The following is a 288,358-nucleotide window of genomic DNA, read 5'->3' as shown; positions in this document are numbered from 1 at the left end:
GGAGCTAGGATCCCACATGCCTCGGAGCAACTAAGCCCACATGCCACAACTAGAGAGTCCCTGCACCACAATGAAAGACCCCACAAGACACAGTGAAGATCCTGTGTGCCGAAACTAAGACCCAGCAACTAACCCTAACTTTAACTCTAACACAGCCAAGTGAATAAATAAATATTAAAAAAAAAACAAACAAAAACAATGAGCTTTTTGTCAAGGCCGCCCAGATTAATGGAGTGAACCACCAGCAATGATGAGTAACAAGCAGTGGGAACGCCTGTCCTTCAGGCCTGCGGTAAATGGGTTTGCTGCAAGGTGTACACGGTCAGCTGACTTCTGAGTTTCCTCATATCTCCTTGGTGTGAACAGGCTATGGTTGAAGATGGTAAGTGGAAAGATGAAAATCTCTTGTGTCACGTGGCATAGTAGGAAAAACATGGGCTTTGGAGTCAGACAGAAGGAGTTCAGCTCCTGAATCCATCATGGAAAGCTGCGAACCCAGGTAAGATATGTAACTCCCCAGTCCTCAGTTACTTTGGTCACCTGATGCAAAGAGCCAACTCATTGGAAAAGACCCTGATGCTGGGAAAGATTGAGAGCAAAAGGAGAAGGGGGTGGCAGAGGATGAGGTGATAAGATAGCATCACTGACTCAATGGACATGAATTTGAGCAATCTCTAGGAGAGAGTGAAGGATAAAGGAGCCTGGTGTGCTTCAGTCCATGGAGTCACAAAGAGTGGGACGTGACTTAGTGATTGAACAATAACAAAGATGAGGTGTGATAATGCCTGGTTAATGAGCTCCTTGTGAAAAACAGACATAGTGAGATAGCCCATGTCAAGCATGTAGTATTAGGGAGTCCATTCAGTGATTGCTCTTAGTGTTATGCCATGAGATTTATTTGGTTTAGCACAGCAAAGGGCATAGCCAAGTGGGTCCTTTGGACAGCTGGGGAAAGCCATGATCTCTAAAGCTACAAGTAGTGATCCCCTGCCTCCTTCCCAGTTCTGCCCACTCTGCCACATTTGCAAAAACCTACTGATGCCTTCCATAAGCATTGCCACTGGCACTCTGTTCCATTGGTCCTGGACCAGAACATGTAGGTAGAGAGATCCTTCCACATAACAACCAGGCCTATTTAATAATAAAATGGAAGGTGAGGAGAGGCAAGGAAAAGGCCTGACTCCATTGGCATGTTGATTTGGCTTAGCCAGCTCTGTAGTCTGACCCAGCTCAGTCAGGACAGTAGCTGCAAAGAGCCACATGAGGCCAGTTGACAGTGTTCTCCAGCCTATAACTGCTACAGGTACACATTGGTAAAACACAGGTTGAGCTGTATCTGTTTCCTGTTCAAAAGCAATCAGTGGCCTTGCAGACTGCCTGCAGACTTCGTTTCTCCTATTAAAAGTCAAACACTTGCACACTGTTAACTTTGCCTTAGCTTTCCAGCTTTCTGTACACTTGTTCCTCCACTCATTTCCTGTGCTCAAGGTAAAGAGAATTATTCATTCCTTACCCTTCAAACTCTACTATCTTCTCTCTTTTAATTTTAAATATATAAAAGGTATGAGTGAAAGTGAAGGTCGCTGAGTCGTGTCTGACTTTTTATGACCCCATGGACTGTAGCCTGCCAGGCTCCTTTGTCCATGTTCTCCAGGCAGGAATATTGGAGTGGGTAGCCTTTCCCTTCTCCAGGATCTCTGGATATTCTGGATCTCCTGCATTGCAGGTGGATTCTTTGTCAACTGAGCTATTAGGGAAGCCCCAAAACGTATGGTTGTGGTTTAGTCACTAAGTCAAGTCCGACTCTTGCGACGCTATGGGCTATAGCCTGCCAGCCTTCTCTTTCCATGGGATTCTCCAGCAAAAAGTACTGGAATGGGTTGTCATGCCCTCCTCCTGGGGATCTTCCTGACCCAGGGATTGACCCATGTCTCTTACACCTCCTGCTTTGTCAGCAGGTTCTTTACCACTAGCGCCATCTGGGAAGCCCATAAAAGGCATTTGTACAGTTTAAAGGTTGATAAAATTAGCAGGAGTTGTTATGGACTGAATTGTAACCCCCCCATAAATTTATATGTTGAAACCCTGAATCTCAGTACTTCAGAATGTAACTGTATTTGGAGATAGGGCCTTTAAAAAATGATTAAGTTAAAATGAGGCCTTTAGGGAAGGCCCTAATCCAGTCTGTCCTTATAAGAAGAAATTTGGATACATCAATAAAACCAGAAACACAGAGGAAAGATCACATGAGGACATAGCAAGACTGCTATCTACAAGTCAAGGAGAGCAGCCTCAGGTAAAAACAGACCTGCCAACACCTTGATTGTGTGCATCCAGCCTCTACAACTGTGGGGAAATATGTTTTAGTTGCTGAAGCCTCACAGTCTGTGGAATTTTGTTATGGTGGCTGGAATAAACCGATATGGGACTGGATGCTCACTCTGTTCTGTTTCACCTCCAGCTGACAGGAGCAGCTTTCTATAGGTGTTCCAGGCAGCAGGGCATGGAGACAGAAACTTGACTGGAACAAAATAAAAACAAGTGCTAATAAGAAGCTGGACAAGATGTGCCTACGCAATCTATCCCTGGCTGACAAGGACAGTATAGAGATATTGGTGATCTTGATGATGAATGCTCTTAATAGATATTTTTTTTCTTGAGTTGTACTGCTTCTATATGGACTGGTTGCCTCTAGGTCTAGTGTTTAGCTATTTTCCTGGGGTTCTATCTTTAAAATCCTTCTGAACTTTCTTGTTGGAAGCTTGTAGGATCTACTTTCTAGCTCAGGTATTCTGAAATTTCCTCGTTATGTATTTTCACCCTATGTACTAGGTACCTAGGGAATCTTTTTTTAGCCTAACAACTTACATCCTCTGTAATAATAGACTTTACTCTTTATTTTTTACAATGTCTTTCTTCATCATATAGACTTAAAGTTTTATTATACCCACTCATTCTTTTTTATCAAGATATTGTTGATGTATAATATTATGTAAGTTTCAGGTATGTCAGTGCTTCACAATTTTTAAAAGTTATACTCCACTTACTGGCTTCCTTGATGGCTCAGATGGTTAAGAATCTGCCTGCAATGCAAGAGACCTGGGTTCAGTCCCTGGGTTGGGAAGATCCCCTGGAGAAGGAAGTGGCAACCCATTCCAGTATTCTTGCCTGGAGAATTCCCATGGACAGAGGAACCTGACTGGCTAGAGTCCCTGGGATTGCAAAGAGTCAGACATGACTGAGCGACTAAGCATACATACACACATACTTCACTTATAGTTATTATAAGCTACTGCCTTGTTGTCTTATTTTGTTCCTATTTTATTTCTTCTCTCTTTCTGAAACTCTTGTTATTGGCATGAGCTATTCCCTGCTTTGGCTGGTGATTGTCTTTTGCTTTGTTTCCCGACTCTTTTTTTTTTTTTCTTGCTCTGTTTTCTGAAAGATTTCTTCAACTTTATACCCCAGCCTTTATTTTGAGTTTCAAAATTTTCTGCTTATACATTTTTAATTTTCAGAAGCTCTTTTTTTTTTTTTTTTCGTTTCTAAATGCTCCCTTTTCATAGCTTTCTCGTTTTGCATCATGGATATGCTCTCTTATCTCAGAGGATATAATTGTTATTGTTGTTGTTGTTTTTAAGTTTCTCCAGTGTGTGTGTATGTGTGTTGGTGTCCCTCTTTCATATTGGAAGCTTTCCTTAGATATCTGGTCATTCTTGCCTATATACTCATGCCTAAGACTGGAGAACTTAACAGATGATAAAAATTTTAGGTGTGTGGGTGTGACTTGCCCACTTTGAGCTTCACACTGGAGTAATTTTGCTTATTTCTTGGGAAAGACCTAAAGTCAGTATCTGTGCACCTTTCTTTCTGAGCTTATATGATTCCCTGGAGAAGATTTTTTTCATCTCCTCCACGGAAGGTGAGATTTGGCTGCTGATATTCTGGGATCCAGTGGGAGATTAATACCGAGGTTCAGAGCATCAGTGTGCATATGTCTCTTTTGGCCCAATTCCCAAAGCCTCAGCTACAATGGCATCCCCTAATACAGAGACCTCCTGTTACATCTTCTTCAGAGAACATTCCTCCAGTCTTCTCACTCGATTAGGGAGGGGAAGGCTTATAGCATGTTGGAATGTGAGGAAATTAGGAATTATAATACAAGTCAAAATACAAAAGCAAAAGTACCCATCACAGAGCTTTTCCTGTTCTTTTTCCCCCTTTAATCCCCACTTCATCCCAGGTGATGCCTTTTGCTGAATCTTTTGAGGATTCTGCACCATAAATAAGGTTAGGTCTCAGCTTCTCCACTGCCAGGTTTAGGTTTGTTCAACTACAGACCTGCTTTACAACTGTCCAAGGTTAGTTCTCTTTGTTCCCTCTCTCTTGATGTCATTTGCAAAAGAAATCCCTTTACTATGGTTTTAGAGTTTTCTGGAGCATTTAAAATCATATGTATTTTCAATCTACCATGTTAACCCAATAGTCTCCCTGTTGACTGGCTATATTGTCTCCTCATCTGGATTACTTTCTTCTATTTTGGCTATTAAAATTTCAGCTTCTGTGAAGGTCAAGCTCAATGCTGTTTTCATAAAAGTGTCCCAACGTGGAAAACCTTGCTGTTTTTCTTTCCACATAGCACATACCTTACTCTGATACCTGCCCCTCATACACCAGCACACACCCTCTGCAGGGTGACAGATAAATAATAAGTAGTTTCTTGATATTATAGTAAGATATATAAAAAGATCATCTTATCTGTGTTTTCAGACTTTATGGTCACTCTCTGGATCATAACTTCTGGGCATCATGGGCAAAGCCTGAGATTTGGACCTGGGTGCCAGCTCTGGCAGTTTCTCTTTGTGAGTTCTTAGACATGTTATTTAATCTCTCTGTGTTTTGTTTCCTCATCCCAAAATAGAACCTGCAAAATCAGGAGATGAAAACAGACCTACAGTATTAGGCAAAATCAAATTCAAAATACATGAAAGGCATACCTTCAATATAGATATAGATATATTACCTGCTATTGTTGTTATTATCCCCTTTCTCCTTCACAGTGGAATTTGAAGTTCAAAGGATCTTATTGAATGTGGCAGGTACCCTGGTAATGAAATGGGCTGTGAGATATCATTTGAGTATTTCCTATGACTCCTCTGGGTGCTCCCTGAAGAGCCCAGCAGAGTGCCTTTCAGGAGTAGGTATCCAAGAAATATTTGTTGACTTGAATAAAACATCTCAATATTTAGGGAGCTATTACATATGAAAGGCACAAGTATGCAGTCATGTGTGTGAGTATTGGTCCTTGGAGAGGCTGGTATTCTTCATCTGTTCCAGAGTATTGAAAAAGTCCAATTCTTCTGGCAGTGTGGCCTATTTTTCCTTCTGAAGACCCTACAATGGTATGCATTTGGCTTAAATGCGACAGTCCCCTCAAGCTAAAGAAAGTCAAAAGTAGGGTTTGGTATAATCATGACCAAAAGTAGAATGATATGTCCTCTCATTGTTTTAGAAGCTGTACAGACCTTGAAGCATTAAAGACAGCGTTCAGGTTTGGAAAACTGCCGTGTTGAGTCATGATCTCAGGCTCTGTCTCACCCCCGCTCTGTCTCTGTATGTGCTTATACATAATGCTTAGTATGTATGTTTGTCTGTTGACTAGGGTTATTTACAGGAACATGGGAACTTTGCTACTTATGAACACATCAGCTCTTATTCACTTGTGGTCCTCCTTCTGAGTTTTTGGAATCAGTTGCCTTGAAGACAATCATGATGTCACAAGCTGAGCACCGTAACTTCAGATGGGAATCAGTTGAAGGAACAGATAGACTTCTAAGAGAAAAAGACACTATCATCATGTAAATGTTCTTAGTAACTGATACCACAGAAGGAGAGAGAATGTAAAGATGTACATCAGCCTCCCCTGGGTTACTTGATATGACTCCTCTCAAAGCTTTCCATGAAGGATTTGTGTCTTGTTAACACAGGGGATAAAAGTTGGAAGAGGAAACCACAACAAACTGATCTTCCTTTGTTGAGTAGTGAATTTATGGAATACTAAGCCTCTTGAATGGAGAAGGCAATGGCACCCCACTCCAGTACTCTTGCCTGGAAAATCCCATGGATGGAGGAGCCTGGTGGGCTGCAGTCCATGGGGTCGCTAAGAGTCGGACACGACTGAGCCACTTCACTTTCACTTTTCACTTTAATGCATTGGAGAAGGAAATAGCAACCCACTCCAGTATTCTTGCCTAGAGAATCCCAGGGACAGGGGAGCCTGGTGGGCTGCCGTTTATGGGGTCGCACAGAGTCGGATACGACTGAAGTGACTTAGCAGCAGCAGTAGCAGCAAGCCTCTTGAATTGTCCCATCACTTCATGGGAAATAGATGGGGAGACAGTGGAAACAGTGGCTGACTTTATTTTTTTGGGCTCCAGAGTCACTGCAGATGGTGATTGCAGCCATGAAATTAAAAGACGCTTACTCCTTGGAAGGAAAGTTATGACTAACCTAGATAGCATATTAAAAAGCAGAGACATTACTTTGCCAACAAAGGTCTATCTAGTCAAGGCTGTGGTTTTTCCAGTGGTCATGTATGGATGTGAGAGTTGGGCTATAAAGAAAGCTAAGCGCTGAAAAATTGATGCTTTTGAACTGTGGTGTTGGAGAAGACTCTTGAGAGTCCCTTGGACTGCAAGGAGATCCAACCAGTCCATTCTCAAGGAGATCAGTCCTGGGTGTTCATTGGAAGGACTGATGCTGAAGCTGAAACTCCAATACTTTGGCCACCTCATGCGAAGAGTTGACTCATTGGAAAAGACTCTGATGCTGGGAGGGATTGGAGGCAGGAGGAGAACAGGACAACAGAGGAGAAGATGGCTGGATGGCATCAATGGGCATGAGTTTGAGTAAACTCCGGGAGTTTGTGATGGACAGGGAAGCCTGGCATGCTGTGATTCATGGGGTTGCAAAGAGTCAGACATGACTGAGCAACTGAACTGAACTGAACTGAAGCCTCTTGAATTGTTAACTTTTAACATTTGATTTTGTTTGCCCACCTTTTCTTCTTAAATTGCAGTCTCTCAAATTTAAGTCTATGGAGCTGGCATTATTAAACTATGGATTTTGAGGTAGCAGTTATGGGAAGGAAGGATTCTGCATTTCTAACAAGATTCCAGGTGATGGTGATGCTCCTGGTCCCCAGACCACAGGGAGGGATGAGGTCTTTAAACTCAGAGTCAAAAAAAAGGACCTTGTGGTTGAAAAGCATCCAGGCACACTTTCCTCTGGTTACCAACAATATTACTGTTGCCCAAATTCTTAGCCATGTGTTTCTTCACATTTTAACTTTTCTGAAATCGATGTGTAGCAGTCAAAAAAATTTAGCTACTGAGCAGATGAGTAAATTGTGACATATGGCTTGTTGTCTGAATATATATGAAATTTGTGGTTGGTAGAACTTGCTTACCCATTTGTCACCTCCATTATCTGCATTGGTAGCACCACATGGGGTTCAAATTTTAACTTACATTTGTTCACTAATACTTTGATAAAAGACTTGGTAGCACATTGAATTCATCTGGAAAACTAAAATAAATTGATGCCTGGGTCCCAGATTCAGAGATTCTGAGACATTTTTTCTCCCCCGATGATTCTAACATGCAGCAGACTTTGAGTTTGCTGTGTTAAAATGTCTTCCCAATGAACCTGCAGTTACAGAACACAAAAGCAATATGTTATAGGGTACATGTCAGGCCATGTAGAGCAGGAGAAATCACCCCCATCTCTTAGAAGAGATCATAGACTTCTAAGCTCAGAGAGGCTGATTGTAAGTTGAGTGGGACTCTCAGCCAATGCTGGTCATCTCTCAAAGAAAGCTTCTTGATCATGTTCCAGAGATGTTGTCTCATATCTAGTGGCATGTCAAACCTGTTACCTTACCCAATTAAAATGCAGTTGAATTCTTGGCTTCATTCTGTATGCCTGAAAATCATGCTGACCCTGAAAAGGCAGAGGTCAAAGTCATGAGCACAGGATGTGAAAGCCACACGTCCATGTGATACTAAGCATGGCTGCAAATGGCCAAGCATGCTCCAAACATTTCTTTCATCCCTAATGTGAAGACAGCTTGGACTTAAATATAGATCATGATACTAAATGAGAAATGGCCTTTGGTGTAAGATGGATGCTTTGCGGGTGAGATGAAGACAAGGTTTCAGCTGCTGCTTGATGGGCTAGCTGAATCCCCCAAAGCCTCTGCCTTTCTGTCTGACAGTCTGGCCTCCATCCTCCAGAGAAGAGTCAAGGCCAGGGCATCATAGGCTAGTACTCCTACGGCATAGCATTCAAAACTGGAGGCCCTGAACTTACAGTCACGGCTGGTTTATTTAGGTGGGTCAAGTTCTTACAGAATCGGGAAGTCAGATACTTAAATGCCTCCTGGCCACTGATTTCGGTGGTCAGCCCAAGCCTGTGCTACAGGTGCCCTACGAGTCATGAGAATTGCCGTGTCCACTAGGAGGAAGCAAGCTGACTGGATTTAGCATCTCATTCTTCACACACACACACCCACGAAAGGGGACATAGCTCTGGAGAGGAGGGGCTGGAATAGGTAGGCCCTGGGGGTAATGAAAGCAGCTTGAGGAAAAGGGGGTGCTAGGGAGATTCCCCAAAGAAGGGCAGAGTACTTGGTTTGGCAGGTTTGGTCTGACTTAGACCCACTGTCAGCTACCCCATCCTGAATATGATGAGCCAGGGCTGAGCTGGACCTCAGAGGGGGACTGGTGCCTGGAGAGACACAAGCGAGACTGAGCCCAGGCGGAGGGTTGCTGGCCTCGGCACACACCTGTGTGACGCTGCGGATGCGCTGTCTCAGGTTCCCCCGCCCTGTCGGGTTTCGCCTGTAGCCACAGCGGACAGTTCACAGAAACGCCTGCAACTTCCCTCACATGTGTCTGACCTCACCCAAGGCCAGCTTCTCCTGTGCTCCAGTTATCATTCACCTTCTCAGAGGCTCAGTTCTGTGGTCAGAACCCCTCTCCCCAAACATCAGTTTTTGTGTGTTAGAGTTTTCCTGGTGGTGGTGGTTTAGTTGATAAGTCGTGTCTGATTTCTGTGACCCCCATGGACTGTAGCCCACCAGGCTCATCTGTCCCTGGGATTTTCCAGGCAAGAATACTGAAGTTGGTTGCCATTTCCTTTTCTAAGATTTTTCCTATTAACATATTAAAAACCTTGATATTATTTATTTAAAAAACAACAGTAAGACTCCTTTTTACTTTAAAACTTCCTAAGCATGCTTTCGAAAATTATTTTTTTCACCTCTCATTCTTTCTTTAAGCATTCATCCACAACCCTGAAATGGCTTTATCTGGGGTCAGTGATGACTTACTTTTTTGTTAGTCATCAATGGTCTAGTCTCGTTTTACTTTTAATAGTTTTTTGACATGGCAAGCCACACGCTCTTTCTTGAAATCTTTTCTGTCGATTACTCTGGTTCTCTGATCCCACATTCACCTGATATTCCTTCTGCCTAACTAGCCTATTCTCATCATTCCTCCCAAATTCCAAACTTCTAAGTTCAAGTGCCTGAGAGCTTTGTCCTTAGCTCTTTCTCTTTTCACCATCTCTTTGGTGATCTCATCAAATCCTTGGAGTATAAATCCAAACCATTTCAAACTGAAACCCCGTATCTAATACCTCCATTCGGGTATCTCAAAATTAATATGGGCAAGAAAGAGCTCTTGTTTCCTCTCAGTTCTAAAGCTACTGTCTCTCCCACACCCTTAGCCTTCTCCGTCTTTGCTTATTAGACAACCAGAGTCCCAGTTGCCTAGGTCTAAAATCTCCATTAATTTCTTTGCTCTCTCATACCTTCCAACATTGAGTCTCATCATCTCCACCCCAAGACAACTTCCACATCATTTGTGATTCTTGTGTGTTGGTACATGTATTGATAGTTGTTTTTGTTTTTTTTTTTTGCTGTAAAGAATAGTAGTTGATTGTAGATACTACTGTTGTTTGCTCACTTACCAGCTGATGGACATTTACATTATTTCCAGTTTTGGATGATAATGAGAAAAACTGATATAAATATTTGTATACAGATTTATATATATACCTTTTTATTGAAGTATAGTCAATGTATTACATAAGTTATAAGTGTAAAATATCGTGAGTCACGAGTTTTAAAGGTTATACTTCATTTATGGGTATTGTTCAGTCACTGAGCCATGTTCAACCCTTTGCAACCCCATAGACTGTAGCATGCCAGGCTCCTCTGTCCTCCACATTTTCCTGGAGTTTGCTTGAATTCATGTCCATTGAGTTGGTGATGCTATCTAAACATCTCATCCTCTGCAGCTTCTTCTTCTTTTACCTTCCGTCTTTCCCAGCATCAGGTTCTTTTCCAGTGAGTCAACTCTTCACATCAGGTGGCCAAAGTACTGGAGCTTCAGCTTCAGCATCAGTCCTTCCAATGAATATTTAGGGTTGATTTCCTTTAGGACTGACTGGTTTGATCTCCTTACAGTACAATGGACTCTCAGGAGTCTTCTCCAGAAGCACAGTTTGAAAGCATCAGTTCTTTGACTTCTTTGTGATCCACCTCTCACATCCATACATGATTACTGGAAAAAACATAGCTTTGACTAGACGGGCGTTTGTTGGCAAAGTGATGTCTCTGCTTTTTAAATGCTGTCTAGGTTCGCTATTGCTTTCCTTCCAAGAAGCAAGCATCTTTTAATTTCATGGCTGTAGTCACTGTCCACAGTGATTTTAGAGCCCAAGAAAAGAAAATCTGTCACTGTTTCTACATTTTCCCTTTCTATTTGCCATGAAGGGATGGGACCAGATGCCATGATCTTAGTTTTTTGAATGGTGAATTTCAAGCCAAGTTTTTCACTCTCATCTTTCATCCTCATCGGGAGGCTAGCCCCATTTATATGTATACATATGTTTTTATTTCTCTTGGTTAAGTACCTAGGAGTAAGATTTCTGGGTTGTGTAGTAAATAGATGCTTAAGATTGCAATGAGCTTCTAAACTGTTTTCCAATATGGATGTATTGTTTTTTATTTCTACTCTCAGTGACTGAGAAGTTCCAAAGCTCTGCATCTGTGTCAGAACTTAGTATTTTTAAGGCTTAATTTTTTTTAGTCATCCTAGTAGATGAGTAGTATATTTCATTACAGTTTCAATTTGCATACCCCTGATGGTTAGTCAAGACTCTTGAGAGTGCCTTGACCTGCAAGGAGATCAAACCAGTCAATCCTAAAGGAAATGAGTCCTGAATATTCATTGGAAGTACTAATGCTGAAGCTGAAGTTCCAATACTTTGGCCACCTGATACGAAGAACTGACTCATTGGAAAAGACCCTGATGCTGGGAAAGATTGAGGGCAGGAGAAGGGGATGACAGAGGACGAGATGTTGGATGGCATCACCAACTCAATGGACATGAGTTTGCGCAAGCTTCAGGAGATGATGAAGGACAGGGAAGCCTGGTGTACTGCAGTCCATGGAGTCGCAAGGAGTCGGACACAACTGAGCAATGGAACAATAACAACATATACTGCTAGTGGGAATGTAAAATAGTGTAGCCACTTTGGAAGATAGGCAATTCCACAAATGATTAAACAGAGTTACCATGTGACTCACCAATTCCACTCCTATTTTATATCCAAGAGAAATGAAAAGCTTATACCTGAATGTTTATCAGAGCATGAAATGTGGTATATGCAAACAAGGAAATATAATTTCGTCGTAAAAAGGAATGAAATATTGGTACATAATATACTGTGTATGAACTTTAAAACATGCTAATTTTTAGAGACAAAGTACATTAATGGTTGCTAGGGCCGGTGAGGGGTCAGGGGTGGAACGGAGTGGAAGTATACGGAGGGGATAGGTAATGGGTATACAGTTTCTTTTTCAAGTGATGAAAATGTTCTAAAGTTGATGTGGTGGTTGCATATATCAGTGAACATACCAAAAGATGTTAATTATATACTCTATATGGGTGAATTTATGCTATATCAGTTATATTTTAGTAAAAGTGTTCTAGAAAGCAATTCTCCCCCTTTCTCACTAGCCTCTCCTTCTGAGACTACAAAAAGATACATAAGGAATTGATTTCAACATTCTACTTGTTACATCATTCTATTAAGAACACTAGGAATAATTTACTATTCTAATTCATAGTCTATATTCATATCTCCTCAATTGTCAGTAAAGTATCTTTTGTAGTATTTTTAAAACCTAGGTGCAATCAAGGTTCACAAATTACACTTGGTTATTATCTTTCTAGCCTCTGAATCTAAAATCTCTCCTTTTATTGTTTTTTGTAATATTTACCTTTTTTGAATAATAAAGGTCATTTTTAATAAGAAATCATCCATTGAGTTTTTAATGTTAACTGTTATATTTTTATTTCCATTTTTAAACTCTTCAGTTCAGTTCAGTCACTCAGTCATGTCCGACTCTTTGGACCCTATGAACCTCAGCATGCCAGGCTTCCCTGTCCATCACCAACTCCCAGAGTCTACCCAAACCCATGGCCATTGAGTCGCTGATGCCATCCTACCATCTCACCCTTTGTTGTCCCCTTCTCCTCCTGCCTTCAATCTTTCCCAGCATCAGGGTCTTTTCAAATGAGTCAGCTCTTTGCATCAGGTAGTCAAAGTATTGGAGTTTCAGTCCAAGGGACTGTCAAGAGTCTTCCTCTACACCACAGTTCAAAAGCATCAATTTTTTGGTGCTCAGCTTTCTTTACACTCCAACTCTCACATCCATACCTGACCACCGGAAAAGCCATAGCCTTGACTAGATGGACCTTTGTTGACACAGTAATATCTTTGCTTTTTAATATGCTGTCTAGGTTGGTCATAAATTTCCTTCCAAGGAGTAAGTGTCATTTAATTTCATGGCTGCAATTACCATCTGCAGTGATTTTGGAGCCAAGAAAATAAAGTCTGACACTGTTTCCACTGTTTCCCCATCTATTTCACATGAAGTGATGGGACCGGATGCCATGATCTTAGTTTTCTGAATGTTAAGCTTTAAGCCAACTTCTTCACTCTCCCCTTTCACTTTTATCAAGAGGCTCTTTAGTTCTTCTTCATTTTCTGCCATAAGGGTGGTGTCATCTGCATATCTGAGGTTATTGATATTTCTCCCAGCAATATTGATTCCACCTTGTGCTTCCTCCAGTCCAGCGATTCTCATGATGTACTCTGCATATAAGTTAAATAAGCAGGGTGGCAATATACAGCCTTGACGGACTCCTTTTCCTATTTGGAACCAGTCTGTTGCTCCATGTTCAATTCTAACTGTTGCTTCCCGACCTGCATACAGGTTTCTCAAGAGGCAGGTCAGGTGGTCTGGTATTCCCATCTCCTTTAGAATTTTCCACAGTTTATTGTGATCCACACAGTCAAAGGCTTTGGCATAATCAATAAAGCAGAAATAGATGTTTTTCTGGAACTCTCTTGCTTTTTCAATGATCCAGTGGATGTTGGCAATTTGATCTCTGATTCCTCTGCCTTTTCTAAAACCATCTTGAACATCTGGAAGTTCATGGTTCACATATTGCTGAAGCCTGGCTTGGAGAATTTTGGGCATTACTTTACTAGCATGTGAGATGAGACAGTTATTTGGTAGTTTGAGCATTCTTTGGGATTGCCTTTCTTTGGGATTGGAATGAAAACTGACCTTTTCTAGTCCTGTGGCCACTGCTGAGTTTTCCAAATTTGCTGACATATTGAGTGCAGCTCTTTCACAGCATCATCTTTCAGGATTTGAAATAGCTCAACGGGAATTCCATCACCTCCACTAGCTTTGTTCGTAGTGATGCTTCCTAAGGCACACTTGACTTCACATTCCAGGATGTCTGGCTCTAGGTGAGTGTGAGTGATCACACCATCATGATTATCTGGGTAATGAAGATCATTTTTGTATAGTTCTTCTGTATATTCTTGCCACCTCTTCTTAGTATCTTCTGCTTCTGTTAGGTCCATACCATTTCTGTCCTTTATGAGCCCATCTTTGCATGAAATGTTCCCTTGGTATCTCTAATTTTCTTGAAGAGATCTCTAGTCTTTCCCATTCTGTTGTTTTCCTCTATTTCTTTGCACTGATCGCTGAGGAAGGCTTTCTTATCTCTCCTTGCTATTCTTTAGAACTCTGCATTCAAGTGGGTATATCTTTTCTTTTCTCTTTTGCTTTTCTCTTCTCTTCTTTTCACAGCTATTTTTAAGGCCTCCTCAGACAGCCATTTTGCCTTTTTGCATTTCTTCTTCTTGGGGATGGTCTTGATTCCTGTCTCCTGTACAATGTCACGAACCTCCGTCCACAGTTCATCAGGCACTAAGTTTATCCGAATTGGTTAGTTGAAATGTTTGTTCTCTGTTCATGTTTTTCTGTTTCATTTTTAAACTTATTTAAACATTTTATTTAAATTATTTTATGTTCTATATCTAAGAATTTCATTATCTGAAGTTCCTGGAAGTCTGATTGTTTGTTGTTCCTGTCAGGCTCCTCTGTCCACGGGATTTCCCAGGCAAGAATACTGGAGTGGGGAGCCATCCCTTCTCCAGGGGATCTTCCTGACCCAGGGACCAAGCCTGGGTCTCCGGCATGCAGGCAGATTCTTTCCTGACTGAGTCACCAGGGAAGCCGCTAGTTGTTTCTGGTGGCTCTTAGAGTAGCTTGACTCCTTACACAGTTAGTAATTTTTCAATAAAAATTTTGCTATTTCTTTGAAGTAGGATCATGAGGTACTTGAAGAGCAGGTACATTCCTCTAAGACAGTTTCTATTTCCTTTTACTGAGATCCAAGGACCATTTTAATTTCTCATTGAGGTTTCCTACCATCCAAGCTAGAATAAATTTGAACTCCAGACTTCTTTTCTCCAAATGAAATTGCAGGTGAGAGTACAGGTTTCTACTATGGCTGCTTTTCCTAGTCCATTTCTCCCTAGCCTTCACTGAGAAGTAGGGCCCTCAGCACCCTCTCCATCCCGTGTTTGCCCAGTGGTCGTGAATCCTCAAAGCTCCAGGCTCCAGATAGCATTGCCCTAGGGCACATGCTGCTTCCTCTGCTCTGGTTTCAGTTCACAAAGCAGCTTTTTGCCCATGTGAGTCTACCTTACTTTCTCATAGCTTCAGCTATGCATTAAAAAGTATATTGCAATTGATTCTGCACTATAGGTTCTGCAACAGGAGGATTTTCAGAGGAGTTGATCTGCCACACTGCTGGAAGCAAAATTTCCTACCCAACTCTGTGACCTCAGCTCCCCTGAGTCACCTTCTTTGCTCTGCTCCAGGCACATTGGTCCTCTTTCTGTAACTCATTGTATAAAACTCACAGCTGTCTCAGTCTTTTTACCCTGTGTTTGTTTTCCTTAAAAGGCTCTTTCCCCTGATTCTGCATGTGGTTGCACTTTATCACCATTCAGGTCTCAGCTCAAATGTCACAGCCTCAGATTCTTCCCTGATCACTTTTAGTTACTGTCTCTCACTTTAGCCTAATATGTCTTCTACAGAGAACTTTCCAGAATTTAAAATTAGCTTATTGATTGATTGATTTGTGTTTTATTCTCTAGAATATAAACTGCTGAAGGGCAGGGAAGCTTGATCTGGAAAAATAGAAACACGTGGACATGCTAAAAATAAATATTTGTTGACGGGTTTGGTGATGTCCCTGTTTTTTATCTTCTGCTGAGATATCCCTCCACAATCTTTTAGGCTGGAAACTAGGGCCATTCTCAGAGTTAAAATAGCCAGCTTACCATAGGAAGATCACCGTTGAAGTGCCATGCTGTGTATTCTAACAGGCACATTATCTGTGTGTGTATGTGTGTTTGTATTTGTATAAATGTGTCATAAATGTAGGAAACATGTGTTTTCAGGGATGTGGTGGAATGATCTCTTCCTTAATTCATGGTTCGGTCCCATCAGTTTTTAAGAGTTCTGCAGCTGTGTCTATGAGAGAATCTCCAAATTTCTCCCAATGCTTAAAACACTGGAAAGGGTCTTTCAGGTGGCAGGCAAGTGATTAACTCACTTATGAAGGTTTCTTTGAAATTCACAAGTTTTATTTTTGACTTTGAATGAATAAATGATAATCCTTTCACTGAAAGTGCTAAATATTGTTGTAGATAGAATATGTTACCAGGGATGTTGACTAGAAACATAGTCAAATGACTACAACCCAAGAATTTTGAGCCAAGTTGGATGTGTGAGTTATGTGTTATACAGAGGTAATATTAAAAGAATTTACCAACCCACTGCATGGATGCTGGGCATAGCACTGGAGCAGGAAGTCCCGTACTGTGCCAGGTTAAGTTGTGAGGAGGCATCAATAGGCTTTCATATTTGTTCTCAAACTATTAATAATAGGGGACCTATTAATAATAAACTATAATTTATTTGCCAGCTCTTCTTAAACTTTTTCAAACAATGCCTCTTAGTCTCTTTCCCATGTATTAGTATTGGTTTCATCAGTGTATGATACTAATTTAGAGAGTTATTTACAACTCTTTGTCAGAAGAGTCACTTTCAAAAATCTTTTTGAAACAGCTGACTTTGCAGAGAAGCACCCATCTGTTAAGTGAGTAACTGTTATCTCCTTTCTATTTCTTCATTATGGGTGAGCAACATAAGCGTAGTTAATCTGGAAACTTTTGATTTAGTCATAATGCTTAGTTTAGGCTTCTGCTTTCTCAAGTCTTTTACCAGAACTACACATAAATTCATGTGAGGGTACTTGTCTTCCTTTCTTCTGATCACCTGGGATGGGGGTTGTTGCGATATAATGAAAAGAGCCTGGCTTTTAGAGTCTGAAGACTTTTGGAGAAGACCAAAGAGCCAGTTCCTAACAAGTGCCTGTAACATACAGTGGTTCCTCAAAAATGTTTGTTGAACCTGAGGTATATGTGTAAAGAGAATCCAGATGCTCTTAATAATTCACAACCTGAATAATTAGACTCAGTATTCAGTATCCCCAAATTCACTCAGTCTTCTGATGGAACCCAAGGATGTAGTAGGCTTGCTGTTGACTGTTGCATATCCAATCTATTGATAGATACAAGGTCCCAACACCTTTCCTGCAGTCTTCCCAAAACACTTTTGGGATTCCAATTACAGTTTTTGTGTTTTTTTTTTTCCCCAAAATTTGACCAACATGGGGGAATAGTTTAACAATTGTATCAAGGGGAAATAGAAATATCTTTCTTATAATTTAACTGGACCTCAGTTTAAAAAAAGTAACTTTTAAATTTCATTAAATGTAGACTGTGCCATATAAAAAGGAGATGGGGATAAGTTTGATATTTTACAGCAGAAAAGAAACAATTAACAGAAATATTGCATTTGTGGCAAGAGGAAGAGCAGTTGAGGTTTGGGAGGGGGTGTACTAAGAGAAGGGCAGGAAAAAAAAAACTGTTTTACAAATGAGATTTCTTTAGCTTCCAGAAATAGAGAAAGTAGTTTACATACTCCTGCACATCTGTGTAGACTTGCAAAATGTGCTTTGCCTAATTCTTAGGTTGTACTGTTTATGCTATTGGTATGCAGAAGACCAGTGCCATTTTAATATTTATGATGCTAACAACCCTCCCCTTCCCAGCCTTTGCTTATAATGGTGCATCAGGACAAGCTGCAGAATTTCAAAGATCATGGAATTTAGAGTCAGAAGGGACACCGGATAGCAATTCTTATTCTTCAGGAGAAAAAAAGATCTCTTTCCTAGCTTCAGTCAAAAATGCTTTTATTTTCCAGGCAAAGTCAGTGGGATGATTACAAACCATGTTAAGGGGAAAAAATGCCCTGTTGGAAACTACAGAACTCTGTATCGACTGCTGGGCTTGGATGTATGCATGCCTATGTGTTCAGTCGCTTCAGTCATGTCCAACTCTTTGTGACCCCAAGGATTGCAGCTCTCCAGGCTCCTGTGTCCCTGGGATTCTCCAGGCAAGAATACTGAGTGGGTTGCCATTCCCTTCTCCAGAGGATCTTCCAGACCCTGCATTGCATCCTGCATTGCAGGCAGATTCTTTACCTCTGAGCCATCAGGGAAGCCCTGCTGGGCTTAGATATTCAGATCAAAGTATGCAGTCTAGTTAGCATAAGTATATTCCGCAGAAGAAAAGAAGCTCCTCCCCGATGGATTGTCCCTTCTAGATGTTTTTTCCCTGTTATGGTTCTGTTTGTTACTGTTAGGTTTTTCCGAAGGCTCCAGATACTGCAACAATTTCAAGTTCTAATCAATTGTCCACACCCCTTCCCCCAGTGTAAGATGTGTTGATTGCATCCCCATTTCAGTTAGTTGTACACATTCATCTGTTCTTAGCTCCTGCCTCGTGCATGGCTCTTCACTCCACACCTTTCCTGGCAGATCCTAACAATCCTTTCTCCTGTCCCACAGTTCCTGTGAAGCACAATCTGGTCACTGGGCCCCTGCTGCTCCACATCCCATAGCCCTTTCTGGGGATGAGGACACTGTCTGTGATGCCTCCTGGCTCTCCATATCCGTGACCATCCCACCATCTCAACAGTCAGCCACCTCTCTAAGTGTGGGATGAAGCATCAGAAAGGCTGTCCCTGTCTTCAGAAAGAGGGCTTTGCTCATTCTTCGAGTTTTTCTGTGGTTTCTTAGGTATAACTAGAGCTCTCATATCTTTTGAAAATAACTTTTCTTAAAAAAAATATATAGCAAAGCACTTAATGCATTTACCAGTTCATTTCACTTTTGATCCAACAATTATCTATAACAGTATAATGAATCCATATTACCTATTCATAAAGAAGCAGATTTGCAGTTTAAAGATGTCTTTGGGAGTAAATAAAAGCTAAAGATCCTGACCTCTGTGACCCCACAGACTCCGCCACTCACCACTCCCCAGTTCCAGTCTGCAGACCAGGCCAGGGGGACCACCTGCGCTGACTCCCACTTGGCTAAAATTCTAGTTTTCACATGTCTGAGGGGTACACATCTTTGCAGATTGCCTCTCCAGTTCTAATTCCCTTTTCCTCTCTGGTTCCGCTGTTAGTACTTGACCTGGGAATAATTTTAAAATGAATGAGAAAAGCAGCAAAGCAAGCAGGTGTTTCTTTTTCCTTTTCTTCTTTCCACTTCTCTTTCTTGTTTTCTATTCCCTTTGTTTTCACTTTCTTTTATGTCTCCAACTTCCCCCTCTGTTCAAAACTGAACACTGTGGTTCAGTTAAAGCCCCTCCCAGGAGGGCTGAGAGGGAGGCAGAGCATCAAGATAGTGTGGTGACCTCACATCCCTGTAGGGCTCAAACTCAGATGTTATCTCCAAACAAGCAGAGAGACACTCATAAGTTGAGAGAAGTCACGACTGAACCATCCTGCCCAGGGTTTGCTATAGCTTATTTTTTTAAAATCCTTAATTATCTTAAAAAGAGCACAATTTAATTTGTTAAATATAAACATATAAAATACATGAAATTTTTGTGAATTTATTGTTTTATTTAAAATATTTAAAGTCTCTCCTTCCCCTGAAAAAAGAAAGGAAGGGAGAAGGAAGGAAGGAGAGGAGTGGGCATGGCATGGATGAGCCCTTTCTCACTCTAAGAGTCTGTGGCTGTGGAAAGAAAGGGTGGGATGACCCAGTGGTCCTCCTGGCTCCATCACTGACCAGGAAAACCTCCTTCTCTGAGCCTTGCCATCTTCAGATATGAATTGAGGTGATAGATCACAAGTCTTTTATGGTTTCCTCCAGAGGTGGCAACTATCCATGATTCTGATGGCCCTTTTGTAGAAGTGATGGGTTTAAAGTTAGTGCTTCATGTTCCAGATTTTCATGGAGAAGGAAAAAAAGACCTGATTATTTTTCCTTGTCTTGTTCCGGAGATGCTTAGAAAGCAAGCATTTGTCAAACATCACTTGGAGCAGCCAGGTTTAGCAGCATGGCTGAGTCAGGCTAGCAGGAGCAAAGCCAAGCACAGGATGCAGGACTTAGCTAAATTCTCCAGCAGAGGCCTAGGAGACAAGGTCTTTTGAGAAGCATTGACTGTATCAGGAATTGAAATGAGCTGGAGAGGCTGGTGAAAGCAGGATTTCTCATGACAAATGCAGATGTGACCAGCAGGGGTTTTGCCTACAGGAAGAATACAGAGGAGGTCCTTGGAGAGGCATCCATCATACCCACAAATACTTCCTTAAAAGCTACCTTTAAATAATGGAAAATGCATGTTAATGCATATGGACAATGGAAGTCTGAGATAGCCTCCTATTGTACTGTGTATAGAATAATAGCTGAGCCTCAGTGTCTGTTGAGAGGTCAGATGTCTGCAGGGATAGAACCTGACTGTGAAATCCCAGCTTGCTTCTCACTTTGTCCATCAAAGCTATTCTGACAGTGAATAATTTCTCATTCGTCCTTCAGGGTTTTCCAATTCTACACCCTTTATACAGTCAGCCAGTAGTTTTCAACACCCTAATGTGCCCTCGCCATCAGTGTGAGTTAGCCAGTGCACCCCAGGATCCAGGCTATGGGAGGCGAGCAGATTCAGGGATGAGATGTGGCCACAGCTTGGTTAGCATCACTTGAAATGCAAACATATTCCAGTAGAGTTTATACTGATGTTCTCCCAAGTTAGAGGTCCATGCAGAAAACTCAAAGTTGGGAAAAATGTTGATACAATGAGAAAACTAGCACTTACACAGGAATGACTGATGTAGCCTTTGTATCATTGTGGTCACACCCAGGAGAGGGCTCTGCCTGCTGGAAAGCAGGGGCTGAACTAGAAGATGTCCTGTGCTCCCTTTAAGGGTAATGAGTTCAGCATTAAGCTCTATTCATTAGTCCAGCAATTGCAGACAGAAGGAAAACATGATACTTACATGTTTTGTCTATTGAGAGCTTTACCAGGCACGTTACCCCCATTTATCCTCTATATCCCCCAGAATAACTCTGTAAGGTATGTATACAGTTACTCTCTCCATCTGGCAGGTCAGAACACTGAAGATTTCTCCCGCAGCACTGGGAAAGACCATGATGCTGGGAAAGAGTGAAGGCAGAAGAAGTAGGGACAGAGGATGAGATGATTGGATGGTATCACCAAATCAATGGGTATGAGTTTGAGTAAACTCTGCAAGATAGTGAAGGACAGGGAAGCCTGGCCTGTTGCAATCCATAGGATCACAAAGAGTCGGACATGACCGATCAACCGAGCAACAAGTTAGGAGCAGGACTCAGGTTCTGGCCTAACTATAGAATACTTACTCCAACCATCATATCCAACTATCATAATCATATCATATCTAATACAATGTCCAACCTTCTGGCATTCCTTTAGAGAAAGAAGGATGGAAAAGAGAGCAGAGGATGAGATCACCAGAGCTCAGGGTTATCGTTGAGGACCCACCTGGAATTCCAGTTGTAGGGTATCTGAGAAGGAGAGAAAATGGCTCATTGGTCATTCATAGTTGTGATTCATTTGTCCAGGGAGTTTTTTTTGCAGAAGGATGGCACACCAGGCCATCAGCCTCCCTGAGTGGCACAATTGGTCTCTAAAGTTGCCCACTGGATCAGCTGTCTCCTGCACCTTTAACAATTTAGCAGCATTAAGCATCAGAAAAGTACATCCATCTAGATTCAGTCCTTGTGGAGGGAGAGGCTTTGGGTGGACAATAAGAAGGAATTCATGAGTACAGGACTGGTCTGCATCGCCAAACAAAGAATGTGGAATCTCTACCTTCCGGTCTTTAAGAAGGGGTGGAACACCCTCTCTTTGGTATGATGCGGGAGGCAAGGGGTCATGCATTGCACATTCCCTTCCAGTTCTAGAATTTGTCTTATAAAAAGCCTCCCACTCCTGGAATCCTTTAGTAAAGTTTTACTCTTTCTAAATGCCTCTTCAACATGTCTCTTTTTCAGGAGCCACTAGTGGCTACACATAAGTACTTCTATTGCTGTGACATTTTGCCAACTCCTTGCCTGAGTGTATTTTTTGCTTCACATTGGTCCTAAAGTACTGAAGAGAAGTGAAAGTGTTAGTTGCTTAGTAGTATCTGATTCTTTGTGACCCTATGGACTGTAGCTCACCAGGCACCTCCGTCCCTGGGATTCTCCAGGCAAGAATACTGGAGTGGGTTGCCATTTCCTCCTCCAGGGGATCTTCTGGACCCAGGAATCAAACCCGCATCTCTTATGTCTCCCACATTGTCAGGTGGGTTCTTTACCACTGGTTTATAGATTCCTATAATTTTAAGGTTAAAAAGGCCTTTATGTCATTTAATTCAGGGGTCCCTAACCTCTGGGATCCAATACCTGATGATCTGAAGTGGAGCTGATGTAGTAACAATAGAAATAAAGTGCATAATAAATGTAACGTGCTTGAATCATCTCAAAACCATCCCCCCAACCAACTCAGATCCGTGGAAAAATTGTCTTCCACAAAACTGGTCCCTGGTGCCCAAGTGATTAGTGACCATTGATTGAATTGAAATCCCAGAGTTTTATTGAGGTGAAAAGCAAGCCCCAGAGAGGCTGCCTCGCCTCAGTTTACCACCTCATCGAGGGGGAAGCTACATTTTTCCATCCTCACCAGCTCTTTCCTCCAGACAACGGGAATGAAAGCAGAGGCCCACAGGCTAACGTAGCATCCTTAACAACCCTAGTTATTGCCTTGATTGAGCTTCTCTAATCAAAGCACAGCCCTTATAGAAGGGAATTTCCAAAAAGCTGCCTGAGGCTGCTGATCAACAATTCATTTTTAGCATTTCTTTTTAAATCGTTCTAAGTCGTTGCACCTGGGTCACAGTGACAGATGAATAAGGGGGTTGAACGGCGACGTTCCGGGCACCAGGTTGGTGAGCCCCCTCTGCTATGTATATGCATGAGCTCGCCATTTGCATAAAGTGAAAAAGCATCGCTCCCATTAATCAGTGCATTCATCTTAATAATTAGTGGCAATAATGTTGAAGAGCGGTGGTCTCCACATCGATCTCTGAGGCACCATGGGCCATTTCTGTTGCAGATGAATGATCATCAAGAGTGACAAGTTGATGTCTTTAGATCGACCACCCCAGTTCCTTGTGCTTTACAGCCTGGCAGCTGGTCAGGAAGCTGGGGTGATCAGTGGGGCTAATGCTGTCCTTCCAACAAGACCAGTAAAAAGGAGTGATGTGACACCTGGGATGGGGGCTTAAGAAAGAGCCCCTGACCACTTTACAGGGCCCTTTCTCAGTCATGTGCATAGTAAACTAGCCGTAACTGCAAAGCAAGAGGCTATTTGTCATAAAGATTATGACTCTCTGGTTAAGCGCTTGAAAGGCCACCACTTGCACTCAGACCTTCTCCATAAAAGATTGGCTTGGGGTCTGTAATTTGCCAATACTTCTGGGTCAAGAGAAAGCCATTTCATATCAGAAATGTAATAGGATGTTTTAAGGCCCGTGGTACAGTGCCAGAAAGGATAGAAGTATTAATAATTTTCATTGGTTTTTTTTTTAAGGCCCTATCAGGTTAAAAAAAAAAAAAACGAAGTCACAAAGGAATCCACTTGAAGATTTGAAGAGAAACTACAAAGGACTTCATTAATACAAAAGGGGAAGATTAGTCAGAGAACAAAAGAATAAGGAAGGAGGCAGCGATGGAGAGAGGAAAGAAACTGTAATAATGTGCGGTGAGAGACTGGCAAGGCAAAACGAGGAATTAAAAGATAGACTCCTCAACTTTCTAGATCCATGAGATCATCCTGGATATTTCCCCTCTGTAATGAGACGGAGACAAAGTGTGAGTGACAGGGAAATTCGGGTTTTAGATGGAAAAGTTTTCAAAGTGGAACAACAATCAAATTTTCCCTGGGGTCCTGGTTAGCAGAGAGCCATCAGCACAGCATTAGGGTTGATTTGGGAGATTTGATGATACTTATTCTTTTGCTTTTTTAGTTTATATTCACCATTAAAGGTTTGAACCTATCTGTGACCATGCATTTTGCCTTCATTAGAAGGTGAGGTTTGTATTATCCATGGAAAATTGATAAAAAGCTCCTAAAGAGAGTGCAGGTGTTTCCAGTGGCTGTTTGTTTTCTTAGAGATTTTTCAAATACCACTGTCTTCCTCCTTTTCCCCAATGACATGAAGCGAGTTGTCCAAATCCCCTCCACCGCTTGTTGAGTGTCTGCACTGGCACGCTCTCTGTGAAAGGGAGTGAGCGTTGAAACTGGTCAGTGTCTGTAAGCAAATCACCGTGGAGAAAGAAACGGTTTAATTTACTCAAGCAACTGGCTGCTTTGTACACAACTTGGTGACCTCAGTAATTTTTTTTCCAAGGTATGTGGAGAGGGTTTGTGTGTGTGTGTGTGTGTGTGTGTGTGTGGTGTTACAAAGAGTTTTGAATGAAACACAACTGATTCAGTTTTCAGGGCCAGATAGCACAACTCTGAAAACTGAGCACTTTGAGAATTTTTGCTCTTTGCTGTACATTCTTTTCTCCTTTTTGCAGCGTTGTCTGGTGTTTGTATCTAGAGAGAGGCATTGTTATAGCTCTGTGCTGGGTTTTGGTATACGTGCTGCCGAAGCGAGCACCTGTGCTGGGTTTTGAAGGGAAAGAAACGGTCCAGTTGTAAAACATCTGACACACATGTGAGTAAATATCAGGGCTGATACTTGTCCTTCTAAATGAAGTTCATAAAGATCAGGTCTTGCACAATCCTTTGAACCCATTCCTGTTCCTCCCTGGAGAAGTGTGTTAGTCGCTCAGTTGTCCGACTCTTTGCTATCCCATGGACTGTAACCCACCAGGCTCCTCTGTCCGTGGTAAGAATGCTGGAGTGGGTAGCCATTCCCTTCTCCAGGGGATCTTCCCAACCCAGGAACTGAACCCAGGTCTCCCGCATTGCAGGCAGATTCTTTACCATTTGAGCCACCAAGGAAGCCCCACCCCTACACCCACCCTACCGCCGCCAGAGAAGGAGGATGCTATAAAGAAAAGGTTTCTTTTTATAAAGGTTTGAAACTGAAGAAGGATGCTGGTCTGTGAAAATAGCATTCTTCAAGAACCCTTACTATGTGGTAGCAGAAGGTGAAATAAGGAGTGCTAATAAGTGAAGGTAGGATTTAAGATCTTTGGTGCCAAGAATTATAGCATTTGGGCCAACCAAGGAGGAACACAGTGAGGGTCATTGTCCATTCTGACCTTAGAGGTAGGTTGGCCCTTCTCAACAAAGTGGCCGCCTTCTTAGGATATGCTTGTCTTGATCTTAGGCTCTGGACATTTGGCAAGGCTAGCTTGCCCCCGAGTACCCTCCTGCCCAACGTGTCTTGCTGTTGCTGTTGCCTTTGGCCTACTGTTCTGAGTCTGGAGTGTGCATGGGTGTTTTTAATTGGATTCTCTGAAATGCACTTCTGACACTGATTTGGTTACATTATATTCTATCCTGTTATCAAACAAATTTGCTGTCAAACAAAAGATCAATGTTATTGTAATGTCCTATTTGATGGATTAAATAGAGTATTATTCAACTCTTATTAAACAATCAAGAGAAACACACAGGGACACGCTTGCATTCGCAGCTGCTAACAAATACAGTGTATGTGATCTGTGATTAAGAAACAAAGAAGGAGCAGTTATTTTCAGATTAATTAAACAAACAAGTAGGATTTAGGGACCAGGATTTTTAAAACCCAGCACAGTTCTTTGAAACATGTTTGGAAAAGGACATAATTTACTTTAACTACATGAGTGAACACTTAAGAATATAAAATCTTTTCAGTGACGCAATTCTGGATTAATTGCCCGGAACTATCGCAGCGCCATAAACAAAACCGTTCCAAGGATGGACCTTTCAGAATTTTTTTTTTTTCTCTTGTGAGTAAATGTCCATTTAGAGAGCTCTTCTAAATTTGGAAGCAGTGTTCATCAATCATTTATAATAAGCACCGAGTAACTCCACTCTGCTGCCTGCCGGAGGTCCCCCTCTTGTGCCACGCGCTCCCCTCGGAGTGCCTGCGTCGTGGACTGCCATGCACTCCATTACCAGGGCCTGACCTTTGTGTTTCTCAGACTCTGCTCTCAAGATGCTCAGAGAAAGCAAATATTAAATCAGTAGAAATCTCTGCTTATCTCAGCCTGCCTGGCTCTATATTATCTTTAAATTCCACCCCCACCCCCGCCACCACCCCTATCTCCAGCTTTACATCCAGTTGGCTACGTTCTGGCTCCTTCTGTCTGACGCTGTTTCCGCTAATGGCTGAAGAAATGGAACATTACACCATTTAACGTGTGTGGGGCACATTAATCACAGAAAATTCTTTTAATGTCTCAGAAGTAACTGTCAAACTGGACATACTGAATCTATTTAAACTAAAGCATGCCATTTTTTATCTACAGTGATCTTTAATTCCCATAAAAGGGTCAAGAAAATGTGATTAAGTGACAGTTTTAAAATGTACTATAATATTAAATAGCTTGATTAAGTGACAACTATAAAATGTAATACAATATTAAGTATCTGGCTATGTCCCAAAAGAACTTTAAAGTATTTTTGAACGGTTTGGGAATTCACTAACCCATAATAGGTTACTAAGGAATTTTTTTTTTTTTGGTAGAGACATAAAAATAGTCGAACTTAAATCACACTGAAAACAAAACAAAAACAACAACTAAAGCTCGCAGCTTTTACAGATAACATAGAGTTGCAGGGTTTCTCTTTGGGGCACCAAGACTGAGTTTTTGGCAATATGGAGTGACCATTTTAGTGTCCTCACTTTACCAGTGTTTGACTGGAATTGTATTGCCCATAACACAAAGAACAGGATCAAAAGTAGTTGTGGCAGAAAGACCTCATGGCTGGAAGGAAAGACCACAGGCTGATCAGTGACCTCTCAGGTTACCTCCAAGGAGCTGATCATCAACTCCCCTGTTTCCCAGCTCCTATGGTGGACTCAGGAGGAAGCACTCACTGGGCTGAGCTCCAGTCTTCCAACTCACCAGCTCTCTCCAGGACAGTAAGCCTGAAATATAAGGTGGGGCCCATACATGGGCCCTTGCTGGGTCTGGACTCTTATGGAGAGGGTATCAGGGGGCTGAGGTTGGAAGGACACAATTTTGTGCAGTGTGCTAGGGGATAAATGAACCAGGTTCCCAGGTCAGATGATTAAAGAAGTTTATGCTCTTATTCAGATATAGTAACTTCAGCAACTCCTGTGCCCTGATGGTGTGGTCACAGCTTAGTCTGGTTTCCCCACACCCCCTACTCCCACCAGAAAGCAGAACTTAAGGCAAAGGTTTCTGTGCTGTTATCCTATTGGGGGCATAACCTCAGTGAGCAGGAGTGAGGGGACAAGAGAGTAACATAGGGAGAAGCAGGAAGAGGACGAAGATGATCTATCAGGTGCTGCTGCATCCTATTAATTGCTTGATCTTGCAGGACTGGCCCTCTGAAAACTATCGAAAGTGCATAATTGTACAGTCCATCAAGGAGGAGAAAGGAGAGAGTCTACCTATCGGCACCCATCTGTCACAGGTCAAATGTTTTCCCCACTGTACATCCACTCATCATTCCCAGTTGTATTTGGATAGGTGAATGGCGGACTCTTGAGGCATCTCTGTGGCAACAGGGACTCCCCAGGGCACGAGGTGGGCAATCAAGTGGAACCCGTGTGCTATCCATCAGAGCTCACGCACAGCTGGTTCCTACAGTGGCATGAGGAACAAGGAGAGTGTGGGGAGATCTTTAGAGGCACATAGGAGGGTCCCGATCTGGGTCAGACAGGGGTACTCTGCAGCTAGATTCACCAGAACATTTCCATGTGCCCCTGCTGAGAGGACCTCAGTTGAATTTTGAAGTGTTTTCCTGAGTTGTGTTTTAAGCATAAGCTTTCCTCTCCCTGGAGAGATATGGGCCTGGGCACCATGGATAAATACACTGTGCTCCTCTAATAATGATAAAGTAGACAGTAAGTCTTGGTGATGCTTAGCAAGTGGCTATGCCTAGACTTGTGAACATAGATCACATGCCGCTTATGAACCTCCCAGTGTCCCAGAGAGGAAAAGGTGGATTCTGACTTTTAAGGACACTCTTCCAGAGGAGGATAAAGCACCCTGCTGGTTATCACTCTGGGTCCTTCAGTGACAGAGACAAATGGCTATGACACATTTATGTAGGCTCACTCACTCTTTCTTGGGGTGATGATGAAGTTTCACTTGGAAGATCTGCTTGTCTGTCTAATAAATCAGCGAGGAAAGTTTCCCTGATATTTACTCGGGACTTTCTTTCCCATCTTCATTCCATTCCATTCCTGCAGTTGCTCCCCCTCGTACCAGGCTCCATAAATCTCTTCTCTTCCTCCTGCCCCTTTGTCACCCATTAGCCTGCTCCCCCTCTGTCATTGTTTCCCCAGACCATAGATGTAACTCTTCTAATCTTCCCAGATAAATCAGGCTCTCGAATCACTCCTTGTTGCTCCCTCCAGCTCCCTGGAGCTGGGACAGAGGGCTCGGAGCGCCTGGTGCGGACGTTTCTTTTATAATGGACCCTGAAAGGTTGTCAGCTGCAGATAATTAGGATCTCACTTCCCGCCATCGAGCTGCATATATCTTCGGTGCGAAGAACCCCCATCACCTTCAAAAGAATTAACACATGCAGAGGAGATATATGAGGGGGCTGGGTGACGGAGGATGGGCCAGCTTTTCTGGAGGCCAAAACTCTTCATGTTTCCTGTGAGAGAGAAGCACTTTCTCTCAGAAGGAGAACCTGACACTCCTCGCTTGGTTTTATGATTTTATGGTCAAAATCTCATACCACGAGTCTGGCTTGTGCCACACAGAGTGGTGAGAAGAATATCTTTTAAAGTAAATTATTTTATAATAGTGTGCTGCCTTTAGGCTCCACCCTATTCTCTCTTTCCCCATTGTGCTAAAATTTAGTGTTGGGTAGAAATTCAAGTATATTTTGCCTGTGGTTTTTATGTTCTGACTCTGATCACTGGCCCATATCCCTGTTAGACAGACCCTTCAGTTTTCTGTAATGATTGTTGAGAAATATCAGAGATGTGACTTCAGGAAAACTGGGTGGGCTGTCAAATGGATGTGACATCAGAACAGTGTTGGCCCCCAATGCAGCCTGGCACAGAGTAAATTCTTAGGTGAATGATCCATATGATGTCAGTTCAGTTCAGTTCAGTCGCTTAGTCATAGTCGTGTCCAACTCTTTGTGACCCCATAGGCTGCAGCACACCAGGCTTCCCTGTCCATCACCAGCTCCTATGTCCATCAAGTCGGTGATGCCATCCAACCATCTCATCCTCTGTCGTCTCCTTCTCCTACTGCCTTCTATCTTTCCCAGGATCAGGGACTTTTCTAAGGAGTAGTTCGTTGCATCAGATGGCCAAAGTATTGGAGCTTCAGCATCAGTCATTCCAATGAATATTCAGGACTGATTTATTTTAGTATTGACTGGTTTGATCTCCTTGCAGTCTAGGGGACTCTCAAGAGTCTTCTCCAACACCACAGTTCAAAAGCATCAATTCTTCAGTGCTCAACATTCTTTATGGTCCATCTCTCACATCCATACATGAATACTAGAAAAAGCATAGCTTTCACTAGATGGACCTTTGTTGGCAAAGTAATGTCTCTGATTTTTAATATGCTGTCTAGGTTGGTCATAGCTTTTCTTCCAAGGAGCAAGCGTCTTTTAATTTTATAGCTGCAGTCACCATCTGCAGTGATTTTGGAGCCCTAAAAATAAAGTCTGCCACTGTCTCCATTGTTTCCCCATCTATTTGCCATGAAGTGATGGGACTGGATGCCATGATCTTGGTTTTCTGAATGTTGAGCTTTAAGTCAACTTTTTCACTCTCCTCTTTTACTTTCATCAAGAGGCTCTTTAGTTCTTCACTTTCTGCCATAGGGTGATGTCATCTGCATATCTGAGGTTATTGATATTTCTCCCAGCAATCTTGATTCCAGCTTGTGCTTCCTCCAGCCCAGCGTTTCTCATGATGCACTCTGCATATAAGTTAAATAAGCAGGGTGACAATATGCAGCCTTGATGTACTCCTTTCTCAATTTGGAATCAGTCTGCTGTTCCATGTCTAGTTCTAACTGTTGCTTCTTGACCTGAATACAGATATCTTAGGAAGCAGGGCAGGTGGTTTGGTATTCCCATCTCTTTCAGAATTTTCCACAGTTTGTTGTGATCCACACAGTCAAAGGCTTTGTCATAGTCAATAAAGCAGAAGTAGATGTTTTTCTGGAACGCTTTTGCTTTTTCTGTGATCCAACGGATGTTGGCAATTTGATCTCTGGTTCTTCTGCTTTTTCTAAATCCAGCTTGAACATCTGGAAGTTCTCAGCTTACATAACGTTTAAGCCTGCTTGGAGAATTTTGAGCATTACTTTGCTAGCATGTGAGATGAGTGCATTTGAGCAGTAGTTTGAACATTCTTTGGCATTGCCTTCTTTGGGATCAGAATGAAAACTGACCTTTTCCAGTCCTGTATCCACTGCTGAGTTTTCCAAATTTGCTGACATATTGAGTGCAGCACTTTCACAGCATCATCTTTTAGGATTTGGAATAGCTCAGCTGGAATTCCATCACTTCCACTAGCTTTGTTCATATATGACCCCAAGGTCTATCAAATTTGGTGGCTGGGATAATAGTCATAGTAGGGAAAGCCTAGTGAGACAGTTCTGAGATCCTCCCCACACTTCTATCAGAGCAGATTTATTTTTAATCATGCTTTGTATTCATATTCCATGTATGGTTTTGTATTTTAAAAGAGGGGAAATAAGCTAGAATACTTCTGATTCTATCACCTTGTACATGACTGGAGGAGCCCAGAGATATGAAAGTCACATGGCTTGTTGGTACTGAACCAAAGTTAGAATTGTTGTTGTTCAGCCATTAAGTCATGTCCGACTCTTTGTGACCCCATGGAGTGCAACATGCCAGGCTTCCCTGTCCTTCACTATCTCCTAGAGTTTACTTAAATGCATGTCCATTGAGCCAGTGATACTATCTAACCATCTCATCCTCTGCCACCCTCTTCTTTTTTTGCCTTCTGTTTTTCCCAGCATCAGGGTCTTTTCCAATGAGTCAGCTCTTCAAATCAGGTGGCCAACGTATTAGAGCTTCAGCATCAGTCCTTCCTTCCAGCAAATATTCAGGGTTGATTTCCTTTAGGATTGACCTGTTCATCTTGGGTGGCCCTGCACGCCATGACTCATAGCTTCACTGAGTTATGCAAACTCCTTCACTATGACAAGACTGTGATCCATGAAAGAGGAAAAATTTAGAATACAGGACCCCAAATCCCTGTTTTCTTCATCTTTTTTCTACTACTGTTTTGCATCATTATCTTCATAATAATGTTCTTGAGTATTGTATTGAAATCATTAAGAAATAGGCCTGTATATTCCCTATATTCCCAGGGACTAATGCTGATAATGAAGTGCTGTCCGTGGGCTGAGGTGCTCCCGCTGACCTGTGCACTTAGAGTGACTTTTCTGGTGGTGGAGTCAGCTGTACATTGAGTTGTCGTCATGATCACCAGCATCTGAGAGATGATTGGTGAGTCTCAGGGGTGTGACCTTTGACCATGAACCTCAGCAAGAGGAATTGATGTCTTGAGGAAGAAAGCAGTTTGACCTCAGCCCCATCAGAGTCACTACTGGAGCTAAGCATGGATTTCAGGGCTAGATTGGAACTTGGCCATGTTCCCCTCAACCTGCCCCCCACCCCCAGCCCAACCTGCTCCTTTTAAAGCTGAGGATATTGAGGCCCAAAAGGTCAAGTGGCTTTCCCACACAGAGGAGGAGGAATTTCAGGACTGATGGTAACGGGCATTGATTTTTGTTTCTTGGCTGGATGGGACTCAGTTTGTCCATTTCCCTTCTCTTTCCATCAGGACCAGTCCAAGACAGTGATGTGGGGAGAGGCACCTGCTTTGCAGACTGGAACTCCCCATGGGCCAGCTATTCCAAGGCCTAGATGGGAGAGAAAAGGAGGCTTGTAGGAAGTTATCATGTCTGCTTGATCTCACCCCAGTTCGTGTCTTGCCCCTGGGTCTTATCTGAAAAAGAGATGGTGGTTTGACCTCATTATGCTAACTCACTTTTATTATTATTTCCTTTAATTCAAGTACTTGGGTGAGGAGGAAGTGTTAGTCACTCAGTCGTGTCCGACTCTTTGCAAACTCATGGACTGTAGTCTGGCAGGCTCCTCTGTCCATGGGATTCTCCTGGCAAGAATGCTGGAGTGGGTAGCCCTTCCCTTTTCCAGGAGATCTTCCTGACCCAGGGATCAAACCCAGGTGTCCTACATTGCAGGCAGATTCTTGACTGTCTGAGCCACCGGAAAAAGGAGTGTTACTTATTGGGTGCCCTCTTACCCCAAGGCCCAACATTCTACTTAAACTTGTATCACCAGCAGTCTATTGACTGGCACCTCTGTGAATCTAAATAAGCTTCCCTGTGGAGTATGGAGCCAGCTGGAATCATTCTTCATAAGAAGCCCAGTGGTTGGCATCCTTCCTTGAAATGGGTGAAGACCAAAGTCATAGTAGGTTTTGACAGAGATTCCTTCTCTAAGCAGGGTTTTTAAAAACATCTCTAAGAGTAAAACTTGAAACAAATGGGAGACCTTGTTCCCACCAGGACTTAAAATACCAACATATGTATCAAAGAATCTATTCAATTTGATAAGCCAGTTCAAAGTGACCAGGAAATAGCAAGAAGTAGCCGAGCCTGGAAAGCAGCACTTGGTGTTTGGAGAATGTTAAATACCATCTGTACATGGGTTGTTCTCCAAAATCCTGAAGTTCTGAAATATCCCCTATCCCCCCCCCGCCCTTCCCCCACCACCTTCTGGTGTTTCTTTCTTGTCAGACATTTATTTCTTTTTAGAGATTCAGAGGGCTCTCTCTGATTAGGACAAGGTGTCACATGAAAAAACCAAAAACAGAGTCCACCCACCAACAATGCATTCTGGCCACAGAGATGATGGACCCGGCTGGGCCGCTCTGAGGGCAGGAGCAGAGGGAGCAGCTCATTAGGGCAGAGAGGTCTCTGCCAAAACCATGCTGCTGCAGAAAGAGAGCCACTTCTTATTCTTGGGAAAGGCAATGATTGTAAAGGCGTTTCCTCTTCTGGAAGGATACTCATAACACCTACCTCACTGGGTTGATGTCAGGGTAACATGAGGGAGTTATAGTCAACACTTCATGAACAGGAAAATGCTGTGAAAATATAGCATAGGATGAAAAGAGGTGGTTCAAAAACCCTGAAAACACCACAGCACCCTGAAAAAGTGGGTCGTGCATGTCGGCGTGTTGCAGGGTATTCTGTGAACTGATGTGTCTGAGCCCGCTGGGATGGCTTCCTCTGTGTACTTCCATAGAGAGTACAAAGCGGGGATGCCACTCCTTCTGAGGGTAGACACCAGCTCTGAATGGCTCTGGCATCTACAAAAGTAAACTTACTAAGATCCAACAACGTACCTGTCACTCACTGCATAGCACCTAGCCTTCTACCATTCTCAGTGGAGCACCTCCTGAAGCCCCCTGAAGATGGGAAGGGTGCCCCGTAAGTGTGGGTGGCTGTAAGGGGCCAGCTCCCCTGCCCCAGCTCTGAGGTTTCTGCCCAGCCATGGAAAAACTAGAGAAGCATCTGACAGAAGCATCTGACTTATGGCGGGATGAGTGAGGAGGATCTCACTCGACTTGGTACCCACATCAGATCACAGCAGGGGGAACTTCTTTTGCCTAGAGACTAGCTTGGGTGTTGATTAAAATTGAATTAAAATATTAGTAACATTGACCAAAGATAGGGCATCTCCCAGAATTCAGATGTTTATTCATTGGACAGATATTTATTGAGCATCTAGTTTGTATTGATTTCTAGGTGGGAGTTGGGAAGACACAGCAGTGAAGGGGCAAGGAGCCCCCAGGGGCAGCATTTCCTGGTGGGATGACAAGAATGCAGGTGGCCCCGCACACCAGGGCAGGACTTGTCTCTCCCACAATCCCTTCAGGGTGCTGCTGGTCTGAGCTTCTCCTTAAGTAGCAGAATCGGGATGGCTTGATTCTGACATCTAAGGCAGGTAAGATGTTTTATGGTCTTGCCTGTCAGCCCATGTGTTCCTTATGCCTTTTTTTTTTTAAATCAAAGAAAATTATTTACTTTCCAGTGCCATTTTAACTTGTTACTAGCGAGCATCTGGCCTGGGTGTTTTCCATTAGCCTGAAAATTCAGGAGGCTACAGAAGGAAATACCTACAACTGAGCAGCAGCGAGAGCCACTCCATTCCCTCGCCAGACAATGTGTCTTGCATTTCTCTAGTGTAAATAAAATGATGATTCAAAGAATGTGCCCCATTAATGAGTATCTGATTTAGAATAAAATAAAATCCATGCTGGGAAGTTGATGAGCTTGATTTTGCTGAATTGCTTCTAGCAGGCAACTTATATTTATGGGTCCTTTCCCTTTGACAATTGTCACCAATCGTCTGCAGTTCTTTCCGCTGAGTGGAAAGGGAGAGGCTTGCAGGTTGATTGTAGTTCCCTGTAACTAGAGGCGACGTTTCAAAGCTCCAAGCTATTGAAAAGGTAGGTGATTATTAAAATGTAATGTGTTTCTGTTTTCCTGATTATGACCTCCTGGTCTTGCAATTTGCTGCCAAGCACGTGCCAAAAGCTGGAACACAGGTGGTGATGCGTCTTCCCAGCTCGGGGAGGGTTTTAGACCATGTTAACCACCTACTTGTTCACCTTTCCTTATTGTTTTCTGCAGTAGACACACTGAGACATTAAGATACAAGAAGAGAGAGCTGGAAGGTTATCTGGTTTCTTTAATGAAGAAGGAGGAAGGAATATGGTGAGAGAAAGAGAGAGGAAGGATTGGAGAGAGAGAGAAAATAGCACATAATTAATCAGAGATAACACTTAAAACAATTGCTGTGGAAGGGTATTTCCCAGAAAAGCAATAGAGTCCATTCTGAGCCCATACTCCACTTACATTAAGCACGCATTAAAATTAGTGGCAATTTGCTTCTGCACACTCTCTGTTTGGTTCCTAGTCTGGCTCCAGCTTGCACTCCAGTGAGCTTGTTCAGATGGAAATGACTGCATCTATTATGGAGAGTAGGAATCATGGTCAAGTGAGAAAACAGTTTTCCTGGAGATAAATGATGGGTGCCCCGCAGAAATGACTGGGACTCACCATCAGCAGGACACCCACACAGTGCTTTCTAAAAGAGCTGATGGAAACAATCAGCTAATTTTCCCATCTAGGCTGTTGGAATCAGGCAAACGGGGGCAGTTTAAAGAGCAAGGAGCTCTGTAGCTTGATCACTATGTGAAGTTTCTTTTCTTATCGGTGCTCTATTTCTCCAACTATACAGTGTGTCAAAGGAATAAATAAAATAATGTTCCTAAGCATGCCCAATGATTCCTGGCAACCTGTACGTGCCAGGTATAGAGAAGTGATACTGTTAGTTATGAAGTTCACTCCAAGGGATAGTTTTAAAACTCTGCCCTTAGGTATTTCATTAACAGACAGTTCAGAAATTTAAACTAGGGCAGACTCTGAGAGAGAAGATATTCTACTCCATGTAGGCTGTGTCTAGAGAGACAAAACAAAAGAATTCGTCGCCTAAGCCTCCTGCTTCGATGGCTGTTTCCTATTCGTATGCTTACAGGCCATTTATTTGATGATTGATGTATGTTCATAAATCCCAGCCCCAGCACTCCTTCTAGCCCTCCTGCAAAGCAGTATCAAATTAAAAGTTACCACATTGTTCTCCCTTCTTCTGAATTGGGCAAGGTATATACAGAGTTAGACCTTTCATTTAAATGCAGGCAGAGACTAAGACTGAATGACTGCAGACTTAAAGAACCCACATTGCTCCCTCTGGTTTCAGGTCAGATGTCCTCATATACCAAGGACAGGATCTGGTCCCATAGGAGACTCTTCTGCAGATCTGGGTGGGAGTCATGAGGTCCTCTCAAGTTTCAAGTGCGTCCCACTCGACAGCTCAGCCCTGCCCGACTATACAATGTGACTGCCACGGGGAGGTTGGAAATCCCGCCAAAGAGCATCAACACAGGCTCTGAGAGAGAAGGCACATACAACAAAAGCAACCGCCGCCATGAAATTGGATCTGTCTCTGCCTCTGTGGGGCTAAGTGGCAGTTGAATGTGCTTATAAATGGCATAAATCACTTGCAGAACCTCAAGGAACAATTAACTCGGATTGAAAATAGCTGCTGAGATTTCACCTCCTTGTGCATTTATGTCCCTTTGCTTCAGTTTTTAGTTTTGAAAAAGGTAGGATTAACATTGTTTTGAGGGCCAACTTGCCAGGAAAGTCTTTAGCTGTGGCATCTGTTTCACATTCCATGTGATTTGAATATTCACAGGTTTGCCTTTTTAAAATAATTGTATAGTTATTAAAAGGGCAAAATGAAATAGAAGCTAACTGATTCTTTTGAGACATCAAACTGGTAGTGTAGAGTCGTTCAGATGGTTTCAGTGCAGAGGAGGGAATAGACAGATAGATAATGAACAATAGATAGATGATAGATACATGGGTAGATAGGTAGGTAGGCAGATAGAAGGATAGATGAAAGTCTCAGAAGAATCTTGTCAGTCTGGCAAGAAACCAGGCTGGCAACAAAGAAGACTTTCCATGTCTCTTTAGATCCACCCGCAGTCCTGTGGCTCCTTCACTTTACATTGGATGAGGCGTCAATCGCTTGGCCGTTGGGAAGCACAGGAGGAGCCTATGAAAAATGATGAGAGGTAGAGAGTTCATAAAGAACTATGTGGAAATGTGGAAAATACAAGAAATATCTTAAAACATTAAGATGATCTGTAGCTTTTCTTCCCTGCGTTTTGATGCCTTTCTTTCCAACTGCAAAGACCTCATATACAACTAACTGCAGGGAGTGAGCAGGAAGCGGGTCAGAATGTTCAGAGAAGTGGGTGAGGTTCAGGATCTGCAGGCTTCTCAAGGCTGGAGCCCCAGGGGCTCTCTGCTCTGTCCACATCTCCTCCAAAGGAGGATACTTAGAGACCACGTTCCTTCCATAGTCCCACTCCTTAAGTCCTGAAAGTCTCTATAAGCAGATGTAGTTGCCCCAGAGGTAGGAAAAGGCAGATCTAATATCTACTCTGTTTGGTTTCTGTTTTCCTCTTTCGGAACCCTGGGAGATCCTCTCTTTGTACACTCTTTACTCTCTGTGTGGCATCCCCAAAGCCCCTCTCTTACAACGGGAGGAATGCTCTGTTAGAAAAAGCACAGAACTGGGGAGTGCTCAGCTTGCCTCACACTTAGCTGTATGATTGTGGGCACTTTTCCTCATCTCTCCAGGGGGTGGGGGGTCAATGGCTCTTATATGTGGACAGGAGGACAGAAGCATGTCGTAATCACCTAGGGAGCTTTTTCAAATTAATAAGGAAACAAGATCTGTAAGCATTCACCCAAGTCAAGCCCTTGGTGATTCACTGGGAGTGTGGTGGGAGTGGGCATCGGGGCAGCAACAGGTGGGGACATGGCCACAGCAGCTGGAAGTTCACAAACTTGAGGGGAGGATGCTCGTACTCACTTCTGTTAAGCAACATGTCACTAGACAACCCCCAGTACCAGCCATCCGAGAGATTCCTGGGAGGAGAAAAGTGCTGCTGTGAATTGAGGGAGTAAAAAGCCAGCTCATATCCCACTTTCTGTTGCTGTGCAATGTCCTGCCTAGAGATACCGATCACAAGGGAAGGAATGAGCCTTTTCTTCTGTCCTCTGGCTTTGTATTCATCAAGAAAACTATTTTTTAACTCCAGTTTTGAACTTTCTAGCCAGAAAGGGTATATCTTAGTATTGTGCTTTTCCCCTGTGCTAAGTTTTTTAAGCTATCCGTCTCCTTTCCCTATTCAGTGGGGTTGATGAGAGCTAAATTGTAGAGATCCTCCATACCAAGCCAGATAAATGCCTGTGTGATGCTACTAAATGGATAGCATTAGTGATTAACAAAGGCCAGGAACCACATGCACCTTTTCCCACATTAGTTTGGGTCCCTTATAAAATTCTCATGCCAGCATGAGTGTAACAGTTTTTCATTTAGATGGAAATGCCCTCTGTACTCACATGACTTAACTTTGTTACTTTCACTAAAATAAATCTATGTTAAATAACTTTATCATTTGGAAGGTTGGTGACAAGGAGAAAAACTTTCAGAATCAATCAGAATTCATTGGGTCAGATGTAGGAAAGAGTGGAGAAATAGTGCTTAGGGTAACTCTTCATTCATTGTTGTTGTTCAGTGGCTCAGTTGTGTCTGACTCTTTGTGACTTCATGGACTGCAGCATGCCAGCCTACCCTGTCCTTCATCATCTCCCAGTGCTTGCTCAAACTCATGTCTGTTGAGTTGGTGATTCCATCCAACCATTTCCTCCTTTGTCATCCCCTTCTTCTCTTGCCTTCAATCTTTCCCAGCATCAGGGTCTTTTCCAATGAGTCAGCCCTTCGCATTAGGTGGCCAAACTATTGGAGCTACTGCTTTAGCATCAGTCCTTCCAATGAATATTCAGGATTGATTTCCTTTAGGATTGACTGGTTTGATCTCCTTGCAGTCCAAGGGACTCTCAAGACTCTTCTCCAACACCACAGTTCAAAAGCATCTATTCTTTGGTGCTCAGCTTTCTTTATGGTCCAGCTCTCACATCCATCCGTACATGACTACTGGGAAAACCATAGCTTCATTCACAGGCATTTATATTTTTTCTTCTAAAGAAGAAGAGTTCTTTTTCTTTGCTTGGCCTTGGTAATACGCAGTTAAGTACTGAGTGACTGCTTGTTGGTATTTATGTCCTAAAGCTTTATATTTAAATAAGAGATCTTCAACATACTTAGTCACAGACACAGCATGTGATTGGAAACCCCCAATCAGCAATTGGCAGGAACAGTGTTAGACATGTGCACATCAATTGTTATGGGAGCCTCTGCTTACTTCATGCTCTCCCTGAGTCAGTGTTCTAAGACAACATGCAAGGTCCAGTGAGCAAATGAATGAATGAATGTCCTGATTTTGGATTCAGTGGAGAGTAAACTTGAAAAACAGTATTGGCAAATCCTTCATCACGTTATAGCACCAACAGTTCAAAGGGTAAAGGGAGGTATGTCTTAGTCTGCTCAAGGTGCTGTAACAAACAACCGTTGACTTCATAATAAATTTTGAGTAGACATAAGCATTCAGCCCATACAGGGTATATGAATCAAAGGAATGTTAATAGAGCATTGAGGCTCAACTCCCCTGTCTGTGAATGGGTTACCTAACTTCCTTAAGATTTTTCTGTGCATCTATAATACCTACCTTAAGTATTGTTCTGAAGGTGAAGTGGCATGACCAGTGTTCCATAGTTGGCATAAGGATTAGTCAATAAATGTTCCATCAGGATGACTAACATTACCTCTGCTGCTATTCCTAATCCCATGCTCCTGTCATTTCTCATTCTTAGAGGAAGGTAAGTACTGATGATGATAGATTTACTTCAGAGAACCTTGAGAGCTTCAAGGCTTTCTTAGAGTGATAGTTTCCAGCTTGTGTTTTCATGTACAAAATGCAAGCACTGTATGGACTGCTACAAACCAAACGCTAGGAAGTTCCAGATGCTGTTATTGCTATAAAGAGAGCACTCCTGGAATGCCAAGTGAATATTGACTTCTGAGTCTGTGCTAATGCGTTATGGTAAGCTTGAATGCCTCTTTCTTATTACTTTATAGGGTGAGAGTTGAACATAGGCTCCAGGTTGGAAGACAGCATTGGAGCCTGGGTGCTTACTACTCAGAATCCCATTTAGGGGAGCTGTGTAAAAGTTATAAAGAGCCCTTTCTGTCCTTGTAGGAATCCATGTCTTACAAATGTCTCTAATGATGTTTTTATGAGCTAACCTCTGTGGTAGGTTTTTGGTTTTATTTGTTTTATTTCATTTTGTTTTTGGTGTTTTTGCCCAAAGAGGCAAAGAGAGAGAGAAAGCTTGCCTTTTTAATTATTATCACCATGTACTGGATGTTTGAGCGTCTTTTGATCATAAATAAATCTTATCTTAGTTACATCTTTCCTTAACTGGGATTGACACAGTGACTAATCTCAGTGATTTGAGAGAAATGACTAGGAAATCTACTTCAAGTATCCATGTAGAATTTTCAGGCTATTCTAGGGAAAACCCTCTTTACTGTGGTAGAGCTCCTTACAAAATGGCTTAAGGAACTCCTAGTTCTATCATATTGAAATGCAAAAAATACTTTTGTTCATAATGCATTTGCATTTATATCATTGTACTGAGTGATTTTGGGGTAGACAAGAACCTTACCTAAGTTGTCATCACCGTAAGTCGTCACCCTCAAGAAGATGGCCAGTTTGAAGGGGAAAAAGAAAATGTGTTTCAACAGTTAATTCTTGAAGTAAAGAAAAACTGGCCAGAACTTTTGCCTAGTTTCTTGTCACCCAGCATGCACCTTTGGTGTCCATGAAAAGAAAAGAGTTGTATAGAATTAACACTGAGGGCATATATTATATCTTCCCTTAACTATTTCTCTTCAGGTAGGATGAGGACTTACATAACCAGGAAAAACATTTTCAGGATACTGTTTTGACTTTGGGTGAATGTATGTGCATTTTTTAAAAACCACTAATCTGTCAGAGCAAATTGAGCTCTGCCACTGGAAATAGGAGTAGGTGTGAGCCATCTCATCTCCCAGGCTAGGAGAGCAGGTTGGGTGGTGAGGTGTAGTGTATTCCTATCGATCTCTGATAAATATATTCCTCTTGAGGTGATGGGGTACCACACGGCAGCTAGACCACTGCTCTAGAGTCAACTGGCATCGATTATGCAGCTGTACCTTCTGCTGTCTCCAGGGTCACAAAGAAGGGGAGAAAGGAGTTCTGATCTGACTCCACAAATGCTGAAATGCCATCACTTGCTATTTTGACACCAATTCATCAAGTTGTTCTTGACTTTCAAGTGCATCAGAATCACCTGGGTGAAATGTTAAAAAAGGAGCCTTTGCTTCCCTACAAGAGGTTTTGATTTAGTAAGTCTGAGGGAGAGCCTAGAAATTTGCAATGAAAAAAAAAGAAACTCTTGGCTAAGATGATAGTTTTGCTCTTTAAGAAAAAAAAGAAAAAAAAAATCAATGGATTCTTACTGAGTATCTATAGGAGAATGTGCCTGGCACAGTGAGATGATACATATTTTATCTTGGTAATTTTTAATTTTATTTATGTTTTCTTACAGATGAGAAATTCAAAGTCTGGGTCAGTTGTTACCTGGTTAAAGGTCACATAGCTAGAATACTGAAAAAAAATTTTTTTCCTTAGACTTCTGGATTTATACATGCAACCATTTGGATTAGCCTTTGCCCAGTGAGGAGTCTGGTTTTTGCTACTACCTGACTCAACCCAGACTTATCCAGCCTGATCCTGTGGAAGGAAGTGGGACTCATGCTTTCTAGGTCCTGCGATCTCAGAACATCACTCCTGGAAGGCTGGCTGGATTTCATTGCTTATATTTACCAGTTCAGGGGCCATGAAGCTCCCCAATGATACAGTCACCATACAATTAGCAAATGAACCATAAAGCATTGATTTCATTAGTTTATTCATTTATGAATTCATTAGTTCATGTAAATATTTACCAAGAATGACTCTGTTTGCTCAGCATTATGCAAAACACTAATACAGTAGCAAGTTGGAGAGTGAAGCTAGTAAATCAAAGTTTGTGTGCTTCCCTCTATGCTTGATAAGCATCATGTTCCTAGATAAGTCCCCTCTGGTCTCAGGTTCTCCCTGTTGGCAAATTCAGGGAGTGAAACTAGATGCTCCTGAATGTAAAATTTGATCCTTGAGCTGTAGGATGTATGTGTTCAGGGAACAAGGTGGGTGTGGAAGGAAGCAGACGAAGAAGGAAGAGACCCAATCAAAATGTGTGCACATGACATCATTGGAGAGAAATTACAATTTGGTGTCTGACCCTAGGGGAAGTCAAGTAGTACAGCTTCCTATGGGAGAGATAGTCAAGTATGGTGGCACATGAATTAGGGAGTGAGGAGTGGAGAAGGTTAGATTAGTGGAAAGGAAACGGGAGCAGATTCAGCAAGTGTGTAAACTCAGAGGCGTGAACTTTGCTGATTTCACACCTCCTACCATAGCCCAGCGTCCTCTTTGCCATGCTGGTCACAGCACAAAACACCTCTGGGGCTGGGTGAGCCATCTGTAGGCAGTTGCCAGGTTTAGTAAATAAAAGTATAGAATACCCAGTGAAATTTGAATTTTAGATCAACAATGCAATTTTTATAAAGAATGTGTATGTCCCGAATATTTCATGGAGCATATACATACTTAAAAATTATGCAGTGTTCATCTGAAATTCACATTTTAACTGGATATTCTGTATTTCATCCGGCAGCTCTTTGCTGTGGGCAGTCTCTCAGAATTTGGGCATGCCCATGAACAGTGAGGGGATAGCAGCCCCTGAGCACTTCAGCTGTTTCTAGCTCCTTGATTAGTGACTCACTCAGAACACCTCCCTGAAGTTCTCTTTGGCCAGAGAGCAGAGAGAACCAAGCTACCCTTTTTTCTGCCACCCACACTCTGCAGGTGAGAGCAGAGCAGCCCTTGGAATCTTTGTCTCACAAGCCAGCTTATCACCAGGATTAGCATAGTGTCCTGGAAGCATTAGATTCCTTTATGTCTCCCTTCCCCATGGCCTTGGAGGCTCCTGAACACATTAGAAAATTGTTCTGCTTGCATTCTCTTATCTCACTCTCATTCCCACCATTCTGCCCCTTGACAGTAAGAGCAAGAGCAGCTGAAGGAGTAGATTTCTGTTACCAGTGGTAAGAGTTATTATTTTTTCTTGTTAATTGCTTTCTTTTAAGAAAAAGAGTCCCTGTCTTCTCTGTCTCTCTAACCCTGCTCATCAGGTCATCAGCTTGGGGTGAATTTTGTCTTTATTTATTCATCTCCCTGTGTACTTATTTTATCCTCATCTTTGGGTCCTTGAGTCCACTGCCTGTTAGATGGGCTGTGCTCAAGGACACTTGCAGTCTGAGATTGATTGAGCAGCCTGAGCAGCACAATTCCTGTCCGTATCATAGCACCCTCTTCCATGTAAGGCAAGTTAAAGGCTTTCTTTGGGACACAAGGTAATATCCGAGTTTTCTTCTTGAACAGTCATGACTCTCATGAGCAGATAAGCTCTATTCATTAACCTGTTTCTCCCACATCTCTTTGGTGCCATAGCAAATGTCTTCAAAATGAAGCTCTGCCTGTGGTTGCTCAGGGGGTGCACGCTTCAAACCTCCAATCTACTGTCCTGTCTTATGGTATGATGGGGTGGTTTTTGATCTACTGCAATCGGGGCAGCCTGGAAGAGGTCAGGACTTAACTTTGACCTGCCTACTGAAATGGACCAAGTGCTAGGAGCTCCAGGCTGGGGGTAATACATGGTCTCAGAGGCACCAGCAGGTCATGATCCATATGACAAGGTGTCAAGTGGAGAAGGCCCCATATTCCAGGGAAGTCTTTTAGCAACTAGGACCTGAGCTGTAGATGCAGATTCAAGAGGAAGATCTCCACTGAAAGGAAGAAGAGAGCCCGGCATGGGTTGGGCGGGGCTTTAAAGGCCTGAGAACAGCTTAAGGCAGGGGCCCATTCACCTGAAGTAGGACACAGAGTGGCCTGGGTCTCAGAAATAAAAATACCCCGCCTTGTCAGCACAGGGACACACATTGGGAGCCACAGAGGGAGCAAGTGCTTTGTGGGCATCAGAGACTGAGTTAGAACTGCTTAAATTCAAATTTTCCAAGATCAGAGCTGTTCCTTTGGGTGCCATGGAAATGAGACTGCAGGTGTGGGTTAGGTGGCCTAAGGAGAGGCCAGGTAGGATATGTGGGAACTGGGAAGGGCCTGCCATTACTATCAGCCCCTCATGGGTTTTCATGAGCACAGAAATTTAAAGAGTGTTTCAGGCACTGAAAATGATTTCCAGGGACTTCCCTGGTGGTCTGTTGGTTAAGAAGCTGCCTGCCAAGGCAGGAAACGCAGGTTTGATCCCTGGGAAGATTCCACATGCTGTGGGGCAGCTAAGCCCATGGGCCACAACTACTGACCCCATGTGCTGCAACTACTGAAGCTTGTGCACCCTAGAGCTGATGCTATGAAGCAAGAGAAGCCACCACAATGAGAAGCCCACACACCACAACTAGAGAAAGCGTGCACAGCAACAAAGACACAGTGCAACCCCCACAAAATAAGTAAATAAAAGACATATTTTAAAAAAGAAAGCTAATTCCATTGGGTGAATCATTCTAATCAGACTGGATTCCTGGATAATCTACAAGGCAGCAAGTTTAAAACTTCATTCAGATTGAAGAAGCAGACAGATGGTTGCTGTTTACAGAGGCTCTAGCTTCCTCTGCAAACAAGGATTTTAGCATGGCCCCCAGGGATCAAGGAAGGAAACTAGGAAATGACCCTAGGGGGGCCCCTGAAGCCTGGTGCAAGCTGAGTTATGATACAGAAAGGTGTTTGCCAAGCTGTAGTGAGACCTGCTCTTCCCAGAATGTGACGGTCTTTGCACAGTCAAGGGCTGGCTGGGAGAAACCACCGCGGCTGCCAGCCCCCTGTGGGGGTGGACAGGGGAGATGTTCCAGTCACAGGCCTGTGGGCCACGCAGGCGAGACCCTCACACTGCATCAGAGCAAACCGCCAGCAGGTGCTTCTCCTGCCTGCGCTCCTGGAGTCAGCATGCGAAGCAGCCAGCTGTGTCTCTGGTGACAAATGACTGTTCTCAAGCTCTTCGGAGCGTGGAGTCATCCACGCAGAAAGTTCAGACCACGGTTGAGTGCAGGTAAAGTGAAATGCCGGGTGCCCAGCAATAGCTCGAAGGGCCAGATGAAGGACGCAAAGGAAGGACCACAGATCTGCAGTTTCCCCGGAGAGAGGAGGAGGCCAGTGTGACGGAGGAAGCTTCACAGCTCCAGAGGCTGTCGATGGCAACACAACTTTTTGTCATCCTTCCAGAGAGCCCAGACACTTGTGGCAGCAACTTGTCTCCTGGGCCTTGCTCTTCCTACTCTGTCCTAGGAAAACAAGTCACACAGCCAGCCCTGCGTCAGAAGAGGATCTCAGCTAAAATACTCTTTCAGGACTGGGATTCATAGTTGTTGTTTTTAAGTCCATGAATAGGTATTTACAAGTGAGGCTTCCCTTTGGGGCTGTTATTGCAACTTAACTCGTTCATAAAGATTCTAAGAAATGCATCTTTAGAGTTTCATACATTTATCTATTTTTGTTGTTGTTCAGTTCCTAAGTTGTGTCTGACTCTTTGTGACCCCATGGACTGCAGCACGCCAGGCTTCCTTGTCCCTCATCATCTCCCAAAGCTCGCTCAAACTCATGTCCATTGAATCAGTGATGCCATCCAACCATCTCATCTTCTGATGCTGTCTTTTTCTCTTGCCTTCAATCTTTCCCAGCATCAGGGTCTTTTCTGATGAATCAGTTCTTTGCATCACGTGGCCAAAGTATTGGAGCTTCAGCTTCAGCATCAGCCCTTCCAGTGAATATTCAGGATTATTGTAGACCAAACAGTTGTACCAGGTAAACACTTTGGTCTAGTCCAGTCCAGGCTGATGGCTGAGTTCTGCAGTTCTGGGATTGGGTGGTAACAGACTTCCTAGTGTGAAATTCTGGAATTCCTCGTCCACCATTATTATTCTTCTCATGCTGGACTGTCTCAGTGGAAGGAGACCTAAAAGAGTCAATGCAGTGTCCATAGAGCTTAAACTGGAAGAAGACATTATGATAATAACCCTGAACACTTGTCTAAGACCTTTGCCTCTTCAAATGTTTGACACCATTAAATAGCTCTACTAGATTCTTAACAGTTTCATGGAAAAAGTCAAATCATTGTTAGTACCTCAGTTGTTTGAGGAAACTGCAGCCCAGAGGGGCTAAGTGGCTTGCCTGAGGTCACACAGCTGAGACGCAGATGGGCCGACACGGATCCATGCTCTCAGCATACTGTGAAGGCTCCTACAAGTGAGGGCCTGTTCCAGACTCTAGGTGGGCTGCTTGTTCAAATTGTTCTTCACATTCTCCCTCCTGGTCATTTAGAATATGTGAGCAGGGTCATTGGCCTTGTGTTCTAGATAGAAACTTCCAGTTCTGTTTCTTCCCAAGGATTTTGTTTCTTAAATGTCTTCTCCACTCTTCATTCTACTCATAGCTGCTGGGCAAGAACCTTAATTTTTATTTAAGCTCTTACTCTGTGTAGGACACTATTGTTAGTTTTAAACTAATTCTAACTTACTTATTCCTATGAAGGAAAATACAGTTTCATCTCCATTTTTCAGATTTAAACCAAGGCAAGGAACAGTAGGCAGATTCCATAGCCAAGAAGTGGCAAAGATGCCATTCAGTTTAAGCTGGCAGGTCTCAGAGTCCATTGTCTTCATCACTATGTCACCTGTTTTAATGTAGACCAATGATTCTCGAACAGTATATATTAGGGTCTCTGAATCCCTCTCAGATTTGGATTCAGTAGATTTGGGGTAGAAGATGTGAGAATTTCCATTTCTGGCAAATAATGATGCAGATGCTGCTGGTGGGGCCCACACTTTGAGAACCCTTGATTGAAGGATGCCCAATATAGCTCCCTGAGAATCAACTGGGTGAGTTTTTGAAAAATGAAGACTCCCAGCCTCCATTCCTAGATATTTTGACTTAATTCGTTTTGAAAAAGGGACTAGGAATATGTAGCTCTACAAAGCTCCACTGGAGATTTTAAATTTTTGTTGTTTTATTCTTTTTTATTGAATGAAAGATTCTTCAAATTCTATAGTGCTTTACAATTTTTAAGTTTTACACATTTGATTTCATATAATCTCATAATAACTCTTTCCCCCCCACTTCTATTTTGCTTCTTCCCCCTTTCCTCTCCCTTCTGATAACCACTAGCTTTATTCTCTCTGTGAGTCAGCTTCTTTTTTTTATTTTATTCACTAGTTTGTTGTATTTTTCAGATTCTATATATAAGTGATGTCATACAGTATTTGTCTTTTTTTTTTTTTTTGGTCTCACTACTTCACTTAGCATAAGGCCCTCGATGTCCATCTGTGTTGCTGCAAATGGCAAAAATTTCACTCCTTTTTATGGTCTACTAGTATTCCATTGTATATATTTACCACATCTTTGTCCATTTATCTGTTGGTAGATTCTTGGGCTGATTCCATATTTCGATGATTGTAAGTAATGCTACTGTAAACTTTGGGATACATTTTTCTTTTAAAATTAGTGATTTGCAGTTTGATGGGGGGATATATTCCCCAGCAGTGGAATCACTGGGTCATATGGCAGTTCCTTTTTTAGGTTTTTGAGAAACCTCCATGTTTTCCACAGTGGCTGTGCCATTCTGTGTTCCCACCAACAGTGTACAAAGGTTCCCTTTTCTCTGCATCCTCACCAGCATTGGTTATTTGTATTCTTTTTGAGGATAGTCATTCTGACAGTGTGAGCTGATTATCTCATTGTGGTTTTGATTTGCATTTCTCTGATGATTAGCCACACTGAGCATCTTTTCATATGCCTGTTGGCCATCTGTATTTACTCCTTGGAAAAAAATGTCTTTAATTCTTTTGCCTATTTTTTCTTTGTTTTTTTTTTTTTTCTTTTGATGTTGGGTAGTAGAGCTGTTTGTATTTAATAGTTTGGATAATAACCCCTTATCACTCATATAATTTGCAAATATCTTTGAAGAAAGGAAGAATCCTTTAAAAAATAAATCCAAAACAGTTAGCACAATGGCAATAAAAACATATAGATAATTACCTTAAGTGTAAGTGGACTAAATGCTCCAACCAACAGACATAGTAGGTTGAATAGATATCAAAACAAGACCCATACATGTGCTGCCTACTAAAGATTCAATTTAGATATAGAGACACACACAGACTGAAAGTGGGACTATTCCCACTTTCAGGAAAAAGGTATTCCATGCAAATGGAATCAAAAGAAAGCTGGAGTAGCACTAATTGTAACAGACAAAATAGACATTAAAATAAATACTGTTAGCAAGAGACAAAGAAGGACATTACATAATCATTAAGGGATCAATCCACACAAAAGATACAACAATTATAAACATGATGCTAAGTCACTTCAGTCCTGTCCGACTCTGTGCGACCCCATAGACAGCAGTCCACCAGGCTCCACTGTCCCTGGGATTCTCCAGGCAAGAACACTGCAGTGGGTTTCCTTCTCCGCATAAAAGTGAAAAGTGAAAGTGAAGTCGCTCAGTTGGGTCCGACTCTTCGCGACCCCATGGACTGCAACCTACCAGGCTCCTCCATCCATGGGATTTTCCAGGCAAGAGTACTGGAGTGGGGTGCCATTGCCTTCTCCAAATTATAAACATACATGTACTTAAAATAGGAGCACCTAAATATATAAGGCAGCTATTAATGGACATAAAAGGAGAAATCAGCAGTAATGCAATAATCGTATGGGAGTTTAATACCCCACTTAGAGAAATGAACATATCATTCATACAGAAAATCAGTAACAAAACACTGGCCTTAAGTGACACATTATATCTGATGGACTTAATTTATAATACATAGAGCATTCTATCCAAAAACAATAGAATACACATTCTTTCCAAGTACACATGGAACATTCTCCAGGACAGAGCACATGCTGGGCCACTGGAGATTCTGATATCCAAATATATGTCTTTGAGATTGACATGTATATACTACTATGTATAAAATAGATAAATAATGAGAACCTACTATATAGCACAGGAAACACTACTGAATGCTTGTGGTGATCTAAATGGGAAGGAGATTTTAAATAAGGGGGTGGGGGAGTTATGTATATGTATAGCTGATTCACCTTCTTATACAGCAGAAACTAACACAGCATTGAAAAGCAACTATACTCCAAAAAATATTTTTTAAAAATAGGTTTATCTCCTGGTGACTCAGTTTTCTAACTATAAAATTAGCATAAGAATTAGTCCATTTATGCAGTATTTTTGACTAGCTCAAATAAGGAAACCAATATGAAAGTGTTTTGCAAGATAAAAGTTATGATCAGAAGCAGTTTGTTGTGGTTTTTAAGCACTTTGTTGAGGATTTTGTGGTTGGACAATCTATTTTTCACTCATTTCATTCTAGAAATTAGAACTTTAAAAATTTTAAGGAGATCAGAGTTTAAATAAGGAAACTGAGGCCCAGAGAACTTGTGGAAGTTCACATATGCAGCCGTGGTGGAAGAGAACCGGGAGCCAGGTTTTCTGACTCTGTATTCACCCATATTCAGACTATATCTAAAGTGTGACTTGGAAGTAATTACCATGTTGTTGATTCAATATATGATTAATTTTATTAATGGTCAATAATGGCCCTTGCTGATCCTCATTATCTCAATCAGTCAGTACTTCATAGATCCTTCTACTTTGTAAATACATTTAAAATTTCTAGAGTCACTTCTCTAGGAGAAACCCCATTCCAGGCCCTTCCAGATCATGCCCGTCTACATCTGGAGAGTGAAGATGTGGGAAGGACCATCTCATTGTTCTACGCAGTGTGCAGAGTGATGGTAGAAGATGAACTTCCTCTCCTCCCCACGTCCCAGGTAGGAGGCCAAACATTAGGTTAGTTCCACTTGCCTATGCATAGTAAAAACACAGGTATTAGTTATCTTTGGGCTTCCCTGATAGCTCAGTAGTAAAGAATCCACCTGCAATGCAGAAACCTCAGGAGACAAGAGTTCTATTCCTGGGTTAGGGAGATACCCTGGAGGAGGGCATGGCAACCTACTCCAGTATTCTTGCCTGGAGAATCCCATGGACAGAGGAGCCTAGAGGGCTACAGTACATGGGGTCACAAGAGTCAGACATGACTTAGTGACTAAACCACCACTAATGCATCTAGCCTGTTGTGTGCAAGATACCTTTATGCACTTTATGTGTTTTAATTTATCTACATGTGTTAATTTATCTAATGCTCACTGTCATCCCTACTATGAATACATTATCCCCATTCTGCAGATGAGGAAACAAATGTAGAGAGGATAAGATGCCTAAGGATAGAACAACATGGAGAGCAATTCAGGTTTAAATCATGGCCATATGGCTCTGCAGCCCATGACCTGACTTCTTGGGGCTCCATTGCCTGTCAGTCTTATGAAATAGATATTATTATTAACATTTTACAGGTGCAAAAGCTGAGGTGCACTCTGATAAGTTTACACAGGTGGAAAGTGACTGGGCATAAGTGGACCCAAGATCTCCATACTCTACATTCAGTAGTCTTTTGTTTATACCCCACTGCTGGCCAGAGTTTCCCTCTGTTACTTATTTCTCCATCCTTTCATCCATACTGTCCACTATTCAATGCATTCTCCATTCATCCAGCTGCATCATTCCTGTGAAAGTGCTTTGGTCTTTTCTATTTATGGAAGAATATGGAGACTGTGGTTCCAGGGCCTATTCCTATAATGTGCTTGAGGCCCACACCTCATTTCCTTTGGGGTCCTGAGAGGTGTAGCATGGCCCATAAAAAACACCTTTTCTGCTCATATCTCATGATTTTTGCAAATTAATGATCTAAGTAAAATGGACCATTGCCTTTAAAAGTGTGCAATAAAAAATGATAATAAATGCTAGGCTGAAGATCATAATGGAAAAACAACTATTTGGGGTATTTTGCTATGGTACAGTTCCCCAGCCTGAGTGCTTTAAGTGGGACTGACTGGGGTTTTTTGGGTTCCATGTTCAATGCCTCGAGTCTTCACACATGACTGGGTGCAGAATAAGAACTGCCTGTGAAGTCAGAAGAGGCTTAAATCTGAGGCTTGCCAATAGGCGTATCAATTAGACAGTGACCCAGAAATTCTTGGAAGAGTGATTTTGAGCTCCCTTTTATCTCCTCGCGGCTCCTTTCCTGCCTTCCTGCCTTCCATAACTTCTTGGTAGAAAACTGGAAGAGCTGGGATTTTTGCCCAAGACGGCTTAGGAAAACAAAAGTTAACTGCTATAGCTTTGAGAAATAAATTGCTCTGTGAGGCAAAGGAAAAATCAAAGATCTGGGGAGGAAAATGAAGGCACAGTTTCAATTATAACTGTTACCAGGTTTAGATCCAACTATGGGCCAAAGTGTCATTCAGACAGATGTTCTTGCAATTTGGTTTCCAGAATAAACGTTGTACTTGTGAAAATATTTTAATGACATCTCAGCACTTTACTAGGCTTCAAATTCTCGAAGATTTTCCAGGTCAGGCAAGGACCATTTGCACCATCTCACCCAGCGACCTCTTTCCTTTTGCTGGGGCTTATGAAGAACATTAAACTTGCAGATGTAATTATTGCATAATAAAGTATTGATTTCCTAAGAAACCCTATAGCATTTTCATCTTAATAATTATCATTTATAAGGAATATATCCAAGAACTTTTATAGGGGATTAACCACCTATTGCCACTTGAATGAAAGACGTAGTATTTCAGTTAAAAGACAAACATTAGAAAATAGCTTCAGGTCACAGAGCTGCACATCAGCTGCATATCATTTATATGGGTATCCACAGTGTCCTAGTTCAGATTTAAAAATAATTTGGATATGTCATATAAGCCATTATGAAAATGACATTTTCAGGTAAACTGAATTATCTTCTCACATCTGATACAGACTTTAGTTTTGCTTGGCGGTAAGGTAACTAACTTACTGAATTACCCCCTCTGGACAGTTTTTACCTGTTAAAGCATCAACAAGAACAATGCACAGTTATAAAGTGAAATTCCTGCTAAAGTCAAAGAAATTTTCAAGTACAATTTAAAGATAATTTCTGACAACTGAGGTTATGTAATACTCCAAGTGATCAAAGGCCATGATGACTGAGTATATTGGTGGGAGGAGAGAGAAGATTTATAAATAAGTCATCTGAACATAATGTTTTTCTGCATGTTTTTCGTTTGCTCCTGTTGGAAGTAGGGACGTGCTTTCATATCCTTCATATGTTCTATTGGAATTGCCTCCTGAACGCGTTGAGGTTCGCCGTGGGGGGACTTCAGACACCAGGGCTGCTGGATCTTGAGAAATAGTGTGTTAACATCAGTACAGCACCAGCCAACCTGTACTCCATTTCCAGTTACACCACTAATAAGCTCTGCCACTTAAAAATATTGCCTGTCTTTGGCCATGTGCTTCAGCCCTGCTGTCTGAAAGCAACTTGGCATTGGCCTTGAAATCAGGGAGATTGTGGTACCATTTATTCCTTCTGTATCTCCCAGAAGAGGGAGTAAGGCATTCATCCAATCAAATGAAAGATTTTGTTGAGCTCCTCCTATGTCCTCAGCCTTGAGTTGAATAGGGTGTTGGGATAAGGTTGGAAAGGAGGCATAGCTCTTGTCCTCAGGTCACTGACAATCCCAACGTGTCAAACGCACATGCACAGGTGACTGAGCATGTTTAACTCTAAGGAGAGCTATCGCTCATGCTGCTCCCTTTACCTAAAAGTATTGTCCTGGTTTCTTCAACCAGCTAACTTGAATCATCTTTTAATATATAGTCCAAATCCTCTTTCTTCCAGGAAGCTTTCTCCAAACCTAATCATAGCTTCTTTCTCCAAACCTCATCATATTTTCCAGATTATGTTAAAGTTATCTTTCCACATGTCTGGCTCATGTTATTAGAGTCCCATTCCCTCCAAACAAGGATTGCTTGTGTTTCTTCCCGCATCCTATGGCTTAACACCTATCTTTTTAATGGTATTGGATAAATACCTGGCAGGGAGTTAATGCCCCTCTTCTCTATCTGTCTCTAGCACACAATGTTCATAATGATAAGGTACGTATAACTATCTTGAATTATAGTTACTTGGTTATATGTCACCTCTTCTGAAAGACTGAAGAGTAAGTAGCGCTTTGCTTCAAAAAGGCACATATTCGAACCCTTCACTACTACTCACTGGCCTAGGGACTTGGACATTTTGTTGGAATAACAATATTTACTTCATAGAATTGTTACGAAATTTAAAGGACATGGAAAGTGCCTAACAGCATTTGATACACAATATATATTCCATAATGTTTTTCTCTATGCCCATGTTCTCATTGATGGAAGGTAAAATATCTTGAATTATGTACTGTGCCCATAGTAGATATTAAAAAATGGGTGAAAATATATGAAACCAAATTAATCATATAGACAATTAATAGGGTAGAAATCCAGAGAAAGACAATCATTGTGGGAACTACAGTGCTCAGCAGATGCTTCATACATGAAAGAGAACTGAGTGAACACTGAAGGCTGCATGGGATTTCCAGTGATCACAAGCTAAGGGCTTTTACCACTTGTTTAGCACTTGCTTTGTGTCAGGCACTATGCAGACCGTTTTATGTGTCTTTTCAGTCTTCATAGGAACCCTATCAAATAAATATTATGATAATGACTATGATTTTACAGAGGTGACATAGCAAATATTTGTTCTGACTTTCAGAGCGTCACTTGCACCCATGGTCTCTGCTAGCCTATATGATCCATCTATGCAGATTAGGAAAAGGTCGTCTATATCAGTCAGAGTCCAGCCAGAAAGAGAAGACAGAGGCAAAGGATTTAATTGGACAGAACTGAGTAAAAGGACCATTTACAGAGGTGTGGCCAGGGAAATGGGAATCTACAAGGGTTGATGAGGCATCTGGGGACTAGCAACATGGAAACCTTTATTACCCCCAGGCCTGAAAAAATGAGGGCGGGAATAGCTTTATTAGAGGCCGGTGAGAGCTAGAGCCATGGGAGAGGGGCCACCCAGCAGGACCACAGATGCTGTCAGAACCGTGGGGGTCAGGGAGGGGGCATGGTGAAGGGAAGGGTGGTGATGGAGAAAATATTAGTAAGTAACCTGGCCTCTCTTTTTGCTCACCTAACTCATTTCCTACTGGTGATTGCAGTTGGCCAAACCACACTGGAAGTCAGAAAATAAGAAAGTCTCAATTGTATTATATAGAGGCCATTATATGGGACAAAGGGTAGGACAGAGAAAAATCAATAAATGGATCTGGGGAGGGAGGAGGAAATGGCGATTAATCAGCACATAACTCCCTTTGGGCAGGAAACATTTCCTCTGGGCAGATACAGCTCCAAGGATGAGTAGCTTAGTGAAGGTATCCCCCTAAGGAACAGCATACCCAGTCCAGGGACCCATAATGCAGTGAGTGGAGACCAGCCTGGATTTCAGTCCCCAGTTACCTCCTAGGTTAGGTGCCTTGGAATCAGGGTAATCTGTATTCAGCAGCCTTGTCTAAAGCAATCTTGACTTGGCTTACCTGACTATTAACACAGGAAGCACATAACCCCAAATATAGTTATGGAAGGAAGCTGATAAAATGGGTCCCCAAGGAACCCTCAAAGTAACTGAGCTGTCACTAATAGTTTGAAATACACCTTGATCTCTTGCCTCCATCTGCTGAAATTCATTTCCCCAGACCAGACCCTACTGCCTTGGACATCTTTAGATCCAGTGTAGCTCCTCGGGTGATGGTCAAACCTCCTGAGTGCTGTCTGGAACCAGAACCCCTATTCCTTCCACAAGTTGGACCATAGCTAGCAGCAGTGCATCTGAAGTCAAGGAGGAGTCTTGATCTATCCTTCCTGGTCTTGTACCCATGGAATTCCTCATGGTCTGGGAATGAATTAGTGCATCTTTCTTCTGATATTATAGGACCATTGGTTTAAGGCCTTTGAAGAGGAAGGAGCCAAGTTCATACTTACGAAATGATCATTTTAGGTAGTCTTAAGTCTTCACTGATCTGTACAAACAGGACAGCCTGGATTTTCTGGGAGTGATTGCATATTTACTATGTTCCCAGGCTCCCAAGTTCTGAAAGGTAGGAGTGTCCCCATCTATTCTCTTTTTCCTCATTGCTTCTGAAAACCTTGCCCTTGATGGGGCCCCTTGGTATGCAGACCTGTCTGGCCGAATCTCATTCTTTGCCAAAAACTATGTTAATTGGGTAGTTGCACTGTGGGTTATTTACAAGAATATAGTTTTCTTGAACATTATAATTATTTACTTATTCAGCCCATCATGAATAAATTTCTTCCATGTCCCAAGTACTGAGGATACTGAAATAAAATCAAGATCTCTGCCCTCAAAAACATACCAAAAGTATACCTGGATCTCAGAATTTTGCACTGAGAAGAACTTAAGAGTTTTACTAAGTTGAAAGAAGAAAAAAAGTGTTAGTCACTCACTCTGTCCAGCTCTTTGACTTTCCATGGGCTGTTGCCCACCAGGCTCCTCTGTCCATGGAGTTCTCCAGTGAGGAATACTAGAGTGGGTTGCCATGCCCTTCTCCAGGGAATCCTCCCAACCCAGGGATCGAACCTGGTCTCCCAAATTGTGGGCAGATTTTTTACTGTCTGAGCCACCAGAGAAGCCCCTTCACTAAGTCAGACCCTTAGATTTTGGCAGCCAAGCTGTCTTCACTTTAAAAGCACCTGTGGAAGGGTCAGAGCATTAACAGTTTACTTTGTCTGAGGCCCCATAGCAGGTTAATGGTAGCGAGGAGGCTAAAGGACCACTCTTTCTCTCTCATCAAGACATCTTGGTTAGCAAGGATGTGCTGAAAAATTCCCATTACCTGGCCAAGAGTTCTTAGAGCCTCTTTCACCTCATTCACAAGTGAAACCATAAACTGATCATTGTTGTTAGATGTTGCCTTGGCCAGTAATGCTACTGGATTTAACAGGAAAATCTCAACTTGGTAGTAACCTCATTTTTAAAGCCAACCCTAAGGCCTATAGGAAAGATTTCTGGCTTAGACACAGTCCATACACCTCACTCCTTGGGTTAGAGAGGAAATGACTTTTGGCTCACCTGATGGACCAGGTGCCTCTGGGTTGTTCCTGGCTTGATTCACTTCTTGGTCAAGGGCATGCACTTGAACACCTCTGGCCTAGAATGAGGCCCTAGGCCTAAAAGATACAGTACTTGCTGAGAGATGACCAAGAGGGCCTGGCATTCCCACCTGATAGCCACACACTTATACCCCAGCACCCCTGAAACAAGAGCGGAATCCTGATCCACGACTGTGTGATTATACCGAGTTACATAGCAGTGCAATTAACGCCACTTAATGCAAACTGAAAACAGAATTTTTGCAGCTGCCAACTTCCTCCAGCTCCGCCAGTGCTATATGCTGACTTCATTTATGAGCATTATTTTCTTTCTCATCATGCTGATTGCAGAAAGAAAATTCGTCCAAGAAAGAGAAACAGACATCTAACTTCAACCGACAACACACAAAGTACAAACTTTAGATTGCAGATGTTGATTTCCATCTAGCATCATGCCAATTGCTCCATAAAATTGAAGCCCTTCTGACATCTCAGTCAATGGTCAATTTGAATGCATCAGGCTCATGAGTTCTGCTGGACATCAACTAAGGATCTTGGCTGAGCATCACATTTCCTTATTTCTTCAGTTCATTCCCTACCCTTATCCCAGATTTCTCTGCTCAGTGTCTGAGAAAACCTACAAAAAATATAAATGAACTTTTGTTATTCGAATCATTCAGTCACTGCCATGACTTCATTAGCAAGGGTCTGACTGCCTCTGGAGGCATTTTCCTGTGTTCTGTCTACTAACCTTGGACATGTGAGATCTGTGAATCAGCAAGACCTGAATGGAGCATGGTCTTTTGGGCCACATGGCAGACATTGAAGTCTGCAGAAATCTTTAGAGTTAAAAAAAAAAAAAAAGGCATTTAATGCTTGAGAGATAAAGATTTTCTCAAATCTTGCTTTATAATAATAGAGAAGATAGAAGTTTTTACATGAGGTTATGGTAAGGGTGAATTTGATTTTTGTTTTGAGCCAAGCTGCTAACCAGTATGTGTAGTTTAGTGTTGGGAAGGGAATTGCAAAACTACAGTAGTACACATGGTGACTGAAATCAGTGCTGTCTCAGAAAATCAGAAAAAAGATGAGAACTGACTGGATACCACGTTTAGCTATGAGATATCCCTTTCAAGCAGAATTTCAGATCCCACTCCTAGGTCTTTTGCGTAGTTCCTAGTCTATCAGTTTGCCAGAAGCAACTCACTTTCTGCAGTGAGGACACAGACCCAGGGAAGTTGATAAGAAATCATCATTGATCTGCCTCTGTCCTTTTGCATATAGGCTTTACTCTCTATACCCTTTGAAGCCACTAAGAGCTTCCCCAGCTGAGCAGATATGTTGGGTTGGGAGAGTATACTGGAAATTGGGCTATCCCTGGAAATGAAATACCATCAATAAGTAAACTCTTGGTCAATGCACATTTTCCGAAAGTGCTGGAAATCTCTGAAGAGTGCAGTTAGAGAACATTGCTCTTCAACAATTGAATCTTCCACATCTTGGCTTCAGCTTTCAAGACACATGAAAATGCTAACGTCTATTGTTATATACAGAGAAATACAGGAAAATTCTAAAAGAGGCTCCAGAAAATAGCAAAAAATGGCCTCTGCCCTACCCCCCAGTCCCCAGTACCCCAATGGTGTGTCATAAGAGTTGTACAATTTATATCCTCAGTAATCAATCACATCCCAGCCTTCAAAGTCTGGGTGGCCACACCCATGCAGGGCAGAGCCAAAGCAGACTTGCATAGCAGCTATGACATCAGAAGATTTGTGCAGGGGAGTCATGGATTTTCTCATTAGTCATTTCCACATCAAAAGAGGATCTCCCCTGTCCTCATGAATGTGTCTTCTACCAAAGGATTTTACTGTGCCTATGCAAACCCAAACTGAGGTCCTGTTCCAGGCAAAATAGATAACATTTCCTTTTCTGTACTCTTCCATCTTCTTGTATATAGTTCTGCTTTTCTTTCCCCACCAGCCAGCCCCTACAGTACATGCTCAGTGAATTTCATCTAATCCATACTCCCGCACTTCCAAAACCTTGCCTCTCTGCTTTCTCCCTGGTCTTCCCTCAAAGAAAGTCCACTTTTTCTTAGTTCTGTTTTCTTGTTTCTTGCTGCTTTCAATTCATGTTGTTAACTGATTTAAGCCAAAGTATTAATGACTGAAAATGAAAATTAAAGTGGTAATCCAGCCAGGGTTGTATGTATAAGCGAGTGAAATTTTTTTATTATTATTTTAGCTACTGGCATAATTGCTCAGAGGAAAGGCTCATTGTTTGGAGAAAATGATTTATCAGTCTATTGGGGTAGAAGATGAGACTCTAAGGGGAACAGTTTCAATGGGAGCCCAAAGTTTAAAAAAGATCCTTGAAGTGCTCTACATGAGAGACTTGTGTTTTACTCCTGAGAGGAAAGGAAAAGATGCAAATAGATGGGTAGAGAAGTGTGGTAGGGAAGAGGGTACGGCAAGAACCAGGGTTCCTTGTGAGACGAAGAGCTGGTGAGATTTCTACATGGGCAGGACCAAAGCAGATTTAAAGAATGTCTAATATTTCATGGCTCATTACTGCCATGAAACCTCTTTCTCTCCAAACCTTTATTTATATCCATCAGACACACAAATATATTTTGTGAGTGTATTTGTGTCTCTATGTGTAGAGAAAAAGAAAAGAGTTTCACAATTTCAGCAATGAAGTATGTGCAGAACTCACAGACTGAAGTGACCCCGAGAATAAAAATCTGCTTCCCCTCTCCTAGGAATTCACAGAAATTTTTAGGATTTGCCCTTTAAATGTATGCAACTGTGGGAACGTCCCTGGTGGTCCAGTAGTTAAGATTTCACCTTCTGATGCAGGGGGTGAAGGTTCAAACCCTGCTCAGGTAGCTAAAATTCCACATGCCTCAGGGCCCAAAAACCAGAACATAAGAAGCAATATTGTAATAAATTCAATAAAAACTTAAAAATAAAAGTCCATATAAAAAAAAAGTATGCAGTTTTGCTTCATTTGACCTATATCTAAAGGAATGGGCAAAGGCGCTGAAATATGAGTAATACGTGTAGCCTGTGAAGTGAAAGGGCATATAGCAGAATTTGTTGATGGGGAAAGGAAGAAGGGAAATGAAGCTTCCCCAGAGGGTGGAACACGCCTGGGAAGCTTGTTAAGACCACTCCCCTTGGGATAGGAAGGAGGGAAGAGGTTCTGGACTCCTGTGGCCTTAAGTGGAAACTGGAAATAATGGCTCAGTGAAAAAGAATGCCTGCAAAGCAGGAGACACAGGAGATCCAGGTTAGACCCCTGGATTAGGAAGATCCCCTGGAGGAGGAAGTTGCAACCCATGCCAGTATTCTTGCCTGGAAAATTCCATGGACAGAGGAGCCTGGCAGGTTACAGTCTGTGGGGTCACGAAAGTCAGACATGACTGAGCGTCTGAGCACGAGCAGGGGAGTATTCCATGTGATGTGACACGGGACAATCCCCCTTCATTGTGCTCAGATCTGTGAAAACAACTGACTTTATGCAGTGTAGGTTGGAGAGGAGCCTTCTGCCTCGACGGGTGGAGTCTCTGAGCAACAAATACTGGAGCCAGTATGGGGCCAGTAGTATGGGGTGTGCGACTTTTTTTGTGGCAAGAGCAGCAACATGGTGGACCAGGTATGGCTGAAATCATCAGGCTAAGGCACAAAAGCAAGGAATGACAGCATGCATTACATTTGTCCAGGTCTCCCTTTCACTCCCATGTCAGCAATGGATAGGATCTGGAAGAAGCTGGGTTTTTCTGCCATAGACAAGCTTGTCTAACGTTAGATGTTCCAGGAAAACATGTCTCCAGGTGTAACCTGGGGTGGGGAGGTGGGGATGTTAATATCAACATATTCTAATGCAAAATTAAAAAATTAGAAATAAGATAGTCTTTCTCACTGTACTCTTTAATGAGATGACTTCCATGTGCTGGATATATGGATGGATATTGAATATTCTTTATTTCCAGGCTTTACAACAACCCAAAGAGGTAGATATCATATATTCTACAAATGAGAAAACATAGGCTTCAAATGATTAAAGACTATTTATCTCCAAGTTCAAATGCCAGGATACTCAGGGGAGGAGAAATGCAGTTTTAATTGGTCTGATTTTAAAGTTAATTGTCTTCTATGGCAAGAGTCAGCAAACTGCGGTGGTGGCCCACAGTCTATTTATGCCCCATTAGGTAAGAGTGATTTTTGCATTTTGAAAGGGGTTTCTTAAAAAAAGCAATAATATACCCAACAGAGAGCATATATGTCCCACAAACCTAAAATAATTACTGCCTGACCCTTTGCAGAAAAGGTTTGCCAATCCCAGTTTAGTGGCATAGACCCACTACTCTTCCTCTGCACCAGGGCAGCCCTCAATGTGACTGTTGATAAACAAAGATACCATCTCTGCCTGATGACGTGGAAACACGGGTATTTCAAGTACTTGGTGTTCCTTAAAAATCTTTGGTGGACCATCAAGATGGCTATCAGCTAGAACTTTAAAACATCAAAACACAGATTATATAAAATTCCAAGGAAATGATAGGATTGCAAAAACAGGCTTCCTCTAAAGTATGAACTTATGATTTGGAGACTGTGGATTACTAAGGGGTCCAGAGACAAGCTCAGAGGCGTGGGACCCTCTGAAATTGTGCACAATTCTCAAAGAGGCAATGACTTCTAGAAAGTTATGAAATCTGCCTCTGGAGGAGTTCATGTTGTGCTCAGTCGCTTAGTTGTTTCTAACTCTTTGTGACCGGATGGACTGTAGCCCACCACGCTCCTCTGTCCATGGAATTTCCCAGGCAAGAATACTGGAGTGGGCTGCCATTTCCTCCTCCAGAGAATCTTCCCAACCCAGGGATCGAACCAGTGTCTCTTGTGTTCTCCTGCATTGGCAGGCGAATTCTTTACCACTGCACCACCTGGGAAGCCCATGGAAGTGTGGGAATAGAGACTGTTGGAACTGGAACAAACATACAGATTAATCCCTTAGGTCTAGAGCTATGTTCTTCTCTCTTTGCAGTGTATTCTCTTTCCCAAAATGCTTCCCTCTATCCACATTCATGGCTAGCGTTACAATCTAGACACATATTCAATGATCTCCAAAATGTCCTTCTTCCATACTCTACTGGAATTCTCAGCTCCACAGGCACCAAAAGGAAAAGTTTTGCTGTTTTCCTCAAACAAGATTCTTTTTAGTGTCCCAGCTGCACACACTAGAGAGCAAGGCATCACCTTTGGTTTCTCACTCTCCATCATCACTCTTCCCCATCTCCACTTCATCACCAAATCCTTCCCAAATGTCTCCTAAATTTACTCACTTTCCTCTGTTTCTCTCCATCAGCCTGCACTCGGCTACCACCATCATTAGTTACCTACTTGGACTTCCCTGGTGCCTCAGATGGTCAAGAATTTGCCTGCAGTGCAAGAGATCTGGATTTGATCCTTGGATTGGGAAAATCCCCTGGGGAGAGGAATGGCTACTCACTCCACTATTCTTGCCTGGAGAATTCCATGGACAGAGGAACCTGGCAGGCTATGGTCCATGACGTCGCAAAGAGTCAGACACGACTAAGTGACTATCACGTTCACTTACTTTGGTGGGCTGCCACTTCCACCACCAACCCCTCTGTGAATCATTCTCCTGTTACTTCCAGACTGTCTGGGGTTGGGTTTCCTAAAAGTCTGACTTGGGATGGAGAACTAGCACACAAGAAGCTGATAAGGCAGTGTTTCTTGTTTTTTCTTTTGCTCTCTCTTTCTTTTCTTTTTTTAAATTTATTTATTTTTTAATTGAAGTATTTATTTTTTAATTAAAAAGTGTCTCTTATGGAAAGGAAAGGAGTTAGCTTGGATGAAGGGAGAAGTTGGAGTTGGAGTGAAGTTCCAGCTGAAGCCTCAGCCAACACTGTGGGGACGTTTGCTAATGGGATGACCCATCAGTGCTGCCCCAGGCTGAGAGGAGCAGGCCTGGTCTTATACCCTTGCATTGATCAAGATGTGAGCCCTGGAAAGAGCTGAACCTTGGGTGCCCTGGCTCTGTGGTTCAGGCAATTCCTGAAGGGATTTGACAGCTGAGAGCTGCTTCATTTTTGAAGTGGAATTTGTATCTCATTGTGAATGTTTCAATTCTAATTATATCATCCTTTTGTTTAAAACTCCTCAATGACCTTCCAGGAGCTCTTAGGAAATGTTCCAACTCTGTAACATGGTTCTCAAAGCTGTGCATGGTCTGACCCCTACTTGACCTTTCTAGCTTCAGTTCAGTTCAGTTCAGTCGCTCAGTCGCTCAGTCGTATCTGACTCTGTGATCCATGAACCACAGCACGCGGGCCCGCCTGTCCATCACCAACTGCTGGAGTCCACCCAAACCCATGTCCATTGAGTCGGAGATGCCATCCAACCATCCCATCTTCTGTCATCCCCTTCTCCTCCTGCCCTCAATCTTTCCCAGCATCAGGGTCTTTTCAAATGAGTCAGCTTTTCGCATCAGGTGGCCAAAGTATTGGGGTTTCAGCCTCAACATCAGTCCTTCCAATGAACACCCAGGACTGATCTCCTTTAGGATGGACTTGTTTAATCTCCTTGCAGTCCAAGGGACTCTCAAGAGTCATCTCCAACACCACAGTTCAAAAGCATCAATTCTTTGGTGCTCAGCTTTTTTATAATCCAACTCTCACTTCCATACATGACCACTGGATAAACCATAGCCTTGACTAGACTGAACTTTGTTGACAAAGTAATGTCTCTGCTTTTTAATATGCTGTCTAGGTTGGTCATAACTTTTCTACCAAAGAGTAAACGTCTTTTAATTTCATGGCTGCAATCACCATCTGCAGTGATTTTGGAGCCCAGAAAAATAAAGTCAGCCACTGTTTCCACTATTTCCCCATCTATTTGCCATGAAGTGATGGGACCAGATGCCATGATCTTAGTTTTCTGAATGTTAAGCTTTAAGCCAACTTTTTCACTCTCCTCTTTCACTTTCATCAAGAGGCTCCTTAGTTCTTCACTTTCTGCCATAGGGTGATGTCATCTGCATATCTAAGGTTATTGATATTTCTCCCAGCAATCTTGATTCCAGCTTGTGCTTCCTCCAGTCCAGCATTTCTCATGAGGTACTCTGCATAGAAGTTAAATAAGCAGGGTGACAATATACAGCCTTGACGTACTCCTTTCCTATTTGGAACCAGTCTGTTGTTCCATGTCCAGTTCTAACTATTGCTTCCTGACCTGCATATAGGTTTCTCAAGAGGCAGGTCAGGTGGTCTGGTATTCCCATCTCCTTCAGAATTTTCCACAGTTTATTGTGATCCACACAGTCAAAGGCTTTGGCATAATCAGTAAAGCAGAAATAGATGTCATCTCCATCCAACTCAGGTTTGCTTTCTGGACTCCAATCAGGCTGACCTGGTTTCAGTCCCCCATATTTACTTTGCTCCCTCCTACCACTGGGCCTTTCCACACACTCTTACCCATCTTGCAGTTGTACCCTCCACCTAGTTAAGCCTTTAGATCTATCCTCAATGCCTCTTTCTGACCTACTTGACCAGGCCAGTCCCCCATTGTAGACTCTCACAGCTCCTATTGCAGTAGCACTTGAATCAGTTGCAGTTTTTGCAGTTGTCTGTGTGTTTGTTTTATAGTGAACCATATCTTCCTTTAGAGGAGTCACTCCATGAGGACAAAGCCTGATTTTTTGTTTGTTTGTTTTGCTCAACATTGAATTAGAAATTCCTGACCCATAGTGAGTGCTCAGAGAATATTGATCGATTGAAAGGTATGTGAATCTTTATTTTGTGGGTCGAATCACCAGAAATGTATGGACTTGTTGGGACTTAAACAGCTGCCATGTCAGAGAAGGACATTTAAAGTTATTTGTGCATTGTGTGCTACTTGGAGATTGTGTGGCTTATTCAGAGGCAAGTTTTCAGCTAAAAGTTGATCACTGCCTCTGCCTTCAGCTTTCGTCTTGAACTGGATCATTGCTGTTTCTCTTCCTAGAGTTTTCCCACTTTAGTTGTGGTCTTCACTTACATAGTCAAAATAATAATAATAATAAAAAACCTCAGATGGATTGATGGATTGAATGCAGTCTCACACAAGACTTTGAAAGTAATTTTAAATCCTACATGGCACACATAGTCAGTTGACAAATTCCTTTGCTTTTATACCCAGTTGTTTTCACATGATAGACTGTGACATCTGGACATCTGGATGGATCGATGTCCCACCCCAACCCCAAGTCCAGATTTCATAGTAAAGAGAGTGAGAGAAACAGAAGAAAGGAGCTTGGCCTATAAGGTGTATTTCTGGGCTCAAGTTTAGAGAACAATGATTTGGAATCCTGGGTCATATTTCACCAATCAGGCTACATATGCAAATGAGAACATCCTGGCTTGTTCAAAAGAGTTCCGTAAATAATATTATTCATCTCCTAGAAGCAAGCCATATTTTTACTGGACTTTTTACTTCAGACCTGCATTACTAATGAGAATATATATTTTTGAAACTCTGTTATTTATTTCCTTTCTGCTTAATATTTCAATCAAACATACATTTACCATATTAATCACAGAACATGATGGTTTTAAAACCTCAGAAATCATTTTAATTGAATACTTCATGTCTGTTTAATCTAAAGTTAATAAAACCTTTTTTTTAAGCATCATTGTATCCAATTTTAATTTCTTGCTGTAGGACATTCACCTCTCCCATCCCTAAATTTTTTTTCAAGGTTAGTCTTATTAAAAAATTCATATTTTATGTTGAGATCAAAGTTAGATTATTTTTTGCTAGTAATACTAACCTGTTATTTATTTAATATCAATGCAATAACCAAATAAAATGGAGAATTGTATTCAATGATAAAAATTTATTCTGTACCAACTCAAAGTATGTTTTGAAATAAGAAACTCTCAGTTGATATCAGTCATCTTCAGACATGAACACAACTGGATGAAAAGTTCTGTTACAAGACCTTTATGTACTGGCATCAGTGGGAGTTCTAGGGGTGGGGGATTTGGAATTGCACCTGGCACCAAATAACATTTCTTTGATTAATTTGGCTAGAAATAGCATGGGTGCAACAATAATGGATTTGGCTATTCAGACAGTGGAATTCATTGTTCTACATATCTTTAGTATTCCCAATTCTTCCCATTTATTTTTAGAGTTGTGTATTGTTCCTGGTCTATAGATAATAGGTAAATGAATGGCTTTTCAGCTATGCCTTTTATCAGAATTCCCTGACTCTGTGTTCATGTTGTAAAGAGAAGGGAAAGGTGAATTGAAAAAATTTCATTCCAGCAACCTTGGGTGTCCATTCCCTTGGGGCTTCATGTATTGTGGTTGATTAGCTGGGTTCGGTCTCTCTTTTAATTTTGGTAGCCAGCACTGCTTTAGCAGCAGGCTTCACTTCTAGCTCTTCTTACCCAAATGTGTGATTTGTCTGACCAGCCATGTGCAAGATCAATGAACCCATTCCTTTTAGAGAATAATATCCAAATATCACTTCTCTAGGGCAACCATATAACCCATTTACCAAGCTGTGACACTTTTCAGCACTAAAGAGGAAGCATTATTGAGTCAGGGCAATAAGCATAGACCTCAACCATCCATGGAGAAACAGCACATCTGGTTGCTCTGCCTGTTGTGTATCTGGAGCACCAACCTCTTTTTTTTTTTCCCCCAGAGGAACTTTCCATGAGCTCTTCTCTGTAGAAAAAGTTCATTCATATTATAAGCCTCATAAACTCAATCTGACACAAGATTCTCAAAATCACTCTCATCTATCAGATCATTTTGATTACAGTGGAAGGTTCTGAAACTCCAAGAAATGACCTGACCTAGCGTAGATATTAGGTCCACCCTTAAGTCGCTCTGGCACAGCTCAATTCATGGCCTCACAGTCCTGGAGACCCACAGCTCCAGACCAGTGGTGACAAGTCAGTGTGACCGACTCTCCACATGTCTGCATAACAGCAGTTTGCTGAGGGCCTGGGTCATCTTTTACTTGGCTATAGTCCCATCAATCCCCATTATAAGTTGTTTTCTGCTTGTCTGAGCCTCTGGAATTGCCTCTAAGGATGCAAGGACCCCCCAGGTAGGACATCTCAGAAAAGTGTCAATTTTTTAAATATTTTAATCCTTTCTAACTATGAACCAATTTGAGGAAGGACACAGGCAGTGGAGAGTTCCCCATCACATTGGAGGCCTTTCTGTTCTTGAAGAGATAGATGTGTGGCAGAAAGATTGCTCATGGTTGCCTTTCCTAGAGTTACACTATCTAGGTCTCAGACCTAGAGGTCAAATCGTACAATCTTGAATTTGTTTTTGAGGGAGACTTTGTTTGGGAAATTTTCTTCCTGAGAGAACCCTTTGTTTGGAATTGACCAGAAAGAATGAGTTATTGAACAAGTCTTCTGTCTTGGTCTGATGGGCAGAGAAAAAAAGCAACACTTCTATTACCCACAGACCTTCACGAAGACAAATGCAATCAGTTGAAGATAATTAACCTGTTCATAATCCAAATACTGGAGACAAATCTCAGTCTGAAGCCCTGAGGCACAGAGAATGTTCTTTCCAAACTAAGCTACAAAAAAGAAAGAAAAGATTGGGAAAAGTCTTGACCAGTATTTTACATGTTTCTCAACCCAGGGAAACCCCAGGCCATCAAAGGACTTTCCTCTTGTGGTACAGATCTGTCCTGAGAGAAACAGCAGAAGCTTTACAATATTGAATAGGAGGTGATTAAATCATTATTTCCCTGCACCACTTCTGAGCAATAAATGCCAGGGGGTGAAGTTAATGTGTAATACAGGAGGTGATATGGTGCAGTGTGGTGGGTGATCTTTTTCAGCTGGTACTTCAAGCAGCAAATAACACTTTCCAGGAAAAGAGACTTAAAACATTCTTCCTAATACCTCATAGCCAAGAAGACACTGAAAGATTGAAAGAAGGCAGATAAAAAATCTGGGCTTTGAGAGACAAAGGGTAAAGGATCTTGCCTCCATTTTATTGACAAGAAGTCAAATTGTCATTCATCATTTGCAGACTATGCTGGGAGAACTTTTGACAGGTATAAATTGGTAACGTTTTAGTTTTTAAAAAGTGGCAAATGCGCAGGGTTGTTGTTCAGTCACTAGGTCGTGTCCAACTTTTGTGACCCCATGGACTGCAGCACACCAGGCTTCCCTGTCCTTCCTATCTCCCAGCGTTTGCTCAAATTCATGTCCATTGAGTTGGTGATGCTATCTAACCATCTCATCCTCTGACATCCGGTGGAAATGCACATAGAAAGACCATTATTTTTCCTGTGACTATAGTAAGAGACTATAGTAAAAAATAGCCATCTCAATTCTAAAGGCTTGAAACAGTAAGATCTGGGACATGGAGAAAAGGATAAAAGAGAGTTCCTCTAGTCATGTTTGTTAAAGGTTATCACTAGTTCCTTAATGAGTGGAAAGTAGAGATTGTAATCAGGATCCTTTTTAGTTCATTCCACATAAATATTTATATATTGTCTTATCATAATTATTTAATTATTCTCAGATGATTTTATTTTTATCTTCACTGAGGTCCATGTTAAACTATTAATCTATATATTCTGTTTTTCTGCACATACCAGATGGAGAAATATGTCTGATTCTAGTGCTTGAAATATACAAATCTGGATAAATTGTAGTCTTTAGAAAATTGAGACAAGGTACATATTTCAAAGGGCTTCTGTGGTGGCTCAGTGGTAAAGAATCCACCTGCAGTGCATGAGACGCAGGAGACATAGGTTCAATCCGTGGGTTTGGAAGATCCCCTGGAGAAGGAAATGGCGACCGAAGCCAGTGTTATTCCCTGGAGATTCCCATGGACAGAGGAGCCTGTTGGGCTACAGTCCAAAGGGTCGCAAAAAGTCAGACACACAATACATGCATGTATGTATTTCAAAGGGGTCCCATCAATCCCTGAAATGAAAGGTAAAGTTCCATCTCCTTTATTCCCAACTACACTCTCCACCCACAAACATTTAGAAATATAATTTAAAAGTCTGACTCAGGAGAGTCAGTAGGAAGTGTCTTTAACCCCACCCCCACATTTAATGATAGAATACTAAAAAGACTTGGCAATATTTACATTAATACAGAGTTTATCTTCAAATTCTTCACATATTTGCTTTTAATCTCATCCTCTGAGAAAGACAGAAAAGGCATCACAATTCTTATTTGGTAGGAAACCAACGCTTTGGTGGCATCATGTTTGTCCAACATTTCACCTCTAGTCAATAGCAGAACCAGAACCAAAATTCAGGTCTCTTGACTTGCAGACTCCTCTGCACATCATGTCACACCACCTACCCTGGAGCAAAGGCAAAGCTTCCTCTCTCGTTTCTCCTGCTGGAGGAAGGAGGAATGCACAGCTATTGTTAGGAAAAGCAGACGAATTGAAGGGCATTTACTGGTAGAGTTAGCTGAGCTTATGAAGTGAAGACCATCTGAGTCACATGGTATGTTGCTTAGTGAGATGGCAGAGCATTCTAGAAAAAACAAAAAAAAAGTTGTATTTACACAAAAAGTTTACTCAGAGGACTAGTAAAGCATAATTTCAGATAAATACCAACAATGAGTGGTGACCGCAAGGAGAGGTGTGTGTGTGAGGGGCAACACAGAGAAGGAATAGGCTTGAGAAAATCTGGATTTTACTGTGACCACATCACTTAGTAAGTCCAAGCTCTTGAGCAAAGCTTTTAATCTCTCTGTGCCTCAGTTTCCTTGTATGTTAACCTGTTTATCCTTCTCACAGGCTTCTGTCAGAATCGAGTGAGATAATGAACATGACTTTCAAGATTCTAAAGTGCTAGATAAAGGTAAGGAATTATAGAGCATTACACATAGTAGGTATTAACAAACATTGTTGAACTAAAAAGACTATTTCAACTGGAATTGATTATCACTATACGTGGTGATTCCTACGATTATGTGTCAATAATTATTGCTTTAATGGAAATGGCTAAGTGAAGTAACCTGCTGCCAGCATTATGGATCCAATAACATTTTAGAAAATGGTTATTATTCTTCAGCCCTGAAATATCTGGATATGGAATGCAGTAAAAAAACAGGCAAATTTTGGCCAACAGCCTGGGTGTTTTTGCTACTTGATAAAATTGGAATGCTCGAATACAGTTTTCCATTTGAAAGGCATATTACAAAAATCTACCAAGACAAGTTAAGTATGTGTCTCTGGCAAAGAAATTAAACAAATGTAGGGAGTGAGAAACATCAATGCAATGTTAGCTATTTTAGTTCTCTATTATCACCCACAGAGCTTCTTAATGCAGTATGAAAATTTCATGATTATAAATTCCAGCTATATGGCCTACCTTGTAGACTATTAGGGTCAGTGTTGCTAAGAACAGATTAATTTGAATTTTAAAAACATACTAACCAGTCATAACAGACCTCCATTTCATATGCCTGGTGCTTAGTCACTCAATCAGGTCCAACTCTTTGAGACCCCATGGACTATAGCCAATGAGATTTCCCAGGCACGAATACTGGAGAGGGTTGTCATTCCCTTCTCCAGGGTATCTTCCCGACCCAGGGATTGAACCTAGGTCTCCTACATTGCAGGCAGATTCTCTATTGTCTGAGCCACCAGGGAGGCCTTCATATGTGTATGTATGTATGTGCATGTATGCATATCTGTGTCTATTACATATATATATGTTAATAAGAAACAACCACTATAATAAAGAATAATATTGCTCTTCATCTAATCCTATCATTTCACCAAAAGTTAACTGTTGCAGAGAATATTTTGTTTGTAAATCGCTTTGAGTTGGCCTCACAGTGAAAGTGAAAGTCGCTTAGTTGTGTCCGACTCTGCGACCCCATGGACTGTATAGTCCATGAAATTCTTCAGGCCAGAATACTGGATTAGGTAGCCTTTCCCTTCTTCAGGGGATCTTCCCAACCCAGGGATCAAACCTAGGTCTCCTGCATTGTTGGCAGATTCTTTACCAGCTGAGTCACAAGGGAAGCCCAGGAATACTGGAGCGGGTAGCTATCCCTTCTCCAGTGGATCTTCCCAACCCAGGAATCAAACCGGGTCTCCTGCATTGCAGACAGATTCTTTACCAACTGAGATATCAGGGAAGGCCTTGCATTGCTTTTAACCTCTGTGCAGTCCTTTTCTACTTTGCTCTATTGCTTTGTGAAGAAAAACACAAAGTGTCACTGGCTGTTGTTGTCTACTCAGACTAATCTTAGGTCCAAATCTCTGGTTTCTTGAAAACTGTCTTGGGTCCATCATCCTCTAGGCCTCTCTGGCCATAAAACATACCGAACAGTTTAAAGGATAAGACGCCCCTGGCCTAGCACACTTGCATGTTTGAGAGGATTGTTTAGTTTCTCCAGGAGCATGGCTAATGTGTTCTATAATCTGGAAGTGTCTTTCCATCACCCAGCCTGGGTTTGGTTGTTGCAGCCTGCTGGTGGGTGTGTGCTGAGTCATGTCTGACTCTTTGCAGCCCCATGGACCATAGCCCATCAAGCTCCTCTGTCCATCAGATTTCCCAGGCGAGAATACTGGAGTGGGTTTGCCATTTTCTCCTCCAGGGGATCTTCCTGACCCAGGGATTGAACCTGCATCTCTTATATCTCCACATTGGCAGGCGGGTTCTTTACCACCAGCACCACCTGGGAAGCCACAGTGGTGCTTCCTCTCCTTAAGCTATGGCAGATTCCTTTAACCTGGACAGTGGCTTTCAAATGCCAATTAGCACACAAAATGAAAAAGGATAAAGGAAACTTTGTGAATTCTTGAAATTGAAATAGAATATATAAAACATGAATTTCACTGTTTTAACAATTTTTAAACATATAGTTGAATAGCCTTTAATACATTCTTATTTTTGTGTAACCATCACCACTATCAATTTCCAGAACTTTTGTATCTCCAATTCAAAGTCCGTACCCATCAACAAATAACAACTCCCCAACCCCCAAATGCCGGAATCCATCATTCTACTTTTTGTCTCTATGAATTTGGCTGTCATCGGTATCTCATTTGAGTAGAATCTAATAATACTTGTCCTTTTGTGACTGGCTTATTTTGCTGCTGCTGCTGCTAAGTCACTTAGGTGACTCTGTGTCCAACTCTGTGTCCGACTCTGTGCGACTCCACAGACAGAAGCCCACCAGGATCCCCTGTCCCTGGGATTCTCCAGGCAAGAACACTGGAGTGGGTTGCCATTTCCTTCTCTGATGCATGAAAGTGAAAAGTGAAAGTGAAGTCGCTCAGTCGTGTCCAACTCTTAGCGACCCCATGGACTGCAGCCCACCAGGCTCCTCCATCCATGGAATTTTCCAGGCAAGAGTACTGGAGTGGGGTGCCATTGCCTTCTCCGCTGGCTTATTTTGCTTAACACAATTTCCTCAAGATTCATCCTTGTTGTACTATGTGTCAGAATTTCCTTTCTTTTTGAGGCTGAACAATATTCCATTTATGGATATATCATTTATGGATATATATGGATATATGGATATACCATTTGTGGATATGTATGGATATATATTTTGTTTGCCCATTCCATCAGTGGATGCTTGAGTTACTTCTGCTTTTTGATATCTTTCCTGAATACTACTGTTGTGAATATGGGTATGACAGCTTAGTGACTTCCCAGGTGACGCTAGTGATAAAGAACTCACCTTCAGTGCAGGAGATGTAAGAGACGCAGGTTTGATCCCTGGGTCAGGAAGATCCCCTGGAGGAGGGCATGGCAACCCACTCCAGTATTCTTACCTGGATAAACCCATGGAAACAGGAGCCTGGAGCGCGAAGGTCCATAGGGTTGCAAAGAGTCAGACACATTTGAAGCAACTTAGCACACACACATACCACATTTTGTTTGTCTATTCCATCAGTGGACACTTGGGTTACTTCCACTTTTTGGTACCTTTCATAAATAATTCTGTTATGAACATGGGTGTGGCAGCTTAGTGACTTTTTATGACATTAAATGTGTTTAAAGATCTGTCCTTCCAATTTTTTCCTTCGTGTTCCTCTGCCTTTTTCTGATGAAATGATGGTGATAGCAGGTAGTTTATTTTTCTTTATTTGGTAAAGTAAGATGTTAACAACTCTAAGCCAGACATCTTTAAAAGTTTTTTAAATTTAATTTAAAAAATTAAGCCTAGAAAACATAAAAAATCTTCTCAAATGTGGTAGAACACCGGAATCACCTGGAAAATTTTGCAAACTATAGTTCTCAGGAGCCTGCACTAAGGCTGATTGAGATTAAGTCTACAAAGGTGAACTCAGAGGCATTGATATTATTTGAAAGCTTCCAGGAGTTATTCTAATTTATAACTACATTGAGGAACTCTTTATGGCTTTTCAAAATTCTGTGTCAAGCCAGATATAGCATTTTGGTCAGTGGCTACCCCTGTGCCACCACCAAACTAATCATGGGGTGAAGTCTACTAAATGTTAAGCATGTCCAGGACAAGGAGATTCTGAGCTAGGACTGAGACTATCTAAAGGTTAAATCCCACAGCACAATTTTTACTTCCAAATCCAAGTTGGAGTTTGTGTGTTTCCCCCACAGCTGCTTGCACCTGTTCTGTAGAGGAAGGGGAAAAATCAGTTTCCATGACTTCTTGCCTTCTTTACACCTCCTGAGTCCTTGAACTTGGCCATGTCATGCTTTCGAAACTACATTCCACTCAAACTGTACAATATCCAGCCTCCTTGATTGTGCTATTTTCTGAAACTAATTATATAGTTATTATTTCTTTTCAAAACTAAATATCTACAGAATCTACCATGTGGCCAAAGGATCAATAAATCACATAGGGAAGCATGTCAAAAATGATGAAGAAAGTTGAGTCCCACAAGAATCTTTTGGGTACCATCCACAGGATGAACCCAGCTTCCCTGCTGGCTCAGATAATAGAAAGTTTGCTTGCAATGCAGGAGACCTGGGTTTGGTCCCTGGGTCAGAAAGATCCCCTGGAGAAGGGAATGGCAACCCACTCCAGTATTCTTGCCTGGAGAATTCCATGGACAGAGGAGCCTGGTGGGCTACAGTCCATGGGGTCGCAAGAGTTGGACACGACAGAGCAACTAACACTTTCACTTTCACAGGATGAACACACCACTGACAGGGTGAGTACATCATCATGGGGTAAACACACCATGGAGTGAACACATTCATGCTGGTTGTTCACCTTCACTGCCTCCCAAATACATGCATCAGTTGATGACATGTGATTAGTGGGGGAGCTCTGAGGTGACTGAGCGCAGTGAAATTTTGAGGAAATCAGGACAGTCCTCATTATCCACCAGTCTGCAGGTACGAGAGAGAGTGTGAGCTTCTCTGTCAGCATTTCCACATCCGTCCCCCATCCTCTCTGCAGCCTCCTGCAAGGCAGCTTGCCTTATTAGCAACGTGTTTGGGATTAACAGCTTTGCTATTGTGTTAGTGTCTCTGTCGTTACCCGCGGAGGGAAACTGGCAAGTGCTGCGCCAGTCGCTAACAGACCTAAAACAACGCCCAGGATGGAATTCTCACACAGCCACCTACCTCGGAGCCAAAAGCTCGCCAGCTATAATCAAGGTATGTGCACCTTTAATAAAATGGACCTCATAATTAAGGTAGGGAAAATTGTAAACATGCTAAAACTCTCATATTGAATTAAAAAGAAATGCCATTCAGATATTTACCAAGTAATGGAATCCCATCCCCATCTGCTTGGGCTTCTTTTCAACACCTCTCCCCTTAGCAGTGCCAAAGGGAGAAAAATTCTCGGCTTGCAGCGTGAATTGTAGCAGAGCCAGCCCGGAGTGTTGTATTGGGAGGGGCTAGGCCTTGAAAATGACTGGAACTATTAAAAATGTCTGGCGGGTGCCACGAGGACCTGTGAACTCAGGGGTTGTAAGGCTGACACACCGAGAACTGACTTTCTGCACCCATGATGTCCGGCACAGATCCCAGCCGAGGAAGCCTAAGGGTAGAAACTGGGCCAGACATGTTCACACCTCAAGGCCTTTCTGACAGATACCACCCTTCTGGGGACAGTCCCATCCCTGGGTCACTTTCTCTTAAACCGCTTTAGAATGAAATTTCAAAAAGGGGCACAGGTGCTGGAGAGAAGCGGAAGTAGAAGTCGCTCAGTCGTGTCCGACTCTTTGCAACCCCATGAACTATAGCCCCACCAGGCTTCTCTGTCCATGGAATTCTCCAGGCAAGAATATTGGAGTGGGCTGCCATGCCCTTCTCCAGGGAATCTTCCTGACCCAGGGATCGAACCTGGGTCTCCTGCATTGCAGGCAGATTCTTTACCATCTGAGCCACCAGGGAAGCCCTGCTGGAGAGAAACGCGGCCATTATTCTGGGTACATACCCAGATTCCCCATCTTGGTCATCACATCACTCTGCTCTCGAGTTGGAATAAAGAAAATAATAAGCATTTCCCCTGATAGTTTTCCTCACCCCTCAGTATAAACCAGCTCTGTCAGTTACAGAAGTGGAAACTGAGAGTCTGGGAAAATAAAAAAGCTCCCTGAACCATACTGAGAATTAACTCAAGAATCAAGCAAAGAATTTGCCCTTCATTACTAATTGAAGGTTCTGTTTCAAAGGAGTCTGCTTTTGACCAAGGTTCTCAGGCCCCTCTGAGCCATCAGTGGAATGAATACCAGCTGCACGTCATGACATCTCATGGTGACATGGGCCTCTCTGCCCCCCCAGTTTCTTTCACCTCTTTCTCCATGAACCAGCTTATCCTTTTGTGAGAATGAGGTTTACATTCAGCATCCCCAAGTTCAGCACGTAAAGGAACCACATGACTAGCCTCAAACACCTGTGCCAGCGAGCCTGTGATGATGCTGAAGCCGTGGTGGTCAGAGTGGTGAGAAAAGCCACAACACAGGAAGAGGGAAAGAATAAGAGGCCAGGCTGCTGACTTGGAAAGCGAACTTTATTCATGTGATAATTTTGCCAGAGACAGGTCCTATTTCTAGTTTCTAGAACTGGTGACAAAACTTTGTGAGCCAGAAATTTCAGCATGTGGTCTGACAGGATTTTCTTGATTTGTGAGCTTTCTCATCTAAAAGAGTCTTACAAAGCAATAATAACCCAACCCTAGCAAAGGACATAGTCAACATATCACTTTAGTGTAAAGAATAAAAATGTGTGAAATGAGGGCTGAACTACAAAGTCTAGGATGTTCTATTGCATGTTGGAGCCCAGCAGGTGTGTCCAGACACAGGAGGCTTCCAAGGCTATTCAGTTCACAGCCAGACTTAAAGACAACTTGCCTCATGTATACACTTCCTGCCATTCTTTCCATGCTCCCCATTTCTTTTCTGACAATGCTTTCCCTTGGAGAAGGGTAAGAGATGGTAAAGGTGAATGAAATTCAACATAACTGCTTTGGTACTTGCTGCATAGCTCTTCCAGGAGTAATTGCATTCACACCTCCAGCTTATTTATAGTTGATTTGATTGGTGGGTCCGTCTCTGAGTCCCAGAAAGCCATGTTTTGCCTCTGCTCGCTGCAGTGGAATTATGTGAGAAAATATACATTGATGTCTATCTAGAAAAGAGGGCTGATTAGAGCTGTGAAGAAGACCCAAGGGAACCTGGCGCCTGCAGACAGAGGTCCTGCAATCAGGAGGCAGACTGGGCTTTCCCTGGGTGGGTCACACAGAATCTCAGCAGGTCTAAAGACTTCTAGTGGGTGTCAGTTCAATTCAATTCAGTCAGTGAGTCATGTCCGACTCTTCGCGACCCCATGGACTGCAGTATGTCAGCCTTCCTTGTCCTTCACCAACTCCCAGAGCTTGCTCAAACTCATGTCCATTGAGTCGGTGATGCCATCCAACCATCTATCCTTTGTCGTCCCCTTCTCCTCCTACCTCAATCTCTCCCAGCATCAAGGTCTTTTCCAATGAGTCAGTTGTTCGCATCAGGTGGCCAAAGTATTGGAGTGTCAGCTTCAGCATCAATCCTTCCAATGAATATTCAGGACTGATTTCCTTTAGGATTAACTGTGATCCTGAATTATAAGGCACTGCCTTAGAGGAGGTGAAAGTGAAAGTGAAGTCATTCAGTCGTGTCTGATTCTTTGCAACCTCCTGGACTGTAGCCTACCAGGCTCCTCCATCCATGGGATTCTCCAGGCAAGAGTACTGGAGTGGGCTGCCATTTCCTTCTTCAGGGGATCTTCTCCACCTAGGGATCAAACCTGGGTCTCCTGCATTGCAGGCAGACACTTTACTGTCTGAGCTACCAGAGAAGCTTTAGAGGAGGTATCAACCGTGTAAAAAGCCAGAAAGTAAATATTTTAGTTTCTCAGGGCCCTACTCTCTCTACTGTAACCACACAACTCTGCCATTGTAGGTAGAGCAAAAGCAGCCACAGCATCCATAAATGAACAGACATGACTGTATCCTAAGAAAACTTTATTTATAAAAACAAACAGTGGGATTGATTTGGTCCATGAGTTGTGGTTTGTTGACTTCTGCCTTTGAAATTGTTCTCACATGTCATTGTTCAGATGCTTAGTTGTGTCTTTCTTATTGTGACACCATGGACTGCAGCACGCCAGGTCTCCCACAGTTTGCTAAAACTCATGTCCACTGAGTCGGTGATGCAATCCAACCATCTCCTCTGTCATCCCCTTTTTCTCCTGCCTTCAGTCTTACCCAGCCTCAGGGTCTTTTCCAGTGAGTCAATCTTCACATCATATGGCTAAAGTATTGGAGCTTCAGCTTTAGCATCAGTGCTTCCAATGAATTTTCAGGGTTGATTTCCTTTCAGAGTATGGTTTCCTGTAGTCAGGTATGGATGTGAGAGTTGGACCCTAAAGAAGGCTGAGTGCTGAAGAATGATCCCCTGGAGAAGGAAATGAAAACCCACTCCAGTATTCTTGCCTAGAAAATCCCATGGACAGAGGAGTCTGGCAGGCTACAGTCCATGGGTTCACAAGAGTCAGACATGACTTAGCGACTAAACCACTGCTAGGACCATTCCAGGCAGGCCTGGCTGGATATACACTCTAATTACTTAGAGTACTTAGTGTCATGTCCTATTGTTTTCTGAGCTATCGGCTCCTTTAAGGAATCTCTGAATAATTCTTTATTGAATTGAATTGAAAAGTACTAACTCCCTCCCCTTCCCCACCATGTTTTGTTCTGGGTTTGTGGTGGTGGTTGTTTAATCTCTAAATCGTGTCTGACTATTTTGCAACCTCATGAACTGTAGCCAGACTCCTCTGTCCATGGAATTTTCTAGGCAAGTATACTGGAATGGGTTGCCATTTCCTTCTCCAGGGTATCTTCCTGACCCAGGGGTAGAACCCGCGTCTCCTGCATTAGCAAGCAGATTCTTTTCCCGCTGAGCTGCCTGGGAAGACCCGGGTTTGTGGTAGACAGACAGACATTAATCTTCCCAGATACAACTGGATTATTAGCCCATCTTCCTTCACCCATGAGGAAGTTTGCAAAGAGAATTCGATGACTTCTGTATCCAGAAACCAATTTCTGAAACAAATGAATGCATCTGAAGAACCAAGCATTTTAAGTGCATTTTAAACCAGCATAATTCTTCCCAAGAACTGAATTATGTCAACTAACTGGTAGTTTTGAGGACAGAAATACACACCCAAGGACCAGCAGGCAGGTTTGTTAAGTCAAACAACTTGTCTTCTGAAGGGTCAATCGAGGAACCAGCTTAAGTCAGTGGAAAAAAAAAAAAACCCACAAAAAACTTCTTGTTGGACCCCTCTCCTTTGGCCCTGATCCTGTAGCTTGATTGATTGTATCTGATTCTTCCCCCACCCCAAACTGCTTGTTTTGTCCCCATAAACTTAGTGTATCTAGGGTCCAGTCTCTATAAAGCTGTCCTCTCTGGTATGGATTTTGAGGAGAAGGTCATCACTGTCCTTTTGTTTTCACCACCCTCCATCACCCTCTTGCAGTGGGGAGCCCTCCCACGCCAGCAGGCTGCCCAGGCTCTTATGCAAACAGCAGCATGCCCCTATGGATCCTGAAAAGGCATCACTGCTTCCATTGTACACACGGGGCCTTTTTTCAGTACTCAGACCACATTGCCTTGAGATTCTCTAACTAAAACCTAGAAGGCCTTGTCATCAGGTACCCAATAGAGTGGAGGAATTTGCCTTCCCTTAATGTTGGTTTGTTTAAGATCCTAAAGGTTCTGTTGCACCAATTTATTGAAACTGTTTCATCTTTGTGAAGTAAGTTATTGTCAGGAGAATAAAGTTGCTAAGTTTCAAGGTGAAATCCTGAGGGAAGCTGAAGAGAGAGACACCAGAAATGTTGATAAAGGCTATAATTTAAAAGATGTATTCTTACTCCCAGATTTTTTCAGGTGTTTTAGCCTTTTAAAGATGTTGGAGTCCATGGTGGGAAAGTGTCTGCTTTGAAGAAGCCTGAATTTCTTAATAATTCCATCATTTTTTTATCTGTTATAATGCAACTTTTTAATAAAGTAACATCAGAAGCAATCTCAAAAATGACAGAATGATCTCTGTTCATTTCCAAGGCAAACCATTCAATATCACGGTAATAACAGTCTATGCCCCAACCAGTAACGCCGAAGAAGCTGAAGTTGAATGTTTCTATGAAGACCAACAAGACCTTCTAGAACTAAAACCCAAAAAGGATGTCCTTTTCATTATTGGGGACTGGAATGCAAGAGTAGGAAGTCAAGAAACACCTGGAGTAACAGGCAAATTTGGCCTTGGAGTACAGAATGAAGCAGGACAAAGGCTAATAGAGTTCTGCCAAGAGAATGCACTGGTCATAGCAAACACCCTCTACCAACAACACAAGAGAAGACTCTACACACGGACATCACCAGATGGTCAACACTGAAATCAGATCGATTATATTCTTTGCAGCCAAAGACGGAGAAGCTCTAACAGTCAGCAAAAACAAGACCAGGAGCTGACTGTGGCTCAGATCATGAACTCCTTATTGCCAAATTCAGACTGAAATTGAAGGAAGTGTGGAAAACCACTAGACCATTCAGATATGACCTAAATAAAATCCCTTATGACTATACAGTGAAAGTGAGAAATAGATTTAAGGAACTGGATCTGATAGACAGAGTGTCTGATGAACTATGGACGGAGGTTCATGACATTGTACGGGAGGCAGGAATCAAGACCATCCCCAAGAAAAAGAAATGCAAAAAAGCAAAATGGCTGTCTGAGGAGGCCTTACGAATAGCTGTGAAAAGAAGAGAAGCGAAGGAGAAAAGGAAAGATATACTCATTTGAATGCAAGGTTCCAAAGAATAGCAAGGAGAGGTAAGAAAGCCTTCTTCAGTGATCAATGCAAAGAAATAGAGGAAAACAATAGAATAGGAAAGAGTAGAGATCTCTTCAAGAAAATTAGAGATACCAAGGGAATATTTCAGGCAAAGATGTGCTCAATAAAGGACAGAAATGGTAGGGACTTAACAGAAGCAGAAGATAATAAGAAGAGGTTGCAAGAATACACAGAAGAACTGTACAAAAAAGATCTTCACGACCCAGATAATCACGATGATGTGATCACTCACCTAGAGCAGACATCCTGGAATGTGAAGTCAAGTGGGCCTTAGGAAGCATCACTATGAACAAAGCTACTGGAGGTGATAGAATTCCAGTTGAGCTATTTAAAATCCTGAAAGATGATGCTGTGAAAGAGCTGCACTCAATATGTCAGCAAATTTGGAAAACTCAGCAGTGGCTACAGGACTGGAAAAGGTTAGTTTTCATTCCATCCCAAAGAAAGGCAATGGCAAAGAATGCTCAAACTACCTCACAATTGCACTCATCTCACATGCTAGTAAAGTAATGCTCAAAATTCTCCAAGCCAGACTTCAGCAATACATGAACCATGAATTTCCAGATGTTCAAGCTGGTTTTATTTATTTAGTCATTTATTTTTCCAAGCTGGTTTTAAAAAAGGCAGAGGAACCAGAGATCAAATTGCCAACATCTGTTGGATCATCGAAAAAGCAAGAGAGTTCCAGAAAAACATCCATTTCTGCTTTAGTGACTATGCCAAAGCCTTTGACTGTGTGGATCACAATAAACTGTGGAAAATTCTGAAAGAGATGGGAATGACAGACCACCTGACCTGCCTCTTGAGAAACCTATATGCAGGTCAGGAAGCAAGAGTTAGAACTGGACATGGGACAACAGACTGTTTCCAAACAGGAAAAGGAGTACATCAAGGCTATATATTGTCACCCTGCTTATTTAACTTATATGCAGAGTACCTCATGAGAAATGCTGGGCTGGAGGAAGCACAAGCTGGAACCAAGATTGCTGGGAGAAAGATCAATAACCTCAGATATGCAGATGACACCAGCCTTATGGCAGAAAGTGAAGAAGAACTAAAGAGCGTCTTGATGAAAGTTAAAGAGGAGAGTGAAGAAGTTGGCTTAAAGCTCAACATTCAGACAACTAAGATCATGGCATCCGGTCCCATCACTTCATGGCAAATAGGTGGGGAAACAGTGGAAACAGTGGCTGACTTTATTTTGGGGGGCTCCAAAATCGCTGCAGGTGGTGACTGCAGCCATGAAATTAAAAGACACTACTTGGAAGGAAAGTTATGACCAACCTAGACAGCATATTGAAAAGCAGAGACATCACTTTGTCAACAAAGGACCGTCTAGTCAAGGCTATTGTTTTTCCAGTGGATGTGAGAGTTGTACTATAAAGAAAGCTGAGCAATGAAGAATTGATGCTTTTGAACTGTGGTGTTGGAGAAGACTCTTGAGAGTCCCTTGACTGCAAGGAGATCCAACCAGTCCATCCTGAAGGAAATCAGTCCTGGGTGTTCATTGGAAGGACTGAAGCTGAAGCTGAATCTCCAATACTTTGGCCACCTCATGTGAAGAGTTGACTCATTGGAAAAGACCCTGATGCTGGGATGGATTGAAGGCAGGAGGAGAAGGGGACGACAGAGGTTGAGATGGCTGGATGGCATCACCGACTCAATGGACATGGGTTTGAGTGGACTCCAGGAGTTGGTGATGGACAGGTAGGCCTGCTGTGGTTCATGGGGTTGCAAAGAGTCGGACGACTGAGCAACTGAACTGAACTAAATTGAACATCAGAAGGCACCAGTTATATTATTATATTGAAGGTGGTATTAGCAGCTGTTCATGGCTGAAAAACATGCCTTTTCTTCAGCAAGCTGAGTTCATTCTATTGAAAATAAGTCTGTACTCATCTCTTTGAAGGTTTTTATGGTGATTTTAAAAATCAGAACTAGGAAATTCAGAGTTTAGCATATGTAGGGATCCTGCATCCAGGAAAGCCAGACTCAGTGAAGGCCTAGGGGGCAAAGAACACCCCTGGGTCAACTTGGGCCTGAGGACAGTCTTACACCTCCTGCACAGTCAGAGCCTATATGGCTGGGGGATTGTTATTGTTTGACCTTGTTTTCTTTTTTAATTCATTACTAACATTGAAGGAGGGTGCAGGTCAGTTCAGTTCAGTCGCTCAGTCGTGTTCGACTATTTGCCACCCCACGGATTGCAGCACACCAGTCTTCCCTGTTCATCACCAACTCCTGGAGCTTACTCAAACTCAAGTGCATTGAGTCAGTGATGCCATCCAACCATCTTATCCTTTGTCGTTCCCTTCTCCTCCTGCCTTCAATCTTTCGCAGCCTGAATGTCTTTTCCAGTGAATCAGTTCTTCGCATCAGATGACCAAAGTATTGAAGCTTCAACTTTAGCATTAGTCCTTCCAAAGAATATTCAGGACTGATTTTCTTTAGGATTGACTGGTTTGACCTCCTTGAAGTTCAAGGGACTCACAAGAGTCTTTTCCAACACCACAGTTCAAAAGCATCAACTCTTCAGCTTTCAGCTTTCTTTATGGTCCAACTCTCACATCCATACATGACTACTGGAAAAACCATAGCTTTTACTAGATGGACCTTTTTCAGCAAAGTAATATCTCTGGTTTTTAATATGCTGTGTAGGTTGGTCATAGCTTTTATTCCAAGGAGCAAGCATCTTTTAATTTCATGGCTGCACTCACCATTTGCAGTGATTTTGGAGCCCAAGAAAATAAAGTCTGTCACTGTTTCCACTGTTTCCCCATATATTTGCCATGAAGTGATGGGACCAGATGCCATGATCTTCATTTTTTGAATGTTGAGTTTTAAGCCAGTTTTTTCACTCTCCTCTTTCACTTTCATCAAGAAGCTCTTTAGTTCCTCTTTACTTTCTGCCATTAGGGTGGTGTCATCTGCATATCTGAGATTATTGATATTTCTCCCAGCAATCTTGATTTTAGCTTGTGCTTCCTCCAGCCTGGCATTTCACATGATGTACACTGCATATAAGTTAAATAAACAGGGCGACAATATACAGCCTTGACATACTCCTACTCAATTTGCAACCAGTCCATTGTTCCATGTCCAGTTCTAACTGTGGTTTTGATGTGCATACAGATTTCTCAGGAGGCAGGTCAGGTGGTCTGGTATTCCCATCTCTTGGAGGATTTTCCACAGTTTGTTGTGATCCCCACAGTCAAAGGCTTTGGCCCAGTCAATAAAGCAGAAGTAGATGTTTTCCTGGAACTCTCTTGCTTTTTCTGTGATCCAACAGATGTTGGCAATTTGATCTTTGGTTTCTCTGCTTTTTCTACATCCAGCTTAAACATTTGGAAGTTCTTGGTTCACGTACTGTTGAAGCCTTGCTTGCAGAATTTTGAGCATACTTTGCTAGTGAGTGCATTTGAGCAGTAGTTTGAACATACTTTGGCATTGCCTCTCTTTGGGATTGGAATGAAAACTGACCTTTTTCAGTCCTGTGGCCACTGCTGAGTTGTCCAAATTTGCTGGCATGTTAAGTGCAGCACTTTCTCAGCATCATCTTTTAGGATTTGAAATAGTTCAGCTGGAGCTCCATCACATCCATTAGCTTTTTTTGTAATGATGCTTCCTAAGACCTACTTGACTTCGGACTCCAGGATATCTGGTTCTAGGTTAGTGATCACACCATCGTGGTTCTCTGGGTCATTGGGATCTTTTTTGTATAGTTCTTCTGTGATTCTTGCCACCTTTTCTTAATATCTTCTGCTTCTGTTAGGTCCATACCATTTCTGTCTTTTATTCTGCCCATCTTTGCATGTAATATGCCCTTGGTATCTCTAATTTTCTTGAAGAGATCTCTAATCTTTCCCATTCTATTGTTTTCCTCTCTTTGTTTGCATTGATATCTTAGGAAGGCTTTCTTATCTCTCCTTGCTATTTTTTGGAACTCTGCATTCAGATGTTTTTACATAAAAATCCACATTTATGACTTGTTTCTCTTGAAAATGCTAAAGATCCATTAACCCCATCTGGCTCAGTGACAGTGTTTTGGCACCCAGTAGAGGCTGTCTTTTTTAAATATAGCATTTAAATAAATCCTTTTGTTGTACACTGACTGAGGCTATTGTCCACAATGTCGGGCTTTCCTGAGTCCCTTCCACTCTGTGTTATTTCTTAATGTCAAAGGCAAATACCAGTTGCCAATTACCATCATACTTGAGCGTGTGGTTCTCTTATCCTCAGACACTTTAGTAATTTCTGTTCCCTGTGTGTTATCTGTGGGCATTTAAAGCTTTCCATCCTCACTGTGGGGTGATTAGATTTGTTCCCAAATATCTGGCTCAAGTATGCCTGAAATTCTGCCATTATTACTCATCATTTTTTGTTAGCTGGTTCCTCGTGTGTTTCTCCATTAATTCACCAGGAACACTTCTGAGAAGGTGATTGTGGTATTACTTCCCTAACATTTCATTAGTGAGGATTTAATCAGATAACTCTGCATACTTGTGTCCAAGACGAAGCATCTCTCCCATGAGGATTAGGGTTGGATGGCAATGTACCAGGCAGGATATCCAGAACAGCCCACAGAGTGTTGAAGGACTATGTCTCCACATAAATACTGCCGGAAACACGCCTAGAGCACTAGAAGTGGAGTCAGTACCACTGCTAGTGCAGCAGGTGTAAAAGTGCTAGCTTATAGAGATTTGCCTCCCCCCCCCCCATAAATAGCTCTCTTCCTTGCAGTATTCAGATGAGATGGGAGGTAGGTGCAGAGGTTAGACATGTAGAGATCCAACTATCAGCTTTTTACTGATTCAAGGTGGATTAAAGAATGTGGCTTTGGTATGAGGACAAATGGACTTGCCAACACTCTACTGAATTGAATCTGCCCTTCTCTCCTAAATTACAAGTCTCACCTCCAGGGACAGACCCCATTACTCATAGCCCCAAACAAGTAGATGTATCCTTCTGAGTTCAGAGAATGGAGATGAGAATCCTGAGCCATCTATGCCCACTTTTTCTTCCTGACTGACAATCTGTCAATTTATCATTCCTTTGGGAGTCGGGTCAGGGTGGTCAGTAATTAGGGATGGAAGGAAATCACAGGGATGAGTCTTTCTGGAATCCTACTCATGGATTCACTAGAGTGGGAGACAAGTGTTCACTCCTACAATAACCCAAAGGCTGACTCATGCTTGACCTATAGAAGTACAGTCTTTTCCATCTGAATGGAAGCATTTTCTCTTGGCAAGTGGAAGCCCAGGACTCTGGCCCAAATAGGTTCTTACAGAGCAAACAGGGCTTCCCAGGTGGCACTAGTGGTAAAGAACCTACCTGCCAATGCAGGAGATGTAAGAGATGTGGGTTTGGTCCCTGAGCCTGGAAGATCCCCTGGAATAGGAAATGGTAACCCACTCCAGTATTCTTACTTGGAGAATCCCATGGCCAGAGGAGCCCAGAGGGCTACAGTCCATGGGATCGCAAAAGAGTTGAGCACACATGCATAGAGAACAAATATAGCCATGGGGCTTAGAAGTTCATTATAGAAAAAGTAGGCTCAGGGAGAAAAAAATGAATGTCCAGTGTCTCAATGGGAACAATAAGAAACAGGAACAGTGAGAAAGATCCAGAGAGTTCTGGAGGACAGGAAGGAATGGGAACCTTTCCCTTGAGTTATTTGAATAAACTTCTTGTTGGGAACCTGCAGTACCTCCTTTGAGGAGCCGTTAAAAGGGTTTGGACAATCTTTGTTTCTAAAAACCCCCAGAATGGACATAGTACTCTATTTTATACCTAATAGGTACTCACTAAAATGTTTGGTAGATTGAATTAAAGAGAATCTTCTGAAGATTACTACAGTAATTAGAGAGGTACCAAAACATAATAATCCACAGGCTTAACTCTCTAAGGAATGTTTGCATTTTAAAAGAGGACTTTGTTATATCAAATTAACCTGAAAGTGATGGAATATTCATCATGGAATATTCATGTGCATGCTAAGTTGCTTCAGTCATGTCCAACTCTTTTACAGAACTTATTTGGATCAGAAGCTCTTGTGGGGAGGCTTCCTCCCCAGCATGCATACATTCCCCAGAGTACCAAAGTATTAGCACTGCAGTTAGTCAAGTCTCTACCACAGTCTGAATTTTATGATTTCTTCTAAGGAATACTGGTCTTTCTCTTATTTTTGCCATTTGTCTGAATATAAATATCTCTAGCTCTCATTAGCAATTAGAAATACATGTTTGTGACAGTGGTTTCTACCTGAAGGATTTATTAGAAACTGTAACATTTGTTACAGTGATAAAGACGAAAAGGAGAGCCCACTGCCACCCAGAAGCCCAAATCTCCTTACATAAATTATGGAATCCATCATAGCTATCTTATATGGCAATTGTAAAGCCAATGGAATGTGATGTAGTAAGGATAGATTTCATATTTATTTTGCCTTTTGTGTCAAGTAGGTAGAGAGTTGCTGATGTCAGGAAAGTCCCTAATTGAGAATCACAGTGCACAGGTTCTGATAAATGACAATTGTCTCACCAGGGCCAGTGACCACATGGGTTCCCACTTCATGACCAGGGTCACTGGGGAGACATTTCTCATTGGATCAGCTTATCGTAAATATTAGGTTTCAGCCTTTGAGCATATATTGCTGGTTTTCAGTTACTTGTAGCTTTAGAACATCTGCTTTTCCATAGCAAAAAAAAAAAAAAAAAAGTAGTAATGAAGACGAGGAAAAGAGAAAGAAAGAAATCTCTTAAGGAAGTGTTTAAACGCTGAGCTGATAGTTTTGGCAATTCTTATTTGTGGCAGGAATAACAGGCATCACAGGGGCAGTGTGACTTCAATATTAAAGAATAAACGCTTTAATATTGTTAAATACATCATAGCAGGTTTTATAGCAAACTTCATAATAAAGTTAGATGCTTCAGTACCAAAAAAGCACACACATTGCTTTAATGGTGTCTACATGTTATGGATTGTAACGGCCTGTTATGACATCATCTGTTAGGAATTTACTATGAATGCTTGGGGAGGGGGTTCAAACAAGCTCCTTCTAATAAGATGCCATGGAGTGTAACTGTATCTAATGACAATTGGTCAATTATGAATAAAGCGTTTTCAAAGAGAACCGTTGCTTTAAGCTCTATTAAAACGTTAATGGGGCTTAGCAAGAAGTCTCCATTTCTTGCCTGCTGTTCTCTCGTCTGAAAAGCCACACTCCTATGTGACTCTGCCCAGCTCTCAGGGACTGCTTAGTTCAGAAGGTGACTGGGGACCATTTAGGTTGCAGACAAGCTTTTCCACTTAACAACAGAGCCAGTTTTGGGGTCGATGCTTGGAGACTGGTGTGATTCAGATGGGCTGTAAGTTTTTTTAAATATTTATTTATTTATTTGGCTGCATTGGGTCTTAGTTGTGGCATGCAGGATCTTTAGTTGAGACATGGAATCTAGTTCCTAGACCAGGGATCAAACTCAGACCCCCTGCATTGGGAGCACAGAGTCTTAGCCACTGGACCACCAGGGAAGTCCTGAAGTGTAAGTTTTTAAGCTCCTTTCTGTCTGATCCACCCTGTTTGTCTCTGCTTTTGGATTCCATGGGAAGCATCTGATTGAAAAGGAATCTACTGATCTGAATTTCTGAAAAGGAAAATGTCTTAGCTTGTAACAGACAAGTTGGCTGCCTTCAGGAAAAATATTTTCTCTAATTCCAGAGATGGTATGGGGTCTCAAGCCTGCTGTCCTTGGTTGTAAGCCAACCCACAGAGTTGTTTTCTGTGACAAGTGCAGTGCTTAGAAGACATGAATTTGAGTGCCTTTAGGTGGGGCATACCCTCTCTGGTTTAAAGCGAGCTTCACACTTTCCTATTACCATAGATCTAGCACATCCCACATTACCTGCCACCTGCCAGCCCTCTAAAAAAATGAGAATCATGAGCCCTGGTGACACACAGTTCATGGTTCTTTTCTGCTCCCTGCACCTTCTGTTGGACTTGATGTCTCTCACTGACACCTCCCACAGCTGGGCCTTGTTCCTCACAAAGAGTTTCTGGTGAAACCAGAGTCATAAAGACTGGATTAAGAGCAAAGTCTAAGGAATCCCAGAATCTAAGAGTTTGCAAGCAAATGGCAAGGTTTGGGTTTGCTCACCCCAGATGAGCAACCTGAGACCCAGAGAGGGGAAATGCCTCGGGAAGGTCATTCTCAGAAGGGAGAGAGCAGAGACTGAAACCCTGGTCTCTTCACTCCACATCCTGACATGCTGCACCCACCCCTCGACACAGCTGGCCTGAACGACACCTCCTTTGTAGGCTCTTTCCTCACATTCCCAGAGGGTGTCTTTTCCAAAGCCGCCATCACACACACAGGATGGCACCAGCTGTGCCTCCTCCACTGTGGTAGTGTGTCTGGTGAAATGAAAGTCAGGGCCCATGTGTTCACAAAAGCCGCCCAAGTCTCGGAAAGAAGTGCTTCCCCATCAATGCCAGAGAACTTGGGGCTGGAGACAGAAAGGTTTAAAACAAGTCCCAGGAGTCAATTTTGCAGACAGCTCAGGTCATTGGAGTCCAGGCCCTTCTCTGTGCAGAGCGCACTGCAAGTTCCCTCAGAGCTGGCCGTGGGTGTAGGCAGAATGGTGTCAATGATTCCTGGTGCTTTGAGCTACTCCAGGAAGGCTTCCTTCAGCCAAAGACCACTTTATAACTAAACTCTCCCATCTTGATCAAGGAATATCTGAGATTTGTAATGCATTCATATGAACTAAATATTGCCCTCTTTAAGCATTGTGTTTTGTGAAAAACTTCCTGAAAGAGAAGAGCTTCTAGCTTGGTTATTTTGATGAGCTTTCTTCATGAGTGGAAGGGACCAGGGGTAGGAAGAACCCTGAGCATTAATGAGTCGGGAAAGCAGGTGAAGGAAGTGTTGAGGGAGAGACATTGGCTAATAGCAGTGACGGAATCACCGAAAGGGATATCCTAAAGAAATTGGTGGCATCGTCTAACCCCATCTATGGGCGAGACTGGTGGTCAGGAGTTGGCTGTGGCCTCTACCACAATACCCTTGAAATTCTCAGCCCTCCACTGCTGCAAAGGTCTTTAGCAAATACTTCCAACAATCTGGAAGACAGAAGATAAGTATCCCAAGTACTACCTCAGTAGCTGTTCATGGACTCACTATTTGTTGAATATATGAATCAAATGTATGTAGTATGTACCTGTGCAGCCATCTATATCAATAAAGCATTCTAGCCTGCCTGCTGGAGCCCTTGACCAAAGCTTTGGTGCCTGTGGAACAGGTTCTTAACTCCAGGAGATACGGAGCGGAACGAACCTGAAATCAAAAGATCTGAGATTCCTCATCTGTCAAGTAGCAACAAAAATCATCCAGTCCCTGCCTATCTTAGAGAGGTGCTATTTGGTTGCAAAATGAGAGGTTATATGTAAGTGTTGACAACCTGAAAGTACCCACAGAGAAAAAAGTGTTACCTTATCTTTTCTTGTCTGCTCTTTGTGGAGTTATTGGTGGTTGAAGACTTTCATTTTCTCACTTCAGGTAGAACAGGGGATTGTACTTAGCTCATCCATTTGGATGTCCCTGGTACGTATCACTCAGAAGTCAGGTTCCCTAGAATAATTGAAAGTGAGAGCAGATTGTTCAGGAGAGTTGGAGTGATGTTGTAGGTGGAGGTTGGAGTGAAATGAAAATTTCTAGTTAAATGGGGAACTTGGAGGGGTCACAGAGGACTGGTTGAAGCTGGGTTGCAGCTTCCATTGATGCTATAGGGAACTGAGAGACCATGATAAAGAGACATGGCAGCAGTGATCCCTGTGGAAGGTGACAGCCGTTGTTGTTTTCTGAGAGTGGAAACAAGGTTAAGAATGCCTCGGAGACTACTTGTTATAAGCTGAGCTGGAGTGAAATAGACCCAAACCAAATTTCAGGGAAGACGGCAACGTACAGACTCAAGAAGAGTGTGCGTGTGAATATATGTGAGTGTGTGTGTGTGTACTGAGGCAGTGGGGGCAAACTATCAGCTAATCCTTTGGCCACAATAGAAGAGAGATGAGGACTGCTCAAAAATTTGAGGGCCTGCAAAAGGTGAAAAGCTAGCTAGAAGCCAAAATAGAGAAAGTTTGAGGAGAGGGTAAGCTGAAAACATCTTTGGATAATTTAGAATAAAATGAGCATATCTTGTTTTATTTTTCTTTTTCCTTAGTTCATTTGCTGTGGTGGAATATTATATACATTCAATGGAATTTTGTATTAGGAAACTGTTGAATGCATCAGAATTTCCACATGGGCCAATGCCTCATGCATTAGGGCATTTATGGGGTGAGGGTCAGAAATATGTATCAAAAATTGCCTATTTTTTAGTTCACAGTTTTATCGTCCCTGCCATTTTTGTTAGGGAGCCAATGTTCTCTCCGACTTGGAGTGCTTTCCTCACTTATGTACTTGTTTGTATATAAAAAACTTAAATTAATGAAACTCTTTCCAGACACATAATTCCAGGAATGTTTTATGTCTTTGTTATTAGTCTTTTGATAAAATTTTCTAATTAAGTCAGCGTGACACTCAGCCAAAGAACAGATTACTTCAGCATCTCCTCACATGTTCCTTTTCTGTGCAGTTTACCCTGAAAGCAACACAAAGTGATCAGTTTCAGCTGCCATTAGATGCATTTAGGTTAGATGGGGAGAAGAACTCCCCTACTGCAAGAACCTGGCTGAATTGCCACATGGGAAATTTTAAATCTCCATCTTTAGAGAACGCCGGAAAAGAAGTAAAATAATCAGTCACATGTAGGGTTGCCTCTTTGAAAATAATAACGTCCAGGAAAATCCGCAGTGCTTGAAATATTTTAATGACCTTGTGGCTCAGTGGTTAAAGAATCCACCTGCCAATGCAGGAGACTCAGGAGATGTGGGTTCCCTGGGTCGGGAAAATCCCCTAGAGATGGGAATGGCAACCCACTCTCGAATTCTTGCCTGGAAAAATCCCGTGGACAGAGGAGTCTGGCGGGCAACAGTCCTTTGGGTCACAAAGAGTCAATTCTGTATTGCTGCACTGTCCCATGACTTGGCTCAGAGGGCATAAGCATTTTCAAGAGTAATGTGAAGACTTTGTGGTATCTGGCCAAACCCCATCTCCATTCTGGGATAACTGATTCCTTAACAGCACCAGGATGGGCCCTACAATTCACGTTGTGCGGTGTGGTCCTGCCGAGGTCCATCTACCACCACCTTGGCCAGGGCTGATAGGAGTGGGGCGCCCACCTGATAGAAGTGATGCCAACCACATTCTCTCTTCTGGGAAGTGGCACTGGGGCTCAGGGGGCAGAACAGCCCTGAGTAAGAGCTCAGGCTCTGGAGTTAGGCCGTCTCGATTTGAAACCTGTATCTACTGCTCACATGCTCTGTAAATTTGGATAAGTCATTTAATTTTTCTACCTCAAGTTTGTTAGGGGTTCCCTGGTAGCTCAGCTGGTAAAGAATCTGCCTGCAACACAGGAGACCCCAGTTTGATTCCCGGGTTGGGAAGATCTGCTGGAGAAGGGAACGGCTACGCACTCCAATATTCTGGCCTGGAAAATTCCAATGGGGTCGCAAAGAGTCGGACACCACTAAGAGACTTCCACAAGTTTGTTATCTCTAAAACGAGGATAAACCTAATAGGCTGGATAGGAGGGTTAAATGACTTAATATAACATGCAGATGACTTGGAAGCATTCTCTGAGGGATAGCTCATTCACGATCTGGGCTTGGTCACTTGAGCCAAGTGACTGTGTAATGGGAGACATCACTGCGGAATGGTCCTCTTCAGCCTTGGACCTGAATAAGGAGGGAAATCCAGTCTGGGATAAGAAGAGAGAAGCAGAATGGAGGGAGAGTGTGAGGCAGGGGACCAGAAAGGCAGACAACCGAACAGATGGAGCAGGTGCCTTGGCTCTTCATGGCTCCTTGGCTCCTGTTCTGGCCTCTCCTATGACTGACCTCCGTTTGATCCATTACATTCCATGGGATACTCCTGTATCCTTATGAGAAATGTTGCTTTTCTGTCTTAACATGCATTCAAGTGAGTTTCCGTTACTTAGAACTAAGGATCCTTGGCTAGGAGGGTTAGCTATATCCTCTGTTCCCCTTGAATGCACATTTACAAGAAACCAGAACAAAAGTGAAACTTGGGAGAGAAAAGGCATTCCATGTTCTATTTTTTTAGAGTCAATTCCTCTTTCTCAGAATAAAAGAAGTTCACTATTTGACTTATCCTTTTCAAAGAACAGTCATGTTCTCCATTAACAACTTGTAAACTGAGGGACTTCTTCAACAACCAAAATTCACTTTTCTTCTCTATAAAAATGACTTTAGAGCTGAGCCAAATTTCTCATCTTCTAACTGTTGCATTTGGCAGTCCAAAAAATAGCGTCCTCTTCCTCCGTCTCGGATGGTAGGAGAGCCCTGGGCAGCGGTGGGATGCAAAGCTCACACATTATTTGCTATTTTCCACTGCCCCATCCAAGTCCTCAGACTCAACTTGCTAAATCCTTTGACTTCAGTCATGAAAAATGACACACATTACCATGCCTCATAACACATCTTCTAAAACCTTTCCAAATAACCAGCCGGTGGGCGGCATTGCCAGCCTCACCACAGACACCATCATTTTTTCCTTTCCGTGTCTGGCTCTTACTTTTTGGAACAGAGATGAAACTTAACCTTCCCAAACAAAGACGGTTTACTAGGCAACTTAGGGCAAGTAATTAGCTCACACACCAGAAGGTGCCACAGAGCTGTTTGCGGATCTCTTCCAAGTTGAGATCTCCCTCCTGCCCCACCAGAAACTCACCCTTTTCTCTAAGAACCCGCAATCATTTACCACTGAATGAAGGAGCTACACTTATTATGAAAGTAAAATATTTAAAGCCTTTTCAGGGATGGTCAGACAACCTCATAAATCATGTTCTCCCCACGGGTGAGTTTGGGATGGGAAGGTCATATGTTGACACATTTAGAAGCCATCGGGGTACTGTGGTTTCACAGCTAGGAGGGAAACTTGAGCTTGTTGAAGTTGGAGCTTACTTGTATTTTTATTTATTGAATTAATGAAATCTGGGCAACAAACTGTGCTTTTACTTTAAGCAAATGTGATTTTTTTTCTTTGCTCCCCCCACCTACCTCGTCTCCCCGCCGTACCCCTCCCAAATACATTTTTATAAATGTTTCAAACACTAGAAAAGCTTCCTGGGCAGCCAAACTGAACCTTAATAAAATCAAGATGAACCAATCAATATGGGGAGATGTGGCTCCCATTAAAATTGACATTTGGGTGTTAGAAGAAGAAGAAAGGAACAGCATGAAAGTAAATATTTTGAATGTGTTTACAAGGCTGCTGGATCCTAAGTGTTTGCACATTTATCAATCCAAAAGTCAGCCTAACTGGTAGCCTGCAAAACCAAGATTACCTCACTTTTGGTGAAGGCTCTGCCATTCTCCCTGTGAACGTGAATATGCATGCATGCATGTGTGTGTACAAGTAATTCAGCTAGTAATTCAACAACAACAACAACAACAAAAATCATCTTCATGATTTAGTGCAGAAGTTTGCAATCCCTTCTATCAGTTAGAATCATCTGGGGAGTTTTGGAAGCCCCCAGGCATCTCTATCTCTTAAAAGCTCCTTGGCGTATTGATTATAGTCCTAACAGGAAATCACTGGCACGCTCAAATCGGGTAACTTGAAGAAGGTTTAATAAAAGGACTTTTACAAAGGTGCCAGCAGGGAGGAGGGAAACCAGAAGGGATATTCCAGTACCCTGGGCTGGGGACAGTGGGATGCTGTTTTACCCCTAGTCTGAAGGGGAAAAGGGTGGCAGCAGCCATCAGAACCCAGAGAGAGGGCAGCCTGACCTAAGAGGGAAGCAGCCGACTGTAGGTAACCCCGCAGGAAGTCACCCACGGACGGACTACCCCACCACATTATTCTTCCCGCTTCTGCCCCCAGCTGGTGATCCTGGTTGAGTGACCCCATCTAGAAGTCAGGAGCTAAGAGAGCCTTTTGGAGCCATCCATGAAGTTCATTTCTCCTCCACCCTCGGACAATAATGGAGAGTGGACCTGGGAGGCAAATAGGAGTAAATCATGCAACCAGATTTAAGATCCTCTGGTTTTCAGTGGAACAGTTGTGGTGATAGAAGTCAAAAATGTCAGGTCTAGTTCTGACTCTAACTTGTGGAAACACAATCCACCTGGCTGAGTCCTTTTTCTCAGTTGAAATTCAGGGCTTTAGGCTAGTACTTTGCTTATCGACCTTAGAGGCCTCTTGGGGTGGGAAAATGGAGAGACAAAATGATGGGTTCTATCCTCATTCCCCCTTGCAGTCCATAGTAAGTCAATCAGTCACATGCTAAATTTCCTTGGGGAATGCCAAAGTATTTCTCCTATACTTGGGCCACCTGATGTGAAGAACCAACTCATTGGAAGAGACCCTGATGCTGGGAAAGATTGAAAGCAAAAGGAGAAGGGAGTGGCAGAGGATGAGATGGTTAGATAGCATCACCAGCTCAGTGGTCATGAATTTGAGCAAACTCCAGGAGATAGGGGAGGACAGAGGAGCCTGGCATGCTAGTGTGCTATAATCCATGAGCTCACAAAGAGTTGGACATGACTGAATGATTAAACAATAATAAGAACAAAATTATTTCTCTTAAGACATACTGTATGCATTTTAGGACAGTGAGCATCTATAGGCTACAGTGTATGTTCACAACTAAGAGAAATTGTGTCTGTGTGTGTGTGTAAGGATCTTAGAGATGAGAGTGGAAGGTATTTATAGAGTTGATAAAATTGAAACTTAAAGAGTTTAACCATAACTTACTCATGTTAAAGAGGCAAATACATGATGGAGTTACCATGCAAATTTGTGTCTGTTTTATTCCAAATATAATCCCACTAAAAGATGTGAAAACTGGAAAAACAATTTAAACCTACTTCCACATAGACCCACACACACACTTTTACATGCATATATTTTAGTATGTCTCATTACCTTCCCCAGGTTTAAATATCTTGTCCTGAAGACTATCCTAGCCAGGGTCCCTTCATCTTCTGACCTTTCAGTGGAGGACAAAAGACAAACCATGTGGCAGATGAGCAAAACTACTGTCATTGGTTTTTGTAACATTTGAAATAGCTATTTATCTCCACTCTTCCCAACCTCCAGAAGAGTTTTATTTTAATAAGTAAAGATGCAGCTTTTGAGAAATTTGTTCTCTCACCCCTTGACTGTCAGGTTTTTCTCAATGGCAAGTTGGGTTTTAGAGGTTCATGTGTTCACAGTTCAGAGAAGAGAGAGGTCAGTGAGGGTGAATGGTCACAGGCGCTGTGGGACTTCAAGAGGTCTTGCATGATATGCATGAGAATTTTCACAACCGTTCTATGTATAAGCCCAGTCTTTGTCCCACTAAGGGAATACCAAATACAACCCTAGAAATGTAGTGTTTAGAGGGTATTAGCATGTCTTTTAAATGGCTGGCCCTAAATACTGATTTCAGCAAATATTTATACAGTAATAAATATGTACCATGCTAGGTGATAAGTGATGGGGAATAATGATGAAAAATATATTTTGTTTAAAATAGTGGTTATTAAAATACAGTGAGATAATTGACATACTGTGGATTTAGTATAAAGAACAACGGTACTAGAAACCAAATTTTTTTTTTCTTAGTGGCATAATAAAGTATGTTTTCATTAGTGGGTATGATTTGAGCTGAGATTTGAGAGGTGAATAAGATTTTACCTGATGGACAATGAGTCCATTTAAAGGGAAGGCAAAGGGAACTGCATACACAAAGACACAGAGGTATGAAATGCGACAGTGATTTAAAGACTAGCAAATAGTTCAAATGTCTGTCACATAGGATGCAAATAGGGCAGTGGTGGGAGCAAAGCTGGCTTGGCAGGTGGCAGTCAGATGATGATAGATCATAACTGGCAAGTTAAGGAGTTTGTATTTCATCTTGTATTTTTCATGATTTTCAACTATTTTGCACATACAACCCTGCAGAGTGTGTATATGATGTTATGTTAAACATAGCACATCTTCCCAAATTACCAATTTTACTGGAAATATTAGACATTTTCTTCTAATTTGCTTATTCATACACTCAGATTATTGTGATATATACCATCTGTTCATTAAAGCAGGAGAGTAAAACACATGTATATGTGGTGGGTAATAAGAAAGTTTTATGTTTTATGTCATTAAAAACTCAGTAGGATTCATGTTATAGTTGAATCGTGGTAACTGGGGTAAAAAATGAAATATGTGAATGTCTATTTGTTTGAGGAGGTGGATTGGGATTTTTTTGGTAACAGTGAAGACTGGAAGAGCTAGTTTGTTCAATTAGGAGCTAGAAATTTTTGATGAAGAAAAAATAAGCTTTTACAAATCTGTCCATTTTCTCTCTCTGTTTATATTTCATCAAACATTTTATCAACATTTAACTACTCTTAGTCCTATTTGGATAGAAATGATTTTTCCAATAATTCAGAGGATCCAAGGATTAAGGGAGAGGAAATTAGAAGCAATTTTAACGGCATCCTTAAAATACATTTGTAAAATATAATTTTAAATATATTTTTCACCAAGAAGCATAAACTTAAGGAAATTTATGAGAGAAATTTAAAAAGTTAAAGTTACTGAGAAATATGAAAAAAACTGCACAGGAATTTGACAATGAAGAAGATAACAGCAATCTGAAAAGTGTAATATGCACTTATATGATTCTTTTAAATGATGATGGATTTATTATTGTGAATGTAAAAATTAGCATAAACCTTGGCATTTCTTAGGATAGAAGAGTATCAGTTATAATATCAGGACAGAATAACTCTTAATGAAATCTCCAAAAGAGACACTTGTATACTGATAAATGAGCAGGGAAGATACAGCAACAATGAGTATATTTGTATCTAACAATATAACTTTTGCATATACAAATGACAAGGGAGACCACTATAGGAAAATCAGATTTTTTTTTCTGTGAAATAGCAGATACTCAGTTTATTTCAAGTTGAAATAAGTTAAAAGTAGCCATATAATGTTCTCTGTGCTATTTTAAAACAAGACTTTATTGAAAAAAAAAAAAAGCATGTATATTTCTCCCTATATAGAAGACTCTAATTCATTTTAGACAGAATTGTTGGACCAGACCTGGGAAATATTTTACTTGGAAGGGAAATTTAAAGGGTTCCAAGATATTGGCATAAAGAGACCCTGAACTGACCTCCACCCACCAACACATCAAATCTACACCTACATATAGAGCAATTCCTCCTGAAGATCTGAAGGCTGACTAAACAACTACTGCAAATAAAAGGACCACATCGAAACTGATAGGAAAGACAGGGAGACACAGTACCTATGGGAATCCCACTCCCAGTGCAGTGCCTTGCACTAGGGAGGGATATTGCCAAGGAGCCCAAGTGTAGACTCACCTACCCTGGGACGCAGCAAAACACCAGCAATTTAAAGGGCACCTGGACTGTATGGGGAAAAAAAAAAAAAAAACTGTTTCCTAACCTCCAGTGCTCCTGCCAAACAGGGAACTGCTGAGGGCCTCTTCAAGGTTGGATGTGTCTGTGAGTCCCATCATTTGAGGCGCCCTGGGACTCCTCCCGAGCCACATCCACTCCAGCTCCATCCATCCCATCAAAGTGAAACAAAGGAAAACGTTCCAAACAGAAGAATAAAATAAAACCCCAGAGAAGAAAACCCTAATGACATGGAGGTAAGTAATTTACCTGATAAAAAGTTCAAAGAAATGTTCATAAGAACCTTCATAAAACACAGGAAAAGAATGCAGGGATTCCGTGAGAACTTCACCAAAGACTTAGAAAACATAAGAAAGAACCAATCAAAATTTAAGAATACAATAACTGAAATAAGAAATAACCTAAAAACGGAGCTTCCCTGGTGGCTCAGTGATAAAGAAGCCACCTGCCAATGCAGCAGACACGGGTTTGATCCCTGATCTGGGAATATCCTACATGCCACAGAGCAGCTAAACCCTTGCCCTGCAACTATTTAGCCTGTGCTCTAGAGCACCCTGGAGCCTGTGCTCCACAACAAGAGAAGCCACTGCAGTGAGAAGCCCGTATACAGCAACTAGAGAGTAGCCCCCACACAGCGAACAGAAAGTAGCACCCACTCACTCCAACTAGAGAAAAGCCCATCCAGCAATGAAGACCCAGAACAGCCAAAAGTAAATGAAATTTTTTTAAAAAATGCCTTCAGGGAGACCAAAAATAATATTTAAAAAATACACTAAAGGGAATCAACAGCAGTTTAGATGACACAGAAGAATCTTGAAGCAATATGAATAGAATGATTGCTATAAAGAGATTGAATTAGTAATTCCCAAAAAATACAAAGCCGAAGACCAGATGACGTCCCAGGTGAATTACACCAAACATTTAAAGAAGAGTTAATACATATCCTTCTCAAATTATTTCAAAAAATAGAAAAGGAGGGAGCACTTCCAAACTCATTTTATAAGACCTGAGACCAAAATCACACAAAGATGCCACCAAAAAAGAAAATCACAGTGTACCTGGTGAACATAGATGTGGAATTGCTCAACAAAATATTAGCGAATGGAATTCAAAAATACATTAATATGATCATGCGTTCTGATAAAGTAGGGTTCATTTCAGAGATGTAAGGATGGTTTACCATCCATAAATTAATCAAAGTGATATGCCACATTAACCAAAGGAAGACTAAAAATCACTTGATCGTCTCAATGAATGCAGAAAAGCGTTTGATAAAATTCATCATCAGTTCATGATAAAACTCTCATGAAAGTTGGTATAGAAGGAAACTATTTCAACATAAAAAGGCTACTTACAAACCCACAAACTAACATCATATTCAAAGAATAAGACAAAAATATTCACCCTTGCCACTTCTACTTAACATAATATTAATTTTAGAAGACCTGGTCACAGGGATGAAACAAGAGAAAGAAATAAACAGCATTCAAATTGGAAAGGAAGAAGTATAACTGTCACTATTTGCGGATGACAGGATATTTTATATAGAAAACCATGAAGTCTTCACCAAAAAAGAGAAAAAGATTAGAACTAATAAATGAATTCAGTAAAATTGCAAGGTACAAGAATAATATGCAGAAATCTGATGCTTTTCTATATACTAATAATGAACTATCAGAAAGTGAAAGCAAGAAAATAATCCTCTTTAAAAATCACATCAGAAAGAATAAAACTTCTAAAAATAAATAAATTTAGTCAAGGAGGTGAAAGACCTATACTGTGGAAACAGTAAAACGTTGATATTGTTGGTGATGACTCACTAAGTTGTGTCCAGCTCTCACCATCCCATGTACTGTAGCCTGCTGGGCTCCTCTGTCCATGGGATTTCCCAGGCCAGAATACTGGAGTGGGAGAAAATAATTGCAAATTATATGACCAATAAGAAGCTAATATTCAAAATATATAAACAACTCACCCAACTCAGTATCAAACTAACTACCTATCTGATTAAACAATGAGCCAAAGACTGGAATAGACATTTTTCCAAAGTATACACATATGGCCAACAAGCACATGAAAAGATGCTTAATATCACTAATCATCAGGGGAATATAAATCATGATAACAATTAGATATCACCTCATACCTGTGAGAATGGCTGTTATCCGAAAGACCACAAATAACACCTGTTGGTGAGGATGGAGAAAAGGGGAACTGTTGGTGGAAACAAAGTTTGGTGTAGTCATTGCGGAAAACAGTATGGAGGTTTCTCAAAAAAGTGAAAATAGAACTACCGTATGATCTAGCAATTCCACTCCTGGGTCTGTATCTAAAGAAAAGAAAACAAATATGTTAATTTAAAAAGATGCATGCACCTCAATGTTCCTAACAGCATTGCTTACAATGGCTGAGGTATGAAATCAACCTAAGTGTCCATCAACAGCTGAATGGGTAAAAAAGATGTGATTTTGGAATATTACTCAGCCATAAAAAGGAATGAAATTTTGCGATTTGCAACAGCATGGGTGGACCTGAAGGGTATTTGGATTAATTAAATAAGTCAGAGAAAGACAAATACTTTAGGTTATCACTTGTATGTGAAATCTAATAAATGAAAGGAATGAATTTATCAGAACGTAAACATTCTTACAGATATAGAGATTAAACTAGTAGTTACCAGGGAGAGGGGAGAAAGGGCAAGAGAGGGATAAGAGATTAAAAGGTACAAACTACTGGGTATAAAATAAATAAGGTATAGGATATATTGTGCAGTACAGGGAATATACTCAATATTTTATAGTAACTTTAAATGGAATATAATCTATAGAAATATTGAATCACCATGTTGTATACCTGAAATTAATATAATATTATAAATCAACTATGCACCAATCAAAATATATTTAATAAATAATTAAACAAATGAACAAACAGAATGACCAATATCCAGGACACTAGTAGCACAGTATCCTGGTGAGGATGTGGAGCTACAGGAAGTTTCATTCATTGCTGGTAGGCATGCAAAATGATACCACCAGTTTGGAAGATAGTGGGAGCTTCTTTTAAAACTAATCATATACTTACTGTAGGGTCCAGCAATCTCACTTTTTGGTATATCCCTATGGGATTTGAAAAATATATCTATACAAAAATCAGCACATGGATATTTATAAGTTTAATGTCTTATTTCCCAAAACTGAAAGCAACCAGGATTTCTTTCAGTATGTGAATGGATAAATAAACTGTGATACATCCAGACAATGGAATATTATTCAGCACTAAAAAGATTTAAACTATTTAGTCATGAAGAGATATGGAGGAAATTGAAATGCATGTTGCTAACTGAAAAAAGCCAATTTGAAAAAGCTACATACTGTGTGATTCTAACTATATGAACCTCTGGAAAAGACAAAAAAAAGTTAAGGAAATAGTAAAAACAAAGTCAGTGGTTGCAGTGGGGACAAGGGATGAATTGGTAGAGCATAGAGGAGTTTTAGCCCAGTGAAACTGTGTTATGATGTCATAATGATGGATACATGTCCATTCTATACTGGACAACACCAGGAGAGAACCTAATGTATACTGTGGACTCTGGGGGATAAAGATGTATCAAGGTAGGTTCATCAGTTGTAACTAATGTGCTGGCTACTCTGGTGGGGAGGTAATAATGGGGGAATCTGTGTATGACTGTAGTTTCCACTCAATTTTCTGTGATCCTAAAATCGATCTTAAAAATCTGTTTATAAAGGGGGAAAAAATCTGTTAAGAAAGGAAAACCATAAGTCCCATTTCATATTCATGAACATGGAGATTTAAGATAGTATTTCACATTAAAAGTATAATATGTGGATATTGTTATTGTTGTTGTTCAGTCACTAAGTTGGGCCTGACTCTTTGTAGCCCTGGACTGCAGAATTCCAGGCTCCTCTGTTCTCCACTATCTCCCAGAGTTTGCTCAAATTCATGTCCATTGAATCAGTGATGCTGTCTAAACAGCTCATGCTCTGTCACCCCCTTCTCCTTTTGCTTTCAATCTTTCCCAGCATCAGAGTCTTTTCTAATGAGTTGGCTCTTCCCATCAGGTGGGCAAAGTATTGGAACTTCAGCTTCAGCATCAGTCCTTCCAATGAATATTCAGGGTTGATTTCCTTTAGGACTGACTGGTTTGATCTCCTTCTCCTTGCTGCCCAAGAGACTCTCAAAAGTCTTCTCCAGCACCACAATTCAGAAGCATTATTTCTTCAGCACTCAGCCTTCTTTATGGTCCAACTCTCACATCTGTACATGACTACTGGAAAAACCATAGCCTTGACTATATGGACCCTTGTTGGTAAAGTGATGCCTCTGCTTTTTAATATGCTATTTAAGTTTGTCATAGCTTTCCTTCCAAGGAACAATCATCTTTTAATTTCATGGCTGCAGTCACTGTTCACAGTGATTTTGGAGCCCAAGAAAATAAAGTCTGTCACTACTTCCACTTTTTCCTCTTCTGTTTGCCATGAAATGATGGAACCAGGTGCCATCATCTTAGTTTTCTTAATTTAATTGAATTTCAAGGCAGTTTTTTCACTTTCTTCTTTCACCCTCATCCAGAGGCTCTTTAGTTCCTCTTCAATTTCTGCCATTAGAGTGCTATCATCTGCATATCTGAGGTTGTTGATGTTTCCCCCAGAAGTCTTGATTCCAGGTTGTGATTTATCCAGCCTAGCATTTCACATGTAACTGCATACAAGTTAAATAAGCAGGGTGACAAAATACAGCCCTGATGTACTCCTTCCCCAATTTTGAACCAGTCCATTGTTCCATGTCTGGTTCTTACAGTTGCTTCTTGACCCACATACAGGTTTCTCAGTAGATAGGTAAAGTGGTCTGGTATTCCCATCTCTAAGAGTTTCCACAGTTAGTTGTGATTCACACAGCCAAAGTCTTTAGCATAGTCAATGAAACAGAAGTAGGTGTTTTTCTGGAATTCTCTTGCTTTTTGGACGATCCAGTGGATGTTGGCAATTTGAGCTCTGCTTCCTCTGCCTTTTCTAAATTCAGCTTGAGCATCTGGAAGTTCTTGGTTCACATACTGTTGAAGCTTAGCATGAAGGATTTCAAGCATTACTTTGCTAGCAAGTGAAATGAGTGGAGTTGTGTGGCAGTTTGAACATTCTTTGGCATTGCTTTTCTTTGGGATTGGAATGAAAACTGGCCTTTTCCAGCCCTGTGGCAACTGCTGAGTTTTTCAAATTTGCTGGCCTATTGAATGCAACACTTTCACAGCATCATCTTTTAGGATTTTAAATAGCTCAGTTGGAATTCCATCACCTCCACTAGCTTTGTTCATAGTAATGTGTCCTAAGGCCCACCTGACTTCATGCTCCAGGATATCTGGCTTGAGGTGAGTGATCACACCATCATGGTTATCCGGGTCATTGAGATCTCTTTTGTACAGTTCTTCTGTGTACTTGCCGCCTCTTCTTAATCTCTTCTTGCTTCTCTTAGTCCTTACCATTTCTGTCCTTTATTGCACCCATCCTTGCATAAAATATTCCCTTGATATCTCCAATTTTCTTGAAGAAATCTCTAGCCTTTCTCACTTCTCTCTTTCTTTGCGTTGTTCATTTAAGAAGACCTTCTTATCTCTCCTTACTATTTTCTGGAATTCTGCATTCAGTTGAGTATATCTTTCCTTTTCTTCCGTGCCTTTTGTGTCTCTTCTTTCCTTGGCTTTTTGTAAAGCCTCCTCAGACAACCACTTTGGGCTTCCCTGATAGCTCATTTGGTAAAGAATCTGCCTGCAGTGCAGGAGACCCCACTTTGATCCCTGGGTTGGGAAGATCCCCTGGAGAAGGGAACGGCTACACACTCTAGTATTCTGGCCTGGAGAATTCCACTGGACTGTATAGTCCATGGGTTCACAAAGAGTCAGACATTACTGAGAGACTTTCACTGTCACTTACTGTATTTCTTTTTCTTTGGAATGGTTTTGGTCACTGCCTCCTGTACTATATTATGAACATCCATCCATACTTCTTCAGACAGTCTGTCTAACCAGATACAATCCCTTGAATCTATTCATCATCTCTATCATACAATCATAAGGGATTTGATTTAAGTCATACCTGAATGGCCTAGTGGTTTTCCATCTTTTCTTCAATTTAAGCCTGAATTTTGAAATAAGGAGCTCATGATCTGAGCCACAGTCAGTTCCAGGTCTTGTTTTTAATAACTGTTTAGAGTTTCTCCATCTTTGGCTGCAAAGGACATAATCAGTCTGACTTTGGTGTTGACCATCTGGTGATGTTCATGTGTCGAGTCATCTCTTGGGTTGTTGTAAAAGGATGTTTGCTATGATGAGCGTGTTCTTTTGACAAAACTGTTAGCCTTTGCCCTGCTTCATTTTGTACTCCAAGGCCAAACTTGCTTATTTTCCCAGGTATCTCTTGACTTCTACTTTTGCATTTCAACCCCCTATGATAAAAAGGATGTCTTTTTGGTGTTAGTTCCTGAAGGTGTTACCATTTTTCATAGACCCTGTCAACTTCAGCTTCTTTGGCATTAACGGTTGGGACATATACTTGGATTACTGTGATGTTGAACCATTTGCCTTGGAAATGAACTGAGATCATTCTGTTGTCTTTGAGATTTCATATGCTTTTGCCTTTTCATATGGTCCATGGGGTTTTCCAGGCAAAATTACTGAAGCAGACTGCCATTTCCTTCTCCAATGGACCACATTCTTTCAGAACTCTTCACTATGACCCATTCATCTTGGATGGCCCTACACAGCATGGCTCATAGCTTCATTGAGCTATGCAAGCCCCTTCGCCACGATGAGGCTTTGATCCATTAAGGAGCTGTGAATATTATGAACCACTTTATGGCAATAAATCTTGAATTTAGGTGAAAAAGACATATTCCTTGAAAAGAGAAACACAATATACCAAAACTTGTCCAAGAAGATGTAAAAGGTCAGAATTTATCTGTATCTATTTTATAAATTTGATTCCTTATTAAAGTCCACATTAAAGAAAACTTAAAATTTGGATGACTTCACTGGTGAATTCTAGCAAACTTTCAAGGAGGGAATAATACCAAATGTATACAAACTCTTTCTGAAAGTAGACTATGAGGGAACTCTTCTCAATTTCCTTAATACTTAAACTTGATGGAAACATTAACATCAAAGAAATTCACTGACAAATATCTCACAACCGTGGACACAAAAATCTTTAACAAAGCATTAGTAAATTTAATCAGTCAAGATTCAAGAAGGATAATGTGTGGGTGCTAAGTTGCTTCAGTTATGTCTGACTCTTTGCAACCCTATAGGCTGTACCCCGCCAGGCTCCTCTGTGCATGGGATTCTCCAGGCAAGAATACTGGATTGGGTTGCCATACCCTCCTCCAGAAGATCTTCCTGACCCAGGGACTGAACATGCATCTCTTATGTCTACTGCATCAGCACAGCATATTCTTTCCTACTAGCACCACCTGGGAAGCCCCAAAAGGTTAATACATCACATCTAAATGTATTTTATCTGAGGAAAGCAAGGTTATTTTTACATTCAAAAGTCAACCAATGTAATTAGCAACATTAAAAATCTAAAGGAGGAAAGAAAACTTATACATCACAATAAATGCGGGGAAAAAATTACAAAAAATAATTTTTTTTACAAAATTCATTATATAAACTCTCAGCAAACTAGAAAAGAACTTCCTAAAATGTTATCTTATTTAAATTTGTGCACTTATTTGTTATCCTGAGGTTAAACATGCTTTTATGTGTTCCTTAGAATTTTAGATTTTCTCCTCCACTTGTTGCCTACTTAGGATTTCTTAGGGACTTATTGTTTATCTTATCAATTTATATGATTTAATTACATGTCATAAAAACTGCTAATGTTCACTGATATCTACTTCTACTCTTTCCCGGGCTTGCAGCTAAGCTATATTTCTCAATTCCTTCCCTATCATCCTTGCATCTAAATGAGACCACGGACCTGCGTGCTGGTCAAAGGAAAGTGAACAAAAATATGTATGTCATTTTCAAACTGATCCTATGCAGTATCTCATCCAAACTTTCATTTAATAACTCCATTTGCCTCAGTTTTCCATTTGATACAAGTCAAGGATTCTGAGGATGTAGAGAATTCCAGGTGAAAATAACCTGAATCTCTTGAATTACTGTCTGTCAGAGAGCCATTCAGGAGACCCACCCAGTCGGTACACACCCACAGTGAACTTTGTACAAATGAAAAAGAAAGTTTTACATGAAAGCCTTGAGATTCAGAGATGTCACAGACATCAGTTGTACTTGCAAACTGCATTGCACAGCGCAGTGTATCATAAATATATTTCTCTCCCAAATATTTAATCTTGCACAAATAAAAAATATGTAAATCTTTTTTCTTTCCTTTATTCATTCATTCAACAAACATTTTTTTTGTTGTTTGTCTCTTATGTTCCAGGCACTATTCCAAGCACTAAGGGTATAGCAGTGGAAAATTGAGACAAAAATCTCTGCATTTATTGTTTTTTATTTTGATCCAGAGAAACTGACAGTAAATAATTAAATAAAGTTGCAACATCCCATAGAACAGGGACTATGGATGAAAATAAAGTCAGAAAATAAGTAAGGAATATCAGGAGGAGGTTTTACAATTTTACATAGTATGGTCTGTGAAGGACTCACTGAGAAGGTGTCATTTAGACAAAGACTTAAGAGAAATGAAAGAATCGTGACGATATCTGGAGGAAGAATGACCCAGGCAAGTGAGAAAACAAATTTTTAGAAATTCCCAAGGCAGAAGCATGCCTGGTGTGTTCAAACATGCATTCAAGGAGCCCAGAATACCTTAAGCCGAGTGAGAAAAATAGAGGTGACTTCAAGATCATGTGAAAGAAGTAAGATGTGGGTGGCAGGCTAGTAAGGCCTTCTGGCTATTATGAGGATCTGAGCTTTTCCTCCGAGTCAGGTGAAGCCTTTGTTAAAGGTCCGACATGACAGGCTCTGGCTGCTATGATGAGCCCGAGCTGCAGCTGTCAAAAGGAAAATAGATCAGTTAGAAACCACTGCAATCACTCAGGTGATTGATGATGGGGGCTTGGACCAGTGGAATTGCCTGTAAGTGGTGAGAAGTGGTCACATCCTGGATATATTTTGAAGATAATAGTCAACAGGATTTCCCACTCAGTCAGAGGTGGGGATGAGAAAAAGAAAGAACTGAGCAACTGGAAGAAGGAGATTGTCATTTTCTGAGATGGGGAAGGGGTACATGCCTGAGAAGATTGGGAGTTTCATGTGGAAGGTGACAGCCTGTGATGTTTATTGGACTTCCAAGTGGAGATGTCAAGTGAGCAGTTGGATATATGAGTCTAGAGTTCAGGGAAGAAGTCTGGGCTGGAGACATACATTTCCAAGTAGTCAATGCTTTCTTGTATTTAGAATCATAATTCAGGATGAGATCACCAAGGGAGTGAGCCGAGATAGAGAAGATGAAGGACTGAGCCTCCTTTGGCTTAGAGCTAACAGTCCATATGTTAATTTTGTTCCATGTTCCAGGGCCCCACTATTCTCTTAGTCAATGGACACTGGTATGATGGAACAAACCATTTGGGATATATACTCTGGGAACTCCCTCAGTCAGCTTCTGCTCCAGAGTACTCACTACATCAAGAGGGTGGCTTTATCTGTTGTGTCTCTTCTGTGATTTATTGTATTCTGTAGACCCTTTGATTTATAATGACTAATAAGAGGGATGCAAGCATTGGCACCAGGCCTGCAGCAAAAAAACAAAGAATGTCATTCTGGGTGTTAAATGCAAATTGTGAGGTCACTACTAGTGCCTTCACTAAAGTGACTGAGGAAATGGTAAAAGTTAGCCGGCAAAAGGGGAAACTCTTTGGTATTATGAAATGTGCTGTAAATACCACTGCAACCTGTAGGGATTGTCCCATAACTGTAATCAGCAGTGACTCAGAGGAACTGTGAGAGGATACATTTGTGACCTCAAGAGATATAAAGAGCAGAGAAGAATGTTGGCCAAGAAGACACCTCTCAAGTATGCTGTTGGGCTGATGTAGTGAGTGCTGCGTATTCTCAAACCATGAGGTACCTTTCCTCCCGCCTCAGACAGAGTGTGGAAGCACGTGCCGATCACAGTGAGGACAAACCACCTTACCAGGTTGCCTTTGACTTTGTTACATTTCCTAACGTACAAATCTTTTATATATCATCAAATCCATAGATAGTTTCTTTTCATTTCTTCTTTGTCCTTATGCTTAAAATATTTCTAAATCCAATTTATTTCTAGTATTTTTAAGAATCACCATTATTTTTAGCAAATATTCCATATTTCATCAAGCAGATGCATCAAGAAGCAGAAAGTTGAGTTGTGTTGTTGTTGCTTTTTAATCTTGAATTCCCCCTTTGGCTGTAAGGACAGTCCTTGGGTACATGAAGGACCAGCTGGAGTCCCCATCCTGAGTTCAGTCTCCCCAACCTTCTACACACCATCTCCAACTGGACGTCTCTTTATTAGCATCCTAGAAACAGAATGACCGGTGCTGTGTTGGCACTGTGGAAAGGGGCGAGTTGGCACACCCGGGACAGGGCTATGACTCTAGAAGGCATTGACTTAGTCACACCCAGATTCCTGTCCTCTCCAGGACACTCCCAGTTCCCCTGATGACTTCCACCCCTTGTTATTCTCAGTGCTGTCCATGTCTCTCTGAGTTTCAGGGTCCTGCATGAGCTACTTTTTCAAAGTGTGATAAATTCACGTGCTGTGGCTAGGACTCTTGAATGGGGCCTGCTGTCTCCTCTGCTGAGGGGCCCAGGGCGATGGCAGGGCACAGGGGTGTGGTTGAACAAACTGAAGTCTCCGATCTGAAGACCAGAACAATAGTCCTGTTCTGTCTTGGTTTAGTGTGTTACACAGAGCAACTAGGGCCATCCCTCTGGACCTTACTGTCCTCACCTTTCATGTGCCATCTCTAAGATCCTTCCCAAATTAAAGAGTTCATCATTCTTTGATGAGGTACCACATGGCACTTTACATTCTCTTTCAGGGAAGGTGGAGTAAGAAAAGGTATTGCCAGAAAAGAATGGATTATCCTAAAAATATTGCTGGAGTGTCATTGTGCTCTGGTTCTAGGAGAGAATTATGTGCTAATGCTGTAAGGTATTCACTGTGTGTAATGAATTCACTCCTCTCCTAGGCACCTAGAATGGTACTGATTACCTACCAGCCTTGAGAGAATCAGAGAATAGACATTGAAAACCTTTTTTTGTGTTCAGTGGCTCATGTAAGGAAACTAAGTTGCAAAACTGTGTTCGACTTTGATGGACATTATCTGGCTGGGGCTGTGTGTGTGTCTGTGTGTGTGCCTGTGTGTATATGTTGTGCATGTAAGAGCTGAGATGGGAGGAAATTGCCCTTGAAATAATCCAAAGAAATCCATGCAGCCAGCGAAGTTGGCCTCTGCCCTCTCTAGCACCATAAACAATGACCCTAAAGCCCTAGGTCCTCCTGTCCATAGGCAAAGTCTGCTCTTGCCATTCCCCCCGCCCCTGGACTGCAGGGGTGTGACCCCAATTTTTTCTCTTGGATATTGGATGTAAAGGAGCACCCCATTACAAAAGGGTGTGGAGGAGCATTTGACTTATTTCAGATCAATCTGGAAAATGCTGGGTTCAATGAGTTCCTTTACTGCAGAACATTTCAGGGCCTTAGCATACTATATTCATTTTGTTACTAAGGAAGGGTCTACAGTACATATGTTACATTGACAGTCTTTGCAAATCTTTTGTCAAGAGTACGCTCATTAAACTGTCCTTCTGGGACAAAAGGTGGAAACCAATGAAGTTCCATATGAAGTGTCCCTGGCTATTCCATATCTCTATTAGAATCTTGAACTCAATCTTGGAGAGCAAGTTTAGAAAAAAATCTCTTGGCCAGTAGAGGTTTGCTGACTGAAATCCCATCTATATTAGGGGGATTGCCTTCTTTACCTGTAGGTAAGGTTGGCCCCGCTTTCATCACTGAAGGAAACACAGCCTGCCTTTCAAGTCATGTTTCACTCCTACTGCCATCCACCAACCAGAAGCCATTTTTTAGGTTTGCTTTGGGAGAAAACTCTAGAGGACAATGGTAAATGCTTACTTGCTCTTTTCCATAAGAGCCCTTGATTCCGTCTTCCCTAAAAGCACAGACAGAATACTTTCTACCAACATCCCAAGAAGTTATCGCTACTCAAGGACCAAAGCATTCTCTTGAAGAATGCCTCCATTAACCTCAGACTTTATTGCATTACTTCCAAATCCAATAAAACAATTACAAAAAGCAAATAAACAAAAAAGAATAAAGTGGGTATAAATATATAAGCATTTCTATAAGCAAATCAAAGTAAAATCTTTAAATGATTTGAAAAGACCCTGATGCTGGGAAAGATTGAGGGCAGGAGGAGAAGGGGACGACAGAGGATGAGATGGTTGGACAGCATCACCAATTCAATGGACATGAGCTTGGGTAAACTAGGGGAGTTGGTGATGGACAGGGAGGCTTGGTGTGCTGTGGTTCATGAGGTCGCAGAGTCACACACGACTGAGCGACTGAACTGATGATGATATAAATACAAAAGCTGAATTTTCATAACTGTTCTCTAGTCACTTCCTTGGTTTTTAGGAAAGTTATACTTCAAGGCTAAAATGAATAGAAGAGTTTCTCCCCCTATCTTGAGTAAGACTCCAAAACCTTAATGGTTTTAACATTTTATTCATAAGGAGTTGTTCATAGTTGCTTGATCTGTTGATTCCAGCCTCATATTTGAAATGATTTATGAAAAATTATCAGATTTGTATAGACTTACAAGAGCTAAGGTTCGAGAAGCAAAGGGTGCCAGTAAACAGACACACTTAAAAAAATCTAAATTCCCTTCCCCAACCAACTCTAACAGAGACATTAAAGGGGCCTTTGATGAACAATTGGGGAGCCGACCAAAAGACCCAATTTCAGTTTCAACAAGTCATCAAATATTATATGAGTCAATTACATAAACATTGGAATTTCCCGACATCTGATTCCAATAGCAGGAGAGCAGCCCAGGTTCACAATGGAGATTTCTCAATAGGCAATGCAGTTTTCCAGGTAGTTAAAACTGTTTGTATAGGAGAGCAGATTTATCTTCTGAAACCATTTTAGCGCTAGTGCTCTCCTGAGTGGTATCAGTTGACACACTGCATAATCTAGAACAGACTAATTGCTGCATGATTTCTAATTTTTCTGCAGCCATGTAAATGAGCCGAAGTCTGCACAGGTGGAGCCCATTAGAGTGAGTGATTTCCCTCTCATGTTGTTATCTTCATTTGCCGTTGTCTTATCAACTCCAAGTAGGAAATCCGCTGTCGTGAAAAGCAGGCGAGGGAACAATGTCTGGCTGAAAAGTCTTGTTTCATTATTTTTTAATTCGTATAGTCCTACCTGCTTAATGCAGCTTTCTGATGCTAGGCAGTCAGTAATTCAGTTTTATTTAAATAAGGAGGCAGGGTTTTCATTTAAACTAAGAAATCATCTCCATTTCTTATCAGGGAACAAGGATTCATGATTCAATAATACATGAATTTAATAATGCATAATGGTAGACTTCACAGGTACTAAATAGCAATACCAGAGTGGGTTAGTATGCTCCATGGGTCATAGTCTCTGAGTCCCAATCTGGTCTGTCCACACCTCCTCCCTCATCCCTTCCATTATTTCCTGTCAGCAAAAGAGCTGCGCGGTTTGCCATATTCCTCTGACACTGCCAAGTGCCCAACTTGAGGGCTGCATCTTCAATTTATGACCTTGTTTAATAGCTGTTAAACTGCTGGACTTTAGCCTCTGCAAGAATTCCCAAATTGGACCCATGGGAGACTTGAAAGGGTTGGGAGGGAGAGGATGGGGAAAGAAAAGTAAGGAACTTCATTCCCTACCACTAATTGCTTTTTCCATGGAGGCATCTATCTCTCCATCACTTTATTTTAGTGAGGGGAAACAGTCTATAGTGCATTTACAACATCCAGGGCCACATAATCTTTTCATAATTCTGCATGTGTTTCACAGCTCTTGGGTACCTGAGTCTGGCAGGTCAATGACAGTTCAACTTAACTTTCCTTCCCTTTTGGTTTGTGTGGCTCTCTTTGCTGTGGGCTACCCAGTGGATACCAAGGGAACATTTTGTGCAAAGATGGGCACAATTAAGGACAGAAATGGTAGGGACCTAACAGAAGCAGAAGATATTAAGAAGAGCTGATAAAAATACACAGAAGAACTATACAAAAAGATCTTCATGACCCAGATAATCATGATGGTGTGATCACTCATCTAGAGCCGTCCTGGAATGCAAAGTCAAGTGGGCCTTAGGAAGCATCACTATGAACAAACTAGGGGAGGTGATGGAATTCCAGCTGAACTGTTTAAGTCCTAAAAGATGATGCTGTCAAGTGCTGCACTCAATATGCCAGCAAATTTGGAAAACTCAGCAGTGGCCACAGGACTGGAAAAGGTCAGTTTTCATCCAAATCCCAAAGTAACGCAGTGCTAGAGAATATTCAAACAACTGCACAATTTCTCTCATCTCACACGCTATCAAATAACTCAAAATTCTCCAAGCCAGGCTTCAACAGTATGTGAACCGTGAACTTCAATGTTCAAGCTGGTTTTAGAAAAGGCAGAGGAACCAGAGATCAAATTGCCAACATCCGCTGGATCATCAAAAAAGCATGAGAGTTCCAGAAAAACATCTACTTCTGCTTTATTGACTATGCCAAAGCCTTTGACTGTGTGGATTACCACAAACTGTGGAAAATTCTTAAAGACATGGGAATACCAGACCACCTGACCTGCCTCCTGAGAAATCTGTATGCAGGTTAAGAAGCAAGAGTTAGAACTGGACATGAACAACAGACTGGTTCCAAATCAGGAAAGGAGTACATCAAGGCTGTATATTGTCACCCTGTTTCTTTAACTTATATGCCAAGTACATCATGTGAAATGCTGGGATACATGAAGCACAAGCTGGAATCAAGACTGCCAGAAGAAATATCAATAACCTCAAATATGCAGATGACATCACCCTTATGGCAGAAAGTGAAGAAGAACTAAAGAGCCTCCTGATGAAAGTGAAAGAGGAGAGTGGACAAGTTGGCTTAAAACTCAATATTCAGAAAACTAAGATCATGGCATCCTGTCCCATCACTTCATGGCAAATAGATGGGGAAATAATGGAAACAGTGACAGACTTTATTTTCTTGGGCTCCAAAATCACTGTAGGTGGTTAGTGCAGCCATGAAATTAAAAGACTCTTGCTCTTGAAAGAAAAGCTATGACCAACCTAGACAGCATATTAAAAAGTAGAGACATTACTTTGCCAACAAAAGTCCATCTAGTCAGAGCTATGGTTTTTCCAGTGGTCATGTATAGATGTGAGAGTTGAACTATAAAGAAAGTTGAGCGCCAAAGAATTGATGCTTTTGAACTGCGGTGTTGGAGAAGACTCGTGAGAATCCCTTGAACTGCAAGGAGATCCAACCAGTCAGTTCTAAAGGAAATCAGTCCTGAATATTCATTGGAAGGACTGATGTTGAAGCTGAAACTCCAATACCTTGGCCACCTGATGCGAAGAATTGATTCATTTGAAAAGATCCTGATGCTAGTAAAGATTGAAGGCAGGAGGAGAAGGGGACGACAGAGGATGAGATGGCTGGATGACATCACCAACTCAATGGACATGAGTTTGAGTGAGCTCCAGGAGTTAGTGATGGACAGGGAAGCCTGCTGTGCCTCAGTCCATGGGGTTACAACATGGGGTCAGACACAACTGAGAGACTGAACTGAACTAAACTGATCGCAGTGGACGGTGTGCTGTCCTGCTTGATATTGAAAGTCAAATGAAATGTGCAAGGAATATCAGCCTGCCCAACTGAATTCCCTGAGTGGGTTGACCAACAGGAAAGTCAAATGAATCAGACATACATTGCTTTTTGTCATCCATTTGTTTGTCTTTCATTGTCTTCAATTTGGAAAATTAGATAAAGCCGGCCTACTCCATGCTTTACTGCTTTCATCTGAATATAAAGGGTTAAGCTTTTTTTTTTTTAAAGAATTTGAATTTTTTATTTAGGAGAAAATAAAAATGCACATGTGGAACCTTGTTGGCACAAGTACATGAGCACAAAATGTGCTAAATTTGTAAGAATGATTAATTAAGCATTTAGAACTTTTTCATGAGCTACAGAGTGTTTGTCCATAAGCACAAATGTGTGTTGCTGTGTGACCTAAATAAAACTACCTTATTGGCTTCACTGAGTTTGTGAAACCAAATGTGTAATGTGATCAGTAATATTATGGATGAATTCCATTCTGCTTGTTTCAGGACAATGAGTACTAAAAACCACAAAAATATGATAACCTCTTTGCAGTCAGGATGGTGTCTCAGACCTCTTTGCGTATCTGTGAGAATTATTCATACACAAAAATCTGTCCCTGACTACTTGCCTGTTGTATGTCAGCCACTCTTGGAAACTGGGTACAAAAGCGGTAAGTAAGAGACAAGTCTCCCCTCAGGAAGCTCCCGGTCAGGACAAATGGGAAGAGAGAAAACACACCCAGATCGGCCCAGTGATGTAAGAGAGCTGTATGTACGATGCTGCAGCGGCACGGAGAGGAAAGACTCCAAGAACTAGGCACTGAGTAATTCCTCAAAAAAGACTTGTGAAATTGTAATTTCAAGGGTCTGTTCCCTGAGGCCTGATTGAATTGGTGGTGCTCTGTGTGAGTCAGTAATTTTTACTCTCTAGCCAGTTGTGTAGCCAGCAGTGGATCTGGTTTTGATGTGTTTTATATGATTCCTTTGGCCAAAATCACTTGAACAAACTAGGCAAAGAAAAGCCCAGTAAAAGCAATTCTCAAAATGTTTTTAAAATCCAGTTCACTCTTCCTTAGAGTTTACAGGTTTGTAAATATATGCATGAAAGGAGATTATTCTATGTTTATTTTTATGTCTTTATAATTTATATTCCTCCAGAAGCCTTTAAGGTGAATCATAATAAACACACACATACATAAGCACACAAGTGCTACGGTGGTTAAAATAGAAATTAAAAAAAAAAAAAAAAAAGAACCAATAGAAGGGCAGTTGTACCAGGATCAACACGTGAGATAATTACAATAACTAAGCTTGAAGCTTCCTGGAAGTTGAATACATTTCTGTGTAAATACTTGAGGGAATACGGTTCACACTATAGTTCTTTTCACTGGTCTTTTGCCCATTTCTCCTCCCTGGGTGAGCTGGGGGAGGGGGCGGTGAAAGCACAGAGCATCCATAAATCAACTCTAATCTCTAATGGCATTTTCCTTGCACAGTCTTATAGAAGGTCATAGAATGAATTTTTCACCCTCAACAGAATTTTGCTTTCTGCAATACTCCCACTTAAGAAGATTGTAACCTGGGAATTTTTCCCAGGGAGTCAAAATGGGATGTCAAATTCATTATCCTGCACCCTGCTTAGAGCACTAATCCAGACTCCTCATCGACAGAAACTTGCTTCACAGGTGGTTGCTGAAGTTACAGTATTTTTCTTTATATTTAAAGTTAATCCAGTTCAGTATCAATAGCAAATCCTCTTAAAACATGTACACAGGAGGCCAAGCCAGTATTTTGACATTCCTGGCTGGGAATGATGCCATTAACACCTTCAATTAATCTCCATGCAAAGTCATTAGGTGGCCCAGATTCAATACCATATGTTAAGATGTTATTAGTTTCCCTGCAAAGGGAGTGTTTGGTCAGTTACAACTAGAAACAGATGCCCACCAGTAGGATCAGAAGGGAATAGTTGCTTTAGTTATGACACCTCTCTTTAGTTATGCACCTGGGTGCATCACCAGGATGGGGCAGAGAGCTTCTTAACTAGTTACTGAAGTAAGGATTCAACAATTTCAGGTCCTTTATGAAGTTTACTGGGATCAATTATAAGCAGCAGAGGAGAGAGGAAGATAAAATCTGTAGAGGAAACTGACCTGGTTGAATATCCACATCTTAGGAAATTGTCCAGTATACCTCCTGGAATGTCAGAGAATATAATAAACTTAGTATCACAAAGGCTTCCCTGGTGGTTCAAATGGTAAAGAATCTGCCTGCAATGCAGGAGACCCAGGTTTGATCCTTAGGTTGGGAAGATTCCCTGAAGAAGAGAATGGCTACCCACTCTAGTATTCTTGCCTGGAGAATTCCATGGACAGTGGAGCCTGGCAGGCTATAGTCCATGGGGTCACAAAGAGTTGGACACAGTTGAGTGAATTTCACTCACTCTCACTTAAGCATCAGGAGAACCTGATTTAAATATTTATTGTACCACTATGGAGGTATGTGGCCTAGTCAAGCTTGACTAACACTGCTGTTCTTCACTTTTTCACTCCTAAAATGAGAAGGGGGAAGTTGTGGGGTACCAGGAGAGGACATTATTAAGTCTTAGTGCATGGGAAACATGTCTTAAGAGTCACTCTTTAAGTTCAAGGTGTGTCCAGTCTTTATAACTGACAAATTATATTTTCTATAGAATTGTATGTATTTGGGTGTAAACCCTTGCAACAATTTGGGCTATTGGTCAAATCCATTTAAATTAATCTGTGGTGGGTATCAACATCTCTTGATTGTAAGCCATTTGTCTAAGAGAATCACTGAATAGTTTCCAAAGTACAATAGACATACAGTTTTCTGATGTTCCTAAAATGTATGCAGATGATACCACTCTAATGGCAGAAAGTGAAGAGTAACTTTCACCCTCTTAATAAGGGTAAAAGAGGAGAGTGAAAAAGTTGGCTTGAAACTCAGCATTCAAAAAAGTAAGATCATGGTATCTGGTCCCATCACTTCATGACTAATAGATGGGGGGGAAATGGAAGCAGTGGTAGATTTTATTTTTTGGTTTCCAAAATCACTGCAGATGGTGAAACAGCCACAAAATTAAAAGACACTTGCTCCTTGGAAGAAAAGCTATGACAAACTTAGACAATGTACTAAACAGCAGAGACATCACTTTGCCAACAAAGGTCTGTATAGTCAAAGCTATGGTTTTTTCAGTCGTCATGTACGAACATGAGAGTTGGACCATAAAAATAGCTGAGCACTGAAGATTTGATGCTTTCACATTGTAGTGCTGGAGAAGACTCTTGAGAGTCCCTTGGACAGTATGGAGATCAAATTGGTCAACCCTAAAGGAAATCAACCCTGAATATTCATTGGAAGTACTGATGCTGAAGCTGAATCTCCAATAATTTGGCCATCTTATGTGAAAAATGGACTTGTTGGAAAAGACCCTGATGTTGGGAAATATTGAGGACTGGAGGAGAAGGGGGCAACAAAGGATGAGATGGCTGGATGGCATCACCAACTCGATGAACATGAATTTGAGAAAGCTCTGGGAGATGGTGAAGGACAAGGAAGCCTGGCATGCTGCAGTCCATGGGGTTGCAAAGAGTTGGACATGACTTGGTGACTGAACAACAGCAAAGTGTGTGGAATGGGAGAGAACCATTCACAAGACAGCATGCACACCCTGGAATCTGAGTGAGATTTGTAGGTGCCTTGCCACTTACCAAAGTAAATCTCATTTAGTGGGCCTGCAGTATTCACTTAAAGGCTCTTATTTCTCAAACTTGAGTGAACATGCATTGGAATTATTTCAATGAAGCCTGGACTATACCACAAGTAGGTCTGGGATGGACCTAAGAATATGAACTACTAACAAATTCCCAGGTGAGGCTGGTGCTGTGCTCAGGAAACCATGCTTTCAGATAGCTTCACTTTATAGTCCTCTTCTATTAAGTGAAAATAAAATTAGATGTGGTTTTCAAAGGTGTTTCCCATTCCTGAGTTGCCCAGAGGGGAATTCTCTTTTCCTCCCCCCGTGAGAGTAACTGCATTTTTATCAGTCGCATTGATTGGTTACTTGCATGGTAATTTATTTGATAAAACCTGTTCCATACCCATCCCAAATATGTTTGAAAGCCAAGACACTATAATTTGAAAGTTTCTAAGCTCTCTTCAGACCCTAACCTTCTACAAATATCTGTGACTTGGTAATAAAGAACTTGAACATCTTTTCATTGTGATATCCTGGTATCGTACAAACCCAATAGAATGTCATGAATAATCCCCAAACTACTAGTTTGCGTCAACTTTAAGAGTGGCTAAGAAGTAAAGCTGAAGCGCCAATACTTTGGCCACCTGATGCAAAGTGCCGACTCATTGGAAAAGACCCTGATGCTGGGAAAGATTGAAGTCAGAGAGGAGAAGGGGATGACCGAGGGTGGGATGGTTGGATGGCATCACTGACTCAATGGACATAAATTTGAGCAAAATCAAGAAGATAGTGAAGGACAGGGAAGCCTGGCATGCTGCAGTCCATGGGGCCACAAAGAGTCAGACATGACTGAGCAACTGAATTAAGACGTAAAGGAGGTTTCATAAGCCTAAATCTCCCAGGCTCAGCATCATTTGTCATCTCAATAACTTGAATGTCAACACTGCTCTGAGGAAGGAGAGGACTCACTTCCTGGAGGGGAGCTAACGTTTTTTGAAATTTAAGTAGCCAGCAAGCCTTTCCCCTGGTACTTTGATGTTAATTAAACATTTGCTGCTTCAGGGTCTCCATTTGTTTCCTCATTTTACTCCTCTGGTCTAGGTGTTGAACCTGCATTTAATAAACACCAGCAGAACAACCCCTTTGGGATTGTCAATATCAGTAGCTCACAGGACAGAGAAAGATTTGAGGGTAGTGAACCTGAAGATCATGGCAGTAGATGGGGAGCAGGTCGACCTTGTGAACTTCAGAAGGCCACCAGCACGTTGTTTAGGTTTCTGACGTCACTGAGAAAACTGCTAGTGGCCTGAATGTTAAGACTTTGTTGAATAGTAATAAATATTACTATTATTGATGTTATTGTCCATCAAACACTCCGCTAGCATCACATGTCATTGTTCTAATGTACATTTCCTCACACACATTCTCCTAGTTCTCTCCATAACACCTGAGGTAGATGTTTTTCCCCCAAAAGGAGAAACTGAAGCCCAGAGTCGTTCAGTGTCACTTCTGAGGTCTCTTAGAAGCATATGTAGTTGGAAGTTGTACCCAGGTGCGTGCTAAGTCGCTTCAGCCATGTCCAACTCTTTGTGACCCCATGGACTGTAGCCTGCCAGGCTCCTCTGTCCATGGGTTTCTCCAGGGAAGAATACTGGAGTGGGTTGCCATTCATTTCTCCAGGGGATCTTCCCAACCCAGGGATAGAACCAGAGTCTCCTGTGAGCCTGCACTGCAGGCGGATTCTTTTGACACTGAGCCACCGGAGAAGCCCAAGTGAGCCTTGCTCAAGACTCAACCCACCATAACAGTTATCAGCTTTCAGATGGCCTGCCCATCCCCTTGTTTCCTAAGAACCTGAAGATTTACACTCTGAAGACTGGCAGCCATGTTTCACATTGGAGATCACTCCCTCAGGCTGCTTCTAACCCCGTGCTGATTTCTTTCAGACTTCAGGCCTAGGGTCCTCAGGCCAGGCTGAGCACTGGCCACAGCAGCCTTCGTAAGTGGGTCAAGCTGGACCTCGTCTAGTCGACTGCTGCGCAGGGAAGACATAGCTCTTCATCGTCCATGGCACTGGAAGCAGGAATCAATTAACTTTTAGGACGGGAAAAATAGATCACTTAGATTGCTGAAGCAGGCATAGCTTCTGTAGCAATTAAGAGAAACGAGTCCAGAGAGGAGATAGCTGTGTCCATGCTCAGGAGCCAGGTGGAGCTTCAGAGGGTGCACTTAGCAACCACGGCCTGGGAAGTGCACAGCCGGCCCAGCCCACGTAGAACACCCTTCAGAACTCGGGGCATTGTTCAGGAGGATGGAAAAAGATGAGCTGGAAAACATCAAAAGATACCTATTTTGATTCTCAGGGCAATTCCCTGATGGCCTTAAAAATGCAAAAGAATGTCCCTGTGAGCTGTCCCTGTGTATTCTAGTGATAACCTCTAATACTGTTTAGGAATCAAGAAAAGCTGATACGGAACAATTAGTGTTGTTCCATGAAGGAGCCAAAGAAAGCAGCTTGGGGTTTCATTTTAAATTAACTGTGAATGACATCAGATCAGTGGTCCCCAACATTTTTGGCACTGAGCACCAATTTCATGGAAGACAGTTTTTTCATGGACTTGGTGGGGAGGGGTGGTTTTGGTTTCACCTGCTGCTCACCTCCTGCCTGTTTCCTAACAGGTCATGGACTAGTACCCATCTGTGGCCCAGGGGTTGGGGAACTCTGTTAGATTCATGAGGTAGATGATATAAGCCACGTTTACCAACATGTTGCTGAACATGCTTAAAAGCCTGATCTAAACCTGGCATTAGGCACAGGAGTCAGAGCCACCCTCACCCATCAAGATGCCAGGCTGATGTACTGATCCGTTCCTCCAGATGCCCTGAAGACAGATGGCACATTCCACACAACAGAGAAATCAAGGGCCATTTACAAGATTTGCTGTAAAATGTGGGATGCAGGTGTGTTTTGGTCTTGCTATAAATCCTCACAAGGTGCTACTTCATTCTAAATTGCAGCCCCAAGTCCCAAGCAGGAATATTGCAATGATTTCCAAGTATCGGCTGTATTGAACACTACTGCCAGGCCAGGCAGCACTTAATTAAAGATGACCATAGATACCCATGGAAGATGATTGGGTGGCTCTCCAGGTACAAACCAGAAACCATCTCTGAGATACAGTATTAAATGAAGAGCATAGGTATATGAGGCCTACGTTTTTACGTGAGCAAATTTACATAGGTATACTAGGCTTACATTTTCTAGAAAGCTACTCTAGAAGCTATGGCAATGACTACTTTTGGGGAGAAGGACAGAGGATAGAACAAAGAAGGGGAATTTCTATTTTTCATTTCATACATTTTCATAGGCTTTGAATATTTTGCCCCCCTGCATATATTATTTTTACTTTTGAATTTTTAAAATAAAAATTGCTCTCATCTACTATCCTCAATAATTCATCTTAGAAAAGATATCTTAAAACAAAGAAGTGGGAAGGGTATAGTCTTATAATAAAGGGTTGTCCATCTAATTAAGTTTTAATTAGCTGAAACAAAATAGAAAATAAAAGTAAATGAGTAGGCACTTCCCCCCCAAAAAAGTTATCTTAGTGATTATTTGCATAGTCCCAAATGTCCACTTCAAAATGGCAGTGGTTTTGCAGCCTGTCTGGGTGTTGATAAAGGTGACAGATGTGGCTAGAGAGTGATGGCGGGATGTGATTTCCATTTGCTGGCCTTCCCCTGGAAGAGGGAGGTGGCCCCTGATCCCCACCAGAGGCGATGCCCCACCAGGGGGCCTCCTGAGTAGGGCAGTTACCCTCCTGTTTGCTTTAGTCAGATTCTGCACCTGCCTTCGCACAGAATTGCCAGGGTGGGGTGTCGTATATGTGCATGTGGTGCATGCCAACTTGTTTCAGCCGAATCCTGCCTGGGAAAGGAGCATCAAAGGATGACAAGGGATACAGAGATGCAGAATAAGAGATAAAAGGGACCAAATTTTACTAGCAATCACAGCAAATATCTCACTTGCATAAGTGAAGCCAATTACTGTATTATTGCCTCCTTTTGCACTGTGCACAGTAGGGATGTCACTGGGTAATGGTTTGCATGTAGAGTTAATCACTTTGATGCATTTCTGACTGATCCCAGCAAATTATGTTTTGGTTCCACTATATTAAACACAAGAGCCGGGGATTATCATTAATAAATCTAAGGCACAGCATGCATAAATCTTGAATAAATCAAATATCAATTACATAGGCAGTATCTGCTGACATCTGCTTTCATCAAATAATATATTTGAAATAGGTGTTATTCCAATTTGTGGAAGTCACAGGGATCTTCGTGCAGCGAACACAGACCCCAGACCCCAACGAGGGAAGCAGTTGAGCCGTTGCTGGGAATGCTCCTCGGTGGCGCTCAATTTCAATTTGTGAAGACTCCGTTTAGACGGCTCCACGGAGATCCAGAGGGAGAGCTGTCCTGCTGAGGAAAGTGCTTCCAGCTCTGTGCCATTTTCACCTAGTTACCTTTTAAGTGAAGCAGGAGTGATGGAAGGGAGATGGAAGAAAATGTCCCGAGTGTCTGGCTGTCAGGTGGAGAAACAGGCATTTAAGGGGATATGGGGTGGGTATTAAGGTCCCAGGAGGCAGAAATCCCTTCTGATGTGAAGACAGAGGGATGTTTTATGAATGTGAAACCATCTGAAAAGTGAAAGGTCATGAGGATAGCGTCTAGGACTCACTGGAGCAGCAAGTCCTTCCCACTGCTGTTTCCCTTTACAGAGCTCCATGTACTGGGCAGGATTCCAGGGGGGAAATGTCATCTTTACCAATTCCAGCAACTTCCCAGATGAGGGAGCTGTCAGTATTTCTTCTTACCATGTAAGGAAACTGAGGCCTGGGAGGTCAGATAACACGTCTGGGTCCATCAGCTCTCACATGGGCACAGCAGAATTCCAATTTGGACCTGATTACTTGACATGTGATTATACTGTTGGTCATGGTAGTGGTGTATAAAGCTGAAAAAAAAAAATGTGTGTCCCTGGGACAGGGGATAGGAAAGAAGGCATCGAAAATGTGTGTTTATTTTAAAAAGGCATCTGTGTGTTTGTCATCCATCAAGATAAAGGAGCGTCTCTATCCATCCGTTCCTTCCCTGTGGTCTCCTATCAACAGGCCGGAATCCCTTGCCATCAGCAGGCCAGAATCCCTTCCCTGTGAGTGGTTTTTCAGGATTCCTCTGGGGCCTCTTCACAGAACTTTGTAGGTTAAACTCATTCTTGGGGAGGGTGGAGCTGGGTTAGGAAATGTTCTCAGGGCACTGGCTCATCATGACAGGAGCACCGATTGCCTCATCTGTCCTCTCCGGGCAAAGGAGTCAAGACCAGTGGTGAAATTAGCTAAAGTTGTGCACCTGAAGCTGTCCCGAGGCCTCTGCTGAGGGCGGAGACGGTGCCTCCGCGGGGCGGGCAGAGTATTTCACAAACTGCTTGTCCTGACCTGAATATGCTAGCCTATCAAACAGCGCTGTGTCCTTTTTCCATTTCTTTTATCGCACTTGGCATCAAAAGATAGTAAGGAAACCCAGAAGCAGGCCCCCAGAGCTGAGCCAGTTGGGACCCTTTAGGTCTACATTTTCAAAGCAGAGGTAGGTGGGAGTCAAGGCCATCTCTTTTCGGTTCATGGATCCTGTGAGATGGTTCAGAGGAAGCACTTCAAGGAAGCTGAGTACGAAGAGCTCTCAGATTTCATCAGGCCTCGGCTCCCCTGCATGCCGAGCTGTACCACATCAGACCTGCTGGGCCCCTGACCACATATTTCTCCCGTTCTGCACTCTGCTTTCTATATCAGAACCTGCACTGGGATATTGAGAATGCTCGCTTGTCGACAGATAAGTGAAAACTGATGTGATATCACCACTGAGATGAACATAGATTTTCAGAGTTGCAGATCCACTTGTAATCATACAGTACATGACATATGGTTATAGAGACCAAGTCGATTAACTTAAAATATTTGTAATGTTTCAAATCTAGCTCTTGGGTTATTTTTCTTGGGATCCATAGGGACTGCAGGTTTGGTTTTGTTTTCCTATTGGTTTTTCTGATCAGCCTCATGCAGGATTTACAAGCACATCCTCAGATAGTGCATCTGACTCAGATTAGATAAAAGGCATCATCCTGGTAAAGGAGGCATTCAGGCCACAAAATCACTTTCCACCAATCAGTCAATTCTGGTCAAAACAGTATTAACAAATGGGCTTCCCTGGTAACTCAGACGGTAAAGAATCTGACTGCAATACAGGAGACTGGGGTCCCATCCCTGGGTCGGGAAGATCCCCTGGAGAAGGGAATGGTTACCCCCTCTAGTATTCTTGCCTGGAGAATTCCATGAAGAAAGGAGTCTGGCAGGCTACAGTCCATGGAGTCACAAAGAGTCAGACACGACTGAGCGACTAAGCACATAGAGCTCCCTTTTGCTTCAGTACTTCCTGCCCCGCCCCCGCCCCCCCCCCCCCCAACACACTGTTAACACAGGGCAGAACTTCGGCTAATGGGAGGAGGGGGAACCGGAAGTCTTCCTCTCCAGGGGCCCACTCTCCATACAGTCTTATCCACAGTGGTGTTTTGCTCAGTTGGGGACAGCACTCCCAATGCCTTGGGCGAAGAGCAATCAAAAGAAGCAGCTAAGACTTTCCAGTTCAATTAAGAATTGGCTTCTCTGAACTCAGAGGAAGAAAAACTGCCTGCATTAGCTTTCCATCTTAAAACTGTGCCTTTGCACACCTATCCATGAGTGAGGGAAATCCAGAAAGGCCCTGGGTGATAGAGTAGGCAGCACTGGCACCTAACAACCAGGAGCGCTAGACAGGCATCTGAAAAAGTAGCAGGAGACAGTCTTGTGTTGTTCAAACAATACATCAGTCTTAAGAAGAGAAACAAAACGGAAGGAATAGAAAGCACATAGGCATGTTTTGTGCAGTGTGTGCATGTGTGCTTGTATGTGTGTGTGTACAGCATGAGAAAGATAAAAGGTTTCACATCATTTGTGATTGATTGTAGCCACAGCCATAAGTAATAATCCAATCAGAAAATGGATTTTAAAGTCTCTATATAAATATTTATGTTTACTTGCCATTTGTAATTGGCCCTCCTGAGAAGCAGACCCTTGGAATGGAAAACTGGATGTGAGTGGCTTTGAATGTAGACTTTGCTGGTGTTAAGGATGAGAAACTGTGATGGTGCCATGGAATATGTTTTTGCTGACTGCAGTGTGTGTAAAAAACAGAAATGTAAATGACAGTTTATATATTTCTTAAAAAAATCACAGTTTAGATTAAAAAAGAATACACTGATACAAAATACACTAAAAATGCTAAAGAGCATTGGTATATGACTCATTCATTCATTCGTTGCATTCAGCAAATATTATAAGACATGTTTTCTGACTTTACTTTCTTCCAGATCAGAGGAGGTAGGTGATGCAAGTTAGAAAAATCATCATCCAAATAAATGTGTCAAGGTTAAATAACCAGGAGGAGACATCCTGTATATTTCTGTTCTTACATGGTGGGGCAGGGCAGGAGCCAGCTGTTTAAGGAACTAGAGCCTTAATGCTCAGCTTCCGGGGTCGGCAGTCGTCCACCTGAATGTGAATTTTGAATAGGCCACTTAGCTATCTTAAGCTGAGGGTTAGACTGGTGGTTTAGTCACTAAGTCATGTCCGACTCTTGTGACCCCATGGACTGTTGCCCACTGGGCTCCTCTGTCCATGGGATTTCCCAGGCAAGGACACTGGAGTGGTTGCCATTCCCTTTATGGTCCCAAGATGTCAGTGATAAGGAAGATCTTTCTTAAGAAGCCTACTGATTCTCATAAGACCTAGGAATATCAGTTCATTTGGAGGAAAAAAAGGATGTAGCCACCACTAATCAAGGGGGCAAGTTTTGGTGGTTTACATCTGTGTCTGATTACAAAAGTCTCCATGTCACTGTATGTTGTTATGTCTCTGTGCAACTCTGGGTGTTTGTCTACTTTGCAAAGGTCAGAGGATGGCTGTCCCCCAAAACTTCTTTGATCCCCTATCACCATATCCAATCAGCCTCATTGGTGAATACAAACTCTGCTGTTGTGTGGATGTGCATATCATTTATCAAAGATTCCTGCTTGCATATCTACATTTTGCAATAATCCCCTAGCAATATTATATCTCAGATATTACTGGCATGTTGCCAGTCATCCCAATAGCAAAAGTCACGTTGTTCCAACACACAGTCAGCACAAAAATATACGCACACACACCACCCACATTTAAAATTTGTGTTTCCTTAGTGTTTTCCCCCTAGGCAGAACAGATTTCATTTCATCATCTCACCAGAACCTTAGCAATCTTTCAACACAACAGGGTCATTTAGGAATAATTATACAAGCATGTGTGAATGGGCCGAGAGCACTGGTGATACACACACGGTAGAAGAATAAGAAAGGTCACATTCCACTCACCTGCTTTCCCTGGTATTGATACGCTGGGGCTCAGTGACATTTTGCCTATTTGAGCAGAAACAAATTGGATTCTTGGTTTTCTAAGAAATGTTTATGGCAGAATTCTACCCACCTGCCAGCTTCTCAGGAAATCAACCTGCCAGTTTCCTTATGCAGAGACCACGTACCTTACCAATCTTCCCTGCTTCTGACGGGTAACCCCTGGATGGTTTATTTCCAGGGCTTAGTGGAGAATGCTGACCTCTCTGACATGCTCCCTGCACATCCTCTGGGAAGAAAACAGATTGGAAAAGCAGAGCTGTGAGTCTGTGGACTTGGGTATAATATTTTCAAATGTAGCTAATTTTCTTCTGGGCCCTGTGGGAGCTGGATGATTTTCTAACCATCCACATTAAAAACCAGAATGCTACTCATTTGTCAGAAGCTTTGAAACACCATTTCATTTTCTGAAGATGCCATTTGTGAAGAGGTAGAACCCAGATCGATGGCACCTTGGCTTAGATAATTTGATCAAAACGATGTGCACCACATATTATTATTATCTGTTGCAGCTTTCCTGTAATAGAAGCATATGGAGTGGATTCTCCAGCCATGGAGACTTTCTTGGGTCATGTCCTTGTGGCTTGACCAATCAGTGTGGCTCTGAGCCTTCATTACCAGCCCCTACAAAATACTGTCACCACTTAGTTGACATCTTTGACTGATGATTAAGAATGATGAGCCATGTAGAAAAACAGTGTTTCCATTTACCTTATTCATTCCAGGCAGTGTTTCCTGAAGTCTGAGCTGAAGGCCATCTACATCAAAATCAGATGTGGGAGACACACTTGTTAAAAAATTCAAGAAATGTATTAATCCAGAAATTAATTTTTTGTTAAACTAAGATTTGAGACCAAGATTGAATCTCTTGTATTTCAAGCCCTGATTAAAAAAAAATCATCTAGGTAATGATAACCCTATATGCAAAACAGAAAAAGAGACACAGATGTACAGAACAGACTTTTGAACTCTGTGGGAGAAGGTGAGGGTGGGATGTTTCGAAAGAATAGCATGTATATTATCCATAGTGAAACAGATCACCAGCCCAGGTGGGATGCATGAGACAAGTGCTCAGGCCTGGTGCACTGGGAAGACCCAGAGGAATTGGGTGGAAACAGAGGTGGGAGGGGGGATCGGGATGGGGAATACACGTAACTCCATGGCTGATTCATGTCAATGTATGACAAAACCCACTGAAATGTTGTGAAGTAATTAGCCTCCAACTAATAAAAAAAATAAAAATTAAAAAAAAAATCATCTAAAGCATTGGTAGGTGGCATTTGTTTCAGGTTCCTTCCCGAATCTGTTCATTCATTCATGAGAAAATTGTCAAATGCCTACCATTTGCTCTGGCGGTAGAGAAAGGACAGAGTCAAAATGCTTGAGTTTGTCTACCAGCAGTCCCTACACTCAGAGGCTGCATGTCCCTATTACCTTATCTTTAGAGTGCTATTTAACCATTCGAGATTTTGGTTTTGTCGTTTATAAAATGAGTGGCATAAAAGAAGCTGCCTCATAAGATTGCTATAAAAGTTAATGAGTGAAAGTATTTGAACAGCTTAGAACAATGGCTGGCACATAGTGCTATATTGAGTGTTAGCTTTCATCATTGTCATCAGTACTGTTGTGTTTCCAGGTTTGGAGAACATACAACAAAATAGGCCAAGACCTCTTTCCTTCAGGACGCACAGTCTGACTAGAGAAAGCATACAAGTAAGCAGTGCAAGAGAAAGAGGGAGTAACTGTAATGGGAAAAGCTGTCACCAATTCTGACCGGGAGAGTCTGGAAAGGAAAGATGAGAAGTAGGATTTTGAGCTGGGTTTTGGCAACTCAGGGGACATTTTCCAGGTAGAGAAGGGATAGAGTGGTTCCAGGCTGAAAGATGCATCCTCTCTGGTTTGTAATCCAGACACTGTCTTCCTAACGTTGGCTTCACTCCCTTCTGTTCGGCAGAAACCTGCTCTTTCTGCTCTGCCCTGGCTCTTGGCTACGTGCTACGGACTCTTCCAGTCAACTGGACAGTCCTGGAGAGCTCTCTGGGGGCATCCCGGTGCACTGCAGAACTCAGAGAGCAGAGCCTCATTCCCAACAAGGGTGAGTCCACCAAGAAAGGAGGAGAGGCAGCAGTGCTTCTCCGAGAAAGTGGTGAAACCGACTGCATTAGAGGGTGGGTGAGCTTCCTCCAGGAAAGCAAATGAAAAAAAGAGAGCAAAACATTTTTTTTTCTCTTATGTCTACACACCCAATTCTGCCACCCCTGAGCAGAATTGGTATATTCTGGTCCTGCTGCCAGTCCTCATACCAAATAGTCAGATCCCTTTGAAAGTAATACCAAATGGTCACTTTTCCTTGTCATCTGTGGGTCATGCCCTTTTAGCATGGTATATTGCCTGTTCATAACATCTCTGTGTCTGTTACCTTTTTCATCATGTCCTCTTTTGGGAAGCAAAAGCCAAGACTTATCACTGGTTAAAACTGGTTACTTGAAGAGGAAATTTGGCAATTGCTGGGTGTTTTCATTGTTGTTTTTTAAATTAATTTATTTATTTTATATCAGCGCATAATTGCTTTACAATGTTGTGCTTCTGCTGCACAATAAAGTGAATCAGCTATACATATACCAATATCCCCTCCCTCTCGGACCTCCCCTTCCCCGATCCCACCCATCTAGGTCATCACAGAACACCAAGCTGAGCTCCCTGCCTTATACAGCAGGTTCCCAATTTGTCCCACCCTCCCCTTCCCCCACCTGTCCACATGTTCACTCTCTATGTCTGTGTCTCTCTTTCTGCGTGGCAAATAGGCTCATCTATACCATTTTTCTAGGTTCCACATACATGTGTTAATATATGATATTTGTTTTTCTCCTTCTGACTTAATTCATTCTTTACAACAAACTCTAAGTTCATCTACATCTGTTTTTCATGTGGCAAATTTCACCTCGAGTCTGACTCATCCAGGTGAGCGTGGAAGACGAAATGTTTGGACCAGAGGAGAAGTAGAAGCAAGGGGACAATGATGGCAACAAGAACATCCTTGGCTGCCAGGGTGATTCCACCAAAACCCACACTGGAGTGCAGAGGCAGCATGTTCTCTGACTGCCTCATCCATACTCTCAACTCTTGCTGGGGACACAGATGGTGAGAAGCAGCAGGTTATTTCCCATGAAATCCATGTCCACAAGAGGTTTCCTTCACTGGCTTCTTTCTAGTAGATTGTTTCTATACATTTTGGGGCTCACTTTAGCCCAGATGAAGCAAGTAGCTGGTTGAACAAGAATCAGAAAGTGAGACACACGTGGAAGAGGGGTGTGGTTCCTAATAAAAATGGATAACACCACAGCTATGGCCTAGTTCCCACCCTATATGAAGCCACAGTCCAAGGCTTGCCAAGGTTTTGTGTTTAGGCCATTGGAATCCAGGCTACTGAATCACTTTTCAGAACAGATTCAAATTCCTGGAGCAGATTCCCTTTGGCATGTTCTTCTGGCAAAACTGTGGAGTGAAGATCTTTAAAAATCTAGAGGCTTAAAATCACTAGAGTTGGGCTTATTATGGTTATTTTAAATGAATTAATAAACATATTTTAAAAGAAAATAAAAATGAAAAATTTATTTAGTCATACTAGTCACATTTTAAGATCTCCATAGCTACAAGTGTCTAACAGTTACCATAAAAAAAAAATCACTAGAGTCACTTTTACAGCAAAGCTTCTACTTCCTATCATTTACAAGAATAATCTCAAGTTATTATTATTTGTTAAATATTTGTTGGAGTCACTTCTCCCTAAAGGTTAGCTTGGATTTTGTGGACATTCTCAACTCTTTCTTTCTGGTGGAGCAGTTTTTTCATCCAAGATATTATATGGATGAGAAACTCACTGTTAACCTTGCTCTCAAGGAAGTTCCAAATTAACACATTAAAACTATGATGAGTTTGGGCAACAAGCCCACCCAGAGCTATCTGAATACAGTATCTGGGCATATAAGACACCTGATTTTCAGCCCAAGGGAACACCATCTGAGAAGCATACAGTAAGTATTACAATCTGACTATATTTTATGCTCCCTTTCCATCAGTCTGGGATAAATTGTGTGTGTCAAGTTTGGCAAGTGTGGGTGAGCTAAATGGAGCTGTTAGCTGTCTTTTCAACATATTTATCTGTTTCATTGCCTGCTCTAGGATGTCTCTGTGATCATTATATAGGGATCACAGATAATAGACCATTTGAAATCTTACTTCAATTAGAACTTAATCCTCAGATGTCAATAATAGCGTTTCATACAGAAGGTTACAATGAAAGCAGTGTCTTTTGTGCATATCATTTAAACAAAACAACAACAGAGCAAGAATAAGAAATGGCCTGAACATTTTCCAAAACAAGATACTTGACACTGCCTCATGAACCTTTGTCACTAGGATAAAATGAGGATTATATTTCATTATCCTCTGCAAATCATTATATAAGATTTATAAGAAAAAAAATCACATAAAATTGATCACCATCCCACTTTAAATTCACTCACTGTTATTTTTTAAATTTCATATGAGAGAATTAACTGCAATATATGCTTTTATTTTATACAATTAAGAATACAATCCAAATTCTGCACAGCCTACAATATAGATGAATCTTAGAAACATTATGCTAAGTGAGTTAAGCCATACACAAAAGGACAAATATTACATAGTTCCATTTCTATGAGATACCTAGAATAGGTATTCATAGAGACACAATTCATAGAGACATAAAGAAGAATATAGGTTACCAGGGACTGAGGGCAAGGTGGGCGATGGAGTTATTGTTTAGTTGATACAGAGATATTGTTTGGGATGATGAAAATGTTCTGGTACTAGATAGTGCTCGTGTATGTACAACACTGAATGTACTTAATACTATTAAATTGTACATTTAAAATGGTTAAAATGGTAATATATATATATATACATCTTGCAGTAAAAAAAATGAAGAAAGAATACAATCCAGATTTATAAGGGATTAAGCCTTCTCATTCATATTGTGTACGAAGAAATTCAAAAGAGTTCAGAAAATATAAAATAATGGAATGTATCTTTATGGTAGAGGGACTGTTGACTAGGGAGAAATTGGAGTGGAAAAAAATTTAGCAAGCCATGAGTTTGGAAGAACACTGTCTATTACAGTGTATTGGTAAACTATTTCTCCAAAATAAATGTTTTGTGAAAGTTATGGCGATGGTGATGAAATTTCTTCTCCTTCTGCCTTTTTTATAGCACCAATCGGATTAAAGAAATTCTCTATAAATATGTTGGCTGTTTTGGGCATCCATTTTCCCTTTTTTTTTTTTTTTTTTATTAATAGTGCCCCAATTTTGACTGGGTTTCAGTACAAACTGACCCCATCTCCAGTCCAAGAAGTTACACATGATTAGCTTGTGCCAATCAATATATGAATTCCAGAGGTCCCAGTGATTGGGTTAAGATGGGCATGCAATGCAGTTTTCCCAAGGAGATGGCAGGAGACTCTCAGAGATATTGTTTGTAGGCAGGAACTTCTCCAACCTTCTACAGACACTATCTAAAGAGAACCTTTCTGTCTTTTAGTAGTGCACTATGTTTTGGTAAAAGTCAAAAATTATTACAATACCTTCCAGCCATGAAGAAAAAAAATCTCCAAAGAGAGAAGGGTAGAATAGAGTGGATTGCAGAAAAATATGAACAGTCTTTATCAATACATGCTTGAATCACATTTTGCCTCTGAAGCAATTTTGAACCAGTTACATGAACCAGTAAATTCCCTTTATCACTGTCAACTAGGTCAACCTGAACTGAGTTTTCTGTTGTTTGTAATCACGTTCAACTTATAATACATAGCACTTATTGTGTGCTTACTATGAGCAAGTCACTATTGCCAGACCTTTAGATATATTATTTTATTTCATCTTCACCACAATCCTTTGAGAGCCCTTAAAGGGCACTGTTATAACCCCCATTCTAAAAAGACAAAATTGAGTCACAAATTAAGTAAGTTGCAAGAAATTTTGAGCAGATGGTAAGAGTTGAAACCAGATTCAAGTCTAGGCAGTCTGAATCTAGAATCTATGCTCTTAAACAGTATGGCACAATGTCTCATCCACCTCCTAATATCATAGCAAAATATCCTAGACATCTTAGTCCTAAAGGTTCCTGTAGAAGGCACATTATATTGATAATCAGCAGTATTGTCTCCTCGGTGTTACAAACTCTCCTTGCATATGGCTAATTTATCCACTCAACATTTATTGAAAAAATTTATAAATATTGCTTGAAAGCTACATGCCAGCACTGTTCTAAGCACAAAAGTTGTAATCCTGCTCTCATGAAACTTATATCTCATGGTAGGAGTAGATAATAAATATAAAGCTTAGTGTCAGGTAGTTGTAAATGTTATCAAGAAAATTAAAGCAGGGTAAAGAAACTTCCCAAAGAAAGCTGTAAAAATGATGATTACTTCAGGAACATGTAATGTAAATTCATCAGTATAATTAAGTTAAATTTTCCAAGGGCAAAGATGAGAGGTGGGCAGGTGGGGAATCAGTAACATCACATCACTTGATATATTTTCTATCTCTGTCACACCCAGTGTGGATATCCAGAAAACTGGAATTTTCAGACGGGCATGAGGGAAATTGGAAAAGAGTATAATTCATCAAGGAGGTAAGTATCCAGATAATCACAGCAAGAGTCCCTCAAACAGTCAGTTACTTCTCTGCAGGGTAGGTTTAGGGACCCAGGCACCAGATTAACAGCCAGAGTCAGACGTTAGCTGATGACCCTTGTCAGGAACTGTCACACAAACAGGACGTACCTGGGGACAGGAGCAAGGGGAAGTAGCCAAGTCAGAGAAGCAAGGCAACAGCCAATACTAAACTCAGTGTGATTCCGAGCAATACAATATACAGACTTTGGATTCCTTTTATACTACCAGGATCAGGAACTAGTGTCTGAACCTATAAGAAGCTATTGCCATCAACTGGAGTTTAAGAGAAATACCTATGGAAAAGGTTTTGAATTTGTTTGGATATGAATGATGGGTTGAAAGACATGCTCCATACTGGCTTATATAAAACATCAATATTATCAAACAATGAATTAACAATTGGCAAATACATTACCAATCAGTAGAACTTAACTATATCTTTTTTTTTTTTTTTCAAGTAAAAGTGAGTTTACTCAGGAATAGCAGAGGAATTATAATTTGGGAGAAGCAAGCTATAGAAAAATCCATGGGCAAGACCAACAAAGAAAGAAGAACATTATTTTACAGAGAAAAGAAAGGAGTTTGGAAAGATTATTTTGAAAGCAAGTCCATTGGAGAAAAGTAAGGGATCAGGGTGATGACTCTTTCTCATTAACTGAGTTGTTGGGGTAGTCAGTTCTTCTAAGAGATGCAACGTACACCTTTTCCTGTTGGACTGTCACTGGTGACTCCCTTGTTGAAAATTTTTTCCTTGGGGTCTGTAATTGGCAATTCTTGTAATGGACCCCCAGTTGTACTGCAGGAGAGCTCTTCTTTCTGGCCTGCTAATGCCGTATGAATTGCTTCACTTTATTAATTTTCATGTAACACAGCAGTAAAAGGTCATTTTACTCTCCCACCTCTGCTCCCAATCCACTTTTAGAAACGTACAAATCATAGAGAATTGATATAGGAGCTCCACAAGCAGAAGGCTGATGTGCACCATGAGAGATGACGTCCAGATCTTCTGATCTGCTGAGTTGTTCCTCTGGGTTACAGCTTCCCATGGCATCTGGATCCACCATAATGGACTCCATCTGTCTGGTGAGAAACCAGAACAATAAGTTGACAGTAAATGCAAAAGCGCTGAAGATTCTTGACCCTATATCTCAGCCTGTGTTGGTGGTGGCCATTGCAGGGCTGTACTGGACAGGAAAGTGCTACTTGATGAACTGCCTGCTGGTGTTGGAGAGTCTCCCGTGGAGATGTGGGACACTGGTGGCTTGCTTTGGGGATGGGGGCACTGGAAGCAGCAGTCCTGGAAGGGGTCCCATGGTGCAAGCCCAAAACTTAACTACATTTTTTAATCTGAATATACTTTAAAATAGATTAATAATTGTAATTACTAATAAGTTAATAGATTAATAATTGTAGTTACTGATAAGTTAGACTATTAAAAATGAAGCATGATCAGTTCTCTTCCAATGAACCATGTATTTGCTATCCTTGACTGTTCAGACCACAAGCTTCTCCCTGTTGCAAAGTACCCAAAGAGACATTGAATTTCTGGCAAAATCAGCACTCCTAGGAAGTCTGAGTGATCTCAAGGATTTCTTTTACACTGAGGAGGAATGAGGTTCAGTTGCTACCCCAATCTCTGTGTCTTTTTCTCAATCAAAAGTTGGCTGGAACCACAATAAAGCATGTTGAACCATCCACTTTAATTGGATGCCTCACACATAAAAGTTAACCATTTTATGCCCAAGGTTATTGACACTGACCTACATTCAGTCATGGTCGGTTTCAGGGTGCTCACAACCCTGCTCTTATCTGCCACTGTGTATTCACACTTGCTTACCAAGTCAGTTGGGGTTTCCTTTCTTTCAGTTCAGTTCAGTTGCTCAGTCGTGTCCGACTCTTTGCCACCCCATGAACCGCAGCACGCCAGGCCTCCCTGTCCAGCACAAACTCCTGGAGTTCACCCAAACACATGTCCATTGTGTTGGTGATGCCATCCAACCATCTCATTCTCTGTCACCCCCTTCTCCTCTTGCCCTCAATCTTTCCTAACATCAGGGTCTTTTCCAATGAGTTAGCTCTCTGCATCAGGTGGCCAAAATATTGGAGTTTCAGCTTCAACATCAGTCCTTCCAATGAACACCTAGGACTGATCTCCTTTGGGATGGACTGGTTGGATCTCCTTGCAGTCCAAGGGACTCTCAAGAGTCTTCTCCAACACCACAGTTCAAAAGCATCAGTTCTTCGGTACTCAGCTTTCTTCATAGTCCAACACTTACATCCACACATGACTACTGGGAAAACCAGAGCTTTAACTTGATGGACCTTTGTTGGCAAAGTAATGGCTCTGCTTTTTAATATGCTGTCTAGGTTGGTCATAACTTTCCTTGCAAGGAGCAAGTGTCTTTTAATTTCACGGCTGCAATCACCATCTGCAGTGATTTGGGAGCCCAGAAAAACGAAGTCTGTCACTCTTTCCACTGTTTCCCCATCTATTTGCCATGAAGTGATGGGATCGGATGCCATGATCTTAGTTTTCTGAATGTTGAGCTTTAAGCCAACTTTTTCACTCTCCTCTTTCACTTTCATCAAGAGGCTCTTTAGTTCTTCACTTTCTGCCATAAGGGTGGCATCATCTGCATAGCTGAGGTTATTGATATTTCTCCTGGCAATCTTGATTCTAGCTTGTGCTTCCTCCAGCCCAGCGTTTCTCATGATGCACTCTGCATATAAGTTAAATAAGCAGGGTGACAATATACAGCCTTGAAGTACTCCTTTTCCTCTCATTACCCAGGTAACCTGAAAGCTGACCTTTGGGTCAGCAGTACTCCGCCAGCTTTGATGCAACCAAACAAAAAGGCAGAGGAGAGGGAGATTTTAGGGAATGTGGAGGTTAATCCTGGTGAGCTGGGGAAAGGTGCTCTGAGGAGGCAGAGCTTGGGGACCACAGATGATCGGGCTTTCCGAGCCCAGTGGTGAAGTGGGAGGGGTGTGTATAGTCAGCAGCAGCTCTTGGCTCCAAGAGCAAGTCCCGTGGTGTGCCAGACACACACACACACACACACACACACACACACACACACACACAGCAAGGGAGGAAGCTACAGAGTAGAATTATTGTCCATGCACTATCAGATCACCCAAAGTCACTTCTTCCTTCGGAAGGAGGCAGCAGCGGCAAGCTCAGGAACCTCCGCTAATCCACCCTCGCGCATGCGCAGGAGGGATGGTCGCTCTCTGTTTCCTCATCCCTGAGCCACCGAGCCAGGTGCTATTTCACAACTACAGGGAATAGCTGAAAAACCACCAGGGGTATGGGCTTAGATCACATGGGACTAGAGAAAAGGGGCTCATGGGTTGTGATGTCTGTTTGTCCCTGTTCTAATCCCAGCACCATCACTTCCAGCTGTTAACACATCTGCAAACCTCACTCAGTTCAGTTCAGTTCAGTCGCTCAGTCGTGTCCGACTCTTTGTGACCCCATGAATCGCAGCACGCCAGGCCTCACTGTCCATCACCAACTCCTGGAGTTTACTCAAACTCATGTCCATCGAGTTGGTGATGCCATCCAGCCATCTCATCCTCTGTCGTCCCCTTCTCCTCCTGCCCCCAATCCCTCCCAGCATCAGGGTCTTTTCCAATGAGTCAACTCTTCGCATGAGGTGGCCAAAGTATTGGAGTTTCAGCTTCAGCATCAGTCCTTCCAATGAACACCCAGGAGTGATCTCCTTTAGGATGGACAGGGTGGATCTCCTTGCAGTCCAAGGGACCTCAAGAGTCTGCTCCAACACCACAGTTCAAAGGCATCAAATCTTCGGTGCTCAGCTTTCTTCACAGTCCAACTCTCACATCCATACATGACCACTGGAAAAACCATGGCCTTGGCCAGACAGACCTTTGTTGGCAAAGTAATATCTCTGCTTTCTAATATGCTGTCTAGGTTGGTCATAACTTTCCTTCCAAGGAGCAAGCGTCTTTTAATTTCATGGCTGCAATCACCATCTGCAGTGATTTTGGAGCCCCCCAAAATAAAGTAGCCTTTCCTAAAATGGCTGTAATCATTGTGCTAACTTCAGCTTCGATTGTAGGGATTAAAAGGGATAATAAATTTAAAGTGCTAGGCCACTCAATTTATCTCAACTCTTGTTATTATCGTAGAGAAAAAGTGCAGGGCTCTCTGCTGAGAGGAAGGCAGTGGTTCCGGCTGAGTCTTTCTTCTCAGCGTGACCCGTTGTGCTCACTGCCTGAACCATTACAGTTGCTGTTTCACTTTAGGGGCACAGGATGTACTTATCTAATGCTTCTTTGCTCATCAATGAATTAACTCCTTCTCTCAAAAGGACTGTGAGATCTTCCTAGACAAAGGTCGTGAGTATTGCCTCTGCTGGATCCCTCCCTCCCTGCCCAGCCCCACCCTCACTCCCTTAGCCCTCCCCTTCCTGCCCTGCACAGAACTGGGCATGTAACAGCTTCCACCTTGTCCTGTTTTGGTCTGTTTTCACATCTGAATCGTTTCCCCACTATTGCCATCTCTTTGAGAGCAAAGATTGTTTTATGGATCAATTGTATCTCTAACTCCTAGCATGATGCCCATTGCATTGTAGAGGGTAAATAAATGTTTATTGAGTGAAATGTAAATAAGTAAAAACTAAGTGCTATTACTACATAAGATATATTTCTTAGAATATTCTTACAGGTGAGTTATGCATCCTGCTGTCTTGATCTGAGGTAATTTGAGAATCCACAAGAAACTCGACTAGATAATACTGTAATTGTAGCCTCTCTCTCTTCCCCCCTTACACACATCTCTCTTTCTTTTCTTTTCTGTGTGTGTGTGTGTGTGTGTGTATGTGTGTTCTTGGTTTTCTAGAGACCAGAGAAATTTTTGTGGGCTTCCCAGGTGGCTCAAGGGTAAAGAATCCACCTGCAGTGCTGGAGACAAGGGTTTTATCCCTGGGTCAGGAAGATCCCCTGAAGAAGGAAGTGGCAGCCCACTCCAGTATTCTTGTCTGGAGAATCCCATGGACACAGGAGCCTGGAGGGCTACAGTCCATGGGATCGAACAGAAAGGGACATGATTGAGCATGCGTGGAGAGGTTTATATAGATGGCACAGATGTCTTGGTAGAAGGTACAGGTGGCTGGCTTTGGCTTGGGTCTTTAAATCCAATCCATCACCTTGACTGGCATGAATGGAAAGGCCCTTTCCTACATATTTGACTGTCCAACTGCAGAGAGGTCGCCAGCCCTGCAACTTGGCTAGGCTGGGGGACAAGGAGTGTCACTGTCCAAGGCCATTTTCATACCAAGAGATTCATTGTAGGCCACGCAAAGTGGGAGAACCCACTGATCCTCAGAGACAGGGTAACTTTTTCTGTTTTGGGGTGTGTGCTCAGCTGCTTCAGTCATGGCTGACTTTTTGCTACACTGTGGACTGCAGCCCACCAGGCTCCTCTGTCCGTGGGGTTCTCCAGGCAAGAATACTGGAGTGGGTTGTCATGCTGTCCTCCAGAGGATCTTCCCAACCCAGGGATCAAACCCACGTCTTCTGTGTCTCCCTTATTCCAACAAGTTCTTTACCCACTGAGCCAACTGGGAAGCCCTTTTCTAGGTAATTACTGTGGTAAAAGACTTCTTCCCCTTTTGTCCAACTTAGTAAACTGGCATGCATTGGTTTATCTTCCCAAAGGAAATGGAACATCTTTAGTCATTTCTTCCTACTATTATAAAATATATGTCCAGTCCCACAGTTTGAATGCAGTACTTGGATGCAATCGCAAAAACGGCAGAATGATCTCTGTTTGTTTCAAAGGCAAACCATTCAATATCACAGTAATCCAAGTTTATGCCACGACCAGTAATGCTGAAGAAGCTGGAGTTGAACGGTTCTATGAAGACCTACAAGACCTTCTAGAATTAACACCCAAAAAAGATGTCCTTTTCATTATAGGGGACTGGAATGCAAAAGTAGGAAGTCAAGAAATACCTGGAGTAACAGGCAGATTTGCACATTAACAGTCTATTAGGCACAGACTAATAAGAGTTTTGCCAAGAGAACACACTGGTCATAGCAAACACCCTCTTCCAACAACACAAGAAAAGACCATATATGTGGAAATCACCAGGTGGTCAATACCAATATCAGATTGATTATATTCTTTGCAGCCAAAGATGGAGAAGCTCTATACAGTCAGCAAAAGCAAGACCAGGAACTGACTGTGGCTCAGATCATCAACTCCTTATTGCCAAATTCAGACTCAAATTGAAGAAAGTAGGGAAAACCACTAAACTATTTAGGTATGATCTAAATCCAATCGCTTATGATTATACATTGAAAGTGACAAATAGACTCAGGGAATTAGATCTGATAGACAGAGTGCCTAAAGAACTATGGAAGGAGGTCTGTGACATCGTACAGGAGGCAGTGATCAAGACCATCCCCAAGAGAAAGAAATGCAAAAAGGCAAAATGGTTGTCTGAAGAGGCCTTACAAATAGCTGTGAAAAGGAGAGAAGTGAAAGGCAAAGGAGAAAAGGAAAGATATATTAATTTGAATCCTGAGTTCAATAGCAAGGAAAGATAAGAAAGCCTTCCTCAGTGATCAGTGCAAAGAAACAGGAAAACAATAGAATGGGAAGGACTAGAGATCTCCTCAAGAAAATTAGAGATACCAAAGGAACATTTCACACAAAGATGTGCACAATAAAGGACAGAAATGGTTTGGACTTAACAGAAGCAGAAGATATTAAGAAGACATTGCAAGAACACACAGAAGAACTGTACAGAAAAGATCCTCGTGTCCCAGATAATCACGATGGTGTGATCACTCACCTAGAGCCAGATTCCTGGAATGCAAAGTCAAGTAGGCCTTAGGAAACATCACTATGAACAAAACTAGTAGAGGTGATGGAATTCCAGTTGAGCTATTTCAAATGCTAAAAGATGATGCTGTGAAATATGCCAGCAAATTTGGAAAACTCAGCAGTGGCCCCAGGACTGGAAAAGGTCAGTTTTCATTCCAATCCCAAAGAAAGGCAATGCCAAAGAATGCTCAAACTACCACACAATTGCCCTCATCTCACACGCTAGCAAAGTAATGCTCAAAATTCTCCAAGCCAGGCTTCAGCAATACATGAGCCGTGAACTTCCAGATGTTCAAGCTGGATTTAGAAAAGCAGAGGAACCAGAGATCAAATTGCCAACATCCATTGTATCATCAAAAAAGCAAGAGAGTTCCAGAAAAACATCTACTTCTGCTTTATTGACTATGCCAAAGCCTTTATCTCTGTGGATCACCACAAAGTATGGAAAATTCCTCAAGAGATGGGAATACCAGACCACCTGACCTGCCTCCTGAGAAATCTGTATGCAGGTCAAGAAGCAACAGTTAGAGCTGGACATGGAACAACATACTGGTTCCAAATTGGGAAAGGAGTACATCAAGGCTGTATTTTGTTACCCTGCTTATTTAACTTATATGCAGAGTACATCATGGGCTGGATGAAGCACAAGGTAGAATCAATATTGCTGGGAGAAATATCAATAACTTCAGATATGCAGATGACACCACCCTTATGGCAGAAAGTGAAGAAGAACTAAAGAGCCTCTTGATGAAAGTGAAAGAGGAGAGTGAAAAAGTTGGCTTAAAACTCAGCATTCAGAAAACAAAGATCATGGCATCCTGTCCCATCATTTGATGCAAATAAATGGTAAAACAATAGATAGAGTGAGAGACTTCATTTTGGGGGGCTCCAAAATCACTGCAGATGCTGATTGCAGTCATGAAATTAAAAGACACTTACTCCTTGGAAGAAAAGTTATGACCAACCTAGACACTGTGTTAACAACAGAGACATTACTTTGCCACCAAAGATCCATCTAGTCAAAGCTATTGATTTTCCAGTGATCATGTATGGATGTGAGAGTTGGACTATAAAGAAAGCTGAGCACCAAAGACTGTTGTATTGAAGTAGACTCTTGACAGTTCCTTGAACAGCAAGGATATCCAACCAGTCCATTCTAAAGGAGATCAATCTTGAGTATTCATTGGAAGGACTGATGTTGAAGCTGAAACTCTAATACTTTGGCCACCTGATGCGAAGAACTGATTCATTCGAAAAGACCTTGATGCTGGGAAAGATTGAAAGCAGGAGGAAAAGTGGACTACAGAGGATGAGATGGTTGAATGGCAACACCGACTCAATGGACATGAGTTTGACTAGACTCTGGGAGTTGGTGATGGACAGGGAAGCCTGGTATGCTGCAGTCCATGGGGTCACAAAGAGTCAGACACAACTGAGTGACTGAACTGAATGAAATGAACAGTTTGAATTGGAGTCAAGTCGTCCTGCAAAATGGTACCAATGTTCTTTCCTTTAGCATCATCATGAGTCTTCCTAAGGATGGTTAAAGGAGATATTACAAACGAAGTCACTATCCAACCTACTGTTCATTTCCCCACTGTCAAAAGACACTGATTCAGGTAACACATAAATCAGAATGAGCAAATAAAGCCCTATCTTCTCCCCGCTTGCCATTGTCTAGCACAACTTAAGTTATGCTCAATGTTTAGGATAGGTTGCCCCAGGCTTGTATACCTGGAGGATCTTTGCTCATTTAACCTTTCTGCTCCCTCTCCCCAGCACCAATAGAGCCTCCTCTTGACCTGGCAACATTACTGAGTCTTCTCTGCTTACTACATCCACATCTTTTGAGCCAAATTCTGGGGCATGCATCTCTCTCTCCCCTGATCTTACCAGCAGTGAATACATTTTAAAGTGCATTTACTTGACACATATTTACAAATCTATCTAGCAGGGAAACCAAAGGGCCTTTTGACAGAACTTGCAATCACTTGGGACATCAAATCTGTACTTTTGACATTAAATTCAAATTACTTGATGCTGTCATTTGTCCATATAGTGTCACAGAGATAAATAGATAGGATTGAAAAGCATTATACAGATTTAAACTGTATTCCTATTAGTGTCACAGAGATAAATAGACAGGATTGAAAAGCATTATACAGATTTAGACTGTATTCCTATTACTGGGCCACACTGCCTTTAGGATACCACTATCAATACAGGTCTTGTTACTAAGTCCTGTAATCATCTTCTGAATAATGCAATTACATTACATTTTTGGTGAACGTGTTAATTTGTTCAATGTAAACATTTAAAACAGGCTTCTCAGGTGGTGCAGTGGTAAAGAATCCACCTGCCAGTGCAGGAGATACAGGTTTGATCCCTGGGTTGGGAAATCCCCTGGAGAAGGGCATGGCAACCCACTCCAGGATTCTTGCCTGGGAAATCCCATGAACAGAGGAGCCTGGCAGACTACAGTCCAATAGGTTGCAAAGAGTCAGCCATGACAGGAACTGAGCACACATACCAACATTTAAAAACTTGCTATGGTTCTTTGTAACCCTCTTGTGACATATTTTCATTACTTATGAAAGCTCAAACGAGAAAGAAAAAGAAAGGGAGCAAGACAGCCCCATCTTCTGCCACACTGAGAGACAGCCTCCTGTGTGGTTAAGGCTCCAGGCCCTCAGGCTGGGGCAGGCCTCTCGGAGGGGTCCTATGCTTTGTTTGTGAAGGAGACTGCCTGCCAACATGGACACAAAGATTCTCCTGAGTAAGGAAGAGGCCCCAGGAGGCATGAGACCTTGTTCTGTTTTTTCCCCTCCTATTTTACCCCATTCCTGTGCCTCCATTCAGAATTCACAGAAAGCAGAATCCTAAACATTTAAATAAGTAACTTAAAGAATTATGTGATGATGAACCATCCTCCTTAAAAAAAAAAAAAAAAAGATAGTTCTGTGGATTCTAAAAGCAAATGGTGGACTATAATATTAGGCACTAAATTTCTACTAATTCATAAAAACTAAAATAGAATCCATTAAGAATAGTGGGGTATTGGTGGAAAAGGAGATGTAAATTATCCATGATCATGCTTGAAATGCAAAACCCGATCGTGTTTGGCATCGGGCCAGCTACCATTAAAGTAATTATTTTTAATCATCAGCACTTGGTGACATGAATACTCATATTTGTTGATTTACTGAGAAAAGCACTTTATATTGTAAATAAAAAGGATGGAAAATATACATTTGGATTTTAGAACAAATAATAATGATTATTCTTGCTTTTTGAGAGTCTTTCATTTTACACAGCCATTAAAAAAAAAAAAAAAGCCTGTTTCTGTGTGGCTCAGACATGGGCCTGGTATAAGTGTCATTTGGGGCAAAGCATGAGCTTATTTTTATGTCCTATTTTTAATGGGATAGTTAGTTCTATTCTTAAATGAGGATTGGGGTGGATTTCTGGGGATACCTTTAATGGTAGCCAAAGGAGACATAGAAAATGGCTACTGAAATGTACCCTAAGAATTGCCATGAACACCCTCAGAAACCTTGGGACAAATGATTACTTTTCTTCTACTTCAGTTTACCAGCTCCTGCTGGAAATTGAAAGGTGAATCATGCTCACAAGGAAATGGGGGCCGGGGGAGGCATTCCAGGCAGGGCAGAGATGCTTGCAAAGGAGCCTGGGCGATGGCGCTCCGTGGAGAAGAGAGAGGAGGGCCTGAGATGAGATGAGGCTTCCAAGTGGACCAACTGAAGAGCACAGATGACTTTTCCCTCTGTTCCAAGGAATGGGTGTCTTCTCCTAAATCTGCAATTTTCAAGCCTAAGTGCACTGGAAAAATTACCCCAACTTACTTCTTCTTTTTTTTTTTTTCTTTTTTAAATTTTATTTTATTTTATTTATTTTTTAATTTTTTTTTTATTAGTTGGAGGTTAATTACTTCACAACATTTCAGTGGGTTTTGTCATACACTGACATGAATCAGCCATAGAGTTACACATATTCCCCATCCTGATCCCCCCTCCCACTTCCCTCTCCACCCGACTCCTCTGGGTCCTCCCAGTGCACCAGGCCCGAGCACTTGTCTCACCCTCAATGGTGAAAAATTGAAAGCATTTCCCCTGAAATCAGGAACAAGACAAGGGTGCCCACTTTCACCACTACTATTCAACATAGTGTTGGAAGTTTTGGCCACAGCAATCAGAGCAGAAAAAGAAGTAAAAGGAATCCAGATAGGAAAAGAAGAAGTGAAACTATCGCTGTTTGCAGATGACATGATCCTCTACATAGAAAACCCTAAAGACTCTTCCAGAAAATTACTAGAGCTAATCAATGAATATAGTAAAGTTGCAGGATATAAAATTAACACACAGAAATCCCTTGCATTCCTATATACTAACAATGAAAAAACAGAAAGAGAAATTAAGGAAACAATACCATTCACTATTGCAACAAAAAGAATAAAATACTTAGGAGTATATCTACCTAAAGAAGCAAAAGACCTATACATAGAAAACTATAAAACACTGATGAAAGAAAGCAAAGAGGACACAAACAGATGGAGAAACATACCGCGTTCATGGATTGGAAGAATCAATATTGTCAAAATGGCTATTCTACTCAAAGCAATCTATAGATTCAATGGAATCCCTATCAAGCTACCAACGGTATTTTTCACAGAACTAGAACAAATAATTACACAATTTGTATGGAAATACAAAAAACCTCAAATAGCCAAAGTAATCTTGAGAAAGAAGAATGGAACTGGAGGAATCAACCTGCCTGACTTCAGACTCTACTACAAAGCCACAGTCATCAAGACAGTATGGTACTGGCACAAAGACAGAAATATAGATCAATGGAACAGAATAGAAAGCTCAGAGATAAATCCACGAACCTATGGACACCTTATCTTTGACAAAGGAGGCAAGGATATACAATGGAAAAAAAACAATCTCTTACTTCTTTTTTAATTAGTTTTTATCTGCATATAGCTGCTTTACAATGCTGTTAGTTTCTACTGCGCAGCAAAGTCAATTGGCTGCAAGTATACATATATCCCCTCATTTTTTATTTCCTTCTCTTTTAGGTCACCACAGAGCACTAAGTTCCCTGTGCTATATAGTAGGAGCTCGTTAGTCATCTATTTTATATGTAGTATTAGTAGTGTGTATCCCAACCTCCCAATTCATCTCACCCCTCACTCCTCCCTTGTCATTCACACACTTTGTTCTCTACGTCTATGGCTCTATTTCTGCTTTACAAATAAGATGATCTATACCATTTTTCTAGATTCTATATATATGCATTAATATATCTTTTTTTCTCTTTTTGATGTACTTCATTCTGTATTGGAGAAGGAAATGGCAACCCACTCCAGCATTCTTGCCTGGAGAATCCCATGGAGGGAGGAGCCTGGTGGGCTACAGCCCACGGGGTCGCAAAGAATCGGACACGACTGAGCGACTTCACTTCACTTTCACTCTGTATAACTCTAAGTCCATCCACATCTCTACAAATGGCACGATTTCATTTCTTTTTATGACTGAGTAGTACTTCAATGTATATATGTACCACATTTTCTTTATCCACCTCACCTTCCTTATATAATGCAAATTTCAAGGTCTTATCAGATTCCCTTCCTTCAAAGATTCAGATTGCTGGTCCCATGGCAGGGCCTAGGAGCTTGCATTTTATCCAGCACTCTCTTGCAAGCACCTCCTTCCACCCCTGCCCTTATTCTGAAGCATGCAATCGCCTTTTGAGCAGCCCTGAAGGATTTCTGAACAGAGCAATGATCACTTCATTGGCTGTCTGGAAAATGGACTGCCACAGGAAGTCGACTGGCAGGGAGAGCAGTTATTGTAATAACTGAATTCTTGCTGCGGTGCTGGGAGTGGGACAGAGGGAACAAAACCAAGAAGCAGTGGGTAGAGACATTTGAGAGGATGTGAGGGCTGGTCACACATGGGCTCCGGGGTGAAGAACCCTTAGTACTCTTGGCCCAGGTGACTAGGGAGGTGGGAGGGATGCTCTTGTTAAAAGGAGGGCTTCTTTTCTTTTTGCTTTCTGGAGGTGAGTGGGATTGGGAAGGAAATCTTAGGGAAGTGATTGTACATGTTGGACAAATATCACTTATTTAATCTGTGGGACAACTTGATGGGAGTCATGATATATATGTGAAGGTCTCTTCATAGATGAAAAATGGGCCACCAGGGGGAAATTTGTAGGGAGGGTGGAAAGGGACATTGTTTCTCCCATAGTGAAAGGAAACTGCAAAGCATCCACTGTCTTCTGTTGCCTCAGGAAAAGCACTGCTCTTCATTTTTTTCGTCCTATCAACTTCACACCCCCAAATGAAGCCTAATATTAGCAAATTGCAACACCAAGGAAAAGAAAAAAATCTGTTCATCTTGATAGGAATGTAATCTAATTTAAAAAATGTAAATTTTTCAACCCCTCAAAGTGCCTGGAAATTCCCCTCAAAATCTTCCTATAATTCAAGGCAAAAGCTTTTCTCCAGTTTACTCACTTTTTCTTGACTTACCCATATTTGAGATAAACGATTTTTTGATTTTTTGTTATGTTTTAACAGAGGTATAATTGACAATCAATAGTTTAGTTTAGTTTCAGGTGTAGAGCATAGTGATTCAACATGTGTACACATTGTGAAGTGGTCACCACAACAAACTTAGCTACCATCTGTCACCTTACAAAGTTAATACAGTATTATTCACTGTATTACCCATGGCTATACATTACATCTCTGGGACTTACTTATTTTATAACTGAAAGTTTGTACTTCTTAATCCCCTTCACCCATTTTGCCCAACCCCCTCCCCTCTGATAACCATCAATCTGTCCTCTGTAACTATGATTTTTGTTTGTTTTCATGTGTTTAATTATTGGGTTTTTTTCTGTAATCTTTTTGGGCTTTGTTCTCTTGCACTGTCATTTTATCTTAATAATTTCTAAAGCTTTTGGTTTTATTTTTCTTTGACTATTACAACAGTATCATTACAAACTTTTTTTTTCATTTAATTAGGCACAATTGTAAGGGCTAGCCTGGAAACCTAGCACATGTAGTAAACTCTGTGAGAAAACATGTTCCAAAAATATGTTTGGGGAACACAAATAAATTGTAGTTGGTGATACAATTGTAGTTGGCAATTTATTACTGCCAGTATTTGGCAGTATCATCACAGACTATTTTTTAAAATAATGTAATGTTATTGTCCACACACTAATAGGGTTTTGGGGTTTTTTTAAACAAAATATTCTTTTGGAGGGAAAACAGCTTGATTTTATAGGAATATAATGCCTCATTAGGAAAACATATTTGAACAGAAGTGGCTGAGAAATGCAAGCATATGGTTTAACCAGAGGATGTTAAGACTGGAAAGAAAACTCCACCTGATTTTCCCATATGTGAAAACAGCATGGCCAAAGTCTGGGAAACAGACCCCAGGGACCGAAGGGGGCCCCTATCCTTTGGCTCCCACTAAATCCATATGATGCTGCCCTCAAATCATTCTATTAAAAATACTGGATTCTTACTCTTTAATCCCCAGTGGAGATCCGGGCCTGTGTTGAAGAAGAAAGGGGACTTACTTATGCCTAGCAAAGAACATCAAGCTCAGTTTTTATCCTTTCATTTTCAAGTTCTCAGGCAAGAAGCCAGAACACTAATGTGAGTGTTCAAAAGATAGGCTTTGGGTTTCCCAGAGTGGGGGCAGGGGAAGATGGGATTGAGCAGGGATGGATTTTACACAGTTAGACTTCGCCTTCCAGAAGTCACTTTTCCCATAATTTAGCCAGCCTCCTTCTGTGAGCTACATTACCATTATTCGCCTCAAGACCAGGATTTTCCATGCTGTCTTTGGACTCACACATACTACCTGGCCCAAATATTTTGCAAGTGGGCTCCCCATTCTGATTGGAAAATAAAATCTCATGCCAAATGTGGATTTCCAATGTAATCCTGTGTATTAATTTTACTCACATTCACTAGATGGCAAAAACACAGGTCACTCCCTCTATTTCATTGACCATGACCTGAACTGGATAATGGCTGTGTCTCTGAAGACGGTGGTGCTGGAAACAGTTACCCACTACTGACTCCTTGGCTTTCGGGTTATGACTGGCAAGGGGGGAGGTCTGAGTATACCAGATTTTATCCTAAGACAGCTACACAGCAAAGCACAAGCCTTCTGGTCTGGAAGGAGCTCCAAATAGGGTTGTCCTAAGTGGAGAGAGGCATCAATGTTTTGTTTTATTATATAATGATATGATTTTTATTTTAAATATATTTTGTTTACTCTTATTTCAGGGACCCTCTCAAATTTTATAAGAGTTTTTATTGTGCTAATATGTTCTTGACACGTAGCTGACAATTTTAGGCAATTAAGCTCCATATTTCTCTTATGGTCAAATTTCCCTTCCTTTTCCATTTTAGTAGTCTCTTTTCTTCTCCCCTGGGTCTTCTCTTGCTTTCTGTGAGTGTGTGTTTGTGTGTATGTATTGTGGGGTGTGTGTGTTTGTAGAAAAATGAAAGCCAATCTGCCAGAAGTTTTCAGTTTATTCAGGTTAATTGCCATACAGTAAAATGCATCCTTTCTTGATATATAGGTTACTGAGTTTTGAAAAACATGTACATACAGTCATGTACTGATAGAGATATAGAGTATTTAAATCAGCCTTCAAATTTTCTTTATGTTCCTGTGTAGTCAATCCCCTCTCCCCAGCCCCAGAACCAACTAAACTGCTTTGCAGTTCCTTATTTTTGCCTTTGCAACATCATGTCGGCAGAATCATACAGTATTCAACCCTTTGAATCTGGCTTCTTCATTCAGCATGATACTTTCCAGATTGGTCCATGTTGCTCCACATACTACTTCTCTCATATTCACACATACAATTCCATGTTATGGGCACACATACACGGATGTATTTGTAGTACTCATTTACCCATTTGTGAACATGTGGGTTGTTTCCGTTTGGAGGAATTTATGAATAAGCTTCTAAAAACATTTGCATTTGAATACTTGTATGCATAGCTTTTTTGACAGTTGATGGTTTAGTCTAGGAGGAGGAGGTAGGAAAGCAAAGGAATATTAGAAGAAGAAAATCTAGTATGTGCTTGTTAGAGACAAGCTGAGACTTCAAGGGGGAAGAAAGAGAGAATTTATGCATGAGTATGTGGAAGAAAATGACTGTGGGAAAGTGTCTATACGTGCAGCCTTTTTTGCTAGGGGGGTGGTGGGAATGCAGACAGACAGGCAGTAGTTGGTGGAACCAGTTGTCACACCATCTAACGCTGATACAACCCTAGTTGTATCCATACCTGCCAACAATGTGAATATAATTGGTTTAAAATAATTTATTTATGAAGTCTTTGAATATAGTTTAAAATGTTTGCCAGTTTTATTGAGATATAATTGACATATAGCACCAAGTTTAAGGTGTACAGCATAATGAAGTGATTATCACAATAAATTTAGTGAACATCCGTGTTTTCATATAGATACAAAATTAAAGACATAGAAAGAAAGTTTTCCTTGCAATGAGAAATCTTAGGATTTACTTTCTTAACAACTTTCATATATAACATGCTCAGTCGCTCAGTCGTGTCAGACTCTTTGAAACCCCATGGACTGTAGCCCGACAGGGTCTTCTGTCTATGGGATTCTCCAGGCAAGAATACTGCAGTGGATAGCCATTCTCTTCTCCAAGGAATCTTCCCAAGCAAGGGATCAAACCCAGGTCTTCTGCATTGCTGGCAGATTCTTTACCATCTAAACCACCAGGGAAGCCCTAGGACTTAACTTATCTTATAACTGGAAGTTTGTATCTTTTGACTGCCCTCATCCTGTTCTCCCTTCCCTCACCCCTCACTTCCGGTAACCACAAATCTGATCTCTTTTTCTGAGTATAGTTTTAATTTGGAGAGAAAAGTGTTCTAGAAATGGGAATTTATGATTCAAAAAGCTTATGCTTTCTATATATGTTTTTAAAAGACTTTCAACATGTTCTAAGGAAGTTTTGGCAATTTACATCACCCCCAGTAGTATGGATATTAATGGATGGTAATTTATCATTAATGTTAATTTTGTCAGGGAGCTGGGTGAAAATTACACCTTGTTATTGATATCATTTGCATTTCTTTAATGACTAGGGAAACTAAAGTTTGTCCTATACTGTAAGGCATCTGTATTTCTTTTCTTGTATGTGTGTATATATTAGCTGCCTCTTCCTATTATCCGTTTTTGAGAAACTTAGCCTTTTAAAATGTTAACCTTAATATTGTCTTCTAACAAAGAAATTTTTAATGTTTATGTAGTTAAATATAGTCTTTTCCTATAAAATTTCTGTCTTTGATGTTGTTATGAAAAGTACTTTCCCCCAAAAGATTACATGGATGTTTTCTCATAATATCTTAATGGCTTAATAAATACATATAATATATAGCATATGTGGTATACCATATTATATAAATATTTTTAAAAATGATTTTTGGTATAGGTAAAGGTTTCAATTTTCCCACTGCTTTTACAGTGTATCAGAATCATTTACTGAATAATTTATTCTTGTCTCAATGATTTAAAATATCTTGGTTCTCATCTTAACAACTTTTATAAGTACCTAGGTATATTTTTTGATTTTCCACTTAGTTCATTAGTTTCTTTGGCTATTCTCGCATCCCATACTGTTTTAATTATTATAGCTTAAAATTGTTGTTAATAGTGTTTTTGCTATTCTCATTTATTCATTCTGATGAACTTCAAAGTCATCTTTATCAAATTTTATAAAACTCCCGTAAGTACTTTGAAAAGAATTGTTGTTATAGTTGTTGTTGCCTTACGTTTATAGTTATAGGTGTAATTCACCTTTAATAAGATTGAGGTTTCTCATTAAAGAATTTGGTAATTTGAAGATTTATTGAAGTTCTCTATGTAATTTCACAATAAGTCATTCCTATATTTCCTATTTAGTTTATTGGTAATTAAAAAATTTTTGCTTGCTATTTTCCATTACATCTTTTAAGGCTAGTTGTTATTGGTGTGTAAGAAAGCTATGATTTTAGTACACATATTTTTGAAAGTGGCCAACCTCTTTACCTTTCTTATTCATTCTTAGAGGTTTTTCTCTGAGTTTTTCTGGTAGAATGGAATCTGAAAACAGTGGTAATTTTGCCTCTTCCTTCCCATCCCTATTTCATAACAGTTGTTCAGAAATGCATTGCCTCACGTAGACACAAGGGCTTCCTAATGCTTCTCCCTACTCCTGTGACTCCTCACTCCAGTCTATCCTACATACTGCTGACAGATATAATCATCTCTCTATTCAGAAATAACCAGAATATTCCCCTTTTCAATTATTGTTTATTTAGAAAACCCTTATGGGGCACCCCATTTGTGCCAGGCAATACCAGTAGTGAATAAAACGAATATGAGTTCTGACTTTTGAGCTTTCCATCTACATGGAATGGTGACAGATGATAAGCACACCATCCAAGAAACAGGCACACTATTATAAATAGTAATACTTTAATGGAAAAGAGTAGGCATTATGAACAGAAACTGGATCAGAGAAGCCCCTCAGAGGATGTGACTTCAGGACTATGAAAGGCAGAGTGAACAGGATTGGGTCAGGGGAAGAGTAAGAGAGTCCTTCTAGAAGATGGAAAGCATGTGCAAAACCCCAAGGCAGAAAAGGGTGACGCATTTGAAGAAATGGAGAAGAAAGGTCAGTGTTCCCAGAATGCAGTGAATCAAGAGAGAGGTGGTAAGAGACAGGACTGCCAGAATCGAAGATTTTGAACTTTATTCTTAGTGGGAAGCCATGGAAGATTTTTGTTTTTGGTTTTTTTTTTTTCATGGAAAGATTTAAAGGGTGAAAACAACATGGCATGATTTGCATTTCAAAACAGCTTCCCTGTATCTGAGTAAACCCATCATTTAATCAGTCATAAACCTGTATTTACAATTTATGCCCAAAAGTTGGTAGTCCTCCAGTAAATGTCCTGTGTTTCAACAAGGGATTAGACCTTGTTTATTAAAGACTTGGTGACTTATAATAAGCTTCAGGAATTCACTGAATATTCATGGAGCATATACTCTTTGGCAAGCTTTATTATAGCTACTAGGGATATAAATATATAACATAGGATTCCTCTGGGTGTTCACAACTAAAGTAGAGAGGGAGAGAACACAATATAACTAGAAATAAATGTAATTTGAGGTGTGCTCTAACAAGTTATACAAAATAAACTACAGAATCAGAAGGAAGGATCCTAACTCTGGTGGACTGGGGGTGCAGAGCAAAGGGCGGAAAGATCATGGGTGGGACAGTGCTACAAAAGAAGTGATGCTCAGGTTGAATTTTGACAATTAAGTTTCTTAGATTTGAAACCAAGAGTTACAAGGAGAACAGTATGTACATCTCTCAGAGGCATGAAGCAGAGGATAATTCATTCAAATCAATGATAAATATTAAGACATTAGCAAGATAGACTTAGGAGAACGAGTGAGAGAATGGAAGACAGGATGTTAAATATGTAGGAAGGGATGTGAGTGAGCGAGGGTTTTACATCGTTGTCTTACTGGGCAGAAGTATTGCATTCAGGAGGAAATGGGTGTCATTGAAGGATTCTAGGTAGGAAGTAACATGACCAGATCTATTTTTATAAAAATATAACAGGTGTTCAGATGCCTGATCTAAGATGGGTGAGACTAGGAAGGGCTGGCTCAGGGCTGTGGTGGGAGAAATGTTGAGGGGGGAGAAGTATGTGCAACGTCCGGTCTAGGGGCATCTTAAATGAGGAAGGTGAGGTGGAGGAAGGAATGAGAGGGACTCCAGAGTAAATGGATGGTGGGTTTGGGGGAGAAAAGGATGAGTTCATTTGGGAGCATGTTGGTTTAAAGTAGAGTTTGGGAAACTTTTTCTAAAAATGGTCAGATAGTAAATATCTCAGGCTTTGCTGGCCATGTGCTCTCTGTCACTACTGTTCAACTCTGCCTCTGTAGCATCAAGGCAGCCATAGATAATACATAGAAGAGTGTGGCTATGTTTCAGTGGAACAGGGTGGGAGTATGGGTTGGGTTTGGTCCACAAGGGTCAACCCTTGGCTTAAGATATTCCATGCACAGGGACTTCTATGCAGGTGACCATAAGATATTCAGAACCATAAAACTGAAACTCAGGAAAAGAGCTCAGGTTTAGGAGAGTTTAGAAGTCAGTAGATAGATCATAGCCACCCACTGGCAAGCCAATTCCCACTAGTAGAAGTAATTTATTGAGCAAAAGCAACGTATATAGTGGTGGTTTAGTTGCTAAGTCGTGTCCGGCTCTTTGGGACCGCATGTACTATAACCTGCCAGGCTTCTCTGTCCATGGGGATTCTCCAGGCAAGAATACTGTTGGGGCACTAGTGGTAAAGAACTCACCTCCCAATGCAGGATACATAAGAGATATGGGTTCGATCCCTGGGTCTGGAAAATCCCCTGGAGGAAGGCATGGCAACCCACTCCAGTATTCCTGCCTAGAGAATCCCATGGACAGAGAGGAGCCTGGCAGGCTACAGTCCATAGGGTCATAAAGTGTCGGACCTGACTGAAGTGACTTAGCATGCACGCATGCTTATATAAGACTATATAAGCTCTTCATTTCTCAAAGTTTCATAATCTTCATTGTACCCTATACTAGACTCATATTTTTGTGTGTTACCTATTCATTTCCTGTTCTTATTCAAGTTTTCAACTCATTATATTGATAGTGTTTGGTTTTATGAATAGAAAAGCATTTTGGCCAAATATAAAACTTGAAAGATACCAACATGTAAGTGGGAAATAGTAGAAGAATCTGCAAAGAAAGAATGAGAAATAACAATATTAATCTGAAATGGAAATAGCTTGAAGTGGGTTTCCCACCTAAAATTTGTGAGCAATAAAACCCTTCAAGACCTAGATCAAACAGTACTCTCCTGTAAAGCCTTCGGCAATTATCCCAAAGTCTCTATTAATAAGAGCCCTGGCCTTCACTGGTGGACCTTTTCCACAGAACTTAGCATTTGCCCTTCATCACACTGCTTGATTGTATTCCTTCTTAGAGTCTCCTACTCTATCTAACCCTTGACTCCCCTAATGAGTTATAAACTCCTTGAGGTCTGGGACTCTATCTCTTACCCTTTAGTTTTTCTCACAAATCCTAACATAGTAATAAGTGTGTAGCAGACACCCAACAAATATTAATAATTGTTCATTGAATATGTCTTGCTTCCAAGAGAGAAAAAGCTAATGCGTTAAGGAAATATTATGTTTGGTTTTATATTTAAGTTTCTGGAGCTTCAATTGTTTAGCCGGTTTCCCATCAATAGCCTGCCCATCCTTCCCCATCATACAGCCTTCGCCACAAATCTCTTTTCCTTTGGCAATCCCATGTAACCCTAGAACCAATCCATCCTACCACACATGGAGTTCCTGTCAAGAGTTCCACTTTCTGTTCAAGGACTTCTCTTATTTCCTACTTATTTATCCTAATGCATTGTCCTTTTGACCCAAAGAATTACCTAATGACTTTTACAGAAGGTGTGCATAAAAGTAGCCTTCCTCAAGTTCATCTTAATAGTACCTAGTATATCTTCAATCTGCTTTTCAAGCAATAACTAGTTCACTGTTTTTTAAAGAATGCCTGCTAAATAATAAGCAACTGAATCTCCACCAGAAACCTGGAGACTGAATCCATGAGTTAAGTATTTACCAACATCCCTGAGGAAGTCATTGTCCCAGACTCTGTGAAGGCTCAGATTCCAAGCTGTCAGGCTGTGTCATCTCTCAGCACCTGCGGTCATTTTGACTTGACCCTTATAGCTAAGTTGGTAAAGAATCTGCCTGTAATGCAGGAGACCTGGGTTTGATCCCTGGGTCGGGAAGATCCTCTGGAGAAGGAAATGGCAACCCACTCCAGTATTCCTGCCTGGAGAATTCCATGGACAGAGGAGCCTGGCGGGCTACAGTCTATGGAGTCGCAAGAGTCGGACACGACTTAGTGTCTAAACCACCACCACCACCTACATTAGAGATAAGACACAATGCAAGTGTACATGGTGCCAAGAGGTTTCTATTAGGAAACTTTGAGTGGAGTAATTCCCTCCATTTTCAGTGGTGAATTCATCCTTTCCAGGATATAAAGGTGTGGCCCTTGCCCAGTGAGCTTTCTTAGAAGTAGAGTTTCTTGTCTCATGAAAATTAACACACATGTTGAGGAATTTGCTCCCCTTCCTATAATTGTTTAATGATCTTCAGACACCCAATTTTTTAAATGTATTTATTTTTAATTGAAGGATAATTGCTTTAAAATATCATGTTGGTTTCTGCCATACATCAACACGAATCAGTCATAAGTATATATATACCCCCTCCCTCTTAACCTCCCTCCCACTTCCCACCCTTTCCCACCCCTCTGAGGGTTACAGAGCCCCAGTTTGAGTCCCCTGAGTCATAGAGCAAATTTCCATTGGCTACCTATTTTACATATGGTAGTGTATAGGCTTCCATGCTATTCTCTCCATTCTTCTCACCCTCTCCTTCCCAGCCCCCACCCTTGTCCATTAGTCTGTTCTCTACGTCTGCATCCAGACATCCAAATCTGAGAATAGAAGAAGGGAAAAACACCTATTTCATGAAGTTAACGTGCTAACAAATTACTACTCCAAATTCTCCACCATTCAGAGCAGAAGCATCTTCCATGCTAAGGTACAGCTCACATGAAACACAAAGATGCCTTTTTTGAATACAGCAATCCACTCAAGATTTAGCCAACACGATGGTTCTCCCTCTGAATAATTTATAAATCTAAAGTGTAATAGAAAGAGAGACATGTGTTAACAGACATAAGCCTAACCTTTCAAATAAATTCCATTTTACTCTACCCCAACAGCAGCTGGTAACCTTCTGACTTTCTTATCTCCTAAACTTTTTGTTTTCTATCCATCTGTTAAGTATTAAACGATGTCAATTCTTCCCTCCCCACTCTAGATCTACCCCCATCAAACTAGACTAAATAGAACTAAATTCAATTACTACATTAAGATATATTCTGCCTTACTGAAAAACAAAATATCTCCTTTTTACCTTAAATCAAAAGGCATGCTAGAGCTATGTCCCTCCTGATAACTGAAGATTTTGAGATGGAGGAGGGAAAGCAGGAGCTGTATGCATTTCTTCTTATGTGCTTCCTATAAAATTTGCTGTTAAGGAATTTAAGTCCCTCCACCCAAGGTTTCATCAACAGTAGCTTAAGAATTCTCCAATTTTGACCACATTTGCACCACATGAAATCTAAGAGAAGTGGTGGGACACAGTTTGAAGGTCCTCAAGTGGACACCTTGGGAGTAAAAGCTTTGTTACAGAAGAATGCCGCTCTTCTGGCTAATAAAATATGAGAGCTGATGAATGTTCCAGGGGAGAGTGGGCAGAGCCTGTAGAGATAGGATGAGCAGGAAGGACGTCAGCTCTGCTGAGTGTCCATCAGGCACAAGAAAGATATGGTCCAAAATGAGCCAAGGAGAGCTAAGAAAATGCCCTGACCCCCAAAGTCCCCTATTATTCCACACAGCCTGTCAGTGAGCCATCAGAGTCATTTCTCCAAGACAAGGCATTACTACACCTACCTATGAGAAATCTTTACCAGGAATACACTACAATTTTCCATTAACAATAGTAATCCGCCACACCCAATCTGTACTATTCAAAGGCCACCAAGCTGTCCCACCATAATCATGACAGATGCTATACTGGGACCAGCAGGGGGAAGAAGAGTATTCACCTATGGGCTAACCAGTGGGGCCAGGGTCCCATGGAGAGAGCAGGAGGGGGAATAAATGACATTTTTAAAGGTCATTGCTGAAAGGAAGACAAAAAATACTTGCTTTCTATTCAAAGTATAAAATAGTTCCTTTGAAATAATCATTTTAAAATAAAAAGATTTTATTTTTAAAATCTTGTGCATGGCAAAAAATCATGAAAGTAGTACATAAATGCCTGAAGTTTGGGGAATTAAACTTAATTGGCATTAAAGAAAATGATGAACTAAAAGATGCATAGGTTGACCTTTAATTTCTTGCCAAATGACCCCACTCACACCTTTGTGTAGCGTCAGCCCCAGGCATTTGAGCTGGAGGCTGGAGTTCCTACTCAGTTATAGGGAAACCCAAGAGATACCTGCCTCCGCCCACCTCACTGCCAGGTCAGGCAGCTTCCAGGGTGGAGGCAAAAAGAGAACAGAATTCTGCTGAGCCCTGGGCTCTGCTGCTGTGGGTCTGGGTTCCCCTGGTAGGGTCCCCTAGCTCCCAACAGAGGAAGTACATTACCATGGGGACTGTCTTCTGTGTAAACGCCCACGGGTGAGTATACCTGGCAAGGACTCCCTTTCATGAGGAGGCTGTGCCTCTGGGTCACGGGCTGTTTTTCAGCTCACTGGGGTCCCCTCAACTTGGAACCACTGGCAGGACTTGGGAATCCAGGCCAGCTGGGGCGGCACGAGCAGTGGGTACCCCCTGGTTTTCTGAATCACCAACCTCCTGATGGTGATCAGAGCACCAAGAAGGGAGTAATTTAAAAACCAAACAATGTGGTAATTGCCCCTGGTCACCCGGTTGCCTGACTTTTGGAAGGCCGCTGTTTCCGATTAGAGGGGCCTGGATCTGATGAGGACTAACAAAGTGTAACGAATGATCAAAGCGACAGTTACAACAGTGCGAGGGCCCAGTGATTGATCTGGGTGACATAATAATGATAACCAATGAGGTGAGGCGGGGGGTGGTCCCCTCCAGGTAAGGATGGGGGTGGGCCCTGGACAGGTCAGGACTTCTCTCTGGTTAGGGAAAAGAAGGTCATAGGGTGGAAGCAGAGGCACGTGGAAAGGAAAGAATGAAGTGCTCATGCTTAAAACTTCGGTGCAGGAAAAAAAAAAAAAGACAAGTCCGTCATGGCCAAGAATGAGATCCTTGTTAAGAGATGGAGATCAAGATTGGCAGTCCTGAAATATCCACAACCCACCTATCGGGTGCCTGCACAAAAGCATTTATTCTACAGAAAACTTAGATCTCTGTAAATATCTTAAATAAAAGTTAAATAAAACAAATAAAAAGAGGCTCATTTTAAACTTATTTTGATAGTCATGTTTTCTGACTAGGGGAAAAATTACCTCTTTAAAAAACAATAAATGTAGAGTCTCAAAGAGACACTTGCGCACCCATGTTCATAGCACCGCTATCCACAACAGCCAAGAGGTGGAAGCAACCCAAGTGTCCATCAGGGAATAAGTGGATAAACAAAATGTGGTTTATATACACGATGGAATATTCTTCAGCCTTAAAAAGGAAGGTGGGTTTCCCATGTGGCTCAGTGGTAAAGAATCTGCCTACCAGTGCAGGAGACTCAGATTCGATCCCTGGGTCGAGAAGATCCCCTGGAGAAGGAAATGGCAACTCACTCCAGTAATTTTGCCTGGGAAATCCTATGCACAGAGCAGCCTGGCAGGCTACAGTCCATGGGGTATCGTAAGAGTCAGACACAACTGAGCACCCACACACAAAATAGGAAGGCAATCCTGTCACATGCCATAGCATGGATGAACCTTGTGGACACTCTGCTAAGTGAAATATTAGTCCCAAAAGACAAGCACCGTATGATTCCACTTACATGAGATACTGAGAGTCGTCCAATTCATAGAAAGAGAAAGTAGAATGGTGGTTGCCAGAAGCCGGGGAGAGGAGAAGAGGAGGAGTTGTGGGCCGTAAGAGTTTCATTTGTGCAAAAGGAAAGACTTCTGACACTTGTTGCACAATACTGTGAATATACTTGAATGGCATCACCACTTCAATGGACATGAGTTTGAGCAAGTTCCAGGAGATGGTGAAGGACAAGGAAGCCTGGCGTTCCGCAGTCCTTGGGGTTGCAAAGATGTGGACACAACTGAGTGACTGAACAAGAACAACTGAACTGTATACTTAAGAATGGTTATGATGGTAAATTTTATGTTATCTATTTTTCACAATAAAAAAAACGAGAGGCTGACAGATTTATTGTCATTTAGATAAAAATAATTTTTCAGTAATATTAAAAATTTCCTATTTTCCCAAGAAGTGTGTGCCAAATCTAATTTGACTAACTCCTTTGGAAGTTCAAATATTAAACAGGGTAACAGGATGGTGTTGACTTCAAAGCCTTTGTCTACTTGCCACTAGACAAATGGCCCAGGAATGATGAATATCTGTGTCTTGTGGGTTTTACGCTACTTTTGTTGTCAACTTCTGAACTCTCCTTTCTTTTCTGTGAGCCAATCCCAAATTTGTCAAGGAAATCAGAAAATGTGTTAGACACATTAATTCAGTTCTACATAAAATGAGCATAAAAATGTGCAGAATCAAGGATCAGGAAAAAAATGTGCTAATCACCTGAGCTTCAGTATTTTCTTTTATTTTCTTTTTTGGGCATGCCATGCTACTTGTGGGATCTTACTTCCCCAACCAGAGATCAAACCTGTGCCCGCTGCAGGGCAAGGGCAGAATCCTAACCACTGGACTGCCAGGAAATTCCCTCACTTCAGCTTCAGAACCTGGTCTTGGGCACTCCTACATTTCTCTTCTCAGAAGCCTGCTCTGCTTACCATCATCCACATATCCATGGGGCCAACATGGGCAGCGTTGCCAGCTCCAGAATTGTGGATAACAGAGACCTGGGTCTATTATCAACCTGACCCCAAATCACAGGCACAAATATTATGAACTTCAAAGTTCATCTCTAGTCAAAGTTAAGAGATTCTGTGACTAGATATAAATCCATCTTCTAAGAAAAGACTGACTAGCTTTCTTCAGCATAGAATCAATGTCATTACTACGTTGACTCTTTATTGCTACTTTGCTTCTTATTGCATAAGAAAATTATTCATTCTATCCTTGAAAACAAGAAGCTGGTATTTTTAAAGAACAGGGTATATTCTCAAGGATTCTTAAGGTCTTAGGTGATTGTCTTAAGTCATGTCTCAGTGGAGACAATGAGATGCCTTCACATTCCTGGACCCAATTTACTGATGGATCTGCAGAGATTTTCTGTTGAATTTTATACTTTAGAAAGGTGATTCTGAAGCCCAGTTGAAACATGCCGCCTTACCCAGGACTAGCCTCAGGATCTCAGGCATCTCACATCATCACTTGTGTATTCTGCTTCTGCCCCAAGGCTGAAGCATGTCCTTGCTCTGTTCCACCTGGAGGCTGCAGGCACATGCAGAGGAGGAAGGGGAAGGGGAGGAAAGGTAGGAAAAGAAATAGACAGCTGTGTGCCAACAGGATACTGTTCCACCTCCCCTTGCTCCCGCTTCCATGAGCTCACTGTGTATCCCAAGCTCTGAGCTGGAGGCAGCCCGGCAGACACACCCGGTGTTGGGATGGCAGGGACCAAGTGCACCTGGGGTGAATGCTCACCCCACCGCTCGCTAGCTCTGCAATATTGTACGAGATCCTCCCCCTCTCCCAGCCCCCAGGTTCCCATCTTTGAAATGGAGACACCCTCCTGCGTCCCTTCGAGTTTAAGGATCCACTAAACCAGAGCTGTGAAAACACGCCGCAGAGTGTGAGATCTCTACACAAATGTGAGGCCTCTTTGCTGATTACCATTTGGCAGATGCAAAGCCTTGTGCTGTTGACACAATTGTCCTCCACAGCACTTGGCAATTTGGACTTTGCTGACAAACAGGGGAAAGGTGGGAACATTTGCCTCTAGCTTCAGTTTTAAAATAAGGTTTAAAAGGTGTTTCACAAAACTGGCTGGCTGCGGCAGCCCCAGGTTCTAACGGACCTCTTATTCACACTGGCCCCGTACCCCCAGCCCCTTCTCCAACTGCGCTGACCCCTCCCTGAACTCTTTCCACTCCAGCCTTCTTTCAAAACAAACCAATAGGTAAACCAGCATAATTTCTCTTTCTAATAATCCAAATACAGTCTCAAGGAAACTGGCACATCTGGACAAAAAGACCTATCACTCTGCAGCCTCCTTCTCTGGTATCCCCCTGCCCAGCCTGGTCAGGGGGCCCTGCTCTGCCGTCATACCTTAAACCAGGCTATGTCAGGCTCACCTGCAGTCACTCAGGTCCCCAAGCAGCCTCAGATGTCAGTTCATGCGTTCCCCTGAATGGCCTTTTATTGTCACACTCTTTTCCTGAAAGTTCTTGGAAAATCATTATCAGTGACAAAATATTTTCCAGAGCTCCAGGATTTTTCTTCCTGGTGACTTTTAAACCTTTCTGAGGCTCCGTGTTCCACCAGCGGCCACCCTTTGGGGCTCCAAGCATATGCAACTTAATTAGTTTTAATACTTTAACTGTTTAAATAGTTAATAGTAGAACTTGGACTTCAAACCACTGCCATTCCCCACCCCACCCCCCAATTGCCTATGTGTCTGAGGTTGTCAGATCAAGATGGAAAAATACCTCTAATTGTTTCCAGACAATACACAACGCTCTCACTCAGTGAGAATGAGTATAACTTACATTTTCACAAAGGATCCTGGGGAGGCCCGTGGGAGATTCCTGCAAACCAGGATTCTTTGTGCATTCCAGTCCACTGGAAAATAAAACCCAGTTTCAAAACTGAACCGGGAGCTTTTACTTCTCTTAGATTATTTCTAGATGAGTAGCTATAGCTGGTTTCATTTTTCTTTTTTTCACAACAAACATTTCTTTTCAGATTTTGATAGATTTTTATCTTGGCCTGGTATGTCAGAAAGCAAACACCGCGGCCCAGAGGAATTGACAACTCTTCACTGGAATACGGCAAATATATTGCCAGATATGTACCCCATTCAGGCTCGAATAATCTGCATGGTGTTCTTTTCCTGCCTATAAAAGTATCTCCCTCCTTGAGAATTTCATCTCTGGGACTGCAGTTCTATCACTAACAGATCCATTCCTTTATGTGTAGAAGATCTGAGAGTTTCAAGAAAGTGCACAGTCTGAAAGCAGATGCAATTGTTGGCAGGTAACACCTTAGTCAGACTCTGATGAACAGAAGTTTTAAACTCTGTCAGAATGAGACTCCAGATTAGGACCTAGAGAAGGGAATCTTAGCGGTGGTAGAGAGGAAAGTGAAAAAAGGGAAACCAAGTCTCATTTACTCACATCCTGTATGTGCCAGGCACTTCCTAAGGCCTACAGAGAGGTAGGTGTTACTGAATCCATTTGAAAGATGAGGAAACTGGGATTCAAAAAAAGCTGAGGAGATTACCAGAGAACTTACTTTACTTTAACGCTGTTGATTTATTTTTTTTTTTTCCCCTTATTTATTTTTTATTATTATTTTTTTTTAATATTATTTTATTAGTTGGAGGCCAATCACTTTACAACATTTCAGTGGGTTTTGTCATACATTGACATGAATCAGCCATATAGTTACATGTATTCCCCATCCCGATCCCCCCTCCCACCTCCCTCCCCACCCGACTCCTCAGGGTCCTCCCAGTGCACCAGGCCCGAGCACCTGACTCATGTATCCCACCTGGGCTGGTGGTCCGTTTCACCATAGATAATATACATGCTGTTCTTTCAAAACATCCCACCCTCACGTTCTCCCCCAGAGTTCAAAAGTCTGTTCTGTACTTCTGTGTCTCTTTTTCTGTTTTGCATATAGGGTTATCACCACCATCTATCTAAATTCCGTATATATGTGTTAGTATACTGTAATGGTCTTTATCTTTCTGGCTTACTTCACTCTGTATAATGGGCTTTAACTTTAACGCTGTTGATTTATTTTTATGTCAATACATGCAGATCCAATTTCAAATATTTTTCTTTCAATCAACCCATGTGTCTTGCATTAGGTATTAAGTTATCTTTGCTTTTCTTCCCCTGTAAACCAACACATTATTATATATTGTAGAAGGTATATACTGAATAATATATACATATACATATATACATATATATATATAGCAAAAGTGAAAAGTCACTCAGTCATGTCTGACTCTTTGCGACCCCGTGGATTGTGAAGAAAGTTTATCTGTTTGCCGCCTTCTAATTCCATCTGCCAGACTCCTAGGAACACCAACCACAATTTAGGAAGCAGTCTCACACTTAGAAATCAATAGTTCTTGAGAGCAAGAAGAGATCAGAACTCGTTGGCATGAGCAAGCCCTCCCTGGTCACACATGAAGGCTGGTCCATAATTTATTCTACCCTTGGGTGTCCCCTACGGGAATGGGAGGTGGGCCCAGCAGACAAGGGAAATCAGTCACCATACTCCGACATCCTCAGCTGTCATCGCTCCTTGTTTTCTTTGGAAGAGTTACTCGATAGAAGAAGACTCATTTGTTTTTAAGGTTAGACTCAATCAGAAGTCCTCCAGATCATACTCTGGCACTAGGCTCATCCCTGATCTAGACGGAGAATATGTTAAGGTTCCTTTTGTCTTTTCTTAGAGATTTTCATTTTTTTTTTAACCTGTAATTTTGCTTCTTTTAAAGTATGTGATTGCCCTTTTATATTTTAAGAAGTAATTGGAAGAGTAAATGGAAATTTGTTTTCTATTGAAACCTTTACTTAGAAAAACATGGTAAGCTACCAACATATCTTTGTGCATATGTAAAACTGAAATAGTCTAGTATGCCTACACAGAGGCAAAAAGAGGCACAGATAAGGAATGTCCATTCCCATTACAGAATTAGGTACAACAATAAAAAAAAGAAATAGTGCTGCACTGAGATAGAAAAATCTCCAAAGTTAAGATAAGAAAGCTGAAAGAAAATAACTGTACTGTATAACATCATCTATCTAAATAAAGCATCCAAAATATGTACTTTATGTGGACCTATTTATATATATAATGTATAGAGAAAGATTTAGAAGAAGCCACAGCAAGCTGACAACAGTGGTTGCCTTTGTGGAAGACACTGAGATTTAGCTGGATGTCACAAGAGACATTTGCTTTATCTATATTGTTTGACTTTTTTAAATTGAAGTATAGTTGATTTACAATAACTGAATCACTTTGCTGGACACCTGAAATTAACACAACATTATTAGACAATTTTTAATGAGAAGAATGTGTTTAGTTACTCCTTATGCAATTAGAAAATAAATTAAAAGTTTTAAAGTTCCAAATCTGATGTCAGTCCCCTTTTATTATTACTACATTTACCATGGGCTTCCCTGGTGGTTCAGTGATAAGGAATCTGCCTGCAATGCAGGGGACTGGGATTCAACCCCTGGATTGGGAAGATCCCCTGGGGGAGGGCATGGCAACCCACTCCAGTACTCTTACCTGGAGAATTCTGTGGACAGAGGAGCCTGGTGGGCTACAGTCCATAGGGTCACAAAGAGTTGCACACAAATGAAGTGAGTAAGCAGCAGCAGCATATTTACCATACTGTTGTTTTTGGCTCTGTTGTTGTTGTTATGCATAGTTAATTTTGCCAGCCTGTGAAAGTAAAAATCTGGGCATCATTGCGCTAAGGCTGAATCAAGGCAGATAGTCAGTGAACATCATTAAGTGCACAAAAATGATCATTTTTAACAAGTATCATCATAATAATTGTATATTTTAAAAAGATAGTGTAAAGATTATTTTCAGTATTTTAAGTGCAGTACAATGAATTTTATTTATATTATTTAAATGAATTGAATTTTAATTCTTTGAAATTCAATGTTACAATATACCATGTATAGTGAGAGTCTGAAAATTTGTTACCACTGGCCCTCTAAGTTTCACCATAGCACCTAAGATTATTTTTTAAATTTGTTTATCTTTAATTGGAGGATAATTGCTTTAAAATATCATGTTGGTTTCTGCCATACATCAACATGAATCAGCCATAGATATGTATATACTTCCTCCCTCTTGAACCTCCCTTCCACCTCCCACCCCATCCCACCCCTCTAGGTTGTCACAGAGCACCAGGTTTGGGCTCCCTGTGTCATATAGCAAATTCCCACTAACTGTTTTACATATGGTAAGGTATATGTTTCAATGCTACTCTCCCAGTTTGTCTCACCCTCTCCTTCCTCAACTGTGTCCACGTGTCTGTTCACTGTCTGCATCTCTGTAAGAACCCATGACTGTTATCCCACATTTTGTGTTTGAAGAAACCACATTTTGCATTAAGAGGCAATCTTGAAAAGGGACCAACACAGGCTTTTAGGTCTGCAGGAACACATCCCAGAGACTTTTCCCCTCACCATCTACTCAGCCCCCAAGGCCTCTGCCACAGCCTCCCAAAGGATCCAAGTTCAGCTTGCAAGCATTTGTCTCTTACGTCATCGACAGCCCCGTACTCTAGACTTGGAATCAACATCAGGGTAAGCCTTGGGGAGAGATCAGATTTGTACAACTGGAAACTTCAGGCCCATACGACGGAGTTCCCTGGACATATAATCCAAAAGCTCCAGCTCATGGGGGAGGTGAGGTGAGCTGGCAGATCAGTACCAGAGAGCAGACTGCTTCTGGAGCTCTTCCAGCCTCTGATGCAACCAACAGCCATGGCTTTGGTAAAGGACCGACATGTCTGCTGTTCTGCCTGCATCCATCACTTCCTTTTGCCAGACCAGGAACGGCATTCTGAATTCATACACAGATGGAGCAATCATTTCCTTCTCTTGCACTCTTTGGATTGCAGACACTTTGGGGGATCCTTTTTCTTCCCTTGGATATCAAACTCAGGGCCCCTAGAAATCTGTTATATTGCTTTCTAGAAATCAATCAAATTTCACTCTTTTCTTTCTACTTATTAACAAGTGTAGAACTGCTGGGTCTCTGATCCGATAGGGTCCACAGGAGATCAGCTCAAATCTACATTCCAAACCCCACTGAAGTTGAAGCCCTCACTAACAGCATAGGGCCAAGTAAAATAATTATTCTACAAGAGTTGGCTATTCTTATTGGTGACTCTTATTAATAATTAATAGCCAATATTAATAAATTAATAGCCAATAAGTTGGCTATTCTTATTCTTATTCTTGTTGACAATACAGCTGTAACAAAGTAGTGGCATCAAAATGTCCATCTTGGTTTCAAGACTTTTGACCAGAAAAGATAAATGGAACTAACAGATATTAAAATCTTAAGATTGAGTCCTATTGATGCAATTTTTAATATTAATCAGTTAGTGGGGAGCCTGGGTGGTAACCCACCAAACCATTTCTGGTTTCATTTCAGCCTTGACTGACTCTTATAAGGCTGGATGACAATATTTGCTGAGAGACACTACAACTCTTTCCTTTAAAAGTCATCTGCTTAGTATACAGTGGCTCTCATACAGGATTTCCTCTAGTCCTGGGTGGGCTTGTCCCTGATGCTCCTCCTTAGACCCACAATTCTCCATGCTCACCCACTCAAAACCAGGGTTGTGAATTTCCCACAAGGCTTCCATGGGGGACTTTGTGAGTCATGCCATGGCCTCTGCTATTCCAAGTTAGGCCTTATTTTATAGTAAGCATCCAGATACCATGTAAGTAGGCAAGGGACCGATATTACTAAGGCAAAGCATCTAAAAGCATCAATTCCAAATGATCTTTTTTCATATTTGAAGTTGTGACCTCTACTTTAAAACCAGGAGAGGGAGGTGGGAGGGGGGCTTGGGATTGGGAATACATGTAACTCCATGGCTGATTCATGTTAATGTATGACAAAACCCACTTCAATATTGTAAAGTAATTAGCCTCCAACTAATAAAAATAAATGGAAAAAAAAAAAAAACCAGTCTTCCAACTTTTGTTAACTGTGGTATTAATTTCCTCTGTAATAGTCAAAGATTCACTTGTTCAGATTGATACTTTCTTATATTAATATCTTCCTGTACCTTTTGGATCTTAAACCATCATGCTGTGGAGAGAAAGCCACTTAAATATTTGATAAGGGAATAAGTAGTCTCCAGGTATATTTAAAATTGCATCCCCCAAACCTTGTGTGTATTCTCAGGGCACTTTATTAAGTCAACTTAATAACTGATAGCAATAGTACTATTACTCACACATCAGTGGATAGTATTCTGCATTGAGAATATAAGAGGTCTCAGTTGTATTACTCAACAACAGCTTGTTTAAAATAGAAGCAAAAACTAAGAAAAGAAAGAAAGGGCCAGAGAATATAAACTTGTTTGGGGAATTCCAGAAGTATGAAAAAATAAAATCACAAAGACAAAATTCATTCTTCAGCCATTAAATATTTTTGGTATATAATCATCTGTGCTAGGAAAATGCTATAATGATTTCAATAAATTGACTTCTTAGGACTCAGAGCAATGGCCCTTGCATTTTGACAAATTTAGATCATGATCAAAGGGAAGGGAAGCAGGGGAGATGGGAGAAGAAGAGGGGTGGACTGTGGAGAGGGAAGAGGAAGGGGCAGAAATAAAGAAAAAAAGAGGCCCCATGGCTCATCATGAGCATGATACACCAAACTGCTATTAATTCCTTCTTCTGAGCCTAGCACACTGCAAGAAGCAGCAGCTTGGAGGGGAAGTTAAGGGCTTTGAACCAGTGAACCAAGATGCCAACACAAAGTCCTTTGCTGTAGGGTAACAGTGAGATGGAAAGAAAAAGGGAGGGATGTGGGAAGGGGTCAAGAAGTCCAAGGAATCCAAAAATTCTCAATGTAAACAAGGCTTCTCTAATTTGTATGAAAGCAGAAAGATGGAACTTTCTACTTACCAGTTTCTATGGCTTTCAAACATGTAGACATGTAGAGTGTGGCCTCTAGTAGTGCTTTTGCCTCAGAGGCCATTCAATTTAGGGTCAGACCTTCCCTTGACTTAGCATTTTACAATTTCTAAAGCCCTATCATACATGATGTCATCAAATCCTGTCAATCACCTCAACTGTCAGAAACAAGTAAACACCAAGTCCCCAGGGGTTTGAGGACACATCCAAAATCACATGAGAAATAGGTAGTGTTGGTTTCCCTCTTCTGGGCAGAAGGAGGTCTGGTTATGGGTCAAGTAAATCAAAATCACAATGAGGTCACGATTGTAGTGGATGGAGCCTTGGTCTCCCATGCAACTGGTGCTGTACAAAGTCTGGGAGGACTTCCTGTTTTCAAGATGCCCTGGTTGTGGGCATCTCAGAGAAGACTAAGGGAGTGTAGAGGGATACAGAGGACTGGACAGGCAAAGGCCCAGTAACTCTGAAGGAAATCAAACTCTGAATATCAAATCCATCACTTAGCATCATCATCCTTGGTTTACTAATCTGCTATCACTTAAATGAGTGGTCAATAAAGGTCTTAGTTGTTCGTATTCAGTATTTATATATTAGGTTTAGCATCATCCTAGAGGCTAGATACCAGGTAAGGTAGCCTCTTACCTTCTCTCTTGCCTGGAAAAGTACAAAAGGTCGAGGTTACTCTAAAGGGCCCAAGCAAGTGCCCATTCACTCCTTGGGGTAATGACACCCTCCTTCTTAACAAGACTTTGGGAGCACCTGAGAGATTTAGGCCAGTGAAGGGAGCTATAGAAGAAGATTGATGATTTTTCTTGAGTCCAGTGAGTTTGGAGACCTTCAAGAACTAAATTTAAAACAAAGATGGCTTACAGGGTATAAGAAGGAATGGTATTTCTATTTAAAATAAATCAATCAAACCTTTAGAGAGAAGAGCTCTTCTTTGGAGACACTGGAGCAAAAATTGACCTTGCTGAGCCATGAAATATCATAGACCTTAAAAGATTTTCCTAAATCAATGATATATTTTTAAATCACTTTTCTTAAGCCAATCAGTCTTGTCTTACAAAATGGAAGAAAGAAACCTATGTAAGTCATTCCAAAAAGTGCCATGGTGGGTCATTGATGAGATCATAGTAGAGTATCAGGGAAACTCTTTTTCATCAAATTAAAGCTTGAGGGTCCAAAGAGCATGGACCTAAATTGGATGTCTGTGATGTCATTTCCAAGTCCCACAACATCTCACCTATGTGCTCTTCTGTAGCTTTAAATTCTACTGCTAAGAATCACACACTGGGGACAAGATGCTTTCAAGATGCTCATTGTTCTTTACTGTTGATTGAAATTGCATAATTTCAGAGACCAGAGCATGCTTTCTTATGCAGTCTGTGTGTACCCTTCTTCACTGCCTTAAAAAGACATCTTCATTTTCTTATGTTTCTTTCCCCCCACTTCTGTCCTCTTACTCCTCTGCTTTCCATTTCATCTTCTCTACTTTGTCCCCTTTCTCCAGGGCTCTCTGCCCTTTCTCTAATTGACATTTATAGCCCCCATGAAATTACCAAACTCTTCCAAACCCCACCTCCTATTCTTCCCCATCTAGAGTTCAATACAAAAAGCTGCCTGGCAGCTCATGTTTGAAGATTCCTCTGAGACTTCCCTGATAGCTCGGTTGATAAAGAATTTGCCTGCAATGCAGGAGACCTGGGTTTGATTCCTGGGTTGGGAAGATCCACTGGAGAAGGGATAGGCTACCCACTCCAATAATCTGGCCTAGAGATTTCACAGACTGTATAGTCCATGGGGTCGCAAAGAGTCGGACATGACAGAGCAACTTTCACTTTCTCTTTCACTAATCAGTATGACCCATCCCAGGCATCTCCATTTTATGGTTGGAAAATTCCAACCAAGAGTGACTCCTCTGAGGTCATGGATGATGAAATTCAAAGCCTAGATGGTTACACTGGTGCCCACCTTACACAGAGTCAAAGCTCTTTCTCTACACAAAAGAGCATTTATTATTTGCACTGTTCTTGTGAAAATGGCTTCCACTGTTGGTTTTTAAAAGCATCTCTACTGTACTTGATCTCAACATCCTTTCTTGGACTTCAAAGGTATCAAGCAGACTTCCAGTTTCCTAGCTGTGTGAAAGACCCCAGGCTATTTGGAAGAACTGATGCTGAGTTCTTTGAGTATTTTACTAGATGCCAAGATTAACAGTCTCATACTAGCACAGGGATTTAAAAAATGTGGCAAAGCCTTGGTTTGAAAGGAAGTGATCCCAGAAAGAGGAAAGCAGCTTTCCCAAATGAGGAGCTGAATTGAAGGTTTTATGTCCCATCCTGGGACACAGAGAGTCTGGGAGGAAGATCAGGTGAGAGAGGACCATAGACCCAGGATTTGGGGAAATATGACAAAGAAAGATGAGCGTAGCACACATTTCACACCCAAAACTGTCATTAGATAATAATGGCAAACACTTCCTGATAACCTGCTATGTGCTATGCTACATTTAAGTCATCTCGTTTAGTCTTCAAAAAGAGAAGGGTACTAACTTATAAGCCCCAGTTTTCCACACATGGAAATTGAGCCTCAGTTGTTAATTTGTACAAAGCCATGGTTAGGAGGTGATGGAAGGAGAATTTGAACCCATGCATTCTGACTCCAAAGTGGAAGCTGGTAATCACCGTTGTCTAAGGGTGGGTGAAACGGGAGCTCATGTCCAATCTTCCACTTGGAGCAGAGGAGAAATGGTGGCTCTCATTGGAAGAGCTGGCACCCAGGCGGGGTGGACCCCTCGGCCCCAGCTTCCTCAGGAATCAGCTGCTCCGAATCTGAGAGCAGACGGGGAACCAGAACAAAGCCTGCAGCAATGGTGATGTGGGGGGTGTAGGAAGAAGGGTACAGAGGTGGTGTTTCCAGCAGCCACTGAACCACCTGAGGAAAGAGAGGCTGCACCTGTCCCCACACGAGACTGTGGGAACTAGCTGCCTGGGGGTGACCAGTCGTGTGCTTGGGAGCCTGAATAGCCAAACCCATCAGGAACAAGGCACATTTTTTTTTTTTAATCTTTATCTTGAAATGTTGACAGTGTATGTACCTTATGTTCCCAGCTTCACTGTACACTCGGGGAGGGCAGGAACAAGCCTTCCACATCCTTAGTTCTCCACCACGAAGACACCCAGCACCAATTCACATATTGACTTGGAGTTTACATATTCACCCATATTCTGGAAAGAACTCTAATACACTCATAATCCCTGCCTGCTAGGAGCTGGTGCTTTAGAACAAAAGTAATTGATCCTTTGGAAAAAAAACTGCCTTGAAGTATTATTTCAGGTATGTGCGTATGTGTGTCTGAGGAAGGAGAGAAATGGCATTTATTATGCAACTACTGCAAGCCGGGCACTGTGCCAGGTCTGCTACAAATGTTATCTCATTTAATCCTCAAATGGCTGGATAAAGTGGGGACAAGTATTAATATGCTTTTGGTACCGAGGCAAAAAGTTAAGAGGCTTGAACTCGCAAAGTTAATGCATCATGTAAGCCCAAGTAATTCTGGCTCCACAACCCATTTTTCTCCCATTTCACTGAAAGACTTGCCAAGTAGAGAACAGGTTTTTGTAGGATAAATGTCTCCTGCTCCCCCCAAGTCCCTGTGGTCACTGGCTTTGGGCCTCCTTGTTTTCCAAGCATTGGGATTCTTACCCTGGCACTGAGGTTGCTATCAGTGGGCTGGGGCAGGGGGCAAACTTGTCCTGGGCGATGAGAAACTGCTCCAAATACACGGGATGGATGAAATTGGCAGTGGTGGCTCACGTCCCCCTTTTTCGTATCAGGATGTACTATCCTGCCCCCCATCTGGCAGTTCCTTTCCCTCTAGATGCAGCGAGGTTGATGACTCTCCACACAGCTTCTTCCACGCTGCGTTACTCCAGAGAGGGCTCCAAGCTATCTTCTGGCCCTGCCTCACGCTACCGGATACTCTCTGCATGCACAGAGGAGAAGAATGAAACGTTCTGCCCATAAAATTGCATCACGTCAATAAGAGCTTTCTCTGGAACTCCTCAGCCTTGACCCCAAGTGCTACAGTAAAAGAAAACGAAAATGTGAGCAATAAATAACACCTCTCCCCTTCTCTGCCCTCTGTTCCGGAAAACTCCAAGGAAACACTAAACCAAATTCACTTGGCCTCTGTTTCTAAAATCTTCACGAAGTCCCGTAGTCAGTGAGCCTAATGAAACCCGGCTTTTACAGCCAGCTGTGTTTGAAGGCAGCAGTACATGACTTGCAGAGCCCAAGGTGAGCTGCTGCCAAATAGCCTTTCCGTGCGTGAAAAGCCAGAGGATGAAGAGTTCCCAGCAGGGAAGAGCCTCAAGAAGTCACCCAGGCCAGCTCTCAGCTTCCAGGCGGCCAAGGCCAGCACTTCCTGGCTCCCTCTTCAACCGCCTCGTAGTAGGCGCCCCCGACTCCTCGGCTCCAACAGCCTCGCCCGCTCCTTTTGTGTGAACAAACGATAACAAGCATCAGTGCCTGAACTCCCTGCCTTTTTCCTCTCTTTGCTGCTCAGGGTGATTCTGAGCTTTACTATTTGCCTCCTTCAGCCTCTGGGTCAGTTCTGCCTCCTGCCTTCTGGGGGGGGGGACACTCTTGGGCTTCCAAATAGAGTGAGTGCATGCTTGCTAAGTTACTTCAGTTTTGTCTGACTCTTTGCAACCCCATGGACCGTAGCCAGCCTGGCTCCTCTGTCCATGGGATTCTCAAGGCAAGAACACTGGAGTGGGTAAGCCATGCCCTGCTCCAGGTGATCTCAATCCAGGGATCGAACCCATGTCTCTTATGTCTCCTGCATTGGCAGGCGGGTTCTTTACCACTAGCACCACCTGGGAAGCTCTCCAGATAGAGATTGGGTTCCAAAGGAGCAGGAGGAAGGGACCCCAGAAATGGGTGAGGCAGAGGCTAGAGGATCTTGGGGAAGAGTCTGGAAAGCCTTGCAGGCAGCAGCGGGCCTGCGGCGAGGGAACAGTGTTCAAGGGAGAAGGGAGGAGGGCAGGGGGCCCTCTTACTATCCACACAGGGCATCTGAGAAGTGCAAGTAGAGACTAGATTTATTTTGAAATTACCTCCGATTGCATGGACTGTGTTCTTTCAGCTGTAACGCTGCTCCAAGACCAAAATCCCCTGGGGCGTGACTTCATCAGCATGACGCTGGTGTTTCCACAACAGGTCTTGGGAGGTTGTGGGGAGCGTGCAGGGTTTGGGGGGGCGGGGAGCACATGGCCTGAGTCAGGCCTTTGTCTCAGTCGTCACTGCAAACACCAGATCGCAAACATCAGGCTGCTGTGAGGCCCACCAGAGATTTCAAGGCAACATGATGCGGTTTCTCTTTCATTCAAGAAAGATGAAGAGCTCATGGGAATCTTTGTGGTAGGAACTATACGGCCAAGAAATAACACAAGATAGTGAAAAGGGTGCTTAAAGAAGGCTATTCTAACACAATGTCTGTTTCTTTTTACTTAGACTTTCTGGTTCTAAAGCTGGGAGGGACTTCAGTAATCAGTCGGTCCACCCCCTGCCTTTGATCACCATGTAACCAACAGGTCAGTTTGGCAGGTGACACAGGTCCTGAGGCCAGGCGACTGCAGAGCCTGGGACCTGTGGTGACACTGAGGGGCCACTCCTCTCACACAGGGGCCGGATCCCGCCGTCCCTAGGCGACTGGTCAGAGTCTCACCCACAGAGATGTTGATCTCAATAGTCTAAGGTACAGCATCACGACCGTAGAAACCAGAAACACTGGCCTAACGCTGGAGCCTGTTCCTGTGTGCTTTCTATGGGGAATGTTATGGATCGAATGTCTGCACACCCCATGAATCCATGTGCTGAAACCCCACCCCGCAATGTGAGGTGGGGCCTTTGGGAGGTGATTAGAATTAAACAAGGTCATGAGAAGGAACTGTCATGAATGGGATTAGCGCCCTTATAAGAAGACTGGCGAGAATGCCTCATCTTCTCTCTCTCATTCTTCCCTAGGGGGACCCAATGAGAATGGGGCAGTCCACAGCCTGAAAGAGGGCTCTCACCAGGGCGAGGCTTTGCTAGCAGCTGATCTCGGACTTCCGTCCTCCAGAACTCTGAGAAAGAAACTTCTGTTACTGAAGCTAGCCTATGACATTCTGTTGCAGTTCTTTAGTCACAGTTGTGTCTGACTCTCCGAGTCCCCATGGACTGCAGCGTGCCAGGCTTCCCTTTTCTTCACTATCTCCCTGAATTTGCTCAAATTCATGTCCTTTGAGTCGATGATGCCCTCCAACCATCTCATCAGGAGCCCAAAGGGACCACAACAGGAACAGTTGATGAGCACTGGCCCCTCATTAATAGCACCCCCTGTGCTCCAAGGCATTGACCAGAGAGGCAAAGGAGGCTGGGGGAGGGCCTCTGAGGGAAGCGCTTGCAGACCTCTACTTTGACTCAGACCACCCACGTGAGTGACCTGGAGGAAGGGACAAGTCCTTGGGGCCCACGGATGCCCCTCAGAAAACTGAGGATGTTGAAATGGAAGAGGATCTCTGCTGTTCCTTCCTGCCTGCATACTCAGCAGCTCTGAGTATCCTTCTCAGTTCCAGGCTCCCATTTCTTAAAACTTGAGATTTGCACAGCTTCATTTGTTCCCTTTCATCACAATTTCCCCCCTTTTTTTTTTTCCAGTTTTTTTCTTTCTTTTTTTTTTTTTTTTTTCATCCCATTGAGTGGAGCACTTCAAATAAGAAAGCCAGCCACCCTGGGCTTGACTAGGCTATGAGCACAAATAGAGTCACAAGAGCAGTTACAATTTAAAAAAAGCACCCTCCCCCCAAAAAAAATGCCCTTGATGCTCAAACGGGAAGTCCTGTCACTGCAGCCACACTAACAGATTTTGTTTCTGGGACCCCATTTTCCCCAGAGGCAGGCACCTCGTGAACACTCTCACAAACCTGTCTGTCAGGAGTATCGCCATGGGCATCTTCTCTGTGCACTTCCTATGCATCAGGCACCCTTCTTTGGGGGAACTCCTCTGGCAAAGACCCCGGAGGAAGCTTCACATTTTCACTGTTGCCAGTGCTAACCTGGAAAAGTCAGGTCTAGGCAGGGTGCTGCCTGCTGAAGCTGCCTAAGCGGTCAATCTTCAAGGGACCAGCATGGAGTCAGGTTCCATGCAGAAGTGGGAGGAAAGGCTGTCTCCTCTGCCCCACTCTCCCAGGTAGTGATCCTCCTGCACACAATCACTGCTCCTGCCTATGGCCAATTCCCCCATCTTCCAGCCTCCCTCCCTCCCCGCTGGAGATCAGAAGCAGAGTGTTCTCTTTTCTCTCCTTGTTCAATATACATGTATACATAAACATATACATGTACATAACCAGTCCATCCTAAAGGAAATCAGTCCTGAATATTCATTGGAAGGACTGATGCTGAAGCTGAAACTCCAATACTTTGGCCACCTGATGCGAAGAACTGAGTCACTAGAAAATATTCTGATGCTGGGAAAAATTGAAGACAGGAGGAGAAGCGAACAACAGAGGATGAGATGGTTAGATGGTATCACCAACTTGATGGACAGGAGTTTGAGCAAGCTCGGGAGTTGGTGATGGACAGGGAAGCCTGGTGTGCTGCAGTCCATGGGATGCAGAGTCAGACACGACTGAGCAACTGAACTGTACTGAGAGTATAGAGACAGTATAGAGTGTATACATGTATATATGTGTGTATATGTACTGCATATATATATAGTGTGTGTGTGTTTATTTTGTTTGTTTACAGGGGAGGCAGAGGCTCTGGCTCACCAATTCTGCAACTCCCAGTCTGTTTGACAAGGATTCCCTGCTTCATGGTGGGGTAAGATCTCTCTCTTCCTACACTCTTTCTAAGGAAAACAAACCCCTCATAATTTCAAAGAATTATGTATTTCTTTGAATAACTGACATCTATTAAAAATTCTCAAACTGACTTTTTAAAGAAAATCCAATAATTCTATTCTAAGGAAATATACAAATGCAGACAAAGATATACATCATGAGGTTAAAAAAAAGCAAAAAGCTTAACTCCAATAAGAGTATCCATATAATGGAATATTTATAAAGCACTTTAAAATAACATTTTAAGGCATTTAAAAACTTATATTTAATGAAGTGGAGATGTTTAAAAATCATTTATGGTAAAATGCTTACATAATATTGTCCCAATTTAATAATTCCTAATAGAATCATAGAAAAAAAGACAAAGGAATTATGTAAATGTTCAAATAATGGTTATTTCTAAGTGGTAAATGAAAGGGTATTTTTATTTGTTTCTTTTCCTCTCTTCAAAGTCTAAGATAAACATTCAATCAACAAATAAAGTCTATATATTTAAGTATATAATGTAACATATTTTTTAATATAATAATCTAAGAGCTGGAGCATTTTTTCCTAAAAAGAACAAATGCATGCTGAGAAAATCAAAACATTTCCAGCTAACTCCTGGGTGGAGGAATGACGCAGTGGACTCTGTTCATTCCCATTACAATCATTTGTTGGTCATGGGTGGATCAATGCAACCCAGGATGGCAGTCCACGCCTTGCTTACCTTCACCTATTTCCTCATCTCCACAGGTCCTGGCTGTAGATACCATTATAATGACTCATCCACAGATTAAGAAACCACAGTTTAGAGAGAAGAAGTCATCTTGGTCACCAGCTGCAGAGCCAGAGCTTGAGGCCCATGTCCCTGCTCCAAGGGCTACAATAGATTGCTGGCCACCTCAGTGTACCCCCAAGAGAAAACAATTTGCAATCACTAAAAATCAAAAGGCTCCTTGGAGGTAAAAACCAACTCTCGCTGAGTAGACAGAGAGAGAAGAGAGACCAGAGAAGGCCCATTTCAGAAGAAGAAAGGAAGGGGCTCTTTTTCTCCATGCCTGCTCCTGCTCCCCGAGCCCAGGTGCCCCCAGGTATTCACTCTCTTTGCTCAACCTTACGGGACCCTCTGCCTCCTGCTCAAACAGGAAACTCGGGGAGATGGACCATTGCCTCTAGTTCTAAATAAGTGGTAAAAACTGAAATTCAGAGTTCCTCTCCTTGAATCCTAAAATCAAAACCACCAGCCAAATCACCCCGTGTAGACAGAGAACAAAAAGAGCCTCCTGGCTGGTGCCAGCTGGACAGGGCCCCGCCAGCCCGGGGAGCGCTGTTCCCGCAGCACATTCTCCTCCAATCAAGATGTCCCAGGGTTCCCTGCCGCTCCATCTGACAGGAGCACAAGGCTCTCCTTTCCAGACGTCTTGGGTTAATTTCTTTATTTTTTCTGGCCCACATTTTGAAGTCTTTCCAGCCTGATGGACTGAAGTGGAAATTACAATCCTATCAGGTCTGTCCAAAACAGATGCCACATAATCACAATCATATTAATAAAGTTGGCAAGCATGAGTATGAAGAATCTGAGGAAGGGGAGGGGGAGGGAAAAAAGAAAAACAAACTAACAACTTCCAGAATGTCTTAACTGATTGAACACTCCTGCCATGAAACAGGTTTCCCTGAGAAATCCGCACTTGGCCTTTTCCGATCTAAGCTCCAAGTAATTCCTTTCATTTAATAGTTTCTACAGTTTGGATGAAGGGAGTGAGAAGCGAGGATATTTTCTCGAATCTTTTTGGACTTCACAACACTCGAGGTCTTATTTATGCGTGGGTTTCCAGCTGTGCATGACATAAGTCATTGAAAACTGGCACATCTTCCCATCAGCAAGCACAGCACAACCACAAGCTTGGCAAGAAGTTCACGTTGCCAGATGCCTTCACTGTTTCTTAAACTATGTATTCAAGGCACTCCACATTTTTTTTTCCCTTGCTGGAAATAGTTTCAAAGAAGAACACAATGTTTTGGGTTGCCTGGCCAAAGTTTAGCTGTACTTTTGCATCTTTGCCAAACTTCCTGTTTTTAGCAAAACAATTTATTATCTCGCTGGTTCTTTACCCAAAAGGATTTGCAGGCACAAATAACTACTTGGTTTCCATGTCTTTTCAGAGAAGAAACTCATTCACTTTCCCATAATTATCCTGTAGATGCAAGAGCAGAAATGTATTTAACCTTTGGGAGTGCTACCGAGGTGCAGAAAAGGTTTTAATTATTCAAAACCTCTACAATCTGAACTTTAAAGAACTGACAATTATTTTGTGTATGTGTGCAAGGAAAATAATTCTTTTCAGGTGGTTTGGCAAGATCACAGATTTGCCACACGTGGCATTGTACAAGCCAGTTCAGAGTGATTTGGGGTTTGGAAGCCAAGGTTAGACTAAAGAGATTTGATTCATCAGTAGCAATCAAAGAAAGCATTCGATCAGACACTGTTATGCGTAGTTCATCTCTGATTACTAAGCTACACAGTCGCCTTTTAGACTTCACACACACACACATGCACACACAGACACACACACACACAAAAACAGAAACTAAAGAGTAAAAGGCTTTTCCATCCCCACCTAGCAGTCAGCTAGCCTATCAACCAGTAAATAGATTGAGAAGAAACTTAAATTCTTGATTGGATTGAGGTAGCCACTTATAGTCTGTTTTCTTCTACAGGAATATCTTATGTATAACTAGAACTTGGGTTATCTTTATCAAGACACACACACACCCCTACACACTTCAGTAGTAATGACCTGTATGTACTGTAGCAGAGCAACATTGATAACAGTGTGGTTAATTCTTCAGCAAAGTGCATTTAATTTCTAACATAGGATTTATTTCATCTTAGACGTATTCAGTCACATTTCTCCAAATCTTTTAAAAAGTTCTTCACACTCTCTGCCAAGAGACAGATAATGTCGATTTCTTATATGTTTGTGCTTCACAGATCTTAGAATTCTTTGATGGTGACTTAGCAACCACTATAAAAATAACAGCTTCCTAAAACAGAGTGAGTCAAAGAGAAAGACCCCTTCGAGGAAATGGTTAATATTAATGAGAGAATGCAGTGTAGCCCAACAATAGATCAGCATCAGTACTTTGGGAGGAATGCTTCTAACTCAAGCAAGAGAGGCTCAACTTTTGTCTTTCCATTTATGAACTGTTCCTCCAGATGAAAGCAGAGAAAAAGACAATATCTATTAAATAGATGGCTGGATAGATGGACAGATGGTAGATAGATAGATGATAGATAGGAAATGTGTGGTATCGCTATATATCTTTCTTTCTTTCTTTTAAGACTGATGCTTTGATTCTCTTAAGCAAAGACTGGTCAAAAGAAGAAAAGACTGGTCCAAGTAGTAATTCAATGGGCCAGAGCACATACACTGAATTGAGAGTTAAAAGGGAAGGTTTTCTCATAACAAATTATCAGTCAACTCTAGCCCTCACAGACGTTATAGTTTACTACATGGCTACAGAAGGTGGCCCGAGATTTCTTGTAAACTCTTCCAAAAGGTGAGAATGTGCTTTTATTATTAACCATGGGGCATGTGGCTTTAAAGAGTTATTTTTAACATTTAAACATAAACAATATCAGCACTAAATATAGGATCAAAGAAATACTGTTTCCATGTGGAGTTGCCAAAGCTTAGAAGCATGGCTGCAAAGTACAAGTTTCCTTTGAAGGGGATGTTGCAGATCGAAACTGCTTACTCAGCACTCTAGTAACAGCAAAAGAAAGTGCACATACATACATATATTCATTATATCTTGCCTGGTGTGAAAAAGGTTTCACTACCCAGACTTTAAAACCAAAATCCAACATCCCACACCAAAACCTTAAGGGCCCCTTCACTAGCTTTTAAAAAAAAAAAAAAAAAATGAACACATTTAAAGTAATGTTTGAAGCCTGTAGTATCAGAATTTATTTCTACAAAGTTAACTCTATTTAATATCCTTGGCTTTAAGCTTAATTTGCTAAATCGTGCTGTTTTTGAAATTTATTGCAAAATTATTGTTCTCCAGGGAAATAATTACCATTCCTCTTACTTCCATGGTATTGCTTTCCTCTGCACGTGAATTTAAGTAAGAGATTTAAAAAGCAGTTCTGCGTTTTGAGTAAGTATCAGTCAAGACAAGGTGACTCTCATACTATATTTGAATTTAAGAGAATACCTTCTGTGCACCCTAATATACGATTTTCTGAATGAGAACAATTGGATATTAAAACTAGAAAAGAATCCTAGGAAATGACTGCATCTATCTATTTATTTATATATTGCCTTGTTGTAAAAAGGATTCTAGGCAGCTTAGGAGCATATATAAAATATAGCTAAAGAACATAAATTAGAAGCAGCATAAAGCAAAAAAGCAAACACTAGGTTAAAGATGTAAATAGACTCAGGAATGGATTGGATATAAGCTAGTGGAATTCTATAAATGAAGCACAAGTCTATAAATGAAGTCTAAATTTGACTTTAGACTCAAATTTCAAAGTAAAAACAAAAACCTGCTCATGATTATATGACTCATGAATAGCAGGTTCTCACAACTTTATCATGGAAGTTTAAAATCTTTTATAGATTATTCATTTGTGAAACAGACCATGGTTTCTAGTCTTCTCCATTGACTGTTGTGTGATCACTTTGGAGGCCAAGGTAAATCACACTGCATCTGTTTTTCAGTACTCTGATATGTTCTGAATTTCCCTGGGGAATTATCTATTCCCTATTAGTATACAGGTGCTCTGTCCCTGGCCCTCCTGGTTCCCAGCAACATTGGATCTTAAGCAGATTGGCAACAATAGAAGACGGAAATGTCTGTGACTGAGTTCATTCAAGTGGGTGTATTTTGCCAAGAGAGTGACTGGTTCATGGTAATGTCTTATTCCAATTCTTCACATAACCTGGCTCTTCTACCTCCCCATCAGTCCTGTGAGCCATTTAAAGACCATCCACTTATGGTTACCAGGGGAAAAGGAGGGGGAGGGATAAACTGGGAGCTTGAGATTGCCACATTCACTGAAGGGAAGTGAAAGTCACTCAGTCGTGTCCGACTCTTGAGACCTCATGGACTGTAACCCACCAGGCTCCTCTGTCCATGGGGATTCTCCAGGCAAGAATACAGAAGTGGGTAGACCTTCCCTTCTCCAGGGGATCTTCCCAACCCAGGGATAGAACTGGGGTCTCCTGCATTACAGGCAGATTCTTCACCATCTGAGCTACCAGGGAAGCCCCATATACACATTGCTATATATAAAATAGTTAACAATAAGAACCTACTGTATAGCACAATGAAATCTATTCAATACTCTAATGGCCTATTTGGGGAAAGAATCTAAAAAATAAATAAATAAAGTGATTACGTTATATGTATGACAGATTTACTCTGCTATACACCTGAAACTAACACAACATTGTAAGTCAACTATACTCTTAAAATGTTAAAAATAAGTAAATTTAAAAAGAATAAAGATCATCCAGTAAATTTCTTTTCTGCTTAAATTAGTATCTCTTGGCTACAATTACAGAACACCAAAAGAAGTACAAGTAGGACAGACAACTCAAATGCAGGTGGGTAGAATGATGTGTCCGTACCACATTAGGTAATTTGGGGTAAAGTTAAGTGGAATTCTGAAAATCTAATACCCATTTTAACACCATTGTGATCCTACTTGGTGCAAACTGGATCCAAAGTAGAAATAGTCACTAGTGAAGGGTATCTGTGTCCACAATGAGAATCTCTACTAAAGGATATATATCCTCTTTCTTCATTAAAGTTCTTAGCGTTTCTCTTTCCTTTAGTGTGTAGGATATGGGTGTATTTAGACAAATGTTTGGAGTATTCTGCCACCACACCCCACTTTCAAGGTTAGATGTAAACATTGTTAGCAGTATGAGAACACATTCTGTTTGTCCTAGTAAACAATGCCTAAATTCAACACTGGTAAAACTCAATGCATGAATAGTACTTTATTTATTTGTTATAAAGAATTTGTGCTGCTGATGAAAACTACTTCTCCTTTTATGAGTTCTGGACTGGAGAGCTAATGGAACAAGACCTGCATTGCTCCTGGACAAATGTCTCCTCAAGTAACAGAAAAAAAAGATACTATAAAAATAACCTCAGCCATATACATTGAGGGCAATTATGGACGATAAGATACAAAAAGGCCAAAAACCAACTGCTGCTTCTGAAGCGCCCAGAGCAAAGGCAGAGTCCCACACATGATCTCCGCACACAGGACCACCACGGCAGGTAGGCAGACCACCTGAGCCAGCCCTCGGCCTGGCCCACTGATCCACCGCTACCCTCACTGCATTTAAGAAGCCAGCTCACCCCACTCAGGGAGTGAGTAAGGGAATCTGTTTCTTGCTTTTGCTCCCTCTGGCTGTAGCATAGCGTTAGTCACTCAGTCGTGCCTGAGTCTTTGAGACCCCAGGGACTGTAGCCAACCAGGTGCCTCTGTCCATCGGATTTCCCTGGCAAGAATACTGGAGTGGGTTGCCATTTCCTTCTCCAGGGATCTTCACAACCCAGGGATCGAACCAGGTCTCCTGCATTGCAGGCAGATTCTTTACTGTCTGAACCACCAGGAAAGCCTGCATGAGTTCCATTAAAGCCTTGCTGAATTTCATATCAGGTCTCATCAATTTCTATTGATTAAAGAGTCAAAGGACCCTGGTGGGCAACAGGAGGATCTCTCCTAGGTCCCTTTCCTCCAACTGGACCCAAGGAAGGACTGCAATCCATTACCTCAATCCATTACCCAAGAAGGTCCAGCAATTCATTACTCTTGTGAGCTATGTTCTTCTTCTAGGAGGAACAGTGGAAACCTCAAAAGTAAGGTTGATCTCTATAAATCAGTGACCTAAATATTGGGTAATAGGAGTCTCTGTTCACTCTGTCTCAGGCTCCTCCTCAGGAACATGAAATCACTCATCAGGAATAGACATCCTATATGAAGAATATCTTTAGTATCTTTTCAAGAGGCAGTTTCCATTTAAAGGCAAAGTGACTTACCTTGTCTATAAAATCAAATTTTCAAGAAAATCTATGCTATTTTGCAGGAAAAAAGAAAATCACCACTTAAAGGCCGTGTACTAAAGTGCCTAAAGTGCTAAAGTACACAGCTCCTAAATCTAGGTCTCTGGGTTTGAACATTGGCTCTGCTTTTTGCCCATAGCATCTGCCCTTGGGCAAGTAACTTGAGTTTCAAAACCTCAGGTTGTTCCTCTGCAAAATGAAAATGATAAGAGGATTTCTGTGAGAACTCAGATAATGCAGGACTTAGCCTGGAGTCAGATTCGAGGTAAGTTGTTCCTGTCACTGCTCTTTGATGGTCTGGTCTGCCCTTGTCACAGGACTCCATGGGTCTGGGTTTCCTTTTCAAAGATGCAGCAGCAGCCAGGAGAGTTCATTCAACCCAGGAAAGAATATGGGAAAAGGACTGTGAAGAGAAAGCAAGTCCTGGAGGAGTCAAAATGACAGAATAGAAGGATGCGGAATTTGCCTCTCCTCACAAGTCTACCAAGAATACATCTGCAAATGGAACAGTTCTCACAGAGCACCTGCTGAACACTAGCAGAAGAACTTGGACACCTAAAAGGAGAAGAAAAATCCCCACACAGCCAGGTAGGATGAAGGAAAGGAAAAAAGAAAATGGGAAGAGACCAGGACCTCTGGTGGGGAATTAAAGGTAAGAAGAAGTTCCCAAACTCAGAAAAGCCCACTCACGGCAGGAAATCAGCTGGGACAGAAAGGGACCTTTGATGGATTGGAGGGAAATGCACCAACAGGTCTGTGAAAGGCAGGACAGAATAAGAACCGCACACATGATCTATACCACTGACCTGTGCACCCCTGCCTGAACTGTGTGTTTCCTGGTACAGAGAGGAGCTGGGTGCTGGATAGGGGGTTTGGAGAGTGGACCCAGGGAGGGTACAGCTGCTGGCTGTGAAGAGACAACCTGAAGACTCACAGAGGGAAATAAGTTGGAAAGAAAACAAATTATATAATATCACTTATGTATGGAATCTATATGGGGCTTCCCAGGTGGCACAGTGGTAAAGAATCCGCGTGTCAATGCAGGAAATACAAGAAATGTGGGTTTGATCCCTGGTCGGGATCCCTTCTCTTCCTGGAGAAGGAAATGGCAACCTACTTCAGTATTCTTGCCTGGAAAATCCCATGGACAAAGGAGCTTGGCAGGTTACAATCAGTGGTTTCTCAAAGAGTTGGATACAATTTAGCACACACACACACATGGAATCTAGAAAAGCATGAGCTTATTTCCAAAGCAGAAATTGAGACACAGCCATAAAGAATGGACATATGGATACTGGGGAGGGAGTAGTCAGGGTGGGATGAATTTGGAGAATGGGGTTGACATATACACAACCAGGTATAAAATAGGTAACGAACGACAACCTACTGTATAGACAGGGAACTCTTCTCAGTGCTCTGTGGTCACCTAAATGGGAAGGAAACCCAGAAAAGAGAGGGTGTGTGTATAAGGATAGCTGATCCACTTAGCTGCACAGTAGAAGCTAACACAGCCTTGTAAAACAATTATACTCCAATAAAAATTAATTTGATATTTTTTTGAAAAGAAGAGAAAGCCAGTCCTAGCAGGGTGCTTTCGATGGGCACAAGAACACGGTGACAGGCGCTGACAAGCCATTCCTTCCCACCTCGTGGGAAAGAGCACAAGCCTGGAACAGGTGCAGTCAAAGGGGCCCCAGAAGGGGATGGCCAAGAGGATGAAACTTCCATTATCAGCGTTTGGCTGAAAACCTTCAGAGCCACATTTCCAACAGAATTGTAACTGCTTACTCATCTCAAATAACTTAAGGCATGTCATCACCACTCGCGGCCACAGGAATGAACCCTGCCACAGACTGGAGATCTGTTTTCTTCCTTAAAGCTCTGAGAGTGTTCTGCTTCAATTCCCTGTATGGGATGTAGATATATTAAATACCCCAAAAATGACCATAAAATGAACATTAAGGTTGAGAAATGAGGTCCAAGGATGCCAAGAAATTTGAAAGTAAATGTTCCCCCAGCAGCTCTAATTCAACCCTTTTTGTGCTAATGCATCCTTTCCGATTTCTGGATCCTCAGAGGAATACCCACTCTGGGTCCTTCAACTAAGCCAGGGGGGGGGATGTTTAGGGTCCCTGCTGATCCTTCTCACTTCCCCAGGTCGTGAGAAAATCCTGTCTCGGATCCTTCCACTGAACCTTTGAATGAGGCCATCTATGGCAAAGTATGCTCAAGAGCCCAGAGCGGGGGCAAGGGGCAATTTAGCCCCAGGATGCTGGACCAGTTCCCTTCCCTGGTCCCTCCCGGAGAGCCAGGAGGCGACTCCTGACTCCAGCAAATGTATCCATGCAGATTCCAGGATGCATTAATGGTTCGACACAACTGATGTGCTCAGGCACCTCCAGGGTACATTAGTTGAAGTGGCTACAGCAGCTGGTGGCTCCTCTTCAGGCATAATTTATCTATTGCACTTTACTTAATGTGCAAAATTAAATTTATGCTGAATCCATGTGTATTACCTACTGTGCATGAGCAGCATGAAATATACCATAAAGCAAATCAGCCCAGAGCCATGCTCTTAATTGCTAATGGCTTTCAACACACTTCATTGTGGTCTAACCAAACTTGGAGTCAATTCTACACAAGAATTCTGCTCACATTAAGGTTGAAAGTGCTTCTCCCCAAAACCTCCTAGAGAAGTAAAGAATCAAACAGAAATGCTTTTAAGCCAATCTTTCTAGAGCCTATGTTCATTAGATCACAGATTTTGCACTGCTTCACTAGTATTATGACCTATAAAGTTTTCTACAAGAGACATCATTTTGCTGAAAAATAAGCAAATCAATGTCAATTTTTTAAAGTGGAATATAGGAAATGACCTCAAGATTTATCCCAAGTTCTGTTACTGCCAGGCCGTGTGGCTCTTGCTGTTCAGTCGCTCAGTTGTATCTGACTCTTTGGGACCCCGTGGTCTGCAGCACACCAGGCTTCCTTGTCCTTCACTATCTCCTGGAGTCGGACCCAATTTCTGCTTCCATATTTTAAAGCGTAGGAGTTGGAATGGTTGATTTCTGCCTCTAATAAGAAAAAAAAATACTATGCAATCAAGTATAGTGAATTTCATAAAAATAAATCTCTCAAAGGAAGCTTTAAAAAATGTGGTGTAAAATACGTTAGCACACACTCTCACACATCTAAATTCACACTGAGCAAAAATTCAAGTTTGAAACCTGATTTGAAAAAAGAAATTTGGGAACAGACTTTTGAACTCTGTGGGAGAAGGTGAGGGTGGGATGTTTTGAAAGAACAGCATGTATATTATCTATGGTGAAACAGATCACCAGCCCAGGTGGGATGCATGAGACAAGTGCTCGGGCCTGGTGCACTGGGAGGACCCAGAGGAATCAGGTGGAGAGGGAGGTGGGAGGGGGGATCGGGATGGGGAATACGTGTGACTCTATGACTGATTCATGTCAATGTATGACAAAACCCACTGAAATGCTGTGAAGTAATTAGCCTCCAACTAATAAAAAAAAAATTTAAAAAAAGAAAAAAGAAATTCAGTGGAGGAAAACAGAAAGGGAGTGAATAAATGCAGAAATTTAAACACAATTGTATCTCCTCCAACAATAATTATTCACATCTTTTATGTCTCTTATCAGTTTAAAGTATGCTTTGTATGACTACAGAGACCATTTTCTATGGGGGAAAAAAGTTATTTGCTTTGTAATTTGCATTTGTGCTGGAAAGGAAGCATCTGTAGAAATGTCAGGTTCTTCCCTTGAAAATAATTTGTAACCTTCCCACATAAAGGACAGAGGGAAAAATAAAAACTGACTATATTACTTTTCAGATGTCATCTTTACGTATTTTTTTCAGTAGATGACTATTAGTAAGAAATTTTAGAAAACATATCAGCCTTACAAAGCATAGCAGTTTTATAAAAATAAGAAAGTTCTACAAGGAAGATACAAAGATAATTTTATTTGTTTCTCTGCTCATCCTCATTTTGTTTTCCATAAGAAAATAAGAATAATATTCACTAAGGATTTTAAATGTTTTATTCAATTCTAGTTCTTTTTGATTTTATGTGATTTATGGCTGAAAAACTAAAGTGTAGAAATGAATTGTCTGCATTCATAGAGAAATATATATATGCACATATGTATGCATGCACACACATTCTTTTAGTCATTATCATATTGAATCATAATAAATTGAATAGACATGCATATAGAAATAGATTTTCCCATTACTTTTGCTTTCGCATGTATAAGCTATGTTGTTTTGCTGAAAGTTCTAGTAAATATGCTTCCAGAAAGGAAATTCATTAGTAGCATCTGGACCTTTTTTTTTTTGGAAAAGATGTGTTCAATCAAATTCAACTCAGAGGTAAACATTAATTGAGCAACTACTAGGTGTAAGACTCAGATCTGTAATTTGGCTTCTACTCTGGGAGCACACAGTTAGGTGATGAGCATGGACATGCACATTAATAACTAGTGCAAGGTAAATAGTAGTAAGTCTTAGAATAGGATTATGTCAGTGTGGGGAGTCCTCTGGGGCCGTAGGTAGCTATGGAGGCCACAGCAGATTGACAACCGAGTCTTGGAAAATGAGTACAACTTTGGCTGGAAGACAATGGTCTGAATGGCTATCACAGCTGGCAGAGGTGACTGCTTGAAGAACAATTTGGATAAATGAAGGGAAGATCGAAACTCCAAACTGTGAGACACCAAAGGCATACTCAGAGCCCTTAGCGAGGTTGTCTTGGACTGTCTCAGAATGAGACTTTAAAAAAAATAAAAACAAAAAAGAAGGAAAGCAATGTTGTTTCCTTTTTCTAGCCATGAAATCTAATTCAGATCTTCCTAGTCACAAGTTTCCTGGATTTGAGAAGAAAAATTGCCTTTCTTAATCCACAAAGGTGATAAGCTTTTTGCAGTGGTCCTTACCCTCTTTAGTTGAGCTAGCTTAGCTGCAAAGGTGGTTAGAAGAAGCAAGGACATTATCAAGTGTGTTTAAACATCCCACCTGTAGTATTTTACTGGATATCTTTCAGAATAAGACTTCTCCTAAGTTCATTCTATGCTTTCCAAAACACAAGAATTCCTTTCCTACTTCTTTCTCACCTTTCCGTCCCTCACTCCCTTTTTCTCCCTCATTTAATTAACATCAAGGGGCGTAAATGTGAGACACAAAATTGAATTTAGGTTGGAAGATACTTTCTTTTAATTATTTGCATGATATGGGTCTTAACAATCAAAGAGGCTTATTGGCTTTTAGCTTCTATGATTTTCTCCCATTTTTTCCTCTTCTCTGGACAGAATGCCTATTTACCATGTTGCCCCAGACCTGGTCTTCCCATCTCATTCAACACTAGAAGGCTTTGTCAAAGGAGAAGTCAATAGCCTCTTTTGGAGATAGAGAGAGCCTGGTAATCATTTCCTACAATGGGGTTATCTGCTATCTGCCAGGGCTGTTTTCCTGAAAACGATATCTGATCAAACAACCCTGCAGTTTCTAAAAGTACCCAAGGGGGTCTTCCCAGCCCCATCCTCTTTCTCTGCTTTCTGTCAATCAACCCAAGCCAAGATAATGTGTGATCCAAATATTTTTTTTAAGTGTCAACATAGACCATGGTGATTGGGTCTACATTTAGATAAAATCTTATTTATATTCTCTAATCCAGCTCATTATTCACAGATGGTTCTACTGATTTCTACTGTGTTGTCCTTCATGTCAAGATCCAACAATAACTGCAGCAAATTTGCATTCTTTCCTTCCTCTTGTTTTGACTCAAGCACATTGTTCACGGAAATTTGAGCGATAAGAAAAGGAAACAAACTACCTTGGAATGTGGCTGATTCTCTAGATCTCTGACCCAGTACAGGGAAATTTCAAACTCTATAATCGCTAGACATAAAGAACAGACGTTTAGACTCAATGTGAGAAAGCGAGAATAACATTGAAACATATACGTTACCATATGTAAAATAGATGACCAGTGCAAGTTTGATGCATGAAGCTGGGCATCCAAAGCCAGTGCTCTGGGACAACCCAGAGGGTTAGGGTAGGGAGGGAGGTAGGAGGGGTTTCAGGATTAGGGGGACATATATACACCTATGGCTGATTCCTGTTGATGTATGGCAAAAACCAACACGATATTGTAAAGTAATTATCCTCGAATTAAAATAAATTAATTTAAAAAAATAAAATGCAAAATCTTTGAAAACTGAAAGCAACAAAATTCCACTAATTCTGAAAGAAAAATATAAAGCCCTAACACAGTAAAACTGAAAGTGTGTCTGTGAAGAACATTACCCCTATACTTTCCATTCAGATTTTCTAACACTATCCTTCTAGAAAATTAAGGATTGCTTCCTTTTTTTCTTTAGAATCATAAGCATTCCATGCTCAAAGACCTACATCTAATATTTGAAATTTTCCAGGTCCTACCTGAGCTGACTAAGATCAACCTACCAAATTTCTTTTCTCACTGTGCCTAAATAATGAGAAGGGTTTGGCAGGGATCCAGAGTGTGTATGTGTGCTCAGTCACTCAGTTGTGTTCAACTCTTTGCAACTCCATGGACTATAACCTGCCAGGCACCCCTGTCCATGGAATTCCCAGATGATGCAGTAGTAAAGAATCCACCAGCCAGTGCAGGAGATGTAAGAGATGTGGGTTCAATCCCTGGATCAGGAAGGTCCCCTGGAGTAGGGATCCAGAGCCCAATCCAAAATCTGACCTGAACTGGACTTCTGCAGGCATCAGTCATTTCGCTGGATGATACAGGATCTCCACCAGCCATGAAGCAAACCTCTGGCTTCCTACCCATGATCTATCCCAAGATCAGCAGGCACATTCCTGTCTAAACCCTTCACTGCAAATCGCCACGGCTCCTTTCATCAAGTTAATTAATTAGGCTGGAAGGGGAGCCTAAGACATCATCTGTTCCATCCCCTTGGCTTTCTGGCACTGCTGTATTTAAATCATCCCAGACAGATGGAAATCTATTCAGTTTTTAAAGACCTCCAGAGCAGGAGATTCCACAAGCCCATCAGTCACTCACTCTGCTATTTAACAGCCCCTGTCAGAGAATCCCTCTTTATCTGTAGTTCAAATCTCACACACTGCAGTTCAAGCCAATTTCTTCTTGTTCTGTATGTACATCAACCCTTCACATACCTGAAGATCATTACTGAGGCATCTCTCGAGCTTCTCTGAGCTGAGCTGATCAATTCCAATTCCTTCCATCTCTTCTTATAAATCCGACTTTCTAATGTTTAATCATCTCTGACTTTTCACTAAACTTTGGTTCCTTCCCACTCAAGGATCAACTAGAAATGTAAGTAGCTATTTTTGTCTTCAAGGCACTGCTTCTCAAATTTTTTACTCTTAGGATTCTTTTTTCTCTCTTAACAATTAAGGACCCCAAAGACATTTAGTTTATGTAGGTTCTATCTTTAGGTATTTGCTCTGTTAAAAATTAAGACTAAAAATTCTTGGGGCTTCCCCAACCATCCAGTGGTTAAGACTCTACGCTCCCAATGCAAGGGGCACAGATTTGATCTCTGGTTGAGAAACTAGGATCCCACATGCAGTATGCCAAAAAATAAAAAAAATATAGTAAAAAAATCTTTAAGAGCCCAGAATACACAAGCATACAGCCCATTATCCATCAGAGGGATGATGTCACCATATTATGTGACCTCTGTACGCTTGTGAGAGAATGAGCTAAGGAAGCAAGTAACAAACTAGTGTTATTATAGAAATTGTACAGATGCTGAAGGCCTCCTGAGAGTCTTCAGGCTCCCCAGGGTTTCTGGACCACATTTTGAGATTCTCTGCTTTATGGGGAGTATGGCCCTCTTTTCAGAGTAAACCTGGATGCACAGGCAGAGGGCAAGGAATAGAGTCTAGGGTAAAGAGAGCCAAATCAAACTAGGCTACATTAGAAGGCAAAGGAAAACCTTTAGCTGTCAAGAAGTCCAGGTTCTCAACCTTAGAAAGGAGAAACTGATTTTGAGATAAATAAACTGAACTTTGTTGGTCTTTTTTTGGGAGAACATGGTAGTATCAGAACAGAAAGGCAGAGGGAATTACTGTTGATTGTGCTTTCAGAGCAAAAGCTGATTCTCTAACATGTAATCCTCTTAATCACATACAAAACCATTCTGTTTATTTACTGTTGAACTGGGCACAAATAAGTTGTTTGTTGTGAAACAACAGAGCTCTTCAAATCCCTTGCTTACTGCTGTTTTTACAATTGAAATTGGCACTATCCACTAGATCCCCCCTAGGTCTGCCTATTGATTTTAAAGACCCTGAGGGGATGGTGGGGCTTGGGAAAAGGAAGCAGTCTGCACAAGTCTTTTTTTGCAGGTTCAATCCCCAAACAAAACCAGACACTCAAATGACCTCTTTTCCTTTGTCCTCCCTTCACTAATTTTATATTGTCCTCTTTCATACCTGAAAAACTGCTTCTTTCCTCAGCCATCTCAAATTTTAAAACTGTGAGCCTAAGTCTTGTTTAACATATGTATAAGGCATTATAGGTTTATCCATCAAGCAACAAGTACTTATTATTTACCTTATATTCAAAATTCTGTTAGACATAGTAGGTAACTACCACAGAGGCATGAGTCTTATTTTCTATCTCTAGGGACTCACAGTTTAGTTGGAGGTAAAATAAAACTCAAATAAAACAACAGCTCACTGTAAATGACAGAATAGAATTAAGTTCTAAATTCCGCAGCACAGGCTAAGTATTATAGGAGTTGTCAGAAAGAGTCTCTCTGTTAGGATATAAAGCACACCCCACAAATTTTTTAAAAAGTGGAGTATTTCAGCGGTGTTAAGGTGAATTTTGAGTTGGAACTTGCAATGTATTTCTTCTGAAAACTTGCAGGGTCATTCATACAAGCAGGCCTGGCCCTGTGCTTGGAGGTCTGGGACTAGAAGACAAATGCTCCCTATCTCCTACTTTCCAGCCTGGCCTGACGCCTGCCCCTAGGGAAAGCTTCACCTGCATGAACAGGAAACCCCAGTCTGCAGCACAAGCTCGGTCTACAGCCTTACTTGCAAGACACCTACCACTGGCACCCCTGGGGCTTACCAACGAGTGTGCTGGAAGCCTGCTTAGCCCCAGGGAAGATGAAAGAGGGGCTGAGGATTCCACACAAACCCTGGAAACAGACTCTGTCCCTCTGGGCAGGGAATTTTAGAGATCTGGGATCTGAGATGTACCTGAAGGAGAATGGTGTAGTGCAAGCTCCAGGTGAGCTTTGCACTGAGTACTCAGAACTCCTTGAAGGAGAGAAGCACCTGTACTAGGCCAAAGCAGGTTCTCCAACATGCAAGGACCCAAAGCCAAATCCCCATCTCTGAGGAGTAGCTTTAAAGGAAAGGAATTCCAATATAAAATTCTCTCAAAATAAATATTCCTCATATTAAGAGTCTTTCCATATTCCTTCTACTTCTTCAGTCATGCAACTTCTTCTTCTTTAAAAGAATTCTGTGCTTTGATTAGATTTTTCAGAGTAAGACTATCACAAATTTTATTTTACTTAGATTAATTGACCTTTTACTATTTATTCAATAAAAAATTTTAAATGCACTTTCATAGGAATTTTCAGAAGTAACTCAATTTCAGAAAATGGTCCAGACCTGGAAAAGTAAAACTTTATCAACTAATGTTTTGAACGCACACAAAAGTTGAAAGATTCTTTTTATAAAGTCAATTCTCAATCTTTTTTTTTAAATGGTGTTAGTCTCTACTAAATCAGCTATTTAATTTAATTTTAATATTTATTCATCAGACTTTCTTGATTTCTTAATAGTCATAAGACTTGTAATCTCATTACATTTCTTTAAAAACATCTTTTCACCTGTAATTGCCCTTGAGGCATCCTAGCTCTATTCTTCCTCTTTCCTTCATTGTTCTGAATTAATGAGATTTTCCTATCCCTGGTGAAAAACCAAACAGAACCATTCCAAGCATATAGACATGGAGAATGGAACCAAGAAAAGATGTATTAGAAGAAAATGTCAGACTGGATTTTTCTTGAGTGCTGCCTTGTGGCCCATCATAGCATGGCCAGCATTCACAATAGATGGAAAGAAATTTAATTTATTAGTACAGTCTCCTGTGAAAGTACCATAGGGAGAGTGCAGTCATAGCACAGAGCAAAACTTCTTCAAAAGCCCATTTCCTACTAGGAAATGGGCAAATGACTTGAACAGACACTTCACCAAAGGGGATATATGGGTGGCAAATAATACATGGAGAATCACCATATGTCATTAACCAACAGAGGAATGCAGATTAAACCTACAAGGACATATATTATAGCACTACATATCTATTAAAATGGCTAAAGTTTAAAAAACAAAAGTTGTTAATACCAAATGCTATTATGGATGGATGCAGAACAACTCAATCTTTCATATACTGCTAGCAGGAATGTAAGATGGCTAAGCTATTCTGAAAGACTGTCTGGCATTTTCTTAATACAGTTAAACACAGTTATTATATAACCCAGCAATCACACTTTTGCCTGTTTCTCCTCAGGAAATGAAAACTTGTATTTATAAAAAACCTGTAGATGAATATTCACAGCAATTTTATTTATAACAGCCCCAAACTAAAAACAACCCAATGGTCCTCCGATCACTTAACAGGTAAAAAACAATACATATGTACAATAGAAAGTTCCTCAGCAATATAAAGGAATAAACTACTGATATATGCAAAGAAGTAGAGGAAAACAATAGAATGAGAAAGACTAGATATCTCTTCAAAAAAATTAGAGATCCAAGGGAACATTTCATGCAAAGATGGGCTCAATAAAGAACAGAAATGGTAGGGACCTAACAGAAGCAGAAGATATTAAGAAGAGGTGGCAAGAATACACAGAAGAACTGTACAAAAAAGATCTTCACGACCCATATAATCACGATGGTGTGATCACTCACCTAGAGGTAGACATCCTGGAATGTGAAGTCAAGTGGGCCTTAGGAAGCATCCCTATGAATAAAGCTAGTGGAGCTGTTGGAATTCCAGTTGAGCTATTTCAAATCCTGAAAGATGCTTTGAAAGTGCTGCACTCAATATGCCAGCAAATTTGGAAAACTGAGCAGTGGCTACAGGACTGGAAAAGGTCAGTTTTCATTCCAATCTCAAAGAAAGGCAATGCCAAAGAATGCTCAAACTACTGCACAGTTGCACTCATCTCACACGCTAGTAAAGTGATGCTTAAAATTCTCCAAGACAGGCTTGTGGATCACAACAATCTGTAGAAATTTCTCTAAGAGATGGGAATACCAGACCACCTGACCTGCCTCTTGAGAAACCTGTATGCAGGTCAGGAAGCAACAGTTAAAACTGGACATGGAACAACAGGCTGGCTCCAAATAGGAAAAGGAGTCCATCAAGGCTGTATATTGTCACCCTGCTTATTTAACTTATATGCAGAGTACATCATGAGAAATGCTGGGATGGAGGAAGCACAAGCTGGAATCAAGATTACCGGGAGAACTATCAATCATCTCAGATATGCAGATGACACCACGCTTATGGCAGAAAGTGAAGAGGAACTGAAGAACCTCTTGATGAAAGTGAAAGAGGAGAGCGAAGAAGTTGGTTTAAAGCTCAACATTCAGAAAACCAAGATCATGGCATCTGGTCCCATCACTTCATGGCAAATAGATGGGGAAAGTGTGGAAACAGTGGCTGACTTTATTTTTCTGGGCTCCCAAATCACTGCAGATGGTGATTGCAGCCATGAAATTAAAAGACACTTGCTCCTTGGAAGGAAAGTTATGACCAACCTAGACAGCATATTAAAAAGCAAAGACATTACTTTGTCAACAAAGGTCTGTGTAGTCAAGGCTATGGTTTTCCCAGTGGTCATGTTTGGATTTGAGAGTTAGACTATAAAGAAAGCTGAGAGCCAAAGAATTGATGCTTATGAACTGTGGTGTTGAAAAAGACTCTTGAGAATCCCTTGGACTGCAAGGAGATTCAACCAGTCAATCCTAAAGGAGATCAGTCCTGGGTGTTCATTGGAAGGACTGATGTTGAAGCTGAAGCTCCAATACTTTGGCCACCTGATGTGAAGAGCTGACTCATTAGAAAAGACCCTGATACTGGGAAAGATTGAGGGCAGGAGGAGAAGGAGATGACAGAGGATAAGATGGTTGGATGGTATCACCGGCTCAATGGACATGAGTTTGGGTGGACTCTAAGAGTTGCCGATGGACAGGGAGGCCTGGTGTGCTGCGGTTCATGGGGTCACAAAGAGTCGGACACGACTGAGCGACTGAACTGAACTGATATGCAAAAACTTGGTGAATATCAAGGGCTTTATGCTGAGTGGAAAACCAATCTCAAAAGATTACATGCTGTATGATTCCATTTATATGGCATTCTCAAAATGACCAAATTATATTCCTGGAGAATAATCAAGTTGGAGTTGGATGGAGAGTACAATATGATATTAGGGAATAACTTGAGGGAGTTTCTTTATGGTAATATATGGTTCTGTATCCCAATTGGGGTGACTGATAAGGCTATAAAATCTATTGCCAAAAAGATTAGGCATCCATCACTGGCTTGTGCAGAGCCTTTCCCAAAGGGAAGTCATTTCTTGATCACTTGCAATTTATTTATCATTCATCTGCTTCTCACAGGGTATTCATTGCACTTGAATGCCCCATACAGCCCACTGGGGTTGGAAGGGTAATGTCAGTATTCCTCATATTGAAATGAGTAGATGGAGAGTTCCCAGGCTTCTAGATTTTTAGTCTGTTGCTTTTTTCACCACACCTCCTCTCAATAAGACCCTAGGAATGAAAGTCAGGGAAGAAAGCAAACCCCACTCAGAAGAAGCACCTTTCTGTAGTAAACATAGTTATCCTGAGACCCCTACAACTGACTTTTCCAACTGGACCCTTATTTCATTGCCAGACGTTGTCAAACACTTAGAGGAAACTCATGGGTTGGATTTCTCACCTTCTCAACATTAAATATATTCTTCTGCATTTACAAAACCCACGATTCCTTCCTCAAGGGTAAGGACATAAAGCCTTGCCAGACTGTAAGGCATATTATATTTTATCTTGATAGCTTCAGTTCATGTGGTATTTTTCCTTCATTCCTGCTACAACTACCCTAAAGTCCAAATAAAATATTATCAACAGATCTGAGTGCCCTTGCTATTTAAAAAAAAAAAAATACATTCTATTAATAACAGATGCCTGATATCTTACTTCTGTAATATAGTGTAATTAACAATGCAAATGTGAAATAAAATCTCATTATTTATCAGATAGACATGAGCAGGTGATTATGTACTTAGAGGTACAAAATGCATAATAAAAATGCACAGTGATAATTGTTCCAGAAGAGCTTCCACTTCTGGGCCACAGATAGAGTTTTTAATTTTAAATATAATGACACTCTGCTTATTTCCTTTTCTCTAGTCTAGTCTTGTGCATAATATCATTTTTTTCCTCAATCCATCCAAGCTCAGTTTGAATAGCTTAAATTTTATAGCATCTTGTTTAAACTCAAGGCTAACTGAGAAAAAGTGTTACAGAGCCTATACAAATGATACATTTCTGTTTCTCCAAAATACTCATATAACTCAGAAAAATTAGACAGACCAATTTTATTAACCATTTTTTAAGATTCTATTTGAAAGGAAAGCACTCCTGGATGGAGAGCTTGTATATCAAATTTCAGACCTAAGTAAACTTTTATAGCTGAGCTGTAAAAATAGTCATTTATAATGAAAACATTGCCAAATTTTTAACTATAATCCTGCCAGTGGGCGACTATAATAATCTAACAACAATCATCGTCATTATAACAAATCACCCGAAAGAGAGGTTGCTGCCCTCTCCAAATGGGGAGAACACTCCCCTCCAACGGGAGCATGCTCCAACAGAGAGAACCTAACAGCCAGAGAGCCAGGTACCCTTCCATACCAACACTGGCAAATTGCGGGAAGAAACTAGTCAAGAGACCCGCCCTACCCTCATCCATTATACTTTTCACATTCTAAATGACCTAAAAACCCAATTTTATCAAAGGCAATTCTGTTACTCCTTGACTGCATTATCTTCCTCTTTGTCTCATAACTCTGTAAAGCTTTCGGTTCAGTTCAGTTGCTTGGTCGTGTCTGATTCTTTGTGACCCCATGGGCTGCAGTGTGCCAGGATTCCTGTCCATCACCAACTCCCAAAGTTTAATCAGACTCGTGTCCATCGAGTCGGTGATGCCATCCAACCATCTCTTCCTCTGTTGTCCCCTTCTCCTCCCACCTTCATTCTTTCCCAGCATTAGGGTCTTTTCCAATGAGTTAGTTCTTCGCATCAAGTGGTCAAATAATTGGGAGTTTCAGCTTCAGTATCAGCACTTCCAATGAAAATTCAGGACTGATATCCTTTAGGATTGATTGGTAGGATCATCTTGCAGTCCAAAGGGACTCTCAAGAGGCTTCTCTAACACCATAGTTCAAAAGCATCAATTCTTCAGTGCTCAGCTTTCTTTATAGTCCAATCTCACATCCACACATAACTACTGGAAAAACCAGAGCTTTGACTAGATGGACATTTGTTGGCAAAGTAAACTCTCTGCTTTTTAATATGCTGTCTAGGCTGGTCATAGCTTTTCTGCCAAGGAGCAAGTATCTTTTAATTTAATGGTGCAGTCATCATCTACAGTGATTTTGGAGCCCCCCAAAATAAAGTCTCTCACTGTTTCCCCTGTTTCCCCATCTATTTGCCATGAAGTGATGGGACTGGACACCATGCTCTTAGTTTTCTGAATGTTGAGCTTTAAGCCAACTTTTCACTGTCTTCTTGCACTTTCATCAAGAAGATCTTTAGTTCCTCTTTGCTTTCTGCCGAAAGAGTAGTATAATCTGCATATCTGAGGTTATTGATATTTCTCCCAGCAATATTGATTCCAGCTTGTGCTTCATCCAGCCCAGCATTTCGCATGATGTACTCTGCATTTAAGTTACATAAGCAAGGTGACAATATACAGCCTTGACATACTCCTTTTCCTATTTGGCACCAGTCTGTTGTTCATGTCCAGTTCTAACTCTTGCTTCTTGACCCGAATACAGATTTCTCAGGAGGCAGGTCAGGTGGTCTGGTATTCCCATCTCTTGAAGAATTTTCCACAGATTATTGTAATCCACATGGTCAAAGGCTTTGGCATAGTCAATAAAGCAGAAGTAGATGTTTTTCTGGAGCTCTCTTGCTTTTTCAATGATCCAACGAATGTTGGCAAGTTGATGTCTGGCTCCTCTGCCTTTTCTAAATCCAGTTTGGACATCTGGAAGTGCACGGTTCACATACTGTTGAAGCTTGGCTTGGAGAATTTTGAGCATTATTTTGCTAGTGTGTGAGATGAGTGCAATTGTGCAGTAGTTTGAACATTCTTTGGCATTGCCTTTCTTTGGGATGGGAAGGAAAACTGGCCTTTTCCAATCCTGTGGCCACTGCTGAATTTTCCAAATTTACTGGCATATTGAATGCAGCACTTTCACAGTGTCATCTTTTAGGATTTGAAATAGCTCAACTGGAATTCCATTACCTCCACTAGCTTTGTTCGTAGTGATGCTTCCTAAGGCCCATTTGACTTCATATTCCAGGCTGTCTGACTCTAGGTGAGTGATCACACCACTGTGGTTATCTGGGTCATGAAGATCTTTTTTGTACAGTTCTTATATGTCTTCTTGCCTCTTCTTCTTAATATCTTCTGTTTCTGCTAGGTCCATACCATTTCTGTCCTTTACAGTGCCCATCTTTGCATGAAATGTTCCCTTGGTATCTCTAATTTTCTTGAAGAGATCTCTAGTCTTTCCCATTCTACTGTTTTTCTCTATTTCTTTGCATTGGTCAATGAGAAAGGCTTTCTTATCTCTCCTTGCTATTCTTTGGAACTCTGCATTCAAATGGGTGTATCTTTCCTTTTCTCTTTTGCCTTTTGCTTCTCTTCTTTTCTTAGCTATTTTTAAGGCCTCTTCAGACAACCATTTTGCCATTTTGTATTTCTTTCTCTTGGGGATGGTCTTAATCACTGCCTCCTGTATAATGTCATGAACCTCTCTCCATAGTTCTTCAGGCACTTTGTCACTCAAATCTAATCCCTTGAATCTATTTGTCACTTCCATTGGATAATCATAAGGGATTTGATTTTGATCATACCTGAATTGTCTAGTGTTTTTCTCTACTTTCTTCAATTTAAGTCTGAACTTGACAATAAGGAGTTCATGATCTGAGCCACAGTCAGCTCCCAGTCTTTCTTGCTTTTGCTGACTGTATAGAGCTTCTCCATCTTCAGCTGCTAAGAATATAATCAATCTGATTTCAGTATTGACTGTCTGGTGATGTCCATGTGTAGAGTCTTCTCTTGTGTTGTTGGAAGAGGGTGTTTGTTATGTTCAGTGCATTCTCTGGGCAAAACTCTGTTAGCCTTTGTTCTGCTTCATTTTGTACTCCAAGGCCAAATTTGCCTGTTACTCCAAGTATCTCTTGACTTCCTACTTTGCATTCCAGTCCCCTATAATGAAAAGGACATCTTTTTTGGGTGTTAGTTCTATAAGGTTTTGTAGATCTTCATAGAACCATTCAACTTCAGCTTCTTCAGTGTTACTGGTCAGAACATAGACTTGGATTACTGTGATATTGAATGGTTTGCCTTGGAAATGAACAGAGATCATTCTGTTGTTTTTGAGATTGAATCCAAGTACTGCATTTCAGACTCTTTGGTTGACCATGAGGGTTACTCCATTTCTTCTAAGGGATTCTTGCCCACAGTAGTATATATAATGGTCATCTAAGTTAAATTCACCTGTTCCAGTCCATTTTAGTTCACTGATTCTTAAAATGTCGATGTTCACTCTTGCCATCTCCTGTTTTATCAGTTCCAATTTACCTTGACTCATGGCTAACATTCCAGGTTCCTATGCAATATTATTCTTTACAGCATTGAACTTTACTGCCATCACCAGTCACATCCACAACTGGGTGTTGTTTTTACTTTGGCTCTGTCTCTTCATTCTTTCTAGAGTTATTTCTCCACTGTTCTCCAGTAGTATATTGGGCACCTACCGACCTGGGGAGTTCATCTTTCAGTGTCTATCTTTTTGCCTTTTCATACTGTTCATGGGATTCTCAATGCAAGAATACTTAAGTGATTTGCCATTTCCTTCTCCAGTGGACTATGTTTTGTCAGAACTTTCCACCATGACCCGTCTGTCTACACAGATGGGCTCTACACAGCTTGGCTCATCATTTCATTGAGTTAGACAAGGCTGTGGTCCATGTGATCAGTTTGATTAGTTTTCTGTGATTGTGGGTTTCATTCTGTCTGCCCTCTAATGGATAAGGATAAGAGGCTTATTGAAATTCCCTGCTGGGAGAGACTGACTGAGGGGGAAACTGGGTCTTGCTCTGATGGGCTGGGCCATGCTCTTTAATCCAATTTTCTGTTGATGGGTGGGGCTGTGTATAATAGCGACCTCCTTCAAAAGATCCCGTGCATGCACTGCTGAACTCAGTGCCCCCAACCCTACAGCAGGCCACCACTGACCCATGCCTCTCCCGGAGATGCCTGGACACTCACGGGCAAGTCTGGGTCAGTCTCTTGTGGAATCACAGCTCCTTTCTCCTCGGTCCTGATGCACACATGGTTTTCTTTGTACCCTGCAAGAGTCTGTTTCCCCAGTCCTGTGTAAGTTCTGGTGGCTCTATGGTGGGGTTAATGGTGACTTCCTCCAAAAGGGCTTATGTCATACCCAAATCTTCTGCACCCAGAGCCCCTGCCAACTTGGCAGGCCACGGTTGACCCACACCACTGCAGGAGATTCTCAAAGGCAGGTCTGGCTCAGTCTCTGTGGGGTCTCCTGGTGTGCACAAGGTTCTGTTTGAGCCCTCCAAGTGTCTCTGGTGGGTATAGGGTTTGATTCTAAATGCAATCTTGCCCCTCCTACCATCTTTCTTGGGCTTCTCCTTTGCCCTTGGACCTGGGGTATCTTTTTTGGGTGGGATCCAACATTCTCCTGTTGATGGTTTTTCAGCAATGAGTTGTAATTTTGGAGTTCTCACAGGAGAAGATGAGCACACATCCTTCTACTCTTCCATCTTGCAAGTAATATGTACTGATCTCAGCAATCAGCACCAAATTCATCAGCACTTCCTGAGGAGGCAGATGGGCGCAAGGGACAACTGCTATAAAGTTTTACCCCTGAAATAAGGCCAGTTCACTTTTTAACGTTTGCAAATGTGCTGTGTACAGGAAGGGAATCTCTCAGACCCAGTTTAACTCAACCAGAAGTGAATCTACTCCTGGCACTGCTGGGTTTCAGGTTAGCCTGAATGGGGTCCCATGCAAGCCCACCATAAAAGGCCAGTATCTCCAACTGACCCTGGCAAAGCCCACCTACCTCAAGCTTCTTATCTCCTCAGCCAAATGAATAGTTTCATTAAGGAGTCACTGGAGTTGTCTACTACCATATTACCCTGAATGCACTCCTCATCTGATCTCAGACACTAAGCAGGGTCAGGTCTGGATAGTACTTGGAAGGGAGGAAATAACTGAAGAATTTTTTTTGAGCTAGCCAATGTTCCTTAAGGGGGTTGATTATTTTTTTTAAAGTCTTTTATTGAATTTTTACAATATTTCTTCTGTTGTTTATGTTTTGGTGTTTTGGCTGCATGAGGTGTGTGGGATCTTAGCTTCATAACCAGGAATTGAAACTGCACCCCCTGCATTGGAAGGCAAAGTGTCAAGCACTGGACCACCAGATAAGTCCCAAGGGGGTTAATTTTTTGCATGTGAAACATTTTCTTAATTATTGAAATGTGAATTTGTGACATTTTATTTTTCATTATTATCATGCATTAAACTCAATAGGATTTTTTTTTTTTCAATTTACTGTTGGGGAACACATTTCTTATTCCCCGAGTCTTCATAGGAAGACATTTACACAAGTAGAATTGCTTTCTTAGCACTTCTTTATCCTTGTCTCATATTGACGATTTGGAGAGAAGGAACTAAGCAGGATGGCCAGCATTTGCTTGGTTTCCCTTGAGGAATTATCTTGTCAACTGTGGTCCAGTAGATGCCAACTTCCTAGGCTCCCCTGCCCATAACCCAGTGAGTGTGACACTAACAGAGGTAAAATGTCAGCAAGCCCGATTGCCTGAGGACCTAAACCTCATTCGCAAAGCTGATATGTTCATTTCCATCTGTCCAGCTTCTGTATCTTTCAACTGGTGCTTAACTGGAGCAGGAACAGAAAGGGAGGATCATCTTTTACCTCTTCCAGCTATAACATATATCAAGTGATCTGCTGTTGGGGGCTGCGGGAAACCTGGCTTTGTCTATTCCTCAGGTAGGAAACATTTAAACAGAGGCTGGGCTTCCCTGGTAGCTCAGCTGGTAAAGAATCTGCTTTCAATGCAGAAGACCCCAGTTTGATTCCTGTGTAGGGAAGATACCCTGGAGATAGGGATAGGCTACCCACTCTAGTATTCTTGGGCTTCCCTGGTTGCTCAGGCAGTAAAGAATATGTCTGCAATGCAGTAGACCTGGGCTTGATTCCTGGGTTGGGAAGATACCCTGGAGAAAAGAATGGCTACCCACTTCCATATTCTTAACTGGAGAATTCCAAGGTCAGAGGAAACTGGTGAGCTACAGTCCTTGGGGTTGCAAAGAGTTGGACACAACTGAGTGACTTTCACTTCACTCACTTTTTATGATATCGGAGGTGCTCCTTCCTACATAAGAAATAAATCAAAACCTTCTGACAATTCACAAATCCAGGCATTTTGGAGCCTGGGAAAATGTGGCATAGAGCTATCAGACTTGAGTGCTAAATACATGTGATAACATCCTTCATAAAGAGGTAGATTCCATGGAAGACCTGAGTTCTGGTTCTGCCCCACCCACCAGGAAAGCCTCCCACTGCCCACCAAGTACGCTGCATTTTCTTACTAACACAGCCCCAGACTCCTCGGCAGCTGTTCTCCTGAGGGTATGATCTCTGTTACTTAGAATACTGAAATATACAAGTTTTGAGCTTCCCAGATGGCTCAGTGGTAAAGAATTCGACTGCCAACGCAGGAGACACAGATTCAATCCCTGGGTTGGGAAGATCCCCTGGAGAAGGAAATGGCAACCCACTCAGTATTCTTGCCTGGAGAATCCCACAGACAGAGGAGCCTGGCAGGCTGTAGTCCATGGGGGTCACAAAAGAGTCAGATACGACTGGTGACTAAACAACAAAACAAAGATTTTGTTTAAAAATTTCTTGAAGATAAGTAGTATTCCATCCTTGGTAATTTTCAAAAGTAATTAAAACCATATGCTTTCTTAACTTCCAAGTAATCTAAAATGTTTAGTTACCACCCAATGGCCTATAAACGTTTAGCAGGCAAACATGAACAGAGACAAATAATGCTTTTCATTTGAAAATCACGGGAATGAAAATTCAAGTTTCAGATGAATCACAAAATAAGAAATATTTGCTCTCATTGAGAGCAAGTTGTGTTTAAACTCTAATCAGAAAACTCATAACTCATGTTATAGAATGAAGGGTTTTCAAAGACTGCAAAAATTGTTGAATTTGAATAGTACTTGACACAGAGAAATAATGCAACAGAAAGAAATAGGTGAGCCCTGGAAATATCAGTGTGGTACCAAGAAATGATGATCTATAGGCAATCTGCTTGAATCTTTCAAAGTAGATATTTCTTAACAAGCATCTCTAAGGTCCTCTTAACCCTAAGTTTTCTTTTCAGAATAGCTTTCTTGATATACAATTTGGGTCTAACAAGTCTCCTAAAAACTAGCATTCACAGATAAAGAAGACGTGGTATCCATATATAAAGGAATATTACTCAGTCATTAAAAAAGAATGAAATCTTGCCATTTTCCACAATGGGGATGAACCTAGAGGATATTATGTTTAAGGGAAAGAAGTCAGAAAGAGAAAGACAAATACTATATGACTTTACTTATATATGGAATCTAAAAAACAAATGATCAAACATAACAAAACAGAGATAGAGTTATAGATACAGAGACTAAAGTGGTGATTGCCAGAGGACAGAGAGGTGGGGGGATGTGTGAAATGAGGGAGGGATATTTAAGAGGTACAAACTTCCTGTTATAAAATAGTCACAGTTATGACATGTATAAAATGGGGAATATAATAAATATTAGTAATAACTTTGTGTGGTAACAGATGGTTACTATGTTTATCTAGTGATCATTTTGAAATATGCAGAAATATTAAATCACTATGCTGGGCACCAGGAGCTAACATACTGTTGAAGGTCAACTACACTTTTAAAAAACTCAAACTCAAAAAAGGGATCAGATTTCTGATCTCCAAAGGTGGAGACTAGGGACAGGGGAAACCAAATGAAGATGGTCAGAAGTACAAGCTTCTGGTTATAAGATAAATAATACTAGGGATGTAATGTACAACATGTTAAATATAATTAACACTGCTATGTCTTATATATGAAAGTTGTTAAGAAAGTAAACCCTAATAAGTCTCATCAAAAAGGAAACTTTTTTTCCTCTTTTATTTTGTAGTTGTGTGAGATGACTGGAGTGGGTTGTCATTCTTTTCTTCAGGGGATCTTCCCGACCCAGGGATTGAGCCTGGGTCTCCTGCATTGCAAGCAGATTCTTTACTATCTGAGTCACCAGGGAAGCCCTATATGAGATGATAGATATTGACTAAACTTATTGCAGTAACCATTTCATAATGTATATAAATGAAATAATCATGCTGTACACCTTAGACTTACACAGTGCTGCATGTTAGTTATATAAAATTAAAAATCTAGCATTCCACTTTATTTCCCAGACATGAAAGCAATAGCAGTGTGAACTCTCTCTTAGTCAGATGATATTGCTGACACTTGAATAGTGGTATGTCTCAGAAGGTCTAGACAGGACTGACTATAGGATTGTGAGACTCAGTGAAAAATGAATATGCAGGGGCCCTGTTCAAAAATTAAGAATTTCAAGATGGCAAGGACAATTCATTAAGCAAGTGTGGAACCCTTGTGTCCGCACAGGTCACATGTCCATTGAAGACAGCCCAGCCTCTGGGGCATTCAGTGCGATGGGCCACCATGGAGATTAGGGATGGTATCTTGCTTTTTCTTTTTCTTTTTCTTTTTTTTTAAGGATTCTAAAGCACTTAACAGCCACAGCCACCTATCACTTCTCCTTTCAACATTCTTGGCATCCAATTTTCTAGAAGGCAAGGATTGTGTTTAGACTGTCACAAGTGGGTAAGCTAAAGCACATGGTGTTTAAATAATGTCCCCAGGGCTAGAGCGTTAAGCTACAGACAGTGAGCCTTGAAGAGGGTATCACAATTCCCAGTGGCCATCAAAGCTGCCTACAACTCTGTCCTCCTATTTAGGAAGCCTTGGAACTTATTAACAGCATGCAAACAAGCATTCTAGGTGCCAAGTCAGTTCTGTTTCATCTTTTGCACTGGTTTTTAGCTAGAAACCATATCATCACAAGATGATAATATCAGAGGAAAACCTTGGTAGAGAGCAGTATAACTTCTCTTTACATGATGGGATGCGTCAATGGCCCCGTTAGGGTGCCCTGGACTTCACATTATCCCTGAGAATCAGAAAAGCCTCCTTTTCCAAAAACCAGGTGCGCTCTGCAGGAGCCTAGTTTAAGGATCATAATGGATGTCATTTCGCTTTTCTTGAGGTATTTCTATGTCTCCATCTTGGTTTTTCTTTCCATTTCTACACACACACACACACACACACACACACACACACACACCTCCCCCCACCCACCCCCCACACACAATCTGGCTTATCTCAAAGCAAGCAGCAAGAAAATACAGTTCACTTTTCAACCAATGGTGTTTCCCTTTTTGCCCCTAGTTATTAATAAACATCTTTAACTACCTACATGTCTTAAATTAAGAATGAGGAAAGCATCAATTTAGGAGCAAGTCATTCTAACCTTGTTCACTTAAAATTTTCCTTTCTATGGCAGTGATACAGTTCTCCACATTCAAAAGCAATTATGAAGCCTTCCATGGATGCAGGTGTATGAGCTTTAGCTGTAGGAATGCACAGGTGTACACCAAAGACCATCATGGTGCAAAAGTCCCCACCTCCATCTCCCTGCAGCCATTTCCACAGATGTGTATTTTAAAATGTATCACTGATCATCACTGAAGGTTGGTGATGAGTACATGGGGGTTCCTTATAGTATTCTCTCTTTACTTTTGTGTATGTTTGAAATTTTCCATAATAAAAATTTAATTTAGAAAAGGATAAAGCTGATTCAAATACATCGATGCTGCTGTGGATTCCCAACTAGAACTCTCACTTCAAGACAAGAGAAGAAAGCAGGATGGCATAACGAAGCCTGTGGCTCCCCAGGCAGCTCAAAATGACTACCATTTTTTTCTTTTCCTCAGGAGCATGCAGCACACACCATCGTGGATGTAAATGACCCCCTTTCCTCACTAGCCCACTGGCACACTGACCAGTGTTTGCAAGAAACTTCAAGGTTCAGATATAAATAAAATTAAAAAATGGCAGAAGGAAGAAAACATATTTTTTGAGCTCCACGGTTGGCCTGTCCCTCAGTGAGATACCTGGATCATGAGATGTAGGTCACATTGTCAAGGCCAGGTACCCTTCCTGCTTGGAGTTGGGCACTGGGAGGAGGTTCAGAAAGAGTCACATGTCCCACGCCTCCCATTCATGAAAGCCTTACGCTTCGAATTTTGATTTATCTTCAAATGAATTTAAACATATGCTCATGGGATTTCTGGGTTTCACAATTATTAATTTGTTAAATGTAAATATTTAAAGTACACCACAGCTTTTCATCCCTGTTTGGACCACTCTTGCTTTTAAATAGATGAAGGGTGGCCAAAAGAAAACAAAGAAAGAAACAAGCAAAAAACAACAAAAAGAGGAAGTGGTCTGGGACTCTTACAGCTTCTGAGACTCCGCTCAGAGAAAATGGAGTGATTTTCTTAGTAAATAGAGGTCACCAACATTTTCTCCTTTTATTTCTACTGTCTCTTTCTGCAGTTTGTCTGTTTTGTTTTGCTTTCCTAGAACTGCTGGACACTCTTAAAGCAAGTAGCAGAAAAATATATGAAATGACCAGTGAGGGTCATGTTATAGTAAAAGAAAATAACAAACAAAATCTACTTTGGGAAAACTGAGTAATGCCAGGAAAAATAGTTTTCAAAATTCCAGAGAAGAGTAAATGAGACTTTAATAGTTTTAATATTTCCCAAATGTGACCAAAAAAAAAAAAAAAGAGAGAGAGTTTGAGGAGGACAGCGCCTTCATAATTATGTTTTAAACATGTTCCATGCTGTATTTGTTTGTCAGGTGCCCCATGGCCCTTTCCTTCAGGTGATTCTTACATGGTAAGAGCTTATATATTTTATGAACCTGCCTCCAATTCCTTCCTTTTTCCATAGGATGCTTCCTATGCTTCCAAAGTCTCCTGTAGTCTTCCTGGTAACATCAGAGAGTGAAATAAGTCATTTCTTAAAAAATCTAATTTCAAAAAAAAAAAAAAAAATCTAATTTCCCATTACCACAGGCTTAATAGAGGCAAGACTGAGAAAGAACTTTTAAAAGTCCATATACTATCAAATGGGCTTCCCTGATAGCTCAGTTGGTAAAAAAAAAAAATCCACCTGCAATGCAGAAGATCCCTGGATTGAGAAGATCCGCTAGAGAGGGGAAAGGCTACCCACACCAGTATTCTGACCTGGAGAATTTCATGGACTGTATAACCCACGGGGTTGTAAAGAGTCGGACACGACTGAATGACTTTCACATACTATCAAATAATTTATGTTTAATTTTCGTTTTTGTTTAACTGTTTCTCTTTTCCTTCCTTTAACAGCTACTTGACCAATAGCCAGTCTTGTTAGGAGAAATGGTCAGGGATTCAGTGGAACCCCATTTGTTCCAAAACTCTCTTTGTACTGCATTGCAAATCCCTGAAAGGGATACAGATGGATTAGTATCAATCCCAGGGGCCATATTTCTGAGCCTGGATCCTGGAAGGTCCTGTTCATCCTCAGATGAGGAGTCAATGAACTGGAAAGAGGCTAAGAATGAGAAAGCAGCAAGTAGAGTCAACCAAGATGGCAGACTTCCTTCCTCATTCTGAGGTGTGAACCATAAAGTCAATGGTCACTCCAGAGACATACTCAAACCAAGCCCTTACCTTTTGAGTGTGATTACTCCCAGCATAGACCCTGAGACTCATACTGAAACTTCAAAATCCAAGAAGACTGTAAACATCTCATTTGAGTCTCAGGTCTTATGGGTAATGATAAAATGATAACAAACTTTTATAAAGATAAACTCAAAGTCCTATATTATTTTCATTGATCAAAAAAAAGTAAAACTGAAATTCATATATCAACCTTAAACCCTCAGAAATCTTGACCAAAACTAGAGTCAAGGAAGAATTCAAGTAATTGACACTGACTTTAAAAAAATAATGAAATCACCAATCACCATCCTCTGCTGCTGAGTTTTGTTCCTCATTAGAGATTTGTAGTTTAGTGAGTTGATGTGGAAATGTTCCTTATTATCACAGCTTTATTGCCTACCTCACTACATCTGTTCCAAAATTCATATAGAAATGTCCAGACATTTCAATAAGGCAGTATGTCTTGGAATTTTCATATAGTTCCCATGCACTAAAATCTGGATGGAAAGCTGGTATTTTGAAATTTACAATCACAAAGACTGAGCAACATCTGGACGGCTTTGCTCGATCGCTCTCTCTGTTCCTTTCAATTTAGGCTCAAGTTATGATTGCAGAAAAGGCCAAAAAACCTTTGTGTGTGGCAGGTGTGAGTTCAAGCTGACAAACATTTAATACTATGTCCAATTCACTTTGATACAGCTTTTTACAAAATACATGGAACACTGTTTCTGCCTTTTACCAAATAACTCAACCAAACGGAAGACGGCCGAGCTGGGGAAGGGATTTTCTCTTGGAAATGAAAGAGGAAGGCCGGGGAAAACATATTTATAACCTCAGCTAGGGTCCTTGAACTAATTCTCTTCCATAGCCTCCCCCCCCCCCGTGAGTATCTGTGTGAGTCTGTGTGTGCATACACAAGATTGATTTCTAACACAAGAAGAGAAACTTCTGGAATTCCCAAACAAAAGTCACCCCCTCAGCAACTTGGTCAGCCTTCAACACTGAATCTTCAGAATGTCCTTCCTAGCTCTCCGAATAAATGAAAGACAAAGAGGGGAAGAGAGGACACACAGCAGAGAAGAAGGACGTGTCTGATGCATCTAGGCAAATGTAATTATAACCAAATACTGATGGCACCCTGACAGTTCTTGTGACTCTGTAACACTTAATATCAAAGCTGCAAAAGCCTCTTCCCTCACAAAGCAGAACGAAATGTCACTTCGGGGCAGCCTGGCCTCAGGGCTTAGCTTTGGGTTCGAGGTAGGCAAAGTGCTCTTTTGCTAGAATAGGTTAGATCAATCTGAATTTTCAACCTGACCTTCCCCTCACCCCTAATAACTTCCTGGCTCCTCACTCACAGGGTGATTTATGAGCAAGAACAAAGAATGATGTGTTTATCCTAGCAGTAAGGGAAACTAGAAAATATATTAAGTGAGTGAAAAAAATAAAGACAGAAGGAAAGAAAAAGGAAGGAACCAAAGAGAAAATGCTAGTTTCGTGTTGAGGTACCTCAGTTTCTGGGCTGCTGTAATTACCTAGTCACTGAAGAAATAAAACGTGGAAATCCATTTTATAAAAAAATCAATATTTTAAACAATGTGAAGAGCTCTCATAATTTTAAATCTCCCTACACTGTCCATGTGCAGAACTCTGATCACCTTTAAAGAAGGGTTCCAATAATTATAAATTGTTCTTCACTGAGAAGGCACCAAACCTCTATCCTCTTCCAAACAGAAACCATCTTGAAACTCTGAAGTAACCGATAATTTTAAATACCCCCCTCACCCATCCCTCACACTTTAGGCTTCTTCTTTGTCTTTACTTAATTTTTTTAGACAATGTTTTTAAGTTTAAAATTTCTTAAATGTACGATTGCAGATTAACCTATGATAAAAACTGATTCTCTTGTGCCTTTTTCTTGAATAAGTAAACACAACTTTTCTCAGATTAATGGTAACAAAAGTGAAGGGTTTTATTTAAGAAACCCTCCCAAGAATGTTTTGATTTAGCGCTTGCAAAAAATAATGTAAAATTAATGAATAAGAATTTTATTATTCCTAATCTACAATCCCGTAAAGAATACAATTTTATATTGAATTCCATCCTCATATACAAAGACCTTCTATAATTAAAATGCCTCAATCTTCTTCAAATTAGAAAAGCAAATTGTTACATATCCTAAGTAGGTGCTTTTCTGTTTAATGACAGTCACTCAGATGATTTATGACACACATTATTTTATATCAAAGTACAATGAAATAGGCATTACCAAAGGTAATCTCCGTAATGTCTGGAAAGGGATCAGAAACCTCAGTGCAACAATGAACGCAGTATTTAAAATGCAAAATCCAAAGACATTATTATGGTTTTGATTTCTTATGGCACAGCTTCGCCTGATCAGTTATATTACCAGCGCAGCACAAAGGGTGTTTGCGTATGAATGCTGTGAAGATAACAGACGGGAAAAATGAAATATAAAGTCAATTTTCATGCAGAAATTGTTATCATAGGAATGATAAACCAAAAGTGTATAATCACAAGAAAAAACAATTGATGAAGAACAATCTAAAGCAGACTGAGTCTACTATGTCTAATTCCGACTTTTAAACTCTTGTCCTATTAAAATACATAATAAAGTGCTGAGATAATGTATAAACAAAGGGAGATGGAGCACTATGTTGATTATTATTTAGACACTGCCTCCCAAGATCTCTCTTTGCAAATGGAATCAAGCAGCAGCTTAAGTGTGCACATCATGAATTGGGATGAGTTTTCATCAAGCTCAGATTTCTAACTTCAATGAAAAATATAATTGTAAGTTTTAAAACTCCTAGTTGCTTCAGTGTATCAAGGAAACATCAGGCACCAAGGGAAGAGGAAGCACATACACACAGACACAAATTCTTTAACATGCACAAGTGAAAAGTCATAATATTAGAGAGAGTATGACTCCCTAAACTTAATCTTTCTGGAATAAGTTGTGAATAATAGCCAAGCAAACCCTGCATCAAAGGGTTACCCATTAGAATAAAGTCTTCTCTCCCCAAAGAATGCTATTTACCATGCAGTTTGCAAGCAGAAAGGTGGCTCCTTGGCATTCTTTTCCAGACATGTTGCTTGGGGCCTCAGAAATTAAACAGAGAACAGCAGGGAAGGGGTTTACTGTTTAATGCTCTTGGTTGTAATTTTTTAATTAGCCATTAGGAAGATGAAGGCAGGTTCAGGCAGGGATGAAAAGAAAGACTTGGAAGAAATATGACTTTCTGCAAAGAGCCCGTGGAGATTACAGGAAAGACCAGGCCTCCAGAGAGGTTCCCAACGAAGTAGCTTGCAGGCCACTTCCCCACGTCCCTTGGGCAAATCGAAACCTAGTTATTTGAAAGCATGGGGTTTAACTGGATTTCCTAAAAGATGTCATGTCTCAGCCTCAGGTTCTTACAATTGAAAATAGGAAATGACTGGAAAAAAGACAAAAATGCCAAGAGCACTGATGTGGCTGATCTTGGGGTCTCAGAGCTTCTGGGTGTGTTTACATATATCGCCACACTTTCCGGAGGATTAAAGGGAATCGAGGACACTGTACTTTGTGTACCAAAAATCCCCAAGCTGCTTCCTATGTTCTAAAGACAGGACCCGTAGGACAGCAGAGAAAGGCAGAGAGGAAAAACAGAAAAGGCCCCTGGACACTGGAAGGTGGAGGGTATGTGCTTTTGAAAATAGTTAATCAGATTAGATTAATTCAACTGCAACCCTGCTGGAAATCCCAATTAAACACATGTTCCTGAAGGATGGAGCAGAGAAACTAGATTATTTGCATAGAACTCAAGTCTTTAAGTGACTTTAAGGAATAAGAAATGTGGCAAAAATACTGAAATGGTATTAACAGAAGATACTCAAATAGTTTTAATACTTAGAACACTCAATATGGATCCTTAGGTTTCATTGTTCATATTTGCTCCTTCTCCGTTGTCCATTTCAGTAATGACACCATTCAGTCTCTTGAGACTTCACTTTCTCCCTCTAATCAGAAACTAGGTCTTGTCTAGGAAACTACAAGGTACATCTCACACCCACCCTCCTCTCCCCGGTGCCATTGCTGAGATTCAGCCCTCCACTGCTTTGGCTTTTCTAATCAGGCTCCTGCCTTCTGCCTGTATCCCACGCCACCTCAATCCAACATCTGTATCTGATCCTCTTACCCAGAGATCTTGATTCAGTAGATCTGGGGTGAGACCCAGGAAATACTTATTTTATTTTTTCAATGACTTATGAAATTTCCTAACCACATTCAAAGGTGGAAAATACAAGAAATGTATTTCCTTGTGTCTACCTCTGTCCCCCAACTTCAGCCACCACCATTTCCCAATCATGCATGCGTGCTAAGTTGCTTCAGTCATGTCTGACTCTTTGTGATACTATAGACTATAGCCCACCTCCTCTGTCCATGGAATTCTCCAGGCAAGAATACTGGAGTGGGTTGCCATGCCATCCTCCAGGGGATCTTCCTGACTCAGGGATCAAACTTGGGTGTCCTGCATTGCAGGCAGATTCTATACCATCCGAGCCACCATGAAAGCCCAGTTAAAGGGAAGGGGCACCGTTAATAACTAGTCAGAATGTAAATATTTGGGATTGTCTCAGGCAGGCACTATCCTATGTTCAGCCTATTCTTTTACATGTATGTTTTCAAAGGATGAGTAGATTCTTTGTAATGGGGGAACCTCCTCTCTTAAGCTTGGCCACCTTCAACAAGAATCTGGACCAAACTCAACTGGTTCCATAGAGAATGGTCCCCATGCTCATCTCTCCAGGACAGCCTGGGGCAGCAAGATATACTGCCAAGCCTACTTTACATTTATTGAAGCCCAATACCAGATCTTTCCCCAGATTAGACAAGAAGGATTCAGTGTCCTGTGGATCTACAGGATGTTAGCAGCATTTCCATCCTCTCTCCTATGAAACAATCAGAAACCAATGCTTAACTACATTCTCTGGATAGAGATCTTACTCTTTCTCCCTACTGCATGTCCAGGGGTTGTGAGATGGTAATAATCCTCATCTCTGGGTTGACATCTAAGCAATAAAGACATCCATCTCTGGAAGTAGGTCATCAGTCTGTAATCATGTTGCTCCTATGGTTGGCTCAACCAGTTGCTTAGCCCCTCTCCTACGGTGGTGCTCCAGACACCCCTCCTACCTCCTCACCTCACCATGAAATGAGCACAGGGCCAGGTCTGTGATGGCTGGACTAGAGAAAGAAAGTGAAGAAAAAGAGATGCAGGAGGATAAGCTGAACCCCATGACTTTCTCCTCCTTCCCTCATCCCCTCATCTTCTCTACATGGTCCCTCGCTGTTCAGCATCCATGAACCCTGGTCTCTCTTTTTTTTCCCCTCCATTGATGAAATGCTCCAGATAGTCTAAATCCAGGTTTCCTTCTGAAATGTGTCTGAGCTGTTTTTAGGTCCTTTTGGTTGTTCAAAAATCTATTAGGATTATCTCTGTCATACTCTATTGGATCAAAGTCAAAGAGTAAGAAGGTAAGGGAAGCAGTTTAGTTCTCCCATAGAACACAGATAAGTTTTATAACGTTACTTCAAAATGGATTCCCATGTTCTCAGATTTGATTTAAAACCTGTTACCTGACATGACATCTAACAAAACTAAATAAAATTTAAAAATTTTTATATGTATATGCATTACTTGATATTTCTTTTTTATTATTTGAAAGACAGCACCTAAATTTTAAACAGCAATTTAAATGGTGAGAGAAAACATAAAAAAAGAAAGGCAGAAGAAACAGATGGATACTAAGCAGCTTATATATCCTATACACATATATTAGCTTGAAAACAATGTATTGCATTTATTAGCATAATTTTGGCCTCTGCTTGGAAAATATTTTACTGCTAAATAGAAAGGGAAGGGTATCTGAAGGCTTGGTCTAAACCGAAGAACCAGACCCTGTCATTTTTGACAATAATGTCATGGCACAACTCCCTTAGTGCTCTGGCCAGGCACATGCTATTATGAGCATCAGTACCAGCTCTCTGGAGTGAGAAGAGAGGAAATGGAAAATATGCAAAGAAAAAGATATGTCTGCCCCTGTTTCAACAACAAGCTAGGAATGTTTGCACTTGTATATATAAGTTCTTCAAGAAAGACTGGTTCCAGGCATGCTTACCAGGGAACCCTGGATTGATATCCCATCATCTTCTAACACAGGGGTCAGCCATGAAATTAAAAGACACATGTTTATTGGAGGAAAAACTATGATAAGCCTAGACAGTGTACTAAAAAGCAGAGACATCACTCTGCCAACAGAAGTCCATATAGTCAAAGCTGTGGTTTTTCCAGGGGTCATATATGGATGTCAGAGTTGGACCATAAAGAAGGCTGAGCACCAAAGAATTGATGCTTTTGAATTGTGCTGGAGAAGACTTTTGAGAATTCCTTGGATTGCAAGGAGATCCAACCAGTCTTTCCTAAAGGATATCAACCCTTAATATTCACTGGAAGGACTGATGCTGAAGCTGAAGCGCCAGTACTTTAGTCACCTGATGCAAAGAGCTGACTCACTGGAAAAGACCCTGATGCTGGGAAAGATTGAGGGCAAGAGGAGAAGGGGGTGACAAAGGATGAGATGGTTGAATGGCTTCACCTACTCGGTGGACATGAGTTTGGGCAAACTTGGAGAGATAGTGAAGGACAGCAAAGCCTGGCCTGCTGCAGTCCATGGGGTCACAAAGAGTCAGACACAACTTAGCCTCTGAACAACAGCACAGAGATCAGTTGACTATGACCTGAGGGTCACATGTAATCCTCCTTCTGTGTTTATATGACCCCCAAGCTAAGAGTGGTTTTCTATTTTGAAACAATTGAAAAGAAAATCAGAAGAATATTATCATTACACATGAACAGTATATGAAATTCACATTTCATTGTCTATAAATAAAAATTTCTCAAATGATTCGTTTACCTCTTGCTGAGGGTTGCTTTTGCACCACCATGGTGAACCATGGTAACTGACATCATACATACTGTTCATGAAGCTAAAAATACTTAGTTGCTGACCCCTTCTAAGAAAAAGTTTTCTGACTCTTGTTCTAATGCAAATGGGCCTTGAGCTCTTCCCTGGTTGCCAGGGAAGGCAAGGTTGGGGTTGTACTCCATGGGAACCATCCTTGGATTGTTTCCCCGCCACCCCCCCCCCCCGCCCCGGGGCTCACAAATGTTAAACCGTTTAGTTCTTCCTCCTCTGCTGCACAGTTCTGAAAGTGTAATGATCTGCATTCTTATTCTAACATAACATTAAAATGTCTTTGTATAAAGAACTGTATATTTTATGGAATTTGAATAGTATTAGTGTCATATATGTACTAGATTTCAATATAACAATATGAAAAGTGCACATGTAATTTTACTTTTGTATCACATTAATACTAAGCTACATGATGGCAATATTAAACTAATGTGACAAAATGATGCCAGTGTAAGATGTAAAACTGCTAATATCACAGCAAGTTATTAATGTCTTGCAATGGACTCTGAAAAACAGTGTGATTAAACTTTCTCAATCTTTTCCAGCCTCAGTTGGAACTCCAGTGACAAAAGAGGATGAATTACCTTGGCAAATGTTCTTGCCAGGCTATAATAAGTTTGGCCTTCTCATTATGGCTCTAGGACTCTTCAGAGAAGTCAGATTCTTTCCAGGAAAAGAAAATCTATGGCTAAATTAAGGGACCTGCCTTTGGCCTTGGTTTGGCAACAATTAACTGCTTTATTTCTGAAGTCTTCAACTCACTGTCCACACACTGCTAACAAAGTCCTATCCTGTTTGCTATCACTCTTATCATGATTCCCTGTCTTTAACCACCCAAAGCTTTTAATTCAAACCTTTCTCTCTTTCCTACCAAGCTGACACCTCCCTCCTGAGTCATTTCTGTCCCTTGGAAGCCTAAATCAGCCCATCTATCCTTTACCATCACTCTGGATTCCTTGTCTTCTTAATTTACCATGAAATCTGTCCTGCATTCTCCTGTATTTTGATTTCTCTTGTCCTGTGTCTGGGACATGAGCTACTGTTGGAGAAATCATATCAAAGCGTAGACTGGTGTCTCATACATCAGTGGTCTTCAAACTCAACTGGGCTCTAAAATAGCTCTACAGTTCTAAGAGTTCCTGTTCAGCCCCTCTTCTCTTGCTTGTGATGGGTGGTTTGTTCTAACCTTCCCTCTTCTCTTCAAACTCTTTTCATCGTAGTTTTTCCTCTTGTTTTCCTCCCTCAAATACAAAGTTCCTTCAACTTGCTGAATTTAAAACTACAAACCTGGGTCTTCCATGGTGGTCCAGCAGTTAAGACTCTCTGCTTCTGCTGCAGGGGGCATGGGTTCAATCCCTGGTTGGGGAACTAACATCCCAAACCTCTCATTGTGCGACCACACACACACACACAAAAGCCCTACAAACTTAACTTCATTGACCTCCAACTTTTCTTCCTTCCCTCCAGTTTCCATATAAGCATTGCCCTTCACTCAGATCAAGGCTAATCCCTCCACTTGTGCCCTTGATCTTGAGGTCTCCTACTTTTTCAGGAGACACCTTGTTCTATCAGGCTTCTTTTTTCCTCTATCAGTAACCTCTTGTTACTGACTCAGTTCATCAATATGTCAAGTCTATTTTGTACTAAACAAACAATTCTGATTTGACCCCACATTCTTTTCACCTCTCTTTTACTGTTGGAGTATACTTGCTTTCCTCCTTTAGTTTCCCTCCCTTTCATCTTTAATTTTCTCTCACTCCCTCACTTCTTTAGCTTTGGTCTCAGATAACTTCCATGCTGTTACATTCAATGCATCATTCTGTGCCCTTAGCTTACAAGAACTTTTTTCTGCACTTGACATCAGCGATCACTTTCTTCACCTTGAAATTTCCTCCTCTCTTGGTTCCTAAGTCTCCCTCTCTCACTTTCTCCTGGGCTTCTACCAACTCTTCTTCCATCCTTTCTTGAACCCTTGCACAGGCCTTTCTGCTCACTCATGCCTCACATTTTGGCGTTTCCCAGCCTATGCATCTCTTCTCATCATCTATATTTCCCTTGAAAGACATAGCCAAACCACTAGTTTCAACAATCATTATTATCCTGTAGACTCCTAAATCTGTCATCCCAGATTCTTTGCTGAGGTCCATAACTATATATCCAAATGCAATGAAACATCTTCACTTGAATTTTCCACAGAGCCTTCAATCTCAACATATGCAAAGGCATAGCTCTCAATTTCTACTCCCCCGACTATGTTTCCAAGTGTACCTATCCATATGCTCAAGTGAGAAATGTTTCCTGTACTCCAGGAGCTTCTTTGCACCCCACAACAAGTCATCAGGGTCTTTATACCTTCCTTATCTGTATTTTCTTTCCACGTCTACCTCGATCCCCTTAGCTCAGATCCTGATCAGTTCTGACCTGGATTATACTCAAAGTCTTTTTAAAAAATTAATTAATTTATTTTAACTGGAAGCTAATTACTTTACAATAGTGTAGTGATTTTTGCCATACATTGACATGAATTAGCTGTGAGTGTACATGTATTCCCCATCCTGAACCCCCCTCCCACCTCCCTCTGGATTATATCCAAAGCCTTTTAACCAGCCTCCCCTCTCTAGTCTTTTTTTGTCCCTTGAACTTGCCTTATGCACTGTTGAATGTATGACCTTACAGAGCTGATGACAAATCTGATCATATATGGCTCATCCTCTTTAATCCTTCAAAAGCTTCTAGAGGCTTTCAAGAGATAGTTTAAACTCATTTTACTGGCCTTTCACTGGTCTCTATTTATATTCCAGTAATGGGTGTCTTCTTGGAGGAACTATCTGTAAGTATTTGGTAGTATCTTCTGATTACGAGGACCTGAGATTCACTCCACTTACTTCTAAGAAATGAAGGTCTTATGAACATTGTTTCTTAGAGGCATTGGATTAGATATGTAAAGTGTGTGTGTGTGTGTGTGTGTATGTTTGGACACATGTGTGTATGCGCACATCCCCACCCTCCTCTCCAACCAATTGGCTTCCTCAAAACTTGGTAACGTCATTTTTCAGTTGGGATTATAACACTTGCCCTGGCCCTGAGTTTTCTCACCCATCTTTTCTCTCAGCTTCTTGGCTAAATAGCCCAGGTCTTTGGTTGCCGACTTCATAATTCCTTAGTAGCCCTACTTGGATGGCCTAATTTATCTCTTCAAAAGCAAGTCACATGAGTAACAGAACATTGACTATTTGACTTATGCTTCACCTGGATCAATTGCCTACTACCCCTTATCTGGTCAGCTATGACAAGGAGGCAACATTCATATGAAAGAATTTGTATTCTATTAATATTAATGATCATAACTAATATTTATAGAACTCTTAAGTACTAGATATTATCTGTAAATGTTTTATATGCTTTACTATCCATTCAAAACATCCCTAAGAAATAGGTTCTACTATTACCATCAGCATGTTACTGTTGGAGAAAATAAATCAGAGAGAGTAAAGTGACTTGCCTATGGTCTTACAGCTACTACAAAGCACAGTCATGTGACTCTCAAGCAGTCGGGGTCCAGACTCCTCGAGCCCTTTCCTGCCACTTATATGGCCAGGGCGTAGTGGGGGGTGGGGGAAGAGGTGCCCAGACAATCATGGGCACCTCTTGTTCCCCAGCGCATCATGCTGGTTCCCATCTTTATACTTTTACATATGACCGGTGTCTCTGCTTGGAATTCCTTTCTCTGTCTCCAGGTGAATCAACATTTGGGGATGAATGAACAAATGCCTTAGGTGCACAGCCTTGAGCTCATCACTTCCACTCTCTGGGTCTCAGGTTCCTCATCTGTAAAATGAAGTGGCTGAATTGGATCCTTCAAATTCTACAACTGTGTAACTTTAACGAAAGAACAAAGGCAGCTCAGAAATCAAAGGTGACTACAGTATCATTTTGATATTCCTGTCATCTTACGGCCGTCACATTCTCTGTTGTTACACTTAAAGGAGATGTGGACATTTTAGTGAGTCTGTAAATGTTTAATGATACAGATTGCTCCTCAAGTACAATAACTGAGCAAGTGGCAACTACTTTCTCAAATGATGGTACAGTGAGTGGGTGCTGATCCCCTTTTTATAGAAGATTTCAAGTTTATCTCTCAGCCTGAAGCATCTCCTTTTAACTCTGTAACTTCAGAATTCTGATGAGGCCAAATAGCAACACTATTGAATCAAAACGTGTATTTTCTTTGTTGGATCAAATCACTCAAGGCTGCCAACAAGTATCGATTGTGGCATGTGGAAAGCCAACTTTTACATGAAACCAAGCAAAAATGTATAGGGGTTAAGGCCTTAACTGGGAATTCTCTTTTGTGGCTTTTCTTTTAGTGTATTATTTGTCAGATTTTTATAAGAGCATTATTGCTTTAAGAAAAAAAAAATTAAACCCTGAGAAATTACTCTCAGTCTAACGAGTTCTTTTCACTGACTTCAGACATCATTAGGGGAGGCTATAGCCTAGGGCTGTGCATGAACTTTTTCTTCTAACTGTACACTTTATGTATAATTTAGCTTTCTTGCCTAAATTATTCAAGCAAATAGTGAGTGAAAATAATGGTGTTCACTGAAACCTTCCAGAGTATTAAAATAAAACAGTTTTTTACGCTGGTTTGAATTTTTAAGCTTTTTAATCATGGATTTCAAATAGAATACACATGTCTGACTGTTCTTCACTTGTCTCCTACATCTTTTGCAGAAGGAGAGACGAAAGGAAACTAAGTTTAGTAAATAATCTATTAATTAATCACTGGTGCTGATAGCAGCTCAAAGGTAGAGTAACAGTATTTGGAAACAGCCTGTCAAGTGGACAAGGGTATGATTGGCACATACTTTAAAAAGTAGATACCTCTTTTCCCCATTTCTTATGATCAGAGCATAAGACATTGAGTGGTATGTTTGAAAAGAGGAGCTAATATGTTTAGTTTAAATAGGAAACTACAGTAGCAGGATTTGTACTCAAATCACCCCCAATATATTTCTTTGAAGAACCAAACACATGTTCTAAATAATAATATTTCATCTTGGATGTGAGTGGTCTGGAAACTTTATTCTTATCCTAGATAACTCTGGAGTAAATTTGAAAATCATTGGAAGAATATGATTTTCTGGCACATTTATATAGTTCCCCAAACTAGGAATGTGGCCCAAGGTTAAGAATTCGATCAAGATATTTTAAAATTCTCAAATATCATCTTTTGTCAGTCAGAGATTGGAAGCAGCATCTCCTTCCATAGACTAAAAGGAAATAGTTATCATAGCACATTGTCTTTGAAAACAACAAAGGCAATAATAGTGAATGGGGTTGTGGAAGGGAGGTCACCAGTGCTCAGCCAAGAGCTTCAGATATTAGATTCTGAATAGGCGAACGGAAGCTTCTGAGTAATATATGGAAGGGGACAATGGCTAAAGCTCTTTGTAGAGGAACAAGGATGACCTAGAATAACAGACCTGTAAGTTTAATTTATTGACCTGATTAATAAAGAATCATCACAAAATCAATTTTTCAACACAGAGACTAGGACAGAGTATTAAGGAATAAGCACTCTGATATTATAAAAACTATTGAAGTCTCCTCCTATGATGGTATAAAATACAGTGAACTGGTGGAAATTAGAAAATGAAGTCTATATTGATTTTAATAATATGTTCAATTCTCTCCAACATGGCAATTTTAGCAAATATCTGGAAAAATTGTATTTAGAAATTCTATGATTTTAAGCATTGAGCAAAGGGTTATGCTAGGTTCAAATCCTAGCTCTGCCATTGAGGAATATAGGCAAGTTACTTTACCTTCCCAGAGACTAGATCCCTGATCTGTAATGTGAGGGAGCTGGGCATCTTTAAGGCCTGAAATTATTTGACTATTCTTCTGGAAATTTCCCTTAGCACATGTGTTTGCATAAGGAACAAGTTACTTATCTCTCTAAGACTCATTTCCTAACCTAAAAAGTGAGATAGATGATAACACTCTAAGGACCTAAGGTTGTTAACAAGTATTGAATTAAAAAACCCTGTGAGACTGTCATACAGAGTGAAGTTAAGTTAGAAAGAGTAAAACAAATATCATATATTAACGTGTGTATGTGGAATCTGAAAAAGTTGGTATCGATGACCTTACTTAGAGACACAGACATAGAGAACAAATGAATAGATACCAAGGGAGAAAGGGGACTGTGTGGAATGAATTGGGAGATTGGGATTCACATATGTACACTATTGATACAATATAGGTAATTAATGAGAACCTATTGTATAACACAAGAAATTACTCAGTACTCTGTGGTGACCCAAATAGAAAGGAAATCCAAAAAAGAGGGGATATATGTATAGCTGATTCACTTTGCTATACAGCAGAAAATAACACAACATTTTAAAGCAACTATACTCCAATAAAAATGAAAAAATTACAGAAAAAGAAAATCCTGTGAAGTCCAGTACCCAATACCAACACCAGTGGGTCTTCAGTAGATATCAACTCGCACTATCTAACCACAGGAGTCAGGACATGTGGGTTCCAATGTCAAGTCTGTCCCTGGCTAGATGACCTTAGATAAATCTTTTCACATCTCTAAGCCAACTTCCTCATTCAGGCCAAAGAGTGGCTCATGTAATCATCGTGATTAGTTGATTGTTACTCCCTCCCCTCCCCTGCTTGGTCCTCAGATTCCTAACCCTCTAGTCTTTTCCATTCCTTCTTTTGAAGAAGTTTCTCTAATCCATTCTTTTATTGTTCTTTTGGTCTCCATTCCACTCCCAATTCCTTGGCTCACACTTAGATTTGAAAAGTAGCCTCCATCTTACAGTGAATTAAATACACTTCCCTTAACCAAGTCTCTTCTTCTCCTGGTATTCCATTCATAGCAAATGCAGCCTTTATGCACCATTTGCTGAAGTCAAAAATCTAGGCATCATCTCTCTTTCTCTTTATTACAATTCTAGTCCATCAGTGGATCCTACTGAGTCTAAATCCAAAATATATCCTGAATCCCAGACCACCCTCTCTTCTAGCACCTTACTCCAAGTCCCCCACCTTCTCTCATTTGATTGACCTTAATAGCTTCCTAAACAGTCTTCCTGATTCCACTGCTGAACACATCCACAGGGTAGCTTGAGTGATCCTCGTAAAAATAACACAAATCATGTCTCTCCTCTGCCAAAAAGCCTCCAATAGCTTCCCCTTGTGCTTAGGGAAAAAGCAAATCTCCTGGGCGTGTCAGGAATCGGTAGTGGTAAAGAATCCGCCTGCCAAAGCAGGAGACACAGGTTGGATCCCTGAGTCAGGAAGATCCCCTGGAGAAGGAAACAATTCTCTGTAGGGGAATCCCTTACAGAGAGGGATCTGGTGGGTTACCATGGGGTCACAAAGAGTCAGACATGACTGAATGTCTGAGTACCAATCTCATACCATTTGTCATAGACAACAAGATCTTACAGAACATGGCCTGTGATTACTACTCCTACTTAATCTTAAATACCCTCCCTACCACTCATGGCAGGACTTACCTGGTGGTTCAGCAGTAGAAAATCCTCCTGCAAATCAGGAAACACTCATTCTATCCCTGGTTCAGGAAGATCTCCCTAGAAGAGAAAATGGCAACCCACTCCAGTCTTCTTGTCTAGAGAATCCCATGGAGCCTGGCAACCTACAGTCCATAGGGTTGCAAAGAGGCAGGCACGACTTCAGTGACTTACTATGCAACCACGCACATCACTCATGGCTCTTTTGCTCACCAGCACTGATGATAACAGTCAAAACTAATCTAATAAAGACCAAGGAGGACAAGTCAGATGGAACCAAGACCTCCTTGTCCTTTCAGATCTCTGGAAAATTAACTTAAGCCGTGTATCCCACGTTCTATGGAAAACAAATGCCCTAGCTAAGATTTCTGTGAAATTACGGAGTCTACAAATTCTCATGTTCACATATTTTTGGTGCCAACCTTCTACTTCCCCTGAAATTTTTATCTCATTGGGTTTATCTTCCCTTGAATGTTCTCCAAGTCATCCAGACTAGTCTCAGACTTTTTCATTCCCCTAAAAACGTAATCACACAGTCTCTTGTTTATTTTATATTATTAGACTTCACTGAAGGTTTGAGTCCACAGAGGAGCTTAACATTATAGAAAGCACATCAACCAGAGTTGGGGGTTAGTCACATCCATTCTTAAGAACTCCTTTTGCCTCCCTATTCTGATTTATCCTGTTCCAAGCTCTTTTGTTGGGCCTCTTTCAGTGCACACCCAACAATAGATACTTACTGATTTCTCAGAGAATGCCAAGCTATGTTCTTTGTCTCCTTCCAACCCATCATCAGGGCCTCACTTTTCTTTTCATGTGATTTATCCAGAATAATCACTTTTTCAAGTGCTTGTATTTTTACTTCATTTTTCATGTCTTCTAGGTTTGCCTTTAATTGCCATTTTTTGCTACTGCAGTGGTGTTTGTCTCCAACCTTCATCCATTGCCCTCTAATTTTCTGATTCTAAACTAACACTGGGAAAAATATTTACTAGGTAAATCAGTTCAAATTTTGTCTCTGATGAATAAATAAGCCACAGAGTGACCTCAGGAATATCACTGCAACTACTTAGTAATATCTTCAGAGCCCACTGACTTGCTGATATATGAGACTGCCACAGGATAATAATCACTTCTGTATAACCTTAGAGATACTGCACAGCAGAGAAATGAGAGCATAGATTCTGGCATCAAGAGTAGCTGAGTTAGATTCTCAACTCCTCCATTTGCCAGCTGTAGAATCTTAGGCAAATTGTTTAGCATATCAGTGTAATCTTATCTATAAAATGAGGCTGTTAATAGTATCTACCTTAGTGGAGTGACTGAGAGGATTAAATACATTAATATATGTAGCATGTTTCTGAAAAACAGAAGAACAATGTCCAACATTGAGTAAATGCTTTGCAAATATAAGCTATGCTTTTAAAAATTAAGGTGTAATTAACATTTACCATTGTACTAGCTTCATATATGCAACATAGTCTGATTCAATATTTGTATACACTACAAAATGATCACCACTATAAGTCTAATTACCATACGTTACTATACAAAGTTACAAAATCTTTCTTCACATGATGAGAACTTTTAAGATTTACTCTTTTAGGAACTTTCAAATAAGCAATACAAGATTATTGATTATAGTCACCATGTGGAAACAACTTGTGTCCATCAATGGATGAATGGATAAAGAAAGTGGGATACTCAAACACGTGTGTACACACACACACACACACAAACACACACAGAGTGCAGTTCTATTTAGCCATAAAAAAGGAATAAAATCTTGCCATTGACAACAAGAATGGACCTTGAGGGTATTATGCTAAGTGAAATCAGTTAGACAGAGAAAGACAAATACCATGTGATATCACTTATACGTGAAACCTAAAAACCAAAGCAGAACTCATTGATTACAGACACCAGATGGGTGGTTGCCAAAGCAGAGGGGGTTAGGGGGTTGGCAGCATGAGTAAAAGTGATCAAGAGATAAGCTATATATTTATATCAGTTATTGTTTTGAAGCACAAGCCCAACTTAGGAAAAAAGGCATTATGTTTGGTCATCCCGTTCCATTCCCAGTGAAGATGCTACAAGGCCTTATTCAGTCAAACAAACTCTCAGGAGGTAAATGAAGAGATGTGACAACTGATTTTAGTTCTTATTTGACATTCTTTCTACTTTGAGGCTTAGCTTCCAACTTCCTGTATCTTTTATGCTAGTTTCCCCAGTTCCTTCCCTTCGTCTCTCCCCATCCTATTCCCGCCCCACACACAGTTATTCACCTCCATCTTTACTCTAGATCACTCTGGAATAAGGTCCTTCCTGGAATCCTCATGACAGCTTTCCATCTTTATTTTTTCCCCTAAGGATCTTTCCAATTTCCTCACCTTAATCAACCCCTGACTGTCCCCGGAAAAGCCTATTTGGAGGGAAAAGCTGTTTTTCCTCTTTCTTCAGGCATCCAGGAATTACAGTGAACTCAGCTCCCAGCCCATTGGACTCTCACTGTCCCTCAGCAAACCTTCCTCTGTGTGATACTTTAAAAATTTTTCCCCAATATTACATATCCTTTTCTACACTTGCAGTTCATTCACTCTTTCAACAGGTGTTTATTAAATACCTACTCCACACCAGGGGCATAGATTTCAGCAGCAAGTGTACAACCTTCTTTCCTAATTCATCTGTTTTCATCCCACGACTTCAGCATCCTAGTGCATTGTTCTAAAAAGCACCTTCACCCTCTCTGCTCTATCAGCTATTTCTCTATTTTGGAAGTGGGCAGGCTATCATGACAGTCTCATCAACCCTCAGAAATGTTCCAAAGGACTGAAGCAACAACCTTCTTTCCTTTTTTTCTCTTTCTCTCACAATTGCACCTGCACATATATCTCATCTTCACCCTTAAGTTTTCTTTATCCCCTTTCTTATTCTCCTATCTGTCTTCTTACTCAGCTTGGACCCAGTGGTCAACGCTTCTGTTACTGACCTACATTTTCATCTTTATATTTGCTATTGTACCCAGAGCAAGGTCTTCCATTTAACAGGTTCTTAGTGAATATTTGTTTAATTGAACTAAATTGAATTGGGGAAAGAAATCCAATAAAAGGCACCCTAAGCAGAATACTAAATATAAAACACAGCCCCTAACAGTTCTTCTTTATTGTGCTATCTAGGCTATGCCTAGAGTACTTTCTTTATTTTGCCCATTTTTCAGTTTAACACATTAAGTGAAGAGAAAGTGGCTCAGTCGTGTCTGACTCTTTGGAACCCCATGGACTATACAGTTCATGGAACTCTCTAGGCCAGAACACTGGAGTGGGTAGCCTTTCCCTTCTCCAGGGGATCTTCCCGACCCAGAAATCAAACCAGGGTCTCCTGCATTGCAGGCGGATTCTCTACCAACTGAGCTATCAGGGAATACCATATTAACAGATGCATTAATCACCTCTGGGATGATTAGAAGTCTACTTTAAATACTTTGTATTGCTTTCACTTTCCTTTCTCTCTCTTTTTCTATATCTCATATCTCTGTATCTCTCTTACACATAAGAATCAGAAACTTCTGCCTGCTGCTTTCTTGTCACTTAATAGTTTTATATCACAAGCACTATACCAAGTCATTAAATATTCTTCAACAATTTGATTTTAAAGATCACATAGAGTTTCTACCTTAGGACCATACACAAAATTATGTTGCCAATATTTGTTTAACAAATCATACATGTTATTTTCAGTTTCTCAATGAACACACTTGGACAAAATGTGGTGTAAGGGGGCCTAACCATTTGATCATTTACATAGACTATCATATACAAATACTGTTTGAGAGGACACAATATATTTTTATTGTTATTGATACATGTGGAAAAATACTCTTCAGGACTCCAAAAAGCAACCTGTAAGAACAACTATTTCACCACCTCTTTTTCAAGGCTGGTTATTATCTGTCTTTCTTTAATTGCTGATTTATTCACTCAAAGCAATTTGTCACATGGGATATTTCTAAAGTCACATCTTTGTTGAGATAAAGTTCATATACAAAATAAATACAGAATCTGAGAACTATCACCATTGTCTAATTTCAGAGCATTTTCATCACCCACCAGAAGTAAACCCTGTCCCCACTGAGTTACTCCGTATATGCTATTCTCTCTTTCCTCTGGCAACCATTAAACTACTTTCTATTTCTATAGATTTACCTATAGGGCATTTCATATAAATGGAATCATATAACAATTATTCTTTTGCCTGGCTTCTTTCACTTAACATAATGTGTTCAAGACTCATCCAAGTGGTTACATCTTTAAGTACTTCATTTCTTTTTATAATCAAATGATATTTCATTGTATGGACATACCACATTTTTCTTTTTATTCATTCATCATTGGATGGACTTTTGGGTTGTTCACATTTTGGGTTATTATGAATAATGTTGCTGTGAACATTTTTGAACAGGATTTTGTATGGGCATATGTTTTCAATTATTTTGCATGTATACTCAGGAGAGGAATTGCTGAGTCACATGGTAACTATGTTTAAATTCTTGATGAGCTGCCAAATTTGTTTCCAAAGTGACTGCACCATTATACATTCTCCCCAGCAGTGTTTTAATTTATTCAAATCCTCATCAATACTTTTTATTGTTCATCTTTATATAATATTATATTTTTTACTCTATAAATATCCATGGTGAGAAGTTGTGTCTCTGTGTTTTGATTTGCATTTCCCTAATGAGTAATGGTGAACATCTTTCACATGTTTATTGGCTGTTTGTATATATTCTTTGAGAAAGATTTATTCAAATCTTTTGCCCATTTTTAAATTGGGTTGTTTGTTTTTACTGTTGTATAAATCCTTTATACATTCTTGATGTAAGTCTCTGATCAGATATATGATTTGCAAACATTTTTCTCCCAGTCTATGGATTATCTTCTCAATTTGTAATTGTGTTTTTAAAGCATAAAATTTTAAAGTTTTTATTAAATCTAATTTATTTGTACTTTTCTCTTGCATTCTTTTGCTTCTGGTGACATATTTTAAAAATTGTTGTCTAATCTAAGGTCATGAAGATATATAACTATGTTTTCTTCTAAGAATCTTACAGCTTTATGTCTTATATTTATGTCTGTGAATTATTTTTTAGGAAAAGCCTGTTTAAATTTTAATTAAAATATAATTTACATCCAGAAAATGCACACAAGTATTCAAGTTGATAAATTTTCATAAATGGAACATTCCAATGTAACTAGCATCCAAATCAAGAAATATTGCATCATCAGTACCACAGAATTTCTTCTCACTTAAAGTCCCCATTCACGCCACTTACACTTTCCAAGGATATCCTTACTTTTAAAAGCATAACTAACTTGGTTTTCCATATTTTTGTACTGTGTATTTATGTAATCATATTGTACATTCTCATTACCATCAACTTTCTGTGGCTTAATGTGTTTATGGGATTTATCTACATTATCGTACATGGTTGTGAACTATATTCATTTTCATTGCAATAAAGTATATAATTTTATGATTATACCATAAGTTAATTTATCCATTTTGCTGTAGATAAACAGATTTTTACCTGCATTTCCAATTTGGAGCTGTTTTGAATAATGACATTCTAGTTTATGTCTTTTGGTGGATATATGTCGGCATTTCTGTTGTATGTGTTTAGGAGCGGAACTGTTGGGTCAGATGGGGTATGAATTATTCAAATTTACCAGATGCCTCTAAAATTTTCAGAAGAAGTGGTGCACATGTGTGTGTGCAAGCACTCAGTTGTGTCTGACTCTTTGTGCCAGGGTCCACTGTCCATGGAATTTTCCAGGCAAGAATACTGGAGCAGGTTTCCATTTACTTCTCCAGGGGATCTTCCCAACCCAGGGACTGAACCCACATCTCTTGCATATCCTGCATTGGTAGGTGGGTTCTTTACTAGCTGAGCTACTGGGGAAGTCCCAGTTGATTTTACAGAGATCAGGAGATAAATTAGAGTTGCAGCAGTGCAGATGGAGAGAAAAGACTCACTTTGGAGGCAGTCAATAGGATTTACTGATGTGAATGTGAGAAAAGAGATAAATAAAGGATTACTGTTAGATCTTTGATCTGAGAAACTAGGTGACTCGTACTGCTATTTACTGAAATGGGGAAGAGGATCTGGTAGGATAAGAATTAATACATGTTGTCATAGAAAAGTTACCTATATATTGGTTATCAAGTGTGACTGCATCACACTTGGGAGTAAACATGGGAGGGTAAGCCTGGTCATATAGAGAATCATCAAGATATAGTCTGGTATTCAAAGCAATGAACTTGGATGAGCTTACTCAAAGAGTCTACAAAAGAAAAATAACAATATTTAGCTATTGGGAAGGGGAAAAAAAGAAACTGAAAAACATCACTCAATTGACTATGGTGGAGAAAAGCCAGATGAGGGGTAATTTCATGGGGATAAAGTAAATAATGTAGAAAAGTCCAATCTATAGTATAGAATGAACTTGATTAAATTTAGTAACAAATCATTAGCTAACATGCTGCAAATATACAATTATAGGTATAGTTTACACCAGATAAGCTGTTATTAACTCCTTCTCTCCTGAACAGGTTATAAACAAAGCATAACCATCAGAGGTCCTGGGCCTCTGAAGAGGTTAGGATTAGAGTTCCTCTTCTCCCTCTTCTATTTTGCCCAATCCTTTTCAGTTCAGGAGGTTTTTCAAGTCCCAGTGGGTTCACAAGAAAGGGATCACATTTAAGTATTAGAACCTAACCCTAACCTAACCCTAACCCTAACGCTAACCCTAAACCCTAACCCTAACCCTAACCCTGGTACAGGGTTCTCCATCCAAGAGCAATTGCTTCCTATTTGGTCTCTAAAAACAAAGGTGACACTTTCATCATTTAAAATGTTCCACCTGTCTCTTTCTCTTGTGTTTCTGCATTGAAATTGAATATAAATCTTTTAGGGATAACTTGCAATTTGAATTATGCTATCTCAGTACACTCACACTAGTCAGGAGCTTACTTCTTGCCTAGTGTTGCTGTAACTTCTGGTCAATTACTTTTTGAATACTTTTTGTTTTATGCTATGTTTACAGCAATGTTCATTGTCACTGCTATTTTTTTTTTAGTGATTTTCATGAATGGATTCTATAAAGTCTATTCTTTGTTATGTGTATCCACTGAATCTCAGCTTGGTCAGCATAGGTCAGTTAATGTTTGGGCAAGGATTCTTCAAATGCCTTAAAACAGTAAGTCCTCCAGTCATTGTCAAGGAGCTATGCTGGACACATTGAGGCACATCTTCGATACTTCGATACTTGGGCTGTTGACAACTCTGCCTTAGTCTTCACTTCCCGCTTGTGCAGAGTTCAAGGTCAGCCAGAAGTGAAATATTAAGACATTTTCAGATCTTTCCTGGGTATGTGCACAGCCCTTCTATGCAGATGACAATCTAGATTCCCAGTAATATGCTGGAATTTTTCAAAATCCTCAACTGACATCTTATCCTCCAGTTTTCATTTCTAAGTTTTTTTTTGTCTCTAAGTTTTTTTTTTTGTTTTTTTTTTTGTCTTTAAGTGTTTAAATTGTGTTCTCTTAGTGTTACTGCTGTCCCAGGAAATTGTGATATTAAAAAATTGATTATTTTTGACAATATTCACAGGAAAAAGGCTGTTTTCAAAATTCACAGGACAAAACACTGAGCTGGTTTTGAGTTGGGTTTTTAAGGCTATTGTGGACTCAGGATTGCGTTCTGAAAAAAGTTAATTTTGACATTTTGTTTTACATACAGAAGCTGTTAAATTTTTATAGCCAACACAGTCTTTTCTAATATGATCTAACAGACAAAAGTTATTTTCTCTCTCATACTCAGATATTTACCTTTCTCTAGGTGTCATATGATATTATATTTATATTCAATTTTTAATCAAATTATCATTTATTTTGTAATATTTTTTCAAATAGTCAACTCGTTGAGAACTCTTTAGTGAAAAGAATTCCTTTCTCTACTGATTTGAAGTGCTACCTTTTCTGAATATAATTTTTGGACCTTTTATTTCCTTCCTGACAACTGTTTGTCAATTTTTGCACTGGTATAAAATCACTTTATTATTATAAAAACAAAGTACTTTAATATTGTGCAACACAAATGTTCCCCTTCATTACTTTCTGTTTCTATTACTTTCTGTTTTTCAAAATTTTGGTGAGGATTTTTATCTACTGCCATTCCAGATGAACTTTACGTTCATTTTCTCAAAGTCTGTCTCCAAAGTAAAATGAGAACTACAACATGGACTCTTTTTTTTAATTACTTGAAATGTATCTGTTAATTTAAAGACATTAAAATTTTATAATATTGAATCAGTAAATACATGGATATACTAGTATCGTTCCTTTTAGTCACATTTCTTTTATGACAGTCAAAGTTAGGTAGATCTTTTTTCTCTTTTTTGAAACGCAAAATTATCCTGTTAATATATTCTTAGATAGTTTGTATCTTATTATTATTATTGCAAATATAATCTTTATGCTACATATTTTCTAAGTACTTTCCTATTATAAATGCAATTTTATTTAATGTATATTTGAACTTGCTTATTTGTTCTTGGCAGACACTCCCTTGTTCCTGAGCTAAGAAGAATGCCTCAATTACCCTTACTAATGGCATCGTCTTTTTAATTGAGTTAGATTTTCTGTATTAAATTAAGAAAAATTCCCTCTATTCTTAAGAATCTATGATTCTAATAATTATTAATGAATATTTAGTTTTAGCTTTTCAAAATCTGTAAGGATTGTCATTTTTTTCCCTTTGACTTATTATACTAGTACATTGTCTACAAGTGAAAGTGAAAGTGAAAGTTGCTCAGTCGTGTCCAACTCTTTGCAACCCCATGGACTGTGGTCCATGGAATTCTCCAGGCCAGAATATTAGAGTGGGTAGCCTTTCCCTTTATGGGGCTTCCCTTGTAGCTTAACTGGTAAAGAATCCGTCTGCAGTGTGGAGACCTGGGTTTGATCCCTGGGTTAAAAAAGTGCCCTGGAGAAGGGAACCGCTACCCCCTTCAGTATTCTGGCCTGGAGAATTCGCAGAGAGTTGGACACAGCTGAGCAGCAAACTAGAGAGCTTTGTAGATAAAGGCTCTCCAGTACTCTGGCCACCTCACGCGAAGAGCTGACTCACTGGAAAAGACCCTGATGCTGGGAGGGATTGGGGGCGGGAGGAGAAGGGGGCGACAGAGGATGAGATGGCTGGATGGCATCACCGACTCAATGGACATGGGTTTGAGTAAACTCCGGGAGCTGGTGATGGACAGGGAGGCCTGGCGTGCTGCGATTCTTGGGGTTGCAAAGAGTTGGACACGACTGAGAGACTGAACTGAACTGAACTGAGCGTTTCCCTTCTCCAGGGGATCTTCCCAAGCTAGGGATTGAATCCAGGTCTCCTGCATCGTAGGTGGATTCTTTACCAGCTGAGCCACAAGGGAAACCCAAGAATGCTACAGTGCATAGCCTTTCTCTTCTCCTGCAGATCTTCCCAACCCCGGAATCAGACATGTGTCTCCTGCATGGCAGGTGGATTCTTTACCAACTGACCTACCAGGGAAACCATTTAATAAGCTCTCTTTGTTCATGATGATCATTTTTTCATACATTACTAGATTCAATTTACTAGTGTTTTACTTAGAATTATTGCTTCTCATTATTCATGAGTGAGATTGATTTGTGGCTTTTTTTTTAAATGCCATTTTTGTCAGATTTTGGTAGTAAGATATAAGCCTTGAAAAATCAACCCAATGATGTTCTTTCTTTGCTTTAGATGACTTATACATAATGGGAATTTTCATTAAAACTTTGAAAAATTCCCTTGGAATAATAATCTGAGCTAAAATCTCTCTCAGAAACAATTCTTTGGTAGCATTTTGAACTTATTCCTTATTTATTGTTGTATTCTGTTTTACTGTTCTTGAGTCAATTTTGGTTGGTTGTATTTTCCAAGGATCAGAAGAATCATAAGATGGTCTCACTCCAGGAATAAAGACTTACCAATAAAATTCACCTTTCTGATAGACTCCAAAACAACATGAATCAATACAGCTCATAAAATATAGATTTAATCAGTTTGAATTGGGTGTTGATTAGGATGACAAATTGCTGTGAGGTTGTGCGGTTTCCACTATCTCTGAGTCTGTGTTTCACTGCTCTCCATGGTGGCTTGGTAAAGAGACCTTACAAAAATGATGGTAGAGCCCTTTGTAAATGCACTGAACTAATCAACTGCCTCATACTAAATTACACAGGGGTAACAGAGAGCACAGTACATCTTCTCAGAAAAAAACGATTGACTTGAGAGACCAGCAAATAGAAGTGTAAAGTGTGAGGTAAAGAAAACAAAACATAGACAAAGAGCCTGGATTAGCTCATGGTGTCTTTATCACACCCTTGGCCAGGTCCCAACCTTCCTAGAGAATCACTCAAATGAAATATTCAACGTTCCATTGAGTTTCCGACAAGTACAAATTCTCCATACACGAGGATGGCTCCAGGCAACAGGGAAACAAATAACAACAGTAAACTGTATTTTCCCACATAGCCTGGATGGTTTGTTACAGAAATCGCTCTCTGCTGCCCAGGTTTACCAGAAAGTAACTTCAAGGCTCAGATACCCGTTCACCTGGGCCATTTGTTTGCCTCAAACCCTTGTTCTATCTCTCCATTTCTCAGCTTCACTTTTCAGAAGATTCAAAATTTTTACTCTGTTTCAGTCAAAATGTCAAATTCTCTTGTCTCTCTCTGCTCCTTTTCAGTAAATGAAGAGGGTAGACATGAGTGAACCCGGAGTTGAAAGGCTGAGATTCCAGTCTTGAAAGTGAAAGGATTAGTTTCTCAGTCGTGTCTGACTCTGTGCGACCCCATGGACTGTAGCCCCCCAGGCTCCTCTGTCCATGGGGTTCTCCAGGCGAGAATACTGGGGTGAGTTGCCATGCCCTTCTCCAGGGGCTCTTCCCGATCTAGGAGTAGAACCCAGGTTTCTGTTATTGTAAGCAGATTCTTTACCATCCGAGCTACCAGGGAAGCCTGGTAACCAGCTAGGGCAGTTTGCATATGAGGTTTAAACTCTTATGAGCCTCAGTTTCCACATTTGTAAAACTGAAGGGGTCATACTTTATAAGACACACTTTAAAGTCCTTCCCAGGTTTATAATCTTTGATTCAAGAAAGAAAGGGCTCTCTTAGAGTTTCAGTCAGGGCCAAATGTAGCATCTACCATGTGGAGTTCTGGTCTGAGCAACTGATGGAAGCCACCTTCAAATTGTGATTATTCAACATCTTTGACTTATCCCCCCGGCCACCTCGTTCTCTTTGGCTTAAACCCACAGTATAAGTAATCCACCTGAGTGTGCCAATGAGTGCAAACTTGTAAATTTTGCACTGAAGTATTCAGATAGACTGCCTGGAAACATTTCTTCCTCTTTAAGAGGATTGTTGGCTCTGAAAAGCTCGAGGGTTAACAAAAGGTGAGTGACTGTTTGACAGACACAGGCGGACTCCTGAGAGGGCAGGTGGAAGATCTCTCTGAGGAGGATGGGAGAGAGAACAATGTTGGCTTCTCACAGTCCACCCCCCACCCCCACCCTACCGTCCCCCTCTGCCCCAGTGATCTGGGATGGAGTTCATTTGGGGGGCAGGGGAGCTTCCTCTGAATCTTCCTGTCTGCAGTCAATCTGGGAGAAAAAGAAAACCAGGTGAGGTCCCTCCAGCCTCCAGAGCAGAGAAAGGGCTGTTAGGAGCAGCCTTCTCCCAGAACTCTCTCCAGAACTACACTAAATCCATAACACTGAGTTTCTAATTTTTTTTCTTTCAGTATTTCCTTTAGAAAAAAGTAAAAAAAAAAAAAAAAAAAATGTTAGTCACTCAGTCATGTCCAACTGTTTGCAAATCCATGGACTGTAGCCTACCAGGCTCCTCTGTCCATGGAATTTCCCAGGCAAGAATACTAAAGTGGGTTGCCACCCCCTTCTCCAGGGGATCTTCCAGACCCAGAGATCAAACCTTTGCAGGCAGATTCTTTAACATCTGAGCCACCAGGGAAGCCCAATCTCTTTTAAGGGGGATTCAACAGTTAAAAACTCTCACTTGAACTGGAAGAAAGACTATTTTAGTCAGACTTTCCAAAGGTAGGTAACTTTCATGTTTTCATTCATTCAATCAAATCTTTATTGAAGACCCAGAATCTTCATTGGAAGGACTGATGCCAAAGCTGAAGCTCCAATACTTTGGCCACCTGATGCAAAGAAATAACTCACTGGAAAAGATCCTGATGCTGGGAAAGATTGAAGGCAAAAGGAGAAAGGGGGGCAGTAGAGGATGAGATGGTTAGATAGCATCACCGACTCAGTGAACATCCAGGAGATAGTGGAAGACAGAGGGGCCTGGCATGCTGCAGTCCACAGGGTAGCAAACAGTCAGACACAGCTTAGCGACTGAACAACAACAACACTTGGTACCAGACACAGTTTTAGGTACTGGGAACAGAGAGGCAAGCAGGACAGAAAATATCCCCATGATCATTGTACCTATCCTATGATAAGTAAATAAAAATGACTTCAGAGTCTCTAATATGCTACATTGGAAATAAAATCAGGTAATACGGTAGAGAGTAGAGTGAGATCAGGGCAGGCAAATTAAAAGGCGTGGTTGTCAGAGAAGGCCTCTTTTAATAACAACAGCTGCCATTTTCTGAACACTTACCATATGGTCACATTGGTTATTTCATTTCATATCTACACCAGCCTTCATTAAATAAGGACTGTGGCCTCCATTTACAGGTCAAAAAATTGAAGTTTGAGGTCCACAGCTAGTCAGCAGAAGAGCCAGGATTCAAACCCAGGTGTATCCACTTCCAAAGCCCTGTGCCCCGACCACCGTGTGAATTTGTCCTACAGGAGGAAGATGCGCATGTCACCAGAGCAGTAGTCCTCTGCCTATCCGCACATGGGAACCATCTAGGGGTGGGAGCGGGGTTTAGAAAATACCAATACCTGGACTAAAATCCCAACAATTCTTATTTAGTGATTGATCTGGAATACAGGCTGACCATTCTGATATTTAAAGGCTGTCCAGGGACTAAACTGAGAACGTAGAGGAAATTCCTAAAGATCATGGATCATTGTATATGATGATCTACACTGAGGCCCCACCAATTAATCATTTTACTCTGAGAAACTAATTCATCTTCTATTTCTGCCTTCCCTCAGGCCTGCCAGGTATGACTCTGAGGTCCCTGGGGCGAGGTGGCCTTATTATCTGCTCATCAGGTGCTCAATACTTCCTGTTAGTTTAGCACTGATATTCATCCCATTGTACAGATTAGAAAACCCTTGTTCAGATAAGCTAAGTAATTGTGCCAAGGTCATACTGCTTCACCTGTGAACAGCACAGGTGAGATATAAGATCCAGACCTATCTTTCCACAAGCTCTAAATCTCCAACCTCACCTCCCTCCCTTTAGTTTGGTTCCTTCCTTTAAACTCAGAGGTTATAAAGATCTACAGAAACAACCAGTTGGAATACACCCTGAGTGCCACACAGTAAGATCACCACAAAACAGCCCTCTTGGCACTTCCATAACCCCTCTGCTTACCTTTTTGAAGAATCTCAGCCTTCAACTTTGCTGTAAAGGCTACCCCTCCTCCACAGAATTTCTCTCTCTACCTTCACGTTTATAAGATGCAGTTTTTCTTAAACTCTGATCTTAAAAACCAATTCTTCCAAGCCCTCATTTGCATATAAAAGAATAACCATTTCAAACCTGTAATTTTCTGCAACTCCCCTTTATTCAGATAACAAATAAACACGGCACAAATAAACAAAATTTTGAGTCCCCACTGCACGTGGCATGACATTTGACATTTTATGAAGTGTTTTTCATCCACAGTTTCATCTGATGTCTCCAAAAAAACTAGAGGTAAGCAGAGCTGATGTTCTTGATCCATGTTTTACAAAGAAGGAAACTGAGGTTCATAAAGGCCAAGTAATTCATAGAGTCAAGGTTCTAATCCAAGTTTCTATCCCAAGACCGTCTCCCTTTCCCTTGTGTAAAGAGCATGAGGGCTCTTTTGGCTAAGGGGTTTGCATTCTGCTAACTAGAAAAAAAATCAACAATAACTTCAGCAGCACTTTATACTTCTCAAGATACTTCACTTTATCCTCATGGTAATATTGGAAACCAGGTTGAAGGATGGTCTGCATTTTCTAACGAAGGCTTTAAAGTTTAGGGTAGTTGGCTCATTTGTCTACAGGTCCACCCTCTTAGAAGTCACAGAGATAGGATTTGGTCTTCTGTCTCCAATTTTTGGACTTCCCAGGCAGCACCAGTGGTAAAGAACCCGCCTGTCACTGTAGGAGACAAAAGAGACACGGGTTTGATCTCTGGGTTGTAAAGATCCCCTGGAGGAGGGCATGACAACCCACTCCAGTATTCTTGCCCAGAGAATCCTATGGACAGAGGAGCCTGGCAGGCTTACGGTCCACAGAGTTGCAAAGAGTTGGGCATGACTGAAGAGACTTAGCATGCATGCACACACGCTCTAACTTCTATGCTAATGCCACAAAAACTAAAGAGTCACAATGAAGATTATTCATAGGAGTACATTATTCCTATGTTCATATGCAATTTAACTAAAACAATAGAAGTAGATAAGTTTGAACTCGTTGCCCTGCACACAAAGTAAATGGATGAATGTGGGAGTTAATATTATGGTTCAGCAAATAATCGCTCCCTCCCAACTCCTCCAACTCCATTCCCCACTCTGACTTGCCCTGACTTCATGATGGGTGGAGTTCCACTCACTTAACTTTGGGCTTAGCAATATTGCTTCCTTGGCCAATGGAATGTTAATAGGTGTGACTCTGAGCACAGACATGAAATGTGCTTGCACAGTTGGATGCTCTAAGTGTGCCTTGGGCAACCACTGGGCCAAGGTAGATCAGAAGTATGTCGTACAGACCTAGAACTTGGGAGCTTGAAGCCAAGCCCATCATAAATCAGATCAATGTGAGTTCAGTCACAGATACAAACATGAGAATAAGTGCTAATCATTGGGTGTCTGTGACTGAATCGCTTACCTTGACAGTGTAGTTCTGTTTATGGCAGACTACTTAATTACAGTGCCAGAAACACAATAAATATTAATTGATTTACAATAGCTTTCACTGTGATAGAGTTCATGAACCATTCTCAGTGTTTCTAGACCTCAGTCTTTGCAACTTCTGAAAGAGAGAATGTTCTCCTTCTACAAGGAGCGGTCTTATACAAGCTTTGGACCTTACCAAGTAGAGCATCAAAGCCTGATTATTTCTTTAGGGAAACAGGAATTAGGAAAAACAAAAACAAAAAAACAAACATTTCAAATTCACCCATTCTGAAGGACAAACTAACCTTGACTTTAAAGCAAACCAGATGGAATTTCCTAGTACAGGGAGGTTGTTCAGCATGTAACATGGTCTGTTGTGATTCTATGAGTCTTGGTCAACTTTTTTCCTGTTATTTACTTATTGTTAAAGGGGGATAATCTTTCATTACTAGGCTGTCTTGAGTTGAAAAATATTTACTAGGATTCCAAATCCCACAGAGAAAGACCCCAGTGACATGGCCTTTGTCTACATGGGGAGGAGAGGATCCCTGTGGCTTACAATGCAGTAAGCCTAGTGATTAAGTTTCACCAGGAGAATCACTAGAACTTGGCTTTATGCTTTTCTCCACAGGTAGGAACACCAAGAAAGGCATACGATCAGAAATACAGACTACTGTGCAGCCTCGAGTTTGAATCAGCCAAGAAGGGAGTAGACCCAAGAACACCTTGAGGGCTCTCCCCCACCTGTTTTCCAAAGCTCCAGAGAGGGGCAGGAAGCCAGTGCTCCACTCTGCAAGTCGAGCCTGAGGCAATGACTTGGGTGAAGAGCTGCATACTCTATGCAAAAATAAAAGAGGGGGACAATTTAAAATGAGTCGGATTGTTAAATTAATTACACAAGTATAATTATATTAAATCCTATAATTAATTGCATTAAATTGCATAGAACAATGAAAATTTACTGAAGGGTAGAAGCATTTATGTCACTCTTCTGTCAGGTGGTGAAATGGAAACCCCAATGTATTGGGAGACAACCTGAAAAGAAACGCCAGTGAGAGAGGGATAGCTTTTTTCTCAGTTTTGCCCCCAAATATTACCAGCATAGGCAGGGCTGGACAACACTCTTGCCTCCCTTTCCTAGTGATAGTAACTACCACACACCCAGCCCTCTGTGTCAGGCACTGAGCTAAATTCCCTGTGTTTATATGTCATTGATTCCTACGACAACATGGTGAGATAGGTAATAATATTATCCCATTTTACAGAAGAGAAAACTGATGCCTACACAGATTAAGTACTTTCTCTGGGGTCAGGCAGTAGCCCAAACAGTCTGATTCCAGATTGTACCTTCCATGATTGGCTTTACCACCATACACTGGAAAACCTGCAGTTAGGAGCGAGGGGTGAGCAGGCTCCAGAAAGCCGAAAGCAGCAGGTGGCTTGTGGGAGCTGAGGACTGTCCTTTGGTGTCCTACTGGACTGACTAAACTTCACTCTGTTCCCTGGAGAAAAAAGGAAAAATGACATTGTTGTGTATTTCTTACGGGCCAAGTGTTTCCTTTTTTAAAAAAATTATTTATTTTTAATTGAAGGATATGAGTTCTATAGTATTGCTTTCATTTCTACCATATATCAACATGAATTAGCCATAGCTGTACACATATCCCCTCTCTCCTGAACCTCCCTCCCACCTCCCACCCTTTCCCACTCATCCAGTTTCTTAGGAGCTGGGCCAGGGGTTTTCTCATAGGCCATTCTGTTTTAGTCTCATTTCAACTCTGCAAAGTACATGTAATTAATGTCGTTTTACAGACAAAGGGGCGAAGACACAAAGTTACTAAATGTCTAGTCCCGGATCACACAGAGGGAAGGGGCCAGGCTGGGGTTTTGCCCCTGTTCTCTGAGCCCTTGTCCCCCTGCCACCCACTCTAGTGGGTGACTCTAGTGGGTAGCACACCCTGGGAAGGCTTGTATACACTGCTGTGTTTAAAATGGATAATCAATGACCTACTCTATAGCATAGGAAACGCTGCTCAATATTCTGTAATAACCTAAATGGGAAAATAGTTTGGGAAAAAATAGATACCTGTATATATATAACCGAATCACTTTGCTATACATCTGAAACAAGCAGAGCATTTTAATCAACTATGCTCCAATATAAAATAAAAAATTTCTTTTAAAGAGAAATGCTAATGAAGGGGGGGAAGTTCATTATTTCTAAGCTTTTCGCATTGGAAACTCTGCTGCATCACTTACCTGGAAACATCTATCCATATAAGTCTCTCTGGAAACTGATGTGCGTTCATCTGTGTGTGTGCAGAGCGGAGTGTGGAGGGCAGGGGTCCCTGCCTTGAAGGAGCCCCTCTCCTTTTGGGAATGGGGTTTGGATGGGTTCTGCAACGTGGGGACACACAGGAGGCAATGCCTCTGACCAAGAGGGGCTTCCCCAGCAGGTGAGCGAGCTGGTTTTGGAACTGGACTTGGAAAAATGACTCCAGCTTTAATCCAGAAGCTGGAAGAATGATCCACAGGGCAGAGCACACCTTCCTGATTGTGGGAAAGGTATCAGGAAGGCGTCCAGACAGGGAGAAAAAGAATGAAAAAAGAGGGGACCAATCATGATAAGAGGTGTGAAACTGCCCTTGGAAAACAACAAACCATATCTTTAAACAAAGGAATGACATGACAGGATGACCGTCTAGAAAGCTCCTCTGGCTACAGTGAGGTATCCAACTGCTGGAAGGAAGCCAGGGAGGCAGGAGCAAGCCCCAGTAGAGGGTGATGAGCTGCCCACCTGACCCAGGGCAGGCTCTGTGGAAACAGAAAGAGCCAGTCTCTCCAGCTGTGTTTCTCCACCTGGTTGTGTGTCCAAATCCCTCAGAGCTTCATCAAAACACAGATGCCTAGCCCCACCCTAGAGGCACTGAATCACGGTCTCCAGGGCAGGGCCCAGCAAGTTTGTTTTAGAAGCACCGAGGTTATTCTGATGTGTCTCATGATGGTTAGTAAGAAAGGAAGAGCCAATAGGAAATAGCAACCCACTCCAGTATTCCTTCCTGGAAAATCCCATGGACAGGGGCGCCTGGTGGGCTCTACAGTCCCTGGGGTTGCCAGAGTCAGAGACGACTTAGCAGCTAAAGGACCACCGATAAGATACAGAGAAGGAGTAGATGAGAATGCAGGGGAGGCTGGAGCAGAGGAGGAGGAGATGGGAAAGATGACACTGAGATTTCTATCTGGGGCTCCTGAGTGAAGGACTGGGATGGTGGGTGAGCTAGAACTCACTACAGGAAGAAAACAAGTTAGGAAGCAGGTGGGAAATTCATCCCTTTCTAACATCCAGTGAGAAGTGAGGGTCAGAGCTAGAAACAGAAATATGATTGAAACCAGGAACTGGGGCTGTTGGAAAAGATTGCCCCAGAGTGTGTATAGACCAGAGCCAGAAGGCAGGTAACAACGGAAGAAAGAAAGTGGGCAGGCAAGGTGGAGAAGGAACTAGGGAGGGGAGTGCAGCAGGAATCAGCAGGCGAGAAGGCTCCAGGAGGCTGTCCTCTACAGTCTGGAATTTCAAAGAGGTCAAGGGTCAGGACCTAGCAGAGACTTTGGAGTTGTCTCTTAAGAAGCATCAGTGGAGCAGAAAGTGAAAATGTTAGTCGCTCAGTTGTGTCTGATTTTGCGACCTCATAATCTGTTCGTGGAATTTTCCAGGCAAGAATACTGGAGTGGGTTGTCATTCCAGACTCCAGGAGATCTTCCTGACCCCGGGATCAAATCCGAGACTCCTGCATTGCAGCAGATTCGTTACTGTCTGAGCCACCACCTGTGTGTCAAAAGCCAATCTGTATTGGAAGACACAGAGTGTAAGCAGAGAAGACAAAAGAGAGGTTTTACCCTCTTGTTTCAAGTCTCAGAGTTGATGTCACCTGTTTCAGGGCTCATGAAAAGCCAGAAAAGGGTGTATGTGAATTAAGAAATATTTACTCTTGCGCTAAGGTGCTGGGAGGGGCCTTGTGAGCCAAGGGGATGCCTTTATGTAAGATAATGCCATCCTTCTAGAGCTGATTCAGCCAAAGGACTAAGAAGCAGACATAAAGTGTTTTGGGGTTGCAGGAAAGGAAAGAGAAGAAAGGGGCAATGTGAGAGGATCAGGACAAAATTCTCTGACAGTTTTAATTTTTTTAAATATCTGGTGTGCTAATTGTGAAGTCAATAAGGATGTTATCTCAAATCTACCGCTATCAGGAAATATTAAAGTTCACAAGGACTCCTCTGGTGGTCCAGTGGTGAGGAGTCGGCTTTACAACTCTGGAGACATGGGTTCCATTCTTGGTCAGGGAACTAAGATTCTGCATATCTCAAAGCATTTCTCGAGCATGCTTGGGAGCCCAAGTGCCGCAACTGGAGAGAACCTCTTCACTGCCCCAGTGAAGAGCTCACATGCTGCAACTAAGACCAAATGCAGCCAAAAATAAACTATACATTAAAAAAAAAAAAAAAAAGATATGCAAGGCTGACTTCAGAGTTCTCACAGGAATCCATCCTTGATGTCAACCTAGTGTGTGTACCATCATTTTTAAATGCTTTCCCATTGTTTCCTAATAAATGTTAAAAGAAGCTTATATCTCTCGGGAAGATCAACTGCTCCTGTTGGAACTAATTGCAGAGTCCTTGTGTGTGACAAAGAAGATGCTACTAGGGGATAAAGAGAGGGGCTTAATGAACCACAAATGTACGTCATTTATCGAATTAAAAGACTATGACATTTCAGAGTAAATTCCATGGAAAATGAATGCACTGTGTTTCTATGAATCAGCCACTGAGAATATTTCCTTAGAAACCGAGTCCATATTTTCATTAAAAAGGAAAGAGAGAGAGAATGCAGAGTGAGGGAGAGAGAGGCTGTGGGATTCAAGTGCACCAGTGAATTAACATCATGTGGTAAAAATGCTGCCTGAGAAATTAAAATGATATTTGAAACATAAATCCCGCGTGCTAACAACTCTCGTTATAAGCACCCGCCAGAGTCAACAGACAGAGTTTGTTTGCAAGAAGGTTGTTTCTGGAGGCCAATTCTTGAGTTTTCAAAAAACATCTGTGCAAATGCAGGGGGAAAAGCCACAGCAATCGAAGCCATCAGCGGTTAGGTGTGTTATAAATACATTATTACTTCATTGTAATGGCACACGGGCCTTGGCGAGACTGTGGAATGACCTCACCAGCTGTCAGCCCTTGAGTTACTCTCCTTGAATGCTCATTCAAGATACAGCAGTGACTCTGAGGCAGCACAGTGTAAACACAGAGGTAATCATCAGAGACGAACCAGGCACAAATTCATCAACATCTCATGAAGAAGCGGGGAGCCTTGGCCAAAATCAGAAAGACTGAGGGATTCTTCTGTCACACAAAACCACCGTTCAAGCCAGCCCTGAAGAACCTTTTTCATGGAACCTCCGCACCGGCTCTCCCCGGGGCTTTCTCGCTCTGTCTCTCCTCTCAGAAAAGAGGCCTCATGGCCCAAAAGAAGCAAGTCTCCTTCCAAGGAATCTATTCCTGTAGTGGAAACTCGGAAATGCTGGCGGAGGCTGGGTGGCAAGGGTCTGAAAGCAGCTGGGCTGCTGGCAGGGGCTCTCAGCACACACAGAAAACCAAGAACTTTATTTAGGGGTAGACTTCCCTCTGCAAGGCGAAGGGAAGCACTTTGAAGATAAGAAGACTGCCCACAACTAAATGGAAAGTGATGGGTGGCCAAGAAGTGTCAGAAGCCATGGAAAAAAATCATGAAAAGAAGAGAAGGAGCACTTGCAGGTGGGCTGTCTTCACTTAACTCAAGTTACTGACTGAGCCCCAGGCATCCTGAGAAATGACTAAAGCAGTTTAGATTTTACCCAGAGATGGTGCATATGTGTACAGGCCTGGAAGCCAGGGCGTCTGATGTGGGTTTGGGGCCCCTTCACTGGAGTTTAAGTGTGAACCTCCCCCTCGGTGTCCTTGGCTGTTCCTTACTGGAAAAGGCAGAGGAGGGGAAATTCATTTCCAGTGAACTTGGACAAGCTCTTGGATTGCTTCCATGGATGAGTGCTATTAGTAAACTTCTAAAATCAGGGGATAGTGGGGATGGGGAAGGAAGAGTCAAACAAGGGATTTAATTTTCTTAATGTGAAAGACAAAAGAAGCTCCATCTTCATCTTCTGACTGACAGATACTAAGAAATTTCATCACATCTTGTGCCCAAGATTCTAAAGGCAATGAACGACTAGATGGTAAGCCCAATGCGGGGAGGGAACATGTTAGTTAGCGGTTTTGATCATCAGTATCTCTCCAGTACATATGGGAGACTTCAACACATACCGTGTACTCAAATAAGGTTTGTTGAATGGATGAATGAATGTGTGAATAACCAAAGCAGTCACAAGTGTTCCATATTTTGGCCAGCAGTCCCCAACATTTTTTGGCACCAGGGACCAATTTTGTCGAAGACAATTTTTTGACCGACAAGGGCAGAGATTAGATTGAGGATGATTCAAGCACATTGCACTTATTGAACTGGACATGGAACAACAGACTGGTTCCAAAGAGGAAAAGGAGTCCATCAAGGCTGTATATTGTCACCCTGCTTATTTAACTCACCTGCAGAGTACATCATGAGAAACACTGGGCTGGAAGAAGCACAAGCTGGAATCAAGATTGCTGGGAGAAATATCAATAACCTCAGATATGCAAATGACATCACCCTTATGGCAGAAAATGAAGAAGAACTAAAGAGCCTCTTGATGAAAATGAAAGAAGAGAGTGAAAAAGTTGGCTTAAATCTCAACATTCAGAAAACTAAGATCATGGAATCTGGTCCCATCGCTTCATGGCAAACAGATGGAGAAACAGTGGAAACAGTGAGAGACTTTATTTTGGGGGGCTCCCAAATCACTGCAGATGGTGACTGCAGCCATGAAATTAAAAGATGCTTACTCCTTGGAAGAAAAGTTATGCCCAATCTAGACAGCATATTAAAAAGCAGAGACATTAATTTGTCAACAAAGATCCGTCTAGTCAAGGTTATGGTTTTTCCAGTAGTCATGTATGGATGTAAGAGTTGGACTATAAAGAAAGTTGAGCACCAAAGAATTGATGCTTTTGAACTGTGGTGTTGGAGAAGACTCCTGAGAGTTCCTGGACTGCAAGGAGATTCAACAAGTCCATCCTAAAGGAAATCAATCCTGAATGTTCATTGGAAGCACTGATGCTGAAGCTGAAACTCCAATACTTTGGCCATCAGATGCGAATAGCTGACTCATTTGAAAAGACACTGATGCTGGGAAAGATTAAAGGCAGGAGGAGAAGGGGATGACAGAGGATGAGGTGGTTGGATGGCATCACTGACTCAATGGACATGAGTTTGAGTAAACTCCGGGAGTTGGGGATGGATAGGGAGGCCTGGCGTTTTGCAGTCCATGGGGTTGCAAAGAGTCGGACACGACTGAGCTACTGAACTGAACTGAACTGAACACTTATTTTGCACTTTATTTCTATTATTATTATGTTGTGATATATAATGAAAGCATACAATTCACCATAATACAGAATCAGTGGGAGCCCTGAGCTTGCTTTCCTGCAACTAGAAGATCTCATCTGGGGGGGTTGATATGAGTCTGCAAGCAACTTATTCATTATGGTCTCTGTGCAGTCAAACCTCTTTGCTAATGATAATCTGTATTTGCAGTCACTCTCTAGCACTAACATCACCACCTCAGCTCCACCTCAGATCATCAGGCATTAGATTCTCATAAGGAGCATGCAACCTAGATCCCTCATATGCACAATTCACAGTAGGGTTTGTGTACCTATGAGAATCGAATGCTGTTGCTGATCTGATGGGAGGCAGAACTCAGGCAGTAATGGGAGCAATGGGAGGCAGCTATAAATATAGATGAAACTTCGCTCACTTGCCTGCCATTCACCTCCTGCTGTTTTGTGCAGCCAAGTTCCAACAGGCCACAGACTGCTATACCAGTCCATGACCTGGGGCTTGGAGACCCCTGTCTTAGGCCACACACACACCTAGCTTAATATGTCATACTCTTCCAACAGAACTACTACTGGCAATTTCTGTTGATCTGCCTTTAGCTTTAAAGCCTTGTGGCAAACTAAGGCATGATTTTTCAAAGATGAGTATATTATATTGTAATCTCTTGTTGGGCAAAAAAAATCCCATTTTATTCAATGAAAACTTTGTACTAATGATTTGTGAAAATAAATGATAAGAAACAGTTCCATTTAAAAAGTATTTAAGTCATTTATTCATCCATTCACTCATTCAGGAAATACTGACCAATCATAAAACAATTAACAAAATGGCAGTAGTTAAGTCCATACCTATCAATAACTATTTTAAATGCAAATGAATTAAATTCTTCAATCAAAAGTCATATTGTGGTTGGACAGAGAAGCAAGACTTAACTATATGGGACTTATAAGAGACTTGCTTCAGCTTTAAGGGACCACATACACTGAAAGTGAAGGAATGGGAAAAGACATTCCATGCAAATGGAAACCAAAAGAAAGCAATGTACCTAAGCTTACATTAGACAAAGTAGACTTTATTCTAAAGACTCTAACAAGAGACAAGGAAGATGTTATATGATGATAAGGGATCAATTCATCAAGAGGCTATAACATTAGTAAACACTTATGCAATCAACATAGGAATACAAAAATTTATAAAGCAAATATTAACAAGGAAGGGAGAAATAGACACCAATACAACAATATTAGGGGGCTTCAAAATTCTATTTTCAATAAAGAACAGGCTATCCAGACAGAAAATCAATAAGGAAACATTAGACTTCAACTACTTGTTAGATCAGATGGACCTAACAGATACATGTAGAACCTCTATCCAATAGCAGCAGGATGCATATTCTTCTCAAACACACATGGAACATTCTCCAGGATATCATAAGGTAGGTCACTAAGCATGTTTTAATAAATTTAAGAAGATTGAAATCATATCAGGCATCTTTTCTGACCATAGTGGTGTGAAACTAGAAATCAATTATAAGGAGAAAGCTAGAAAATACACAAATGTGTAGGGATCAAACAACATGCTCCTGAATAACCAATGGGGCAAAGAAGAAATCAACGGAGAAATTTAAAAATATCTTTAGACAAATGAAAATTGAAACACATACCAAAAAGTATGGGATGCAGCAAAACCAGTTCTAATAGGGAATTTTACAGAAATAAATGTCTACATTAAAAATGAAGAGAAATAATTCAAATAGATAACCTGACTTTACATTTCAAAAATTAGAAAAAGAAGAAAAACTAAGCCCCCTGATAGCTCAACTGGTAAAGAATCCACCTGTAATGCAGGAGAACACAGTTGGATTCCTGGGTCAGGAAGATCTGCTGGAGAAAGGATAGGCTACCTACTCCAGTATTCTTGGGCTTCCCTTGTGGCTCAAGTGGTAAGAATCCTCCTGTAATGCGGGAGACCTGGGTTCAATCCCTGGGTTGGGAAGATCCCCTGGAGAAGAGAAAGGCTACCCACTCCAGTATTCAGGCCTGGAGAATTTCGTGGACTATATGGTCCATGGGGTTGCAAAGAGTCAGACACTACTGAGCAACTTTCACTTTTCAAAGGTAGTCAAAGGAAGAAATTAACAAAGATCAGAGTGCAAATAAATAAAATAGAGTCTAAAAACACAATATAAAAGATCAATGAAACTAAAACTTAAGATAAAAAATATATACAAAACTTTAGCTAAACTTACCAGGAGAAAAAGAGAAAATTCAAGTAAATAAAATTAGAAATGAAAGAGGAGATACTACAACCGATCTCACACAAGTGCAAAGAATCCTAAGAGGTTACTGTGAACAATTATTTATCAACAATTTGCACACCCAGAAGAAATGGATAGACCCCTAAAACATACACTCTACCAATACTGAATCATAAAGAAATATAAAACCTGAATAAGCCAGTTACTAGTTAGGAGATTGACTCTGTAATCAAAAAGCTCCCAAAAAAGAGAAATCTGGGACCACATGGCATCAATGGTGAATTCTATACCACTTAAAGAAGAATTAACATCAATCATTCCAAAAAATAGAATATAGAACATGTTCCGAGTCATTTTGTGAGGCCACCATTACCCTGATACCAAAGTCAGGCAAAGACACTAGAAGAAAAGAAAATCACACACCAATATCCCTGATGAACAGAGATGCAAAAATTCTCAACAAAATATTAGCAAACTGAATTCAACAATACACAAAAGATTCCTACACCATGATCAAGTGGAATTTATTCCCAGGATGCAAATATGCTTCAGTATCCATAAATCAATCAGTGTGACACACATTAACAACAGGGAGGATAAAATCATATGATCATCTCTATAGATGCAGGAAAGCATTAGACAAAACTCAATATACTTTTATGATAAACACTTTCAACAAACTGGATATAGAAGGAGCATAATTCAATATATTAATAATAAAGGTCCAGAGCTTTATATATGAAAAGCCCACAGCTAACATCATACTCAACAGTGAAAAGCTAAAAGCTTTGCTTTTAAGATCAGGAACAAGACAGCCAGCGAATGCCTACTCTTGTCACTGGTATTCATAGTACTGAAAGTCTTAGCCAGACAATTACGCAAGAAAACGAAATAAAAGGCATTCAAAGTGGAAAGGAAGAAGTAAAACTGTCTCTGTTTGCAGATGACATAATACTATATGTAGATAATCCTAAAGACTCCATCCAATAGCTACTAAAACTAATAAATGAGTTCAGTGAAGTTGCAGGACACAAAATCAATACACAAGAATCAGTTGTGTTTCTTACACTAGGAATAAACTATCAGAAAGAGAAATTAAGGAAGCAGTCCCATTTAAATAGCATTTGAAAAAGATAAAATACTTAGGAGTAAATGTAACCAATCAGAAAATTGTTCTCGAATTTAAAGCACTGTGTAGAAACACTGCCCTCATGATTATGATTTTGAATTTAAATGTTAGTCTCTAGAGATACAGAAATGGTAGTCATTGTTACCAGTAGTATTAGCCTTGTCAAACATTAAATGCTAAATATCATAACTATGGGGCTTTTCTGGTGGCTCAAAGCAATCCCCTGCAATGCAAGAGGCGGGTTCAATCCCTGGGTCGGGACGATCCCCTGGAGAAGAGAGTGGCTACCCACTTCAGTATTCTTGCCTGGGAAATCTCATGGACAGAGGAGTTTGGCAGACTACAGTCCATGGATTTTCGAAGAGTCAGACACAACTGGGTGTCTAAGCATGCATGCATGCATTGTTACTATGATGTTAAAGGTTGATGGCCTTTGATTTGGTGCCTTATGGGCTAGAGCTGCTGGCATTCCCATTGGCCAATGTACTTTAACATGGAGAATCCAAAGCCAAACAGTTCCTTGGTCCTGACACAACCACACAGCAGGGGAGCTGTGAGGTGAGGGACCAATGAAGGACAATGGTAAAGACACACCTGATAAGCCTGGCATCTCCTGTACAATGTGCTCCCAGGTTTCAGTGGAAAACTGGAATGCTTGCCTCTATGGGGATCAGCTACTGAAAGAATGCCCCTATACAAAAGAACGTGACCTTATCCATTCAGTTCAGTCGCTCAGTTGTGTCTGACTCTTTGCCACCCCACGAACCACAGCACACCAGGCCTTCCTGTCCATCACCAACTCCCCTAGTTTACCCAAGCTCATGTCCATTGAGTCAGTGATGCCATCCAACCACCTCATTCTCTGTCGTCCCCTTCTCCTCCTGGAAAAATTGAGATCTTTCCCAGCATCAGTGTCTTTTCAAATGAGTCACCTCTTCACATAAGGTGGCCAAAGTATTGGAGTTTCAGTTTCAACATCAGTCCTTCCAATGAACTCCCAGGACTGATCTCCTTTAGGATGGACTAGTTGGATATCCTTGTAGTTCAAGGGACTCTCAAGAGTCTTCTCCAACACCACAGTTCAAAAGCACCAATTCTTTGGTGCTCAGCTTTCTTTACACTTCAACTCTCACATCCATACCTGACCACTGGAAAAGCCATAGCCTTGACTAGACAGACCTTTGTTGGTAAAGTAATGGCTCTGCTTTTTAATATGCTATCTAGGTTGGTCATAACTTTCCTTCCAAGGAATAAGCATCTTTTAATTTCATGGCTGCAATCACCATCTGCAGTGATTTTGGAGCCCCCCAAAATAAAGTCCACCACTGTTTCCACTGTTTCCCCATCTATTGGCCATGAATTGATGGGACCGGATGCCATGATCTTAGTTTTCTGAATGTTGAGCTTTAAGTCAACTTTTTCACTCTCCTCTTGCACTTTCATCAAGAGGCTCTTTAGTTCTTCTTCATTTTCTGCCATAAGAGGGTGTCATTTGCATATCTGAGGTTATTGATATTTCTCCCAGCAATCTTGATTCCAGCTTGTGCTTCTTCCAGTCCAGTGTTTCTTATGATGTACTCTGCATATAAGTTAAATAAGCAGGGTGACAATATACAGCCTTGATGGACTCCTTTTCCTATTTGGAACCAGTTTGTTGTTCCATGTCCAGTTGCTTCCTGAGCTGCATACAGGTTTCTCAAGAGGCAGGTCAGGTGGTCTGGTATTCCCATCTCCTTCAGACCTTATCATGGTGACTTTAAAAATCTTGGATATTTAAAAAATCCTCCACAGACCTTTACTGGTGATGAGGGGGCCTTTAGTCTTTCAAATCCTATCTGACTTTAAACCTATCCTGTGAAAGGAATAACAAGACAGAGAATTAAGAAATAGAATGATTTTCCTTGCTTTTTAGAACTTTCAGCTACTATCGATAAGTTTTTAGGTATTTGCTTAATCTAGTGTCTGTTGTTGCTGTTGTTCAGTCACCCAGTCGTGTCCAACTCTTAGAGACTCCATGGACTGCAGCCCACCAGGCCTCTCTGTCCCTCACTATCTCCCGAAGTTTGTCCAAGTTCATGTCGGTTGCATCGGTGATGCCATCCAGCCATCTCATTGTCTGACACCCTCTTCTCCTTCTGCCCTCAATCTTTCCCAGCATCAGGGACTTATCCAATGAGCCAACTGTTCATATCAGGTGATTAAAATACTGGAGTTTCAGGTTCAATATTTGTAGACTGAATCTAGAATCTATAGTATTTACTGTTTATTTCTATTTTTAAAATAGTCTTTTATTTAACTTGAAATCTTGTGGTGGTGGTTTAGTCGTTGTGTCTGATTCTTTGTGACCCCATGGGTTGTAGGCCTCCAGACCCTTCTGTCCATGGGATTTCCCAGGCAAGAATATGGGAGTGGGCTGCCATTTCCTCCTCCATGGGATTTTCCCAACCCAGGGATTGAACCTGGGTCTCCTGCATTGCAGGCAGATTCTTTACCAACTGAGCCATCAGGGAAGCCTTAGAAAGTTTAGAAGAGGTGATAAGGTAGATAGATGTTACCTTCTCCATTTTATGGATGATGTTTCTAAGCAGGAGGAAGTTTGACAGTAAATCTAGGACCAGGAACAGAGTATTTGACTCTTCAGTCAGTGTATTAGACATTACCCCTCGGTCCTTGGGCAAAGTGTGCTCGGACCAACTCAAAATCCCCACCCCCAAAAGCCTTTTTGGATGCTGCACATCCAGAATGGAAGCTATCGGCCAAAGCTCTGGAAATGTGACTAGTCCAAATTGAGATGTGTCATTAGTGTAAAATATACCTCAGACTTTGAGACTTAGTATCAAAAACTATAAAATATCTCATTAATATTTTAATGATTGTACATTGAAATGATGATATCTTGGATACATTGAATTGAATAAAATATTTTGTTGAAATTAATTTGACTTGTTTCTTTATTGAGTGTCTACTAGATAATTCTGTCATCAGTATGGCTCACGTTCTATTTCTAGTAGACTGTGCTGGTATAGACTGAGTACCCCATCTCTTCTTTGGAGGGATGAGATATATTCACCTACTGCAGTGAACCTTTCTCTCCAGGACTCTGTTTATTCTGACGCGGCTGTAAACAATAATATAATGGCACATTTTCACATGTGCATGTGACTTTGTCTTTGAAAGAAAGAATAGGCAGGGAATTATGGCAACATTTTAAGAAAAATAGATGAAAATTTTGAAAAAAAAAAGCAGCTCCATATGACTTCTTCTTCCTTTTGTGCCTATATTTTAAGCAATGCAGGGATTCTCATTTCAGTACATTACTAGAATATCTTTTCCATTTAATTTATTTTTCCCCCAAGCAAGAGTATGAATCCCTACTGCTTGCTGCTTGGCCATCCTTGACCCTCCCAAGGTAACATCTTGGAAGCCGTCCATCACATAGATACACAGAGTTGAGGACAAGAAGGACCACTAGATTTCAGATGTATGTTAGGATCTTACAGATGGATTCCAAGCTCTGGCTTGTAATGGGCAGTGGTCTAACAGAGTATTTACAGCTCAAAGTAAAAAAAAAAGAATGAAAGCAGATTGCTTCCAGAAGCTGTGCATCTGCTGCCTGGTAAGACTGCTGGTTTGACGCGCTCAGCAAAGTGAATGAAGAACTCTCAAACGTCACAGTGATTTGGTTAATTGGGTAAAGATAAGGGTTTCTGAATAGTAGAGTCAGTTTGCCATTTTGGCCTGGCACCCAGGGACATGTGATAAAAAAAAGAAAAAACCAGCTCGGCTGTCTGGATGCATCTGAAAGCTCAGTTATTTCATAAAGCCTGCACTGTGTGTATGGAATGCACATTTGCTCTTATGAATAACAGTAATTGTTTGGCTTGGCTTGCCTTTGTGTGACCGCCAGCTGGCAATGACTGGAACCATGACACATGACACTCCAGCTGTGTCCACATGTTTCTGCCTCGCACTATCCACTTATATAATTTGCTTTTTTGATCAATAGTTGAGCCATTTAAGGGAACTCATCATATTACACATGCCAGCTACTTCTCTACAAATACTTCTATTGCAATTTCAAAAGAAGATTTTCATTATTCCTTGCTTATTATGATGATGTTGCGACTTCATTAAACATAGTGCAGTAAAAGATACAGTCCTAATTGAACTTGAGGATTTTTCCCTTGAATACACATAATTACAAGACAATAGCTTAGCATTTAATCAAATGAACCATTAAAATAGTAACTAATGATGGTCTTACTATGACTGACAGATCTGACCCACTATCTTTAACTTTCCCCCCATTTTATTAAGCTTGCTATATTCATCATTGTACGTAATTAGGTTTGTATTGGGGAACTGATAACTACCTGGGTTGTGGGGAAGAATCTAACCTGCTTGCATGTCGAAGTTTCTGTTGTGCTACAATCTATTTTCTTCAGAGAGATTTGGAAGAACCAAGCAGAAATTGAACCTGACCCAAAATATACTTGTATTTTTATTACCTTTTCCTGTGAAACTGAAAACATTCACTTAATCCCTCCTTCCTGATACCGAAGAGTAGGGAACACACGCAGTTCTTTCAGTTCTTGGGAAAATTCTGAATTATGCAACCTTGGTAGCTTATGGCCCAGCCAGTGAAACTAAGTCATTATTGCCTAAAATTCCTCTTTGACTTCTCTTCATCAGATTTTCATCTTTGACTTCTCTTCTTAGAGTTTGGGCTTCATCAGTTTGCTGGTTAAATGTGATGAAACATCAGAAAAGTTGACTGAAGAATGACATGTTTGTTGGTAGTCCTTACTGCTCAGAGAGATGGGTGCCATGCAAAAGTGATTCATGCTGGCTGCTGAAACCTTCTACTTAAAGAAGGGAAGAATTAATTCCATCCATACTTTGAGTACTCAAATTCTCCTGGTTCACAGAAGAAGGTGGAACATTAACAATACTGGAGGAGTTCAATAGAGTGGTGCAAAAAAATAAAAAAATAAAAAGCTCAGTGAGGAGGGGAGAGGGGCATGGAAAAGTCAAAGATTTATTAAACTATATGTGTCACGAGACCTGAATTCTAGTTCAGGAACTGCCACTAACTAGTTGTGCTGCCTTGGGCAAATGCATCATAGCCTGATTCTTAAGAGGGAAAGGGGAGGTAGGGGGAAGGAGAGAAAAGAGAGGAGTGGAGGGGAAGGGAGAGAAGATAAAAAGATAAAGAGAAGTTGGAAAACCTTGTCCTTCTTAATAAATAGGACCAGTTTGAAGATCCAATGTGATAATAATCATGAAAGGATCTGTAAAATATAAATAGTCTATCAATTCAAGACTTTAGTGTATAAAGTGTATGGACAAGAAAGTCACAATTAAGGGATATAGGAATAGACATCATCCAAAGCTGGAGCAATGTGAGAAGTGTTAGCTGATTGGATATTGTTTTCTGATGGGCATTTAAAACTAAAAAAACAAGTTGAGAGTTGCTTGAAAAAGCTATTCTCAGCCAACTTCATGTCAACAAACTTGGGAGCTACAAGGTATCAGAAACCTTATGGCCAACTCTTTTCATTTTACCATCTGGGAAATTGAGTCACGGCAAAGGGAACTGAATTGCCCAAGGCCACGCAGCCAGACGGCAGCAGAGTAAGAAAACAGATCTCCTGACACACGCTGACTCCAGCTTTCATTACTTGACCTTGTTAGAAAGCATTCTGTCAGAAGACATGCAACAAGAATTGAGTGGTCCTGTGGAAGGTAGATCTTTATGTTGCTGTGGGAAAATGGGAAGAGGTAAATGGATCAAGTGCCAGACATTGGCGTATGAGATCACAAGACAATAAAAACCAGGATTAACAACCAGGAAAAAAAGCTTGTCACATCTCTGGAGGGCTTTGATGAGAGGCATGCTGGGACTTAGCCCGCGGCTGTTGGAACTGAGGAAGAAGTGGTAAAAGACAGGACTGCAGTTGGAAGTCTTACCCGATCTGAAAAGTTGGTTTCATAGGGGAGTGGCCACCAGCATAAAGCAGCGTAGCAAACTGTCTCCTACGAGGCACTTGCTAATATTTGGGGGGAGTTGGAGCTAGAGGACATAGCACAGAGGCAGCAGCATCCAGACAGCAATGATGCCTGAAGTCAGGAAGCTGACAATGTCATGGTTTTGGGTGGTCCATCTGCGTGGAATAAGACCCCAGCCAGCAGCTGGAGTTTCCAGAAGCAGGGTCCAGTCTTAAGGGAAGAAGCCTGAAAGAACTAGAACTGTCTTTGGCATATGCTGGGTACAGTAATGAAGAATCAGGTAAGATATCCCTCTGGGAGTCAAGTGAGATGGGGTTCAGGGCAGACTCTAGTTTCAACAGAATCGCTGGAGTACAGACCATGGGAAATTGGCAAGCCCATCCCAGAGGAAGAAGGGACAGGAGGGCTAAAATTGTCCCCAGGCCCTCTTTGGACTCCAGACTTAGGACTGAAAACTATTCCACTACTGTAGTTTGAGTCCCCTGAAACACTTCTGCCTTTGGTCAGACTGGTTGGTTGAAAGAACTGCAGCTTGAAAGTAGATAGTGATCGCTACTGACACATGAGGAATTCAGGGCCTAATGTAACTATAGGCATTTTTCTCACTGATGCAAGAACCTAATATTGGAATATTCTCTTATGCTGCAAGTACAATGAAGGAAGAGGCCATATCGATGTGTTTGCCGTTATATGTCAGGCTCTCTTCATAAGACCAGCCACATAATAACCATTTAATAAATATTTGTGAAAAAATGATTATATATCCAGATTGTTCCCTTCCTCTCTTGGCCATTCCTACATTGTTTCTTTGATGTGTAGACCTAACCTAACACTGCTAAGGGGCATCCTGCCCATTTTCTAGAGCAGGCCTCTCCAGGTCTGTAGCCACAGCAGACTCTAAACTGTGGTTACCACAGAGAATCTTTTTTAAAGTTTTTTTTAAAGATTCGTCTTATGTGGACCATTTTTAAAGTCTTTAGTGAATTTACCACAACACTGCCTGTGTTTTGTATTTTGTTTTTTGTTCTTTGGCCATGAGGCATGCGGAGTCCCAGCACCCATATCTCCTACACTGGAAGGTGAACTCCCAACCACTGAATTCCAGGCAAGTCCCACAGAGAATTTGAAGTGACAATGTAGTTGGGAGAAGAGGCTATAAGTCTTTTCCTTCACCATCTCGTTGTCCTTTGTCTTACTCAGAGAGTTCACAGAGTTTAAAGGGAACTTCAGGAAAGAGTATAAATTTATAAAAAGAACAGCAGAACACCAAATATTTAAACAAATGCATATTCTCTCTTTAGTGTAATCAAGAGGGTGTTATCAGGAGAAGGAAACAGTTTATATTCAAACAGCACCCAAAATATCAGTCCCTTATTTTAATGTGGCCAGATATGTTAGGAAGCAAAAATCATTGATGTATTTACTCATTTATTAAGTCTCTATGCTCCATTTCTCCATTGTAAAATCAGGATAAAATTAATAACTATCTCCTAGAGTGGTTGTGATCATTTAAAAAGTTTATAGATACAAAAGATTAAGAAAAGTTCTTGGCACAAAGTAAGCACTCGGTGAAGGTTAGCTATCATCATCATCATCTTTCTCATCTTCCTCCTTATCATTTCCATCATCAGCACCACCACTATCACAGAAAAATCACTTGTTCAGGAAGGAACTTAACTAAAGACTGTGCACTCCCTGAGGGCAGGTGTGGCACGGTTACCATTGTATGTCTATAACAGAGTTCAGACAAAGTAGTGCCCAACCAGAGTTTGTTGATTGGCAAAGACTATATGCATGAAGTCCAGCTGAGCCTTGACAGATAAAAAAGGAAAAGAAAGGCAGGGCTAATATGGAAAGTCACTGAATAAATGGTTATCAGAGTTAGAATAAATGAAGGGTGGAGATGTTTAAGGAGGGCATCCAGTATGTTCCTGAATATTTCTGCAGCAAACTTGGATGATATAAAATATAGCTAGTGTCTGGTTAAGGGGAGCTTTGATAGTTAGGCTAAAATGGCAAGACTTTATTTTAATCAGTGTTCTGATTAATTCTTTCCCACACCAGAGAAACAATATTTGTGCTTAACACTTAACACAAGTGACACTTACAGTTAACAAATGACAGTCAACCTATATCTACAAAATTTTACTAGAATTCCAGTTAGAGTGAATTTCAGTCACTAATTTCAGCATGGAGCAAACATTTACTTTTAAAATGTTGTTTTTGCTTTAAAATGTATTGCTGTTATTCATTAGAAGAATAATGTGCAAATATTCTGTTAAATTCCATTTGAATGCAGAGTTCCAAAGAATAGCAAGGAGAAATAAGAAGGAAGATACGCCTTCCTCAGTGATCAGTGCAAAGAGATAGAGGAAAACAATAGAGTAGTAAAGACTAGAGATCTCTTCAAGAAATTTAGAGATACCAAGGGAACATTTTATGCAAAGATGAGGTCAATAAAGGACAGAAATGGTAAGGACCTAACAGAAGCAGAAGATATTAAAAAGAGGTGGCAAAAATACACAGAAGAACTTACAAAAAAGATCTTCATGACCCAGATAATTACAATGGTGTGATCACTCACCTAGAGTCAGACATCCTGGAATATGAAGTCAAGTGGGCCTTAGGAAGGATCACTATGAACAAACCTAGTGGAGGTGATGGAATTCCAGTTGAGCTATTTCAAATCCTCAAAGATGATGCTGTGAAAGTGCTGCACTCAATATGTCAGCAAATTTGGAAAACTCAGCAATGGCCACAGGACTGGAAAAGGTCAGTTTCATTCCAATCCCAAAGAAAGGCAATTCCTAAGAATGTTCACACTACCACACAATTGTACTCATCTCACACTCTAGCAAAAAAAAAAAAAAAATCTGACTGTGTAGATCACAATAAACTGTGGAAAATTCTTCAAGAGATGGGAATACCAGACCACCTGACCTGCCTCTTGAGAAACCTGTACGTCGGTCAGGAAGCAAGAGTTAGAACTGGACATGGGACAACAGACTGGTTCCAAATAGGAAAAGGAGTCTGTCAAGGCTGTATATTGTCACCCTGCTTATTTAACTTCTATGCAGAGTACATCATGAGAAATGCTGGGCTGGATGAAGCACAAGCTGGAATCAAGACTACCAGAAGAAATATCAATCACCTCAGATATGCAGATGACACCACCCTTATGGCAGAAAGTGAAGAAGAACTAAAGAGCCTCTTGATGAAAGTGAAAGAGGAGAGTGAAAAAATTGGCTTAAATCTCAACATTCAGAAAACCAAGATCATGGCATCCGGTCCTGTTACTTCATGGCAAATAGACAGGGAAACAGTGGCTGACTTTGTTTTTCTGGGCTCCAAAATCACTGCAGATGGTGACTGTAGCCATGAAATTAAAAGATGCTTACTCCTTGGAAGGAAAGTTATGACCAACCTAGAAGTGAAGTCCTCAGTCGTGTCCGACTCTTTGCAACCCCATGGACTGTAGCCCACCAGGCTCCTCCATCCATAGGATTCTCCAGGCAAGAATACTGAAGTGGGTTGCCATTTTCTTCTCCAGGGGATCTTCCTGACCCAAGGATTGAACCCAGGTCTCCTGCATTGCAGGCAGAAGCTTTAACCTCTGAGCCACCAGGGAAGATCCAGTTGGAAGACCAACCTAGACAGCATATTAAAAAGCAGAGACATTACTTTGTCAAAAAGACCCATCTAGTCTAGGCTATGGTTTTTCCAGTAGTCATGTATGGATGTGAGAGTTGGACTGTACAGAAAGCTGAGCACCGAAGAATTGATGCTTTTGAACTGTGGTGTTGGAGAAGACTCTTGGCGTCCCTTGGACTGCAAGGAGATTCAACCAGTCCATCCTAAAGGAGGTTAATCCTGGGTGTTCATTGCAAGGAGTGATGTTGAAGCTGAAACTCCAATACTTTGGCCACCTGATGTGAAGAGCTGTCTCATTTGAAAAGACCCTGATGTTGGGAGGGATTGTAGGCAGGAGGAGAAGGGGACAACAGAGGATGAGATGGTTGGATGGTATCACTGACTCAATGGACATGAATTTGGGTAAACTCCGGGAGTTGGTGATGGTCAGGGAGGCCTGGCGTGCTGCAGTTCCTGGGGTTGCAAAGAGTTGGAGACAACTGAGTAACTGAAGTGATACTGATACTGATTCTATTAAAAGTTCATAAACAGGGCTTCCAGCTGTTGCTTAGGATGTAGGAAACAGGAAAGGTCGTTGCTCCTGCTGTAATGACAAGGAAGATGAATAATTTACTAAATCATAACCTTTCTTGAGTCTATGAGATAGCTGAGGTTGCAAGACATACAACTGATGAAAGACAGAGGCTTCCAAAGAGAAAGGAAGATATAGGCACTGGCTAACCTATGCAGAGCACAGCAGGAAAACAGGACAGTTACACAGTGGGTAAAAATGTTGAGCCAGTACAGTATTTTTAAGGAATTGATAAAGGCTGAGTGGGGGCTACTGTGAGAACATAGACTCACCTTGAGAATTACAAGGGTAACTCACACCCCATCGTGGGCTCCTCTCCATCAGTTTTGCCCAGGAACTTACCCAGGTGCTCAGGAGAGTATATTGAGTATACTCACTGAGTATATGCCCTGTGAAGCACATTACATTCCTCTCACTTATTTTAGACATGGTAGTTTGTTGTTGTTATTATTGTTCAGTCACCCAGTCATATCCTGCAGCATGCCAGGCTTCCTTGTCCTTCACTATCTCCTGGAGCTTTCTCAAACTCATGTCCATTGAGTCTATGATGCCATCCAACCATCGTGTCCTTTGTCATCCCCTTCTCTTCCTGCCTTAATCTTTCCCAGCATCAGGGTCTTTTCTAATGAGTTGGCTCTTTGCATCAGGTGGCCAAAGTATTGGAGCTTCAACTTCAGCATCAGTCCTTCCAATGAATATTCAGAGTTGATTTCCTTTAGGATTGGCTGGTTTGATCTCCTCGCAGTCCAATGGACTCAAGAGTCTTCTCCAACTCCACATTTAGAAAGCATCAATTCTTCAGCACTCAGCTTTCTTTATAGTAGTTTGTACCTCTTAATGTCTTTCACCTATTTTGCCCCCCCTCCCACACCCTCCCCTCTGGCAAACATTAGCTTGTTCTTTGTATCTGTGAGTCTGTTTCGATTCACTCCAAATTTCTATTAGCTCTCTCATTGAACTTATCATAATAAGCCTATAATTCCGGTCCAGATCTTTTACTCCTCTGCTTCCCTGCAAAATCTTTAGATCTGAAACTTGAATAAATCTCCAAACACATATCTTTCAGTTCAGTTCAGTCACTCAGTCGTGTCCGATTCTTTGCGGACACGACTCTTCTCACACTATCTTCAGCATATTAATATTAAAAAAAAGAATCACAGCTCTAGACCTAGGGGATTAATCTCTGCATTCTTTCTGGTTACAATAGTCTCTATTTACACGTTTCAGTGGGGTTCCCAGGTGGTAGAGCAGTAAAGAATCTGTCTGCCAATGCAGGAGACACAAAATACGTGGGTTCAATCCCTGGGTCAGGAAGATCCCCGAGTGCAGGGCATGGCAACTCACTCCGTTGTCTTGCCTGGAGAATTCCAAGGACAGAGGAGCACAGTGGGCTGCTGTTGATAGGGTTGCAAACAGTCAGACACAACTGAAGTGACTTAGCACGCGCTCATATTTTAATTGTTTGGGAAGATTGTTTTTTTTAATGGACCACTCTGAGGACAAGTGAATGGAAGAACCATTTTCCCATAATCAAAGAGACTTCCATGGATTGAGCTTCCAAGATAGCTCAGTTGGTAAAGAACCCACCTGCAATGCAGAAGACCCCGGACCCCAGTTCAATTCCTGGGTTGGGAAGATCTGCTGGAGAAGGGATAGGCTACTGACTCCAGTATTCTTGGACTTCTCTTGTGGCTCAGTTGGTAAAGAATCTGCCTGCAAAGAGGGAGACCTGGAATCAATCCCTGAGTTGGGAAGATCCTCTGGAAGAGGGCTTGGCAACCTACTGCAGTATTCTTGCCTGGAGAATCCCCATGGACAGAGGAGCCTGGCCGGCTACAGTCCACAGGGTCACAAAGAATCGGATGTGACTGAGTGACTAAGCACCTTCTTTTGTTCACAATGAATGTCTGAAATGCAAAATTTTTAAAGTATAAGCTTGCAAAAAGCAGGAAAATGTAACCATAATTAAAAGAAAACATAGTCAATAAAAGTAAAACCAAAGATGACAAAATTATTGAAATTAGTAGACAAGAACTTTTAAAACACATATATGTTAAAAAATTTACAGAAAAATGTAGATATAATGAGTAAAGAGATGAAGTACTTCAGGAAAGCAATAGAAAATGTAAAAAAGAAACAAGTGTAAATGTTTTGGCTGAAATACACAATTTCTAGAATAAAGTGTCTCTTGGTCCACTCTCGTAGCAGAGTGGACCCTGTTGAATATAGGTAAAGGAAGTGTAAAAGCGGATCTTTAGAGATTATTCAAACTAAAAGAGAGCAGGATAAGGTATTAGGAAAAGAAATTAAGGACAGACATCAATAACTTTTGAGATGATATTAAGAAATCTAATATATAATATTAGAAGACCCAGAAAAAGAAGGGAGGAAGAATAAGGAAGAAAAATATTTTTGAAGAAAGAATTGTTAAAATTTTTCCCAGTTTAATAAGGAGAAAACAGCTTCCAGATTCAAGAATTCCAATGAACCCCAAGCAGGATGAGTAAAAACAAGTAAAAATCATATCTAGGCATATCATTTCAAATTGCTGAAAACCAAAGATAAAGAGGAAAGTTGCAAAATCAGTCTGAGGCAAAGAAATATGCATTACATACTGAAAAACAATGGTAAGAAAAATGGCTGACTTTTTACCAGAAATAATGCAAATCCGAAGACATCTTCAAAGTACTAAAAACAAAAACAAATAAAACTAGAATTATACATCCATTGGAAATATTCTTCAAAAACAGAAGTGGAATAAAGTCATTGTCATACAAACAAAAACCTGAGAGACTTTGTCACCAGAAAACCCACACTACCAAAAACAAATGTGGAAGAAAATTCCTGGACTGAATGAATTACCTTGTGAAGAAACAAGTCTATAGGACGGGATGAAGAACAGAGACAGCAAAACTGTGGGTAAATAAAAACATATTGTCTCTTCTGGAATTCTTTGAAAGATGATTGCTTCAAGCATAAATAATAATAGTAATATTGTATGGGGCTTATAATGTGTGTGAAAGCAAAATATAATAAAACAATAGCCTAAAAAATGGGAGGAAGTTAAATAGATGTATACTGATATCAGGTTACTATATTATACGTGAAGCAGTATAATATTAATCCAAGGTAGATGATAACTTAGGAATGCATGTTTAATATCTAGAGAAATCATTTTTAAAAAATGAAAGCAAAAGATATATAGCCAAAAGAAGACAGAAAATAAGGGAAAAGGAGTAAGGAACAGAGAGAAGTAATAGGTAAAAACAGCAAGATGGTAGACTCAACCATATGAACAATTATAATACATGTAGATAAAATCTATATTGCTATTAATAAGTATAGCTGACCCTTGAACAACATGGGTTTGGACTGAGTAGGTCGATTTATATGTTGACTTTTTTCAGTAAATATGTTGAAAAATATTTTGGAAATTTGTGAGTTTGAAAAAAGCTTGACAAACTGAATAGCCTAGAAATATAAAAAAAAAAGAAAAAAAAAGCTAAATATGTCATAAATGTGTAAAATATACACAGATACTACTGAAATTCATCATTTAACACCACCAAATATACATAAATCTACTATGAAAAGTTAAAATTTATCAAAATTTATGCACACACATAGACCATGCTGTTGTTGTTTAGTCGCTAAGTCATGGGGTCTTGAGACCCTCAAGTATTTTGAGAATCTTAATACTTAAAACATGTGTGATCCCAATCATCTCTGCAAGAGCATTTTGTCTCCTGGTAAATTGCCTATCACAGTAAAAGATGATTTCTCACAGTCCTCATGTATTTTTCATCATGTTTAGTGCAATACCATAAACCTTGAATAACACCATAGAACACATACTAGGTGCTGCTAGTGATGTTGGAAGTTCCCCCAGAAAACAGGGAAAAGTCATGACCTTACAAGAAAAAGTTTCATTGCTTGATATACACCATGATAGATTGAAGTCTATGGCTGCAGTTTCCTGCTATTTTATGATAAATGAATCCAGCCTAAGAACCACTGTGAAAAATGAAAACTAAATTCATGAAGTTGTCACTACAGCTATGCTAGTAGTTTAAAAAACCTTAAACTTTTTGCAAAATACCTTTTTATCTAGTAATGAAAATGCAACTTTTATGTGGGTGCAGGGTTGCCATGAACAAGGTATACCTATAGACTCTAATAAGATTCAAGAAAAAGTGAAATCATATGACAACTTAAAGCAAAAGGAAGTGAAGGATTGAAAACTGGAGAATTTAATGCTGGTCAAGGATGGTTTGATAATTTTAGGAAGAAGTTTGACTTTAAAAGTGTCAAGATAACAGGGAAAGTAGCTTCTGCCCACCAAGAAAAGAGCAGATAAACTCCCAGATGCTACTAAGAGAATCACTGAGGAGAAGGGATAACCTGATCAGGTTTTTAATGCAGATAAAAGTGCCCTACTCTGGGGAAAAAAAGCCACAGAAGACATTTGTTAGTAAGGAAGAGAAGTGAGCACCAACATTTAAGGAAGGAAGAGATAGACTAAATCTATGGTTTTGTGCAAATGCTGTCAAGCCTATGCTCAGGGTGCTTTCCAGGTGGCTCAGGGGTAAGAATCCACTTACCAATGCAGGAGATGTGAGTTGGATCCCTGGGTCAGGAAGATAACCTGGAGAAGGAGATAGCAACCCATTCCAATATTCTTGCCTGATTCTTGCCAATCATCCCAATGTTCAACCCATTCTAAAATCCCATCTACAGAGGAGCCTGGTGGGCTGCATGGGGTCGCAAAGAGTTGGACATGACTGAGCATGCACACACAACTGTGATCAGGACTGCCTTTATCTATAAAGCTGCTAACTCCCTGGCATTGAAGGGAAAAGAAAAGCACCAGCTGCCAGCTTTCTGGTCATACAACAAGAAGGCTTGAACAGTCAGAACTCTCTTTCTGAATTGACTTCATTGATGCTTTGTTCCTGAAGTCAGGAAGTACCTTGCCAGTAAGTGATTGCCTTTTAAATTTCTTTTGATATTGAACAATAACCCTGGCCATCCAGAATCCCATGAGTTTAACAACAAAGGCATCAAAGCGGTCTACTTGCTCTCACCAAATAGTTTCTAGTTCAGCCTCTAGATCACAGTGTCATAAGGACCTTTAAGGCTCATTACACATAATACTCTATGGAAAGGATTGTCAGTGCTGTGAAAGGGAACCCATACAGAGAGAACATCATGAAATTCTGGACAGATTATACTATTGATGATACTATCATTGGTCGTTGTATAAAAAGCCATGTAAGCCATCAAGGCTGAAGCTATAAGTTATTTCTAGAAAAAATCATGTCCAGATGTTGTACATGACATCACAGGACTTCCAACAGAACCAAAGAAACCATCAAAGATACTGTGGATATGGCAAAAAAAAAAAAAAAAGTGGGGGGTGGTATTGAAAGGTTTCAAGATATGAAATCCAAGAGCTAACAAGACACCACATCAGAGGAATTAATAGAACCTGACTTGATGGAAATGACTGCTTCAAAAACAGGGCCAGACATTGAGGAACAAGATGTAGAAGAATCAGTATGAGAAAACAAATCGATATTAGATAATTTGACAGAACAGGTCTTATTTAAGACTGCTTTGACTTCTTTTACAGCATGGACCCATCTATGATTTGGGCACTGAAACCAAAGCAAATGGTGGCAGAAGTGTTGGTACTATATAGAGACATTTTTAGAGAACTGAAAAAGTGAAAGATTCAGACAGAAATTACAATGTATTTCTATAAATTAACATCGAGTGTCTGCCTCTTTTGCCCCTACTTCACTTTCTCCACTTATTCCACCTCTCCAAGACCCCAAGATTGCAAGACTGGTCTCTCCTCTTACTCCTCTTCCCCAGCCTACTCAATGTGAAGACGATAAGAAGAAAGATCTTTATGAAGATCCCCTGCTACTTAATGAATTTTAACTAATCACCCTGCCATAGGATTAATAAACTCATCTGTTGTGTATGCGTGCGTCTTAGTGTGAAAATCTAATATGTTGTTGTTCAGTCTCTCAGTTGTATCCCATGAAAGATTGCCCACCAGACTCCTCTGTCTATGGGGTTTTTCAGGCGAGAATACTGGAGTAGATTGCCATTTCCTTCTCCAGGGGATCTTCCCAGACCAGGGATTGAACCCATGTCTCTTGCATTGGCAGGTGGATTCTTTACAACTGAGCCACCAGGGAAGCCCCAAACTCTAATAGTTATGTGGCAAAAACTGCATCAGATGCCTTTGTGTCACTGTCATCAACATCACCTAAGTAGATCATCATTATGTAGAACATTGTGTGCAAGACTTATATTGAAATGGATAACCTACCTCTACATAGGCATAAGGTGAGTTATATTTATAAAATTGATAATGTGTAAGTTTTCTTACTGATTTATAACTTTTCTCCCAAAGAATTACACTACCAGGCAGTAGACCTCTCTCTCATAATTGGAGAAACTGCATATTAGCCTATCATCACAGGCAAATGGTTTTTAAAAATGTAACAATTTTTCTGATGCTGTATTATGAATAATACTGTAATACTATATGCTATAAAAATTTTATAACCATTCATTAGTGTTGGGCTAGGCTACCATGAGGCAATCATATTGATTACACTGGCTACCATAAAGCAATCATATTGTTGCTTCTTTATTATCAATGCATGAATCGCTATACCGATAAAAAACATGAATTCATTTTTCATATTTTATTTTTATTTTTGATGTCTAGTGTTAATAATATGTATGACACCCATAGTGTTTTTTTCATCATATAAGACAATATTGATGTAGGTACTGAAAATGATTCATCTTATAAACAGATGATGCAAATTTACAATGTTGATAAATACAGTATAGTATTGTAAATGTATTTTCTCTTCCTTATGGTTTCTTAATAACATTTTTTCTCTAGCACAAGTGCAAGATTACATTATATAATACTCATACAAAATATGTGCTAGGAGACTGTTTATATTATCAGTAAGACTGATCTGGTCAACAGTAGGCTGAGTTTTGGGAGGTGAAAAGTAATGCAGATTTTTGACTGCATAGGGGAGTTTGGCACCCTTAATGCCTGTGTTGTTCAAGGGTCAACTGTATACATTTTTAGGGTGGATAAAAATGCCAATCTTGACCTTATGCCATCTGAAAAAGTGTACTTTAAATACAACAATACAAAAAATTTTAAGTAGAAGAATAAGAAATATCTGTTATGCAAATACTCATCATAAAAAAGCTGGAATGACTATCATATCAGACAAAGTAGATTTCAGACAAACAAATACTATAAAATATAAAGAAGTATATTTAATAATGATAAGTGGGTTAATTCATCAAGAAGCCTTAGACAAGTATGCTCCTTTTATGGAACTTCAAATTGTGAAAATCAGAAATTGACAGATATTGAAAAATAGATAAACCCGCAATTGTAATTGGGGATTTTAATACTCTTCTCTCAATACTTGATAGAAAAGGTAGAAAAATAATCTTTAAGGATATAGAAGATATGTACAACTCAATTTGACCTGATTGATATTGATGGGACACTACAAGCAATAATTGTAGAATTCACATTCTTTTCAAGTGTGAATGGTGTCATCAGCAATACATGTCATATGCTGAGCTAAAAATGTCTTCAATATATTTCAAAAAATTAATGCACAAGAAATGCATTCTGTTATGGCAGTGTAATTAAATTTGATGTAGATAAAAATAAGATATCTAAAATCTTACCATATATTTTAAAATGGATAACCTTACTTCTAGATAAACCATACACCAAAGAAGAAACCACAAAAATTATAGCATATTTTAACCTGAATGATAATGAAAAAAATGTCTGGGGAAATGCATAGCTTTAAATGCTTATACTAGAAAAGAAAAATAAATTTCATATCAATAAGCTTCCCATGTAGGAAGAGTACATTAAACCAAAAAGTATTTAAAAGAGATAAAATAAAATGGATAAGGAGAGAAATTAATGATATTGGAAACAGACAAATAATGGCAAAAATCAAAATCAAAATTTAGCTTCTTAAAGCATCAACAAAGTTGATAATTAGTCAAAAGTAGAATAAAATAAAAAAAGAAAAATTAACAATTTCAAGTCAGAAAAAAAGGAACATTGCCACAGACCTTACAGACATTAAAGAAATAATTAAGAAATATTATGAAAAATGTTTACTAGTGAATTCAGCCAACTTAGATGACATGGCTAAATTCCTTAAAAATACAGTTTATGAAACCTGGCTCAAAAATAGCCTTGATTTGTCCCATTTCCATGGAAGAAATTTCATTTGAAATTAAAGACCTTTCTCCAAAGAAAACAGTCGGGTCAGATGGGTTAATTACTTTATCAAACATGTAAATAAGACATTTAAAAAAGAAATAATATCAAGCTCCCTAAACTTTTCCAAAAAAATAGAGCAGAAAACAATTTCCAAATTTATTTTATGAACCCAGAATAAACCTGATACCAAAGGACTATAGGAACATCAAGAGAAAAAATCATTTCAGGGAAATACTTCCCCTTATTGCAAAGTTCAGACTTAAATTGAAGAAAGTACGGAAAACCACTAGATCATTCATGTATGACCTAAATCAAATCCCTTACAATTATACAGTGGAAGTGACAAATAGATTCAAGGGATTAGATTTAATAGAGTTCCTGAAGAACTATGGATGGAAGTTCGTAACATTGTACAGGAGGCTGTGATGAAAACCATCTCCAAGGAAAAGAAATGCAAAAAGGTAAGATGGTTGTCTGAGGAGGTCTTACAAATAGCTGAGAAAAGAAGAGAGGCAAAAGGCAAAGGAGAAAAGGAAAGATATACCCATCTGAATACAGAGTTCCAAAGAATAGCAAGAATAAAAAAGTTGTCCTTAATGATCAATGCAAAGAAATAGATGAAAACAATAGAACGGGAAAGACTACAGATATCCAAAAAAATTAGAGATACCAAGGGAACATTTCATGCAAAGATGGGCACAATAAAGGACAGAAATAGTATAGACCTAACAGAAGCAGAAGATATTAAGAAGAGGTGGCAAGAATACACAGAAGAACTGTACAAAAAGATCTTCATGACCCAGATAATCACAATGGTGTGATCACTCACCTAGAGTCAGACATCCTGGAGTACAAAGTCAAGTAGGTCTTAGGAAGCATCACTACGTGCAAAGCTAGTGGAGGTGATGGAATTCCAGTTGAGCTATTTCAAAGCCTAAAAGATGATGCTGTGAAAGTGCTGCACTCAATATGTCAGCAAAACTGGAAAACTCAGCAGTGGTCACAGGACTGGAAAAGGTCAGTTTTCATTCCAATCCCAAAGAAAGGTAATGCCAAAGAATGCCCAAACTACTGCACAATTGCACTCATCTCACACACTAGCAAAGTAATGCTCAAAATTCCCCAAGCGAGGCTTCAACAGTATGTGAACTGAGAACTTCCAGATGTTCAAACTGGATTTAGAAAAGGCAGAGGAACCAGAAATCAAATTGCCAACATCCATTCCAGAAAACTTCTGCTTCATTGGCTATGCTAAGGCCTTTGACTATGCAATTTTCCACAGCAATCTGTGGAAAATTCTTCAAGAGATGGGAATACCAGACCACCTGACCTGCCTCCTGAGAAATCTATATACAGGTCAAGAAACAACAGTTAAAACTGGGCATGAAACAGCGGACTGGTTCCAGTTTGAGAAAGGAGTATGTCAAACCTCTATATTGTCACCCTGCTTATTTAGCTTATATGCAGAGTACATCATGCGAAATGCCGGGTTGGATGATGCACAAGCTGGAATCAAGATTGCTGGGAGAAGTATCAATAACCTCAGATATGCAGATGATAATATCCTTATGGAAGAAAGTGAAGAGGAACTAAAGAGACTCTTGATGAAAGTGAAAGAAGAGAGTGAAAAAACTGGCTTAAAACCCAACATTCAAAAGACTAAGATCATGGCATATATACACATATTTAAAAACCTACAGTTAGCCTCATAATTAGTGGTAAAACATTAAATTTGTTTTCAATAAAAGAAATAAGAAAGTCTGTTCTCACCACTGCAAATAAAGAAATAAATGTTTAACATAATAAATAAAAAGACTAAAATTAAGAAAAAGTAAAACTATCTTTTTCATAGATTAGATTTTCTATGAAGAAAGTAAAAAGCAATTTCAAAAATCTAGAACTAAGAAGAGAATTCAGTAATGCTACGGGATATAAGCTCAGTATGTGAAAAATCAATTTTATTTGTTTCACTGACAGCAGATATTTAGAAAATTAAATTTAAAGTACAATGCCATAGCCATTTGAATGTTGCCAAACATATGCAATTATTTAGGAATAAATTTAACAAAGGGTGTATGTAAACTCTTTACTCTGAAAGCTATAAGCTTCACTGAAAACAATCAAAGTAGACCTCAGTAAGTGTCTTAAAATGAAAAAAAAATCAAAGATGTTATGGTATATTAATACAATGGAATATTAAACATTTGTGAAAAAGAATGCTTTTCTTCCACATGTCATAGCGATCGATTGAACCCAGGTCTCCTGCATTACAGGCAAATTCTTTACTGTCTGAGCCACCAGGGAAAGCCCTAAGCTAAAGAAGCCGGACACTAAAACATTCATGCTCCTAAATCTATTTTATATAAAGTTAAAAAAAGGCAAAATTAAATTATGGGGTTAGACATCCTTAGAGTGACTACCTTTGGGGGTTATGACTGAAATGAATGCACAAAGAGAGCTTCTGTGTTTGCTGGTAATGTTCTGTATCTTGATCTTGAACTCAGTTACATCACTAGTTATGTCTAGTTACATCACTGTGTTCACTTTGTAAAACCTCATGCATTTATGTGTACACTTGAGATTTGCTCACTGAAAGTGTGCTTGTTATACCAACACTGGAGAGTTCAAAAGAAAATGCCCTCTCTACAGCAGTGAGCCCACCCAAGAACCTGCAATGGCAAGGCCACAGCACAGATGAGTCCTAACTGACAGACAGTGTTGAACACTAGATGTACGAATGGGAATGTCCAGATGATTCCAGACTTCAACCTTGTTCAAACTCTTCCTGCTGTGTCTTGTCCAAATCTGTGACTCAGAGAACTCCGGAGAAGTGATAAAATGATTGTCATGGGGTGATTGCTTTGAAACACAAGGAAACTGTAGGAACATCAACTAGCAATGTGTGAAAATGATGGTTTCACTGGACCAACACCTGCAGCCAAGTTCACCATCTTTAAAAACCTTTGCTTGAATTCACAATTTGTGTGGATTATTTACATGCAAAGATTTTGAAAGTCTTGAAAAAATAGAACTACCAAAGTAAATTGGTGCAGCCACTCTGGGAAACTGTGGAGGTTCCTCAAAAAACTAAAAACAAAACTACCATGTGATCCAGCAATCCCACTCCTGGGCAAACGTCCAAAAAAGCCAAAGACACTAATTCGAAAAGATACATGCACCCAAATTTCATAGCAGCATTATTTACAGTTGCTAGGACATGAAAGCAATCTAAGTATCAATCAACAGATGAATGGTTAAAGAAGATATACAATCGAATAATATGCAGTCATAAAAAGAATGGAATCTTGCTACTTGCACCAGCATGGAAGGACTGGAGGGCATTACACTAAGTAAAATAAGTTAGATAAATACTGTATGATATCACTTGTGTGTGGAATCTGAAAAATACAACAAGTTAGTGAATATGACTAGTTTGAAGCAGAATCACAGATACAGAGGACAAACTAGTGGTTACCAGTAGGGAGGGGAGGACAATATAGGGATGGGGGAGCAGGAGGTACAAACTACTGGGTGTAAGATAGCTACAGGGATATACATGGGGAATATAGCAATATTTTCAAAATAACTGCAAATGGAGTATAACCTTTAAAATTGCATAAAAATAAACTACTAAAAAATGAAAAATAAAAAGACATTGCTTTTTTCAGACCAGAAAAAGTTAACGAATCAGACATGGATTCTGTATCAGACTCAGAATGCTTAGCATTTGGTCCATGGCTGCAGAATAGCGTGTTTTCTCCTTCACTGAGTTGCTGGGTGGTTTTAGCTCTTAGTGTAGCCTTGGTTTCCTACAGTAGAAATGCTCCCAAGAGGATATTAAGCTAATGGTGATGATAGGAGACTTTGTGATCCATAGAACTGAGAATAAGATGCTTTGCAAAGTATTTGGTGAACTCAGTAAATGCCTTTAACATAGGGAAAACTCCTCTGCTGAGAGTTGGGCTTAATATTAAAATATTATTCAGCATTTTCCATAAATTGCCATGTAGGGCCAAGGAAAGCAAACATATGGTAGAATCCAGGACAGAGCTATATTTCTATGAAATCTTGGCTTTCATCTTTAGGATTCATGCAACATTTGTAGTCTATTTTCTTATGTTTATACTTATAGGAAAAAAATATTTTGATCCAAAATTTGAGAAAATGAGAAACAAAAGGGTGATCTGCCATTCTTCTACTGGGTTTTTTATATCCAAAGCACACTGCCATATTCACCTGGAGACACTTGAACCCCAGTTGAAGCATGGGATGGTTATGCCACACATCATAAAAGCACTGTAATAGGAATACATCTGTTTTTCATCCAGGTATGTCACTGCAGTTATTAATATTAATTTCACATATAGGAACAGCAAAATTGGACCCTATTGCTTTTTGCTCACATAATATTTATTCATTTATTAGTTAATTGCTTTACTCAACAGGTATTTATTAATTGTCTCCTCTGGACCTGTTCTGTTCTCCACGGCTCTCAATGAGGCTCTGCCAAGATAATGATATATAAATGAATTAATCAGATGAACATCCCGGCCCTTGTGGAGTTTACATTCTAGTGGAGAAAGGCAGACATCACGCAGTGGGCATCATAGATAAGCAAGCGCTAGACATACTGGAAGCAACAGAGAACAGAGTTGAGTGAGAAGACCAGGCATGCAGGGTGTGTGTGCACTGGTTGGGGGAGTGGTCGGCTTCAGTAACAAGGTGACATTTGAGCGATACTTGAAGGGGCTGAGAGTTAGTCAGGAGGTATGCGTGCCTGGAGGAGAATGAATGAGATAAAGAGGAAGCCATAAAATCTGGGGCAAGATCACATAAATCAATGGGAAGACTGACTTTTACTAGTTTGGAGCAGAAAGAGATATGACTTGATTTAATGTTTCAAGAAGACCACTGCACTGTGTTAAGAGTAGACTACGGAGACCCATGTAGGAACAGGAAAATTGGCTGGTGTGTATTAAAAGATTCCAAGTGAGAAATGATGGTGACATAGAGCAAACCGGTGGGGAGGGATCAGATTCTGGATAAAATCCAATCAGATTCTAGACCGGATCTGCTCCCACATTTCATGTTGGCTTGGAGAAAAGTCAGTGAAGACTTGAAGATTTTGTGACCTGAGAAACTGAGAGATCAATGAGGATGGGAAAGGCTAAAAGTGCGGTATGTTTTAAGGTAAGATCAGAAGTTCAGTTTTGAATAGAGACATCTATTGGCATCCCAGTGGAAACATTAAGTAGGGAGCTGGGTACATGTGCCTGGAGTTTGAGAGAGAGGTCCAGATTGAAGTTATAATTATGGGGGAGTCATCCACATATACATAGTGTTTAAAGCTATGACTCTAGAAGAAATCTCTAAGGGAATGAGTTTAAAGGAAAGGATCAAGGAATAAACCCTGGCCACCCAAACAGTAAAAGGTGGGGATAACAGAACAAACTAACAACAGAAAATGAGAAACGTAGAAAGAAAATCAAGAAAGTGCTGTATCGGAAACCAAGCAAAGAAAGTTTCAAGGATGAGGGAGTGACATCGGCATCAACTGAGTTCCTGAATGAGTTCTAACAGCATTGTTTTATCTGTCTATTTAATATGGTCTTCATCTCCTTGCTGTCCTCCTTTCCTCTTCTCCATCCAGGTTAGAAGCACAGAGATAAGCAAAACCATCTCAGCATGGTCTCTTCTAAAGGAGAGACACCTGCCAACCCAAGAAAGGCTGGCCATTAGAGGTAGCAGCCCAGCCTGTAGAATTTATGGCAAAAATTTGGGTTCATTTAATGGAAGGAAAAAAACAAATAATATATGTGAAGAGGTCATGCTACTTTCTTTTTAAAGTTCAGTTCTGTTCAGTCACTCAGTCGTGTCTGACTCTTTACAAACCCATGGACTGCAGCATGCCAGGCCTCCCTGTCCATCACCAGCTCCCAGAGTTTACTCAAACTCATGTCCATTGAGTCAGTGATGCCATCCAACCATCTCATCCTCTGTTGTCCCCTTCTCCTCCTGCCTTCAATCTTTCCCAGCATCAGGGTCTTTTCAAATGAATCAGCTCTTCACATCAGGTGGTCAAATTATTGGAGTTTCAACTTCAATGTCAGTCCTTTCAATGAATATTCAGGATCAATCTCATTTACGATTTTTTTTTTAAGGTTACTGTGTGAAAAAGAAACAGAGAGTCAATGAGGTCTTTCTTGGAGGAACCAAGGTAGCAAGACTGAATGAAATACGCTCCCATACCTAGTGGATGTTCTTGCTGGGCAGAGATTCCATAGGGGCTTGCTGACTCCAGACATCTGTCTCCTGAAGTCTCAGGGAATAGCATAAAGCAAAACAAACTTCTACTGTGTTCAAAGAAATTGTCTACATGGCTTTGGATGTGACTTGAGAAGGATCTTTATGCCCCAGGGGTGAAATTCATCTCATGAGACAAAAAAGCCCTGGAGCTGGAATCAAAAGGCATACTCTGACACGAAACCAGGAATTACTGGTGACCTCACTCATGTCATTGAGATTTGGTGAGCTGAGTGTGCAGAACAGAGCAGGAGGGCTGCTGATTTGGAATTCTTTGCCATCCAGTGAGCTGTACTGGTATCCCAGAGCAGTGCGCTTAGTCCTGGGCAACACATAAAATGAGGAACATTGACAAAGACAGCTTCAGAGTACTGTAACTGTGAGAGCAATGAGTGAGCAGAAACTCACATTGCTGGAGAATGACTGGCGGAACAGTCATGCATTTTTAAGTTGGAATACAGGAACCTGAAGTAAGATGTATATTTTATAGCTTGATGCATTTTCCCAATTCCCCACCCAGAAAAGGACCCCAAGTAAAAGGATACTCTATCCAACATGAGATAGAGATGTTGACAGGATTTCCTAAATCAACTTTAGATATTGGAGAGCAACACTGTACAATAGATTAGACTTCCCTTGGGCAATGTGTTCTGGTAAAACAAGAGAGATCTGAGTTCAAATGCTAGCTTTGCCACTAATTATGCATCTTTTCATACTTAATTTAATCTCTCTGGTCGTCTGTTTCTTAGCCAAGACATGGAAGCAAACTAAATGTCCATCAACAGATGAATGGATAAAGATATAATACATGTGTGTGATGGAATACTACTCAGTCATGAAGAGAATGAAATCACGCCATTTGCAGCAACATGGATGGACCTAGAGATTATCATACTAAGTGAAGCAAATCAGAAAGAAAAGGACAAATATCATATCATTTACATAAGGAATCTAAAATATGATACAAATGATCTTATTCACACAAAAGAAACAGACTCACAGACATAGAAAACAAACGGTAACCCAGTGGGAAAGGGGGTAAGAGATGGATTAATTAGAAGTTTGGGATTAACAGATAAAAACTGCTGCTTATTCGATGTCTGAGTCTGTGAAACCCTATGTATGGACTGCAGCCTGCAAGACTCCTCTGTCCATGGGATTCTCTAGGCAAGAGTGCTAGACTGGGTTGCCATGCCCTCCTCCAGGGCATCTTCCCTGCCCAGGGATCAAATCTAGGTCTCCTGCATTGACGGCAGATTCTTTACCACTGAGCCACCAGGGAAGCCCAGATACAAACTACTATGTATAAAACAGATAACGAGGATCTCCTGTATAGCACAGGAAATTATATTCAGTATTCTGTAATAAACCATACTGGTAAAAGTGAAAATATATATATATATATATATATATATATATATATATATATATGAAAAGTGTGTGTGTGTGTAGGGAGAGAGAGAGAGAACACTTCGCTGTACATCAGAAACTAACACAATATTGTAAATCAAATATACTTCAATAAATGACTTCCCCCATAGCTCAGCAGTAAAGAACCCACCTGCAAAGCAGGAGACTCAGGAGACGCGGGTTTGACCCCTGGGTTGGGAAGATCCCTTGAAGAAGGAAACGGCAATCCACTCCAGCCTTCTTGGTGAGAAAACTCCCATAGACAGAGGAGCCTGGAGGGCTACAGTCCATAAGATCACAAAGAGTCGGACATGACTGAGCACACGCTTAAATAAAAAAGGGGAAAATAGAAGATAATACTCATCTTGAAAGGGTTCATAGGAGTTGAAGTATTATATAGATACGTGGTCCTTCCTACATGGTAGCTAGTATTACCTAGCTGGCATTGCTAGCTAGTATTACTCTGTGTGACACCCGATACACTAGTCAGTACCAGTCAGTAAACACCACGAAGAGACAGAGTTGATCGCTCTCTTTTTTTCCAATCTAACAACCTGACCTACTTTTTTGAATGGAATAAACTGCTCTGTGGGATTCTGAACAAGACACTCATCTCTAAGACACTCATGCATGGACTCGATATCCACAGTTCTCAGAGATGTTAAACAATTACTGCTGCTGATGGGTTTGGGGGTGATTTACCTAAATAATATCTGAGGTCCCTTTTCCAAAAGTGAAAATCTTGTAATTCTAGGCTTCAGTCTCTGCTGTGTGCCTCTGGTATCTCTGATCAATGTTTCTGGCACTTCTATGTGCCACCAAAGACCCCCAGAAACATCTTTGGGCTATTCTGAGGACTGAAGAGACCAATGTGAAAGTGTTTTCTAAACCGTAAAGCATCATCTCCATACAAGGGATTGTTTCCTGAATTTAAACTCAGTAGTCCATATAATCCCTTACAGAAGGCCTTCATTTCCTCCTGCAGATCCATATCCTTTTTTTTTTCTTTCAGTTAGAGAGAAATTTGGGAGCCTTCCAAATAGCAGATTATCTCAATAGGGCTTGCTTTGCATATTTAGAGGGTTCAACTCCATAAACTGAAGAGGTGGAAACCATGGCCGCCTGCTGTGTTGAATTCATCCAGGGGCTTTTTTTTTTTAACTTTCTGCATCATTTAAATGGAAAATCTTTATAGTCCAATTGTATCAGGTGAGTGCCATGTTATTCTTCGATGCCTCAGATCCCCGTTCTACTCGTGAACTGGGACTGCATGTATAATTTAGATTCTATCCTAGAAAGGAACAGATAGCCTGGATGAGACTAACTAGAAGAGAATTAAATTAGGAGCATATTAGAGATGCAAGCCTGGGTGAATAGCTACTGATTCTTGTTAGATAATTTAGCAGACCAATCACTTAGGAAAACACTTTGATTCTAACTATTTGTGTAACTGATCTGTAAGCCAATAGCCAGGCCCACAGCTGAGTGGTGTCCATAATCTTGGCAGCCCAGGCCTGGAGTCACAGCTCTAACAGGGCCAAGCAAATGTGTGATCTAGGCTTTGCTTCTCCAAGCTCTGTGCTTCTCAATGTCTTTAGCTCTAAAATGAAAATCGGAAGAGATGATTTAAAGACACTTCAAATTTTCAGCATACTTTGCCTCCCAAATATAATACAGATGATTATATTTCTGCTCAAATTTATGGACTTGATCCAAGCTATTAAAATTAATTCATCTAGCTCCAATGATAAACAGTCATGGAGTATGGGCAGTTGCCTCAGGTTCCAAGCATTGGGGGCCCTATACAAGTAGTGGCTCAGAAAGACAGTCATTAGCCAAAAGGAGAGCTAGCTGTACGCTGAACCAAGAAACTCCTGCACTCAATGATCTCCACTTGCTCTGGTCCTCAAGGAAAGTAGATGGATCAGTTCCACTCTTGCAATCGTCTGTGTTCATCCTATGTAATCTCTGTATGCTGCCGTTTTGGTTTCAAGTCTCTCTTTGATATACAAAAACGTCTGCTGAGTGGTAGGTGTGGAAATAGGGGAACACATCACACAATCCACTCTGAGCTCTACACGCCCCAGTTGTTGTTTGGTCACCAGTTGCGTCTGACTCTTCTGTGACCCCCATGGACTACAGCATGGCAGGCTCCTCTGTTCACGGGATTCTCCAGGCAAGAATAGTAGAATAGGTTGCCATTTCCTTCTCCAGGAGATCTTCTCAACCCAGGGGTTGAACCCATGTCTCCTGTATTGACAGGCAGATTCTTTACCACTGAGCCACCTGGGAAGCTCCACATGCCCCAGAGACATGCCCCAGAGATGGAGCCAAATACCCATCTCTTAGGAGCAGTCCATCTCAGAAACAGTTCTCTCTGTATTTCACTTGCTGCTTCTTGACATTACATTATACATCTGTTTGTTTCTTTATATCTCACTAAGATGTTAACCTAAAACTCCTTAAAGGTATGGATTTAATCTCTCTTATTCACTAGTATCTATCTCTCCAAGGCATAGAAACTATATATAAAATTGTTGCAGATTATAGGATTATGGCATCCTCCCTTCATTTCCTCCAATCTCCAAAGACTCCATGGTGTGCTTAAACTGCTCATAGGTAGTATCTTTTCCTCTCATAGAAGAGAAAACTGAAAGCCAGAAGCATTCAGTGTTGGTTTAAGGCCACAAAGCCGGTTAGTGGCAAGGATGTGGTGACTCTGTTCCTGACATGCTCTCCAGCCTGCCAAACCACCAGGAAGCCTCAGCAGGCAGATAACCCATTCCTCAGGGACTCTTCCTATTTGCTTAGGCATCAAACAGGAAATTTGCTTCTTTTCAATATTTTTGTCCATCACTTCCAGTCTCCTATAAAGATCTGCGGGCAGATGCCTTTCCTGGGTCTCCACCCAGGACTATTTATTCCACATAAGAGTTGGAGACCAACTGTTCCACTCCTGCTCCCAGCCTGGGACGGAAAGTCTGCCCTCCCCAATTGCTGCTGGCACTCTTTCAGCCAGCAGGGACAGCAAGGTGGAGGGGAGGGTGGCGGCGGCAGGGCAGAGCCTGTGGCTTTCTGACTGATGAAGAAATCTCCCAGATCGCAAGTCCAGCTATTAACTCGAATGACAGTCAACAATGAGGAATCACAGAAACAGATCCCTCAAGCTTCCAGTTACAGTGATTGTGATGGGGTTTGGTGCCAGGGCCCGTGGATCACCTATGCTTGGGTGAGGAAGCCTGAAGCCTGAAGATTTCATGGAGATTGACAACAGCGGAGATCTTCCCCAAAGACCCTGGAGTAGGGTTGGCCTTCAACTGGGAGGAAGGGGCAAGGATGAGAGAAAGACAATGGCTGAGTCCTCACCAGGCAAGCTGGTCCCTATTTAAAATATGAAAGATGAAAAACAAGGGCATGACAACAAGGACTGTTTTAATTAGAGAAGAATCAATACTATGTGCTATGGATGAAAAACAGTTTGGCTGTGTTTACTTCCACCATCTGTTGCTTGTAAACATGCATGTCCAGCTTTGTCACGTCATTGTGTTCAGCCTACACGTCATTTATCCACAGGCCAATCAGAGCCGGGGAGTAAGGGTGGGAAGGAATTTGTGAAGTGCCCTGGAGTACAGCGTTGAGGGAGGGGGAAGTATGATGTCTTCTCTGCCACCCACTGGGAACCCTCATTTCAGCTTCCCGGTTAATGAAGTGTCCTAAAGAGAACAACTGGGAGTGAAGGATAGGAAAGGCAGACAGAAAAGGAAAAATTGAGAATGGCAAAGAATAAACAAAATAGCACAGACTCCCAGACATGATCATGAGACTGCTGTACACAGATCTTGGCTTAGACATTCTGGAGCTCAATGCAAGCACATCTTGGCCAAAAGAGATTATTTGGGTTATTTGTGAATGGTTGATTTAAATTGTGACTGATTTTTATTTTCATTTTTATACTTTTTCTCCATTTTCCAACTTTTCTACAATGAACATGTATTACTCATTAGTCCCCAAAATGGTTTAGCGCTTACCAGCTGTGCTTTCTTGATCAGCTGTCTTCACCTCTGTACCTTAGTTACCTCGTCTGTAGAATGGGAATTAGTATATTGTCACAGTTTTTACAGTAATTGTAAGGAAGCAAATGCAATTTAAAGTACGTAGTAAATACTTAGTCAATAGCCATTGGTATTTATGATAAAAATGTCATTTCATTTTTCAAAAAGCTAAGGAGAAAAAATAAATTCACCAAAAGCCCTCAGGAAGGCCTTCCCCATCACTTTGGTCTCCCTTCCAACATCTGCCACTTTATCAAACTTCATCTACTAGGTGGAGCTTTTGAAAAGAATCAAAAGAAGAACCAGCCACCCAGACCTCACTTAGCATCACCGAGTTTGGAAATTAGATTTGAATTCTCCACTGTACTGGCCATTTGCTCTCAGCAGGAAGTCTCCTTTTCACTGCCTACAACGTTTGCCAGGCCAGCCTCTGCTAAGATGTAAATCAGCCATTTCACTGCAGGGATTTGAATTCTTGGGTGCTTCCTCTGAACTGGCATCTTTTTCTTTCATCTACCTCTAATCAAAAATGTTGTCTCTTCACCACATAACACGGCTGTGCAGGGCACAGAATACTCATTTTCTGGGCCCCATTTCCTCAGGTGAAACCAGGGATTGGATGATGTAATGTTACTTCTGCTTAGAATATTCCATACAGTGGTCAAAGCTACTTTATTTTTCCCTCAAAGCAACATGGTACTTCTCTCAGGTGGTATGTAAAGCTTTTATTTTAAAGCTGAGTTTTCACTATGGAAGAGGCTTTACCCTGTATGAGTAATTTCAGTCATCATCAACATAGGAGAGATTTAAATTTTACCCTCAGTACCTTTCTAGGTTTTGAAGTATGTGAATTCTGGAGATACAAATGATTTGACAGAAATAAAGCCAAGACCCCCTTCTGTCTATGCAAAGTCAAGTGGAGATGCAGAACACAGAGGCATATGCACATCACATATTTATAGAACTTGGTGTGATATATAGCCAGGAACCTTTCACTAAGCTCAGTACAGAAACTGGGATAAACTCAAATTGTCTGATAGAAGGGTGAGCAGAAGGTAGCATTGCAGGAAAAACATTACAGCATAGTTCATTCTCCAAGCAGACATCAGTATTTTTGCAGGTTCTTACTGACCAACACCAGTTATATGTCTTTGAATACACTCAGGAAAGTAATTCAATCATAGTGTTAGAAAAAACCTGGGGCATAAATTTTTCAAATAACAGAAAGCCAACAGTTCTTGAAGTCACTTCTTGTCAACTATCACTTTAGAATGATAAGAACACGAAAAGAATTTCTAATGAAGAAGTACCGGAGGGGGAAAAAAAAGAAGTACTGGTTGGCTGTAAAATTAAAGAATCAGATTTTTTTTTTTTTTTTTTTTTTTTTGTGTTGGAGAAGACTCTTTTTTTTTTTTTTTATTTTATTAGTTGGAGGCCAATCACTTTACAACATTTCAGTGGGTTTTGTCATACATTGACATGAATCAGCCATATAGTTACACGTATTCCCCATCCTGATCCCCCCTCCCACCTCCCTCCCCACCCGACTCCTCAGGGTCCTCCCAGTGCACCAGGCCCGAGCACCTGACTCATGTATCCCACCTGGGCTGGTGGTCCGTTTCACCATAGATAATATACATGCTGTTCTTTCAAAACATCCCACCCTCACGTTCTCCCCCAGAGTTCAAAAGTCTGTTCTGTACTTCTGTGTCTCTTTTTCTGTTTTGCATATAGGGTTATCGCCACCATCTATCTAAATTCCGTATATATGTGTTAGTATACTGTAATGTTCTTTATCTTTCTGGCTTACTTCACTCTGTATAATGGGCTCCAGTTTCATCCATCTCATTAGAACTGATTCAAATGAATTCTTTTTAACGGCTGAGTAATATTCCATGGTGTATATGTACCACAGCTTCCTTATCCATTCATCTGCTGATGGGCATCTGGGTTGCTTCCATGTCCTGGCTATTATAAACAGTGCTGCAATGAACATTGGGGTGCATGTGTCTCTTTCAGATCTGGATTCCTCAGTGTGTATGCCTAGAAGTGGTATTGCTGGGTCATATGGCAGTTCTATTTCCAGTTTTTTAAGAAATCTCCACACTGTTTTCCATAGTGGCTGTACTAGTTTGCATTCCCACCAACAGTGTAAGAGGGTTCCCTTTTCTCCACACCCTCTCCAGCATTTATTGCTTGTAGACTTTTGGATAGCAGCCATCCTGACTGGCGTGTAATGGTACCTCATTGTGGTTTTGATTTGCATTTCTCTGATGATGAGTGATGTTGAGCATCTTTTCATGTGTTTGTTAGCCATCTGTATGTCTTCTTTGGAGAAATGTCTGTTTAGTTCTTTGGCCCATTTTTTGATTGGGTCGTTTATTTTTCTGGAATTGAGCTTCAGGAGTTGCTTGTATATTTTTGAGATTAATCCTTTGTCAAGTGGTGCTGGGAAAACTGGTCAACCACTTGTAAAAGAATGAAACTAGAACACTTTCTAACACCATACACAAAAATAAACTCAAAATGGATTAAAGATCTAAATGTAAGACCAGAAACTATAAAACTCCTAGAGGAGAACATAGGCAAAACACTCTCCGACATAAATCACAGCAAGATCTTCTATGACCCACCTCCCAGAATATTGGAAATAAAAGCAAAAATAAACAAATGGGACCTAATGAAAATTAAAAGCTTTTGCACAACAAAGGAAACTGTAAGTAAGGTGAAAAGACAGCCCTCAGATTGGGAGAAAATAATAACAAATGAGATTTTTATTTTTTAACAGTATGTTAAAGATAGTGTGTTTGGAGATATATTTGATTTTTTAGTCTGAAAACTTTTCAGTGAAGCAGATATCTGTGCCTGAATTATAGGCTCATTATGATAAGCTCAACAAGGTTAATAGAAAGCTGGAGGACTCACACTTTTGAATTTCAAAACTTACTACAAAGCTACAGTGATGTCATCAGAAAAGTGTGATACTGGCATAAGGATAGATATATAGACCAATGGAATAGAATTGAGACGCTGCACATCTATGGCTCATTGCTTTTTAACAGGAGTACCAAGACTATTCAATGGGGAAGCAACAGAATTTTCAGCAAAGAGTACTGAGAAAACTCGATATCCACACATAATACAGTAAAGCTGGACCCCTACCTCACACCATATACAGAATTTAACTCAAAATAGATACAAGATCTCAATGGAAGAGCTAAAATGATCAAACTTTCAGAATGAACAAGAGGGATAAATTTTCATAAACTTGAATATGGCAATGGATTTCTATGTATGACACCTCCAAAGCAGGAATAAAAATATTTAAATTGAACTATCTCAAAATTAAGGATTTTGTGCATCAAAGGACATTATCAAGAAAGTGAAAAGAAAACCTGCAATATAAAACAAAATATGTACTAATCACGTATCTGATAATGGTCCTAGTATCCAGAATATATAAGTAACTCTTATAACTCAACAAAGAAAGACAAACTGTTCATAAATGGGTAAAGCACTTGAACAGACTTCTCCGAAGGAAGTATACAAGTAGTCAATAGGCACATGAAAAGATGTTCACCATTAGTCATTAGGAAAATGTAAATCAAAACCACAGCAAGATACCACTTCATGCCCTCTAGGAAATTGTGCATTGTTGGTAAGAATATAAAATGATTTAGCCACCACAGAAAAGGTTTGGCAGTGCCTCAAAAAGTGAGACATAGAATTACCATGTGACCTAGCAATTCTGCTCTGAGATATATCCCACAAAGAATTGAAAATGCCTATTTTCAACTTATCCTCAAATACTTGTACATTAAAGTTTATAGCAACACTATTCACAATAGCCAAACTAAATGTTCATTGACAGATGAAGAGATAAACAAATTATAGAATATACAGTAAGTGAAATATTAATTCAGCTATAAAAAGATGAAGCTTATGTAACTTATGAAAGCTACAATATGAATGAACTTCAAAAATATCATAAGTGAAAGAAGTCAGACACAAACGGTTACATATTGTATTATTCTATTTATAGAAAATATCCAGAGTAGATAAATTCATAGAAACAGAAAATTATTCAGTGATTACCAAGGGCTGAGGGGTGGGGAAAATGGGGATTAACTATGTAATGGGTACAAAGCTTTATCTTGGGGTGATGAAAATGTTTGGAATTAGATAGAAGGGAAAGTTAGCCAACATTGGGAATTTTACTAAATGTCTACATAGTTCACTCTTAAATGTTAATTTTACATTATTCAAATTTAACCTTAACTTTTAAAATAATTGAATAAATATAAACCAGTTTAAAAGCAATTAATGACAACCACCACCAAAAAATACCCAAAGAGGTCTGGTAGAATATAGCAGAGATGTGGCCCACATGTCAGTACACATGAGTGAAGCTGCTCTTCTGTCTTTCATCTGACACCCCTTCTGTGCTCCTGGTATTCCCCATGTGGCCTCCTCCTCCAGGCAGCAACTTTAATTGGACCTGACACCCCCACCTCTCACCCTACCTTTTGGCTGTAAAATCAAATATGTAATTTTGAGGTGGGTGCAGGTGAGGGGGATCATTTTCTTGTAATAGACCAAACCAGGCCAGTGATACTGAGGTGAAAAAATACTAAAGTTATAGGTTAAGGAACCAAGCACTGGAGACTTTTGCAATTGGTAATTAATTCTGTAATTGATGATTACAGAACTGGCATTTGAAAGCAGCTTTTTTTTTTTTTTTTTAGAAAGCAAACCCCTATTCCTAGCACTCATGTTCAACTGTGAATGGAACTTTCCATCTCCCATTCTTATTCTGTCCCCTGGAAATAACTCTGCTTGACAACATATGCATAAGGAATGAATGGACATCTCTGGAGCAGAGTCTTGAAATGCACAAATGTTTCCATGGCCCAATCGTATTCTCAGTTTGTTAACAAGGGTGGCTAGTCAGGCCTTCCTACTGTTCAGAAAATTTCACTCCTGTGGCTTCCTGGCTGGTTTCAAGGAGTCATTATATAAGGTGAGTGAACTTGTCAGTGTGCTAGTATTTAAACTCTGGTCAGACAGTGGGAAAAAAATAAATAAAGAGATGGGTTAGTTCATAAAAGATCTTCACTAATGATACTTTTTCCCCTGTCTTCCCAGACAGGGTATAAAATAGGTCTGTTCATATCCACCATAAAAATGCACGTGCTGGGGATGATTGCTTTTAGGTGTCTCATCTTAGGGAGAAATAAAAAGATACCTGAAATGAAAAGATGCTTAAGAGAATGTGGTGGTTTTGTTCCAGAGAAACATTTGGGCCCTTTCCCTGGGAAAACGGGTTAAAAGGTTGTCAGTGCTTTCTCCAGGGGCTTCGTCTGACAGTGAACATGTGTTTCCTCCCTTTAATCGACTCGCCAGTAGCCAGAAAGCTGCTTGTTTTCTGCAGAGGTTGTCAAAAATGATTTCAGTCTGGAGACGATGAATGATAAAAGAGGTTTTCAAACACGGTTTGCACTGTAGCATTTGCAGCCCCAGAGAGGAAAGATTGTATTACAATCGCAGTGCAAAGGGCCATGTTCCCCTGGCAAGAAAACTACCTCCTCCAACCTGTTTGATGAGTCCTGGTATCTCAGGGAGCAGAAAGATACAGGGCAGGACTCCATGAAGAGGATGCTCTAGAAAGGCGGGGCTGCGGCACTGTATCCCATGGAAAAGAAAGATGCCAGAACTTCTCCTGCAGTTCTTCGTTTCCACTGTCCACATGGGTCTGGTTCTGTCGGAGAGCTGCTGGCGGAACCAAGAGTGAGACTGACTTCCGAGATGGGAGTGGCAGCAGAAGAGTGGCAGCCGCAGCTTCCCAGCAATGCCCTAACTCTGCTGTAGAAGTAGGCAGGACCATCTGTATTTCCTCCCCTGCCTTTATGGGCAACACAAGCTTGTATTGATGGGCCTAGTGTTTAGAAAACTCAAGGGGTTAGTTACGCCTTTCCAAATCACTTGATGCAACCCTAAGTATGTGAAGAAAAATGAGGATCATCACCCTTCCCGCATTTCCACTTTCTCAAGAGGAGGGAAAAAGGCCATGATCATTTCAGATCAACAGTTCCACTTGTGGGAAACCCAGTTAGGTAAACTTGGAACATAGCAGTTGGATAAGAAACTCAGCAGTTATTATTTGTATTTTCAAACATAAGATTATATCCTTCACTTTTCTCACAAGTAAGGATTCAGGGCAGAGTTACTTGGGCTGAAAGAAGCTTCCTAGAACATGTATGAGATTCAGTTTACAAAAACAAAATTTGATTTATCTGCAGCTTTATCTCTCCCTGATGGCTCAGCAGGTAAAATAATCTGCCTGCAATGCAGGAGCTGCAGGAGCCACAGGATTGATCCCTGGGTCAGGAAGATCCCCCGGAGAAGGAACTGGCAACTCATTCCAGTATTCTTGCCTGGAAAATCCCATGGACAGAGGAGCCTGGTGGGCTACAGTTCATGGGATTGCAAAGAGTCAAATACAACTGAGCCAACGAGCACACATGAGATTCAGTTTACAAAAACAAAATTTAATTTATCTGCAGCTTTTCATAAACACATCAGTGATATAAATCAAGGTGTTGGGTACAGCTTCTATTAACAATCTCTTGTTAAACTCCCAAAGTGAAGAAGAAAAACCTAGACAGAAGTTTCAACCCGAAGCTGAAAGCCAGTTTCACACAGAAGGTTTTTATTATTATCTTCTTAATGGTTGTGATTTAAATCTTTTTCCTCTGCTTCCATAGCCAGATTCCATAACATCTCCTGAGCAGTAACTTGCCTTCCTTTCTTGATTGTTTCTGACAATATTTAAAATATTTTTAGCTCACTAGTGGCAAATATTTCTGCCACTGCAGAAAGATTGGGCCGATAGGCAGCAACTGCGTCCAGTAGCCCAGAAAACCAGAGAGAGGAGACACGGGCAAGCTGAGTGCTGAACTGGCTTTTCCATCTGACTCTAATTTCTCTTCTAGTTCCACGATTTTATCACCACACAACTCATGCTCTGAATATAATCAGGAAAGAAGTATGGGTGGGGAGGGTCAGAGGCATCACATGACAGGTGCACAGACAGAGCTGGGTTGTACCTCTCAAATAGTTCTTCCAGATTCCAATCATAAATACCACATAACTTCCAGCTTCCACCATTTGAGCTAATGGCATATGCCACGAGCTGACTGATGTGACAGTCTCCAGGAAGGACAAACTAGCAACATCCTCCACAAAGTCTGAGCTGGTGCTCTTCCTGGTGCCTATGTATTTGGCCAATGTCAGAGCGATTTGGCTTAAGTGGGCTCAAACAACTGCGTTCAGTCTATTGTGGTTCATAATCCCTATTCAGGATGGAGTGTGTTGCAGCCTAATGAACGTGGTAATGGAATCCTTGTGTATGTTTTTCCACAGTAGGGCACAGATTAGCGTAAGTGTCATATTCTGTAGGCTTGCTCACTCTTACTTCTCAGGCATCGTGTACACAGAGTTTTTCGACTAGAATATAGTCAGATGAATATGGCCCACATATGCACAGTGAGCACACCGGTTTTAGAAAGTGATCTGTAATAAATCTCTCCTGGAGGTGCACTATGATAGGTTAACTCTGCACTTTTGCTTAAAAACATAATATTTTTCACCAAGGATCCTGTAATCTGAGAAAAGAAGAATTAGATTGAATTTCATGCAGAGTTTTAAAGAATGCTGTCCTTTTCCACCATGGGGCTGAGGAATACTTTATGGTTCTCCAGGTTTCCCATACTCATAGCGAGTTCAAAGCTTTCTTTGCGCGTCACGATTACTCAGAGTTGATATTTTGTCCTCAGAGATGCCAAATGGGAGGAAAAGATATTCTGGATTGGAATGTTTCATGGAGAGATACAGGAGAGGGAGTGGGGAGATTGAAAAAGTCAACTCACTCGTTTTGAGGATTACGAGTTAACTGGAAAAGCATTTTCTTCCTTGAATCCTTAAAGAAGCACGCCTCAGGAAATAAGAATAGGATTATTTAGAAGTTTCCTTAAGATAGGAACCAGATCTCAGAGCATTCGTGCCAATTTGTATTTCTAGAAAACCATCGTCACGCTGTCTGACTCTAAGCTATAAATAATGGTCCCTCTGTCTTGTGACATCATCAAAATTTAGGTAAAACTTATGACAAATGTTGAAACCCCTCCCCCAAACCTTTCACCTCCCTTTCTGCTATCAATACAAAGGTGGCTTATTTAGTCTGAATCATCAGCCTCATCAGGTAATATAGATGAAATGCCATAGCTTTTTTTTTTATTCCAGTCGGCCTATGATTTGGTGTATATAGCTGATGGGCTACGCAGAAGGCAGGTTAAGGGTGAGAGAACTCCCAGTGAACTTACCCCTGTTACCTCCTTACAGCTTTTCTGTGCTGTGTTTGAGAGTCCCCAAATTTATGACTTGATTAAGGAGAGTGTATGTTCGTGGCATGCACACCACTTAAGGGGCAGTTTAGTGTGACTAATCAAAGAGGTTTTCCTGGAACCTAGTAAGTATCAATATATATAGGCTGGGATAGCACAGAATGTCTTGATGCTTTTAAGCATGGCAGCAGGGGACCAGCCAGAGCCTATTAATCAGTCTAAGGTAAGTGCTGTCTCTCTCGTATTTTAATCTCCTCCTTTCTGCTGTGTTAAAGAAATTATATCTGTGGCTGAAAAAAAATTTAGAAGCAATATTGTTTGCCAAGTGAATGAGACAATCAAACCAGTCATTTAGAGTTGGGGATTAAATATGAATCTCATTTACCTTTATTATCCATGCATTTCTCGCTAATCATCATAACTCAGACTATTTAAACTTCATTGAAAATGTAGCCAGTAATGGAGCATCATTAATATTTGTTTGTAAAGATTCCAGCCTGAGCTGAGCAAATCTGAAGAAAGCCACACCATCTCTTTTTGTGTTCGGAAAGTGGGGAGAGACCAAACTGGAGGATCTATGGTGCCCTGCTTCAATGCCTTCATAGACAACCAAATTCCAGTCGCCAGCCTTCTTCCCAAGCATCTCTTCCTCGCAAAATGGTATCAGCAGAACGGGGCTTTCCAAAAGAAAAATGCTTTAGCATATGCCCCCACATTGACATGTCTTTAAGGGTCAGCTTTCCAGCCACAAATGCCACCACACTAGTTAACTGAGACCACCAATGGCAGAAGGAATTCAAGTTGGAAATTTCACGGAGTCCGAATCTACCCCCGCCTCACCTCAAGCCCCTTTTAATCTCATCACCCAGCCCCTCAAATATGGTAGAAAAAGACTGGGTGGCAAATGTATTTAAGACTCCGAGGAAAAGGGCTGTTAAGTCAACCTTGGTAACTTAACTGAAACAGTATATGTGTAAATCCATCGAAAATCCTTGGCCTTTTACAACTCCTGTCCCAATGGAAATCAGATCATAGGACTGTTTACGAGAGACCACGATTCATTTGGATAAAGACCCATGACAGCACAGTCCAGGGTTATTTGAAATTTTAGTAACCTAAGCTTTAAAAATATTCTAAAAGCAAAATAACAAGGGGCAGGTAATTGCCATGAGCTAATTACTTATGATATTTCATCTATATAATCGGTGAACGATCTCTGTAAATGTCAGCCTGTGGCACTTTGGCAATCACTTGTAGTTTTTATTGTTTAAAGAAATGTCAACATTTCCATTTTTCCCAACTTTAGTTAACCTGGGCCCTATACATGACTAAAAGGGCCACCAGAAGAGCACTTTACACTGTCTTTTTATAGTGTTTCATAGTTTTATAGCTAAGCCAGTCCCAGGTTTAGTAACTATTTTGCTATTAAAAAAAGTATAAAATAAATACAAAGGAATTTAAATATTAAAATTAAAGATGATAGTTACAGTTGTGATTTTCTGAATGAGATTTCATTCACATTTCAGTTTATCTTTTCACATGGTTGGTGGAAAAATTCAAGAGATGGGGAAGTTTGTTTGTTCCTTTTTCTTCTCCTCTCCAGCCACTTGGAAATAATTCTTGTGAACAAAGGAACTTTACTAGAAGACTCCTTAACTTTCCAGAGAGAAGGAAGAAGGACAGAAGGCGATGGTCAGGGTGAACAAGACCAGAGCCAGGTGAATCTGAAGCCCACCACCATGACCCAGAAACCTCAGGCTGCTCACTGCCTCCTGCGGTGGTGCTACACACATTTCCTTATGAGTCTGAAAATCCCATTTGTACTTCAGTGTGAATCAAATGGCTTCCCCCATCCATCCCCAAGTGTGGTTTTACTAGAGACCTAAGTGAGGCATGTTCCCAACACTAGGTAGAGGCTTAGAAAGATTGACACGGAGAGGCAGGGGCTACACTTCCCAGCTCTGAGCTGGGGGCTAACCCAGACAGTGGCCAGTTGGATCTGAGAAGCAAGGGGCGTGGAGGAGGGACCTGAACCACCAGGGATAAAATCAGAGCCAATAGGAAGACAGAGGCAAAGGAGTCTGGGAAGAGCACAGGCTGCAGCGGCAGCCACCCTTTGCAGGGAGAAAGTCAGGGCAACCTCCATCTGTGCTGAGAGCGAAGGCAGCCGAGCTGCTCCCTGGGCAGGGTTGTCTCTATGCAGAGCCAAGAGGGAGATCAAAGCCCACACTTTCCAGAGCCGATTCACCAGCCCAGTTGACCCACTCTTTTCAGTGACCTTGCCCCTTTGAGGAACTCATCACTGGTATCTTCTCCAGGAGTAAATATTAACAGTCTTAGAGGATGAGATGGTTGGATGGCATCACCATGTCCATGAACTTGAACTTGGGCAAACTACAGGAGGTGGTGAGGGACAGGCAAGCCAGGTGTACTGCAGTCCATGGGGTCGTGAAGAGTCGGACA

This window comes from Muntiacus reevesi, chromosome 3, assembly GCF_963930625.1.
Source record: "Muntiacus reevesi chromosome 3, mMunRee1.1, whole genome shotgun sequence".
Taxonomy (NCBI): domain Eukaryota; kingdom Metazoa; phylum Chordata; class Mammalia; order Artiodactyla; family Cervidae; genus Muntiacus; species Muntiacus reevesi.
Note: the sequence above shows the minus strand (reverse complement) of the source record.